Here is a 284,909-nt window from a genome sequence, read left to right as displayed (position 1 = left end):
AGGGACCAGTAAACAAAACCGAGGAGAAAGAAACGAAAACAATGCAGCATCGATTGGTCGGCAGGCCGCGCTCGCGGGACCGCCCCACCCCGCCGTTATCCCACCGGGTGATTTGTCACCCAGACAGCCATTTGTCATGCCGTGAACGCGAGCGGACACTTTGGAGAGGTTTAGCGGCGCTTTGTAATACATACAGAGACTCTGGGATCTCACAAGCTGCTCTGATCATGAGCTGCAGTTCCCAGTATAGAGACGAGGGGTCTGAAGGGCACGTAGAATTGGGACACTTGCGCCCTTGGCCAGAAGGTTGTGGGTGTTTAGCATCTATGCAAGGCCACTACTGCAAAGTAGTTCAAATCAAGTGGTTAAAATGTCCCGTTTGGCTAGCATTTCACATGAATTGCACCGAATCCCCCAGGTTCCTTTAAGTGTGGAAAACCATGGCCGCCAGGTTCATCTCCGGGAGGGAGGCTGCTGCCACGTGTTTGTGAGGTTGAGCTCCTGCTGGTTACGCAGGACCTCCTCTCATGGTGCCCCCCCCCCAGGGACCCATAGACCTTTCCTCATTTTGCCTCAATCACCCCCTAAACCCCCACTTCCAACACCAAATAATATAATGTCTTGATCAAAGATGAGGTTCGATTCTGCCCTTAGCTTTGGGGGTGCCGGGGGGGTGGCGGATGATTGTTCTCATTAGGCCTGGGGGCCGTGATTAACCCCCTTTCTCCCCAACATTAGTGAGGTGAGCTGTGGGCGGAGACCTCACAGAGGCTCCTTGTCTCGGCTACAGGGGGAGCAGTGCATGAGCAGGACAGGCAGCTTATCAAACTGAGGCCTTTTTGCATCTTCATCACAGTGGACCATAGCTGGACCCACAGACCAGATGCAGAACACCAGTGAAAGACTCACGACTCAACCCGATTCAGTACTAATAATGTCCTGATAGGGGCAACCATAGTAACTTGGGAGTCATGTGACCCTGGTTATTAGTGTTAATTGGTGTCACATGACAATTGTTCTAGATACAATGGTATGAATTAGTCTGTTCTGTTTTTCTCCCAAACCCAGTCCTGGATCCCGACATATTCTGGTCCTTGTGTCTGTTTATTTGTCACACTTAAAGACCCACCTCGGTGGATTCAACTTAGAAACAATTCATACAAGTAATAAATAGATTCAATACTATCAGTGTCCTGATGTGGGTCACCATGTTGCGTATATATTAATATGGTTTGTGATTTGTTGTATCAATGTTGTGCGTGTGTTTATGGTTCTGTGGAGTAAATGGGCTGCAAGCATGAAATCTCAGCCAATCAGCAGCAAACTTCAGCAGTGCTTGTCTGAAAGAGCATCAGAGACATCAACCCCAGGCACGGATACGTGGCCTTTGGGTGAGGGGGAGGAGAGAGGGGGCAATGTGGGCAGCATTGTGTGCGACTATCTGCTGGCACTTGGTGGGAGGGAGGCGAAGTCCCAGTGGACCTGACAGACACCATATCACCATGTGCAGATATTTCAGCCCTGGCGGGAAAATGGACACAGAACACAAAAGGGACATGGACGACCCCACCCCCCTCCCCATGCGAAAGCAGAACAGGCACACTGTAGGGCATCACCCAGACCCATCTCTGCTTCCTCACAGAAATGGGGCAGTCGGCTTTGAAAGATAAATGTGGGGGTGGGAGGGGGGTCCTCCTGTAAAGGATTAAAAGGTGAACAGTGAGGTGGGGGTTGGCACTGCTTCACCATGGGAAAGGCCCACTCCTGCTGAAAATTCTAATCCAAACACACACACACACACACAGAAACTTTTACTTTCCTGAGGCAGTTTAAGGCCTGAATACCCATACACTGCATCCTTGTTATCCATCCATCCATCCATTTTCCAAACCGCTTATCCTACTGGGTCGCGGGGGGGGTCTGGAGCCTATCCTGGAAGCAATGGGCATGAGGCAGGGAACAACCCAGGATGGGGGGTCAGCCCATCGCAGGGCACACTCACACACCATTCACTCACACATGCACACCTACGGGCAATTTAGTAACTCCAATTAGCCTCAGCATGATTTTGGACTGTGGGGGGAAACCGGAGTACCCGGAGGAAACCCCACAACGACATGGGGAGAACATGCAAACTCCACACACACGTCACCCTGGCGGAGACTCGAACCTGGGTCCCAGAGGTGTGAGGCAACAGTGCTAACAACTGCACCACCATGCTGCCCCGCATCCTTGTTATATTCCCTCAAAATGCACACAAGCTCTAGTGTAGCTGTTCCGACAGAATGGCAAACTTCCCCTCTTGGGAGTCGAACCCATGACCTTCTGCACCACCCTATCCTGCCAGCTCATCGGCTACATATCTATCAGTCTGCATTCGCTGTCAGAAGCCTTCAGTTTCTTCATCCATTTTTTGAGTCTCGGGCCCGGGTACGATTTATGGCCCTGCCGCCTACCCCCGCTAGCTCCTCGAAGAGATGCTTTATGGGTAGAGTGACACAAACAGGACACGAAGTCTGCTGAGAAGGGAGGGACAGCTCACCCCCCAAGATCAACATCGCCCATAATACCCAACGTTTGCCCTTCCTCTCTTTATTGCGTACCTTTATCCAGAATGTGGTTAAAAATGGGTGGGTCTCAACACAACGATGGAGGCAGCGGAGGGACATTCCCGGGGGCCCCGGACCCCATGCTCCTTCTCACTTAATGAGCAGGCATGAATTTTTATATTGATGTGATTATACATTAATCTATTAAACTTTATTAACACAATGCAGGCAAATAAATAACGCCCCACATAAGATTACACATTTATTTTGACTACAATTCGAAAAAAGCAGGTATTTTGTTTTTCTTTCTGCAGGGGGCGCTACGGGTGTTCCTTGAACTTAAGGTTAAGTTAGGCTAAACTTAAACCAAAGCCTTTCGCTTTTATTTCCACATTCCACCCCGTCATTTCTGGCCACTTCCTATGAACAGCGACAATTCTTCAAGCCGCGCCCATTTGAGTATATGGGCTACGTCTGCCTTCATCGATCGATTGATCAGCTGATGAATTCACGGATCGATGTTGGACGGGAAAGCGGAGAACCGGACTCACCGTGTTCAGAGGCTCAAAGGTTTAGCTAATTTTCACCGAGGACTTTCCCTAACCCCGCATAGGTCCCCAAAGGTAGACAGGTTTTATTAATCCCCACCAATGCAATCAATTATTCAGGGGCCCTCCCTGATTAGATGTTGGTTTTAGCACAACGGGATGATTGAGTGATCGTTTAAGCCGACCCACGGAGGTCACCCAGGGACCTCTCTCGCCCAATCCTCGCTCCGTACCTGCCACTTCGGGTAATTATTTTGGGTGGGGCGAATGAGAGGGGAGCAGGAGACGCAATGCAAACTCCCTGGGCGGGCTGGCAAAGTGGGAGGGGGTAGGTTTTGGGGGGCGGGGGGTCCTGACCACATCCATCTTCGCGGCTGGGGAGTGCAAGCCTTTTAATTAATCGCCCGCAAATCTGCTTCGTCTTCCGAAAGGATAAAGTGTAATTGTACCGCAAATTAAAGCGCGTAATGAAACTCAATGTACAGCCCATTCATCACCACTAATAAGCGGGCTGCAAGCGTTTAGAGAAATCCTCTCGGTTTGTTTAAGAAGGGGCGACACGGGGGGAGACGGGGCTCTGTTTGCCTAATGAATGACTTTCCGCTTTTGGTTAAGCGATGCTGCTAAAAAGTGCTGGGAGGGGGCGGGATGATAGGTGGCTGAGGGCATGGAGCCGGGGCAAAGTGGCTGTTCCGAGGGTGTCCAGCTGCTCTCTGTGGCATGTGTAACTCCACAGTTATGCGGCTGCTCCGCATCTTAGGTCATCTATAACTGTATATGCTACATATATTTGATTACTTCAGCCAATAGGAGGCACAATAGTTACATGACTATAATAATAATTTATATTATTATTATTATATAGAAACATTCTGTTATGTATATCTAGACACAATAATAACATATACACATTCTAACAGTAAAAACTAACTGCATGAATTTGGGGCGAAAAACACGCAAACATACATAGAACCAGGTACAGGATTCGATACCACAACTCCGGGGGTATGAGGTTGCAGTTCTGCCCACTCCGTCTCCATACCGCCTTCGTTGTAATTTCTTTTAATCATGTTTGACGTTAAAACCCACACAATAAGTCGCAGTTTCAACATGGGTGTAGCGATCTCGCCGGGTTTAGGTTTCAGTAAGGGGCTCTCGGTTGGAAGGGAGTAAGAGATTTGATTGCCTCCAGCGCGGCCGGCCGGCATGACAGCGTGGACGGATGGCTTCTCTTCCATCGTCCAGGAGGAAAGTGATTTAGGAGCGCCGACCGAGGTGACAGGACTTCCTCTAATGGCTGACCGCAACCCGATTAGACTTTATTGTCTGTACAGAGCGCAGCGGGTAATCCGGTTTGAGGATGGAAAAAAGAGTTCCCACACGCTGCAAAGTCCACATTTTTTTACCATCCTGGAAAATAAGGGAGAGACACTATAGGGCTGAGGGGGGTATTTTTAAGCTGTCTGTGTGGTAGCCGGAGGCATCATATCGGCCGCTTACTAAATCGATTTGGGGGTAAATGGAGGCGCGATGGAGCCTCTTCACACACCGCGCTCCAGCACATGCTTCTGCAAACAATTTACCGACGCGAGAAAACTATCACAAGTTAGCCAGAAATTCTACAGAATAACACACACGCAGATGTCATTTTGCAAATATCAGAATCTGAACCTCAACATAACCAGGACACAGAAAATAGCGCATTAGAGGGGCTCAATCCGGTACTGATACGGGGCTCCAAAAACCATTAAATACAATATGCAAAAGATCTTCAGATCAAGGAAAATAGTGAGGGGGAAATAAATAAACAAATAAAGTGAAAGATAAGATGGTGTTACTTTCATACGTCCACATGGACAAAGTTAAAATGTTCAAACGGATTCTGATCCATTAAATTAGTGACGTGTTTCTAATTAGAAAGGATACGGGGAGGCGACTGCTGACAATCTTAACAAGCCCAGAAAGATGTGAAATATTCTGCGTCTGACAAAATTGTGACAGACGAACTATTTTTATTCTTGCCGAAGACGTCTTGCGCGATTGATCAGTTCGGCTGTAGGAGGTATTACAGATAGCATTTAACCTTTGATTGATGGATTGCTTTATTTTCCTTGAATCCTAAGAAATAAATTATTTATAAAGGTTCATATCTAGAAATATAAAAATGTATTTTTAAAATTCGGGGATAATTTCATTTAAGACACCTTGCTTTTTCCATTTGCACCCATTCTTTACTTTCTATGATGTTAGCACGCCCGCGGGGGGTTGGACAGCCAGTTGACCCTTGACCCTCAGAGTTTTCTTTTTTTTCTCCCGACTTGGGAGTTTTTAGTTCTTCTCTTTCGCGTTGTCATCTGGCTTTATTTCTTTGTGTTTCATTTTCCATGTTTTTGAATTATTGTGGACAAATGATATAGAAATGCACACACTTATGTAAAGCGCCTTTGTTGTGAGAGGCGCTACATAAAACTACATTGAACTGAATTTAATCTAGTGCCCGCATTTTGTCAGAAAGCGTAAATGCGCTGAAACTGTTTGCCACTAGAGGGCACAGAAAAGCAGCTGTCCACAAAACGTGAGGGCTAGGGCATCGCAGAATGAATCGGAGCATTATTCCATGAAAATTTTTAAGTCGGCCGCGAAAAAAAACACGTAAATAAATATACTGAGAAGCATTAATGTATCTCGGCAAGAAAGTCCATCGCAGATGCTTCGTCGCGTATGTAGATCTTTTAAATTCAGCAGATAGCTATGCGTATGAATCATGAATGAAGCTCTAGAAACAGGCAGCTCCGGTTTTTATCTAGCTGTAAATAAGGCCAGAGTGGAGTGTACAAGCTATATAACATGCGGGCTTGGCCTGACAAGGCCGTGAGTGAAGTGAACAGGAGTGGCACAGACACTTAAAGATGATGTGTTTGCGCTGGAGTCTGTGACAAGAGAACATGCCTGTTCTCTGAGAATTTATCATTCAGAGGTAAAAGTCAAGCAGTTAGTTATTATTTTACTCCGAGGAAATATGAGAATCTAAAAACATGGGGAAAGTGACTGAAACAACTATGTTCCATGCCTGTTAGACCAAAGACTTAATCCAGGGTGAAGATTTGGGTATAGATGTTTGGGACTTGTCCCCACGAACACTGGGGGAGTACTGAGTGTGTTTAGGGGGTGGGGAGTTTGTGGCTGATTTCGTCCCTATGTTGAAATCAAACCTATGCCCTTGTATGGAGTACCAGCTCACAGTGAGCTTGGAGCCAATCCCAAACAGCAGAGGGTAGCGGAAACCCTGGGCAGGACACCTAGCTGTTGATAGGAACAGACAGGGAATCTCACAATTTGGGAAATCTAAAGACACGGATTCATCTGAAGCACATGTCTTTGGACAGCTGGAGCCCATCTGGTAAAACCAAGAAATCCAGACTCACAGAGCATGGACCCAGGATTCAATCCCACGTCCTGCAGTCGAGATGAGTGCGCTACGCTGCCACGCCACCTCTCCTGTGACTAATGACCGCTTACGTTCCCTGAGAATTTACGGTTTTGGGAAAACAGTCCATTTCTTTGAGAAAGAATGATAAACCACAGGAAAAAAATTAAACAAGTAAACTGTTTTACTAGCAGGTCTTAGACACAGCAAATTGAAATCTCTGCTTGACATAGGTTCATATCCCCCTGTTTTAAATCCAAAACCAGGACAGAGGGTAAGGAAACTGGACCAACGACTAAAAACATGCGGCCTGAGAACCTGAAAAGGTGAAATGCTCTTGCACTGAAATAGTTCCAGGGCTTCTTCTCCGGTGCATGATCAGAAGCCACACGCAGCCTAGGCCGCTGTTATTATGGGATGGCGTCGCCTTGGAGGCGAGGACAGGCCATACTTTCCGACTCATAAATCAGGTAGCGTGGGAGCCAGCATGGGTTTGTAGGTCTAAAGATATGTGTGTAACTCTGGGCTCGCGGTCTAAGACTGGCACCCAGAACAGAGGGTCCTGAGGGTGAGGCCAGGTGAGGATGCAGGAATGTCAGGCATGTAGTAACGGCGGAAGACTTTCGAAGGAACAGACATGGCGACAGGGCACCGATTTGTGGACGACAGACTGCAAACTGCTTTGGAAAAGCAAATGTTTATTGATCAGTCATCTACAGCCAGACAGGAGGAGCTTAATAATAGTTTCACAGTATTGTATTATTTATCTTTTATATAATTTCTTGTTTTTACGATTCACACTTTTAGACAAGACATGTAAAGTAGAGGATAGGGATAACATTGGTGATAGGATCCATTAGTTGGAAATAGAGTATAACAAGGTAAAAAAGCAGTAAAGTCATAGGAAACACTGGAATAATGCAAAGCAGTGCTGGAAAACAGGTAGGGCCCATGTGCATGCTTTCCCTCACCTGACCAGTAGGGGGCATATTTTCAAGGGCTCTGCATGCCAGGTACTATAGCCAAAGCAGCTGGATCTGATTCTGTCTGTGGCAGCTCCATGGGCTCAGCTAGCAGGGTTCTACCCACAGCAGGGAGGAGTGTGGTGCTCCGTTTCCACGGTGACCTGAGATTCACTTCCCCAACACCAAGGGATGTGATTTGCTGGGAAGAAAATGGCTCTAATTAGAGAAGTGAATGGCAGCACAGAGCAGGCTCAGGAGAGCTGAACTCAAGAACCCTGGGATCCCTGGTGCTGACCCAGAGTGGCGGTTTAATCTCCTTGCCGAGATACTCCAAACGTTACGGTATCTGAATCTCCGGATTAGCGGACAGGGCGAGATGGGCGGATTACATGTAAATGGATCGCTGAGCCGGGCGTGAGGTCGTGTGTGGCCTTGCCCTCGCCGCATGCTCCGGAAATTGCAGGAATACCTGCTGTTTCAAATTTTAGGAGCGGGACGAGAGCTTGTCGATGAGGAAATGTCACCGATGTGATGTTTCGAGCAGTGTCAAGGGCCTGAAGCATCGTAAAAGCGGCCTATATTCTGAAGCTTATGCTTTCAGGCTTATCACGGCTGCTGAATTAGCATGGTCGAAGAGCAAATTTCCAGACCTGACTCAGTCCATTTTTTGTTGTTTTTGAGATGAGACCACAATCAGGGGCATAGAATTTGTGGAGGCATCCACCCATTTTCTGAAACTCCTTATCCTGTTCAGGGCTGCGGGGGACCCTGAGTCTTTCCCAGAGGCTGTGGACGCGAGGCAGGGGCACCAGCCCATCACAGGGCACACTCACACACACAGACACACACATGCCGATGGACTATTTGGCAACCCTGTTCAACCTCAGCATGCTTTTGGACTGTGTGGGGGGGGAACCTGCAGGAAACCCCATGATGACAAGGGTAGAACATACAAACTCCACACACATGGAACCCTGGGGACTCGAACCCAGGTTCCAGAGGTGTGAGGCAACAGAGCTAACCACAGAAATTTTCTCGACCATGTATCCCGTGGACCGAGTGAGTTTTGGGAATTCGCTCTTCGTTTTCGTGACTGACTTCGCTTTTATGCCTTTGGACTGAAGCTGTTTGGCTCACGGTATTATTCCCGAAGGTAGAGTTTACAGTGACATCCACAGTCTCTTCCTGTTCTCTGTTCCACCTTCGAAACTCTTCAGTAGTACAGTGTGACAGTGAGCCTGTCACCTATCCCAGGAAGCACATGCTAGTTTGTTAATAGAAAAAAATAATTAATATTAAAACAAATTTGTCCTTTTGGACCCACATTAACCCCACATCTCAGCTAGCTGAAAATTCTGTGTTTTTAAATGAAATTTCCCCCTCCCCCCAAGGTACAATGGCACAGACCAGCCAGGGATTAGAACCTGTAACTCCGGTTAAGCTTGAAATGCTTTGTTTGCACACCCCCAGACACTGAAGAATATCTCAGATGGAACTAGCTTCTGGTCCCTCAGTCACAGCCGAGTGGAAACATGCAGAAGCTTCAGAGTGTCACACGGGGCGGCCTGATTAGCTGGCAGACGGTTCCAGAACGTGCTGTATCACGAATGGGATCTTTCCTTTTCGTAACGTGCGGCCTAAAGCACTCTAGGACGAGTTCCTGCGTAGTGGTGAGCCCGGAATGTGAACGTTCCGGAATGCAGTGCCATGTAATCCCCGCATTTTCCACATTCTTTGCTGGTTAGATCTCTGCCTCAAAGGGACGCATCTGTGTACCGAAGCGTGTGTCAAGCGTGTCCGCATATATGTGTCACATTTCAAATCAACACAGACACTTAATGTCAGCACCTGTTTCATACATTTACCATCTTCCTCAAATGCAGCACAGTGCTCTACATATTCCACACTGTATCCTACAATGTAGAGCACGTAGATAACAGTAAGAAATAGCAGCGTCATTATAGACACTGTGTGTACATGTTTTGCACAGCCTGAAAAAAGAAATACTCAATAATGAATAAACAATTAAGCAGAATCCATCAGAGAAAATACATTAGTGATCAGACAGACAGACACTGACAGTCAGACAAACACATAGATATAGACAGTAATTCATTACAGACAGAGGTGGAAAGTTCAGATCCAGAAAGTACAAATCCAGACCGAGGTTTTGTTTCAACCAACCAGTTGAGTACTGTGATTCTTTATGCTCAACTGGTTTGTTTAAACAAAACCTTGGACTGGATTTTGTACTTTCTGGACGTGAACTTTCCACCTCTCTCTGTAATGGGTTACTTTAGTGAGTAACTTCCCCAACACTGGTTATAGAGAAATAGATACGGAGACAGACACACAAGCAAACGGATGGATATAGACGGGCAGACAACCAAACAAATGGATATAGAGGAGACCCAGACAGGCAGACAGACAGATAGATAAATAGATAAAGAGACATACACAGGCAGACAACTAAACAGGTAGATATAGAGACAGAGACAGGCATATAGATACAGAGACATAGAGAGGCAGACAAAGATAGATATGGACAAATATACAGGCAGACAGACAGACAGTTATAGAGACATAGACAGGGAAACGCCCAAGCTAACAGACACAGATACATAGATATTGCCTTTATTCTTACCATCTCGCATCACCAAGCCCACCCAATTGGCTCTACAGGTTGGTCTCCTTCCCCGAGGATGGAGCCGTCCCATTGTTGCCATTGACTGGAGCCCCCGCCGTCGTCTGGCCGCAGGTGGGACATACGGGCCACGGTGCGTGGCTCGTCCCGTTCGCTGCATGCAGAGAACGAGGCCGGTGTGTGAGCTGGGGGATGGGGGGTGTGGGGTAAGGGCTAGCCCGGCGCTAGCCAGGGGCGGGTGGCGTCGTACCTTGCGAGCCCACTGGAGCATTCCCATTCAAGTAGCGGGTGCAGTCCCATTTCTTTTTGCTCTGTGAGGAGCCCATAGCTCCACAAAGGTGAAGGAGGGGAACAGGAGTCAAAGCAGACCTGAAAATGGAGTCAAAGCAGACAGGAGGGAGATGATTCCAGGTTCTGGCGAGCCCTGACTGAGCCCGACTCCAGGAATGGTCCGCACACTCACTGTGAGTGAGCTCCGAGCCTCTGGCACCTTCCACCCCCTATCCGTTACCCCCCAGGGTGTCCTGGGCCTGTGCAGGGCAATCTTGCTCTTAACACGGCTGATTATCATGCGCCAAATCAGGCCGTTGTTACTTCCCACTCTTTTTCCTGCCGGGAAACCAGAGATGTTTTTGTGGACGTCGCGTGTGGCTGAGAGACAAGGTCGCCACTGGATGAGCTCAGCTGACCTGCGTGTGCGGGAGTGTTTATGTACTCTGCCCAAAAAGTTTTAAAGGGGTGTGGCATTTGGACACTCCCTGGGTGGGGAGGTCCTTCACAAGGAAACGTTTCCGAGTCGCTAGCACGACATCACAGGAATGTTGACAATGGAATCTTGGCTCAGGACATAAAGGCATCTAGACGCCACATAACACACAAACGACATACACCTCAGCTACATCACACGTTATTTTAAAATGATGACAGATAGCAGAAGACTCCACACGTAACCTGATTTTTTTTGGCCAGCAGGGGGCTCAAAGGTTAAGGACTTATCCCAAAGCCTGCTGGTTAAAGCCCTGGAACCAGGCACTTAATTGGAGTAATAGGCAGTTAATTGGGCCCATCTTCCGGGGTGGGCACCATCTGAACTGGAGTCCTGGTTCAGTCACATGGAAGGGTGCCATCATGGATGCAACCAGTTTACACCTTACTTTCAGTAAATAGATTCGCTCTTTCTTTTTAAATAAATGGTTCCTCTCCTTCATCGTCAACTGACTTTCTTACATTCATATTTTTGTCTTCCCTTTGTCCTGTTTTTGTATTACTCTCTCTTGATGAGAGTCGACTCTGTTCTGAAAGGCGCTATATAAAAATAAACTGAATTGAACAGAAGCAGGTAATAAGCAGAGGATAAATGGCAAGGCATCTCCCTGTGTGAATGAGCAAGTCATGGCACAGGGCTTCCCTAGAGCTCCTACAGGGGCAGCATTGCCTGTGAGCAGGGGTCCTTGCTACAGGTATGCGTGTAACGGATTTGTTAAATTCAGGAAGTCCCAGGAGGTAATGGACAGATCTGGGTGAGGTGCTCATCAAAGTTCCAGCTTTGGAACATTCCAGAAGCTGATGATCGGAAACAGAAAGTAAATAAAACACAAAGAGGCATGCGATAGATATTTGTGACGCGTCTTCCTTTCAGTGGGTGGTGCAGATTCTCTCTCCCCCTCCCAGTCTCTAACCCTCTCTCTCCCCCCATTTGTGTAGAAGTCCCTCACGCTTACATGCTGCCGTCTCTCCCCCCATGCAGGTCAAACTAGAAAGACTCCAATAACGTACCAGATAACCCCCCCCATTCATAAGCACTGCTTTCAGTTCTGATTCGATTTGTCATGCAGATTTTATGGGGCTCTCGCTCCATCACTCTCCTGGGCCGGAGACAATGGCAGTTTAAGGACCCCTGATTTTCTCGTCGACCATTCAGGCTGCGGAGGCTGACTGATGGGTTCCCTTTGGATAACGCCAAGAAGAATGGTGTCGCCGGCGGTTACGAGCCGCGCTTCCACAGTTAGAAGTAATGGAAGGGATCCGATGGGCCTCTCGGACATGGACACGTCTTCCATTTGCTTTCCGGTTGATTCTGATTCCTCTGCTTTGTGTCGAGCAGAGAATCTCCACCCCCTCGGTACAAATCCTGAAGTCATTTTTTGAGCCGATTGTGTATAAGATGTCTCAAAACCCTTCCTGTCACAAGGCTCTTTTTACTGCCTTTTTATTTCATTCAATCACGGACATTATTATCCAGTGCGTTAAGCCGTAAAAATGTTACTTTGTTTTTACAGGGGTTTTTCTTTTTAACTCAAATCACTGATTGTGTCGCTCAATTGGCCATTTTGATCACGTGACCATATTGTTAATCACCATGTCATATTCCGTCCTTAAAAGCAAACGTTACCAAAACAAAATGATGTCATATCCTGTCTGTTACGTTCAGCGTGAGTAGGAATCTCTGAAAGTAAGCATGATTTCATTTCTGCAAGTAGCAAAACAGCACTTTTGGAAATGAGAATTATATCTTTCTTGGGGTGTGGGGAGTCTGGAGCTCTTTTTATGAAGGAAAAACAGCAGCTTAATGGGACAGAAAAAAGGATAAAGATCAGTGAAGAATGCCTCTTGTCGCATGCGTTCGCCTTGCAGATAGCGGACTCCTTCGAGGAGAGTCAGCGCTCACAGAAAGTGACACCTCGTTAATTACCCGTGACGACCAGCAGGTTCCCCTACGGCATCGTCAGGGGTCTTCGAATGCAGCCATACTGGAGAGGGGGGGGCTGAAGACCACTACGGTTACTCTAATATCCCATATTATTTATTCTGTCTCACTCCATCTTCCTCACATCTCAACACTGGGTTCAGCTCGAGTTCGAAAGGCAGAGAAAACCACCAGTGATAGTCTGATTCCGAGGATGAGGAAGAAGAGTTTGTTCTACATGCAATAAAATTATCTTCAAGTAAATAAAATGTGGAATTATCAAAAATTAAATATTAAGCAAGACACAAACATTTTAATTCCATTCTCGGAAAAAAATAAGACCCCCACCCCAAATTTCTGTATCTGTTACTATTATTTTTAAGATTTTAAATATATACAGAAAGGTAGCTTTACCCCAGGTTTAATGATTTTTTTCCCACTAAATTTCTTTATTTGTTATGGTTGCGTTTAAAATTTTGAAAATAAGCTTAAATGTAGCTTTACCACCAGGTTTCATAAAATCTTCCTTGTAACAAATTTCTGTATTTGTAACTATTGTTTTTAATTTTTTTAATATAAGCTGAACTGTAGTATTACCACCAGACATCAGGCACCCACCGAGATGACAAAACAATCCCCGAGATTATGCATTCCGGAATTTACGAGTAACACGTGTCTCCCTTCGCACTACGCCCCCCGCGCAGACCCCCTCCCTAGTCCGATTTCTCACGACGCCACCGATCGAGCCCCCTTCAGCGGGACAGGTGTTGTTGATGCTGGGCTGCACCTGTCCCTTTTAGGATCCCATTAACCTTGAGGCGCGTCAGCAGCGTCCTTTTCCTGCACGCCATCTTCTCATCACCACGGCAACGTCTGTAGGGCCGTGTCACACTATACTGCTTGACTGAAGCTTTGGATACATCCATGCAGAAGGGTGGATATGCTATTCGTACGTGAATTGCCCCCACTTACCCAGTAACTAGTATAAACTTATTATCCTTGATTGCCATACGATACTTTTGAGGGTCATACCTTTAATAGCGTCCTTCAAACTGTCCTACTTAAAAGGTTCAAGCTGCCACATCCTTCTAACAATGTACCGGTTCTGTTGCCTGGTGCTGGTTCTTAAAAATATTTGTTCCGTTTATTTTGACATAAAACAATAAACTAAACTGACCACACCTATTAGTATATTTCCTGGTAGTTTTCCTTTTTAAACTTGTTCTGTTTTGCCGTGATTGTTGCCACACTTGGAAAATATTTCGCGTTGTAGTTTACGTTTTGTTTTGGAAAGTAAAGACAATGGCCTCGTACGCATGACATAGCTTTCCGTATCTTCTCTAACAGAAAACCGCTCTTTAGATTTATTCTACTCCCCTGTGTAGCGTGTTTATGTGTGTGTGTGTGTGTGTGTGTGTGTGTGTGTGTGTGTGTGTGTGTGTGGCAAGGTCGGGGGCAGGGGCAGGTTCCACGGATCTTACACGGCCGTTTTTTTTATTCCCCGCATCAGAGCCGCACTTTTGCCCGGGGAGTGTCGACAGGAAGCGCCGACAGTGAGAAATGGGAACGACAGCGCTGGCGACCATTAATAAGCCCTCCCCAGGTATTGGGGGGGGGGGATGTGAAGTTTTACAGCACAGGTGGAGCGCAGTGGGGCCTCAGTCTCACTTCAGGACTGTCTGGCGGGTGAGGCGACGTCCTCCAACGAGCTACGCAGAGAATGCTGCGTCAGAGGACGACACCGGACCCTCACGTCCAGCAGTCTTTGGTCATGAATTGTAAGAACAAAACAAAGCTCCGTACCTAATATTCACCAAAGAGTACTGCAGATTTGCACAGAAAAAGCCTCCCATTGCATATTATAGTCATTGATTCAGCCGGAGTTCTGTTACCATGGTTACGACAGCAGGGCCTGTTACCACGGCTACGACAAAAGGTCTCCCTTGTAGGGCTTGACCTCCTCGGTCACAGGTGCGACGCACAAGCATCTCGGTCCCTGCCATGTCCGTGGTTTGGTCAATACTCAGCAAAGTGGAAGATCAGCTGCTATGGTGATTTATTTTAATATCTAATAAGTTAATAAATGCTTTAATAAAGGACATTAAAACAAACATGAGTCAGAGCAGGAATGCATAGTGCAAGCAAAAGTCCAGAAAAATCACATGTAGCAGTAACTTCTGAAAGCAAGTAGCAAAAAATAGCATCTGATTAGAACACAAGATGTTTATTTAACCTAAAACACAGAAATTGCTTGATCCTCTGACGGGGCATGTCATTTCACTCCAAGTAAGTTTGCAAAAAACAAAATTACAACAATTCAAAAACTACAAATCCCACCAAAGACATTTTCTTATTTGTCCAGGAGGCCCCAGTAACGGCCTTCAGCTGAGTCAGTCTAAGCCAGCTGGGCAACAAATGATTTTACCCAAGGCAACTTAATATCTGATAGGTAAAACTGTAAATATTAAGAGCCCCTTTTTCAAAGGTCCAAGAGCAGGACATTTCCCCAGAATGTGGAGACTTGAGTTTTCGGCGCCATACTATCAACTTGATAGACATACATTTTTTTATTAAATGTAATGTTTGTCAGTACTGAAAATAAATTTATTGGCATGCTCATAACTGCAGGGATATTTTGGAGCTAATCCCAGAAGACTGTAAAAAACATGGAGTGTAAAGACTGTCAGGCTCGTACGTTTGACCAGTGTTGGTTCTGGGAGGGTCGGACGTGCTGGTAAGAAGTACGGTAATAATGTGTTAAGATGGCTGGTAATTTCTGCAAACTTCTCCCTAAGTAACTTGGTGCTCTAATTAACTCGCTTAAAAATTCCTCGATCTGACACAGTGCCCGAAAGGTCAGCAAAATTATAAATGTGGAAGAAGTAATTTACACCTGGAACGGGGATGAGGCATCGCGCAGCGCCGCTGCGAGTTTTTCCACCTTTCCGAAACTCAGTTTGGTGTACGCAAAAATAAAAAAAAAAACCTTAGCACGTTTGTCTAATTAATATTTCCGCTGAAGGCATTATCTGTTGAGGTGTTATGTCATACCCCACTCATTTACAAGTGTCTCCCCATTAAGATTTACGAACAACTAATAATTCAGCGTGAAAAGAAAAAAAAACGGAAAAATTTCTGATTAACTGTTAAATGAAAGTTCATCATTGACATCAAATTTTCCCCCTTCCCCGCGGCTTTTGGTGCCGCTTCTGAACGTTTGTTACCTTATTTCAAATTCTCCTGTAAATATCAGTCCTATATATAGTGCCCCCTGCTCTCCGATGTGTAATAGCTGCCTGCAGACTTGGGGAAAAAACATCTCAGCTTTATGAAATAATATTTCCCTCAAAGGTTAGCCTGGAGAGAAGCAAGGATTTGAAAGCACCCCCCCCCCCCCCCCCCCCCATTATGAGGATGTCTGTCAATCGGCCAATGTGCAAGGGAATCGGCTGATTTATCTGATGTGGCCCTCGCTAGGAATCTAGCAGGGAATCTCCAGATGAAGTCTATGCATGTCGTGTTTATGGGAGGGGCGACAGGGGGCGCAGTGGCTACCCAAGGACCTGGAAGCCCTACAGATTTTACATTTGTCTGTTCGACTGGTGCTTGACTCACACTGAGGTAGAGAACTTGCCCACTGGTTGACAGATCAGGGCTCCTGGAGACCAGGTAAATGGGGGGTGGGGGATCCCAGGTGTGCATACACCCCCTCCCACATTGTCGTTTGGAAGCTGCTTTTCCAATTGCATTAGCAAAAATAAATTGCCCCGTGTGGAAGCCTTGCGTTAAGTGTATATGCCTGGTGCATAAATTAATTTCGGCGGCCCCCTCCCCAATCTCAGTTATCAACCGAGTGCTATGAAACACCTGAACAGTCACTTTGGTTAACCAATTAACGGTGTAGAGAGAGAAACCGGTACACTATACCCCCCCCCCCCCCCCCCAACCGGAACCTCAAACACTCCAAGCCTTGCTGGAGAATGTAGGGAGGCCACATGAAGCATCATCCAAAGCAAAATCACAGAGTCAGCTGTGACCTTTAAACAGGTAATAAAACAGATACAAACTTAACAAAAGCTTGGAAGCTATATAGTGTGTGCCTCTGGGGTGGGGGGTGGGGGGGGGGGCCTGGCCATCTCAAATCACCATGACAACATGTCACATGGTGCACAGGGGCTAATTGCACGTGCCTCCCTTAAAAGTCATAAAAGATCATCGGCGAATCAGCCCGCCTGACAGAATCATTCGCGGAGGCACCTGAGAACGACATCCCTCTCTATCAGAAAAGGTCCGGCAGCAACCTCCTCAAACCTACTGAGATCTGTGATCCTTCTGGGTGCTCGTCAGGCACTCTTAAATAATCGGCGAGCATCTGTGTGTGTGTTTTTAATGTCACCTCTGAAAGTGTGATGCACTCATTGGGATAATGATCCGCCTTTTAATTACGCCTTGGGTTTGGCAGTCGGCATGCTGAAGATACAAGCTCAAGTGAATTCACCCCGGTGTTACCGCCTACCAAAGATTGCCAGGCAGCAACGCCAGAGAGAATATCGCATGTGAAAGCTTATTTAGTTTGATACTCAGTCCTGTATGACAATGCCATCCCTCCCACATACATCTCACATTCATACTGAGCTTCTGCTTCTTCCTAATTAGAGGTTAAGATCAGGACAGTGAAATAATGGATAGCCTGGTTTAACGTCTGTCCATCTGTCCAGCCATCCATGCACCCATCCATTCGCCCTGGATGGGATGCTAGTGTATCACAGGGCACGAGGTAGGGGGACACCCTGGACAGGTGTCTAACAGTACAGCACTGATTAGTTCTGTAGCAATAGTCTTCACCCTCATCCCTCATTTCATTTGGTTCTGCAGTTGTCTGCCCTTCACTCTCTACTTCACTACTGTAACTGCTGACCGAGCAGTGCAAAATGTCCTCACCACTCCCAACTCAGCTGGATATAATTTGTAAATCGGAGAAGATATAATAATTTTCAGAAAATCTAGGAAGGAATGATGACGGTTTACTAGAAAAAGTATATCAAAGAATTAGGAATCCTGATAACACATCCAATCTCAGGTGCTTAGGAAAACTCCGGAAAGCATACCATTTAACCAGAGAGGTCATCTCCTTTTAGCGAGTGACTTTGAGGAAGATGTACATTATGCAGTTAAGACGTAACAGAAGCGGACTGCCTCATTCACATATAACCATGAATAAATAATTTATTATCATAATATGTTAAGACGTGAAAATGTGAATGTGTCTGTCATTCTGAGAAGAGCCGCGTGTGGATCGCGAGCCACAGGTTACTGACCCCTGACCTAGACCAATGTCTTTTGACTGAGAGATAGAATCTTTGCAAAGTCAAAAATGTATTCATAGATAAAAAGCTTTGAAAGTCCTCCTGAGTCCAGCTTGTGGACGGACTGCCATAAAGCCTGTCATATTAAAATATCAGGTTAAATACAATGGTTCGTAATAACGAACACACATTACATTTTGACACTTGCGAAAATATTGCATGGCTTCAGCGCTTCTTCAGCTTGAGGTACAGTACAGTACCGTATGTAGATACTTTTGTTATTACTGTATTATTATTAAAAGTATATAGTATGCAAAGTGAGCAAAACATCCCAGTCCTCAGTATGGATGAGACAGTAGGTGAATGGTACCCGGATGACATTCTACATTCTGCGAAATTTAGAAGTGTGCAAACGATGGGTACTACACTGTCCCACAAGATCACAGGAGCTGCAACCAGACACGAAGAATGTCACTCGGAAATTTTTATCAAGATGGCAGAGGAAGTGCCGTCACTGTACAGATTTTAGTAGAAAACAATACCCAGAGACTGAATATATATTTTTTGAATATGTATTGTTTTAATAGTTTTGTGGGGTCAAGCTACATCATAGGCAAACATCCGGATAGGGTAATACACAAGATAGCGATGTCATTGTGTCCGAATGCATGCATACATATAGTAAGTACTACATTAAATTCAGTACATATCGTGTGTATGATTTTGGATATATCCTCCATCTTTAAGCCCCGTGTCTGAGGGTTGTGAATAGATCTTGAATAGGGGGTGTGAAGATCTGTGCATGACTTCCATCCATCCATTTTCCAAACCGCTTATCCTATTGGGTTGCGGGGGGTCCGGAGCCTATCCCGGAAGCAATGGGCACGAGGCAGGGAACAACCCAGGATGGGGGGCCAGCCCATCGCAGGGCACACTCACACACCATTCACTCTCACATGCACACCTATGGGCAATTTAGTAACTCCAATTAGCCTCAGCATGTCTTTGGACTGTGGGGGGAAACCGGAGTACCCGGAGGAAACCCCACGATGACATGGGGAGAACATGCAAACTCCGCACACATGTGACCCAGGCGGAGACTCGAACCCGGGTCCCAGAGGTGTGAGGCAACAGTGCTAACCACTGCACCACCATGCCACCCCCCTGTGCATGACTTATTCTTTATAAAGACCTTTGTGCTTCATGCTGACAAGCTCATCTGGAACTTCAAGTGTAGCACTTTTCATTATGCCCAGGTTGAGCTGAAACAAACAAAAAAACTGCTGACATCGTGGAAATAATGCCAAAAACAAACACATGTGAGGTGTTTATAATAACCATCCTAAATACAGTACAGAGATCCCACCACCGGTATGAAAGTACGTGAGCGTAGAGACTGGGGTTTGGAGACCGGGAAGGGGTCAAGAGAGATTAAACAGTCATGGGAGTGACCCAGAAGTCCCGGCGTGAATTCCGAGCCCCGAGTCAGCTTGCCCAGACCGGCTTGATCCCATCTATCATGGAACAGCCCCACCAATAGGAAGGGTTGTCACTAGGACCAGACCGCATTGATCAAAATGATGAAGATGGATCTGTGGGAGGTTCCAGCACCTGAACCAGGAGCCGGTGGAGGAGCTGGGGGAGAAGAAGAGCGATGTTGATCCATCCGTTACTGCGGAGCCATTTTTCCTTCCCTCCATCTCAGACCTTTGATATTCACGGACCAGGGTGTCGGCATCGGAGCGCCCGGAAGATAGGAGCAAGGATAAACGACCTGGGAAATCGATACAGGGCCTAACGGAGAAGGTCCCACAGAAAAAGTAGCCTTAACCAACCACACAGCGGATAGCCGCCAGCGTCCTCCTCAGCTCACGAACACCACAGTCATGCGAGACGTATTAATATTCAATGAATATCGTTTTTTTGTGCATTCCCCATTTATTGCAGACTTCCACACCAGCAGTTACATAACAGCTGCAATTAAGACTTAAAGTTGTTCCAGTTTAAAAAAAATAGCTTATTAAAGGACGATGGAACTGAGAACGTGATCCGTGTTATAAATCCCAGTCTCGGACTCCTGACCCCCCCCCCTCCTATTTTTTCATGCAAGTCTGGGATTTTAGGAGGGAAAAGAGAGGAACCTGTGTTTCTTTTGTCTTCCCACGGAACCGCATGTGGACCGGAGAGCCTGGGTCTCAGTCAAAGGCAGCAGAGCAATTAGCGGCGGCAGGATCTGACGGATTAAAGACACTGGCGCTGAAAGATCGGGGGGGGGGCAAACAAATGGAGGGCAGCTCGCGTCTAGGTAGACAGCCGCCCCCCCCCGGCCGTGTCCCGCGAGCCGCCAGCGTCTGCCGCTGATTTATGGGGTAATTCAACTTTCGCTAGTATGTCTTGCGCTAATTAAACGCGTCACGCTCGATCCAGAAATGTCACAATTGATTTGTCTTCCGTGAAAGGTGACGTGGTTTCAATCTTTCCATGGAGGTGAAAAAAGGGGGTGGGGTGAATTTCCCCCCTTTTTTGTACAGAGGATAAGAAAGGAAAGGTAGATATAACTTGGCACGGCAAACCTCTTTGCCCCCCCCCACCCCCCATGACACACACGGTCAGAGCCTGCAGGGAGGCTGACTGTACTCTCACGCGCAACTTTGTGGCGTGCAAAAAAAGACAATAAAATGAAAACAAAAAGCACGACCACTAATTATTTAGCGCCAGTAAAGTGATAATTACATGCCACCGGCTCACAACCCCCCCACACTCCCCCAATCTGTCATCTGGACCCTTATGAGAAAGTAATATTTGTGCGCAAATCACATGATCTAAAAAAAGGCCTTTTTGGAGGGTAATTAAAAAATATATCTGCAAACACACTGAGCGGTGTTATGCGCATATGAAATATGAATTGAAACAATTTCATTTATGTAAAAGTATAAAGTAAGGTAATTAAAAGTATCTAAGAACTAAAATAGACAGACAGGCAGGCACATAGACAGACTCAGGCTCAGAAAAACAATAACAGACAACAATAAACAGTAACAGTCCAAAGAATAAAATTCCATATTAATGCCATAGAAATGAAGCGGGGTAATACATAGTGAGCGAATGAATGTTCTGTGAATGTACCCAAGTGGTTCTGATCCATTCAGACAGTTGATCGTCCCCTCCCACCACAAGGGTGACTGGTCGCAGGGTCTGAATATAGGAATGACTTTATATATGACAATAAATCAAGGATAAACTTTGGATTAATGCTTCCACGCCTTCCACATAAACATAACAACAACTGTGGGCTTAATGATGGTCCTATTAAGGTATTAAGGCTTCTTAAAAAACAATGTCCTTTAGGGTGAGACAGTTGGCTTAGGGACATTAAGTCTTAGAGGAAATGCCGGGAATTGCTGAGGAAGAGATCAGCGGCTCTGTGACAGCGAGAACAAGACAGATTTATAATGAGGCTCCTCTTCTCTTTGTCGGAAAGGTCATAATGGAAGTGTTTAAGAACCCTAAAGCCGCAACGACATAAACCTTTTAAAGAGGTTAACGGTGTGAGAAAAAAAAATGACCGGAAAGACGGTTACCGAGTATGATCCAGAAAACGGCAGGAGGTGATTGGTTCTTGTGAGAGTCTAACTTGGGTTCCGTTGTTAGAATTTCTGCGGCGAGGACGACAACCTAAAACTCAGGCAAAGATTTGACGGTTCTCATGGACAGATGTTTGTTAGCTGTCCAGATGTGTCAGAGTTAATGACGACGGAGACCCAGACTCGGTGCGTAAAATCCATACAACAAAGCCTGGATGGCTAACAGGGGTAAATTTTGGGGGGCTTTAATAACATTCAGCAACTTCTGGCTGAGCCTAAAGAGCATTTACAAAAATATCAGAGCAACATGCTTTCTGGACGACCCAAAAGATGCCAGTTTGAATTTGTTTGTTATTTTCAACAGGCCACAGAATGCTAATCATGCCAAGGTCTTCATTAACTCTTTTTGGAAATACAAATGTACCAACGAGTCCAGATTTAGGGCAAAATTTGGCATGCCTTTTGTCAGCGGAGTTCATGCCCAGATTTAATTTAGGAAGTTTTGAATACAAACTGAGGAACCTTCTGGTCTGTGTGGATGAAAGATTTCAGAAATTTTGCAGCTGCCCCTGGAGAAGTCTGTGCCTGGCTGTTACCTGGTAACGTTTGTAGAAGACAGAACGTGGGCAGAGGATGAAGACATGAAAATCGTGTACCGGTGGACACATCCGAAGGATGCTCATTCATCTCCCCCTGATTCTCTGTCTTTTCCCTCCTTGCAATGATATAGACATTATATGCACATTTTCCGCAGGAGACCTTATTTGGTCAAGGCTTACTAATTTGCAGGTTACACTGATGGCAAATGAGAGACAGGGACGTGGAAGAAACTGTAGCAAGTGTAGGACCATGGACCAGGAATCTAGGGAGGCCACCCAGGGCCGTGCCCGGGGAAGTAGGGAGGCCATCCAAGGCCGTGCCCGGGGAAGTAGGGAGGCCATCCAAGGCCGTGCCCGAGGAACTAGGGAGGCCACCCAGGGCCGTGCCCGAGGAACTAGGGAGGCCACCCAGGGCCGTGCCCGAGGAACTAGGGAGGCCACCCAGGGCCGTGCTCGGGGAACTAGGGAGGCCACCCAGGGCCGTGCTCGGGGAACTAGGGAGGCCACCCAGGGCCGTGCCCGGGGAACTAGGGAGGCCACCCAGGGCCGTGCCCGGGGAAGTAGGGAGGCCACCCAGGGCCGTGCCCGGGGAAGTAGGGAGGCCACCCAGGGCCGTGCCCGGGGAAGTAGGGAGGCCACCCAGGGTCGTGCCCGGGGAACTAGGGAGGCCACCCAGGGCCGTGCCCGGGGAACTAGGGAGGCCACCCAGGGCCGTGCCTGGGAAACTAGGGAGGCCACCCAGGGCCGTGCCCGGGGAAGTAGGGAGGCCACCCAGGGCCGTGCCCGGAAAACTAGGGAGGCCACCCAGGGCCGTGCCCGGGGAACTAGGGAGGCCACCCAGGGCCGTGCCCTGGGAAGTAGGGAGGCCACCCAAGGCCGTGCCCGGGGAACTAGGGAGGTCACCCAGGGCCGTGCCCGGGGAACTAGGGAGGTCACCCAGGGCCGTGCCCGGGGAACTAGGGAGGCCACCCAGGGCCGTGCCCGGGGAACTAGGGAGGTCACCCAGGGCCGTGCCCGGAAAACTAGGGAGGCCACCCAGGGCTGTGCCCTGGGAAGTAGGGAGGCCACCCAGGGCTGTGCCCGGGGAAGTAGGGAGGTCACCCAGGGCCGTGTCCGGGGAACTTTTAAAACATCACTAAGCATGCAGTCGTGAGCAGTCACAAAATAAATACCTACAAATAATTTAATGTAAAATTGGGAAAAAAAAATAATAAAAGCCTGAATTATGTCCATGCATTTAAAACAAAAAGTGATTTTTAAGCAAGAAAATCAATATTGATCACTCAGTGAGAGTTGCTATTTTATATCTGCCAATCAACAATCTTTGCATTGTATATTTAATGCAATGTCATTAGCAACATTATCCAAAGCTCAACATGCATTTTGAGGAGAACAAATGTATTGTGATGTGAACAGGCTTCGACAATTTAGGAAAAAAAACAAAATGAAGAGGCAGAAGGTTATACCCCAGTTTTTCAAGACCAAACTGACAAGTCCAGGTGTAAGGCTGTAGGGTGCAGTGATACTGCTGTGTGCACTATAAAAACTAATAAACAGTCAGCATATAAACAATTCTTGAGTTCGTACACCTTAAATATACTATACAAGTACGGTGAGTTTCATTCCTAGAATTGGTCGGGTCTGTCAATGCAAAATTAGCACACAGTGATCGCAGATTCTGCTATTGTACATGTATATAACACTATCTGCAATAATAAACACATGGGTGCATGCATCTCCTCTTTCAGACGGCTTCTTTCCGCAGCCATCAGACTGCTAAACCGCTCACCTGCATGTATCCCCCTACTGCATTATACTACTGCTGTTATAATTCCACTTGAACATTATCTTTATACGCACCTTAAGTTTATTTATTCTTCTATACTGTGGTCCAGTTGCCAAATTGTACATATTTGTTACATATTTTTGGTAGTCATCTCATTGCACTGCTGTTTGTCCAGCACTGTCCTGTTTCTCACTGCACTGCTGTTTGTCCCACACTGTCCTGTCTCACATTGCACTGCTGGTTGTCCAGCACTGTCCTGTTTCTCACTGCACTGCTGTTTGTCATGCACTGTCCTGTTACACATTACACAGCTGTTTGTTCTGCACAGCCTGGCCTGTCACTGTTGTCACTGCAACTTTGGCATAAGACTTTCACTGCATTCCTCGAGACGTGCGACAAAAGAAAATCAAAGCTTGTGCAGTTACCAGGGGTCTTCACATTTTCACGAGAGTCACAAGCATACAGATAGATGTACAGATGCCAAGTGACACTGAAAAGCGTAAATACTATTAATTACGTCCATGGGGTACTGGTTACATGGTAATTATAATTTCCATGTTTATTATTTTTGCTCTGGAGTGGGAGTAGAATCCAAGAGGTTGACGGGACTCAAGTCAAGTCAGCCCAGTTCTGCAGAAAGCTGAAAATCATCTAGATAGGCATGAGGAGTGTCTCCATAAGGGAAGATCTGAGTGTCCTGCAAGCCCAAAGCAAAGAAACATTTATATAAGCAATAGATATATTAGCCAAAATGGCTTAGTGCATAATCATTAGAAATATTTAGAGCAGTCCTGGACAGCTGTCCAGTAGGTTTTCTGTCTTATCCAGCTTTTGATGAGCTGCACCTGTTCTCAGGTAGATACCAGGAACAGGTGTGGCTCATCAGAAGCCAAATACAACAGAAAACCTACTGGATAGTAGCTCTCCAGGACTGGAATTGGAGACCCCTGATCTAGAGCATTTAGAAATAGCATATGAAATGTTCAGAAGTATTCAGAAACTGTGTAAGAGGTTTGAAAGATTTATTTTATGATGGGGGGTGAAACTTATTCCTAGAATTGTGTTTGAAAAGTTGTGAAGACAGTGTGAGCTGCACTAATTACATGGAAACCTCCACCCAAGCTCTCTGCCTATATATTCTTGTATTGTCTGTATGGGAGGAGTCTTTCTTCATGCTGTAGAAAGGAGCTCATGCTTGCGTACTAATAGAGAAGGAAAAATTTCTCCTACATAGAGGTATCTGCTTGATTACAAAAGTGGTTGCGAGACAAAATGTTTCTTCCACACCAGACATCCTTGTCAGCCTGACAGCTGTACAGTGAGTGCAAAGCAACCAAACCCCCCTCCCCCCCCCCATACCAGTGTGACACGATCAGCCTCACATCCCAGTACATGGAGTCACTCACAGAGTATGGGTGACGTGCTAGCCAGGTCTCGGCGGCACCGACGGCAACGTCACCCTCATTCGAAACCCAGAGATCGGGTGGGGGTGGGAGGGGGTCCCCTTTACCCTCCCATGGCCAAAATGGAGCCGTCAAGCAATATTGGAGCAGACAAGGGGCCCTTTAAGCCACTTGGCACAATTTGCCTGGAGTTAATGGTCTCCTCTTTGGGAGATTTGATCCGCACGACCCGGAGTGAATCACATCCACGTCCGACCGGCTGTCACTTCTAATCACGTCGTCGCCGGGATGGAGGAGAGCCGGGCGAGGTGTGTGGGGGAAACTCACATCACAAGTTCTGGAAAAGCCTACGGACCATCATGGAAAGGCCACGTCGACATGAGGAGCCCATTTATGGGCCGTTATACATAGAATCTTATCCACTTTTTTCTCTTTTACTTTTTTGCTTTTTCCACAACATTAATTATTAGTTATTTGCAATTCATCCAGAATGTATGAGAATTGTTCATATAGTGACTTACAGTGTTCTGATTCATTTATTAATCCCTCATTTACCCAGAATCCATCATTTAAAAAATTTACCCAGAATTCCTGTCACATTGGAATGGAACTGTGAAATGCAGGTCATTTCATTCTTTCATTAGTCATTTACCCAGAATCCATAGATGGATTCTGGAAGATGGTGGCACAGGAGGGAGTGCTTTCGTTCGGCAACTGGAGGGTTGCAGGTTCGAGCCCTGGTTCCTCCTGACCCCATCAAAGTGTCCTTGAGCAATACACTGAACCCCAAATTGCTCCCGGTGAGCAGGTTGGCACCATGCATGGCAGCCTCCGCCACCGGTGTGTGTATGAGTGTGTGGATGGGTGAATGTGAGGCATGAAATGTAAAGCGCTTTGAGTACTCGTAGGAGTAGAAAAGCGCTATATAAATGCAGTCCATTTACCATAAGCTTTTAAAAACGAAACCCAGAATTCAACAGTCTCACCTTTGGATGGAACTAAAAAACACAGCAAAATGCAACACCTGAAATTTATTCTGAATTCATTAGCCCCTCTTTTATCCAGAACCCATATATTTTTTTAAAGATTACCCAGGATCCCTCAGTCTCACCTTTGAGTTGGCCTGAGAAACACAGCAGCTGAAATGTATTCCGAATTCATTAGCCTCCCATTTACCCAAAATCCTTCAGTTAAAAAAATAAATTACCCAGAATACCTCAGTCTCACCTTTGGATGGTATCGGATGCAAACCGATAGAGTATCAAAATCTCCTGGGGATCATCAGTGTTTAGTCTGCTCTGTTTAATTCGGTTCAATGCGATTGATTTCCGTGCTATGACTACAGTGCCGGGTAATCCCCAGGCTCTCCATCTCCCTCTCTGCATTGACCAGCGGGGAGCATGAAAGTCTGAGAGGGTAATTGGTCTTTGTGTGTGGTTTTTTCCCCCCTCTGTGTCTCTCCCACATCAAAGTGGAGGGGGGGATTTCGGCCTGTCAGGGATTTCTCCACGTCCGAGTTAATTATCCTCCTCGGAGATCCGGCCAGCTAACTGTCAGTTGTTAGTTGGCTCCTGTGTGCTCTCACGGACTGCTGTGGCTGCAGACAGCTGCTGCGCTTTATTCCAGAGTTTTATCTGCTCTACACCTACTCCACCACCCATAGTACCTCTCAAAAGCGACTTGTGGGTGAGAAAGGTGTTTATATCACAGTGAAAATATTTGTTTTGTCTGCCTGAAGCTCGCTCTGCCCGTGTCATGTTTCGTATTCGGCACCGGGGAGTTTCTGGATCAGCTCATCTCTGGTCCAGAGGATGCGGCAGTCTTGAGGGCCGTTGCCTTGGTGACTATGTTGTAGAACCGCAGGCTCCTATGCTGAATTTAGGGACGCCGATGGAGTGATTCAGGTAATGATGACTGCCCAGTGGGCTCTTGTAGTCCTCTTCATATCTGATCTGTCAGAACCGCAGTCACAGGTACATTCCAGGCATGTCCATCACTACACTCATGTGACTAAAGTGTGCACACTGTTGTAAAACATGATCATTTCCATCTCACACGTGCTCATCCCTCACTCCTTGATACATTTACCTATAATTCCTTGCTCTCAGCCTTTCGTTGATATTGGAAATACAATATCCCAAAATTGAGTCGCCTTTCCTCACTCTGTTATTTACCTATACATCACTTTAAATATTACCCAGGATTCTTTGAAGGATTACCAAGCAAACCAGGTACCTAAAATTTATTTACTATTCATTAGTCCTCAGTACACCTAGAATTCCTCCTGCCAGCCTTCACCTGCATCTCACACAGACTCTTCAGTCTGACCTCTTAATTGCTGTCCACCCTGTTTTATATGCTTAAAATCTTCACATAGTGGGACTGTAACAGACTTTGCCGCATTTAAGGTCACAGTTCAGCCCGCCTGCCCCGGTGAGACACTTATGGATATGCCGCCCACGCAGACCCAACCTATCGATCAGACTGGGTGGATTAATCTGCCCCCCCAACTCTACTTCAAAAGCGTCAGTATCCAGATGGACCCGCCCCGAGTCCGAATCATCTGCCAACATTCCAGCCAGACAACAATGATGAAGACATTTGTGACAAACACTGGCATATCTGCCGATTCCTTTTAGCTAAAGATTTTTAGACATTCCTCGAGGCCTGGCGACCATTTGTTTGCAAAGTTTATGAGAAGTGCATTATGGGTAATGTGATTCAGGAGAGTGGAGCTGTAGCCAATGACTACCTGCATCTAGACTCACATAACTGAGGGAGGATAAGAGTCAGTAGCACCCTGGTACAGCCTGACTGAAAACAACTCTATGTTTAGGTCTGATTAGACACCCAATTTCAAATTGCATAATTAACAGACATATAACCAAGCTAGAGGAAAAACAGGTATCTGCAGACATGGTTACTGATGTTTTCCTGCTAGTTAACACTGCCGTACTTCCTGATAAACAGTACAGCACAGCGTTAATGCCAGCAGGTCTGTAAACCCAGTTAAACAATACAGCTCAGCGTCGATAATGACAGTCAGGTCTGTAAAACCTAAATAAGCAGTGCGAACCAGCGAGGTCTGTAAACCCAAATAAACAATACAGCCCAGCGTCGATAATGACAGTCAGATCCGTAAACCTAAATAAGCAGTGTGAACCAGCGAGGTCTGTAAACCCAAATAAACAATACAGCTCAGCGTCGATAATGACAGTCAGGTCCGTAAACCTAAATAAGCAGTGCGAACCAGGGAGGTCTGTAAACCCAAATAAACAATACAGCTCAGCGTCGATAATGACAGTCAGGTCCGTAAACCTAAATAAGCAGTGCGAACCAGCGAGGTCTGTAAACCCAAATAAACAATACAGCTCAGCGTCGATAATGACAGTCAGGTCCGTAAACCTAAATAAGCAGTGCGAACCAGCGAGGTCTGTAAACCCAAATAAACAATACAGCTCAGCGTCGATAATGACAGTCAGATCCGTAAACCTAAATAAGCAGTGCGAACCAGCGAGGTCTGTAAACCCAAATAAACAATACAGCTCAGCGTCGATAATGACAGTCAGGTCCGTAAACCTAAATAAGCAGTGCGAACCAGGGAGGTCTGTAAACCCAAATAAACAATACAGCTCAGCGTCGATAATGACAGTCAGGTCCGTAAACCTAAATAAGCAGTGCGAACCAGCAAGGTCTGTAAACCCAAATAAACAATACAGCTCAGCGTTGATACTCAGTCTGGTCCGTAAATTCAAATAGATTATGTTAATACTGATACTGTGTTACAGTCCCTGCTGTCATTACAATGTAAACCCAGAATCACAAATCCAGTACTGACCATAGGGCCTGAAAACTAAAAAAAAAAAAATAACAAGAGTACAGACCAGCATCAATACTGACAGGGGAGTCTGTAAACCGAAACAAACAGTACAGCACAGAGTCGGTACTGACACTGGGGTCTATAAACCCAAATAAACATGACAGCACAGCGCTGATACCGACAGCAGGGTCTGTAAACTCAAATAAAGGACACACAGCAGCATGGGTAGTGAGTCTGTAGTCCCTAATGAGCTGTGCAGCAGAGTGTCTGTAACCCCGTCCCTGGGTAACACTATTACAGAACACCAGGCTTTGTCTTCAGTAAAATCCTCAGCCCTTGGGGTCACAAAATGTTATTACAATGTCTGCCAGATATTTGACTCAGGGACTAGCAGGCTTCTCCTGTGGCATTTTCGTAATGAATTTGTCTGTGATACCACCCCCCCACACCACCACTACCCCATCCCTTTACCGTTAATGAAACTTTGGGGTGGAAACTGAAGTAAAATATGTGTGCATGTTTGTGTGTGTGTGTGTGTGTGTGTGTGTGCGTGTGTGTGCGTCTGTGTGTGTGTGTGAGAGAGAGAGAGAGAGAGAGAGAAGGAGAGAGCGAAAATTTCTCTGTTTAAAACTGTTAATTCTGTGAGCATTTGTCCACGGAAGATCCGTACTGCTTACTGAAAATAAATACAGATCAAGTCCTTTTTTAAAGATTCACCTCAGCAACTGCCTGATTTTCTTTCTTCCTAAAAGACGCACAGAAATGCACGCACCAGAAAACACGCAGGGGATAAGACAGGACAATTCAGGACCGGATAAATAATTCAGAATCATTTCAGGTTAAAATGTATGAAAATCCCAAATGAATGTCAAACCATGGAGCTCAGTTATGCACCACGCTGACAGTCTGACATCTTAGTGTTCCCACATTAAACGCTGCGGATTTTAAGCCAAATAAGAAGAAAAATGTATCGTAGAAGTAGTATATTCATCTGCTTTGGATTGATAGAAAAAGCATGGATATAAAGCATGTTCACTACATTTTATATTTTCAAGTTTCATATGTAAATCTGCTGACAGTGATTTAACTTGACCCTGTTGGGTGAGGTTTATGTTATGCTTATTTATATTTAAGTTATAAGTATATTTACAATGTTTCTTCCATATTGGTACTGAGACCCACATAAACAATAGCAGACTTAACACGAAGCAGCACAATTTGAGTTTAACTATAGGGTGGAATACCGTCAGGTGCAAAGTCTCTGTTGTGTGTATAGTGACGAGTTTTCGTACTGATGTTAAAATTCATATAAAAACACAAAAAGCAGTGTTTCGTTTGCCATCACTGCTCACTGACTTCTGCGTTTTTGTCTTTCGGGACGCTTGCTGCAGTTTAACCGGAGCTGATGGGAATCCCTGCGAGATGTGGCTTCACACAGCCCGTGTGTTTATATTGCACTTAATAGCAACACAGACACTAGGCGTGGTGTAAAACTGAAATGTCAACAGGGTGACACTTACAAAAGTGAGAAAATAAAGCCGTCAAACGAGTCGGCTGGAAAAACGGACCATTGTGGCTCCAAGGCTGCAAAGCCTGCCTCCCACTGCGCAGACAAAATACATTTGTCAGCAGTTTAAGTCCATTAAAAACCATAAATCTGTTTTCTCTTATTTGCTATTTTTGGGGTCCCCAGCTAACACAGCTCCGATATGGTAAAAATCAAGACCAGACACACGTTCTCTTTTCAAGACCCCTAAGTGCTTACTTTGGCCTGGTTTCCCTTTTCCCCCGTTTCCTCAGTTCTTAATCATGCACCACTGCATCTTTAAGGGACTGACCAAAGGGCAACATTCAAAAGGATAGCTCTCATTCACAGGCCGAGAAAGGTGCCATGACATTTGGTAAAACTCCATGTGAGTCTTGGTGACCTTTTTAAAATTAACACTTCTACTTTTTTGGCAATTAGAGTTTAAGTGGAATTAAAGCAGGACAGATATTAAAACCAAAGCCTTAAAAAAGAACCTAACGCATGCAATATGAAAATTTTATCTTCAATAGTCTTATTTATTTTTATAACTGAAAAGTTTTCGCAAATATGCAAGTGGAAAGCGTTTGGTTGGCCAAAACACATATTTATTAGTATTTTTTTCTACACTGAAAGACACTTAGAAGCCCAGATTAGTGAATCTTTCACTAAGCTGAGCATCATCGCTCAGAGTTTGTACGATCAACATAGGCCTTTAAGGCTGGGCAGTCATTAGAGATTTACAAAAAAGGGGGCTACACCTTTAAGAGGGTCTGATTTTAATGAAATTGAATGAGAAACAAATGTACCTTTTTTAGGTCATTTTAGGAGGGCTAAAGCCCCCCCAAACCACTCTATAGGGTTTCTGATAGCAGGGCAACGGTCTTGTATGGTTTCACTTTATTTATGGTCTGTTTTAAGGTACACTGAGGAGGATAAGTAATTATTCATGAAAGTTAATCGGACTCCGTTTATCAAAACAGACACTATGGCCTGCACACCAATGAAATACACGTTAAATTACATTACGTTAGCGTGTATTTTTATAAGACATTCAAATAGACCGCACCTCGTGCCAATACGACGGTCTGACATGGAAATGCTCACGTTTAGTAGGTCTGTTTAAATTGCAAGTAATAGGCCTGCGCTGTATTCATTTAAAAAAGAAAATCAATTGCGTCCTATTTCGTCGATTGGGTATAAATGATGTCGTTTTAAAATACGCTGCAACGTCATACCTAATTACACCTTCCGGTCAAAGGGTTCCCCTCAGGTGTTTTTGCGGCTTTTATGTTGCCGCAACTCAAAAGAATCATTACAGATTATATATGTTTTATTTTTTTTAATCAGCCTTGCAGAGACGCTAAAATATGAAAGACGGCATCGCAAGCAATCGATTGCGCTAAAGGTCTCAACTTAGACCATTAGTGTCGGTCCGGCAGCCGCGAGGCGGGTGAAAAGGCCACGTTTTGTTGGCTAATGAGCTTGGGCTTATCTTGCGGGTCCGACGGGATAAAGCACATCTTTGCCTTTCCTTGAACCGATAACCCCCTTCGGATAATAATAACCCCCAATATAATGATTATATTGAATATACTTCTTATTAGGCAATGGGATGCACGGATTTCCATTTTTCGCAGCTTCACATGCGACGTGCCCATCCGTGCCTAAAAGCTTGAGCGCAGTAATTACAAAAGTGAATGATGGCCCGGTTGGGAACCAATTTGTTATTTTATTTTATTTTGTTTAAATGGAGGCTAAATGTGAATTACTCATCTTCTAATCCCCCAAATCTTTACTCCACATCAAGTGAAATTTCAGCAAGTTTATTTAACGTAAGAAGCGAGCGCATGCGCACTCGCCAGCTATAACCCAGTCACGCTGCATGAATCCGCCACATTAGATTCTTTGCTACTGGGTTTGGGAGACGGGTGTGGCTCTCTCCCGGGTGGACTCGCCGTGGGACTCCCTTGCCACAGTGCTTCCACCAAAAACACTCCTTATAGTCCCAACACCTGCTTTAGTAGACTTAATGCCAGGCAACCCGGCAACATGTGTGAGTCAGACGAACCTGGAAATGCTCCGATCACAGAAGACAATATTTTTACGCCAATAAAAATGGGGAAGCACCGATATGAAAAATACAGGCATTTAACCAAAGATATCCATTTAATGATAATAGCATAAGTGACTGATATACAGGCGTTCTGGGATGGAAAAAAACATATTCTAGCCTTCACTACGTCACATCATACGGACACAGCATTTTATCCCTGTAAATTTTCAGCTCAGCATAAAGGTGTGACAGGCACTCTTGGGTAATAATACAATTAAAGTAATCGCTTCTGTCACCTTGTTTTCAGATGTTTGCACATTCACCGTAAAATAAATTATAACGGAAGAAGGAATGTGTTAAGCAGCTGGCGGTACACACTGCGAGAGTCCGTTTAGCTTTCGGAAGTTTTCACACTGAAGTTTGCGCTACTTCCAGGGTTTATAGAGAGGTGTCAGCACGTAAGCTCAGCTCTGGCGACCTACTGCCGATATCGGTGGCATCCAATGAAAAATCAGCTCACAAACTTCTCGTTCAATCCTGAGACCTATTTAGCCATTAAGAGGACAGATCGGACAAACTTGACGCCAATGTAAGGACCTCCTACAGTTTACCTTAAGTGAAATGCCTTTATAAATCAGGGCCAAAGTCCAAGATAATTATTTGAAAGTTCTAATTGCTTTCCAGGAATGGGGCATCGAGCCAAAATGTATCGAACCAAGAGTGACGTTTAAAAAACCAGTTCATCAATCGTCACCACTGTTGCTGGGAAACCACTTGGATTTTTTTAAAGTAAATTCCATCCACTGTAGAGAATGCAGCAGGTGATACTGTTCTGTTTTCCTTAATTTACTTAAGAAGCAACTCCAATGCATTAGTTATCAATGCATTAGTTGTCTGTATCTGTAATGTTTGAAAAACCTATAAGCACTCCTCAGTACAATCTCAGTGACAATACCTACATGTGTGTTCCAAGCCCGATCGTTTACACGAATTAAGCATCTTCGTTTCTGCAAACATAAGGGCAGTGGATCCTTCCAGATGCTGTGATTGGAGGGTGGACAACTCCTCCTCTGAATAGGCAACCAATCACAGCGCAGTTTGGGAGTCTCACCCATACGCTGATAGCTTTCCATCGCCTTGTCATTTAATACAGGTCATCACGCAAAGGAGATCAATACAAGGAGAAAGAATATATATAGATATGTCTATGTCTATATACATATATATAATATATAGCACTTTAACCACATTAAGCATCATATCTCATCCCTCCAAAGTTACGCAACAGCTGGCTTTAAGCATCATGGTTGCCAGGCAACATATACAACATGGATGTCTGGAATATTGTCTTTAGCATCGTCATGACAAGAACAGCAAGAATATTGGGTCTAGAGTTACTAATACTGTTAATATTATTGCACATATCTTTTTATTTAAAAAAAGTCTCACATTAATAGGCTTACATCTGACACAAAGTAAGGAATACTCCAGTGACTGCTTTGGTGGTAGATTGCCAACACTTGCTGACCCACAAACCAATATTTCCACATTTTTAATTTTTTTCTTCCGTCAGGCAGTTGTAGTTTTCTCTTTTTTTTGTGATTTGTTCCAGCCATTCAAAGACGCACCTGGCCAATCCAGCTCACCCGCCTTTCAATAAAATTGCAAAAGTTTCAGCCAGCACCTGCTCCTCTTCTCTCAGGTTATGGGCGGGACAAATATAAAGGGAGGATAACAATTGGTCAAGAGGAAGATGTGGGCGGAGCCGGGGGGCTGGGCCAGTTTCCCCTTAGTCGGCATATATGATGAACCCAGAGAACGTGCTGTACTTGTTGTTGTTACCCCCATGGGCCTTGCCCCCGTCTAGCTTCACGTAAACCTCATCCCCAGGCTCCAGGTGCAGCACAGCGCTGTTGCTGGCATAGTCGTAGTTCTGATCAGCATCCTGGGCAATGGCACTAGCCCGCACCTGTGGGACATTGGGTCAAAAGTCAAAGATCAGATAAACACGTAAATTGTGGGGGACACCCAAAAAAGCACAAAAAGGTTAACATGGAATTATACCTAAATTGTTAATTATGCGCCCTTGTATGAAAACTCTAAATTAAAGAAACAATATACACTAGAATAGAATAGAATAGAATAGAATAGAATAGAATAGAATAGAAATACTTCATTCATTCAAATGGGGAAATGATCTTTTCGCCTGTCCCATCTCGCTGTCTGTGAGACACACAGCCACATATATATTGAAAGCAAGCTTGAGGGTCATAGTGCTAGGCCAGGCAGTCCATGGAGCAATTGGGGGTTAAGGGCCTTGCTCAAGGGTCCAACAGCAGCATCAGAATGCCAGCCATGGGATTTGAACAGACAACCTTCTGATCGCAGAAGGCCTAAGCTTCCAGGTCACACACCACCCCACAGATAATTTCACAACTAAGCAAATGCATTTACCCAGATCATTTCACCCTATCATAAAGATATGTTTCAGTCCTGAATGGCATTACACAGCAATTGGCAAGAACATGAATCAAAAATCTACTGCTGAACAGTTTATTTCCATTCCCGAGACAGTATCTAACCAAATAAACAACATGAACAGGGGATATTCTAAGGAAAAGTACTAATTTAAATATTACATAATAACAACAAATAAACTACATTCACTGCAGTGGACTGTACTGTTATTTTCAGGGGCCTTTGGCTGCAGCTGTATTTCTGTGCTTTATTTACATTAATGTTTTAAAATATATTCTATATTCTAGTTACACTTTAAAATTACTTAATTACTTATGTGTTCAACAGGTCTATATAACTAAGGGTAGTTTGCATCAGTATACGTGTTTGTCAAAATCCAATCCAGCATTATCAGTTTTCTATTAAATTTGTGTTATCATTGAAATGCTGTACAGAACACGCAAATCACGATTCCCTATCTAGATTTGCTTTTTTTCCCAGACATTTTAATCACGAAGCATTGCATTCGATTAACGATGAAAAGTTGTAGTTTTCCTAAGAAAGTTGAAACAATGTCTTTAGATCGTAGATGCAACTTGTGATTGAGTCCCTAGAGCCGGACATCCACCCAGTCTATTCCAAAATCAATCGCTATGGATTACTTCAGCTCAGGCTTCCTTATAGGTAAATTAGCTCCGAATAATGAGGTGTTCTTGGTCACTAAAACATACGGTGTCAAAAGGCGTTTTCGGAGGTTATGACCCCGCCACCTCTCCAAAGTAACTACTGCCCTCTAAATTGCTGTTTGATAACTACGACGATGCAGACCGAAAAAGATGCAAAGCTATTTCAGCACCTCGGACAGCGGCGTTTCTCTACTAACGCGAGAACGAATTTAAAAACACTTTTAAACCAGCCCCACTAGCGTATACCTATAGCCTATACTACACAGAATTTAAACTCCGAACTGTTATCAGTTATTCGTACGTAATAGATATAACGGAAAGAGACACTTTGACCTATTCTAAGTGACTACAATCAAGAGCATAACTTTGAGTTGAGATTGGGGGAGGGGAGGCGGGGTTGAGGTCCCCAGCCATTTAAAGGCATCCAGGGGGTTGTATTAGCTGGTTTTGATTATTGGGGGGATTACTCCCATGATTACAGTTACCTACGAACAAACAATCCAGTCGACACATTTTTAACTCACTTAACTTAAAAAGTTTTTCCTCTTCTCTACAATGTTATGCCCTCATATTTTCGTTTTTAATACAGAGGTGGGTGTGCAACGGATAACAAAACTCATGGTTCGGTTCATATTACGATATTTTAGTCACGGATCGGATCGTTTTTTGGATCAGCAATTATAACGTTGCCTTCTTTTTAGTACTTAAAGAACACAAAGAACGCTTAAAGTTTTAACATGCTCCTTCCGCGTGCACACCCAAGAGTTGCGTCTGTATGTTTTCACTGCATCTCTGTAGCCTATTGTAGGAAGCCCATCATTAACCTCATTATCTATTCCTGCCATATTATCTCGAGATTATGACATTTTTTTCGCGTGAACTCAACATTGCCCAAGTTCTTTTCTCGAGATCACAAAATAAAAGTTGTCTCATGAAAACAAAAGTTGTATTCGAGGAGCCAAAAGAAGCGGATTCCACTAAAGTGTTATGGTTAATAAATTTAATAATAATAAAAAAAATACTTTCAATCTCTGCATGCGCTTCTTCTATGGACTTCCGTAGCATCGTGATTTTGGAAATGATTACTTTAAAAAAGTAACAGTGGTAATAAAACTGTATTTCACACTATTTTAGTAGAACCTTGCATTAATACGCGGTTCACCTGCATGCCGAACAGCGGGGGTTGATCAACTACCGTCCGTTAGCCCACTATGTTGGGGTTCATGGAGTAAAACATTTTTGGCAGTATATTTACGTTTCAAACATACAAAACTTGTGACACTATTTTAAGATTAAACATTCAAATGTTAGCAGAGAAAAAGGTAAGCCTACCTATCGTAATCTAATTAAGATACTTAAGCCTATATACATTTACAAATTAACATGTTTTAGTTAGTGTGATAAGCGGTAGAAAACGATGAATCACCCAGTGACGTAAAATGAAGATGGATGTTTTTATATTATGACTGTGATTTAACAATGTATTATTAAATAACGTTAAATTAATCATAGTTTATTTCTTATAGGCCTAATTAGTAGTAGCATTTCTATTGCAGGTATAATTGTTAACATAGGCCTACGTTTAAATCCTGTATGTTAAACACATAACTATTTAAATTCATTTTTAAATTTACCACCAGTCATGTAATAGGCCTATAACGCTAACGAAGTGCTGCCAGGGGTCGTAATTTATCAGTTCAGCTAACTGAAAATATCTACCCTGGGGATGCCCGTTCCTGTCTCGCAAAAAGCTCTACCTAATTCGTGTGCAGCCCAGCCAAGCTTATGTCTCAGTGACAGCTTTGAATTATGGTGATCAGGGGCACAGACTGTTCATCCGGACGCTGTTTTCTCTGCACGGCCCGTCCAGCTCGCTGCACGCCGATGGCGTCCGTCTTTGGTGCTTGGAGAGGTTGAGGATCATCTCTCTCTTCTTCATTCCCCCCATTTGCGAGCCTTTCGCTCCCGGTTTTCGCAGTGCTTCAGTAACGGCACGTACCCAGTGTTCCGGTACAGAGTAGACGCTGTATCTAACTTTATTGCGTCTGTCGCAGCTTAATAACGAGATCGTATCAATTTCATAGGTAATCGTATATACTGGTTAATCAGGGGCGATCAGTTACTCTTTAAATTTGCCACTTATTGTCAGACTAGTTATACGTACTACATCGCCAGACTTTACTTTTCACCTGTGCAAGGAAGTGCATTTACTTACTTACTTTTAAAAATCCAAACAACCTAATAAAACAATTCATCGTACTAATCGCTTTAACTGCGTTTGTATCAGTCGACGGATCGCTATTAAGGAGTCGCCGCAATCAGCGCCTACCTGGTTGTTTTTACAAAGGTCAGCCCACATGCTGGTCCCATCGCCGCCCCGCATCAAGACGTGGTAGGTGAAGAAGTAAATCCCCGGGATGGAGCAGGTAAACTTCCCGGTCGTCGGGTCGTAATGGTTGCCCAGGTTAGTGACCACGTCCTCAAATTTGAGCACCTCGTAGCCTTCGTGCTGCTTCTTAAGCCCAGCGTAAAAGGCTATTTTGGGGACTGTGCTGTAAGTGGCGGCGCTGATGGCTCCTGCGGCGGCGTTGGGTCCAGGTGGTCCAGGCAGTCCAGGGCGCCCGGGATCTCCTTTCTCTCCGGGTGGGCCGGCTGGACCTGGCGGTCCGGGCTCTCCAGGTGGACCCCTGGGGCCCGCTTTCCCCGGACGCCCGGGCTCCCCTTTCGGACCCTGTATGAAAGTGGGCAGCGACTGGACGAGACCGTTGTCCCGCACAGTGTCTGCCGTGGCCGTGCTGGTCGGAGACTTAGTCCCATATGGATCGCACACCATCCGGCAGGTGCCAAGCATCTCGTAATGCGCAGATGTCCCCGCAGAGTTGACCAGAACGGGGATGAGGATCACCAGCACCAAAACCATAATGACTCCCAGCACCCCGGCAGCGATCAGCCGCTTCCTGCCGACTAGTCTAGTCAGCGCGGGGCGATCCTCTTGTCTGCTTTTGGGCGAAATCTTGGTGGTTGGTGAGGTACCCTTTTAAATGGAAAAAAAAGTCCGTTTTGATTTCGCTAATGATAATTAACTTATTGGGCCAAGCCCCTTGCGCTTTTCCCTCAACTTTTTGTGCTGATGCTTGCTAATTCAAGTTTCACAAACCTGAAACTTCAGCCCTTTTCAAAGCTTTACCGCGGAACTACACTTGACTGGGGAAAAAAACGCTCGTCTTCAGCATATTGCACAGCCTGCCCCTTGAAAACATACACGTGTGCTCACACGGCGCATCCTCCCGACAATGAATGCGATCGCAATCCTTTATCTCCTCGTACGTGGCGACGCCTTCAAAGCCCCAGCACTTCTGGAGGGAACTGACTCCTATATCAATGCGTGCCTGATCAACCTGAGCCGGGAAGGGCTTGTAGAGGGATTGTGCTCTGCCCGGGGGTAGGTGTCACACAGATCGGGGGCGCACGGGGCTTCTGCACAAGCTGAGTCGACTGCGTCGCTTTCAGAAAGATAGAAAAGAGGGAGGGAGGGTCGGCACTCGGGTTTCTAAAACAGGAAAATGTTAAGTAAACCCCGGACCCTATACACAGCATCTCCGACCACGCAGATATCTTAAAGTACTGTACAAAAATACTTCTTAAAAAGTAACAAAAAAAATTGTTTCGATGTGAAATGTGGCATCTCAGATTTATTGTCTTACGTGGGTTGCATATATTAAGGGGGTTGCAAAACGTGTTGTTTTTAAAGATTCAGAAAATCGCGAATGAGTCTCTTTTTCATTGCAAATGGTACATATAGGCCTACAGTATAACAAATTCTGACTAAGTTAACGTCATTCAAAATTTAGTACTACATGATTCCTGTTTCACAGCAGATGGCGTGGTCATTAAAAACATTATTTGAGGTTGTCAACCGCCAAGTAATGTGCGGCAAAAGTCAGAACCCAGTTCAATGCATTAAGGAAAGTTAGTCCGAAACATTGCATCTAATTAAAAATTACGCGTCAAAGCGACCGGGTGATCATTAAAACTGTCAGATTTGCCAATAAATCCAGCCGATTTGAGTTAAATGATGCATTGCCTGTATACAACAATGAAGCCGCACACAATATCCGAGATTGTGTTTTCGGAAGTTCAGTAACCATCACAATAAGCCAAATTCAATATCACATCCTGCCCCTGAATCATGCATCTTGCGTCGGCACTTTTACAGAAATTTGCAGCATAGTTACAAACAGTGTTAGGGAAAAAAAGCTGTAATAAAAGCAGGATATGAGGGATTTTTAGAGATCTTAAACGAATAACTTCCGTATTTCTAATCTCTGCGGTATATAAAGTTAATAGCCTATGTATTTAAATTTTGTTTTTCGTTTTTTGCTCTCGCTGTAATTGCAAAACACCATGGTGCTTTTGCAACGGAATTTAAACAAATAGCATTTTACACGAGCCTGCTGAAATGCTGTCTCCGGTGGCATAATTGAAAAGCATTTCGGCGTCAACAAGTGGATTTCACGGCTGGGCGCAGTTTCGTCTCCAAAGGGGGCAACTCTTTTCGGCATCCTATACCATATGATTGCAGTTATGACGTTGATCAAATGACGTTTCTCCCCCCTAAATTTATTTAAATGTTCTTTGATTACATCTGAATATTTCACTGATGCAAAACGGCTTAAATGTGCCGTTTATGGGGCCCTTGTCATTGCAGCTGCATCAGGCGGCTGTGGTCAGGCAGCTGCGGTCAGGATAAGTTACAGCAGCATCGGTTCGGCTTCGGTTCCTTCAGCTGCTGCCTGAAGCGCGGTTCCCATGTGAGCTGCAGACCTCGCCCACATACTCTGTGTGCTGCCTGTCCACGTTGCTCCATTCCTCTATTTTTCATGACATTATGCCATCTCTAGCTGGCATCGCCGTTCCTTACAGATCGCCTCGTTCCAGTAGGCTTATCTGATCGGCACGTTAAACACGAAGTCCCAAAAATGAATTAATTCCGCCATAATTATCTCCCTGTTCACATTTCACTGTTTTACCTCAGCCAAATACAAAAAAAGTCTGTCAGGCACTGGGCAAAAGTTCCTGCTCCCGGTCTCTGGAGAGAACTCCGTTCTATCCACGCACGGTGTGCTTAAATTGATTTTACTTTTAAGCTTAATTGAATATCCAAGCGGTATCGACTGGCTAAATATAGGCTAAAACATGGTTCTAGCGAGATTCTGCTGGATAATAGCCCTTCCTAAGTAATTTACATTGTACTACACTCTTAAATCGTTGATATGGAACAACTACAACACACTCTTTTTCACGTGTGTATTTCAGGTAAAGCGTCTTAGCCCTATCCACATCGGGCCGACTCAATATGAGACATGACTCCTAGCCAAAGCCACATCTCATCACTCTCCAGTCTCCCCATAAATCAGCGCTGTAAAATCAATCGGGCTGATTAGCCAGGGAACCCCTGTGTCCTTGGAGTTCCTCTGGCATATAAGGAGCGATGGGTTAAAATAATGAAAAATGTATCGAGAAAGAAATACAAAACATCATCAACCATATGTAACTAATCAGGCCCGAAACCGGAGAGCTCTGTAGTATTCCGTCCCCGGCCCGCACATATCGATTGATTTAAAAGGCCAACGATTATTGTTTTTGTTGTCTTGAGATCTTCCTGCATAATGATGCATGCACTGATAGCCGGGTCATTTTTTAACATCATCTTTCAGCGTTTGCGCTCCTGTGAGAAGACAATTGAATAGCCGTAGATAATGCCTAAAATCCAATTATGCATGAGACCTGAGGGGCTGAAAAAAAGACGGATAGCGTCGTAATGCAGACCTTTAACGATTATCCACAGCTCCCCGTAAACTTTTAGACCACACCTCCTCGTTTTCTGGTGACTTACGGATACTCCCTCTCGTTTGCCGGGTGAAAGGGGCGATTAGTCACGGTCCTTCTCCACACGGCCCCTCCCCCGAAGATCCCAATTAGGATGTGCACATTGATGGGGGGAACTCGGTGCATTTGTGAATATCAAATATTCTATAAAAACTGGGGAGGGTAGTTAAATATATATTGTATGGATAAACATAAAGAGAAAAAGGTTAACTTTTTAGAGAATTATCAATAACGTCTCGGAGTTTCATAACCCCGAAATCACAGACTCGACAGGTGTCAAATAGAGAACTCCTAACCAAGGACGGAGGAACCTGGGGGGACGTTTAGCCCCCAATAAACAGAACAGACCCCGCCCTCCAGTAAAAAAACTTCGCATTTAAACTGTGGAGTTGTGCCCCTCATATCAAACTAAACTTTACCCTGCTTCTAACAGGAAAAGATCAAACCAGATTTACAAGAAATGTCTGACTGTAACATAAAGGCCTACAGTTCGTTGTATTTTAAAATGGCACTACATATTTATTGTCTTAACGCTTTAATTTTACATTGCTCTCATCCTCCAGCATAGCAGCCGAGAGACTAAACAATCCGCAAAGCATTTGACTGAAATAAACAAAGAAAACAGACACAGTAATATAAAAATGCTCGAGAACATGATTCCAATGAACATATGCTTTATTAAAAATCATAAAATTCAGAACAGTACGTGTGACGGGGTGGGAATTCATGCATCATAACAAGCAAAAAATAGTAATAACTGCAATAATTAGAATACTTCCATCAGCGGTACCCAAGAGTAGGCTTATACTGGTATTCTGCCATATTTCTTTGGTCTAATTAGCGTCTTATCGTCCGTAGTGTTTAAACAAAACCTGCATTTAAATTTTCCGATTCTGAAACATGAGAATATTTTATTTTGAACATGGAGGGATAATATTTTTTTCAACTTCTCTAAAATACAAATGAGGATTTTTAAATAAAAACGATCTCAATCTACGGCATGACATCAGTAACAATTTTATAAAAGAGCGAGCGAAAACGATCAAGAGACGGCAGGTTTCCACACGTCACATCTAAATCCGTAGTTATTTATTATTTTTTTTAAAAAACAAGAAATTAAAAAAAAAAAATCAGTGAGTGTAAAAATACAAGCTACGGCTGCTAATGAACTGTACAGAATGAAAATACATTATAAAACCGTGATCGTGGCCACACACACACGATGTATAAGAGTGAGCCGTGTGAAAGGTGCAGCACGTGATTTCCATCAATGCACTGGTCTTACTGTAAGGATTCCCCCGGCCTGTTTCAGCGTTGCCTGACAGATACATCTTTTTTTCACAGGGATAGCGTGAGCCTGGGACAGCAAACACACCCAGTTCTTATCAGGTCTTAAGTAAAAACAGAAAGCCTTTGAAATTTATGTAAAAGGAGAGTAAGGGGCTGCTGAAAGACACCCCCTCAGAGTGGAGGTGTTTTCCATTTGCAACTGCCCCCCCCCCTTCCACCCACCCCACCCCACCCCACACACACACACAGGCTCCCCCCACAAGTAGCCAGCTTGGATAGTGGAAATCCACGCTGCCAGTTGAGAGAGCAGGCTGGAATATGAGGTTGAGATTTTTAGGACTGGTTGGGGGGGGCAGGGAAAGGGTCAGGTGACTCTCTGGACCACTTGGTGCATTTTAATACTGGATAAGCCTACTTTGCTATGGGATTCATTAATGCTATTCTCACGTAGAGCTGTAGGGGGCGCAATATTACGTGCACAGCAGTATAAAGCAGACATACATACATATATTGCTAAACAGAGCTGAGAAGCTCATGCTGAGGACCCAGGGCAGGCTGAGGGTGGTCCACGGTTCCTCCTCTTTACTTATTCTTAGCTGCTAGCGGCTTGCGGCTGATCTTCTTTGACTTGTCATTGTTCTTCTTTGGAGGCTCCGGATTGGCCTGCATGTGCCTCCCATAGAGGCTGCAGGGGGACGAGAAAGCAGACAGGCATGGCACAGGCATTACCCATGGGGCAGCGGGGCAGGGCTATATGATAAACATCGTGTCTTTCCATCTCAAGAGTAACTTGGCGAGCGTCATCCAGAGGTATTACAGCTCACTGCCATTTAAAAAGAGAGAGAGAGAGAGAGAGAAAGAGAGAGATGGAAGGAAACAGGGGCCAGGGAAGGGTGGGGATTTCTGGTCCACTGCACCTCCTGTCTTAGAGGGAAAAAAAAAAAAACTCAGATTCTGATGGACGGGGGTGAAGAATAAGCGAAAGCAGAGAAATGGATAAAGCTGGGATGGGGGGGGGGGGTTGTGTGAGGGATTGAGAGAGACAGGAAGAGAGAGCAGAGAAAGGAATAAAAGAGATATGGGAGAGATATAAAGGAATTTAAAGACCTGGAGGGAATGAGGATAATGATGGGGGGGGGGCACAGAGATGACAGGAGCAGAAGGGCCACACTCAGGGGGGGTGAGGGGTCGACACGATTACAGGGATTACAGATGTAGCTGCAAACATGTGAAAGTGTCAGACTGCATCGTCTTCATGGGAAGAGTAACAATCAAATAAGAAGCTTCACCCAACAATGAGAGGCAGATTGGGGGTGAGGATTAAGCACATATGATGTACATCTCAGACACACACGAGTACTTAGATGGTGAATCAAACACACACACACACACACACACACACACACACACACACACATACACACACAAGTGCTGAGATCAGTACACGCAATCTAGACACACAGATCTAACACATGGCTGGACGTAATTCCAAGGACGCACTGTAGGAGGCACTCTGTCACAGAAGGAATTTAACTTTCAGAAGGTTTCAGAGGCCTGCTACAGACATGCTCAGATCCACTCGTACAGTCGGCCTCTGTGGACGCCCGGCTCATACAGCTTCTCAAGAGTCTTTCCCTGCGTGTGTCTCTCTGCTGCTACTGCCATGAAAGAAGCTTCTGGAATGGCGGGGGGGGAGGGGTCAGTGCACGAGTCAGCCTCTGGAGACGGCTGACAGCACCCCGTCACTGGGAGCCTCCACCAAGCCCCCCACCCCGCCTCCTCACCTAGGGAGGATATTGAGGTGCCTGGTTTGCTCCTGAGCTGGGGGGGGGGTCACGATAGCTCCTTCACCCCAGCCTGTGAAGCGTTCAGCACTTGCCCCGCTGGGATCTGGAGCAGCCTGGTATGTGCCCAAATGAGCTCTAGGTCCCACAGCCCTGTCTGGCAGCAGAGCCACAAGAGGACAGACTTCCGGAAGCTTCCTGCAGAAAGCTACTGGTGGGGAGGATGGGCAAGGGGAGACCCAGGGGAATTCAGGACCAGGAAAATGGCCCAACGCACAAGAAGGCTCTTTTATCTCAAGGCAGTCTCTATTGTACTGTATTTACTGTGACTGCATTCCTGCTCATACCATATTATCCATTTTATATGCATTGTTTTCTTATAAACTATACATATACTCACAAACCACTTTATTAGGAACATCTGCACAACGTCTTTTCATGCAAATATCTAATCAGTCAATCTTGTTGCAGTAGCTCAATGAAAACGAAAAGCTTCAGTTACTGGGCAGATCAAGCCATGGGAATGGGAAGAAAATGCGATCTGTGGGACTCTGACCGTGACGTGGAGGGTGGTGCCGGGCCAGGTGGTTTTCAGAAGTCTGCCCATCTCCTGCCATTTTTACGCACAACAGATTCACTAACGTTAATACTGAAACAGGAGGGGAGATGGTAGCACCCCCCTACTGCTGCTTTTGGGAGCAGCACTGAGTGAACCAAATACTGTCACTAAATCAGTGCGATTAAAAAACAGAATTAACCAGTAAATCTAAAACAGGGGTACATAGGATAGAAAACAAACTGGACACTAGCACTCCAGGATCAGGGTTGCCTAACCCTGGTCTAAAGCGTAGAGGTCCATTAAGAAGCACCGGTTGGAAATTACCCAATCCAAGGGCAGCCCCAAAGGCACACCTGCCCATCCGAGACAATTTTCAGCCACTCAAACATCACCACAGTTGTATTATTATTATTATTGTTATTATCAATAATAACAATAATAATAATAATAACAATAATAATAATCTCCCCACGGGACCCACCCATCGCATTCCCCAGGCCACCAGTAGCCATGCATGGCCCCACATAGTACAAGGAGAACTCAGTTAATCTATGAAGCATCAGTCAATATGTGCCAGCTCATTACGGGGGCCCCCAACCACCCCCTCCGCAGGTACAAACGCACAGATCCTCCATCCCACCTGACAGAAGACCTTAACACCCTCGGCCAAAAAAAACAATAATAAAAAATAGAAGAAAACATAAGTATAAATTGGCATTGTTTCTGTCCCCCCCCCACCCCCTCCCCCTCCCCAACCATGTCCAGCTAAAGCCAATTATAAGATGCAATGCGTGCAGAGCAGAGGATAAGGTTGGCTTCCTGATGCGACTCGTGGATGGGAAGACACGGATTTTGAAAGGCTCGCCGACTCCGCTGATCTCAATCACAGCTGTTTGCGTGTTTGACGGTGCGTGGACTGGCGCATGTGTGTGCGCGTGTGTGTGTGCGTGCGCGCATCCAAGGCTCATTATCGTGGCAGCTGTTGACCTGATGATACAACCTGGAGAGGAGCAAACTCAAACAAGCTATAAAAAAAAAAAAAAAAAAAAAAAAAACACGGTATTTATTTCCTTCGGACGTAAATTAATCGGGGCTTCAAATCCATTGTGCGGGAGCTTAACAAGAAAAAGGTTAGACGGTAAAGGCTACAAATGCCAGCCTGTTAACAAGACAATAAATTATACATTTATAAAAAGACTATAGTAAAACATAAATTGGAGGCATTTGGCTACTTAGATCACTCTATATTCAAGGGCAAATAACAGCATCATGGCAGCATCACGACATCAGAGATCATCACCCAGGGACTGTACCAATTAAAGAGTTTCCCCTTCGGCTTCTGATGTGCTCCTATACAAATGTGGTCGTAATTTTTGATTCCTTGCTATTTCAGTTTTCAAGCTCCCCCCCCCCTTTTTTAAATATACAGTCAAATAAGGTAACCCCCACTTCTGTCGCAGACAGCCAGAGTTCGCCTTGTGATCGTTTGTGGTTTATCGTAAACACACTGGAGTCTGTACCAGGGCAGAGAGGCACTTCTAAGCGACAGCTTCTCTCCATTTAGCATCGTCAAGATACTGATCATTAAAGGTTCTTCCAGCGTGTCTGACAGCCGTGTGCAGCAGCGCGAGAGGCGGACACTCCTCGAGCTGCCGGGATGGTGGCATACGTTACGATACACAGCCAGGAAGTGTAACCTTCTGTGGTTCTACACTGCTTGTCTGCTACCATCCTGTGACTGATGCCCCGATGTGTGTGTGTGTGTGTGTGTGTGTGTGGGGGGGGAGTGCCAGCTGCCTTACCACCCCGGAAAGTGGATCTGATTGCCACTCAGGCCTGACCTTTGTGTACCAATCCAACTAGTCGTGATAAAATATATGCACAAGCACAAAATACGGAGTCCTACGAGCTGAGCCTCTAAGGAGATTAGGGTCAGCTGTGGGGTCATGGATGCTGCTGAGAAATTGGAGGGAAAACCAACATTCAGACACAGCGGGTTCTGGTTGGCATCGATTCCGGAACCCGTCGGTCCTCGCGCCGGTACTCCCGGTGCTCTCCTCACACGCCTGCAGGGACGAGATTCGAGACGGCCCTCCCTCTGTGGACAGAGGGAGCTCCACTGTCACATCAATGATGTCCGCAAACCGCCGCATCGTGGAAAGGAAGGGCGAGAGTTTGGGGACAGAAAACTAACACGGGGGGGGGGGTCACAAAACTTGCACTGACAAGGGCAATGGAAATCCATGGAGGCAATGGAAACAGTCGATAAAGCTAAACGACAATAATTAAGACATATGACAAATTGGTGCCCACAATTCCGGAGCATATTGCCGACACCATTCCCATTTACTGCCAATCGACCTGGCTGTTCCTCTGACCCCTCCCAAACCCCCACCCCATGTCCCACTAAAGAGCCCTTGGCATGGCAGTGCATTAATCAGCACAATAACCCTCCCACGTCACCACACAGAATCTCCGAGCTCGTCTGACATTCCTGGGCGTTATAAATAAGCCCCCGCTATTGGCCGAACCAGGCAGCCCATTAAATATTCAGGAGGCAAACGAATGGGAGCATCGCTTTTCTTGCCGGGGGGTGTCGTTGAAAGCTGAATGTTCTGCGTTTCTGGTCTTAATTAAGGATGAACGAGTGCCGGAAGGTCGACAAAATCTTTGTCATTCTCGCTTCCGTGGTCCCAGGACGGGGGCTCCTAATAAGGCCGCTGACTGATATCCTTTAGCTGACCCTCAGTGTGGCGGAAGGTGTAAGTACACATCCCCCCCCCCCCAACCTGACCACAGCCGGCTAATGAGGACAGATAAAGGCTGGATCTTTAAACCTCTGATAGGCACCTCTGACCCCCGCAGCTGTTCAGGTGGGGTATTTCCTGGGTCAGAAGATGGAGATATAGCTCATTCTCACGAGTGAAGCTCGACCCAAACATTCTTTATAGACTGACCTGGTGAAACAGTAGGGTAACATTCAATTCTGAGAAATACGCACATTTACTTGAAATGTAGCATCTTGTCCGTGATGGGGGGAGGGGGGGCATATCAGAGTGTCGAGTGACACAAGCCTGCCTTCAAACTGAACCTTTGGGGTGGGGGGTCAGAAAGGTGGTGGCATCATCAGCCACACCCTGAAGCCCGTCTTAGCCGAGGCAGAAAAGGAGCGTGGGTCTGCCTCAGTGAGCCTCCCTGAGCAAAGACAAAACCTTCCTCGAAGCCCCGGTCTGACACCCCACCCCTTCAACAACCCCCTTCACCCAGTATCACCACAGTGGACAAAGACAGTGATGACACCAGTCAACCATCAAAAAGACAAGTGTGCCAAAACGGCATACATTTGGTTCCTGCTGGCGCTCCAAACCCGGCAGCCACCGAGTCAGACTCTTCCCGCAGCTGGAGGCCGCTGAGGCAGAACTACATTGGGCACGGAGCCGGTGCACGTCCCAGCCAGGGCGCAGGAAATACGCTTAATATTTATGTCGGCGAGCCGTGCTGTCAATCCCTCCCCTGCTTCGCGCCGCATCGGAGGGTAAGGAGGTGGGGGGGTGGGGGTGGTTCGGGGACCCATCAACACATGCAAATGCTCACCAACGCCTTGTCTTCCCCCGAATGAAGCGTGCTTCATTAAACTTTAATTTGCTTTAACACTCTCATGCTAAATGGCTAGGAGCAATGAGCAAAGGAGAGGGCCAGCCGGAGAGGTGCTTATTTTCATTTTTAATTATTCATTTCTGTCCCCCCTCCCTTCTCAGTTACCGAGGCAGAGCTGGTATCAAACAGCAAGGCGGTTCTGGTCCAAATACACCCCGGCACCCCCCCTCCCTCATTCCCTGCTTAATCCACCGAACCCCCAGCCCTCTGCCAGGATCTACTGAGATTCCCGGTTTCTGATCAGTCTGCCTGAATTTGTGCACTAAGTTGCAAGACAATAATTAAAATTCCTAATAAATTTATAATTAAAAAAGAAAATTAAGCATCTGCTCCCCTAGCTTGCTTTGGCTTGTTTGTCCTTTTCAAACAGATAAGTAGAAATTAATATTAAGATTAAAAAAACACATTAAAAGGTATTATTACGACTCAGGAGTAATCGGGCAATAAGGCACAACTTCCCGGCAATTCGCAACGCTATGAGTTTTAAAATGAGAACAAACAAAAATAAATGAAATAAGCATCTCTGCTGTCACATTCTGAATGGGACAGACGGGGATCTGGAAACCTCGCTCTGGAACGGAAGTGCCGAGACGTTCCCTAATCCCATGCAGAATCCGGCCGACAGCTCCCGCGATGAATTAAGAGCTCAGGCGAAACGGAAGCGGGGTAATGTAGAGGGGGGCGGGGAGGTAAATGGTGAACGGCTATACCAAAGTTACAGCGGGAAAATGCTACGCGACAGTGTGGCACCGGGTGGGACAGGGGTGGAGATTCTGGGGAAACCCATTAAAACAATGCCACAATGACCAGGGAACTCTCTCCCACAATCACTCCGTGACTGAATTAAAGACATTTCTCTTCTGTCTCTTCCTCCTGTACCGATTACTGATTTTTTTATTTTCGTAAAGTGACCTTGGGATTGTGAAAGGATTTATATAAATGGAACTCATTATTTAATAACCGTAACAAGAAGAACGACAATAATAACAATAATAGACCCTTAAGAATAATTTAAAATGTATGCAAGAGAGATACACTTCAGGAAGAGGCACAAACTGGTGATCTGCAGTGACTTCCAGAACCGTGGCCCCCTACAGGCAATGGGCTGTTATCCTCCTCGGATTCTACAGTAATGCTCCAAGTGGGATCATAACCCAGTCTTGGGTCACATGGGAAGCACCTGACAAGCTTACGCCAATAAATAAAAGAAGACACAGAGCTAAGTGTCCAAATGAGTGCCGAATTGAGATATCGACTGCTGGCGAATTAAAAAAACCACAAACGAACGAACAAACGAACGGACGATCAGAGAGGGAGACGGAGGACCTGCTTTCTGCCACGCGAGCGGGAAGGAGCTCCTGATTTATTGCACGTTTCACTGCTGATGACAATGTGCTATTAAAATAATCACTGATGCAGACAGGATTGACTAAACATCGAGGGGCTCCTCGAGCGGACTCATGGTGAGGCTGTCAGGCACAGGGAAAGCACAGTCTCTCCGTTTCACTGAGACGGCGCGCGCGCGCACACACACACACACACACACACACACACACACACACACACACAAAACGAAAGACGTTCTAACAACACACCAATCCGAAACTAACAGCCACAAACACATAGCAGTATACAGACAGACAGGCAGGCAGACAGACAGGCAGGCAGACAGGCAGAGACAGACAGAGAGACAGACAGACAGAGACAGACAAGCAGACAGACAGGCAGACCTAGGCTGGGCATTGATATATTCACGTTATGCTATACAAAGGCGGCGGCCAAGCACATGTGCTTAGAGACGGACTTAGTATGTGTGACAGTATGTACAGTGTGACGGCTAGTGACTGTGTAAGGGGGGGTGATTATGTTTAACAAGGCTCATGTTAACAGAGAAAAGGGTTTCAGGAAAAGATTTCATGGTGAGTCAGAACAAGCAGAAACTCGCAAACATAAAGACGGGCCAGGCGCACGGAGCCGGTACTCACTACTTGTAGGTTTCTGATCGGACGTATTCGAAGACATGGGACACACCCAGCTGGAACTGGTCGGCAATGGGGGTCACCCAGGGGTTGTTTTCTGCCTTGAAGACCTGTTTGGGTCCGGTGAGGTCGAGGTTACCTGGGGACACAGAAGGGCAGGGGGGAGTGAAGAGAGAGCCGTGAGAAGGGAACGAGGCAGGAAGTGAAGGAGGTAAAAGGAGAGAAGGAGGGAAAGAGAGATAAAGGGGAGGGCAGGAGCGGTATGGGGACGGGTGGGGGAGGGCAGTGACAGCAGGGACAGGGGAAGCGAAGGAGGTGAGTCAGAGGAGGAAGTTGGTGACAGGCTGAGGCGGGGGTCACAGCGCTAACGCAGCGAACGTAGGCACCACGCAGGGGCTAATTAAATAGCTCCTGATTAGCGAGTGTTGAGGAACACGTCGGGGGCGAAGTGGGGGGAAGGGGGGGGGGCTAAATTAAACCGCGTCGGCATGCCAGTCCGAGCTCATCACGCCGTCCCAAGAAGTTTCGCTCGGTGAAGTTCGGCTCAGAAACAACTCCGCTGACTGCCTTCGAGGCACGTGGTTAATTAACACAGAGCACGATGGGCGGGTATAAGTGAGGCAGGTGAAGACCTCAGGCACAGCCGTCCCTCTCACGGAAAACGCGTGGCGAGACTGGGGGAGCAGTCAGATCATAATTACCCCCCCCCCATTCCGAGGACCCCGCGCGACCTCGTCTTTATTGCTCCAACATGCCATCGCAGCCGTAATAAGAGTGAGATCCCAGCAGGAAGCGATTGGCTGGGAACATGTTCAGGACTGAGAGAAAAACGCACATCTGTGTCCATGTCCCAGGCAGCTCTGTGGCCACTAAAGGCGCTATATACACACTAACAACATAATTACGGTTATATTCATACTGATGATGATCTACAGGCTCTCCTGGTCTGGCTGATAGTGAAGGGGAATCCCAGACTAATAAGAATGTCCCGCTGTTCGTTTTCTCGGGTGGGGGGGTGGACTTTCTTTGGCGAGTCATGCTTGGACATTGTCTATCTGTACTTCTTTCTGTCTATACGTCTGTCTTCGCTGTACATTCCCCCCCAATCTACCCCATCTTCCATCCCGACCACTCCCTCTCTATCCCCAGCACTGCCCTCTCTCTTCATCTCCCCATTCTTCTCTTTCTCAGATTCCACTTCTCTCACTGGGGTTTTCCCCACAGCCAATAAAACAAAAACTGGCTCCAAGGTCAAATGCCTCCAGGACATGGGCAGCCCCCCCCATCCCCCCCCTCAAAACCACCACACTGAAGTGGTGGCCAATTTGTCCAGGATGAGCCCACTGACTGGTGGAGGGACAGATACACCATCTAAGCCTCTCAGACCACCTCCAGGTTTAAGGGCTCTCTGGTTTCAGCCTCAACCCCCCTAAGGCTCTCTGTCATACTGGCCCCCCTCCCCCCCCATCACTGACCAACCCCCCACTGGTGACAGCAAAGCCTGATAGGAGGCTCTAATGAGCACTGCAGCTAAGGCACTAAGATAGACACTTAACCTCAGCATTTTAATAGATTTTATTGGGGTCAGAGACAGGACACGCCCACACAATATTGACTCCGCCCACTACTCCTAAACCACACCCAGGCAATCAATGATTAGGCAAGTGGGACCCCCCCAAATCCCCCTGGCATGGTCATGTTTCTTCTCTGCCTGAGACTCATCGATTCCTGCCAGCCCATGGGGCCGGGGGCGGTTCTGCTTTTCGGTTCCAATTACCATGAGGCTGGGCCAGGAAGGAGCCATTGTTGCCGGCAGATGAAAAAAGGAAAGTCAGAGTCCGCATCCGGAACACGACGAAGACGTGCAGGCCCAGCAGGTGGGAAACAGAGCAAGTCAGGGCGCTCGGCGAGCATGTAGAACAACCAACTGCTAATCGCTCTAATCGGCGCTCAGCCGACAGGGTTCCAGGTTCGGGGGTGGGGCTTCAGCTGTCTAAATGGAAGCGTGTCTCTAGGAGTAGGACCAACTGCTGACAGGTGAACTGTAAATGGTACGAGTAACCGGGGACGTCTGGGGGCTGGAAGCGAGACGCTTTGAAACATGGTCACCGCCCGGGAAATGTGACACCCCATCTCTGACATGGAGTGACAAGTTTGGGCTGGGGGGATCTCAGGGAAGAGATTGAGGACATTTCTTTAGACAGCCCTCATCCACCACCAGAGGGTGCCGTTTAAAGACACACTAGGACCCTGCCTACGTTTAACCCACCGCACACCCCTTACACGGTATCAGAACACATTTTAAGGTGCCCAAGTGAGGGGGTGACGACCTTGTAGGCCTGTGGGAGTCAGTATGTCAGTGTGGGGGTGTGTTACCCTTACCCAGCTCCGGGGGCAGCACAGTGAGCCGGTTGCCCTGAATGTGCAGCTCCTTCAGCTGGGACAGGTCTCCAATCTCCTTCGGGAGCGAGATGAGGTCATTGTCCCTCAGGCTCAGCTATGGAGAGAAGGGCGACAACAATGATGTGTGTGTGTGTGGGGGCAGGGTTACAGGTTTGAGCCAGAAGGGGCGTGGCTTGGCTGAGTCAACCAGATCCACACATGAGGGCAGGAACCTAAAAGCTTCCCTTACAAACCTCGCTGAAGAACATAGAAAGAGACCATTCCTCCCCCACTGAGGGGGCCTTAAGGAAGTTGTTAGCAAAGCCTGCCCCCCAGTGTCCAGACTGGAAAAGTGACTCACGATCTGCAGTTTGGACAGCTTGCAAATGTCCGGGGGCAGCAGCTCGAAGTCGTTGTCACTGAGGTAGAGGGCGCGGAGGGTGGCTGCCGGGACAGAGAGCAGGATTGAGGGGGGGGGGGGGGGGTTATAGGGTGCTGTGAAGTGCTAATGAGCATGATCAGCACAATCACTCATTAAGGCGTTGATTATCGGAACTTATCGGAGGGTGCAGTGCCTTCTGGGGCGGGGCTAAGGGGGGCCTCCATGCAGAAGGAAGATCAGGAGGACCGGAGTGAAGTAGATGATACTCACTCAGGTAGAAGAAGTTCCCAGGCAGGGAGGATTCGTTCAGGTTGTTGTAAGTGAGATCCAGCACCTCCAGGGCGGGTAAAGAGCCAAAGCCACGGGGTAGGGAACCCATCCGGTTCATCCTGTCAACCAAACGAGTGTCAGGTAATCAGATCTGACTGTTACAGAGCACAGCCCACGTCAAGGAAGAAATGAACTGAGCGGTCTTCCTTACAGTCTCTAACCCATACGTAGCCAGCTGGGCCTACCCAAATGTTACGCAGCAAAGGTCAACGTGGAGGCAAAGCACCTTTGCACAGGTCTTCACCATTTAAAACCCATCCATCCTCAAACAACACACAGACCAATTTGTCATTTTAATCCTCATTTAAGGCTGTAATGGACATAACATATAACAAAAAGAACCTTCCAGAATTGGCAAGAGGCAGCTCGCATTCCTGGAGGGGGCTAAGTGACCCCCCAGGTTCCCATATTGCTCTGTTGTTGGTCACCGATGCCAGGGATCAGACACAAAGTCATGCAAACTTCTTACAGGGGGATGAAATGGAGACAAACACTCATTCCTCTGGTTTGTTCAGAAAAGCAATTATCTGGGGGGGGGGGGGGGGGGTCCAAGAATCCAAGCTCGAGAGTGCAGCCCTGAATACGCCGCCTGGGCTTTACACGCAGAACCAGCAGCTCGGGCCGAAGAGTCTGATGGGAAATCGATGACGGCACGTGGCCCAGCCACACTGCGGGAGATTATTCACCCCCTAATCCCAGCCCCTACCTGCCCCCCCCCCCCCATCTCAAGGCTGCGTCACGCCAAGGGTGTATATGGGATAGACGGATAGGTGAGGAGATTGCTTGCTTTCTTGCTAACTTTTTATATGAGCGGCTCCAACCCGAGACTCTGGGGTCCTACAAGCTGACATGGATGATTTCAGGCTCTTTATTGTGTCACACAGATCCACAGGGATTGGACAATCAAGAGAGAGAGTTTAATCTACACCCCACCCCCCTCGGTTTGATGGAGATTCAGCAAAAACACGTTTTTGAAGAAGAATGACCAGAATCTCACCATAGTCTCCAAACCTTCAAGCACACTGATCAAATGTGTAGTAAGCGACTCTCTGTGAATGACTGGTGCGTAAAAGGGCTTGTCCCCAACCTGGCCTCTCCTCAACATTCGAGGAATATCAGGCCACAGGAAGCGATGAACAAAGAGGGTTAGGAGGAAAAGTGGGGGGAAAGGGTTAGATGGTAGGAAAAGGTGGAGAGAAAAGGAAAAAACAGAGAAGACACTGTTGAGGAGGGAGCGGGGCTTATAGGATGGAGATGAGAGAGGAACTGGTGTTGAGGCAGCGGGGGACCAGGGCAGCCAGAGGGCAGGACCCACCCCAGGTTGAGGTGCTTGAGCTTCTGCAGGCTGCTCAGCTGGGTGGGCAACTCCTCGATCTGGTTGTTGAAGACATTGAGCACCTCCAGGTTCTTCAGGTCAGCGATGTTTGGGGGAATGTCTGCACGGGACGGCAGAAGGTACAGCCGTTACTCAACCGTGCTTTATAGCTGCAACCAGTTACATCTGTGAACTGGAGGAGGGGGGGGGGGAATCAAGACATGAAGGGAAGCCCCGCCCCCTCACTGACCCTACGAAGCCTTAACAAGGAGGGAGGGGGGGTGTGTGTGTGTCTGATGGCTCTCTCCCAGTCTGTCCTTTGACGGTTTAACGAAAGAAACGTTTAACGAATTGTTTACATCCATTCCCCCACCCACGTCAAACCCAGTGTCAATGTTCTGAGATCGACGGGGATAATAAAGCCTACATTGGATTACGGCACAATCAATTCAGGAGTGGGCGTCTGCGTGACCCAGCCACCCCCGTGCTGGGGGCATGCATGAGGGAGGAGGGATCAGCACCATCAGCAAGCTGCCGGGGCATACGGACTAAACCTCACCCAGAACCCAAGGCCACCCGGATGCAGATGTCATGGACCGGAGTCCCGACGGGCACATCACCCTGTGACTCGCTGTAAGCGGTCTGTCTTGCAGCCTCATGAAGATCCCTCATTTGCTCCAAGTCGCTTTGGCTCACAAATAAGGTGGTTAGTAATGCACTACACTTACTCGAGTATGTTTTTTAACGAGTTGTTTTAACAGTGAATGCTTTATATTCTTGCTTGAGCACAGAGGTGGATAAGTTTAGGTCAAGAATGTAAAAATCCAGGCCAAGATTTTGTTTCCACCGACCAGTAGAGTATAAAGAGTCACAGTCACAGAGTACTCAACTGGTTGGTTGAAACAAAACCTTGGCCTGGATTTTAACTTTGCAGACCTGAATTATCCACCTCTGCTTGACTATATCTATAGAAAGAAAGGTGCAGTTTTACTCCGTTACTTTTGCCAGCATCCATCTCTCTACTCGCTACTCTCTCCCGCATATCTCACTTTTTTGATTACATCACCAACATGAATTAAATCCAAAATGTAGTATAAATATAAATTTCTCAGTCCCGCTTTCATCTTTGATGCGAGGAATGTCGGGATTCCGCCCAGCAAAAGCCTGCATCAGCTAAGAATAACTCGATTTAATTAACGGCAAATACTAATTCAGCTCATACGTGTAAGACAAGGTTAACCTATGATTTAATTTGGGATTTGTTATGTGGTAGGGACCAATTTATGTCACTTACCACCAGATCTAGGGATGTTAGTCTGACTCACAAATTGATACGGTACCTTTGACAGTTAACTACATAACCCTCACTTACAGACATGTAGCTAACACAGCTTTTACTGTGTACAGCAATAATTTATATATATTTACACATACAGCAGGCAATTCTTAATAGTACAAACAAGGCAATAACATGGAATGTTCCTAACTTAAGGCAACATATTCATTATTTATTCTTGTGACAGACATCGGTCCAAAGATCTGAGATCATCAAGAAAAAAAGCCAAAAAAAAAAAATCACTAATGAAACCCAAATTTATTTATTCAAAGAACCACTTCTGACGCTGCAGTGTTACTGAAGGCTAACGTCAGTCTTCCCTGACCATTTACTATTCTTCACGCTGCAAAGACTCACATCCGTCATCCTCCTGCTAACCCCATCTTCCACATCTGCGCTACGGTTCATATCCGCACAGACTGATAGCCGCTGAAACCTCCGAGAGTCCCTGCCGCCATTTTCCTTGTGCCTTAGACCACTTCTCATCACACACTCTTTTTGGATATCAAAATAAGGTATAAGCCTTTTCATTTGCATGTTTTAGGTTCTGTTGTTTCATTGGGGAAGCATAATTTAATTTTAGATTTTTTTCTCCGATTGGCTGTGCTGTTGACTGTGTGTTTCTGTAACTGTACAATTTAATAAATTCAGATTTTGTAATGTAACCCACTATCCTAGTAATGTTAAGATACTCTCTTACTCAAGTTCTGAGGTTGTTGAGAACTTTCACTACTACTAGAGTTATTATAAGTTATAAGTAATAGTACTTTTACCTGAATAGAGATTTTGACTATTCTACCCACCTCTGACTGTAATCATCTCTGATTCGCACACCCAAGAGAGTCACTGACTCGCTGTAATCATCTCTGATTCGCACACCCAAGACAGTCACTGACTCACTGTAATCATCTCTGATTCGCACACCCAAGATAGTCACTGACTCGCTGTAATCATCTCGGACTCGCACCCCCATAACGGTCTCTGACTCTCTGTAACCATCTCTGACCCGTGCACCCAAGATGGTGTCTGACTTGCAGTAACCATCTCTGATTCATACCCCCATAACAGTCTCTGACTCGCAGTAAGTAGCTCTGACTCGCAGCCCAAGTGATGATCTTCTATTCATATACCCTCGGGATCACTGTACACAAATCTCACTCGCATCCTCTGTGCCAGACTCTGACACCCCCTCCGCACCGATCCAAAGCCCCTATCGACCTGCTCCTCTCCCCTGTTCCCCAGCTGAGCCACGCATGCAGAGCCAACATTGTTCGATCGCCCGTTTTCGGTGTCAATACACCCCTTCTCCCCACCCCCGGCCAATCAGCTGTACACAGCCTGCTGTACAGGCACTGCAGTGGCGGTGTGCATGTATGCTTGCCTGCATGCATGTGTGAGGGCATGCAAGCGCGTGCCAGCGTAAGGTCATCTCCAAGCATACATACGTGAGTGTGTGTGTCTATGTGAATACACACAGGCGTGTGTATGTGTCCGGGGCACTAGCATGCAGTGTGCTGCATCTAGGAGTTCTTGTGTCTTTGAATGATCAGAACGGATGGGGGCAAATCAGCCCATCCTATCCTCTCAAAACAGCAAATTCAATAAGGAAAAAAATGCCCAGAAAAAGAATTTCATGCCGCGTCATATTTCCCGGATGCTTCTAATTAAAAGGAAAAAAAAGAAACCCCAAAAGAGCCACCCGATGAACTGAAGTGGCTTTGCCTGCAACTCCTACCCCTGCCTATAGGGGGAGCAAGAAGCAAGGGCAATCTGAGTGAATCCAGCAGTTGGAAAAATGACCCAGTACTGGTTCATAAGGGAATAAAGAAGAACAAAAGCTTGTTCTCTACAGGTGCTGGAAGTTGGCTGACATCTCTTAAACCTGTATGTACAGGGAAGCAACAAACCCAAATAAACAACAAAGCTAGAATCTGATTTCGAACCAAAAGGATCAGGAATTGGGGGGGAGGAGATGGTGGAATCAATAGATTATCCGCAACACTTCGGCTCACTTGGCTGAAAAGGCCAAATTTGACAGCCGGAGCAAAAATTTCTTCTAAACCAGCAATATGCGACTGCAGTGGGAATGTCAATTATTCGGCTAAGCAATGAGACTCCTCTGGATCGTTTGGACATGCCTGGCTGAGAATACAGAGCAGGAAGAGGATGGAATTAGGAGGTGGGGCTGCCCCTGCTGTCAATCCATCACCATTACCAAAATAAGACAGAGAGAGAGAGAGAGAGAGAGAGAGAGAGAGAGAGAGAGACTGAATTAGGAGGTGGGGCTCCCTGACTGTCAATCCATCACATCCACCAAAATGTTCAGCCCTGCGCCACGAGGACCAAGTCACAAATGAAAGAGGGACTAGGGGTGTGAGAAGGAGACAATCAAGGAGCCCCAACAATGAACGAAGTGAAGAAGGCTAACAGCACAGATGAGAGGGAAACATTACAAAGACTGGAAGAAATTAAAAATATATATTATCCGGGGAAACACACTGCTTCAGGTTCCCTTGAACCCAGCTGATGGCCCCTGTCGACGAAAAAAACCTCACCAATATGTTCAACGGCCGTTGAACACAGCCATGGCCAGTGTACCCTCTAGTGGCCAACGTTGGCATTGCAGCCGCAAACTAGAAAGACTTCGTCTAGTGAGCGCGACCGGCCGGACTAGCGACCCACAAGCGTGTGCATGAAGTCTCACCCGCCCATGTTCAGGTGTTTTCTTTTGAGGTGGTTACAAACGTTTGTTGTTTTTCCATCTGACATTTTCTTTGGAGATTTTACAAGCAACCCTAGTTTACACCATGTCAGGATATGTAAATTCAAACAAGCTCCAAACCGATAGCTCTAGGTCCTGCAGCACTGCAGCATGTAGCTACGAAGTAACCCACCCCCCCTCCAGAACAGAAGCTCACAGGAAACACAATGAAGACATAGATGTTCACAAACTCACTTGTCAGCTTGTTGTGACTCAGGACCAGCTGGGTGATATTAGACAGGGTGACTGCAAAAGGAACAAAAGTTGGATTATGACTTGCCTAAAGCAGGAAATGTGTTTGTTTGGCACATTATATTGAATTGGGTTTTTATTTAGTTTTCATGCATATCTGTTCTAAGTAATGTACACAGTAGGGCAGTGGGCTAGGTCTCTGTGCGTGTGATCTGAAGGTCACTAGTTCAAGCCTCAGGATGTCCGTGGGTCCGTGAGCAAGGCCCTTAACTGCCTAAAATGCTATGGCTGGCCAGCTTGCTCTCACCTACAGACAGCAAGCTGGGGGAAGCACAAGGAGAATTTCCTCCGGGGATCAATAAAGTATGTATTAGAACCTATTCAAAGTTTATTTTACGCTATTCCGTTATTTTGCCTGCGGCGAAAGCCTCAAACAAGCGTTGCAGGAACTGCCAAAAATACAACTGACGATCGGGCATCCCTTTAAACAGCAAACCGGTATCAGCACTGACCCCTGCTATTTGGGACGGGCGCTTACACAGTCCGGGTATGTCCAGCAAGTTGGATATGCCACGATCACACATGTCCACCTCAGGCAAGTTCTTCTCCCGGCTCTCCTCCACGATTTTCTTCAAAGATTTCGACATTCTCTGCAAGGAAAGCAGAACTTAGCGTGAGGCATGACTAAACAGGGATATGTAGCAAAAAGACGAAGTGTAGCATCAAGATAGATTCTGTAATTTGGAGACCATGTGGGTTCGGTCTCGTTTAAAAGTTAACTGCAACCCACATAACAGTTCTTAAGTCAAATAAAGCATAAGAAAATATTAACCCCTCTCTTCCTGTTTGTATACACAATGCGAAACGCCGACAAATTCGACAGTGGGACAATTTTAAGGATTTAAAAGCTGTCAGATCTTCAACCATTTAGGTATAGCACACGCCCAGCCCAACCGGATGTTGATGATAATTTCCCTAAAGTTCTCCACACTCCATAAAAGGACATTTCCTTCGCTCTCGAGGACAAACGGGCAAGCGGCGATCGTCCAATCAGAAAAGCCGCTGAAAAAGCAAGTAGTCGCGGCCAATGGCGAGGCGCGTTTTCAGGCGACGTTTTTTCCTTTTTTGCAAAGGAAGATGTGACGGAAAAATGTTCCGTAGTGCAACATTGTCACGACTTTTAAACATTTTTTTTAAACGAAAGTTTAATTTATGGTTAATATATGTAACACGCATGTAATATTATAATTACTTTATTAATAATAATAATAATAATAATAATAATAATAATAATAATATGATAATGATAATATGATAATGATGATGATAATAATAATAATAATAATAATATTGAATGGGAGAAACTTAACATTAATTCACAACTTCCAACCAAATTCTCATGTCTTACAGATGTGTACAGTTGTGTGTTTTTCTCGGTTCACTTCATTCTCTTAGTTCTGAAATACTTGAAATCTCTGCAGATTCTGTAAATTTCGTATGCTCTAAAAATGGGCAATAGAAAAAAATGGCTGTCAGTGGAACCACCCACAGTGAGAAGGACATTCTCCCAGCTGAAGCACACTCAGCACCTGCTGCAGAATCTTACCTTGTGTGGTAGACACATCTTCCCAGCCTTGGCTCTCACACTCACCCCGTGCCCCTTGCCTGGTGCCGCGTGTCCCGTTATCCAGGAAGAGGACCAATCCGGGATTTGGTAATAGAGGGTCCCCTCCTCAAGGCCAGAGTAGTATCCCTGCTTGTATAGCCTCGGTTTTCTGATTTTTCTGGTCAGTTCGGACCTGCTTGCTTCTCAAACTCACCAGGGAGGCAGATGCCCCCATAAGTGATGAACTTTGCCTTTTTGGAGGTTGAAGGTTAAACAGGACAGGCTTTCCCAGTTTGTACTGGGGAATCGTTACCCTGCTCACCCAGGCTGCTGATAAACAACCAACTGTACAAACAAGAAGTGTTTGTGGTGGGGGGGGGTGACTGTTTGCTTTAGCTCATATAGCACAGGCACATTCTGTGCTGTTGCTGTGATAATGTAAAAATGATCAACTCCCCCACAACGTGTCTGCCAGAGTCCTCACTATTGATGATGGCCTTTGCAGTGGATTGTGACCCCTAAAACAAATCGTATTTGAAGCTGCCTTACTCTTAGGAACCATTACAGCCTTTGCAACACAGGGACACAAACTAAACACAACCCATATGAATTGTAGCATTCTCCCAGGCATTGTCAATATGCTACCTATTTACATGCATATCTACAAGATGTGGGGCGGCATGGTGGCGCAGTGTTTAGCGCTGCTGCCTCACAGCAAGAAGGTCCTGGGACTGGTGCCTGGGTCGGGCGTAGGACCTTTCTGCCTGGGGTAGGACCCATCATGCACTCCCTGTGTTCGTGTGGGTTTCCACCGGGGGCTCTGGTGTCCTCCCACAGTTTAATAGTGTGCAGGGTTGGTTGATTTGTGACTCTAAGTTGGTCCCATAACTGTGTGAGTGTGTGCGCCCCGTGGCATGTTGGCGCCTGCCCAGGCTTGGTTCCTGCCTGTGCCCATTGTTCCTGGGATGGGATAGCTAACATCCGTGGATGTGTCTGGAATCGCAGCAGTAGATAAAGAACCCCCCCCCCCCCCCACCCCATAGGACCTACATTTGTATGTCTGTAACGGCCGAGGAGGATCCCTGTGTTTTTTCGGCATGTCCCCGGTTCCCTCATAGTCGCTGTCCTGCCAGCGACGCCCAGACGCCCGTCTCGAGTGTTCCTCCCTAGAGGGGCTGCCCCAGGCCTGCCCAAACGCATACGGCTGTCAGCGAGACACCAGCATGTCCGCTGTCCACTAGGATCCAGCAGTCCCCTCTCCCTCAGAATCTCACGCTTTCTGTCTGGAATTTTTACCCTCTCATCCTCAGTCTTTTTTCTTTCCTCTGGTGCTCCAGTAATCCCTCTTTCTTCGTATGGGCTGGGTAAAGTCAGGCCGATTAGACAGACAGACAGACAGACAGATAGACAGACAGATAGACAGACAGATAGATAGATAGATAGATAGATGTAAAACAGCATTAGTCAAACGTGCTACTAAATAGAATGTTTTTTAAAACACTCAGACTCCCTCCTCTGTTATTTCACCCCCCCCCCCCCCCAATTACAACGGTACATCACAGATCTGTCAGCCCCCTGAGCAGTCAGACCATCAGCACAGACAGGCTAGGTCCACTTGGGGGTGGGGGTGGGTTAGCACGGCTTCAATGCTGACACGGAATTAGCCGCTCCAGTGAATGATGGAATCGGCTGTTTTGACAAGGGGGCTGTTCAGCCCTGGGAAGGAGCATGCAGACACATCTTGGATCAACCTGCTCGGATGGCTACAGCCTTCTGTCTATCTGTTTGCCATGTTGCAGGCTTACTAATCAAACCCTGAGCAGCAACACCCCTCTACAAATAAACCAAACCATCAGCATTATGCAACTGCAACATGGATGGATGGATGGACAGATTAACTCATTAAATATACAACATGATCATCAAACCATCGCACCTGTGAATTATGGGAAATTGACCCAGGTTTCCATTTGCCGGTCTACACAAGTTAACATCCCCTGAATTATCTAGTACTGAATAATTTTGGATACCAATACCAAGAATCTTTTTTTTATTTCTTCTCATCCACACCTCATCCACACAATAAACATGGGATGAGAAAAGGATAAGGAAACAGTGTGGACACAGGTCCAGGACATTGAAAACATTGCACTTTACTTTCAATAACACTTTCCACTTTACAAAATATATAGTTACAAGCTTCAAAAATATTTATAACAGATAAAGCTATTGCAATCAGAAGTAAACTTTTCTCATTCTGAAGAATTTACATATTTAAATGTGGTTGATTTGTGGAGATTTATGAGAGGTCAGGTTATATTTAAATTTTCGAGATGGAGGGATGAGGATGATATGACAGGTGTTTGTTTGTTTGTTTGTTTGTTCGTTCTTTGCTCATCTTCTCAGCTGCTCCATGTCAGCCTGAACCCAGAAGGCAGTGTGGCGTACTGTGCGCGGAACTGGATGAAGACGTTGTTTGAGGAGGCCGTGAAGGGGGCGATATTCGTCTCCTGGGTGACAAAGGGAGCGGTACAAGGAGTTTTAACCTTTGACCTCAGGGCAGGAGGCCAATGAAGCGTAACATGACACAGTTGTCAGAATCATGCTAGGCTAGGAAGTGACACACGAATGGGGGTGGGTGACTTGTGTCCCGTACATACCGCTCCGCAGTACGGTCCGATGGGAGGGCTGCTGGCATCTGTCCCGTCGTACAGCTTGAGGTAGTTGTTATGACAATCGCCAGGGTCGTCGATGCTGAACTGGACAAAGGTGACGGTCACCACGCGGCCTACTGGAGCCTGGATGGTCCATTCACACTGGCTGCCATTGGGGTAGGTCCCGGGGAAGTCAGGACTGGTGAAGGAGCCGTGATCACCGTACAACACGCCTCCACATCCTGGGAAGAGTCACATGGGCATAAGACTGCAGTCACATGCAAGTCAATCAGCTCTCTCATTGGTTAATAAGAAATCAATACACCTCGATGCTGTGAATTCTATCTGAAGAGGAGCATTCTGGATCTATCCAACTACAATGTCTCCTAGTGACCCACAAGCTGTTCCAGAATCCAAGGCGATGCACGAATTGGCGTATTCATTGAAAAAAAAAAAAAAGTACAGCAAGCTGCTGGCTGCACAGATACAAGACGAACTGGAACAGCTGTGCCAGACCTGGTTCTGATTAGGCTCGGTAAATAACCATGGTATTCAGACAGTGGTCGGGGAGTATCGTACAGATATTAAGGGTCACCTGGGCAGGGGGAGGTCACGCTTATGGGAATTAATGTTTGCTTGACACTAATTAGGTTGCGTGTCTTGGGTTGAGTGGGGGCAGCTGTGTTTTAATTTCTTATAAAATGAACTCGAGCGATGAGAGAGAGTGACTGGTCATGGTGGCAATCAGACTACAGAGCAGCAAGGATGTCTCACTGACTGGGACTTAATGAGGGTTTCTCCAGTCCTGTATAGGCTGTGATTACGCTCCAGTTCATGTGCTTTGATAGATGACTGAATGTGCCCATGTGATCTTGCGACTCTACTCTGATTGGCTCAGAGCCCACCACTCCTCATTGTGAAAATTGTCCTAAGCCCTGCTTGTTATGTCTGACAACATGCGGAATATCACACCTTCCCCCTTTGCACTGATTGGCCACATGGATGTGAGCCCCACCTCCCCATGCTGACTGACAGCACTTGCCCTCCTCTTACCCTGTGGGGAGGAAGTCCAGGTTATCTCAAAACCATCGCGTACTTCAGAGAAGTCACTCTTGAAACGCAAGAAGAGCCAGTTGGACCTGGGGAAAACTGGGCCGGGCAGCGTCGACCCGCAGAACTTCCCCAGCAACGGGGCATCAGCTGTACTTCCATTCCGTACCTGTAGGGGGCAACTGCAAGTCAATAAATGCACTTTATAGGGTATTCAGGATGGCTGCTCCATTATTTTCCTTAAAGGATGAAGCAAGTTTCACTTTTTTCCCCTGTACTATCATTTTTTTCTAAGGTTTTTCTGTTCTCCCATTCACACTCTGTGCCAAACGCAACTGTGAAGACTTGCCACAGTATATAAAATTGGATTATTGATGTTAAAAATGACCGTAAGAGTCAATGAGAGGCACATATTTTCATCCTCTAATGTTTATTGTGGCCTGTTTGCAGTGTAGTTAACATTCATCGCTTGCTGAGATAACATCCCCTCTCTGTGCTGCTTCCTTATTCTGCACAATAATTGGTGACTAAACTCTATTTCAGGCTCTAAATTTACAATCTGGCCAAATCAGGAAGAGAAAAATAACCTGAAACCTCTTATTTAGATGTAACATAAATACAATTGTAAGGTATAAAACAGAAATATTGGATGAACCCTTTATTAGACGGTATAACGATTAAATCTTCCTGGAGTGTGGCTTAACTTAAAGGATTACAGCATTCATTGCACGGAAACTGCGGTTTATCCTTCAGCTCTCGCGGCCCTGGTGGGGTATAGGAACTAGTGTGTCTGAGCCTAACACAGGCCCAGCCCACAGGTCTGCATGAGGAGGGGGGCACAGCTCCGTCACAGCCCCACGACGAACCGAGAGCAGCTGCCAACGCGCCGCTCACAAGCACAAGCGTGTAGGAGGGAGAAGGATGTGGTCACCTCCAGGAAGTCGTAGCTGCAGGACGGGTGGGTCTCCAGGTCGAAGCTGGTGAAAAAGAGTGAGATGGAGCTGTTCTGGGGGGCCTGAAGGGTGATGGCGCAGTCCACGTCGTGGGGGTAGGTCTCCGGCCAGCCCGGACTCTTCAGGTAGCCATACGACTGCTGGTACACCCTGCTGCACCCTGTGAGACGCACCGTGAGCTGTTAGCGGTCGTGTGGCGCGTCATTAGCACGCAGCTAGAGCAGAGTAGCAGTTTCTGTATTTTAAAAATGGTTTCGGGATGTAGTAAGGAAATGACAGAATATCAAATTACAACACCATTTAGGGCTGAAAGGTACGATGAGAGTAATAAGCAAACACTTATATCATAACAAAAGAAAAACTATGAAAAAAGAAAAATAAAGAAAAGAAAATAAAAGAAATCGATACCAGTAATTTTAAATGTCTAAAGAAGTTAAACAAAACGACTGAAACTAAGGGTGAAATTAGACTGAAATAAACGCATTTTAAAAATGAGGAACACAGAGGAGCGGCTGAGGCAGGAAACCTTGCATTTGTTTTAACATCACCTGCCACTTGGTAGGTGAGACTGAAGCCGTTGCCGGCCATGTAGGCCTCGGACTTGAACGTGAGGTGCATGGAGCGTCCGTACGAGTAAAAATCCGGCACGTTCGAATCGGTACCGCAGAATCTGTGCACCTGCCCGTAATCTCCCTAAAGAACGGAAATAACGAGGGTGGGATGCATTTCTCAGTTCCGCCACTAGATGGTGTAATTCTAACAGTTTACAACATTAAGTGTTGTGCCTTTCACAGCGACTAGAGTCACACAGGCCTTACCGTTGGCCAGTCCTTCATCTCCAAATAGTTCTGTGTACATCCCTGTGATGGCTGCAGGTGGAAACTCTGCACAGACACCTTGATGTTCTCCTGAGGAGGGGAGTCTAAGATCCAGCGGCAGGACGTGGAGTCGGGGTAGGCGTTGGGGAACATCGGGGAGGTGATGGTCTGTGGCGAGCTTGTGGCATTGAAGCTGCCCCCGCAGAGCACTGCGCGCATGCACACACACACACACACACACACACACACACACACGCACACACACACACACAGAGAGAGAGAGGTTTGAAATTATCTTTGTGGGGACTCTCCATTCATTTATATGGGGAAAACTCTAATCCCAACATGATGACCTTAACCCCTACCCAGCCCTAACCTTAACCACAAGTAACCAAACTAAATACAAGACTATTGGCATTTTTAGTTTTTTTGATTGCTTTTCAGATCTTTACGGGGACCTGAAATGGTCCCCACAATGTCAAAATAACAGATTTTTATTAGATTGTGAGGGACATTTGGTCCCAAAAAATGTAATATATATATAATCCAGACACACACACACACACACACACACTATTTTGCACTGCCTGCAAACCATTTGATGAAAATAGTCATGCATTGGGATTGTCCTATGCAGGCTTATGGCGCTCATCTCAGAAGTAACAGATGCAACACAGGCGGTAATCCAGCACGGGTCACCAACCCATCACAGATAATTTTTCATTATAGGTGGAAAATACAGTATCTTAGTAATCAATTTTTCTATAGTTCCAAGGGTTGCCTGTAGAGGGCGCCAAAGGACACAACCTACTGTCTTCAGTCTTGTAGGTGGCATTGAAGCCAGAGAAGGCCACCGTGTTGTCAGTAATGAAAAGCACCATGAGGAAGTTCCCGGTGGAGCGGAATGGGGCTGGCACGGCATCGCCACAGAAGGTTCCCACGAGCGGGAAGTTCATGTTGTCTCCGTCAAAGATCTGGGGGGGAGGTGGGATCAGCAGTTACACTTCTACACTGCCGTTTGACATGGGAACATGGGGATGCCGATAACTTCATGTAATCGCAAGACATAGGAGTTAGCAGGGATGCTAATGGACATCTAGTTGCTTCTGCAGATTACTAGGCATCAAGAACTCATCTAATCTGCACAAAGTTATATCAATAAGCAGGATATTTTTAACCAGCTAGATACCAGTATTACCTTGAAATTGAATTTAAAGACATTATAATTATGCTATCATCAGTGATTAAACCACTTGTCTAAATGCTATTGTCTAATACCTATTGTAAGTTTTGCTCTACTAACCTACATTCTGAAGTATTCTGTTTATCTTGCTTATGTATTGCACTACTCCAGAAAGGGCTGTTAACGCTGGCAGAATCCAGCAGAGGTCACTGTGCCCTTACCTGGACATAGTCGTATTTGCAGGTGCCCTGCGTGGGCCCCTCCAGCTCGAAGGTGCTGAAGGTGAGCTCCAGCACCTTGTTGACCGGCGCAGCGATGTGCCACAGGCAATTCAGCCGCGACTCGTACTTCCCATCCAGGTTGATGTCCGGCGAGCCAAAGGTGCCTGTCGGGTTGGTCAGGTAGCCCCCGCAGCCCTGCTGGGGTCCTGGAAGGGAGACGAGGGAGGAAAGGAACAGTGTGAGGGAATCAGGAGCAGCCACAAGGGGGAGACAAATCTTGGTTACATGCAGGTCACACCTGCAGTTCACAGTCAACACCTAGCTTGTATTAAAGCGGTTCCATTTTTAGGATTTCAACACATCCTTGTCAAGCGCTTTGGTGGTGAGTTTGCTGTGAAAGACGCGAAATGAAAAAGTAAAGCAAACTGAAATTGAACTGAGCACACAGAGGAATTATGTCAAGACCCACCAGCAGGTGGGAGTAGTAATCCACAAACGCAAAAACTTGTGTAGAAAAAGGAAACTTCTCAGTATCGCTTCTTTCCTTTTCACTCCTCTAACTAACGCAGCACATTCAGAATCATAGAGGCATTGCAATGAACAAAAAGCAATTTTGTTGAATGATCGAGTTTGGCACAGATAAATGATTCAGATTATTCAGCTTGGGCTCAGTACAGCAGTGTGTTTTGGGGTCCTCACCACCCCACCAATTGGGGGGGGGGGTCCTCAGGCGTTGACTTCAGCAGCACACATTCAGAGCTATAAAGACAGGAAGCCTGGTGATGTAATGACGATGATGTAATCCCAGGGTACTTGGCTGGGTGGTTATTGTTACTGGGGCTAATTTCCTGGGGGGGAGGGGGTGTACGTGATGAAGGACCATACACTAACAATTTGCTTCCTGTCTTTCACCCCCCCTCCTTCCACAGCCTCTAAATTGAAACTATGTTTGCTTCTGACTTATTTAAGTAAATGAACATCTATGTATTTAGCTTTCAGGACAATGCCAAACAGTGACTTAATACAAGTACATGAATTAACCAGTAAATGAAAACCAGTTCAGCAGTAGTTCAGCAGTAACTGCTGCCAGCTCCTGGTCTCCCCGCTGATTCAGACTGGGATTACACTATCCAAGTTTCAGAAAAGGTACCGTTCTGGAAAATAATGTCACATGACTCCTTCCAAGCTTCACCAGATTCTCAGAATACCCAGACAGTGAGGACAGACTCCTCTCAAACCATCTTTATTGGAGAATCAGATGTATCAGTACTTCTATATTAAGAAGAATAAGGGCTGCTTTTGTGCTGCATGGCATTATGGTCTTATGATCTTTTATCTTGTTAACCGCGAATGGGCGTGATTAAAGCATGAGCCTAGAAGCAGGAGTTTGGTGCAGGCTGTGCACCACTAAACATACCACGATGGGTGATTCTATCACTGACTAGGGTAAGTTGGAACAGGACCAGGGGAGACTGAAATTCAGACTGTGGGACTCATATCATCATATTGAAGCAACATATTGAACTGGGGCCAGTAGTGAAACTGCACTTCAAGATGATAGCAGTTTTAAAGCCATCTGAAGACCCCCAAGAAAGACACACCACCTGGTTTCCCAATCATGACGGAAAGGCTGGGGGTCACTTTTGGAAAGACTTGAAGTGCGCAGTGAAAGTTCAGTGCAGAAATACACTGAGTGACTGAAGTTACCCAGGTGAGCTGATTCTTCATTAAACCATCTGTTTGGATTATGTAATTTCCTGGGTCACATCTCCTACCTAACGTCTCACTGTAGGTGGCCCTCCAGCCCTCCCCGGAAATAGTGGCATCAGTCCAGAAGATGATGAAGAGCTGATTGGTGGAGGACTTGAGAGTGGGTGGGACCTCCCTGCCACAGAATTTCCCCAGCAGAGGGGCAAGGGTGTCTGGCCCATCATACACTGCCAGGTAGTCATACTGGCAGGAGGAAGAAGCCTCCAGGTTAAAGGTGTCGAACCTGAGAGATGGGAAAGCAAAGGAGGGGTTGTCATGACAACCACTGCGACTTCGCCAAATTCACTGAGTCACGTAACCTCATTTACTTGAGATGGGTATGCGATCAAAGACAAAAAACTAGGCAGGTAAGCAATGACCTCAAATTTTAGATAAATATACAATTTCAAGTTTGATTGTTAATACACATCCATAACCAGAACCCAGCTTCACAAGCCGCCGGACTTTTGCCACCATGCCCCCTAGTGGCGCGACCAAGAACACTCACTTGAGTTCTATGACCCTGTTGGTGCCGACGATGATGTGGTAGGTGCAGTTGATGTTGTGGTGGTAGTCGCTGATGGAGAGGGTGGGGCTGCCCACTGAGCCGGTGCTGCTGTTGAAGATGCCTCCACAGGCTGTAGGATCAGGACAGAGCCATGGAACATGACATGCGCCTTCAGGATAACGCTACAAAATGACAATATTCCTGGAGCTTAACTCATCACCTGTATTCATGTAGCTCTGCTCTCCCATCTGTACTCATATAACTCTAACATGATCATATAACTCATATAACATGATTTCCTATCCAGCGCTGTGTCACTATGTGCATGAGCATGTCCTAGGAAAGGCTGCTCTCTGCCTGGAAAGGCTGCTCTCTGCCTGGAAAGTCTGCTCTCTGCCTGGAAAGGCTGCTCTCTGCCTGCATTGGTTGCTCCCTGCCTGGAAAGGCTGCTCTCTGCCTGGAAAGGCTGCTCCCTGCCTGGAAAGGCTGCTCTCTGCCTGCATAGGTTGCTCTCTGCCTGGAAAGGCTGCTCCCTGCCTGGAAAGGCTGCTCTCTGCCAGCATAGGTAGCTCCCTGCCTGGAAAGGCTGTTGCTGCAGGACACACACTCAGGCCAATCAGCTATTTGCATGTCTGGATCGCAGGAGGAAACTGGGGTCCCTGGAGGAAGCCCTCCCACACACACACACCATCGGGTGGGATTCGAAATAAACAATAATCGTCAATCTGCCATGGGTGCGGCACAACAGGTGTGTCAGAACTCGGCTGTCATCAGTTCTTTGGTTGTTACATGGTCGACAAAATGATAGTATTAATCATCTGAGAAGGTCGAGCACAGGGTTTTAAATAAGTACCAGCAGGTAAAAATTGATATTTTGCTTAGGTTAGATTTAACAAGTTACGATGTTTCATTTTGATACCACATAAAAACACAAACGATTTCAAGTCACTTTCTTTAAGGCTTTTGGGGCACCCCCAGACCTGAAGAGTGGGGACCTCACTTTCATCTCCGTGGTGAAGATTCTGGAATTTTGCTACAAAGTAGCTGGTTAAGTGGGTTCTAGTGTGTTTTGTAAACTTCTACGAGAAAAATGATGGCGAAACACTTATGAGACCAATATTTTACTTGAAGAAAGCTGAAAAAAATAGCTGAATTTCAATAGAAAGTAACAGCAAGGCGGACGTTGGAAAAAAGAGTAAGAGAAAATTAAGAGATTTTTGTGGGAAAAAATATTTAAATGTGACATTTTTGAACAGAGAAATGATGAGCTGAATCTGAGGAATTCTGGGTTAGTTTCCTCCAATCAATGCAATCCTATTTTAATAGACTTTTTTCCAGTTGGATTCAAACCCACACCCCTGCAGGGGTGGCCCATTGTAATATAATTCAATATAAGAACATAAGAACATAAGAACTATACAAACGAGAGGAGGCCATTCGGCCCATCAAGCTCGCTTGGGGAGAACTAAACTAATAGCTCAGAGTCGTTAAAATCTTATCTAGCTCTGATTTAAAGGAACCCAAGGATTCAGCTTGCACTACATTATCAGGAAGGCTATTCCATACTCTGACTACACGCTGTGTAAAGAAGTGCTTCCTTAAATCCAGCTTGAAATTTTCTCCCGCTAATTTCCACCTATGGCCACGAGTTCGTGTATTTAAACTAATGCTGAAGTAACTATTTGGTTGAACAGCATCCAAACCTGTTAGAATCTTATATACCTGGATCATGTCCCCCCCTCAATCTCCTTTGCTTGAGACTGAACAAATTTAGCTCAAGTAACCGTTCCTCGTATGACATTCCTCTAAGACCAGGAATCATTTTTGTGGCCCTACGCTGCACCTTTTCTAAGGCCACAATGTCCTTTTTAAGATATGGTGACCAAACCTGCACACAATATTCTAGGTGAGGTCTCACCAAGCCCCCTAATATTAATAATACTCACGGATGATTTGGTACTCAGCCAGGAAGCCATAGTCGTTGATGATGCTGTCGGAGTAGAAGTTGAGCAGCATGGGCCCGAACGTGGTGAAGGTTCCCGGGATGGTGTGGCCACAAAGCACGGCCACCAGGGGGCTGGAGGCTGACGGCCCATCATAGATCTTCACACCATCATACTGGCAGTTGGAATGAGCTGGAGTGCGGGATGTGGCAAGCAGGAGACTGGCTCAGATCCTAATGCATAGCTTACAAGTACATAATCTTATACGTACATGGCTTACAAGTTCTTACTCTTACAAATACAAGGCTTACAAGGTTAGGTAACTCTTTAGCCAATAGGCTCTTTAGCGTACTCTTTAGCCAATAGGCTCTTTAGCTTACTCTTTAGCTAATAGGCTCTGTAATTAACTCTTTAGCCAATAGGCTCTTTAGCTAACTCTTTAGCCAATAGGCTCTTCAGTTAACTCTTTAGGCAACAGGCTGCTGGTCTCACCTTCAACCTGGAAGGTACGGAACTCTAAGAGGACAACCTTCTGCTCGCCAACATTGATGAGGTAGTCGCAGTTGAATCTGGCCGGGTATTGGGCGGGGTAATCGGGGCTGACCACGCGTCCAATGGGGGCTGAGAAGTTTGCCCCACAGCCTGGGACCCAGGAGAAAACATCAGTGTCTCCACAAAGTGCTTTGCTGTACAGCAAAACTGTCATACAATCCAAAACATATTAAAGGTTAGAGTAATAGGATGAATATAGTACATAACTGGATAGTCACTATATCGCACACATACAGACAACTGTTGATTGATGTAAATAATCCACTCAGTGAGCCCTTACATAAGTCAGATTTTACGTAAGTCAAATTTATCATTCCATACCATTCAAAACAGAGAAAAACACATAACTCAAAATTAAAATGGTAACAAAACTCATCTTAATAATCACTTTTTAGCGTTAGCGCTTCAGTGAACTCCAAGAATCATGGATATTTTTTTTTTCGTAACCCCGGATTTACTTAATGGAGTTTAACACAAGTCGAGTGCAGCCTGTACACTAAAATAAATCCTTAGCCGTTAGTATACAGTCACTCTGTGTATTTTGCTAGGTAAGAGCAAGCCAGTTAGCACAGGCTAACAATGCAACTAACTTTAGCAGATGCAGAGTTAGAGCTCACGTGTAAAGAAGGAGGCTGAGAAGCCTTTGGCAGGGCTGCCAGTGGACTGGAAGCGGGTCGTGATGATGTTGAATGGCGCTACGACCGGTGCGGGGGGGGTTGACCCACAACCGGTCACCAACAAATGCTGGTCCAGCTCCTTGTGGCCTGACCACACCTGAGGAAACGGGAAGAATAACAGCCCCAGTCAAAGAAGCACAGGATGATCTAGGGGCTGACTGCATTCACACGCTGGCGGACATCTTTTAAATTCATTCTCAGTACATTAATTCACATTTAATTTTTATTTTTAAATATGACATAGGACAGATTGCAGTATATTTGCATTTTTGACCATGTACCATGTAACTTCAGAGCAAAATGTGTTTTCAGCAGAATGTTATTTCAAAACTAGAAGTGATTAGGGACCTTTTCAGTGACTTGAACTTCCGAAACCCAAGTTCTGTGACTGAAATCATGCCACTAAAAAAACTGATTTACACTAACTGCTTCAGCATAAACACCTAGTTGTGAAAATACGTGGCCAGTAGCCACACCCCCCTCACACCCTGGCCCCGCCCACACCTTCACATAGCTGCTCTGGCACTGGCCAGAATCTGGGATCTCAAAGTCGCTGTGAAAGTTCATCTCCAGGTGATAGCCCTCGTGAGCCACGATGTTCCAGGTGCACTCGCTGTTGGCCGGGAAGTTCTGGGGGTAACCCGGAGATGTAATGGTACCGCTGTCAGCATGGAGGATTCCTCCACAGCCTGCAGGGTGGGGGGAAAATCTTCATCAGGCCAGTCTTAATGACCCTCCCACCCTTCTCGGATTTCAGTCTTAATTTAGACTTGACTATTTTGTCTTGAGTCTTTCCTCTTTAAAAGCCTATGAGTCCATTATCCGGATCCTGAGCTGAGCAAACAGCAATTCCTCTATGCATGTTTTTTGTAATTCAATCGACGGAGGTCAGGTGTTTGGTCTTTCCTGTCATCCATTGTATATCAGGAACAAAGAGCACAGAGTGTTAGCTGGAAATGAAAAACATTTTGCACATTTCAATGACGTAACCTAAAAGCAGTCTGAGACGAGCCACCAGATTCATTCTTTTTCCCCAGATGTATGGAAACCGTGAGGGTTACATAACAGGAAGTTATACCCGCCACAGGAAGTGGCCAGGATGTGGTGCTTGGCATACGCTAAGTAGGAAGATCATTGTTAATATTATTTCTATGATATGTTTGCATGATTTTACCACGTTAGCATATTCTAGATCCAGCGATCCTGGATCTAACAGCTCAAAAAAATATTATCGTTAATTATGAAGAATGGTACGAACACACAGCACAGTCAGGGATGAGGGCCTCATACCCGAGGAATCGGTGCTCCAAGTCGCGTGGAAACCGCCGTGTGATACACTGTGGTCGGCGAGGAACACCACCACCAGCCATCGGGAGCCGGAGCGGATGGTTCCAGGGGAGTTGGTCCCGCAGTACTGGCCAATCAGGGGCGACCCAGGGTGCTGTCCATTCAAGATGCTCACAGAGTCCCAGAGGCACTGGCTGTGGGGTTCCACTTCAAAGTCGATGAAGGTGAGCTTGGGACAGCAAGAGAAGTGACCCTATCATACTCACCATGTACCCAGATATCAGATCTAGATATCTGACCTCAAGCTAACGTTATGTATCGATGTAGAGTATATCTTATTAAGAAAACCTGTTCAAAGGTTAGCAGTCCTAATGACTGAAATCACATGATTGGCAGGGGAACTGCTGCTGTACCCTTCAGTGTAAATATCCACCAACATTCAGACTTACAGTAATAGTGTGGCCCTCAGGGGCCTCTAGGAGCCAGGTACAGCGGCTAGGGCTGGGGTAGTTGTTGGGGTACCCAGGGCTGTAAATCACTCCCCCTTCTCCAGCCTGCATTCCTCCACACTCTGAAAGCAAGGTAGGGATAGTAGTAAGACAGCATCAATATTAAAGCACAGCTGAATTACAATTAGCAATTGTAATTGATTTTTAATTAGCTTTTCTAATGGAGTTTCAATTACGAATTGTAACTAAGTTTCAATTAGTAATTATAATCTAATTGCATCGGAATTGTACTTCTAAAAAACGTGTAGCTCGGCCTACCAGTATTCTTTGACAAGCAGCCAGAATTCCATTAAAATCCACTAACTTGTGTGCAGTAATAACTGTAGCTTACCTGAGAAATTGTACTTTGCAATGAAGCCCAGGTCTACAACGCTCTCATCTGTGTGAAAGCGAACCCAGAGCTGGGAGGTGGACACAACCAGTGGGATGCTCGGTGTCGTCTGACCGCAGAACCGGGCCAGGAGCTCGCTGTTGTGGTCACCTAACAGGAAAAACGTTACATATATATTCAATATTCTGTGCACAAATCATCATCATCATCATCATCATCAGGTGAACATTCTCTACACCCATCCACCCCCTAGCCTCCCCGCCCTGGTGGAGATGACATTAGTCCTCACCCATGCGGAACTCGATATAGTCCCACTGGCAGGTCTGGTGGTGCTCCAGGTGCAGGTCCAGGAATTCCACCGTGATGGAGGTGTTGCTGTGCTGTGGATTCTGGATCAGCCACTCGCAGTTCAGGTTGTTGCTATAGTTACGGATCCCATACTCCGGGGAGCTGAAGTTTCCTCCCGTGGGGTTGCTCAGGGTCCCACCACACACTGAGGCGGAGAGCACATCAACAGCGTTTATTTTATAGTGTAAGTGTCCCGACACGTCAGGCACAGCCCAGGCCACATGCCACAAGGTTTCCCATCATGCTTTTCTCTTTCTGGAGACTGGATGGTGGAAATGGGGCATTTTGAACAGAAACTGAAGTAGATTATCCAGGAAGGAAAAGGCTCTCAGCGCCACGAGCATTGTTTGAGAAGCATATTATTTGAAATGTACCACTGTGTTCCACGTGATGAGAAAGTATTTTACCTGCCGGTTCATCAGATGAGTAGTCAGCGGTGAAGCCTCCGTTGGACACCGAGTTATCAGTGGCAAACGTGACAGCCATGGTGTTTCCCGATGACTTGACCAGGGTCCCCGCACTCACCGTGCCGCAGAACCGCTGGAGGAGCGGGGCATTTGGTGACAATCCATTGTAGACCTGAAAGGAGTGCCGGAACACCGTGAGAACCCTGAGGATCCCCCCATCTCCAGTTCCAGATACCAGCAGATGTCATGCGCCCATGTGACCGAGCCCAGTGACTGTGCATGGTCAGTCATGTGACCTGGGACTGGCAGCACTCACAGCCACATAGTCGAAGGGACAGTTCATCTGGCCTTCCAGCCGCAGGTCATTGATGGTGAGGGTGACCCTGCGACCCAGGGGCACGGTGATCCTCCAATGACACACGCGGTTATGCGGGTACAGGTTCGGATAGTTTGGAGATGAAATGGTCCCTGACGCAGCATTCAGCTCTCCTCCGCACTCTACAGGAATGAGCAATTAATGAAAGGGAAGCCTCAATGGTAGAGCAGATGCCTTATTTCAGGATACAGACCTCCCCTATACTAACACCCCACAGTACGAGTTGAATTGAATCGAATTGAACAGCATTGTACTGAATTGAATTCAGTTCAGTTCAAACAACACTTTATTAAAAAAAAATAAATAAATCAACAACGACCAAAGCAACCAAACGAAACCAAATGAAAAAGTATGCAAGGCGCTTGATTGATATGATTAACAAGGAGGTCCAAATGGTGCCACTCAGGTGCAGGGATCAATTATAGTTATATGTGTTATATATACTGATTTCTCCACACAAGTGACCTGTACCTTCCTAAGTCCAAGTAAGCAACAGAAGCAGGGACAGAACAGGTGGAGCACAGACAAGGAGAGAGGAGGGGGAGGCCCTGGGTATGAAGCCACACTCACCCTCCACGCTGGCGGCGAACTCCAGGCTGAAACCAAGGGCGTTCATGCTGCTGTCACTAACAAACTTCACGTAGGCAAAGCTGTCCCCTGTGTCCACGGGTTCCGGAAGGCTGTTCCCACAATGCTTGCCGAGGAGTCGCCCTGGCAACCAAAACGTGGGGCAAAGAGTGCTCAGATTCACCAAACTATACCGTAACACTTATTCAATTGCCATTTGGTCACACATTATGTGCAGGGATTGACATAACTAGTATGCAAGTATGCATTCACTTTTAACAGCGATACGTGCGGCAATCAGTTGTTGTAACAGCGTGAATTGTATGCATTTATTGTGCATTTGCCATATGACAAGAAATTACCATGCATTTGAACCTCTATATGCTAATTTGTTTATATGATAATCGATTGCCACACATATTGCTTTTAAAGGTGAATGCATACTTGCATACTAGTTATGTCAATCCCAGATTATGTTATATATGTTGTAGAGGGAAATGAAAATATTGCACTTATAAACCCAAAAGAGGCCAAAAGAGGTCTTACAAACTATAGAAACTGCTGACTAGGTGTGCATCTACTCTGAAGTTTCAGAGCGATTTATTTACACACGCTTGCTTGCTCTCGCCCCCTAGTGCTCACCTGAGGCGTTATACTCCCGAAGCTCCACATAGTCAGCGGAGCAGCCGTCAGATCCCTGCAGGTCCAGGGCGTTGAAGGACAGGGTCAGGTAGTGGCCCGTTGGGCCCTCTATGTACCACTCACAGATGGACTCATCTGGATAGTGGGCGTCCGGGTACCCGGGGCTGTGGATAGTGCCACTCTGTCCGGTGTACGTGCCCCCGCAGGTGGCTTTTGAGGGGTAGGAGAGGGGCAAAGGACAAGTGGAGATGTTACAGTTGGAGTTGCAGTCCCTGAATCAAAGCCTAAATGCTATGATTATTAGTCAGACTTTTGTATGCAAAAGTCTAGGCATCAAACACAACCGATGCTAGAAGCTTGAACTTGAGCTTGAATATTAAAATTCCAGGAAATAAAGACTATCAGAGTTAGGGTTGGTTATAAGGTCCAGCTGCTGATTTTTTGAGTGTGATATGTAACATCAGTGCTGCCCCAACCCATTTCGAGGCAAAATCTGCAATAATTGATTAAGATAATTGTCATTTCTCTTCTTGCTTCCCATTCAGACAGACTGATCAAATTGGGGCTCCACTACTTACATAATCAGTTTACTTATGCTTTGGGCCGGTGTTCCAATAAACTATCTAATATTAAAGAGGGGGTGTAAGCATTTGAAGATAATTCTAAACCGATGAAAGTGTCAGCGTTCCTTCTGTTGACCGCTGACCCCATTGACCTTTGACCCCACCACTCACTGATGGAGTATTTGGCCCGGAATCCCTTATGCGTGATCATGCTGTCGGTGCGGAAACGCAGCCGCATGACCGTGCCGGTGGAGCGTTGGGTGGGGGGCTTCTGGTCGCCACAGAGCCGGGCGATCAGGGGGTCGTCGGAGCTGGCACCATCCCGCAGCTCCAAGTAGTCATAGACACAGCTTTGGGGGGGAAGAGTTTGCCGGATGTCATTGGGTACACAGGAGACGGAGTGCGGTGTCCATCTGTATCACAATAGATGTGACCTCGCCACCCACCAAACTAAACTCACCCAGTATTTTGCTCTATGTAAAATTCATCCACGAAGTCAATCTGCACAGACTCCCCATTGGGCACGGTGATGATCCAGATGCAGTCGATGTTCTCGGGGTAGTTGCTGGGGTAGTTGGGGGATGTGATGTAGCCCGGGGGGTCTGTGTCTCTCAGCTCAATGGCTCCCCCACAGGCTATGGGATGTAATACAGAATCAAGTTTATTAACCAAATACAGGCATATTCCCAGGTTATTAACACAATCCACTCCCTAAGTCTGTCTTTAAGTCGAGTTTGTAGGTAAGTTGGAAAAATAATACCAGATATAATAATAATTAGCATTATACAGTAATAATAAAACTACATACGGTACTGTACTGCACCTCAAGCCAAAGAACTGGCGAAGATGCACAATGTTTTTATGAGCATCAGTAGTGCGTGCATTTGTTATTACGAAGCATTGTGTTTATTCCGACTTAATGGCAGTCCGTTCACAAGTACGAGTTTTCCGTAAATTGGACATTCTTATCCTGTAACTATCCATCCATTTTCCGAACCGCTTATCCTACTGGGTCGCGGGGGGTCCGGAGCCTATCCCGGAAGCAATGGGCACGAGGCAGGGAACAACCCAGGATGGGGCCAGCCCATCGCAGGGCACACTCACACACCAGTCACTCACACATGCACACCTACGGGCAATTTAGCAACTCCAATTAGCCTCAGCATGTTTTAGGAGTGTGCGGGGAAACCGGAGTACCCGGAGAAAATCCCACGACGACATGGGGAGAACATGCAAACTCCACACACATGTAACCCAGGCGGAGACTCGAACCTGGGTCCCAGAGGTGTGAGGCAACAGTGCTAACCACTGCACCACCATCCCGCCCCATCCTGTAACTAATAAATGCTTATCATGGCAGGCATATAAAGCTGAAAACTGTACAATTCCTGTAAACTATACAAACCCAAAAAATATTGGTGGCTAATACAACTGGTTCTCCAAATCCCCAGCTATGCTATCCATGGCATATCCTGCTGCAGTGATGAACTGTAGAATGAAGGGATGTGTAGGAATATCCTACTTCAATGATGAATTGTGGAATGAAATGATATGTAGGAATATCCTACTGCAATGATAAATTGTAGAATGGAGGGATGTGTAGGCATATCCTGCTGCAGTGATGAATTGTAGAATGAAATGATATGTAAGAATATCCTGCTGCAGTGATGAATTGTCGAATGAAGGGATGTGTAGGCATATCTTGCTGCAGTGATGAATTGTACAATGAAGTGATGTGTAGGAATATCCTACTGCAATGATGAATTGTAGAATGAAGTGATGTGTAGGCATATCCTGGTGCACTGATGAATTGTACAATGAAGTGATGTGTAGGACTTGACCATTCGCAGACTTTGGTAACCGTGGGGGGGGGGGGTCATGGGACCAATCCCCAATGGGCACCAAGGGACAACTGAATGTTGGTTGGCATTATGCTAACTTTGAAAGTTAAAAAGGTATGTATTTTCTACTTTTAGTTACTGAAAACATTAAACAGCATCTTAGTTAGCGGTGATACAACCTTTGAATCCATGGTTGAACCATTTAATAGCTGCATAGCACCAACTTCTGAACACTTTTGTTTCAATGTACAGAGGTACCTTGGAACACAAACTTAATTTTTTCCAGAAGGCTGGTCGAGTTGCGATTTGGTCGAGGTCCAACTCGAATTTCCCCATAAGAAATAATGTAAATAAATTTAATCTGTTCCAGACCCCAGCCTATACTTATCTACCTACCTAACTAATGATAAAAAGCATTAACAATCAATATGAAACTAATATGCACATGAAAAAGCGCACATACAAAAGCAAAAGAGATGTAACCAATGACAGTCCCACACTCCGAAGCGAGAGCAGACATGTGCTGCATCTTAAAGTCTCACTATAATTTCCTCTCTAAGTTCTGCAGTTACTCTCACCACTTTCCTCAATGGTTTGCTGCTATCACTGCTCCATTGCTTAGGGAAAATGATTACTCTATCACTAAATGTACTGTACATGAAGCACAAAAATAACACAGGAACACTTTCGCACGTCAAACTCAGTCGAGAGGTACTGCGACACAGAGCGATTGATAGGCGTTAGTATCGCAGTAGGTCTGTTTACCTTTCTGTTAGCTCATTAGAGACGCATCTCGATCCGTACAAGTTTTAGCAGGTCGGTTTTGTTTTGTCTTGTTCCGAGTTTTTGGTCGAGCTGAGGTTAGATTTTTCTTGACCGACCCGTTTGAGGTCCCAATTGGTAGCGTTGAACGGCTCTCGACCCATAAAAGTTTTAGCAGGAACCGTTGAGATCCACGATTTCGACTGAGGTACAAGTCGAAAATAATTTGACAGACCAGTTTGATGTCCGAGGTGGTCGAGTGAAGAGGCATTTTAGTTCCAATGTTCTATTGTATGAGCAGAGTAGTTACACCTGTGTGCTGGGAATATTATGACTTGGTATAACACAGGGTAACACACCTTGGTTATGGGCCTCAAAGGTCATCTTGAAGCCGTGGCCCTCGTTGCTGCCGTCACTGACGAAATGCAGGTAGAGGTGGCTATCCGTGGTCTGCATGACCCCAGGGGGGCTGGACCCACAGAGGCGCCCGCCCAGGGGCGGGGCTGATGCATCTGGGCCATTCCTCAGCTAAATGAGAGGAGTCAGCCATAAAGCCACACCCTTACTCAAGGTGCACTAACATACAACTGACTGCGATGCATAAAGAATCTCTGATTTTTAGAACCATAAAAAAATCTTTGTAAGATCTGCTAAAATTGACATAATAGACATGCCTCTATTTTACCCCAATAGTGCCCCTGTCTCACCTCCAGGTAATCTCCAGTACTGCAGGCATCTCCATATCCCTGCACCTGGAAGGGGGTCTGGAAGGTGATGGATATCCGTGATCCAGGGGTCACCATTACATGCCAGGTGCAGTTCAGGTGTGGGGTATAATTCTCTGGGTATTTCGGCGAGCTGATGACCCCTCTGTCAACATGCAGGAGACCGCCACAGCCTGGAGGAATGTGGAATAGCACCTTAGGTGCCACTGTGGTACCCTGCTATTGTCCCTGATGATCAATGGCTGAGTGACTCACCCTTGGTGTAGGAGGCGTTGAAACCCATGCCACTAATTGAGCCATCGGAGGTGAAGCGCAGGAACATGGCCTCCTGAGTGGAATGCAGGGACCCTGGGGGCTGGCGGCCGCACACATTGGCCAACAGTGGGGACTGCTTCGTTTCACCTGCATAAGCAATACAGCAAATGTAGCCATCGCACTTTTTGGGACTGCATTACCCAGAATGCAACAGCAACCCGCCTTAAAGGCACAGACGGACCTCTCATAGTTATGTGTCTTTTATTTCCTGCCTTAAGCATAATGTTAATTTGAAAAGATTTATTTGAAAGCTTAATGTGTCCATGAAAAGTATAACTCTGGATTATATTACTGTTATCTGGATCACACGCTTGCTGTGTGACAGGAAGTGGAGTCACATCAGGAAATTCGAGTCCCCTCACCGTCCCGGATCTCCAGGCTGTCATAGTAGCAGCCTGGAATGTCCTCAATGTCAACAAACAGCAGGTTGAGCTCCACCACGGATCCGGGCGAGCGGATCACCCAGGAGCAGTCCAGGTTAGGGTCGTAGCTGCCCGGCCAGCCGGGGGAGTAGAGGAACATGGGACTGTCACCAGGCACGAGGGCCCCACCGCAGGCACCTGTGAGGAGATGCCAAAACACACCAGCGTACTCAGAATGTCCAGCTACTCCCTCGCCTATGATCTTTGTAACTTCAGAAAGACAACCATATCTACACTAGTGAGCCAGACCCCACAACCCACCTGGAGCGATCGTAGGCGGTGGTCCGGAGCTCTGAACAGCGGTCCACTCGAGAAGGAAACCCCTTCCAACCACCAAACTGTCAGAGAGGAACTCCACCGTCAGCATGCTGCCTGAACTCCTCACCGGTCGGGGCAGGACCAAACCGCAGAACACGCCCAGAGGATAAGAGTGCACGTCGGGGCCGTCAAAAATCTGTTAATAATGGAGGCATATCAAGCTGGAAATGACTACCAGGGAGGTCCTGTTCTCATACCACTAACCTTTGACTCCCAGTCACAGGGACTAGGAAGTAAGCAATGAAGAAGGCTAATCGCTAACCGCTAACAACCAGCTCCACAACATGCCGGAGGCCTGCAGTAATTATCACGTTAATACTGTCTTAACGTAAATTCACTTCAGCATTATGGGTCAAACTTTTAACAAAGTATAGATGTGTGGTTTGGGAGGAACAGTTAGCCTTTGTTCTAGTGGTCAAAAAGCAGGACCTGAAATAATGCAAAGTACTGCACTGAGGTGCTCAACCTAAACTCAGTCAGTATAATGTTTGTCTGTGTAAATGTAGCTGAATATTGTGCAAATGTCTTAGGTAGTCAAAGAAAATGCTTAATGCTGTTTGTCTGAGTAGTAAATACATACGTGCTCAGGAAAAACACAATTTAACATTAAAATATATGCAAATTAACAGTAACACAAGAAAAACTCAGAAATTTCTTCTGTTCTCCTAAAAGTTGCTGATATATTGTTGAATGGTTAGAAAAATACCCCTTTGGTTCCCTAACCTCTCCTTAGGGGCTCCCCAGCCTTAACTTGATGGGTGTTGGCTAAGCCAATACACTCTGACAGACATCGCATCATAGTTCTACACCAACATTAAGATCATTTAAACATAAACTTCATTGACTGCTTAGGATTTTTGCACAGTGCTGTACATCTGCCAAGGAAACTTCTAAAGACCTTTTCGGGGCAGTAAAATAAGCTGGATGGAGAAAGACACCAATGGTTTGTTAGAAGGTTGCCATCCTGGCCAGTAAAAACAGCATACTTTTAAAATAGTAATAAAAGAATGTCACTCAGAGCCAGGAAACATGGGGAAAAGGTATGTGTTTCAGAAGAGTGCAGTCATTGAGAAACAGACAATATGCAAAGAAAGCAGTGACATCAGCTCACATGTAGTTTCCAGAAAAGGAACTGCCTATGCATCCAGTATGTTTGTAATCTGCACAGAACAGGATCCTTTGTCCTGCTGCTGAACTTCATCAGGAAGGGCCATTACCTGATCTTCAGAGGTCCACTCAACTCACCTTCAGCTTGTCGTAGAAGCAGTTGCCTAAATCTTCAATGTCCATGTCCAGGAAGCGGACCTCGATGTAGTAGCTGGCATCCACGGTGACGGTCCAGCGGTAGTCCGCGTTGTTGGGGTACATCCGGGGCCACAGCGGAGAGGCGATTTGGCCCTGGGTGCCTGTGATTTCATTCCCATACACTAGGTGGGCGCAATAGAGAAGCAGCAGTAATTAGAAAAGTTTTCACATGAGATATTTATGGTGGGGGATACTACTCATTGAGAAGCAATCGAAAGCAATACTCATCAGTACTCAGTACAGACTTAACAGCATTCATAATGATAAAGAAATATTATACTCAGTACTCATAGTAGCAGTGGTTCAGTGCTAATACTCACGTCACAAGAATATGGGCACTTACAGTGTTAGTTTAGATATCAGTACACTTTGTGAGGCGGTCAGTAATCAAAATTCACAGTGTGAGAAGTTTGGCTCTCGTTATTCAGTAAGAAGCTCACTACTCAGTTTATGAAGTTCGGTATTCACAACATAAGAAGTGTAGCTCTCATTACTCAATGTAAGAAGCTCACTACTCATTGTGAGAAGGTGAGTACTCAGCACAAGGTTAGCCCTTAGTACTCACAGTGCGTGAAGACAGCCCGGAAGCCATCTCCACTGACAGTGGCGTCAGAGGTGAACTTGATCCACAGCACGTGTCCCACAAGTGAGGTATAGTTTGATGGGAGAGAGGAGCCACAGAAGCGGCCAACCAAAACACCCGTTGAGTTTCCTTCCCTGACCTCTAGGACATCGTTGTTGCACCCATCACTTTCCTGGAGCTGAAAAGTGCTGTTGTCATGGAGAAGGAACAAAAATGATGACTTTGCTTAATAGATTCTCATTTTCATCTCTTTTGGAAGTCAAATGCACTGCCCATACTCATTCCTCAGTATTCATGCAAAGGGGTAACCATCAACATCCCGTTATTTCCAACAATATCAAACAATCAGTAAACAGGTCCCAGGACTCATTCATTCAAATTGGACAGATGCTGATGAACAGGGCCTCACATGAAGGACATTTGCAGACGATTGCCGGGCGAGCTAGTGATGGTCCACACGCACTCCACGTTGGGGGGGTAGGCGTCAGGGTAGTTGGGGCTGTTGAAGGCACCAGACTCCATACGGAGGTCCCCACCACAACCTGGCCAGGAGGGAGAAAGGTCAGAGGTTCAACTGAAATATGCAGGTACCCCCCACTTTACGAAAGTTCGATTTGCGCCACTTTACTTTTTACGGAAGACCTACATTGCTATTTTCACTAACCAAAAGAAATCTGAAAAGGATTTTTGTTTTTATTAAAAAAATAGCGAAAAACAGCATTCAGCGTTTGTTTTGCAGCAAGCCATTAGAAGAGGCAGCATGCGCCTCGAACAGTGATAGTGGGGCCACCAAGCACCTTCCCTGGGAACTACATTCTGTATAAAGCTATAATAGGTTTTAACAGTATCTGTGCTTTATCTCAATATCCTCTTTGGATTCCTTTCATTTAGTGAAACTACACTGCACATTATTTCTACTTTATATAAGCTGTGTATTTGTCTTATCATTCCAGCTTTTACTATATATATTACTGTTATTTCAAGTTTTATGTGTTATTTGGTATGATATCGTAGGTTATTTTTTGAGTCTGGGAATGTTAAAAAAATTCCCATATAAATTATTGGTAATTGAATACAGAATTGCTACACCAGACAATGGGTAGCTATTCCCCCATTTAAGGATGTTTCTGGGTAGGCCACAAGGGTTATAGAGCCAGACAGCTTGCCCAGAAATACTTGCATAGCACTCTAGACCATGGGTTTATAGATTACACTTCACAAAGGCGATCATTGTTTTAACAATAGAGCTCAGTTTGATCTTAAGTAACACGATCCATCCCAGGGAAGGTTTTCGGTTGGCCATTTCAGGTACTTCATCATTGGACTTACTACATCAGCATGCAAAGGGTAGGGTTAATAACTCTATCAAGAATATTCCTGAAGAATTCTTGCATAGACGTGCAACCCTTCATGTGATGTATGAGTGAATGGAAGATACGTGGGTGGAACTGCTACAGTAGACAGGAAGTGTCATGGACATCAGCAGATCTTCCTTGCATCTTTTGGGGCAGCTTCATAGGCTCTGAGCATATAGACAACATGAGCTCACATTGGTAGATGTAGGTTAGGTGGAGATCATACCAGAGGTGGAGGCGGAGTAGGTGGACCGGAACCCTTTATCAGTGATGTACATATCAGAGACGAATTTGACGACCAGCGCGTTGCCAAAGGAAGTGATTGGGTTGGGGACCCCAGATCCACAGTAGCGGCCTGTCATGCACAAGTGAGAAAAGACCCAGTGTCATTCGGGGTGTCTGGAGAAGAGACACATGCTCCCTGTGTGGAGGAAACTGGACCTGCAGTTACCTGTAGAATCTAGATTTTACTGGCTAGATTGTTTACCAAGGAATACCCAAGAAGAAGGGTCTGAACAACAGACTATATATGTGAGAAAGCATCAGCAAATGCTTATCAGAAATGATGTCACATTTAAGATGCCTTCTGTGCAAAACTAAGATGAGGTCTTAGTTTAAAACTGAAACAGTTCTAAGTTCAAGGGTTCTAAATCTTTCGGCGTAGGGTCATACCAATGGATGGTGCCTCATAGTTGTCCCCATCCAGGACTTCCACAAAGTCTGCAGAGCAGTTTCCAAAGTGGTTCTCTATGCTGAGGTCGGTGAAGGAGAGGGTCACGTGGTTAACTATGTGGAGAAAGGGAAATAGTGACATTTAATGTCATTACCGAATTTAGAAAAATACCAAATCATCTTCTGAAGGATGGTCGTAAACAAAGACAGCAGAATTCTGCTTCACATGGTTACGCACATGGTTCCATAGCCTTGATGATCCAGCTGCAGTTCTGATTGGCTGGATAGTAGAAGGGGTACCCTGGGGAAGCGATAGCCCCACCCACGTCATCACTGATGATGGTTGCCCCGCACGCTGCAACGAGAGGGACCGTCAGTAAATGGACAGGAAGCCATCAGTCACTGCTTAATGGTTTTAACTCAGACCTGTACTCAGGAAATCAGGTACTCAAAATACCTTGGCTTTTGGCGACACTATTCAATCCTGTTTAAATATCTACCCCTAAAGCTTTAGGAATGTTTAAATACAAAGAATTACAAATTGTGTGCATACTTTTTTGTAAACAGAAGAAAGAACCAAATTTTAGTCTTAATAATTCTTACTTTGCTTTTGAAGATCATTGTTGCTTTGTTTATGTGTGACCAGAAGTGTATAAATGGCAATTAAGGTCAGGTCAAAAGAAAGAATAAGCTGCTCAAAAGGTACAGCAGAAGGTCCCAGAATCATATAAGGCGTCACACAAACAGCTTTAAAGACCTGAACTTGAAAATAAGCACCTCTTGTTGAATATAAAGACCACAAAGTTAGTACTGATGTAATAAATGGTGCATGAAAAAACCCGTAAGTTTTTGATAAGATGCTGTATTATCTCCAAAGCTCTGTCACACTAATGCCTCATTGGACAGGACCCTATACCAGGTCCATGGTACAGCACCCACCCTCAGAGAACCGGGCACTGAAGCCTTTGTGCTGCAGGCTCAAGTCAGAGCGGAAGTGGACGTAGATGGTGTTCTGGGTGGAGGTGATGGGGGCAGGTGGGGTCATTCCGCAGACATGCGCGAGGAGTGGTGCTGATGTGCTGGGGCCATCATAGACCTGGGGGGGGGGGGGGGGGCAGTGAAAGCGTGGATGGGTTAGAACCCTTTTCAGATGAAGATAATCCTGACTCTAGACATCCAACAGACTGTCACTCATTCAGCTACGTAGTTATATAGTGAGTTGTTCAGTCTTTTGCATTTTGTCCTCCACACCAACAGATGGCACTATAGGAGCGAACTCACAGCTACGTAGTCCCATTCGCAGGAGGAGTGTGACTCCACCTCCAGCACGGTGAAGTTGAGGAGCACGCGGTGGCCCTGGTCCACACTAATCACCCAAGAACAGTCCACATTGTTGGGGTAGTTATTGGGGAAATTGGGGGAGTGAATTTCACCACTGGGGGCATTAAATATACCACCGCAACCTAAAGACAAGAGTGATAACACACAAAAGATTTTTAAAATCTATTTTTTTGGAACATACATGAATTATATCTTAAAATAACTTTTTCAACAAGAAGTCTGCACAATAATTATGTCCATTTTGGAGGATATGGTTTTCTAGTGGGTGTGGCTTCTAGTTTAGGCTGTGGTTTTGGAGTGGGCGTGGCCCCAGAGCTCACCTCCCGGCACCTCCTGCCAGCTGGCATTGAAGCCGTGGCCACTGACGTAGGCGTCGGACTTGAAGCGGACGGTGACCATGTTCCCTGTGCTGGACACGCGCAGAGGATTGCTGGGCGGACGCGTAGTGCACAGCTGGGCCAGCCGGGGGGAGGTCAGGTCGGGGCCGCCATATACCTGTGGTGGGGGGGTCAAGTAAGGTGAGAATCCTGTTTATATTGGATCGGCACTCATAGACATTAAATCAGGGGTAAGGATAATGATAGTTACATAACTGAGCAACTCCCAGTCATAACAAAGTGGTTGTGATACCCAACACAAGAATGAGAAACCAGCCTTTAGACGTGGAAAAGGCCCTGCACATGGGATGGGGTGGGGGGCTCAAGCCAAGCGAAAATGCCTGGATATAATCAATCCTAATGTGTTGTAAAGTTCTTCCGCAGTGGGGTTAGGAGTTATTTCTCAGGATGGAGAGATTACTTGGGTCCTCAGAACAAGGAGCATGAGTGTTAGGTGCAAAGCTCCGGCTTTGAGCAAATGGGGCTCATTCTGCCTCAGTGATCCTGGTGACTTTCCTGTGGAAGTCAGCATTCCTGCGACATGAGCTGTGCGCACGCATGCAACAATGCATACTCTGATCCTGAGGCATGTGGCGGGCTGGACAGGGGGTCTCCTACAGCTCCACCCATCTCCCCCACCACACACACACACACACACGTTTGTATTCATATCTATGTGAGGACTGTTCATTCATTTCTCCAGTAAAAACCTCAATCCCAACTATGACAACCTTAACCTGCACCCAGCCCTAACCATAAGTACCACAACAAAATACCAGACTTTTGGCATTTTTAGTTTTTTGATTGCAGTCACAGTTTTATAAAACTTCCCCTTGAGGGGACCAAAAAAATGGTCCTTACAAGGTCAGTATAACAGGTTTTTATCACATTGTGGGGACATTTAATCCCCAACATTGTAATATAGACATATCCCCCCCCCACACACACAAAGGACAAGGAGCAGGCCACCATCTGCACATGCAGAGCAATCAGAATGGCATTTCCACCCTGATCCTTACAGATGCTACTATCAGATATTCACTTATGCAGGTTTATACACAAGCAATGAACTCTGGCACTCGGGAACAAGGGATAGGGTAGGGTTAGGGTTAGGGTTAGGGTCGTCATGTTGGGATTAGAGTTTTCCCCATATAGATGAATGGAGAGTCCCCACAAATATATAATTACAAACCTCCTTAGTGTTAACCTACCGATACACGTTTATCAGTAAGAAAATGGCGTAAATTCGATTTCATGGTACAAACTACTACATCTGCCTCACCTGGCTGCTTTCTTTCCGCTGGGGTGTCATTTACTCAGGCGAAACACAAACTGCTAACTCTGCCTGACAGAACAAAGATGGGGACATGCTCCCAACCCCGAAGGTCATGATGAAAATCACGTGACCTAAAATCCATCCTACAGACTGTAAGATTTGCGGAGGGCGGAGCAAAGGCAATTCTAGGATTTTTTTAATGTGGGATGCAAAAGAGATGTGCCCATGGACCCCGTCATAAGTAAGAGAGACATGATATAGGGAGACTGACCTCCAGCAGGTCGTAGCTACAGTCTGGGTGTTGCTCCACATCAAACTCATGGATGGTTATCTGCACGCTGCTGCCCGGGGCCGTCTGGAGGTACCAGATGCATTCGCGGTTTTCTGGGTACTTGTTGGGGTAGCCGGGGCTGGTGAAGGATCCGCTGGGTCCATGCAGGTCCCCACCACAGCCTTTGGGGGGGCCACATAGAGTGAATACAAAAGAGCACGTGCTTCACTGTTAAAAAAGCTGTCAAAAGTCTGGCCCAAAGTCTTATAAAATTCATATCTATCTATCTATCTATCTATCTATCTATCTATCTATCTATCTATCTATCTATCTATCTATCTATCTATCTATCTATCTATCTATCTATCTATCTATCTATCTATCTATCTAATGTAATATAAACATAATCCACACACACACACACACACACAGTGACAGATGGAACCATGACAACCCTTTAGCCTTAGAAAAATGCCTTTATACATAAACTTCAGGTTAGCGACAATGATCTCCTTGGGATGAGATTGCTGAATATCCTCACTGCCACAGTGACACTGTGCCAAAAACACATGCTGATACTCAGGGCTGCTGTAAAGGGCAATTCCTTGGGCACATGAATGGGAAAAACTGGATCAGTCTGGGTTGGTTGCCCAATATGACATGGGACCCGAAATCTCTGCCAGCGCCCCTGCTGCCACTCATAAGGCACAATTGCCTTGTTTTTCTGTAGTGCTCCCCAGAACCCCCCCCCCCCCCCCAAAAAAAAAAAATTCTTTCTCCCAGGGCCGCACCCCTCTCTAAGGGGGGAATTCTCTGACATGCAGTCAGCCAGCTGCAAGCCGGGGGTGGGAATCCATTTCCTGTGAGATTGAGAAGTATGACGTAACCTCTCTGTATGAGAAAAGAAACCTTGAATCTCACAAATTTCATCCAGCCATTCACACACACACACACACACACACACACACACACACACAGAGGCGTATTCACTGGGGCCTTGAAAGGCTGAATTGGGATCACCATGACGACACAGTGCAGGCATCCAGTGTGTAAGTACTTGGGCTCTGCCCCCCCGGGGACCCTGATCTGTGCCACTAGTGGCCAGCACAGTCCACAAAGGAGACAAGAATTTCAAACTGAAAAGCAGGAATCAATAGCCAGGGACTCCAGAGTGTTTAACAATATGAAACTTTTACAAAAGATAAGCCTGAATCACATTATTCAGTTGGATGAAATATTCAGACCAAAATACCTGGGTTAATGTGTGTTTCCTATCGTTGCGTGTGAGCTAATCAAGTCATGCAAATCCATCCATCCATCCATTTTCCAAATCGCTTATCCTATTGGGTCGCGGGGGGTCCGGAGCCTATCCCGGAATCAATGGGCACGAGGCTGGGAACAACCCAGGATGGGGGGCCAGCCCATCGCAGGGCACACTCACACTCCATTCACTCACACATGCACACCTACGGGCAATTCAGCAACTCCAATTAGCCTCAGCATGTTTTTGGACTGTGGGGGGAAACCGGAGTACCCGGAGGAAACCCCACGACGACACGGGGAGAACATGCAAACTCCGCACACATGTGACCCAGGCGGAGACTCGAACCCGGGTCCCAGAGGTGTGAGGCGACAGTGCTAACCACTGCACCACCATGCCGCCCCCGTCATGCAAATCGTCAAATGATAATAAATCATATTAAATTTAGGGTTTCATTCTTGCCCGGTAAGGGGCCTGGACAGTGGCTGGCGCATGTTTCCTTCTGTGACTGCAGGGGTGCTGAGTGCAGAATGACCTGGTACACAGGAAGTAGGTTTGGACTCGCACAAAGATGATCGAAGAGTCTCTGCAAAACTTAATCATCTTCACAGGCCCTGAACTCTTAAACCAACAAGTCCAACCTCCTAATATACAACCAAACTGTAATCAAGCCTTCTCCCCCCATTCCCATTTCCCAGGTTCAACAAGACTCGATAATCTGACACATACAGCATTCTGATAGGAATATGCTTAGGAAGCCTCTGTTAATACACAAGGTACAGGAATATTCTGGAATAATTTCCAAACCCCTTTCCCCGACTACCCGTCCACCCAGGATGACCTTCTACTGTTTATGCTGGTTGCCTTGGTGCTACAGGCAACAAACAGAATTATGGCAAAATCCAGTTTGTTTTTTATGGCAAAAGTTTCAGTTTATTAAGAGAGGCAGAGTGTGGGAGAGGATGGGCTTTTGAGTGCGAGAGGCTGGCATTCCTGCCAGCAGCTGGAACATCTGCAACCAGCCCACGGGGGTCGTAAAAGTCTGCATGACTCATGGACTCCTGTTTTCAACCGAGCATGGTGTCAAAGTGGGCGGCACCCTCGGCATCTCATTCCATCTGTGTCACACGAGATGCTGGAGGGTTTCAGTGGGATCTCTGGCCAGCTGAAACAGCAAGCTCTTTATGTACAGAGCAGAGTCCATGGCTGACTCACCAGCTCCTATGACTAGCATAGGGGCACCAGAGCAAGGTGAAAAAGGCTGAAAAGTGATTTGAAAAAATGCAGCCAACTTTGATGTCCATCGCTTTCAGTGCCTGCACACATTTGGAACGAGGTTCTGAGTGATAAAGTGTGGTAGGCTAGACGTAAGTGGTAATAAGTTCAAATACAAGAACCCATGGCCATAGGTGGAAATTAGCGGGAGAACATTTTAAACTGGATTTGAGGAAGCACTTCTTTACACAGAGCATAGTTATAGTATGGAATAGTCTTCCTGTTAGTGTAGCACAAGCTAAAACCCTGGGTTCCTTTACATCAGAGCTAGATAAGATTTTAACAACTCTGAGCTATTAGTTAAGTTCTCCCAAAATGAGCTTGATGGGCTGAATGGCCTCCTCTCGTTTGTAATTTCTTAAGTCTAATTAAGAAGATAATTAACAGCCTAATTAAGACTTTAAGAGGCTAATGTGATTAAAGTAGGAGTGGTTTGCGCTGCAGAGGAAAAGGCAAAGGTCATCTCACCGTTCTGATACCAGAGCATCCGGAAGCCTCCGTGGGCGATGGAGAAATCGGAGCGGAAAACGACGTGCAAGCTAGTGCTGGTGGTGGTGTGGGGGGCAGGGGGTGTGTCCCCGCAGAATGCACCAATCAGAGGTGCCTGCTCATTTGGACCATCATATAGCTGGGGGAAAACAGCAATTCATTTATCAGCAAAAGAAAAACCTATGGATTTGATAAGGTTTCAGTGTAAAGCAGGATGTAATCAAACCTGCTGAGTGAAATTTTTGAACTTTCCCTATATGGTATGTCTCCTAATAGGACTAAAGGGGCCTCAGTGAGACAGTCAGAAATAGGAGGGATCAGTTCCTGCTTTGCTTGTAACCATGACTACCCAAATACACATGACATCATCTACCCCCTCCCCCACCAATCTACTCACTCTGGCTGGATGTTTTTTCCTCTGGTCTCCTATGAACTTTGCTTCTGGTCCCTCTGCTCTTAATGGCTTTTAAAGTATTAAGTCTACAAAGCTATCAAAGGCCAGGCTGTAAACTTTGAATCCAAAAACTTCATCCAACACTGACCAAAGGAAGGGTGACATCATAGCAATGCTTTTAGCATTAGTTTTATACACATGATTCTGATGTTATAAAAAAAAGACAGAGTCTGAAAGGTTTATATCTTGCAGTCCCATTAAAAACCCCAAAAACAACATACGTCATTTATAAAAGGATAAAAAAGAGGGAACATTTCTGGAGGATGTTGGCTGACTGATTTTTGCACTAGCTGGCTAAGAGGATCCTTTGTGTATTGTCAGAAGTTTGTCACAGGTCAGGATGTGTCCAAGGTCCCAAGGCATCCTTTGGCAGGAAATGAATGTTAGTCATCCATTATTATTATTGTTATTTCTACTAAGATTGGTCCATTCGGCCTGGTGTGGTGCTGAGGCATCACCCACCACATGGCTGCACTCAGGATCTCACCCCTGAGGTGGTTTGTCATGTGATGGGGGCAGCAACACACTCATCAGTGCATGTTCCTTAACTCCCCTACGATTGAGCAAACACTTTTTAGTTTTTTCTAAACTAAATATAAATAAAAGTTAGAATGAACTGAAATCAAGCATTCTGTTATTGATGGCCATTCCCAAAGGTAAACTCGGCGTAGAAACATGGGGCTTGCGATGGCAGTGCAACGCAGCCGGTGTTACTCAGTTATTCAGGCCGATCTCTCGGCCCCCACCAATCTCACAGCCATCTCACCTTTATGTAGTCGAAGACACAGGAGCTGGAGGTGCTCTCCAGGTCGAAGGCCGTGAAGGTGTAGTTGATGGTGTTGCCCATGGTGGTCTGGATGGTCCAGCTGCAGTGGGCCAGGTGGGGGTAGGTGTTGGGGTAGTCAGGGCTTTCCAGGACTCCTCTGCTCTTATTGGCTATGACTATCCCATGACAATCTGCAATATCACAGAGTACGTTTGATTTATCTAGCATATACGTCTAACCAAAGCGACATATGATACGGAAAGCAGGGTCAATCGATTCCTGGAGCCATTGAAGAGCAAGTTTCCAAAGCTCAAATTTCCCAGTTTTCAAGTTTTTGTTGTTTTTGAGATGAGACTGCCACTGACCAAACTCAAGCTTTCTTATCAAATATAAGTATCAATTCAATTTCAATTCAACTTTATTTGTATAGTGCATTTTCACAAGATTACATTGTCTCAAAGCGCTTTACATTATCCCCGTCCAAAGCCCCTAGTAAGTGGCAAGGAAAAACGCCTTAGACCAGTGGTTCTGGTTCTCAAACTCGGTCCTCAGGACACACTGCCCTGCTTGTTTTCCAGCTATCCCTGCCCTACACACTGCTGATTACCTGGATCAGGTGTGCTCAGTCAATCAGAAGCTGAAGGACAGCTGGGACTTGTGTGTGGGGCAGGGATAGCAGGAAAACAAGCAGGGCAGTGGGGCCCGAGGATCAAGTTTGAGAACTACTGTCCTAGAAGGAAGGGATTTTTGGAGGAACCAGACTCAAAGGGATTCAAAACTCACGCAGTCTTGCTCAGGAACCCAACAATGAAATCACCAATCCAGGGATTTGAACTGCAACCTTCCAATTACAAACACTACAGCATAACACACTGAGCCACACATCACCCCATTTCCTGATGCAGCTGAGTCTCTATTCTTCAGTGATATATACAAGTAAAAATGTACTTAAATAGTCTTTCCTCGATGCTGTTCCCACAGGGGAGGATTTGATGCAGGATAAAGGTTCAGAGGTCATGGGAGAAGGAACAGATCCTTGATGACTGAATAGCGGTATGTTAGCCAAGGAGGAAGAGCTGGGGGATGGTTGTTAACAGCATATATCAAGACTGACTGGATGTGTGAGACTAAGTATATCAGGGTAATAAATCTGTCGAATCAAAACATTTCAGGAGTGGTTATTGTGTGTGACCTGACGCAGTAGTATAAGAGCACAAATTCTCTCGGGTGAGGTGACAGATTGTAGAAATCTGCTTTAACTAGGGGCAATAAACAGTGTGACCCAACCAAGGTAAGTGGTTTGAATATGGATGGATGGTTAGATAAACAGAGGCAGTAGAGTAAGGAATACTGTTTTGGGCTGGCCAGTATTATAGAGTATTCTACAGCCTATTGTCTCTAGCCAAGCCAAAGGAGTATTCTACAATTTATCCTATCATTTGGTCTAACTAGAGGCAGTCAACACCATGATGTTGACTGTGGTAACAAGAATGACTGACGGACAGAAGCAGTAGAGGAATACTCATTTGGTTTACGTGAGGCCCTAGGCTGGCCTGGGGGGCTACTCACAGTATGTATAAGAAGCCACGAAGCCCCCAGCGCCGATGCTTTGGTCAGTCCGTAGCTTGACGAACAGGTGCTCATAGCTGGAGTTGATGGGGGTGGGCAGCGTGGATCCACAAAGCTGGGCCAGGGCAGGGGCACTGGTGCTGTTCCCATCGTACACCTCAAGAGGGCGACATATCAGCCCGTCACTTATTTATATTCACGTCAGAGACATGAGCAGTGAGGTAGTGACTCAGAACTCACAGCCAGGTAGTCAAACTGGCAGCTGGAACTGGACTCCAGGTGGAAGTCCACGAACTCCAGACGAATACGGCTCCCCCCACTGACTTTGATGTGCCAGTAGCACTCAGCATTGGGGTGGTAGGGCAGGGGGTAGTTCGGGGAAGAGAAACTGCCTGTGCTGGTGCTCAGCGTGCCCCCGCAGCCTGAAAAGCCAACAGACAAGATTGCAGAGGTTGAATGACCCTGGGCAAGACTGACTAGCAAAAGGCTGATACAATCGAACCCATGATTCACACAGTGCCTTTGACAGTTTACACACACGCACCGGTCTGTGTGCCATCCCAGTGCGCTGTGAATCCCCTGAAGGTAGCAATGTAGTCCGAATGGAACCTGATCCACAGCCTGTTGCTATGGGAGACCAGGATCTGGGGCGCCTGAGACCCACAAAATTTGCCAATTAGTGGGGAGGTCTCGTAGCCACCATCTCTGCAAGAAGATAAAGGGGGAGCGTATCATTAGAATCCCCACTGCTATCGAAACATGAGAAAACCAATGGCAACGACACAGAAATGTGTAATATGTTGGGTATATTACCAGGATATCCAGACAGATGGCGCTAAAGAGGCAAAGCTTTTAATTGCTGTTGTCGGGTTACCCAAAGATGTTTGTGTTACAAAGAAGCTTAATACTTGTTACGTTCTTATAACCTTTTCCACGTATAAAGATAGTAATTCCTACCTGATCTCCACATAGTCAAAAGCGCAGGAGGGGGGGGAGCCCTCAAGCTCGAAGTCAGTGAAGTTCAGTATGATCTGCATGTTGACCTCAACAATGATCTTGTAAATGCAGTCCCGGCTGATGGGGTAGTAGTTGGGGTAGTTCGGGGAGCTCAGCACCCCCGTGGGGGATGTGAAGACCTCACTGCAGTCTGTGATGACATTACAAGGAGCGTGTGATTTGCATTTTACACATAATTATCAGAATCATTCAATTGATTATTGTTCCATTCGTTCCAATTTCCTAAAACAATTGCATGTATTCAGATGAGAGGCGGAACCCCACACAAGCTAGGGCTGTTTCTCAATATGCATGCTTGACCCTACTTGTGTTCTCCTAGACTTGTTTTATTTCATCTTCCAATGCTGAAGACCAGTTCTAATACTAAGAATACTAAGTATTAGTAATACTAAGAACAGAAGTACAGAGGACAGTAAAAATCCCTCAATGCTGTTCTTGGTCTGTATGAAATATCAAGGGTACGCCGGTTCCATCCTCACAAAGCAAGACCAATCCCATGATTCATTACACCCCAAGTTCATTGTTGGGAGGCAAGTTAGCAAGAACGCTCTTGCCAGAACCACAAGTATGATCTTTGCATTCTTGTTGTTGAGAAATATACAAGGAGAACATGCCAACTGATCAAGGGGTGGGATTCAAACCCCGATTGCCATAGACATGAGCCAACAGTGCTACACAAGTATAGCTAGAAAAAAATCTGATGGTTCTTGGATGCTGACACCATCTCCAAACAAACTGTACCCATGGAGGCGTTGATGGCCACGTAGTCAGCTGAAAAGCCCTCAGTAGCTAAGCTCACGTCCGAGACGAAGAGGATGGTTAACAGGTTGTCTGTGCTGGTCAGCGAGGGTGGGACAGAGCGGCCACAGTACCTGCCAGTCAGAGATGTAGAGGAAGTTCCCGTGTTAGATGTGCTGAAGCTTAACCATCAGAATCCTAATTTACAGCAAATTGAACGGATTATTCAGAGTTTCTCATCCTTTATGTCAAAGTTTCAATCAGTCACCTTGGTTTTGGATAGGTTGATTGCTACCCAAAACCAATGCGGACATAACCTATAAATATTGCATCATCGTCATGACAACAGAGAGTGGTCACCTGCCGAGTTTGTTCCCAGTCTCCACAGTGCCATTATCGTACACCTCCACGTAGTCATACATGCACTCTTGATGGAACTCCAGGTTGAAGGACGTGAAAGTGAGTCGGATGATGTTGCCAGGAGCGACTGAGATGTACCAGGTGCAATTCGCCCCATGGGGGTACTCAGTTGGATGTCCGGGACTGGTGATCGTTCCCGAGGGCTCGTTCAGAGTGTCACCACAGCCTAGGGGACAAGTAACAGGGACAGAGTACTGAAGTAGATATACTATCAGTAATACACATGCCGGACAACACATATCTGTTAGTTATGGCGCCACGTCAAACAGATAATTACCTTCCTGGGCAGCGCCATACTCGGCGAGGAAGCCGAGGTTGCTGACCGACGCGTCCGTGTGGAAGCGGACATACATGGACCTCTGGGTAGACTGAAGCATGGGGGGCATCTGAGAGCCGCAGTACTTTCCAATCAGGGTAGAGCTTGATGTTGGCCCATCTCTAACCTATGGACATCAGAAAATATAAACATTACCTTACAAAAACAGGCCATTCAGTCTAACTTTACCATCTGTCAAATTTAACCTAAAATGATGTTTACACCAGATTCCTCTACCAAACCTAGTAAGCAATTCCATATATTTTACATAGTACATTTTTATTTTTTTTGCTCATCCATTCATCCATCCATCCATCCATCTTTTTTAATCAACTCTTAACTAACTGTGTTACATGCTGGATCATTTGCACAGGAGTAATTCTAGGATTCTTTTTTGGGAGGAGGACACAAGAAGGGATAATTCATATGCGGGTTGGGGGGGGGGGTTTGCTGTGGCTTTGCCCCTGTATACAACACTGTTCCCAGGGGTCTGAAGAGGGGGGTGAGGAAATGGAAGGGGGAATGTACAGTTACCTCCACATAGTCAAAGAGGCACTCGGAGTTGCCCTCCACATCAAAGGCGAGGAAGGTGAGCGTGACCACAGACCCCTGTGGCTGGTTGATCACCCATTCGCATGTTTTGTCATGTGGGTATGAGTTGGGGTGGTAGGGAGTGCGGATCTGTCCCGAACCCGAAAGAACCCCGCCACAGGCTGAGGGGAGGAGCCAAGGGCAAATGATCACATGATTGTATACACCCAATCAGATGTATATATTTATGCATATTTTCAGTGCTTTTTTTTTTTTATAAAGTTCCTTATGGTAAATTGTAAGTACATTAAAAATAAAGAGCAAAACACAAAATCAGTAATAACCTCACAATACAAATGCCTTAAACTACACATGCAAGTTATAACTCTAGATGTGACAATTAGTGGATTAATTAGTTAAATGTATATATATGTGTGTGTGTGTGTGTGTGTGTGTGTGTGTGTGTTAAAGATATAAAATATAAACATATAACATATAAAAAGTAGCAGTGATTGCAACCAAATGCATAAGCCTGGAAACTTATGCAACAGACTCTAAAATAGTCATTTACATTATCCCTGTCCAAAGCCCCCAGTGAGCAAGCCAGAGGCAACAGCAGCAAAGCAAAAGTCCCTAGTAGGAAGAAACCTTGGCTTGGCATGTTTAAAGTGGAAGTCGTAGATTAGGCTTACATGTCTGAGTTCCCACAGGAAACAGACACCTCTTTGAGTAACACACTGTCCGCTCGCCCAAACTAACAAGCCCCACGCCACGGATGTCGGGAATTTGCACACTCTCACCAACTTCGTAGACGGCCCGGAATCCAGCTCGGCTCACGGATTCGTCAGATTTGAAGCGAAGCCAAAGCCCATTGGAGTGGGAGGTGATGGGGGCAGGCAGGATAGAGCCACAGTATTTGCCAATTAGAGCGTCAGTCTCACTCAGGCCGTCCCGCACCTGGAATGGGGGTGTCATGTGACAGATGGGTACAAAGTCCCAATTATACTGGTCAACTCGAGGTCTTAAAAATGCTTAATATTCTGTAAAAGGCTTTCATACCATGAGACTTCAATAACATGGAAGTAAGTCATAGGCAAATCCAAGTTTGTCTTCCTGGGGGTTGTGACTGAGGACCAATCAATCATTCTTTACAGGCAACGCCAACTGAGGGACTGAGGGAACTTCTACACAGTGCATCAACCAAACACAAATCCTTAAACCTATTATTACAATGGTCATGTAGCTGAAACAACAGACACCTTAAGTAGTGAACTAGCCAATACACCACAACCATCACAAATTCAACAAGCTGTCATGACAAACAAAAGCAAACTCAGCACACAACCGATGCAGGCTGCCATATCACGATATGTTTACGTTACAGTTGCTCCTACAGCATCCGCGGTAATATCGCCTATGATGCAGGTTGAGTTATATTATATGCCTATTTTAAGCCACACACTTGTCATCAGATTTTTCCAGACACTTCTCATTGATACTGGTAAAATGCTAAGATGCGTCTGCTAGACCACAACAGATATAGTTTATAAGCCAGTATGTTGTTGGTGGAGGATGTAAAATGCTCTTGTTGGGCCAGAGCAGTAAGCACCATAGATCTGGACGCTCCACCATCTGCCTCTCTTACTCATTCCCTCCATTTGCCTTCAGCTCTCATTTTACACTCATTTTACTGCTTAAACCAGGGGCAGGCAGCCCTGATCCTGGAGTGTCAGTATCCAGCAGGTTTTCCATCCTACCTGGTCTCTGATGAGCCACCCCTGATCTTAGGCGGATAATGACTCATCAGGTAGGACAGAAAACCTGCTGGATACCGGCACTCCAGGATCTGGGTTGCTTACCCCTGGCTAAAACAAATTTACCAATAGCTAAATTACATATTGACCCACAGTACTGAACATATCCGTATGACTTTTACTAATTACGGTTGTATTTGTCCTGCAGTGTTTCAGGACCTTTGTGGGTTCAATTTAAAACAATTATGTTCAATTTTCAAAACTGCACAGTTGTAGGATATTTGCATAACTTTGAATAAAACTCACCAATTAATATACAGATAAGCCTGAGCTTTGAAGACTGATACGTGCTGCCTTAATGACGGGTGAAGACTAAAAGGGATGTATTAGGGGTGAACTGGGGCAGCGAGGCCCTCAGAGGCAGGGTACAGTCTCCTCTCTCAGTGTGGCCCAGGACAAAGGCCGTCTGTCCAGGCTTACACAGGCCAGACCAATGACCGTGATGACAGATTTGCTAGAAAGGATATGCGGGATCTGAATTCCTGAGGTCTAGAAGATTCCATGCTTGACATGAGAAGGAGCTTGATGAATCACACCAACTTAGGTCGTCAAGCTAATATTCATGCATTCCTCAAAGGGGTATGGGTGGGGTGGGGCATGTCTGTGTGGGTTTGTGGGGGCATCATACTGTCAACCAAGAGGACTTCACTACTGAGCAGAATCGGTGAATGAACGCAACCGAAAATTATTCTGAAATCAAACTCTTCGGAAAATGGAGGGTAATGGCTCTGAATGGGAATTTCTAAAATGACTGTAATGTGATTTTTGGAACCCGATTTTATATCTGGACAGCATCCTTCCAAAAACAGGTACTATAAATAGGAGACTGGCTTCCTCAAATGGTCTACATGACATCAGACACTCCAGAAATATAAAACACTAATAACCCAGAAAGAATGCAAATCTCATCACCATAATGTAATCGAAATACATCTCCCTCCACCAAACCACCAAGACCATAAGACTCTCCTCCACCAATACTGAAGGCCTCATCCTCACCCACCTCCACAAAGTCAAAGAGACAGTCTCCGTGGTTCTCCAGGTCCATGTGGGTGAAGTTGAGGGCCACGGCTTCACCCGGGGGCTGCCGGAGGACGTACACACACTGCCGGCTGTGAGCGTAGCTGTTGGGCCAGTTCGGTGAGATGATCACGCCCTGACTGTCTGTGTAGGTGCCCCCGCAGCCAGGATCCGCTGGCAAAAATAAGCAAAAGGACATAAACACCTGGTTTGGGGGGCGGTGGGCAGAAGTCGAGATACAATTTCAGTAAAGAATTCCACATTTGGAACTTCAGTCAGTGGTGCACCAGCAATTCCTTTTATAGGATTTCAGTCTTTTCCGCCAAAGGCCGCAGAACACCACACAGCTGCTATGGATGCTGCTATTTTAAGAGATTAAGTGGATAGTTACACTGTGAGCTGAGGAGAGTGGATATTGCACCATGGGAATGACTGCTAATGCTTGTATATGGCATGCCAATTTTTCTAGATAACATTGTGTTTTTTAAATAAACTTTGTAACAGGGCTTGAAATCAAACCAGGCCTGGAAAGCACCGAACTCAGCTGCTGCAGACAGGACTGGAGTCTTACTGCATTACAGTCTTTGCTCTTTCGTTCCCACTGATGTCTAATTTCACTGCTTTTAAAGACTGCATTGAAATCACAATGTCTACAAAAAATGTTACTGCTTGAATGACTGGTTATTACAGATAATTCTGGAATGTCTGTACCTGACGGGGTTATAAGGTTATTACTTTTTTTTATTGTTTTTTTTACATTTATGCCAGTGATCAGGGCTGGTGTTTACTTGTTATGCAGTATTAAGCTTGTTCCAGATATGTTCATGGAGAAAATTCCTGGAGTTCTAGACAAGCAAGTTGACACTTTTTGTCCTGCGTATGCTTGAAATGAGATGAAATCAACAGGAAGAGAAGCTGCCCGGAACAGTCCAATGATGCGCTCCATGAGGATCTGAGAGGCGGGCTCTTCGCTGATCTGACAGGTGCAAGAGCCAATGATGTGTCATCTTGAGCTTTACAGTTCCAGGGATTACTCACACGGAGAGGTTGTGTAGGTGATGTGGAAGCCACGGTCGGACACAGAGAAGTCTGAATGAAAGTGGATCCAGGCTGACGGCCCGGTGGTCACCAGTGGGGCCGGGGAGCCTGTGCTGCAGTACTTCCCCAGAAGCAGGTCTTCGGGTAGCAGGCCATCACGGATCTTGGTGGAAGAAAGTAGTTCACAAAGATCACAGAAATGGATACTGAATGAGGATATTTTGAACACCATTAATACTTATAGGAACCAGTACCTGCAGGTCCAAAACTTCTCAGCAAAAATGATTAAATTAAAAGGAATATTGTTTAATGGGCCTAAGAACCTCTAACAGTGCCAGTCAGAGTTCAGTTGGAGGGCCCAAGATATCGGAGGGAAACATTCAACTCACTGAACTGGGATCAGCTAAACTCCCATCATTAGTTGCTGTGGCTAAAACAAGGGTGATTCTATGATTTTTTTTTAACGTGGGGGGTATAAGAGGGGCAATAATTCATGCAGTGGGGCTTATCATTAGCCAATGTTATGTTTTCAACTGGTACATGAGAGGGGAGCAGGCCAATAAGCTTTCAGATCGGGCCACTGCTCCTGTGGCGCCGCCCCTGGACTAAAACGTGATGTTCATCAAACTCAGTTTGGTGTGGAGAATCTGTACCTCCAGGAAGTCAAAATTGCAGTCAGGGTGATGCTCCAGGTTCAGGGTCCCAAAGGCGAAGGTGATGAGCAGGCCCGGGTTCACGCTCACGGTCCAGTAGCAGTCACGGTTAGGCGGGTAGTTGCCAGGGTAACCAGGCGAATTGATGGAGCCGTAGGGTGCAGTTAGGGAATCGCCACACACTGGGTGAGACCATATGCACAGGGTAAGGGGAGAACCCACACAAGGATTTATAATTAAACACAAGATCATTTAATTCTTGGATGGGGAGGGGGGGTTGTGGTGTAGACAGAGGAGGCTGGGGGTCAGGGAGAGACATTACCCGGTGCCTGAGACTGCCAAGCCACTGTGAACCCCCCCGCACTGATGGAGTGGTCTGAGCGGAACCAGAAGTAGAGGGAATTGTGGGAGCTGAACAGCTCTGCGGGCGCGCTGGTGCCGCAGTAGCGGCCCAGCATGTGGGCGCCGGCACTTTCACCGTCGTGGATCTGCAGGAAGTCGAAGGTGCAGCCAGAGCTATCCTCCAGGTGGAAATGAGGGAAGGTGATGCGTATGATCTGGGCAGGAAGAGAAGACACCATGATGGACCACCACCGTGCTTCAGACCACTGAAGTTCCTGCTTTCCAATTTATACGCTACACAATGGTTGGAAATCGGGTTAAGATTTTCTTTCAAAAGTACAAGAGCTTGTCCCTTTTCATACATCCTTCATTTAGGCTGCCAGAGTAGAAACCCGGTTGAATTCACATCTCTACATACAAGTACCCAGCCATCCATCTTCCAGTTGCCCTGCCAGCCCTATAAAAGCATATCAGACTCAGCAAGCTGTCCATGCTGAAGGTGTCAGGTGGGCTTGGTGCTGAGGAGCGCTGGCCCATTGAAGGTCTGCTTCAGCTCTTTGGTGCTTTAGTGAAGCTAAAATTCCAGTTAAGTTCATGCTGAAGGTGAAAATCTGTTAATAATTAACAGGAAGACAACACAAACCTAGCAGACACCATGACCATTCATTTAGAAGAGCTCCTCATCTTTTGGATGACTAGACACCCAACAAGAGCATGTTGTCATCCGGTACTACATCAGTTATACAAAATGGTGCATGAATCAGGGAAAAAAGAGGGATATAAAGAAAGACAGAAGATGGCATAGAAGAGGAACCAAAACCTAACTAGTAGGGAGAAAATAACCCCTTGGGGTCCAAGGTCAACCGGCGGCCCAACCCCCCCCCCCATATCTCATCTAGCATAGCAAAGAGAAAAATGGGGTCTGGTGTTTATCACCGTAAACTGAAGACTGACCTTGTCTGTATCAACCCTGATGACCCACGCACAGCTGACCATGTGATCGTACTCATCGTGTCCTGGGGTGTTGGGATAGCTGAAGGTACCAGCTGGTCCGGTGAGGTATCCTCCACACACTGGGAAGGGGAACATGAGATGCAGAGTAAGCTGAACTCGCACTCATACATGAAGATGCTCGGTAAGCATGGATACACTGACACAGACAGAAAGACGGACACAAATATGCCCATAACCCACAAACTATCCATCCATCCATCCTTTTTCCAAACCGCTTATCCTACTGGGTCGCGGGGGGTCCGGAGCCTATCCCGGAAGCAATGGGCACGAGGCAGGGAACAACCCAGGATGGGGGGCCAGCCCATCGCAGGGCACACTCACACACCATTCACTCTCACATGCAGACCTATGGGCAATTTAGCAACTCCAGTTACCCTCAGCATGGTTTGGACTGTGGAGGGAAACTGGAGTACCTGGAGGAAACCCCACGACGACATGGGGAGAACATGCAAACGCCACACACATGTAACCCAGGCAAAGACTCGAACCCGGGTCCCAGAGGTGTGAGGCAACAGTGCTAACCACTGCACCACCATGCCACCCCACCCACAAAATAAATGACAGAAATTATTTTTTATCACCAGGGTAGTTATAGGAGGGGTCTACGTTTTTGAGGGATACACGCGCACCTTGCTGGGCAGTCTCGCAGTTCGGCCCAGTCCACTGGGCAGTGCAGGTGCACGTGTAGCCGTTAACACCGTCGGTGCAGGTGCCACCGTTCTGGCAGGGGTTGCTGGCGCACTCGTTCACATTCTGGTCGCAGTTGGTGCCCGACCAGCCATCTTGGCACATGCATACGTAACCAGTGAGAGTACTCTGAAGGACAGGAAGTGCCAAAGTCTAGCTGGTGGACATCCCATAACATTAAGCCAAGCAGGGTGTCTTAAAAGGGATTGTGGGTAAAGTGTCAGTCGTCATATTAAACTGCACAAACATAGTAAGCGATCTGGTCTGGATGGTCATAAAAGCTCCCATGGTGTAGACCGCCTGCTTCTGTTCCTCACAAAGGCACAGACCACAACTGAGGGCATAAACGCCAAATAATTTCAGATTTAAATCCAGAAGAAAACCCTGGCTTCGCTGATCCTCCCCAGAAGCTGCTTATTGTATAACTGTGCACCCAAACAATGGTGGGAGGACTTCTTGCTAATTGTTAGCTGGGTTCTGTGTCTTAGGACTCAGTGGGTATTGGCAGGTAAGCAAATTGACTATAGGAATGTGTAGAAACTGGCACAAAATGCTTCTGATTCAACTTAGCAATTATCTGTCGAGAAATATCATATTTAATTTTTTTTTCATTAAAATAAATGAAAAACTCTTTCTCTTGTTGCCAGCATACACCTGAAATTACCCAATGAAATGCAATGATTTTTCAAAATATAGATCTGATAGAATTTATCATTGAAGCCTTTGTTGAAGTACCAACATATAAGGGTTCAGGAGAATCTCACAATCAAATGCAAATGAAAGTCTCCACTCACTAGGTCAGGGGGTACCTACAGTCATATGTAAAAAGCTAAATAAAATCTATAAACCACCCCTCATGCATCTAAACCGCCCCTCATGCATCTAAACCGCCCCTCATGCATCTAAACTGCCCTTTATTCTCCTATAAACCGCCGCTCATGCATCTATAAACCGCCCCATGCATCTATAAACCGCCCCATGCATCTATGAACCGCCCCTCCTGTGCCCCTACCACACACTGGCCGTGGACGCAGGGGTTGTTGGTCTGGCACACGTCGCTGGTCTGGGAGCATCCCGTGGGTCCGTAGCCATTTCCGATGTACCCTGGCGGGCAGGTGCAGATGGGGATGGTGCTGCCTGGGGGGTCAGAACCGGACCAAAACCAAAATCAGCATTTCGTTCTAGGCTTTCATAAGAAATGGGTTTTTCTTGCTTTCACTCTTATTTTATTTCTGGATCAAGATATAAAAATATATATAGTAATATTTACAGTACTGTGCAAAAGTCTTAGGCAGTCAAAAGAAATTATGTTTGAAGTTATTTATCTGTACAGTAAGTGTATTTTTGCTGTGGGAAAAACATTAGAATATATACAAAAAAACAGTAACACAATAAAAAGGATATATATTGCTTCTGTTCCCCAAAAAGTTACTGATATTTTGTTGGATGGCTTGATAAACGTCGCTTCAGTTCTGAATCTTCTCCTCAGGAGCACATCAGCCACTCCAATTTACCTAAGACTTTTGCATAATACAGTATATCAAATGGCGTGGTGTACCGGGTTTATCGTGGACATGACAAGTGTCTCGGATGGTATGGTCAGTATCTCCTGCTCTGTTTCTCACAAGGAACACTTGGAGATGCAGATAGGGAGGCTTGTCAATCTCCAGGTGCTCTGTACAAATCTCTATGTGCTTCGTATGAATCTCTAGGTATTCTGTACAAATTTCTAGGCACTCTGTACGAATCTCCAGGTGCTCTGTATGAATCTCCATCTGCACCATACGAGAAACAGAGCAGTAAGAGCCGTCATTACAACTCCTTCCCAAACACGCCAAGTGGACGAAGAATAACAATAGCTGTCCACAAAGGGCTGCCACCCGTCGAAGCACCCAGGGAGCTGGGGGTTAAGGGCCTTGTTTAAGGACCCGCAGACATGCTGAAGCTGGGTCTGAACCAGTGACCTTGTGATTACAGCCCACTGAGCCACACGCCATAACCTGTTAAACTGACAGCAGACCAGGTCCAGGCCCAGCCTGTCTGCTTCAGAGCAGATATGCTTATGCAGCAAACAAGCTATGCGCTCCAGAGAAACGGTAAAAAATTAAATGGCCTCCGTACTTCATCTCTTGTGGCTGCTGTAAATAGGACCAAAGTCTGTGTGTGTGTGTGTGTGTGTGTGTGTGTGTTTGTATTTCGTTTGGTCATGTATATAGTACCAGCCAAATGTTTGGACACGCCATGCCGCCAGCGAAGGAGAGTGATCATCGCATGACCTGGCCACCAGACCTAAACTCAATATAAATGGTGTTGGAGGAGTTTGATCAGAGAGTGAAGGAGAAGCGGCCAATGAGCACTCAGCATATATGTGGGACCTCCTTCAGGACGGCTGGAAAAGCATCGCAGGAGGCCACCTCATGGACCTGGTGTAGTGGAGAATGTAGGATCAGCCAGTCCATGGACCAATCGGGGTTAAGGGCTTTGCTCAAGGGCCCAGTGGTGGCACCACTCTGCTTATAGTTTTGATGTCTTTATATTATTTAAAAATGTAGAGAATAATACAATTACACCTTTCTATGGGTAGGTGTATCCAAACTTTTGACTGCACTGTACATTACATTGTGGCAACCAAATGTCATAAATGTCATAAATACGTGTTATATTGATGTTGGATGGGGCATTTTTTTGGTCCCCACAAGGGGAAACTCAATTTTATAAAAATCTGTGACTGCAATGAACAAATTAAAAATATCAAAAGTCTTGTATTTTGTTTTGTTACTTATGGTTAAGCTCAGGACTCTGTAGGGCATAATGTTGTCATAGATGGGATTAGGGTTGTACCCCTAGAAATGAATGGAGAGTCCCCATAAAGATATAGATACCTCATTGGTGTGTGTGTGTGTGTGTGTGTGTGTGTCTATAGATATGTGTGTGTTTACCTGGAGGTGCGGAGCAGGTAGCTAGGGGATGGCACCCCCCGTTGTTGGAGTCACACAGATTGATCTGGGTGCAAATCTTTCCATCACCTTCATAACCTGTAAATCGATCCATAATAAAACACTAAATTATTTGCCAATTAGCCACTTATTAATTTGCCATGCAATAAGATTGTATAATACAAAGGTTTAATGAAGTATGCAGTTGGCAGACAGGGGTGTAATGAGATGTGTACTTGGTGGGCAGCTGTCTAACACAGTGTTGTAATGTAGTGTATACCTGGTGGGTAGGTGTGTAACACAGGTGTGTATCTGGTGGGCAAGTGCATAACATAGGTGTGTAATGTGGTGCGTACCTGGCAGGCAGGTGCATAACACAGGTGTGTAATGAGGTGTGTACCTGGCAGGCAGGCGCATAACACAGGTGTGTAATGAGGTGTGTACCTGGCAGGCAGGTGCATAACACTGGTGTGTAATGTGGTGCGTACCTGGCGGGCAGGTGCATAACACAGGTGTGTAATGTGGTGCGTACCTGGCAGGCAGGTGCATAACACAGGTGTGTAATGTGGTGCGTACCTGGCGGGCAGGTGCATAACACAGGTGTGTAATGTGGTGCGTACCTGGCGGGCAGGTGCATAACACAGGTGTGTAATGTGGTGCGTACCTGGCAGGCAGGTGCATAACACAGGTGTGTAATGTGGTGCGTACCTGGCGGGCAGGGCCCGCAGTGGAAGGAGCCCATGGTATTGAGGCACTGCACTCTGGGGGAGGTGGAGCAGCCCCCATTGTTGGTGGCGCACTCATCCACGTCCTGGCAGCTGTAGCCATTTCCCTGCCAGCCTGTGTGGAGTCAGAGAGACAGGCACAGAGCCATGAGATGTCAATCCATCAGAGGACAGAAAGCATGGCTGATCACTGGACAGGATGCCAGTCCATCACAGGGAACACACTCATTTTACATGCCTTTGTACTGTAAACCTGCACTACAGAGGGAGAATATGCAAACTCCACCCAGGAAGATCAGGGGAGGAATTCAAAACCTACTATACTATTTCATTTTTGTACAGGACATTCTGTTTTTGCTCATATCTCGCATACATTAACAAGTCACTCTTTTAAGTCATACTATTGCTTAAAAGGACAGTTAGGGCTTAAAGAAGGACTGAAAGCAGACAGGACTGGCAGCTGGTGGGATGTGCGAACTTCGTCGTTCTTTCATATCAAAATTTTGATCAATATAATTAAAGCTCCCCCTCCAGACAGTGTGATGCAGGTCGATAAAGGTCCTTGTTTTTGGAAGTTATCATTTTATTCGGAAATGTCTCTGGAGAGCAGGTAATTGCCCCCGTTACATACCTGGGGGGCAGGACCCACAGTAGAAAGAGCCTGGTGTGTTGATGCAGGCCACGGGGGGGTTTGTGGAGCACGGCTGCACAGGCAGGAGGCACTCGTCCAGATCAGCTGTGCAGGAGGGGCTGCCGGGGGGCGACGTCCAGCCCGACTCGCAGATGCACTTGTAGCTGGGCTTCAGTCCCAGAGATGGATGGATGGATGGATGGATGGATAGATAGATGGTGACAGAATAAGCGTTAAACAGACAGACACGATCAGGAGGAAGACTAATAAAGAAAAGTAGGTAACGAAGTAAAACAGGATGGACAGATGAGAGGAGAGGTATTTAAAGAGACAGGAAAAATCAAGAAGGATGGAAAGGAGACGATAATAAAGAAAGACAGGATGGATGATGGATGATACACAGAAATAAATTTGGGGTGAGGGGGGTATTCCGGCATCCCTACTGGGGGTGGAAGCAAAATTTCGGAGGGGGTTGAAACCTGTAATTTTAATACATGGCAATGTGCCTGGATGGATGGAATGATGATTGACAGGACAGACAGATACACAGAAAGACAGTAATAAAGAAAGGATTAATGGATGGATGGATGGATGGATGGATGGATGGATGGATGGGGGATGGATGGATGAATGGAAACTGGACAGGCAGTGAAAGAAATCCATAATCAGGAAGGAGGGACACAGAGACTCAATAAAGAAAGACAGGTAAAGAAAGACAGAGTGGGTAAAAGACAGGACAGGCAGTTTGACAGGTAGACATAGACGGGAAGGAATGAAGGCAGACAGGACTGGCTGTTAGACAGGCATGGAAAATGGAAGACGGCAGTCATTCAGACAGATAGCCAGGATGGATGGAGACGGACATCGACAGAATGGGAGATATGCTGGAAGGCATTCCCAGCTCATCCTATCGTCCTCCCACTTCGCTGGCCAGATCACCTGGTTGGGCGTCACCCTGTCAGAGTCAATGCAGAGGCCGTGAGCACACAGCTCCTGGCTGCCACCAGCGCAGTCGTCGTAGCGGGATGTGCAGTGTGTGCCCGACCACTCGGGGGTGCAGGTGCAGCTGGGGAGACATGGATACACACACTAAAAAGTTTTTATTTGGTATGGGTATTATACATACCGCGTGGTTAACTAGTACTTGATTTTTTTTAAACATGTAAACAAAACCTTGGTGGTGGCATGGTGGTGCAGTGGTTAGCACTGTTACCTCACACCTCTGGGACCCGGGTTCGAGTCTCTGCCTGGGTCACATGTGTGCGGAGTTTGCATGTTCTCCCCATGTCGTCGTGGGGTTTCCACCGGGTACTCTGGTTTCCCCCCACAGTCCAAAAACATGCTGAAGCTAATTGGACTTGCTAAATTGCCCATAGGTGTGCATGTGTGAGTGAATGGTGTGTGAGTGTGGCCTGCGATGGGCTGGCCCCCCATCCTGGGTTGTTCCCTGCCTCGTGCCCATTGCTTCCGGGATAGGCTCCGGACCCCCCGCGACCCAGTAGGATAAGCAGTTTGGAAAATGGATGGAAATGAAACCTTAAAATGCTTCAAAATGGCTGATCATTACAATATTCTTGTATTCTTCATCTGTAATGTCTTCGTGAAGATGCACTAAAATGTCAGGCTATTCACGGATTGCTTCTTACGCACGTCTTATTTTTAGCAGAATCTAGCTAGTAAGTTTTGGCAGCAGTGTGGTAAGTGAAATAAGTCAAAATACAAAAGCATGAGATAGACATCGAGCCGTCAGTTAGGAATGTGCCCGTGCACGCACTCCTGCGCAGCATTGCGATTGGTGTACGGAGTTTGGGAGAAGAAATTAGTTCCTACATTAAACTGTTCAGTACAAAGTCCAAGGATTATCATGAGTAATGATTAATGTTAAGAGACATTGCTGTTGAATTTTTCTGATGTATTTTTTGGTGCTTTATCACCACAGAAAGAATGCCGTTCAGTCCCATTGTATTCCAGAGATTCCATTTCTACAGCCAATGTGTCCAAAACTAGGTATCTCCCAGCGGAACAATCTAGATGGATAGATAGCACTAAGAGCCCCCTAAAACATGTCATTGGCATTTCTTCTGACGTTCTCACTTGCTTATCTGAGCTCCCTAATAAATAGCACCCAAGGCGATCGCCTGTGTCACCCATAGGGCAGGTCGGCCCTGAGTGAAATGGTTTGTACTGCTACACAATCTATTATATGCAATATATGTAATTTAATCTGCAAAAGCCTAAAAAGAGTCACAGCAGACTTTTATTTTAACAGCTGTTTTCGGCTTTTCACTCAAGTCCCTCCTACTTGCAGTAACCCCTCCCACTTGTGCCATAAGTCCCTCCTACTTGTGGCTGGCTCCATATTGCAGAGATACATTCTTGGCAAAACTGGCCTTTTGTTGAACTGTTCACTTCGAATCTTTCACAAGATTTTGGGACGTTAGAAAAAGAGGACAATGTTGAAGGAGGTGGAGCTGTGTTCTGGCAAGGTGCGATTTGGATATAAGCAGGTTTTGCCAGCTTCCATCTATATTTAAGCCCAGGGGGATTTACCTGTAGGATCCAGGTGTATTGAAGCAGGTGGCACCGTTCTGGCAGCCCTGCGTGGTCCCCGCATACATCTGGCATTCGTTGACGTCCGTGGTACAGGTGGGGCCCTGAGAAACGGAGCGAGCAGTTGGCAGTCACAGTTGGGGGCGGGGGGGGTCTGGAAAGATGAGGACTCCCCACTCTCTCACCTGCCAGTTGTCTGGACAGATGCAGTGAAAGGCATCCAGAAGGTTGAGACAAGTGCCGCCATTCTGACAGGGGTTGCTATGGCATGTCTTCCTGTGGACCGTCTTTGGGGGTGGGGGGGGGGGGGGGCGGAGAGACATGGGCATTAGCCAACCAGCATTGCGCCATCAATGAACACGAATGGCAGAGTGCGAGAGACACATTAACATGAAAGGCACATACATAAATGTGAGGTCAAGAAACAAAATGTTACCTCTTCTACGGTCTGAACTTTAGATTCAAGTGTTGTGACCTAAATGACAGAAAATAAACGCAAAAGTCAAAATTCCATCCCCAGGAATGGCTACACTCAGACTGGCACATAACTGGACGACTTAAAGAGCAGAAGTGGCCTCACTCTGGTGTTCAGCTGATTCAGCTGATTGCTGACTTCTGGAGGTATCCCGCCCCCGTTGGCCTTGAGGTTAGTGATGTCGTCTTTGTTCGTCTTGATCTAGAAAGATCGGGGGTCTTCATGAAGTGAATAAATGAGCACAGAACGAGCTCAACTAACATCCGGCTTTTCAGTTGTCAAGGGAACACCTACAGGTGTACATACACAATGATATACTGCTCTAGCATCTGATGCTAGTACCCATTCTGAGGGTCTCTGACATTTTAGGGTCTGCTGGCATGAGGGGTGGGATCCATAGAACCTCCTCTACATCTGGCTCCCACCTGGCCAATCAGCTGGATCAGGTCCTCGCCTCCAACTTTAACGGAGCCCGATCCTCTGGTCTGGAAGACGATGTTTTTGTGGTCTCCGGTGGAGAAGAACAAGTTGCCCTGATCAGAGCTCATGCGGGGCCTGCCGGAACAGAGCGATGAACCCAGATACTCCAAAGAAGTACAGCAAATGTACTGCCTATCGCCACCCAATCAGAACAGCTTTTCAGTTCCAGAACTAACATATACTATTCATACACTGATCTTGTCAGTCTATAAAGAAAAGATTAGATTATTTTTATGATGCGTAATCCACAGAGTCATAAACAACCCTCAACCTTTTAAAGTCAGCATTTTGTATTTGACGGTAAATCTGCGATGAGATTTCAGAAGCGACATCACCATTCTCTGTCACATGGATTATCTGATCGTAAAACATACATTATAATGTTTATCATTTTATGTAAGATATTCCTACTGTCATTTCTGCTATGGCTGGTTCAGTATGATTAGATAAACCAAATTCAGAAATTCTGTGCAGAATCAATTGAAGAACAAATTTCCAAAACTCAGTGCTTTCATTGTTTTTGTTGTTTGTAAGATGAGGCTACTAATGACCTAAGTTACATTATAGGGAACCAATACTCACTCAGTCCTCATGCAATTCAACCTTTTGTAGAACTTTTGCTAAATTTCCAAGACTCACTAAGTCCACAAAACTTTTCTGAAAATGTATACCGCGGATTTTTTTCAAATATTTAAATGCTGCTGCTTTTAAAAAATAAAATTTCAACAACAAGCATCACCCTGCGTCTTTAAAAATGTACACAGAGTGGACAAAATGAGCGCCTAATTACATTTTAATATAATGGATATAGTTTGATCACCGTCTGCCTACAGAACAGCTTCAGTCCTTCTTGAAATACTGTCATATGGGTCTGAGCTCTGTGTACTGGGACGTTGGATCCCTTTTCTAGAAGAAAAGCCTCCAGATCTCTGAGGGATGAAGGAATTTCTTCAGACCCTGTGCTTCTGAAGGTTCAGTGATGCTTAGATCTGGAGATTGGTGAGGAAGGAGCTTGCTTTCATTCTGGTGTTCATGACACCAGTCCTGGATTGTGGTGGCTTTATCATCTCAGAATATGGCAGAATATCTCTGGGCTTTAGTTGGTCTTGGATGCAAATGGTATCTGAACCGCAGCTCTCGTGTAAACCCCAGCTGTCTGTCAATCCCAGTCAATAAGCTTCAACTTGCAGCCACTGTTCTCCTGTGCAATTTGGTTCTCATACGCCTTTAGGATTTTCAAGACTGTAATACATGAAATAATTTTGTAGCATTTGTGACTCACGCACCCACAATTTGGGTATTTGGTCTCTTTGGAACTGCTAACCAACATGATATTTGTACTTCTGATTTAGTTATTTTGAAGTTAAAATTTCACATTAAGTTTTTTTTTCCATCTTTTGGCAAATTCCCTGCCAATAAAATCCTTTCTTGGTTTTGCGTTTCAGCCTCTGACTTCCAATAAAGTCGGACAGAGCTAGATTGACTTATTGGATGTGACTTTATCCAGATTCAATTTAATCAGAAATCAGAAACTCTTGTGACTGGTGACATACTAAGTTTAGGCACATTTCCGCCTGATCATATGTTGGATATAGTTTTCCATCTTCTCCTTAGTCATTCCACTTGTAAGACACTGGAAACATGCAGAAAGCCCAGCAGAAGCTCAGAGCCCCAGAGGCTCCAGTATTTCCATGTCTTTTTCTTGACCAGACACCCCAGAGAATCCTGTGTGTCTCCTATTTTCACTGTAGACATCAAAAATCACCCTGCACTTTTATAACACAATTTCTGTAAACTTATTGCCAAGTACTGGCTACAATCAAGCCAGTTCCTACAAACTCTCTAGATCAAAATATCGTCACTCATTGTTTAAAACTTTCCTCTTTGCATCTCTGGCCAACCAAGGAAAACAATCACTGACTATAACTAACTGCTTCTAACTAAACTAAGCTCAGTAGTTTATTAACTCAACGAGTTCTGAAAGAACTCCTAGCCTCACACCAGCACCTTCTAGCTAAGCTTGGATGAACCTTCTAACCTGCAGAGTGTTGTGCTCAGCACTGACCAGATCTCCATATCCCTAGAGTGCTCATGTCACCAAGGAGCAAAACCGGACTTACTGGTCACTGCTGATGTCCCTGGTGTTCCGGACACTAGCCCTCTTCCCTGAGTCGCCCTGGAGCCCGACGGAGAGGAGGAGGACACAGAGGAGTGTCCGAGCCATTTCGAGAGTACACCACTCTCCACTGGATGCGGGAATGGTGAACTGGCAGCAGGATTCGCTCTAATGCCCTCCTCAGATAGACTTTGCCCCCTCTATGCTCCCCTGGGGCGGCAGGGTCTCAAAGCACAGAGCAGTAAATGCAGGAAAGTGTGACTGAGTGTAAACTGTGGTGCTACTGGGGGGCAGGCAGAAGGTACCCGTTTTATTCCCTCTGTTCCATTTTATTATTCCGACATTGCCCCCGTCTGCCACATGACCGTGGAGATGAGTAACTGGACACCTAAGGAGGCACTTTGAGCATCAAGCTGAGAAATTCACCAGAGATGGAACCATTTAAACTTTACGGTCCAGATTCAGCAATGATTGACCTTCCATATCATAATTACTTTTGAATAACTGACAGACACGTGTAGTTGGGCTTGTGAAAGCTGATAAATTTACTTACTTACATCTGAGCTAGTGAAGCAGTACTTCCAAAGGGGCTACCCATCTGCTCATCCAGGCTGTGCCACCTATTTTCCTCCCACTAAACAAACATGGTGGTCACAGTGCCTGGACAGAATTACCGGGAAATTGTGACTATCTATCCAGGACAGGGTAATGGGGGGGAGGGGCTGGAGCCTATCACAGCAAGTCCACCACAGGGCATGAGGAAGGCGGACACCCTGGACAGGATGCCAGTGCAACACAGGCCCCGAGGAAGGCGGACACCCTCGATGGGTTGCTGGTCCATCACAGGGCAAGCATAGAAAAACAATATTACAAAAATACTTTATTTCATCGCAATAAGAAAATTTACATTAAAAAAACAATAATAATTATGAACAACAATAATAATAACAATGAGACAGCAAAATAAGCTGGTTACAAGCGTGCTGTCTTGAAGCTCTCCTGCTGCCATTTCACGGCATCACATTCACATCTGCCCAGAGCCAAAATGGCCGCCTGCAGCAGCACCAGCGATGGCAGTTCTGAGCCAGTTGTGACCGTCCTCCTACGACACCATCAGCTTGATGAGCCTGGCCACAATGTGCACGTTGAGGCTGTTCCCCAGGAGTCGATAGCGCTGTTTCAGTGACGACTGCTCGGGGAAATCTGAAAGGAGACAGAATGGTCTATACGCGTCATGAATCTCTCCCCACTGTCGGTCAGAGGTGGAGATGAGCATGCTGTGGGTGTGACCTTGGGCCAGGGGGAGGGGTCATGCCAAAGCCTCACCGAAGTATGAGGGGAAGCCCATGAGGTTGGCGATCTCCCGCGGGGTGAAGTATCGCAGCTTGAGCTTTGCAAGCTGCCCCAGCTTCTCCTGAACAGACAACGTGCCGAAAGACCTGAAGGCGTCTTCCACCTGACAAAGACGAGCCGTCACAGATCCAGAGCACATGGACGCTCTCAGCCAACCAATCAGGGAGAGCCTAAGAGCTCACGCATTTCAACATAGCAGGGCTATTAAGAGTGTTACAAAGAACCCCAAAAGGTTTAGAGCAGTATAACAGCACCTTCCATCTCCTCTCTGTTGGGCTTAAAAAAAATTCTGTTTTAAAACCACAGATTTTGAAACTTCTGACCTTTATCTGACCAAACGTAATCCTCAGAACCATGATTTACAGTTAATTACAATGGTAAAGCCCTATGCATATACATATGGGCTCTAATGAATGGCACATATTAAATTCGAAAAACTAATCTGAAACTAATCTGAAACCAAGCGTTAATTTCCTGAACGTGTCCCTGGATGAGACCCGACCAATCATAACTCTCCCCATGTCCCCATGTGAGTCGATCTTCAGCACAGTTCCAATACCTCAATGTCCGTACAGCTCTGCAGCACGGAGCCAGTGCCTTCCACATAATGTCCGTACCTGTGGGGAAAGGAGGAACCAACTTTGCCCAAAATGCTTATTCATAGTTTTCAGTCATGTGAGGCACCCGGCTTCTGAAACAGTAGGAATGCCCTGCATTTGCTGCCTGGCAGCTTACACTGCTGCCCGGATGCCAGCTTACAAAATTATAGACAGCCACATGTCTAGTTATGTCCAACATATAAGATTAAATGCATTAAATGCAGTGAAACTTGCCAAAGCTTACCAGGTCGAATAAAGAAAATGGAAATAAAAGGAGGTGTTGTTTTGATCGCAATCAATCCCCCCAATATCTAACAAAATGGTTTGTTCACCCTCCATTGTTATGGGGTGGCGATATAGCTTCATACGAAATGTAGCTCTATCCATCCATCCATTTTCTGAAACCACATGTCCTACTCAAGGTTGCAGGGCGTCCAGGTTGTATTACTACATGGTTGGGAACAACCCAGGATGGGGCATCAGCCCACTGCAGGCCACACTGCTATCACATGCATACACTGCTATTACATACATACACAAATATTACATATGTGGCCAATTTGGTAACTCCAATTAACCTCAGCATGTTTTTGGACTGTGGGGGGAAACCGGAGTACCCGGAGGAAACCCCACGACGACATGGGGAGAACATACAAACTCCACACACATGTGACCCAGGCAGAGACTCGAACCCTGGTCCCAGAGGTGTCAGGCAACAATGCTAACCACTGCACCACCATGTTGCCCGAGAAATAAAGTTTCATATGTTTTTGCGCCATCCATGCTTATTTAGCAGCAAGTTCCCAATTCCTGTATGCGACGTAAAAGTGACACATGAAAGTGGCCAGGAACTACAAAGGTTCCCAGTCGAGACCGCCCAGAAACTCGGAACCAGAAACTAGGTACCTGAACTTCGGTGTGAAAGCGTCCTTCGATGGCTACCATTCACTCATTCCCTTCCCAGGGTGGAAGCACATCTACTAAACAGTACAAATCCCCTCTCTGCTTTTTCTTGGACGGGATTCTGTAGAAGCATGATACAGGCTTGTCTCTCCACCAGTTAGTGCATCTAACTGAACAACAATTATCCGGCATTTTAGCTATGCAAACATGGTAAAAATGTCATTCAGCAGAGTAAAGCCTTGTTTTATCCTCCAGGTGGGCGTTCCAATAAGGATGTGATGTCATGTGAAAGCTGTGGATTGGTTTGTGACTGCTGGGAGGGAGGTTTTAGTGTTAAAACATTATTTCTGATTGGTGGGAGTAGGAGGGGATGAGATAGTGTTACAGAAAGGGCTGATTGGGTCCGGAAGCGGGTGCCAAATCCAGGGTCGTGCCTGATTAGTGCTAAATTACAGGTGGGTGGGCCCAACAGCTATGGCCTCAGCCTATTGGTGGAAGCCGTACCCCTTGGTGAAGCAGACAGACCGCCTGCAGGTGGGCTGGACGATGTCTAAGACCAGGGCGTAGCGCAGCAGGGTCCGCGGTGGGAGCAGGTACCGCTCTCTGTCCCCAATCTCCGCTTCCTCCTGCAGGAACTCCCGGAGGAGGCGTACGGAGCCATCGCTGTCCTGGGAATGCTTCCTTTGCAGATCACATTGCCTCTCCAGTTTGTACAGAACGCGACACCCGTCCTCCACCCCGTTGGCCAAGTCAGGCGAGGTGGGGGCTTTGGGGGCGGGGGTGGCCTGTGCGTCTGGGAATACCTCCAGAATCTGGTGCAATGTAAACAGTGGAAAACACTCTTCACAAAATCCTAATATTGGGTCTTCCACATTCAGTTCTGTCTCTCCAGGGATTTAAACCCACAACCTACCGGGATAACAATGAATTACTGCTTATCATAAAGCTGAAATTTACTGTGTTCAGCATATATACACTCATAAACATAACAGCCATCCAAAGCAAAAAGAGACACTCCAAACCGAGGATGGATCACTCACCTCTGTGGTCATCTGGAAGGAAAATGATTCTTCTTGTGGCCGGGCGATGAGGAAGTAGCGCAGCCTTGAATTTGGGATCCCCAGCTGTCATTGGAGGGAAGGGGACAACAGGAACAACATGCCGTCCAATGAGATGCAAGCTGGATAGTGAGAAGCCTCACATCATAGCATGCGGACACAGCACAGAGTGCGGCTGGGCGATGTATGGAGTTCTTAAGATATACAATTTTCATATGAGATATAGGATGATATCTCCCTCCCCCTGTACTGCACCCTGCCCCGCCCCCTGTACCGCACCCTGCCCCTCCCCCTGTACCGCACCCTGCCCCTCCCCCTGTACCGCACCCTGCCCCTCCCCTCCCCCTGTACCGCACCCTGCCCCTCCCGTCCCCCTGTACCTCACCCTGTAATGTTTCAGTAATGCTGCAGGACTTACGCATGTCGGGGAGAGGAGGAACTCCTGGTAACGGTACCCACAATCCTTCAGTGTCTTTACCAAGGAGTCTCTGTGGGGGGGCACCAATAGTGCTGAGGTCACTTAACGAAGGGGGGGGGGATCACAGTGTGGGCGTGTGTGGGGGGGGATCATAGAAACTGGGATTAATGCCCCTATGTCTGAGGTTACCTGGCAGAGGAGGTCTCAAAGCCCTTGACGTTCTCGAGCAGCAGAAACCGGGGACGTTTGGCCAGCCTATGTGTGGACAGACGGGGGGGAGGTTCTTACATACACAAGGGACACCCTCATCAGGGGGCCAAGACGCTAACAAATGACACCCATAACCCTGATTGATGAAACATTTGTGTTGGTTTGTGTAAGTTACCACTGCCATGTTTGCTTTGCTACTTACTCTGATAGATTTTCATGCCGGGGGGGGGGTGAGAATTATCAGTATTCAAGAAGGCGAGTAAGGCACTCCCCCCCCAGGCTTGTACTCACTTCTCACCTGGGGAGGATGTGGAGGATGTGGAGGAAGCTCTTTGTGCGGGGGTCAGTCACATCACCCTGCAGCCCGATTCTGCAGCAGAGAGGGAGAGACTCACAGCAGATCCCTGTCACTCTGCAGGCGCGCGGTAAGAGCTAATCTGGCAGCTCTGCACAAAACAGATGCCGAGGCTCTCGATACACCACCCAGACTTGCTATCCTGGTCACAGATGCACCAGTGAGACGTGCACCAACAATGTGTCCCCTTTTGAACTCTGATATGTCTCCCAGTATGTTGATTCCAATATTTAATGTACAGCTGTGCTACTGCTCTGCTAATTCAGCCTTCAGGCTCTGCTCTTACTAACGGAATGTGGAATCAGCGAAGATCGGCCACTAGGCCCTGCAAATATAGGTGTGAAACCTCAGGCGCTACACTGGCCAGTGTTTCACTTTCATTTTCCAAACCCTGCAGTACAGCATGCAGCCTGAGGTCCAGTCTAACAATGTCTCTTTACTCTTTACTGGTGCAGGGTGCATTTTGGAAACAGCAAACTATAAAAAGCCCTATTTTGTAATTTTGCATTTATTAACTGTAATTAATGTGAATAATGACATAACGACTGTGGAAATAAACATTAGAATTTTCAGCCAAAATCAATACAATTACAAACCTAATTAGGAAAACAGTGTTAATACATCTTTTCAGAAACAAGATTTTTATCCGAAGCAGGCGTGAAGTGAAAGTGTGAAGAAAAACATCCCAATGGCTTAACCGCTTCGGAGAATCCGGCAGGATGACGGTGAAAAGGGCAGAAGTCTGGCCTGTATAATTAACCGTGTATAAGTAACCGATTGACTGGATTTGATGCTCGGCGCTACGTGAAGGTTAAAGTTATTTCAAGGCTAATGTGTTGGATTTGAGATCTCGCACGCACACACACACACACACACACACACACACAGTTTACCTGGTGAAGGGCTGGCAGGGGGGGCTCATCAAAATCATGTCAAAACCCAGACTGTTGAAATCATCCAATGTTATGCACTGAAATCAGACAACATGGCCGACATATGAACACGAGGCCCTGAGAGATATCCAGGGCGGTTCAGCCAGCACCAGAACCAGCCTCTGGCAGCTCCCAGAGCCAAACACTGTGATATTTACATACAATCACAGGCTCCAGAAAGGACAACCATGATCTCCTTTAAGACCTGGACCATGTGACCTGTGTGCAAGCAGGAACAGGAGATGATATGGGCACAAGGTACACCTCAGTTTACGAGTTTTAGGCTCCATAGTACAGCCCGTCAGCTGAATACTTAAGCTGAATCAACATCTGACAAAATGTTAAATGTCTCATCTCTCTATAATATACTCAGATTCTCAGTGTGGAAAGTGAACAGTACATAAAAATAGCAGCAGGCGCCCTTGTCTTCCTGCAGTACTGGCCTCCTGCCACCAGGAGATCTCACACTGCTGTGACATTCCACACTGCTCCTCCAAAGCCCTCCAAAGCTCTTTAACCAGCCTGCTTGCTGACAAGGCGGGTGACCTTCGGCCCTCGTTAACACCAGCCAGTCGTTCTATCAGGGGCATCTCCTTGTTAAAGCTGGAAGGACTCATGATAGGTCATGTGGCGTGAGCCAGATTGCAGATGTTGAGTTGTCCCTGCCCATCTTCTCGCACGTCTGTCCGTTGCATATTCATTGGTTTGCTCCTCTTAACATTCTGCTATGATTTTCACCCTCCTTTGCTCACTGTTCTGACAGCAGGTGGCGACATGAGGACGGCAGGGACCTCACCTCGATGGTCTTGGACCACAGGGGGATGTTGGGGAAGTTGTGCCTGTAGACCTCATTGGCTGTGGTGTTGACGTCCACGGCGGCCACCACATCTGCAGGAATGCTACTCTCTGGCAAAATAGACAGTTTAACTACATGCAAGACTCTCATACAGGCATACCCCAATAAGGCTACTAACAATAATAGTCGGGGTAACTTTCAGTGAGCAGGAAGGGCGAATGCGATTACTTTTACAGTTCTAAGTCTCACAGTTTAACTGAAGGTGATGTACCATTTTTCACCGCTGGGTGCGATCGCTATTCCATTTCAGTGACGAGGCCGGTCGTTACGCCGAGTTAATGGTCCACCTACTGTAGGACTCTAAAGGCCAACAGCGGCTGCACAGCGACACTCCCCCGCCTAGGTACCCTGTCACATCGTCGAAAATTTAGAGGAAACCGGTATGTAAAGGATGACCCCTGTTGGGGAGAAGGTTTAACGGAATACCGATATATATTATTGGGGAGAGGGGTATCGACAGTCTGCCTCTCGTGCATAGGGGTATCGATAGTTGTATGGGACACGGGCGCTGCCTTTTACTCTGGCTTAAAAAGACATTGTAAACACAAACGCATTTTTGAGGGCTCAATGATCAATTTTTTTTGCCAGTACATACTCACATAAACCAAACCCCTTGAACAACAGGTGCCGACCAATCACGGATCAAGCGATCACATGAAATACTAGGATCCATTAATCCAGTCTGAACCGGCTAAATATTTAGAAATACACGCCATATATTTATATTAAAATTACTGTACGCAATAAACAAATTGATTTTCAGGACTAATGCCACAAGCATAATGCTGAGTATGGTTAACGATATACTAACTGGAATACATGACACCCATGCCTTCTGTTTTGACTTTACTTTAGTGTCGCACAAATTATCTTACCTTTCAATGCAAAATGCATGCCCCCGATTCCACTGTATAACTCTAAAACTCGTAGCGTACTCATGTCCGCCGGACAGCACAAAACTCCGGATAGAACATAAACACGAACACGTGTGATGATCTGTGTTACAGTCCTACCGTTCAAAATGCCGTCAAAGAAACGTTCCGGATACTTTAGGACCATCACAATCTTATCGCTCCGCATTTTGCGGTCCAATTGTATCAAACACTAGAAGGTCTATTTTCTTTTCGTAGATTAAATTATTGTTTAAAGTAAGGCCTATTATTATTGTACTAATTTTAATCGGTTTAAAATACAATTTATCAATTCAAAAGGGAATGTATGGATGTTAAATAGGTCTATTCATGTAGTAAAGCATTTCGTAGTTGCGGAACGTAGGCGAATATTATACTCTGTAATTAATATGATTCTGAAAGTGTATTTTAAATAAGTACATACCAACGGTAATGTACAGTAAAATGTATTTAAATTGGGAAATCCCTACGTTTCCTAGCAGTGACCTCAGTGTAAATTGGACCAGGAACCTTTTGCTTAATCCAATCTTTAACCATCGCACTGCATTGAATGCAGTGCATTCTGCTACGATTCATCTGCATTTGATACAAACAAGTAAAGATGTGGGGAAAAATGAGGGCTAAATTATAACACTTCTAAAGAGAGTAGCTATTTATAAAAATCCTGGCATTTTCAACATACACTACAGTATAGTGCCTACTGATGTATGTTGTACTGAAGTATTGTCCAGAAACTCGAAAGTGTTTGTTTCTTTGTGAGAGATGCAACTCAAAGAAATGAAAAAGTTACAACGGCCTCGCATTCCCGTAACCATAACAACCATCTGTAAATAAAGGGCTTTCTGAATGACGTAGCTGAATCCCCTTAAAACAGGCAATATCACAAGCGCGCGTATTTATGAGTGATACTTATCGTAAAGCTATTTTGCATTACGTTTTCCTGATAACCTCATTTATGTGGACTTAGAACGAGCTTTTTACAGGTTTATTTAAGGTCATATACACATTTATAGTGACTAACAACCGCGATAATTACGTCATTTATTATGAATATGAACTAAAAATAATGAGCAAGTTGTCTAGAAAATTTTGTGTTCCGTTTTTGGCACGCGTTGTCTCTTCTAAACTGAAAGAAACTTTGGAAAGGCAGTGCTGGAAACGCCTATCGGGGGCGATTTCAGCGGGTGGGGGTTATCACAATATGCGGAGCATCTCACAGGCTCCGCACAGCGCCACTCAGGCTCTGCACCGTTATGTTATTTGCATACGGAGCTGTCTATATAACCCAGTTGAGCCGATCTTATCATTCTTGTTGCGGATGAGTCTGGTGGTGCACTTGGAAGGGAGGAAAATAATTAGTAAATAAAAAAGTTAGTTTAGACCAAAGGAGTACAAAATGACCACGAAAACGTGGACCAAGCAGTACCCATCATCCTATAAAAAGATCTTCGGTGAGGAAAGACCCGCGATGGCTCGATCCACATACTCAAGCCGCCAACTCTCCGGGCCAGTGCGATCACGGGGTACCTACAGCGTCTCTTCAGCACCATCCACCTACGCCACCAAAAGCTACCGGGTCCGCAGCAGCGCCCCGATGCCCAAGCTGTCATCGGACACGGTGGACTTCGCCCTGTCCGATGCCATCAACACCGAGTTCAAGGCCAACCGCACCAACGAGAAGGCAGAGATGCAGCACCTCAACGACCGCTTCGCCAGCTACATTGAGAAGGTGCGCTTCCTGGAGCAGCAGAACAAGGTACTGATCACCGAGCTGGAGCAGCTGAAGGGCCGCGGCACGTCGCGCATCGGGGACCTTTACGAGGAGGAGATGCGTGAACTGCGGCGTCAGGTGGAACAGCTGAACAGCGAGAAAGCCAGAGTGGAGGTGGATCGGGACAACCTGGCGAGCGACATCGAGCGGCTCCGGGAGAAGTATGCGAAGCACGTTTATTATTGTTGCTATTATTATAATGGTTTATTGTTGTTATTATTATTAGTAGTACTAATAGAAGAAGACATGTTGAAACAGCAACAAAAATTATGTTACGATAGAGGGGGAAAAAATGGAACCACGAAATAACATGCAGTTTGTTGTAAAATAAATATAAACTGCAAACGTATATGGGTTTTTTTATGCAGCATATGCGGAACCGGTATGGTCTGCAATCAGTCTGCCTTTAATGAATGTTTTAAAACTTCTAAGTTCTTTTTTTTATTTCCATACGCCTCAAACGTCCCCTAAGTGTAATTTCTGCAAACTTTCCCGGAAGCGATGCTACGCACAGATCTGCCTCTAACTTCCATGGCGTGAAATGAAACGCAAAATCAAGTTTCCGCGGGGTGGCCGTTTCTCACCCGCAGGCTCCGGGATGAAGCTCTTCAGCGAGAAGAAGCTGAAATAAACCTGCAGAGCTTCAGACAGGTACCGCCGAAAAATCCAATTAGATCTCGACTTGTGGTTTCAGTGGATATTAGGAACTTTTAATATCTCCTTAATAAAACTTGCAGATTGCAGATCAATTAAAATAAACATTAAGGTAGAACCGCAGCGCTCGGGTTTCTGACAGCGATAGACAGTCACTGTGTCGGCTTGATAATGGAACGAGTCTCCCCCCCCCATGTGCGCTGGCGACGGGTTCAGACGCGCAGACCAAGCGACACAGCTGCGTGTCAGCTGGCGGACAGAAGGGGCGATGCGCCGGCATCCTGTTAGCCCTGAGCTCCAGCAGTCTTCCCTGAGGTGGAGCAGCTGCAGCGGGGACCTGGTACAGAGCTGTACTGCAGGGAGCCCGCGGGGGGGGGTGGGGGGGGGGTTGAGCTGAACAGGCGGCTTGTCTGCGGAAGGGGCAGCTTCTTGGCTGGGGGGCAGAATGACAAACCAGGCTATTGTTTGAGTCGACAGTGGCCAGCTGTGCTTTTTGTCACTGAAAGCTGTGTGGTTTAGCGCCAGACAGAGATGGGGTGGGGGGTCGATGTGGGGGAGGGTTAGTGAATACGGGCTACAACTGACTGGACAGGAAGTCGAACAAACCACCCATAGTGTGTAATAGACACATAATCCATGATGTCACATTACTGATCTCCATCAGTCAATACATCCATCAAATAAGTGAATTACACCTTTTTGAATGAATTCAGTTAGTCTAAATCCAATTATCTGGTAAGTCTACATGAGAAAAACACACCCATGTCACCTAGGATGTCGACAACGCCTCTCTGGCCCGCCTGGACCTGGAGCGGAAGATGGAGTCTCTGGAGGATGAGATCGCCTTCCTGAAGAAGCTTCACGAGGAGGTGGGCTACAGCTCCTCCACTGACTCCACCCCAACTCTGCCCCAAACCTCCCACACGCACACGACCGCATCTACCAACCCATCGTGGTGAATTACTGAGAGGGCAGGGGCCTTCCCATCCCCCCCATGCAGGAGCTGGCCGAGCTGCAGACACAGATGCAAGAGCAGCATGTGCAGGTGGAGATGGAGGTGGCCAAGCCAGACCTGACAGCCGCCCTGCGCGACGTCCGGCTGCAGTATGAGAATCTGGCCACCCGAAACCTCCAGGAGTCTGAGGAGTGGTACAAGTCGAAGGTGAGCATAGCCTCTGCTGGGTGATACCATCACAATACCTGGTGAGTCAGGCCTGCCTCCACACTCCAAGTGTTTGGTTAGGAAATCCCATTACTAGTCTCCATCCATCAATCAATCCATCCATCTAGGGGTGTAGGAAATGGGGGAGGGGGCCCCTGGGGCATGTACCCCCCAACATTTCATTTGGCTTCATTGATTAAATGAAGTTGTGTCCACTCAAGGTCAAACTGTCTCCTACACGCTCCCATCCATCGTTCCATCTACCCCTTGCCCAGTCAGGGTCGCTGAATGAATCATAATTCCGAAGCTTAAAACTGCCCCTTCCCGCCCTTTCAGTTTGCCGACCTTTCCGAGACGGCAGCCCGTAACCAGGAAGCCCTCCGGCAGGCCAAGCAGGACGCCAATGACTACCGACGGCAGGTGCAGGTCCTCACCTGTGAGGTGGATGCCCTCAAGGGCACAGTGAGTACCACTCCCAGCCTGCGTTAACCCCGTCTCCACTCTGGAAACTGCCAGGTACTTCTCTGTCATCGGACCTGCACTGCTTCCTCTCGTTACACTGTTAGCGTCTCCCCAAAAAGACAACCTTACGTTTCTGGGAATGTTACCTGCATATTTCCCTCTCACTTCCTGTTACTTTGCATCACTGAACTCTTACTTCCTGGCCCCACATCCCTACCCAATTTGATGTGTTACCTGCACATTTCCTTCTGACTTCCTGTTACTTTGCATCACTGAACTCTTACTTCCTGGCCCCACATCCCTACCCAATTTGATGTGTTACCTGCACATTTCCTTCTGTCTTCCTGTTACTTTGCATCACTGAACTCTTACTTCCTGGCCCCATATCCCTATCCAATTTGATGTGTTACCTGCACATTTCCTTCTGACTTCCTGTTACTTTGCATCACTGAACTCTTACTTCCTGTGCCCATTTGGATCCCTCCCAGTGTCCTGTCCTCCTCCCCACCTTTCCTCTTTCATCCCTGCTCCTACATCTCCTTCTGAATGATATGACGCTCTGAATCATGATCACTCAACCTTCACCCCAACCACAGAATGAGTCCCTGGAGCGGCAGATGAGGGAGATGGAGGACAACTTCTCCCTGGAGGCCTCCAACTACCAGGACGCCATTGCCCGTCTGGAGGAGGAGATTGGCGGCATGAAGGTCGAGATGGCGCGCCACCTGCGCGAGTACCAGGACCTGCTCAATGTCAAGATGGCACTGGACATTGAGATCGCCACCTACAGGAAGCTTCTGGAAGGGGAGGAGAGCCGGTAGGAACAGACCACGTGATCATTGCACTGTGATGCTTGTTGAGTGAAGGTTTTGTGGACACAATCCGGTTATAGGATTTAGTCAAAATGGGTCAGAAAAATTCACTTCCAACAGATTTCATCTAAACAACAAAGCCTTGATGGAAAGGAACATGAGAATGCTTTGTTTTGATAAGTTAATATTTTCATTTCTGCCCATAAAAGGATATGATAGCTTTGTATTAAGGCCAGGAAATAATTCTGTCATCAGGGTCCACTGCCTTATAACCCCATTAGATGCGTCAAGCTTTGAACTTGGTTGGTTTTGTTCCCCTCTGTTCCTAGGATCTCTACCCCACTTCCCAGCTTCTCATCTCTCAACCTGAGAGGTGAGTTAGGTGTGACCACCTTGTCAAAAGAATTTAACTGCCGTGTCACTGAAATTTGTTAAGAGTGCTTAAAAATGGCCGAGTTGATGCAGTGAAAATTTAACCAAGATACAGGGACTGTAGCAGTTTAGGATGAAAATGATCGAAGGTCATAAGGACCATTGTAAGCTTGGAAGTTTCTGAGAGCAGTCGGTATGACATAGTGAGGCTTCATTTATCGTGAGGGATGATCATATGACCTTCTTCTGTCTGTCTTCACAGAGTCCATGATGGAGGCCAGGCCGGTGACTGAGAACATGAAGAAGAAGGTCCTGATAAAGACCATCGAGACTAGGGATGGACAAGTAAGTGTTCTGATGGGCTCGTTTTGAAGACTGGCAGAGTGGACCTGGTAATGTGCCCCAGAGGTTTCTAACAGAGCTTCTAGATATTTACGAGATCATTGAACGACGGTCTCAGAAGAATGGTAATTCTTTTGCCATTATTTTTTTACAAATGTGTTGTTATTTAATTGTTCTAAATATGAAAAACGCATCAGATCACTATGCTTATCACATGAGTCTGGTTAGAATTCAGTACCTGGTTCTCCGATGTCTGTCGTGCACAGGTGGTGAACGAATCGAACCACGATGACCTGGAATGAGGAAAGGAGGAGGAGGAGGATGACACTCAGCTAAGCCAAAGCGGGGGGGCGTAGCTATGAAAAGAGAGAGTAGAAACGGCTTTGCATACTTTAAAAAAATAAAACACACACATGCACACAAACTGACGTACATAAACAAGAAAACAGTGCCTTTTAGCAAGACAGGGAGCCGTAAGTTAGGAAGGGTTGTGTTACAACAAGATGGAAGGTGTAGCATGGGCGTGGCTTAGTAACACTCACCGTAATACCTCTAATATACGCTCACCTGGTTACATGAAAGTTATTCTGAGGAGCTGTGAAGTTTGTGCCTTAACTAAGAGTAGCGTTTCCTATGTGAGCAGTCAGTGGAGCTGCTGATTCTGCTTTTGTAGATCAATAAAATACAAAAAATAAGCCTAATGTGTTGCTTTGTTGAGACACGTTCACCAAACTGTACAATCCTTTTTCCCTTTATTGGTTAAATTGTGTGCTCTGAGGTTTAATGGAATTCATGTGGTTAGAGTTTGGTGATTACAATGTTAAGATATTAAAAAGTGGAATGATCGAAAATGAACAGACTGCCAGTCTGGAACATCACGGTTCACACTGAGTAGTCATGAGAAACTGAAAGCCAGATCGCAGGCATTGAACGCACAGGGCCAGCCATGCCTGGTAGGACAAGGTACATAAGCAGGGGTCTCATCAATTCAACACTGGTATCAACCATACCAGACTACCAAGCTGGCAAAGCTATATAACCATGACCACCTCAGCTCTAACAATGAAAGCACAGCCACATAAAAATGACCATTATCCATCCCAGATCACAATGAACACTAATATGGGCCAGCTGGCTTATGGGAAATTTCATACACAATGCAAGGCATCACAAATTTCTGTGTAGATTGTAATTTTTGACTTCATTCTGTAAAAATTGTTGCAAGATAAAACAGGTGTGATGCAAATATACACCATTCATACATTTTAAACAATTAGAAAGGGATACAATAATTAGTCAAGAGAAAAGGCCCACTTTTGGTTTTGGTAAGTATATGTACATGAGCCTGGGAGGCATTCCTGCAGGACTGCATCACTGTGGCTCTGTTTTCAGAGGCTGATCTGTGTAATCGGGGCTTTAGTGCTCATGGTCAGGCACTATTCGCTGCCATGTGGCCGAGCTGCTGGAATGCTGGGCTATGAAAGCCGATAAGCCTTCCGTGGCTCTCTGTATCAGGGCCGTGCAGAGATTGTTTAAGGGGCCGGTTCCCTGTGGGTTTCCCCTCGGAAAGTGTTGTGTGATCGTTGGTGATTAGTAAAAATTCTCGGGTAGGGGGGCTCCCCTCGGTCAGTCCATCTGGCACACGGGGCATTTTCCTAGTGGATCAGCAAAATGTATCTCTCAGCAAAAGTTATCATGGGTCACCAAATCCCCCCCCCCCCCCCCCCCCCGCCCCACTTGGCATTATCATTGCCATTTCACAGACACACCGTTATTTGTCAAAAATCGTAGCACTGCAGCAGACAGACGACAGCCAACACTGCACCCTTATATCTGGTGATTATCACTCCCACTGCCTCCCAACATAGGAAATCATGTGAGAAGTATGTTTCGATGCTTACATGAGTATTGCCTTTATACCTTCCAGACTGGACTGTAATGCCCCCCTTTCTGGGTACCCGTCTGGATCCTTACATAAACTTCAGCTGGTACAGAATGCAGCAGCCAGAGTTCTAACAAACACTAAAACATTTTATCATAGCCCTGTTCTATACTCCCTTCACAGGTTTCCAGTTTAGTCTCAGATTGACTACAAAATATTGATATTAACTTATAAAGCACTTCAATGGCCTTGCACCAGAATACCTTAGAGATCTACTGGCCTTCAATCTTAACTTCAGTCTCAAGGTGCAGGATATCTGTTAGTACCTGGAGTAGAAAGAGCTACGGCAGGCTGCAGAGCTTTCTCCTATAGAGCTCCTCAGCTGTGGAATGGTCTTCCACCGGATGTGCGGGTTTCAGGCTCACTCTCAATATTCAAGTCTAAACTAAAAACACACCTGTTTAGTTTAGCTTGTAGGGACTCTAGTTCTAGCTCTAGCTAACTCCTCACTCCCAGTCAGACCTGTAGTGTGAGGTGTAGAGCTGGGTGGGGATCGGTGCCATTGGCTTTGGATTAACTGGCCTGTCAGTGCTGTCACTAACTTCATACCCCCTTGTGGATTTGGAGTGCTGACATTTCAGGGACTCCCCATGCCTGCGTTTCCACTAACTGTACCTCTCCCTCCTACTTATGCTGCTATAGAAGTTATCTACCGAATCTTACATATTGCACCCACTTAAATGTTTGCACTGCCTCTAGTCTCCCCTACTTTGGCTAATTGCACTTTCCTCTACCCTTCCTGCAGTGTGCTGCCTGGGGGCCCCAAATTATCAAGATATTCTGCCTACCCTGTTGCCGGAGATACCTCTACTACCTGTAGTGTCTTTCTTATAACTTTGCTTCATCTGTATTTCTATAATTACACCGCCCCCTGGTGGAAGGATGTCGCAAATATAACTTCCGCAACATAATTCCACTCAAGCAGAGCCGTGACCACAGCAGCTAATCATGAAGCGATGATCTCTTCTGACACGCCCAGTAGCGCCTACTCCCGGACAATTACAAAATTTCCCTCCTCCTTTTATGTTTGAGTGCCTCCCCCTACATTTCAGTTTTGTCCATCTCACTTCAACTGCTTTATTTTTATAAAGTGCCCTAACCAACCTTTGTTCTTCCAAATATTTAGCAAATATGTTGTTATGCACAATATCATACAAAGAAATGACATTTACTGAAGCTGTGCAAAATTAGCCACCCCCAGGTGAATAAAGGGATCTGGCATCGAGGGAACCTCGTTCACGCGCATGATAAACTTGAGTTTGTTCGTTTTATGGAGTAAACTCCAGTCTTTGTATAAAATCCTGGCATACTCTTTATATTAGCCTTCTACGTCTATAAGTTATATACTTTTTTGAACCATGTGGCGTTTTTTGTATCGGGTGCTTATAATATAACGGCGCGTCCTGCGACTGACTAGCAAACATGTATTTAAACTATCTAGAAAACCGTTTGTTGAATAACCCGAGTTTCCAGTGCACAGAACTGAATGCACGCATATTTTATAATCTGCATATTAATAAAAGTCACATAAGGCGTGCACGAAAAATCAGACCGGAAAAAGTTGTAACTTCTATCAAAAACGCCTAATCGCAATCTCCGAATACCTATTTTTCAAACGCAAAGAAAACCAATCTTATCTTTGGCACATTTACGCATTATTACACGTTTTGAATGGAATAGGCAAACTAATTATAAAAATATATAGGGAGACGACATAAGGTATTGATATGAGATATTTGCCATTAAAAAGGCTGCGAGGCACGTTATAGGTATATATGACCGTTTCCTGCTATACCCCCGCGTTTTTAGGTGGAAAGGCAGGATTCATCGATTCACGCCAGAATGATCATACACTATATAGGTACCGACATAGCAAATCGCGAGCAAGCAGCAATAAGAGCGAGATCGTTGGATCTAAATGGACTCTTTTCTGAACATGAAAGCGCATGAAAGTTTCATGCGTAAAATGAGAAATATGGCATCGGTGGCATCCCGCCGTCAGACGCCAGCTAGGGTTCTGGAGCGGAATCAGACAGGAGCCACGTGTCCCGCAGGACAGCTAACTCACCGACTGTACGCAGCGCCTCACTCCATGGACCAGGCAAAATGAGGGGGACAAAGTCCACGCACCAAAGCTGATCGGTATTCCATAACTGCATGATGGTTGCAGGTCGAAATAATTTTATTTAGGAGAGGAACACATTTTGCTTCACCACCTCTAACTCACTGAATTTTTGAGCTAGAGTTTTTAAACTTTTATATAAAGTACCCACATTTGTTTGCTACAAACTGCACCAAGTCAAACCTATGCAAGAATATCACAGACCACGTGAGTTCATGACAAATACATGGTGTTCCGTGGGGTAGGTTGTAACACATGCTGGGGTAAGTTGTAACGGTCAGACAAAAGAAGCAAAAAAAAAAAAAGATGTGCGGCGTACTCAAGCTAAGACTTTAAATACTAAAGATACGGTATGCACTTCCACTAACAAATATTATGTATTACTAATATTTTTGTGTTACATAATTGTACGTGATTCGAATCATTTTCAACATTGTTTTTGGCTTGTGCGTCGTCTGTGAGATTCTGCGATCTTTCTGCAAGCTCCCAAAATATTCCCGCTTAACTGTTCGCGGCCAGCTCAATAATCGAAACCGCGAGTGTCAAGTATGCAAATGTGAAGGGGTTACTGTATGTACTCCGAGAGAGAGAGAACTAAAGATAGAGATGAAGAGGATTAGGGTTAAATTTAAAAAGAGGAGACGAGGAGAAATTCCTCTCTTAGCAGACTCCTACAACCTTAGATCATCCCGGTCTGAGGTCTCCTGTCTCTATTTTTTCCTAACTCTTCCTCTCCACTCACCCCTACTGTCTCCCCGGGGGCACCGTTACCGCGGAGAATCCCAGGGGGAGGTCGCTTACACGCCTAACAGGGAGGGCTATCCCTGTGGCTGGTTTCTGTCATACATGCACATTTTTATAACCCGCTCCTTGTGTCTCATGAATGCGAGGTGTGGATGTTTTCTGCCATATTTGAGGTTTCCCTCAGAGGAAAAGAATGATGCTTCACCTCACTCGAGTCATTACTAATATTTACATTTGAAACAAGTACACAGTAAAATAAGGTTTCGGTTCTGTAGGTTTCGATGCATGGATTACCGCAAATAGTTATTTACGTAATGTGACGCTTAGTCTAAGAGACTTTGGTCTAAGTCTTGACTGTGCTCCCCCACTGTTCAATCAACAAACACTTAACATATTCCGCCTATATATTATCTGCTCTCTAAAGAACTGAAAACTACTGTTATATTAATGGGCTTACCACTTACAATCAAGGAACATGACATTTCTTTTTCACTTTTTTTTAAATAACAGGCTAATTAGGAAGTGCAGAGTGCACTGCAGACTGCCTGACTTCTGTGAGATCAGAGCACATTATCGCTTTCTTGCGAGCAGTGATCTCAACTCTGTCTAGCATAATCCCTCTAGTGACGTGGTGAAACCTCGTGGGAGGAGTGCTGCATCACTGGAGCCAGCTGAGGTATAACTGACAAGTCCAGTCTTTCGGGGACCAAACTCTTCTCTTTTGACTATTTTTTTGAAAGTCGTTGCTGCTCTTCATCCAGCACACCTATGGGGTTTTCAAGTGCCTTAGCAGATGTCATACTCCTTAGATGATCCTCTGGGTTGTTCCTGCAGCTGGTGAGACTGCAAATGACTCGTCCTCACCTGGTCCATATCTCCTCATCCGCTTCCCATTTCCCAAGATCATCTTGTAGGAAACAGGACCTGAAGAGGACTACACTGTAGCAGCTCCTTGTGTACATGGCATCTCCAAGAGTGAATCTTCACAGCTTGGCTGATTTCTCAGAGTCTTCTTTCTGTCTCAGTTATTGGATTTTGAATCTGTCAGGCCTCAGCAGGTCGAATGCACATCTTAACCTTCTGTTCATCAGCATTTACGCCGGTAATAAACCCATAGTTATGAGAATGATATGGTAGCTGAATAAGAATCTGGAAACGCATGCCTCAATGCTATCTCTTTCATTGTCTTCATCCCCTCCTTGAATGTCTGTGCTCTGCGTTCTAGCCAACCCATTTGAGGATGGATGGAATGGGGGTGATGTAATGTGTCGAATCCCATTCTGTCATAAATCAGCTTAATTATGAGCTTGTGAAACAACTGCTATTGTCCAACATCAATGCCCAAGGAAGACCTAAGGCTGCAAAGCACTGGAGTAACTTTCCAATTGCTGCATGTGTTGTGGTGGCCATTGTGTGGTAAACCTGCAGCCAATCTGAGTGTGTGTCAACCGTGTATCACCAGGAACATCGGAAGGGCCCAGCATAGCTAATGTGAACAGGAAACCATAGCTGCTCCAGCCATTCCCATGGCTGAAATGGGGCATGAGGTGGTTCCTTCCTATGTTGTTGGCAATCCTGACACATGCTCACCTCTATCTCTATGTCAACATCTAGTCATGGCCGCCACAGATAAGATCTCACCAGAGTTTTCATGCGTGACATGCCTGGATGTGACTGGTGGAGTGATTTCAGTAGGGCCTCTTATCCTTGTGGAGGAATCGCTACTCACACTTTTGTTGTTCACATCCTGATCTGTGCTCTTGCATGTCATCCTTCATCCCAGGGCCAGGGGATGCTGGACAGTTACTCACCATATTCAGGGGTGCAGGACTGTGTCTCGCTGATGAACTGTAACTGACTGGAATAATTCAATTCGGTGCTGTAATACTGCAGTTGCTCGTGTGTAATTTTGAGAAGATCCGATACTGAGCATAATGCAGGCGGATTCTCTGTATTCTGCATTCGTTGTTGTAAGTGTGTATTATGTACGTTAAATCCGTTTGTTAGTTGTTTTCACTTTAGACTGAGGAATGTTTTTGAGAGACGGGATAATGCATTAAGCGAGGGCGGAGCTATAGGCGTGGTGGGCGGGGCTACCGCCCCTGGGCCCGGGCCCTCCCCCAGCAAAAAGAGGACCCTCCCATATACTAAATGCACATAAAGTTATACTGATACTATTCTTAGCTAGCTCTTAGCAACTAGAACATAATAATTATGCCTTAAGTGTGACTTGCGATTTTATGTATCTGTCATTTTTTGTATACATTCCATTATGGTGGGTGTATGGTGTAAAAATTTATTTTCAGAAAAAAAAAAGTCCCTACAACAAACTTAAAATATAATACATAGTAATATTTTGAAGTCAAACTAAGCTGTTCCTTTTGTATTTAATGGTTTTCCATTTGAGGAATTTGCAAAAAAAAATGCAATGCATGATGGGTAGAATTTAAAGGCTCCTCATCCGTCTGACGACATACCTCAAGACTAGAAAGGTGCATAATGTTCATGCCTGGTTGCGCTTGTTGGTCCAGAAAATAATTCAGTTACGCCATGTAGGCTACGTTCTTAAAAACTTCTTGGATATAGTCCGATTATATGCCGTGGGCTATTTAATTTGTTTGTTTGCAATTTCGCAAGGTAGGCTACCTTCTTTAAACTGCGTTTTGTTAGACTACATATTTTGGGATGTTTTATTGTAGTCTTTATAAATATGTATATAGTTTAGCCTAAACCAACCACTTAACGGAGCAAGCCAGTTCAACTAGGTGCCGGTCCCAAACCCGGATTAATGGGGAGGGTTGGCGTCAAGAAATAAAGAGACTGTATCTTCACTGCATCACTGATGTTAAAATGTGGAAAATAAGTGGTTGTATAAATAAATGCAGTAAAGTAGGTTAATGATTCTGTGCTGTCTAAATTGTATAAAAATTTCTAGGCATAGCCAAACAAATCTCCTCCTGTCTGAAAAGGCGTAGAAAACGCAATTTAGCTACTTAAACTTTACAGTTTTTGTGAGGGACAGTCGAATTCTCTCGTTAAGTTTTTTTTTTTTATTTGTGATCCTGCACCTACACTTTATAACTCGTTTCACCGCAGCCCCATACACGCGTGCGTGCCTGTGCGCGCAGGGGGGGGGGGGGGTGCCCCGGGGTCTTGTGTGCAGTTGTTCCGGCGATAGTAGTATGTTATGTGTTCTGTATGTACCGGGGTTAACCAGTAGATGGCAGTACTGTCAGATAACGGATGTTTAGAGATCGTATAGAGTGCCAGTAGCCTATTTCAGTGCGTTTCCATGTTGTTACTGTTTGAGCCATTCATATAATTTTATTTCCCTCCTTTGACCACATACACAACTACAGCTACGTCATTGCACCTGTAACAGCCAATGGTCAGCCTGTGTCAGATCTCTGTGCATTACTGTACTGCTTAATTAAGCGCAGTAAAGTCCGGAACTGCATTTGCTTACCAAGGTGTACTTACCGAAACCATCAGAGAGGTGTCACCTTACCGGTACCTACCTCATACAGTCCATTGATCATCCTCACAATTCAACAGACTTTCCTGTTGTATGAGCATCATGGATATTGTACAATGCAGACGCCTGATCTGCAGCTTCCTCTACGTTAGCTCATCCGATTCCGAGGTCATGTGATGTGAGCGTCTACCACAGCTGTGATCTCCGCTTTGCGTTGTGTTCCGGTGCTTTTGCACTTTGCTTGATTTACTTTCGCTTTGTTTCTCTTTACGTTTATAATAATGCGAGATGTGCCCTCTTCTCCCACAGAAAAAGCATTTATCCTGCTTGAAATCCTGAAGGGATGCATCTTCCTCGAGTGATTAAAGTGATTCTTTATTAAACAATATTACCAACTGAAATTCCGGTCTCCTGGCTTTTCATGGATCAGTAGAATTCACATTAAACTGCAGATCTGCACACCTACAACACTAATAAGAGTGGACTTCTGTATACTTGCATCTTCTGTACTGTTTGCAGTGGCAGAATGTCGCAACATACATTTCCTAGATTTGCCTGTTATGAGGAAATGTCACGAATGTTCCTATGATCACCTCCATTTCAGCTGTTCCGGGTGGTACTGTCCGTCGTTTTTTTTGTATCTATCGAGATAAAAAATAGGTCTTCTCTCACCACAATATCTTCTGTCCGCATTCCATTTGACTTCCTCAGTTGTCGCCAGTATATCACAATATGGGATGGTAGGTCACTCTAGTTTATCCTTTAAGGAGATCGCAACGAAGCGTTTCAACGTGATGCAAAATGAAGGCGTAGTCTTATTACTGCCACCTAGTGGCCCAACAAGAAATATATGAATATATGTTTTACTTTCACAGATTAATGCAGTGGTTCTCAAACTCAATCCTTGGGACCCATTGCCCTGAGGCAGAATGCCGTTTTCTTCTTGATCGTTAAAAATATGCATATAAGACAACAAACACCTGTAGATATGGACTGTATCTGCGCATTCTAAAATCCGCATTTGCGCCTACAGTACAATTTGAAAAATCGCATGCGAGAACTTGCAGACACCAAGAGCGTATGGACAGGGAGGCGGGGATGAGATAGGAAACCCCACCTATTCAGGATAAGCGGTAACATTCTCAGCGTTTTCTGTCTGATTACATTCATTAAGACGCAGGAGGTCCAAAGGAGGGAGCTGATGATGCTCATCAATCTGTCTCAGGGCTACTGTCTGCATGCTAATTACCGATAAAAGGGGAAACTAAAAAATAATCAATCGCTGCTTAAATAAACCGAAGAGTGCGTTTTGCGCGTTTTAAATTGTTAGCGCTTAAGAAAGCACTTAAGGTATACTTTATTGATCGCAGGGACAAATTCTTTCTTCACTTTTACTGAAATTCACGCGCATTTATTGAAAAATGTGAGCTGCACCCTAAAAAGAAAAAACACGCTCTGAGTTAAATTGACAAGTACATTTATATCTGGATTGTATGTTAAGCGGATGTTTTGTTTGTCATACTTTCGACAATAGTGATAAATCATGGGATTTGAACGTTGAAGTGTTTAGTCTGTCAAAGATGGCCCCTTAACGTCCCATTGCCCATACCAAGTGCAGTCTGTTGAACTATGATACCAGAAATGGTCACCATCCATATCCATATGCTTGTTCTTGGTTTAACCATATATTATAAATTTGAGACCACGCTCTGCGGTATCCACTAGGATGTTTTTATCCTTTTACAATCTCCCACCTGTGGAATTTCTCCAGAAGTCCACAAGACTCATAAAAGACTTCCCTTGATCATTTTCAAAGTAAATGTTTCCAGATCCTGGTTCTTAGTTAATCTGGTGCTTCATTCAGTCTAAATAGTTACCTAGACCCCCGATTCTCTCGACAAGGTTGACATTCTCCCCGCAGACAGTCACTCTACTGATGGCTGTGCCCAAGAAGTCATGAAATGCCTGGATCTTGGTCTTTATCCAGGACACCCGCAATCCCAGACACTCAGACTTCTCTCTCAGTTTCTCAAGAGCCCCAATCAGAGCCTGACTCTGCTAAGATCACAGCATCGTCGGTAAAGTCAAGATCAGTAAATCATTCTTCACCAACGGACGCTCCACAGCTGCTGGATCCCACGACCCTGCTCAACACCCAGTCCATACAAGCATTGAAGAGAGTAGGAGCAAGAACACACTCCTTTTCAATCCCTAGAATCAACTGGAAAGAACGCAGAGGTTCTCCCTCCACTCTGCACGGCACTCACAGTAGCAGTGTATAGGCCGGCCATGATGCAACTTTGGGAGGGGGGTCCTGCAAAGTCTCAGGATGTCCCACAGGGCAACTCGAACAACTGAGTCGAACGCTTTACGAAAATCGACAAAGGCTGCAAAGAACCTCTGGGAATATTCGTACTTGTGCTTGATGAGAACCCTCAGTGTAAGGATACGGTCGATTATAGACTTCTTAGGCATAAAACCAGACAGCTCCAGTCACTAACAGACAAGCAAGTGATCACAGATCCTGTTAAGACCCTAGCAATGACCTTATCTGGCACTGAAAGCAGTGTTATACCCCTGTAGCTGCCGCAATCCAGACGATCACCCTTCCCTTTCCAGATGGGGACCACAAGTCCTGTTTTCCATTCAGTTGGGATGATGCCTGTCTCCTAATTGGAAGCAAAAATTGCCTGTAGAGCTGGGTGATATATCGGGTTTTACGACATATCGATATATTTTCATACAAGATATGTGATGAGATAATATCATTTACATCATTATAGTTTGTTGCTTTAAAATTATATTTCTAGCGCGGCCACTTCGCCTATTTCTCTGCTATCACCCTGTCTGTCTCTTACCAAACTGCACCCTGCCCCTCTCCCTCTCCCAACGCAACCCACCCCTCCCACTCGCTCACTCACTCACAAGTCCTGCATGCAGAGACAACATGGGGACAGGCACAGACATGAAGTTATCTGGCTAAGCAAGAAATCCTGCTTAGTGAAATACCCTCCTGGTACAACATCCAGGAAATCTAACTCATTCCCACACTTTAAGAAAGACATGGTCACCACTTCAATATCTCGTGGCCACACTATATATATATATATAAACTGATAAACTGATAGATTCTGAGGCATTACTGTCAGGAGCCCATGTCTTCTCTTGGTTTTGCCGTGCTTCCTCGCATTATTTTATTTTCTAAAAAATTATAATAATGGTCGGACTTTCTGAAGGGCTAAACACTCAGCCTTGTGGTTTTGTTACTTCCTGTTTAAACTCTCTACTCCCCCTTCACTCTGCCTGCTGTGTGTAACAATAGAAACGACAGAGACAGTGAAGGTACAGAGGATGAGGAAGTGAGAGTCACTCTCCACAGATCTGGCCTCAGTGACACACAGACGTATGGATCCTCTGATGCTCCTGTTTCTTCTCATTGCTGGGCGCACAGGTGAGTGTCACTCATTACAGTGAACTGATTAGAGATCTCTCTCCTGCTCCTCACACACTGTCAGCTACAGTTTGGAGATCAGGATGGAGATCTGGTCAGGAGAAATCGCAAAATGTCAACTGTGAACAGATTCAGCTGCTTAGAAATTATAATTTATTCGGATTATTATGGGTATTTGTATCAAAGCATTTGTAATTGCTGTGCTAATATTTTAAAAATGATCAATGTTCCATGTATCGGCTTATCGATATTATAGATATCTAAATATTCAGTGTAATACTATCATATCTTTAATAATCAAACAGTACAGATACTGTTAGTGCAGATAAAATGCCCTTGTCTTCTGCATGCTTTGATGTTCTGTGTTGTGTACGATTATCTTACTGGGGTCATTTCAGCAGCACAGGTGGTTATGTGAGCAGACAGCCGGGATGCCGTCAGTCATTTCTGTGTGTACAGTCAGAGGGGTCTAAACAGCCAGCTTCATGTGCTCCTGCAGCAGGTCTCTGTTTATAAGGGGTGAAGATCAGGGTTAGTTCACACTTCACTATTCTGTGTGCACTCTGGGGCCATGGATGGGTCTGTGTACGACAGCTTGTGCTCATATGGGATGGATTTCGTGCCACCTTCAAATGCAAATGCAAGTTTGGCATGCAGGGAAAACAATCAAAAGGACGAGTTGTTATAGAGTGCACAACATGTGGAAAAACTGCGTAGAATCTCTGCCATGTGGAAATGCAGTGAACAAGAGGCACTGCTTTTCAGTGAGTGTTGTGAAGAGAACATGACACAATGAAAAGCAAAAGCATCCTTTCATTGATTTGCATCTTGTTCAACTACCATCCAGGAAAACAGTTAGAAGGGTTTACATTACACAAAACTTAACAATGAAATTGTGCCACGACATACCGAAATGCAACAGCCATCTCTGCTCAACTGCATGCTGAAATTACGCCACCATGAAGTGTAATCACTGTCAAATCACAGCTGTCATGCAAGTGGAGGGCATGATCATGGAAAACGGACTGAGACAGTCACTTAAGGTCAAAATCAATGAAGTGACAGTCACTACACAACGGACGTAAAAATCTGTGCTGCACATGTATTGTCTTGCAGCCGTCTGGCACAAACCAACGATGACAAAACTTACGTCACCTCACCCTCTGTGCAACCAAAAGAGCAGGCAGAAAACTGGAGAATGAATTGGCCTTCAGGGCTTGAGATTAGACCAGGTGGCAGCAGGTTTGGAGAACTAGTTAACCGCTAGCTGGTAGAGACGGGAGGCAGCTTGGGGGCCTCACACCTCCAGGCTTGTGGTTTCGATATGTGGTCCAACTGTCTGTGGGGAGTTGGCTTGTCCTTCCTGTATCTAGCTCCTAGTTTCACATCTAAAGATACATGGTACAGGTGATCTGGTGCCTCTAAAAACGCATCATAGTGACTCTGTGTGAGTGTTTGCCCTGTGACAGACTGGCATCCTGTCCTTCTGTGTTCCTCTGCCTTGTGCCCTGTGCTGCCTCAGATCAGCTCCATGCTCCCTGTACTGTACTGACCCTGTACTGAATAAACTCTGGACTGAAACACAATTCAGTTCAGCCCCCCCCTCCCAGCCCTGGTCAGTAAATGATGTGGACCTTGGCTATGTGGACCATCCCCCTGATGGGGATGATAGCTGAGTGACCCTCCCCTATAACACACCTGCTTTGTTTTTCTGTGTCTTTCCCTTGTTCTTATGGCAAAATGACAGTCTTGCTGTTTCACCTCCTCACTGTCCTCTTAAACCCATCTCTCTGTGCCATGACTCCTGGTACAAGTGTTACACAAACTGATAATATATAATATTAACCAGAGATACTGTGATGCTGAAAATGTGAATTCAGTTGGTTGTTTTCCCCACAGGTGCTGACCGTGTGTCCTCAGTTGACACGGTGATTGTACAGAGAGGAAGATCTGTCACCATCCCATGTTACTATGACAACATGTATCAACAACATGTGAAACACTGGTGCAGAGGGACTTACTTGAGTCGTACTCCCATAGTACGCACTGACTATCAAAAGAAAAGTGGTAAAGTGTCAATCAGAGATGATCCTGACCAGCGAGTCTTCACTGTGACTATGAACAATCTGACAGATGGGGACTCTGGTTCCTACTGGTGTGGTGTGGAGATCAGCAGACATTCAGTTGCGGGAACATTGGTTTACCTGTCAGTCACTGAAGGTAAGATGTCTGTACTGCAGACTGTTGCCAATGAGATGGACAGTATGTAACATGTCATTCAGTCAGAAAGGAAGGACATTAACACAAACACGGGAGAAAATATTATATTTCAGTATTTTAAAACTTCGTTAATATTTAAAAGGGACCAAATTTTATTTTGAAATGAGATCTGGGAGAAGTAACAGTGACAGTTTAAATGAGCTTTCAGGAGGTTAAATATGATAAGTAAGATGTTAAGAAATGTGTTTTGGTTTAGTTTTATATACTTAAAAAATATATGGAGAAACATCAATATTAACTGGCTCATATTTATGACTATTTTATTGTAATGTAAATATCACAGTATTTGTTCCTAATCTGTGTGTTCAGGTTCCCAATGGCTGTCAGTGGACAAACAGGAGGTGACGGGTGTGGAAGGAGACAGTGTCACTGTTCAGTGTCACTCTAAATACTATTACAGTCCAATGTCATGGTGTAGGATGGGGGGCTCCTGTGTATCAAGGTCTTCGGGTTTGGATGGGAGGCCTGTCCTGATCAGGCATGACAGAGATAATTACATCTTCAGTGTGACAATGAGGGGACTGGAGAGGAAGGACACAGGCTGGTACTGGTGTGATGCAAGAATGTGGCAGATCCCAGTTCATATTACTGTCAGTCTGAGAACTGCAACCACAACCAGCACTGAATGTAAGTAATGACATAAAATCTGGCTATGAATCATCCATCCATTTTCCAAACCGCTTATCCTACTGGGTCGCGGGGGGTCTGGAGCCTATCCCAGAAGCAATGGGCACGAGGCAGGGAACAACCCAGGATGGGGGGCCAGCCCATCGCAGGGCACACTCACACACCATTCACTCACACATGCACACCAATGGGCAATTTAGCAACTCCAATTAGCCTCAGCATGTTTTTGGACTGTGGGGGGAAACCGGAGTACCCGGAGAAAACCCCACGACGACATGGGGAGAACATGCTAACTCCACACACCTGTGACCCAGGCGGAGACTCAAACCTGGGTCCCAGAGGTGTGAGGCGGGCTGTGAATCATTTATGCTTAAATCTACAGAGATAAATGCTAAATGAGCCCAAGGGGTTTCCTCATGAAGGGGGTCTGTGTGTTTGTGGGATAATCTGGGGCGTGGGGCTGTGTCTTCCCATATCAAGACAGACGCAGGCATAGGCAAACTACTGTAGGGGACCCAGATAAAGTCACAAAGGAATATACAGTATATATCATATATATTGGGCAGCAGTCAAAGGCCGACACATCCTCATATAACTTTACATCAAATGAAAATGTCTTTATGCAGACAGATGGGTGGCAGGGGCAAAAAATATTGCCTGCTTAGTGTGCTGTGATGACTTAATCTGCCCCTGGGTATTACCAACAAACACCAGGCTGAATAATGTGATACCACAGCAAAGTAAAAAAATATGAATTTAAATATTATTAGAGGCTTTTTTTATACTTCAATTGCTATGAAATATGTTAAACTCACCTACTTTTCAGCTGCTATCCAATAGGGTTATTTATTGGGACGAAAGTTTCTATGGGTGGGCATGATTGCCCAGTAGGTGGTGTTACTGCTTTACACCATGTTGTATCTGGCTTCTGCTCTGTACGTGTGGAGTTTGCATGTTCTCCACGTGCTGTGTGGGTTTCCTCCTACAGTCCAAAGACATGCAGTTGGTTGGTGTCTCTAATAGACAGTGTGTGTCTATGTGCCCTGTGACTGACTGGCATCCCGTCCAGGATGTCCTCCATCCCTGTGCCCTGTGACTGACTGGCATTCCATCCAGGATGTCCTCCATCCCTGTGTCCTGTGACTGACTGGCATCCCGTCCAGGAAGTCCTCCATCCCTGTGCCATGTGACTGACTGACAAACCGTCCGGAATGTCCTCCATCCCTGTGTCCTATGACTGACTGGCATCCCATCCAGAATGTCCTCCATCCCTGTGCCCTGTGACTGACTGGCATCCCATCTAGGATGTCCTCCATCCCTGTGCCCTGTCCTGCCTGGGATCGGCTCCAGGTCCCACATCCCTGACCAGGATGAGCAGATAGAAGATAGATGGGTGGATGGCAGTAGTTTATGTGGCTTTATGGATGTAGTGAAAGATTATCTTACATATCAGCATTATCTTTGAGTGAGACATCCCATAATACAGCCCGATGACCTCATCAAATACGGGTCCTGTTCTTTATCAAATACATGAGTGTCTGATCTGCATGTTACACCTGGGAGCTGAACTAAAGCCTCTGGATTAGGCTAATTCTAGTTTATGATGTATCTTTCTAAAATGACAAATATCACAGGATTTTGCGACAGACAGACACCAATGTTACAGTCATCTATTGTGTGTGTGTGTGTGTGTGTGTGTGTGTGTGTGTGTGTGTGTGTGTGTGTGTGTGTGTGTGTGTGTGTGTATTAGGTTTATATTACATTTTGGGGACCAAATACCCCCCTAAACTGATGAAAACTTATTTGACATTTTGGGGACCATTTTTCACCCATAGCTTCTGGGATAAGCTCCGGACCCCCCGCGACCCAGAAGGATAAGCGGTTTGGTGAATGGATGGATGGATGGGACCATTTTTCAGGTCAGCACAAAAGTCTGTAAATGCAATCAAAGAAGTTAAAATGCCAAAAGTCTCGTATTTTGCTAATTGCGGTTAAGGTTAGTGTCGGGTAGGGGTTAGGGTATCAGTGGTTAGAGTTTTCCCCATAGGAATAAATGGAGAGTCCCCACAAAGATATAATTACAAACCTGTTTGTTTGTGTGTGTGTGTCTGTGTGTGTCTGTGTGTGTCTGTGTAAATCCATATAAATCCATGCAGTTTGCAAAACGTAAAATGTAGATTGTACTAGTCCTGACTATTTCAGGCATATTTATTTCATGTTGGGATCATTACTAAAGGTGTGTAGACTGCTTCTGTCTGTCTTTCAGTGGTTAATAACTACAGTAAAGGCCAGTGTTACAGTTACACTCTGTAATAACTGATCCAGTTCCATCATAAATACATTGTGATGTATTAATGACATAATTCATCTCAGCTCGACTGACCTGGCATATGAACACTTTTGTCATAACCCTAATTTATTATTCTGTATCCAACCAGCTACTCTATTAAATATTTTCATTATTCTTCTTTCAGTTTTAGAAAGGACCTTTTTATCAATCTGTAATAACTGACAGAACAGGGGTTTTACCGCATCTGAATCACAAACCACAATCATTTTCCCTGTTTTCACTGCTGTCGTTTTCCTAGAAACCATCAGGGCTTTTGCTGCTGTATCTACCACCAAGATGGTCCTACAGACAGTGTCAGTGCATGATGAAGAAGGAGAGAATAATGAAAAACAGAGGTAAACATTCAATAGTATTTACAGTAGTGTGGTGGTCCGGCTAGCAGCATTTACCTGATCACACAGTAATGGAAGTTCCATGATATTTATGCGAATAAGAATATAATTTTTCATTTTCAAATCAGAATATACTTGAGAAGGGATCACATCCTGGTTGAGCCCCTGCCTTGTGCCCTATGCTTTGGGGAAAGGCTGCAGGCCAGTTTGGAAGATGGATGGATGGATTTTTTAGACAGTATAGCATGTTGTTTAATGACCATAATAAAGCCAGTTATTTTCATGCTATTTGTTAATGTCTCCTGTTCCTCCACCCTCTTATTCTTATTCCCTGGTCCAGCTCTCTCAGCATGTAGGACTGGGCTTATTGGTGTTGATGGTTATAATTCTGTCACAGTAGATTCACTGCCTTGTTCTTCAGGTTAAAATGTGTTACATGTGACTGACAGACGCACTGATGTATTATATGTCTGACAGGTGGGAGCAGGTTCTGTGTGCTGTACTGAAAGCTGGGACTGGTGTGTTTTATCTGATCTGCACCATCATCGCCGTTCAGCTGCACTGGAACTCCTGTAGAAAGAGGGGAACCAATCAGAAAGAAGCAGAGTGTTAAGAAATTCTTATTAAATATATACGCTTGTTATCCTGTTAATATGATTATCATACAGCCTCTATTAGCACATATAAATGAAAAACTATGAGGCTGTATCAGCAGGGTTAGGCTGTGCTTATATGAAATGTGTCTTTATATTTCATCAGCATTTCAGTTTATGCTGTATTCATTTTTTGTACATAAATCTCCCCAGATCAGAGGTTGCTGGGAGGGGGGATTACCTTTGTGGAGCAGAATGACTCAGAAGAGCTGTAAAATACATGGTTATGTTAAGTGCATGAGGCCCTGCTCAGTCTGTCCAATCATACCATGAGAGTCAGTTAAACACAGAGGGTTTGGTCTGTAGTGTTGGATTATCTGCTGGGAAGTTGTACAGCCAGTACTTTGTATGACTGATGGTCTCCTCTTCACAAGGACTTTGCTGCCACCTGCTGGTTACATTCACACCTTTGAAATTCTGCTTCACTTGGCTGTCTTATCACTGTAGTATGAAGAGTTAAAAACAATTTACTCATTATTGAAACTAAATTAATTGTTCTGATTTAATAAATCATTGATAAATATATGGTTTACTGTGTACTTTGTATTTTTCTGGAGTTATTAAAATGATTAAAAGAGAATGGAAAATTTTCCAAACTTAAAGTGAATGTTTTTGTGGTTTTCAGGTCATGCCTCCACCTGAGCCCACCAATCAGTGACCTTCTCAGAGTGTGATGCAGCACGAACCTGTCAGGACCCATCCCTGCCGCATCTGTTTCCCTGTCTGACCAGCTGGTGTCATTGGCAATTGCATTTTGTGCTCCCCTAGTCTTACGTGCTTCACAGGTCCAAGTGTGTTTCCTTGCTCCCCAGACTGCTGGTTGGCTGAATTTATTGAGTCTTCGGCAGAGAACCAACCAGGCTCTCCAAAGCTGAGCTTCAACTCTTTTTGACATTTTGAGTCTTCATTTTGTTTCCCTTGTTATTTTTGTTTTGGTCCTTGTTTTTGCATCTGTTTCTGAATGAGCACAATATGAACTTATTCTGAATGTCCTGTGTATAACAAAATATTCCCTTCGTTGTTGCCTATTAAGGAACTAAACAAGGTCAGTCTGGAGAAGCAAATGAGTTCAACGTTGAAATACCAGTTAAAAGTGAGGTTTGTGGTTATTTGCTTGTCTGCGGTCCCTCACTCTGAAATGTCCCATTAATTGCATTATGTTCCCTGCACATAACTTTAAGTGACATATAAGAAATTCTGTGAAATTCTTGTGCCATAGTAGCAAGGGTGAGTACAAGTGCAAGGGGGGACAAGAGGACAAACAATAGTGCAAATACCGGACAAAACAGCGCATGACAAAAGACAGTGGGAATAGGTTATTACAAAGGAATAAACATGCAATAAATACATAGTGCGTTGAGGAAGGATGTGCAGATAGCCACAGGTAGACAGTACTAATAAAGTGCAGAAGTAGAATTGACAATAGTGAGCATTACTATACAGTGGGGACAGATGCTGGTCATTGGCTATTTAGCAACCTGACGGCTTGGGGAAAGAAGTCGTCTCTGAAACAGGTGGTGCAGATGGTGATGCACTGGTAGAGCTTTCCCCAAGGGCAGGAGTGTTAAGGGGGCATGAGCTGGGTGGCTTGTGTGCCTGAAGTTGAACTCGGCCCTCTTTTGGCAGTCAGAGTGGCAGATGTCTTGCAGTAGGGAAAATTGGATGTTTGGAAGGTTCTTTGTAGCAGTTTAAGGTCCTGAGCAGTTGTGTTTCCCATCTACATTGTGATGCATCCAGTCAGGATGCCCTCAGTGGTACAGGGGTAGAAGTTCACCAGTATTTCACCGGTGGGCAGTGGTGTCGCAATGCTTAGGGATGCGCCCCGACATAGTGGTAATCCGAGCCGGCACAAGGTCCCACAGGCGGAGTAGCACTGTGGGTGACAATAAGGAGACACAAAACTTCAAGTCTTGCTGAAGTCGATTGTAGTTTGATACTGCCACACCAAACCTCCATCCATCCATCCATTTTCCAAACCGCTTATCCTACTGGGTCGCGGGGGGTCCAGAGCCTATCCCGGAAGCAATGGGCACGAGGCAGGGAACAACCCAGGATGGGGGGCCAGCCCATCGCAGGGCACACTCACACACCAGTCACTCACACATGCACACCTACGGGCAATTTAGCAACTCCAATTAGCCTCAGCATGTTTTTGGACTGTGGGGGGAAACCGGAGTACCCAGAGGAAACTACCATGATACATATAAATATAAAGATCTGAAAATAATACACATCTTAAGATCATTTTTGTGCTTATAAATGCAATTAGTTTTAGTACTGTAGTTGAATCTGCAGGACCCTGCATTATGAGGATATATGCACATGTACACCCATTAACGTTCTGTTGCGGCAAGCTAAGGGAGGACAGTAACCATCTCTGCCTAGAAGAGCAGCGTGATAGTGCAAACTAACAGAATAAAAGTTGGAAATAAAATAAATCAATAGGCAAACATGTATGTCAGACATAAATCTAAACTTTAAAGTATACAAAAATGTACATTTCACAGTTTACAGTCCAGATGGATGACTGAAGCACTAACTAACAGGAGCTAGCTAATTGGGCTAACTTGGAAACACACTAAGGACAACGGGGAGGACAGGATGGACAGCGACACCTGCTGGCCAAATGGGGAGAAGACAGGAAAGACTTGGACAGGCGGGTACTGACCCTGACAGTATTATGTTTAGCAGTTTTATCTATCTGCTATGGGACAGTTTACTAAGCCTCTCCCATCATATTACATCACCTCAGTGATGGAGATGCACATCCCTAATAATTCCATCTCAATTCATCAAATTTCAAATCAAATTGAAAAACTTTATTTGGCACGTAGAGCAGTGTTGCACAGACACAGAACCAGGCATTAAGAAAATAGAACAAATAAAATAAAAGTAATAATAATAATATAAAACAAATAAAGTAATAAAATGGTTCTCAGTATATACATAAAGTGCAAAATTGCAGCTGCAAGTAAGTAAATTAACAGACTAACAAAAGATGCAAAATTGGGGAGGTGAATAGGTAGTGGGGAATGAGAATGTGGTTATACCTTTATGGGGTTTGGTGCATAAAGGCAGAGGGTGATAGTGGCTTCAGTTGAACAAGTTGAACAGCCATTGGAACAAAAGTGGCTCTTCTCCTTTGTCTCCTGCAATCCGGGCAGCGGATTCGGCCCCCAGAAGGAAGCCACTCAAAGGCTGGGAACAGCACATGTGAAGAGTCCTGTAGGATTCTGTGAACTGTTCTCAGTGTTTGCAGCTCACAGAAGGAGGACAGAGTTCTGACTGGGGATCCAATTATTTTAGAGCACACCTTGACTGCCCTCTACAGGTGGGCTCTGTCATGCAGAGTGGTGGAATGGAACCAGCAGGTTATTGAGAATGTTATGACACTCTCAATGAAGGAGTAGCAGAATGTCCTCAAGATGTTCTTGTTGACTCCAAAGCTGCTGAGTTTCCTCAGGAGATACTGCCGCTGCTGGCATCTCCTTAGAATCTCCTCAGTGTTGAAGGCAAACCTGAGCATACTATCAAAGATAGTGCCCAGATGTCTGTACTCCTCCACAAGCTCCACAGTCTTCCCATGGATTGTGCTGGTGTCTTCTGCTGCCAGTTCCCTCTGCTTGTTCAAAAAGGTCACCAACATCTCTTTTGTCTTCTCCACACTCAGCTCTAGTGAGGCGTGGTCACACCACTCCACAAACTTGTGGAGCATTGAGTTCTGAGGGTGAGAAGGACCAGAGAGACAGAAGAACGGTGTCAGCAGCATGCTTGATCAGATAACGGTCAGGGTGGGAAGACCTGCAGTCATCTGTGTAGAGGGTAAAGAGCAGAGGTGAGAGGACACAGCCTTGAGGAGAGCCAGTGGAGGAGAAGGAGAGGTCAGAGAAGATGTTGGTAACCAGAACTCTCTGTGTTCTGTTGGTTAAAAAATCTAGGATCCATGGAACTAGCTGGTCATCCAGGTGGAAGCGGGTGGATAGTTTCTCTGCAAGGATAAGTGGCTGCATAGTATTCAATGCTGAGGAAAATTCAGCAAACAGAAGTCTGGCTGAGGTGTTGGGACGTTCAAGGTGCCTGTGTATGGTGTCCATGATGAATCATCAACCCCTCTACCTGCCTGGTATGCAAACTGGAGAAGGTCCATCAGATTAGTCACCTTGACGATGTGGTTCTTTATGACTCTCTCCATGGTCTTCATCACAAGTGAGGTCAGAGCCATAGGCGTAAGGTCGTTCAGAGCCCTGACTGCGCTCTTCTTAGGGATGGGGACCACCGCAGAGTGCTTCCATAACTGGGGAACCGTGCAGCTCTCTACTGATCTTTGAAACAGGAGCTGAAACACGCCCCCCAGCTGCTCTTCATAATGATGTAGAACATGGCTACTAATATTGTCTGGGCCAGGTGCTGTGTTCTCCTTGGTCTTCTTGAGGGCTCTCACTACCTCCTCGGAGGTGAAGGTGAGATATATTCCAGTAGGTAGTAGGGAGGAGGTGACCACACTGAGGCAGGAAGCGTTGTCTATCTCAAACCTGGAGAAGAAGGAGCTGAGATCATTGGGGAGGGATGCTGGGTGCTGCCTGCCACCTGCATGGTCCTGTGGGTGGTGGGGGCAGTGTTCACAGCGGCCATATTCTTAATTCCTTGCCAGGCTGAGCGGAGGCATCCTTGACCAGATTTTTCTTCCACCTTGTTCTTATACGTCAGCTTGGCATTTTTTATGGCTCGTTTGACCTCTTTGTTAACCTCTTTCTTCTCAAGATTTGTGCCGGTGAAGAATATTCTCTTCTTTTTATTTTTATTGAATTTCTTTAAGTTCTTTAACTATCCAAGGTTTATTGTCGGGATAGATTATTACCTCCTTAATGGGAATAATGCTGTCTACACAGAAGGTGATGGACATGTAAGAAGGCAGAGTGTCCACTTGTTCGTTGATGTTACAGGAGGAGGAGAAGAGGCTGTCCCAGTCAGGCGAGGGACCCATTCAACTCAGTGGCCAAGAGTTTGAGGAGTTACTACCCAATCAGCCCCATAAATACTTGGGGAAAAAAGAATCTGGCAACCCCTACTTCTGACCTTAAGCAACGTGCAAGCAACAGTGTCAGAAGTGAATTGTGCTTCATTTGGCGCAAAGACATGTTCACCAACACCAAAGGTGCGGCACACGCTTAAATCTGCCACTAATACAAAAGAGGGCAGAAGTTTATGTTGTGCAGGAAGAGCCAGTGAAGCAGTCCGATAGGTTACTGTGCGATGCTATCACAGAGATGCACGCACTAGGGGATAGAAAGTGGCACTTTTCACAGCATAAAGTAAAGAAGAAGTGTCCCATTATCTTCTGTGTGATTCCCTACCATGCATGTGCAGTTAGCTGACTACATGTATCCAAGATCCCTGTGCACATAAACCCAGGCATTATGAGGTTTAGGGTTTAGACCTTATCTTTGGCTCAGTAGGACTCCTGCCCATAAAATACAAAAGTCTAATCCCACGTCATAAAAAGTTATCGCTTGTTCATGACCTCAAAGTACACGCCTACAGCAGCTATAAAACGCGTACACACCCCTGTCAAAATGCCAGGGTTTTGTGATGCAAAAACATAAAAGACTATAATAAATCATTTCAAAACTTCCCACCTTTAATGTGACCGAGAACCTGCACAATTCAATTGAAAAGCAAACAAATCTGTTTGGGGGGAAACTGTACAAAATACAAAAAACTTACAATAAGTATAGGACAAGTGTGCACACCCCTAAACCAATACTGTGTTAAAGCACCTTTTGATTTAATTACAGCATTCAGTCTTTTTGGGTAACAGTCTATCAGCATGCTACATCTTGACTTTGCCCACTCTTCCTTGGAAAAATCTGTCAGATTGCGACGGCATCTCTTGTGCACTGCCCCCTTCAGGTCACCCCACAGATTTTCAGTTGTATTTAGGTCTGGGCTCTGGCTGGCTCATTCCAAAGCTTTAATTTTCTTCTGGTGAAGCCATCCTTTTGTTGATTAGGATGTATGCTTGGGGTCATTGTTGTGTTGAAAGGTGGAATTCCTCTTTGTTGTGAGCTTTCTAGCAGACACCTGAAAGATTTGGGCCAAAACTCCACCATGAGTATTTCCTGCTGAAATAAAACAACCCCAAAGGATGATGCTCCCACCACCGTGCATCACTGTGGGTATGATGTTCTTTTGGTGATGCGCAGTGTTGTTTTTGCAAACATGCCTTTTGAAATTGTGGCCAAAACGTTCAACCCTGGTTTCATCAGACCATAACACTTTTCCCACATGCTTTTGGGAGACTTGATGTATGATGATGAACATTTGGATGGGGCTGGATGTTTTTCTTTGTAAGAAAAGGTTTCCATCTTGTGACCCTACCCCATAGTCCAGAGAATATAGGAGAGTGACATACTTGCCAGAAATTCCTGCAGCTCCTTTGGTGTTGCTATAGGCCTCTTAGCAGCCTCCCTGATCAATTTTCATCTTATCATCATTTTTGAAGCAACGTCCAGTTCTTGGTAACGTCACTGTTGTCCCATATTTCCTCCAGTTCTTGATGACTGTCGTCACTGTACAGTATATCTAATGCCAACTGATACCTTTCAACAGTGATACCTTTGATGCTTTGTAAGCTCTCTGCACACCACGGCTTTTGCTGTAGGATGCAAGTGAGTAAATGTCAGGAAAATACTACTAGGATTTTCTTTATTTGGGGTTAAACAGAGTCACATTTATTGATAGCAGGTGTGTACCTAAAAAGACTAAATGCTGTAACTAAACCACAAGGCAACAAAGTATTAGCTTACGGGAGTGCAGACTTATGCAACCAGCTTATTGTCCTTTTTAATTTTTTATATTTCTCCCTTAATGGATGTGTTTGTCTTCAGTTGAATTGTATAGGTTATAGGTCACATTAAAGGTGGAAATCATTTTTTAAATGATTTATTCTGGTCTCATTTTGTTGCATCACAAAAACCTGCCATTTTAACAGGAGTGTGTAACTTTTTATATCCGCTGTATAGGCATCTAAGGATTTGTATGCAAGCAGATTTTCTTTTGTGTAAACACTAGGGTTCCCTATGAGATAGTTATATGTGTCATGACCCGCTCATCCGATCCTCCTCCTGTGCCACGCCCCCCACATTAACCCTGTGTGGAATCCCCCTGTTTATCAGCTGCTTTGAATTGTCCTCTTTAGTTTGGTGTATTTAAGTCCACAGCAGAGTTTGTTTCCCCAGTTCTATCATTGTAGTGTTGACGTTTGTATCCCCACTGACGTTTGTATCATGCTGCCCGTATTGTCCATGCTTTCCTATAAAAACTCCGTATATCTGGAATACCGGCTGCCTGATTCCTGCTTCCCCACTTCCTGCTTGTTCGCCCGAATCCCAGTTCATGACAATATGTATCAGGCTACATGATTGCCTTCCACATATTTAACATCTATTTGTGGTCAGGAATAGTATAGGAATCTGGTAATATCTCACCTTTGCTGAAAATTGAGGTGTCCGGCGCAGTCAGAGCTATGTAGGCTTCCAGTGTAATTTGTGACACTCATTTCCTCGCGGTCACAAACCCAGCTAGTTGTCATATCTTGCGCAGTATGTTTACAGTAGCTGTCAGTTTCAGATGTGGCATTTTGTAAAGTTACCTAGTTTTTACTTTAAATTAATTATCTTAGTAACAGTAATGTTACTTCCAGGCTCCTGATGTGGTCAGATGAGGAGAAGATAGATAGGATCAACAACCAACAAAACCTGGTAAGTTGAGCGCAATTCATAGGACACGTCGGCCAACCAAAAATGTTTTTTGTAATTCAGCTAGCTCCTTTTTGTTAAACATTTATGTGAATAGAACACAATTTCATAGAGACCCGATGACTATACTGAAAGTTAACTATTGTTAGTCGATGTTTTCCATAATGTTATATTAATATGCAAATGATAGACAAACAGAGCCAACTCTGACATGACATTTTTATTATTGAGTTAAGAAGAATTTATTAACAGTGCAAAATCTGCATTGTTTATAATGGGTGACTCAGGTTTTGTGACAGGATACCAAAACGGTTCTGCCCCTTGGGTGAACGCACACCCAGTAATGTTTGTAAACAAGAAACCCATCTGTAAACCCGGGGCCGGCCCGCCCTCTGAGATCTTGCCTACGGTACCAGAACACCCAGGTTTGGCACTGAATAAACCTCACTGTGAAGGCTTGCTTTCGCCTAGGGTAAGCAGTGTTTAAAAATCCACCTAAAATGTGTAAAATTTATGAATGGTAAATATCATAGTAGTGTTCAGCAGGACTGTGCAGCACCTCACCAGAGGCACCAACACGCCCCTGCACACCTCTGCTGACCACCAAAAAGTTTCGTAACGGTTGATATTGAGTTGCACCAGCTGTTTCCCACCTTTTAATTGGCTCTGAAAAGATGGTTGTTTCTTGCGTAACTGCATGTTCTGTTTCCAAGGAAACAAGAGCGGGCAGAAAATATCGGAGTTCTAAAGGACCATGGCCTTTTGAACGGACAGAATAAAAGGAGATCAGACTTTTGTGCAAGCACTCCCACTCAGCGGACGTGAAAGTTTGCCGCTTGAAGTTCCTGGCCTTGATTTTTTTAAATCTGTACTTTCATATGTATGTGCTTCAAGGTACTGAGTTATGCTCCTTTTCGATATTGCCAGCTAGCGCAGTTCACTTCATTCGGCCAACAATGAAATGGAAGCTCTTTTCTCTATGGCAACAAATCCAAAAATAACAGCAAAAAAAAATATGGATACCTAGATGGTGGAACTAAAATCAACTCGGCTTTGGATTTTTCTAAACAATCGTTGCACATGGGCCAAAACGATCGCCGTGAACCTAACTTGTAGTGTTAGTCTGAAACCTTAACATCACAGGTGCTAGGGCAGATGTCAGCTGAACACAGCAGTCTAGAGTCCTGGTAACATGAGATAGCCGATTCTCCCTGAAACGGGATCTTACGTGACCGCCGTCTGACCCTGGCAGTGACAGCGCTGTCCACAAAAAGTGTTTTGTAATAGTCGAATATTAGAAATTGTTGATTATGTTTATTCAGGCTTACTGGACGAAATAAATGGCAGACTACCTGGAAAACTATTTACTGCAGCCATCCAAGGCTGCAGATACTGCCCCAGAATTGGGTTATAGAATCACAATTACACTCTCCATTGCAAATGTGAAGAAAGATACGACAGGAGAGCATTTTAAACACAGCTGGGCTTTTGTAAGAACCTTACTTCATCTTGCACACTGTCTACATCTGCACCCTTCAGGGTTTGCTGAATCGCCCAGCCTGAACCAAAGTACTTTGTGCTGCGACTTGAGCAAGAATGAATCAGAGTGACTCGAGGCTCTTAAGTCAACGCTGCCGTATCGACTGGCACCCCCTGCTGGCCATAGAATCACAGCGACTCTCTGCTTATATACCTGCATTACAATGTGCAGCTGTTGTTGTTTGTTTTATCGTTTTTTTTTTGTTTTTTTTTTTTAATAATGTGTACAGTTTTTTTGGATAATGTTCCTGGCCAGGTGCCAGAAAAAGCAGCCATGCCTGCGAATAGGATTAACTGGCACTTTTGACCCGGCGATTGTCGTGATCGCTGAAGTGGCAACAGTTTTACAGCGTGTACGCTCACATGCAGGCACCTGCGTGACTGAGAGGCACTCATCACTGTCGTTAGAGCCTGGGGCCCTTAAAAAATACATTATTCATACACGAGTCCTTGTAACTACCAGTTCGTTACATAATTAGTAGTGTGCAGGGAGGGGGGCATTTTTCCCATTAATGATGATGAAATGTTACAGGACCCTTGGAAGCACCGAGTCAACACCCCCGTCCCCCCACCACCGTATTTCTCTGTGAAGGTCAGACTCTTCACAAAGGCCGAGTAGAACACCCCGCTAATGGTGTGCCTTTGAAAAGCACTGAGGACCAGTGCGGCCAGCCAGACTGATGACAGGTAATTCGCAATTAAGGCTGGTGAGAATTCTGATCAGAACCAATGAAAGAAAGACATACGCAGGTGTTCAGCCGTTTAGGGTGGATGACCAAGCTTTGATGATAGGGGGCTTCTGTACAACATAACAATGGTATTTCGAAAGGGAGCCCCATGTTTTGATTAAGGTAACTGCAGGCAGGTTCAGCATATATCCAGGTTAAATCAGATAGTACATAATATAATATAATATAATATGTGACCCTCTAGCACAAAACCGTACGGAAGTCGCATGGCCGTTTTTTTAAATATTTTTTGAGGATTTTTTGTGCTCTTTCATTTGATACTAATTTTTTTGACCCAAGTGTACAGTTTTGTACTGAAGAGTCACATATAAAGTGTCTAATTGCGCACATGAACTATATGGCTCCACATGGCTGCCGTTGCTGTATGCATGATGTAATACAGTGCTGGCAAGTCTGCGGCATCAGGCTGAGAGGACTGTGACCTCACCGGTCAGCACAGCGACCAGTGGGGCGAGCAACCACCACAGGGTTGCGATCTGGTGATTAGCGGCGCCATTTAGCTTTGTTTAGCTAAGTGGGGGGGGGGGTGGTGGGGGCGGGGAGCTGTGGGAGGCACCTGTGTGGAGACAACCACGTCACCAAGGCACCTGCCATCTCTCGGGTCGCGTGTAAAAGTGACACAGGAGCCGGAGCATGGCCGTGTGGCATGTCACTGGGGCGTCGCCACGGCAACTGCCTCCGCCACCAACACACACACAGGATGGCACAGATCCAGGATGGACCGTCAGGGCTGGCTGCTCCTCTTCATTTGTAGAGAGAGTGATAGAAAGAATAAGAGATGGAGGAGATGGGAGGGAGAGAGAGAGAGAGAGCGAGAGAGAGAGTGTGTGAGGGAGAGCGAGGGAGGAGGAGAACACAGTGCCCGGGACGAGCGGAGACCGGCCGCTGTTCCTCCCGAACGGTGAGCAGTGCTGCAAAGTGGCTGAGGGACAGAGCAGCCGTTTAAGAGCCCAGCCCCATGGCCGAGTCCCTGAGGGGGCAGCCTGGGGGGCGGGGCTCCCCTGCGGGGCCGCCCACGGGAGGTCTGCCACTCGCCGGAGCCCTGCCCCCCTCCCTCAGACCCTCCCCTTCTTGGGGAGGAAGAGGAGAAGGACTGCCAGTGGCAGGAGCGAAGGAGGAAATAGGGCAGGTGTGCCTGGAAGGATGGAGCCCAGCTCCAAGAAGCAGGGCTTCAAGAAGTGCCGGAGCGCCACCTTCAGCATCGATGGGTTCAGCTTCACCATAGGTAAGGGGGCAGTGTGGGGCAGAACTAAGCTAGCGGGGGAACTCTTCTGTGCGAGCTTAAAGGGGAGATGGAGGCACCTGCGGTCCCGGGATGGGTGTGTTCAACCTACGCAGAGATAAAAGGCTTAAGAGGATAAAATGGCAAGGAGTGCACTTTTACCACAGGTGGAAGTTATGGTGTTTTTCTGCTGCGAGGAAAGAGCTCTGCAAATCTGCAGGTGGAGGTAATGTTTCTCAGGGGCAAGTTGCTCAGTCCGGCCAGGTGCGGTGGTGCAGCTGGAGGTACAGGTGGAGATGCAAATGGAGGTGCAGGTGTGATCCCTGTGTGTCTTTCTGTCAGCTTGCTTCCCCTCAAGAAAAAAATGACGGGACTTCACTGAGGTCAGAAAATTTCAGGTGTGCAGGGAGGGCAAGCTGGTGTCGCTGCTGTGTTTTAAAAGTCAGAGTGAGTGAGTGAGCCGGAAAACTTGGGAAAAGAGGAAGGGTGTACCAGTCAGGAGGGTATCAGTAAAGGGGATAGCAGTAAAGAGGGATATCAGTAAGGGGATACCAGTAAGGGGGTATACCAATAAGGGGTGTGCCAGTGAGGAGGGTATCAGTAAAGGAGGATAGCAGTAAAGGGGGATATCAGTAAGGGAATACCAGTAAGGGGGTGTACCAATAAGGGGTGTGCCAGTAAGGAGGGTTTCAGTAAAGGATACCAGTCAGGGGTAGGTCAGTAAGGAGAAAACAAGTAAGGAGGGTAGCAGTGAAGGGGGGTTCCAGTAAGACATATGTCAGTAAGGAGGGCACCAGTGAGTACCAGTATTTGGAAACCAGTATGGGGGTATACCAATATGGGGGTATCCATGTAAGCAGGACAGCAGTAAGGGGTATGCCAGTACGGAGGATACCAGTTTAGCGGGATGTCAGTAAGGAGGATAACAGTGAGGGGTATGCCAGTAAATGGGATACCAGTAAAGGGGGGTACCAGTAAGAGGGAATATCAGTTAGCGGTATACCAGTAAGGGGTATGTCAGTAAGGGATAGCAGTAAGGGGTTTGCCCATAAGGGATACACTACTAATCAGGATTCCAATAAAGGGGGATACCAATAAGAAGAATACCAGTAAGAAGGAAATCAGTAAGGACGACAAGGCTCTACAAAAGGCTGTTTTTCTCACTGGATGTCTGGGCTGAAGCTGTTCTTCTAGCGCCGGGTGTCAGCGCAGCACCAGTGGGTTTGGACCTGAATGTGGCACGTGCGGCCTGTTATGTAACCCCATACACAGCCGCATCCCAAAGTGACTCACAGATACTTCATTTAAAGGGGCCCTTCTACCATGTACACCCTGTCTGAGGCCGGATGAGAGAATGAAGGAAAACGGAACTTTAGAAAACCAGAGCAGATCTGTCATTTATTTACGGGTTTTGGTGCCGCTGGCCGGAGTGACGCTGATGTGACAGGCAGGCACTCCTCACTGGCCGGTGTCAGTAATTACATCTTTTCAAAGGTCACACGGCAGCTCTTATGTAAGTGCGCTGTTGTCCTGGGGGCGTGTGTGTGTGTGTGTGTGTGTGGGGAGGGGGGGGGGTCACGTAGGGGTACTTGACAGTAAACAGTATGAGGGGACTTTGCACCGCGGCCCTGGGTATGGTCATATGCGCCTGCAGGCAGTACTTCTATTCCTCCTTTCCATGGTGGACAATCGGGCTCCCCAGCATCATTAAGAGCCAGATTAAAGAAAGAAGTAAAATAGACAAAGGAGGAAAAGATGGCCGGAAGGCGTCAGACTCTGTGTGACAGAGTGGTCCATGTTTACCCGCTTGGTTTGACCCCGCCCCCAGCTTGCCTGGGCAATTCTCCCTAAGCAAATACAGCCCCCTCAAATATAGATTTAAAAAGACGTTATCGTAAAGCGAAGATTTCCTGGAATCCGCGCAGGTGCCCTGCAGTGTCACCTGGCTGAGCCTCTGGGGTCCACCCTGTAGAAAGTGAATCCCTGGCGGCTGGGGGCTACCCAGAAAGCCACCCCGCCCCCGTTGACCTTCAAACCTGTTTTTGCTCCACCTCTTTGTCTCTTCTTGCCCTTCAGCTGTTCTAAAAGCCAACAGAGACCTCATTAAGCAAGCCAGAAGGGTAATCACCCACGCGTGTGGCGATGTCACATGCTCTGGGGGCCACGCCTGGTGGGAAATGGGGGGGGGGTGTATCACAGAGGTTGGATGGTTGCGGCTGTTGGAAAAGCAAAGAGCAGGGTTGCTTGGTGTTCAGTCCAGGGGCCCCAAAGGAGTCATTAGCTCAAATGAAGTGTCTGTACTTTTTGTCTCCTGGAGGGGGCCCAGCTTGTCTCCTCCCCATGACCTCCCATCAGGCCCTATTAGCGCCCCCTACATGTGAGCTGAGGCGTTGATGAAGCCCCCGTCCTCCTTCCATTTGCTGGGCAATTGCTCCCGACGCCGAGTCCGTGTGAATCGATGGCAGGGGATCCGTGTTCCCACGTGCGCGTGTGTGACACGTGTGATCCTGGGTGTCATAGTAACCCCCCACCCTCAAACCCTCAAGTGCTAGCAGGGCTCCAATAACAGAATCAAGGGCAAAACTATATACTAAATATATTCTAGAACTGAAAAAGTTAATATTCATAATTTATTTATAAATATTGAAATGTATATTTATTAAGTACACATTTTTTTAAAAAAAGTTTACTAAAGTGCAGCTTTATTAATTGTTAATATACTTTTTATCACTAGTGTTGTGTATGCCTTTCTCCTTAATTTTGCAGGCTTGTGGTTCACATCAACGAATCACTTTTTAAAAAGCCGAGTTATTGGTATTTTACGAGAAGGTGGATCACGAAGTAACCACTCTATAAAAAGTAGGCTGAGTGCTCTTTATCTCAGAGCTGTTATCATCTGCTCGGAAAACAGGATTCTGGGAAGGCGTGTGACACTTTGCCGGGTGATGACGGCGAATGCTTGCATCGCCATAGCGATGTGGCCGGGCCCTTCCCCAGCCACACCTGAAGGCTGTGGGGTTTTTAGAGCAATTGTCTTTTAATTTGACACGACTACCAATCAGACTTTGCAGAATTATCTACATACTCGTCCCAAAAAGCTGTGTGTCTTTTGTGTCTGTCGTTCAGAAAAAACTCCACGCTAAGGACACGCGGTTTGAATATGGGTGGATAATGGTGATAATATTGGGCGTTTTTATTTTCAGTTCTTTCTGGGAAAACCCATGACTGGTCTGTCTGCATTGTGAAGCTTTTACCTTAAGACCACAATGAACACACACAGTCCAGCCAGCCCTTTGCTGGTTCGATGGCCGCCTTGGACATTTCACCATTTTGCCGGTGAATTTCAGTGGTCAGATACCGCATAATAAAGTGTATTAAGAGTAGCATTACAAACACACCTCTCTTTATGTGACACAAAGAGAAGGAGATGTGCCGTGTTTTCGCATGGCAAGGCCAAGCGTGGGAGTACGGGCAGAACAGAGGCAAACGAAAGGGAAAAAAACACCTTTGTGAGTGAAAAGGAGGGGAGGCAGGGGGTCTCGGAAGGCGGCATCTCTCTCGGCCTGGAGATAGAGCGATGCTCCGGGTGCATGCCGAACGCAGGCCTGCTGATGATCCCACTGGCATCTGACGCAGACAGGCCTCAAGACGCGGCCCCGTGGCCTGCCGTCGTCCAGTCTGAGAGCCGCGTCACGTGTTCGTAGCGGCTTCGCACCCACAGAAATCCTCTTCCGGTCACGGTGAGAACCGTTGCTTCTTATTCTCCTTTATTAATTTTGGCTACTATGCTGTCCTGATTCACGCGGCACGGGCCCGGGGCGTGGAGGAGGTCACACGCCCACATGGTGCCACCAGCTGGTCGAAAGGGATCGTCCAAAGAGGTGACGATGACAGTCTGCCATGGGCTTATAAGCGTTGGGCTCCCTCTCACATTGCTATCAAACTTTATGCTATTTATACTTTTTATTATTATTTCCACATACAGTAAAGAGCTCTCCTTCAAAATAAAGTCAGATGTAGTGAAGAGATATAGTGTCATTATTTTCCATCGGCAAGGTTAGCGAGTTCGTTTAGGGACATTCTGAATACATACAACAAACAGGGTACAGAGGTTCACTTACTGTTTGGCTGAGCATCTGAATGGCTGAGATGTCTGAGCTAAGAGGTTGTGGTGTGATTGTTGCTGCCAAATGCTGTGGGTCTGAAATGACCGCTGAGTTTATCCCTCTCCGCGCAAACTCACTCCCACCCCCCTGTGCTTGTTTCCCCAGTGGCAAACGAGGCTGGAGAGACCAACCGGCGCCCCCTGGCCCGCTTTGCTCGTGAGTATGAGGGCATCACGCCAAATACAACACGTTTCCTAATCTAGATCGCTGACTTCACAACCACTGCACTCCTCACCTTCATCAGATGAATCCCCTGACTTCTGTTTTTAATATATGCATTATGGTATTTCAATACAGTAACCCTTTCATATTCTCGGATTTGACATTTGCGGTTTCGATTATTCGCCAGTTGGCCGTGAACAATAAACGGGGATATTTTTATAGCTGCTGAAGGATTGCGGAAACTCGAACACCCCGTAAGCCAAAAACAGTACTGAAAGTGATTTGGGTCGCGTAATGTCATATAACGTATAAATATTAGTAGTAGGCCTCCATAATATTTGTTAGTGTAAAGTCCTGAGCTTGGTACGCCGCTCATCATTCTCTTGGTAACCTGCTTCACTCACGTGGCTGTCTCTGCGACCGTGAGATCTTTCCTTTCTTGCAGTAACTTTAAACTTTTCAGTGCTGGTAATCCTGCATTTTAATAATGTGTCCCAAATGTAATGCTTCTGTTACACTAACGTACACTAACTTTGTACATTCAGGGGCGTGACTTTGGTGGTTTGTATATTATAAAAAAAAGTTTTGATAAGAAATGACGACAATGACAAGCCAAAGTATTATTCGCGAATCGTCACATTCGCGGGATTTGCCACCCGCAGCCCTCACGAATGTGAAGGGGTTACTGTATATACTTACATTTCCTTTCAGTGATGTTAATTGAGTATCAATGTGTCGACCAATCAAAATTGTGTTCTAAACTTAAACAGCAAGTAACTGTCGTATAAGCGCAGAAAGATCGCTGATGCTTCTGCCATCCCTGGTTGCGTGTCTACCCTGTTCAGATGCCACTCCTAATTTCCTTTTGATTGCTGCTTCATTAACATGATTAGCTTCTTTCTTTCTATCTGAAGTGGCCTGTATAATTAGCACACTTCTTATACGCTGAAAGGAGTTTAATTACACGATAGCTTTAGGTCACAGCATCACAATTGGCACTTCTTGTCCCCTCTAGTTCTCAGAGATACCTGTTTCAATTAATAAACGAAGTGTCTTGAATTATCCCGAAGCAGGTAATCAAGGGTACATTGGCTGTTCAGTAGTGCAGAGATTGAACTGTAATGACACCATTTTTCCACTGGATGGCAATAGAAGACCAGGTGTGATCATTAGCGTATGCTGAACATGCACGATTTCAGCGTTCTAATAAAGTATGAGACGACGGGATAGTACACCCATGTCCTTCATTATGATTCTGTGTTAGGTGTCCAAGTTAATGCTTCAGAAAGCATTACTCTATAATTTGCTTTGAATTAATTGGCAAGCAGGGTGACTCGATGGGTAGTTCCGTAAAGGGTAAGACGTTTTTTTCTGGCGCCGAAAATACAGATGGTGTTCCCCATCCCACCCTCCAGGCTCCAAATCCCAGAATGCACTGTGGAATGCCATCACAGCGGGCATCGGGATCAATGACAAGCGGGGGATCCTCATCGACCCACGGAACCCGGAGGAGATTCTGGCGGATGAGCTGCCAGCGGTCGACAGTCCCGATGCCATGGAGAAGACAGCCATCAGGTCTGGAAAACGCACATGCAGCCCCGCATACAAACACAGGCCCAGGCGGCATCAACACACCTATGCGCTGGCCGTCTTCCCCAGGATCTTTAAGCTGAGGCTGGCTGTCAGTCGTGCTTTGTCAGTGCGTTACGCCACCTACTGGCTGAGGCTGCATCAGCATGCACCTTTTGAGCACAATTTTTTTGCAGTGACATAAGGGTTGACCTCTTCCCTTACTGGTTTGTGGGACTGATTTCTCAGTCACGTTGTGCTGGTTGTAACCTTTTGTGTGTATCTAAGGTGCGTTTAGGGCCACTGTCATGGAAATAAACTAGTGTGGCAGTAAAGACGCTTCCTTTAACCTTCGAAAGGGGGAATGCATGACTTTGAAGAGGCTCCAGGGTGTAAATATCGCATCCCTCTCGAGGCGCGGAGGGTGCCTGGTTCACAATAGCCTCAGATGATGCTCCCGGGTCTGGCCGGAGATGGCGGGATTGCCTTGGCTTTGGGTAGGATTTGCTGCCGATTAGTGTTTGAGTGCCCAAATACGCTGCTGGCCCCAGGCACACAAGTGCTGCTAGCTAAATTCCCTACAGTCGGGATTAATTCAGGGGTGGGAAGTAGGTAGGACTAAAGTGTTTACCCAGCCAAATTCTGGGCATTTCACCTGAGTGCTGTTACCCCCCAAGAGGAGACGTAATGGTATATTCCACTCCAGTGTGAAAGTAACTGGCAGCTCGTCCCACTGATGGTCCAGGGCTAAGCCTTGCTGCAACTCCCTGTCAAACCCACCGTCCTGTGTTTTTTTATATGTTGTGGTACATTTGGGGCCGATATGCTCCCCACGATTTTGTGCTGGGGGAGCTGAGCTGGTGTCTCCTTCAGCATGTATAATCTAGCTGCATGAAAGGATAGAAATTGCATCCTCTTATTATACCAATCTCTCCTTCAGTTGTATACTTAAATGCTAAGTAACTAAAAGCATCACCTCGGCCTATGGGGACAGGGGGCATGGGTGCAACTTCACACTGAACACGTCAAACCAATTCACATACATATGTGTGTTAAGGTATTTCTGACTTTTATACCTTTATCATAGTTCACTATGGGTTTGCATCCTGGGATTTGTGAGATGTGACGGAGAAAATATATGTTCAGTCCCTCCGTTTTGAGAATGAGAGTAACGGTGAATTCCCTGCCTAGGCAGAAATGTCTCTGTGTTCCTGTGTATGGAATCTTTATATCTTATCTGTGTATCTTTCCTGGGAAAAATGACCCCTGACCTACCAGCAAAATAAACGTTTCTCACTTTGTAGAACTGTGCAACGTCCCCGCTCCCCGGCTCGAAAAGGGAGGGGGCTGATGATTCGGAAACCCCCACCCCTGAACGCCATATGTTTAGCTCCTTGGCAGATGGGCCTTCCCACATCATTAGTGAGCACTTCATCGTGGCTGTTGTGCATGAGATGTTTTGCCAGTTACTGAACGGAATACAAATAATACGAAATGCTGAATCTCACTGACTCATATGGTCTCTGTGGAACTCAGTGTGTACCCTGCATCTTATTCTGAACCTCTATGTCTACCTTATGATGTTCTTAACCCTGCTTCCCCTTTCCTCACATTGTTACTTATTCTGTCCCTCACCCTGTTCCTCAACATGTGTCTCACTCTGATCCTTATCCTGTTCCACGTTATGTTCCTCACCCTGTTCCTCATATTATGTCTTACTCTAACCCACATTCCGTTTCTCATTCTGTTCCTCACCTTGTTCCTCACATTTTGTTTCACTTTGACCCTCACTCTGTTCTCCACTCTGTTCATCACGTTATTCCTCACACTGCGTCTCACTCTGACCCTCATCCTGCTCCTCATTCTGTTCCTCATCTTGTTCCTCACATTTTGTTTCACTTTGACCCTCAATCTGTTCCTGACCCTGTTCCTCACATTGCATCTCACTCTGACCCTCACTCTGTTCTCCACTCTGTTCATCACGTTACTCCTCACACTGCGTCTCACTCTGACCCTCACCCTGCTCCTCATTCTCTTCCTCATCTTGTTCCTCGCATTGTGTCTCACCCTGCCCCTCACTCTGTTCTACACTCTGTCCCTTACCCTGCTCTTCATTACGTCATCGCTTGGTTCGGTATCCTATCTCTGTATGAGAGAAGGCACCTGGCCATTAAAAGGGAGAGGGAATTATTGGGGGGGCTTTTCTAGAGGATGACTGACAGCTAGGGGATGCATTTATCTTCCAGAGGTACTGATTGGGTCCCAGTGATCTTATCCCCAGAATGGAAATGACTCCCATCAAACTGGCACCTGTGACCTTTCGAGACGTTTTGTTTGTTGTGATTAAGCAATGATGCTGAAATGTCTGAGGAAGAATTATCTCCTGGACTGTGAATCAGAAAGCACAGAGAGAATGTGTGTGTGTGCCTGTATGCTCGCTACATATGTGCTGAAACATTTAAAGTACATCATTATTTTAAGTGTAATTAAAAAAACATGATCTCGTTGCATGTAATGAATGTTTCATTCCCGTATTTTGCTAAATGTATACAACCCTTTAATTTATTCAGAATGCATTACTTTCTGGAGCACGTAAAGCATTTTTTAATGTAAACTATGGCAGTAAATTGATATGTTACCGGAGAACACGCCTAAGCTCCTCCTGGGAGCTGAACCCACAACCTACTGGTGACAAACAGCCTTGCATACAGCACTGTATCAGTCGTGTTTTGGCTACATCTTTGTCCACTCCATCTTGATCAAAGCCACTGACTCCTCTGTCTTGTCGCCACGGCAACCCCAGATGGGAACGCATTATCGCACGAAGTCTACCGTTTTTTTTTTCGCTTTTTAAAAGCCTTGATTGCATTTGTGAGTGCAGGCGCAGCATAATCATCCATCAATCTGTGGTTCAGCTACTTGTCAACTTTTCCTAGAGCCTCTTCGAGGGAGGGGACAGGGGACACCGGGATGGGATGCTAGGAACAAACGTAGTTATAATTACGATCACATTGAATGGTACCTATTTTGTGGATTTTCAAGGGTAAGTGTTATGATACATGACCACTATACCAGCTTCTGTGTGAAGGAAATAAAACCTGTTTATTTCAACGACTCTAACTCCTTCACACTGATATGTCTCTGGTCTTCTTTCACATACTCAGCAGTTTAGCAAAGTCGGTCTTTGGTCACCGCTTGTAGACCAGTTGACTTTATGTTGGCATATTTGGCATGTGCCCATCTGACCAGCACGCCACCTGCAGGCGATGGTGTGAACCACACCCACCACACCACACTACTTCAATGTGTGCTGTTTTACACCCTGTGGGTGAAAGAATGTGAGTGTTAAGGCAGGATTGATTGTTGACTAGGATGGTTTTGTCTACTCAAACAATGAGGAGGGTACACTTGTTTATGCAAGGCTAAATCTAGAAATGTCACATAGCCGAATCCCATTGTGGCAGTTTTATGGCTGGATATGGGCTGGATTGAGATTAGGATTAGAGATTAAGTGTTTTGGGTAAGATTATAAGCATGGACTGAGCAGAGCATAAGAGGTACAATTCAATGGCATGATGTTTATGTAACATTATTCAGTTGGTAAAAAAAAATAGTTCTTGTATTGGATGAGCAGTTGGAAGGAAGCTTGGATGGATGGATGAATGGATGGATAAAAAAGAGACATTGCAATCTGACAGTTGAAAATAAGCTTGCCAAAATGCAAATCTTGAGATCTGTTTAAGATTATACACGCTTGAGTTTTCCATGCTTTCTCATGGAACCCCATGATCAGAACCCCATGATCAATTACTGCCGCACTCGGTCGTCGGTTCGAATTCCATTGGCGCCTCCCTGAGAGCATCTCATTACCTGCGCAGTTTCCATTTGACTGTCTTCCTTCGAGCTCGTCATCTGGCCAGACGCTGCCCATCTGATGTCACCGAAAATGGGCTCCATTTTCCCATAATGCCCCTGATGCCACTTCAGGACTGTTTTATGTTTAGACCACCGACTTTACTTATGCTGCTTAATGAAAACAGGATAAAGGAAAAACAACAGGTGATGGTGCACGCACACACTGACACACGCACACACTGACACACGCACACACTGACACACGCACACACACACACTCTCTCACACACACACACGCACACACTGACACACACACACTGACACACACAAGCACACACTGACACACACACACTGACACGCACACACTGACACACGCACACACTGACACACGCACACACACTGACACACACACACTCTCTCACACACACACACTGACACACACACGCACACATTGACACACACACACTGACACGCACACACTGACACACACACGCACACACTGACGCACAAACTGACACGCACAAACTGAGACGCACACACACACACTGACACACACACGCACACACTGACACACACTCACTGACACACACACACAAGCACACACTGACAAACTGACACACACACACTGACACACACTGACGCACACACTGACACGCACACACTGACACATACACACTGACACACACACACACACACTGACACACACACACACACACTGACACACACACACACACTGACACACGCATGCACACACTGACACACACACATGTAGGGTATACCTATCCTTATGGGGCCCGCTCATTCACTTCTATGGGAAAAATGCTAACGCTAACTATGACAACCTTAACCCCCACCCAGCCCTAACCATAACCATAAGTAACCAAGCAAAATACAAGAGCTTGTGCATTTTTAGTTTTTTCATATCAGTCACCGATTTTTATAAGAGTTTTCCATAAGGGAAAAAAACGGATATTTATCACGTTATGGGGACATTGTGTCCCCATAAGGATAGGTATACCCGCTTGCACACACTGACGCACGCATGCACACTGACACACCGACACACACACACGCACACACTGACACACACAAGCACACACTGACGCACGCATGCACACACACACACTGACACACGCACGCACACACTGACACACACACACTGACACACTGACACACACAAGCACACACTGACACACGCACGCACACACTGACACACACACACTGACACACGCATGCACACACTGACACACACACTCACACACTGACACACACACACTGACATACAAACGCACACACTGACACACGCATACACACACTGACACACACACTCACACACTGACACACACACACGCACACACTGACACACACACACTGACACACACACACTGACACACACACGCACACACTGACACACGCATGCACACACTGACTGACACACACACACGCACACACTGACACACGCATGTACACACTGACACACACACTCACATACTGACTCACGCACACACACACTGACACACACACACTGACACACTGACATACACGTATGCACGCACACACTGACACACACACGCAGACACTGACACACACACACACACTGACACACACACACACACTGACACACACACACACAATTCAGGTCAAAATAATAAAAATAAAATGTAAAGGAATGCAGGAAGGAGTGTTTTCTACAGTTTTTGGTTGATATTTTGTTATCCATTGGCAGCCCTGTCACCGTATTATAAATTTACTCACAAAGCACTGAGCACAAATGCTGCTCATGTCTCCCATCCTCCGGCGACATACGATCTGGTACGAGATGCCGAAACCCAAAGCCAGCCTGTCACTGGCCACCAGCCCCGATCACTGGGGAGATGTCAGCCTCTGCCATCGCCCACATCCCGCTGGCCGGTTGCGGAATCGCTAGATTCGCTCGCCCCATAGATCATCATCGTTTCTCAGAGAACAATGTCAGCGCCCGTTGCACGTACAGCCAATTGTCTGCTTCATTTTGGCGACTTTCATTTTGGTGGTTTTGACATTCAAGGAACTGTAATCATGTCTAAATCACCATTGTTGAACTCTGCAGTGGGAAGGTGTAGATTGGGCAAAGAGCTGCCACACTGCCTGTGTGATCCAGGATAAATTCCTTCATCACATTTAATAATAAAACACCTGCTGCAGATTTCTGATATAGTGCTATCAGGTTAGTGGCAACGTGGGGATTTCCCAGGGTTTTCCCAGGGATTCCCCCCCCACAGCTTCTGTCTTAGTAAACTAGATGAAAACAGGCAATATAAGGTGAGGAGCTTACTTTGAAGTGTCCAACATAAGCTCCTATGCTGGGTTTAAGGTGTGGGGGGTATAAAGGAGGGGGATCCTTATGAAAAATGTTTATGGTGTTTTGGGAACCTCGTCTCTCCAGCCTGCACAAGTACACATCCTATCCAGCAACTCAGGGAGCGGGGTGGGGTGGGGGGTCGCTCTCTCCACGATCTGTCAGTCTGAAGCAGCGTGCCCCCCTTCCCCCCCGGGGGCAGATAAGCGTGACAGGCTTTCAATGCTAATGAGATGCCTTCAAACCGGGTGGAGGGGGAGGCAGTCTGTAGCAGCCCCTAATTATAATTAAATAATTATGCAAACATTTAATAAATAGGGGTGGCGGGTTGCGTGTGTGTGTGTGTCTGTTTAATGATGTGTGTGTCTGTGTGTGTTTGATGGATGCATGTGTGTGTCTGTGTTTAATGATCTGTGTGCCTATGTGTGTTTAATAATGTGTATGTATGTGTGTTTGATGGATGTATGGGTGTGTCTATGTCCGTGATTGTGTGGGTTCTCGCATCCTGCATGTGTGACAGTATCATCACCGCTGAATGACAGCAGCCTGACTGCCGCACCAGTCACACTGTTACCCTGCCGGCGTGACATGCAGACCACACCCAACATGTTGCCCCTCACTATACCCCCTGACACCCCCTCCACCCAGCACACACTACTCGCTCCCATAATGTCACTCCTGCAACAAGCCTGAATCTGACACTGATCTGCTGTCCGGAGAGCTGGGCTGTACAAAGCCTGATAGGGTCATGATGTTTGTCCTGATATTTTTATGCGGTTAACTGTGGAATTTGAAGGTTGAGAGAGTAACTCGAAAGTAAAGTAATGAGTTGTGTCAGGGGCATATTTTAGCCCCTCCCACCTGAAAAATTCCCCCCCCCCACTAAATAGGTATCTGTTGGTTTCAGTAATAGTTTACCATTAAACCCCCCAGTAAAGACTCACCCCCACATCCATTCATCTCTAAGTATGCCCCTGAGTAGTGTACTGTAATTACTTTTTAAAGGAGTAATGAGTAAAGTAATAACATTACAATTTAAATAAGTACAGGGATTGGTAATTTCTATCTAATTACTTTTTTGAGTAACGAGCCCAGCTACTAATCACATTCTGAGAGACCCTTCGACACGTCCCAGATCAATGTCCCCTGTGAAAGCAGGTCTGATGCGATATGTCCCCCATTGTGTGGCTACGCTGCGCTGACACAGACAATGTGTGTGTTTCCTTTACATGTTGCTCTGATCAGCCCGATCAATGGCGGAACGTAGAGTCTTTGTTAAGCTAAAGCAATTCGTCATGGGGCTACGCACAGCCATTGTCCCACCTGACCCCATTCCCTGTCACAGGTGGTGGTGGTGGGGGGGGGGTCAGGAGGCAGGCCACCTTCCGGACACCTGAAACCCGACCCGGGGGGGTCGCGGGAACAGAAAACAGACCCCCCGAGGCCTCAAATGGGGTAGAATCATGGTGTCAATAATATATGAGAAACATCAGACTCTACCTGTGCAGTTTTGCCTCTTTCACTTGGATCTGAGGAGCCGATTCTGTGAAATATGACAGGAAGGAGGGACATACCCCCCCCCCCCCCACTGCCGGTGTGAGAGGACAGTGGAGATGCTGTGTCCAGTGAGCTTTGGCCTTCTTGTAACCCCTGTCTAAGTCTTAGCATCAGTGCCTCCAAAGAGTCAAAGAGTTTAGTCGGCGTGCAGCTAACCTGTGAAAAGCCATATGAAGCGATTTGTTTCTATTGCGAGACGGTTCTGGGTTTGCTGTAACTGATCACTATCAAATGGGATTATGTAAGTCTGATGCAGGTCAGCAAAACCTAATGTAGCATTGAGGAGGTATACATCTATAATGTTCATGGGAGATACGTCTATAATGTGCTGGAGAGGCTATAATACAGTGTTAGGGAGGGATCCTAACAAAGTGTTCAGGAAGGATACATATATTATGTTCAGAGGAAATGCATGAATAATATTCAGGAGAGCCTGTAATGTAGTGCTCAGGAGGGACCCTAATCCAGAAATGGACAGATACTGCATGTCTTCTGGTCTGCAGTAAGTCATTTTTCATATCACAGCTGGTCCCACGGCCTGTGAAAGGCACTGTTAAGGTGAGTGTGGAGGAGAGCGTTCCTCCTGTCACTGAACGACGCACAAGCAGAGCGGCCCCAGACCCCTACCCCTGGTGGAAGGCCCCACAGCCTGTTTGGTTTAATTCTCCCCTGACGTCAGGAGAAAAACTTCCCAGGTCTCTTCTGGCATCGGAGCTGGGTGGGGCTGCCCTCTGCTACCCCAGGGACCCTCGTCTTGGATCGGCACGCGGTCTGCGTAAGGTTGTGTAAACACCGGGACCCTGATCCAGCAAACTGACCTCACTGTGCCTGCCACAAAAGACCAGGCGCAGAGATAAAGTCTTCGGAGCCTGCCAAAGGGGATACGGTCTGACGCACACTCTCCCTCCCTTCCTCTCGTTTGCTCTCATTCTATAAATATGGGGAGCTCAAGGTCACCTCAAGGTCATAGCCCACAAACCAGCCCTACAGTCGCCGTTCAAGCCTGGTTGTTAAGGCAGGGTGATGGGACCCTGCTGACATACTAGCTGGCTGAGGTACAGGATCTCCACGCTTTATACGGAGAGTCACCAACAGTGATTTGGTGATTGGGTAATGGTGCTGGTGGGGGTGGGGCTAAGGATTATAAGTTCTTATATGTGATTTCTGAAGAAGCTAGCAGTCTTCTTCAGTAATGGGAACTGGTCACGCTGGGGAGTGATGTTTGAGTGACAAGGGTCTGAGGAGGCGGAGCTTATGGCATAAACAGAATGACTTGCGAGTCCCAGCATGCTTCTGGCTAAGTATATCCCATCTATTTGTGGGACAAGGTCAGGGGAGTGATGACAGTGACATCTGGGATTGATGCGTCTACTGGCAGTTGTCTAATGAAGTAATGCATTTGTTAAAGCCCCATGTGAGGGGGGTGTGCTGAACACAGCTGACCAGTGAGGAATAGCAGAGTGCGGAGTGGGGGGAAGGGGGTGTTAACAGGCCAAAGTCTCAGATCCCAGCATCTCAGATCAGAGGGTTTGTCTAGTGTTGTACCTTTGATCAGGGCACAGTTTGGGCACCTAGATTCAAACCAAGACTGAATTGTAGAGCAAAATTTTGTCTAATTAAGCAGATGTGTTAAAGGATAAATAGGTTTTATATCTATGCGTTGATTTGGTTGGGGTTCTATTTCAGACAGGGGGCACTGTTGGCAGGGGTCACAACCTGCTCTTTGTGCAGGTTGAGCTGCGTCATGTGGATGCAAAAAATGCCCAAAAATAGGCTTTTCATGGCAGTATTTATTATACGAACCATAATGTCATCTGTAGATGGTTTGGGGGTGTGAACAGTAGTTTAAGGGTGTTCTCCATAAGGTCAGGAGAAGTTTCTTCTTCATAACCAGCCCTGTGGTTTAGTTTTGCCATGTGGTCACATGAACTGTGTTTTTGTTAAGGTCACACCCCCCCCCCCCCCCCGTACCTCACATAATGGTACAGCCCACCCGACTCAAAGCTCAGCCCCAGGTGCAGATGGATTGTGTGGCCTCCTAACTGCACTGCTAACCCTTTTCATTAGTACCAGGCATTCACAAGGTGCTTCTAGCGATCTCAAGGGAGCACGTTCCAAAAGGAAGGAGATGGAGGGGGGTGTATGAGTTCAAAACCATCATAAAAAATGGAGTGTTAAGAGATTGACGTTGCTTAGCGACAACAACAAAAAATGAAGGGATGTGGATTCTCCCCTTTAGACGTGCGGCGTCTTCATTTGCAAGTTGATGGTGCGTCTTTCCCCTCTTTCATTGTGACCTCACAGTTCAGGGAACAAAAGTTACTTCAAAAATGCATCTACAAAAGGTTCATGTGTAGCTTTGTGTGACGCGTTACACATTATCCAGGATGTCCCCAGCCTGGGTCTCCAAGACCCAGTACAGGATAGAACGTTTCAAGAAGGCTAAAACTGAGCAGATTATCAGTTTATAACATCATTCAATGTCAATAAGGTTTTATAAGCATGTTTTCTACATTGTTATGCGTATTTATGTGCTTATCAGCACTATTAAGGATGCAACACTGTAACTTTGTCATTATTGAATCTTCTAACTGCTGATGAGGACCTTCTTGATTGTAGCTCTTAAGTGCCTGGTTTTCCTTAACAACCACGCCCTCCCACTGGCCAGACACGGCAATCAGAGCAAAGTGGTAAAGGCTGCAGCCAGGCCAACATGGATGTGGGTTTACTTCGCCCCCCTGGGTGAACTGAGCAGAGGGGACGTATAAGGAAAACATATGGAAGCGGTTACTGGGTCTTTGCAGAGATGCGCTGAATTGCCATCTGAAGTGTGGCTGCTTTCGTTTGTTTGGGTTTGTCACCCCGAGGAGGAGAGACGGTGTCCTTTTGGGGCCATAAAAGGTGCAGATGTCTGAGATCCCATGCCACGCGTTCTGGTGGGTCATGCTCTTTGCCAGCAACATCCCCCAACAGCTGATGAGTGGAAAAAGCAGAGATGAGCCTTTGGCGGGGGGGGGAGGAGGTCCAAAGGCCAAACTGAAGCTTGTGGGTCAGCTCTCCTACAGCCATCCATTTTCCTTATATTCATTAAACAGTGATCAACTTAACGGGATTGCTTTGGAGAACTGTTTAAAGGTATGGCCTTTGGAGAACTGTTTAAAGGGATGGGCTTTGGAGAACTGTTTAAAGGTATGGCCTTTGGAGAACCCCTTAAAGGGATGGGCTTTGGAGAACTCCTTAAAGGTATGGCCTTTGGAGAACCCCTTAAAGGGATGGGCTTTGGAGAACTCCTTAAAGGTATGGCCTTTGGAGAACCCCTTAAAGGGATGGGCTTTGGAGAACTCCTTAAAGGGATGGGCTATGAGAAGTTCTTAAAGGGGCAGGCTTTAGAAAATTGCTTAATTGAAATGATGGCCTTTAGAAAACTGCATAAAGGTATGTGCACCAGCTTCTAGAAACACCAGAGCCATCTGCGACTGTGGTCATTTCCATTACAGAATGTCAGTGGCCATTGTCATGAAGACCTGTATCACATATATGCAGAAAATGTTTTGCAGGCATTCATTACTGAGTTATTAATTGGTTAGATAAGTGAATAAATGTCAAACGTAAATATGCACAAGCATTCCTCTCTGAGCCGTCATAGTCCCCCCACCCACCTCCTGCATGGCGTCAGACTGGCGTGACTCCCGCTGTTCAATGCCCTCTGCTTCTGAAGAGCTGGGTGTTAAATTGCTCTGGTTACGTGAATGAAGTTGGCCTTTGAGCAGCAGCAGATCCTCCTAACCCCCCCCCCCCCCCCCCCCCGCACGCTCAGTGTGAGGTAATTAGAAGAGCTTGGCAGCGTCAGGGGTAGCGAGAGTGTAGGAAGGCGAGAGAGGCAGATCCAGCAGTGAGGAGAGGAGGGGTGGGCAGCACGCCTCCCCACCTCAGAGTCACTCACAGGCTGCATATCCATAGCTGAACATCACTCACTCTTTATTTATTACCATTCCGTCTTCACACTGTAACTGGGGCTCAGATTAGCCCAAGGAATACAGTGATAAGACTGGGGGGGGGCAGCATGTGCATTAGCTGTGGCACGAATTTAGCGATTTGGTGATTCTCCAACTGAGTAATTAGGTGATTGGGTAATGAGGTAATTTGGTGAATCTGTGATTGGGTAATTAGGTAATTTGGTGATTCTGTGATTTAGTGATTTGGTTATCTGGAGATTCAGTGCTTTTGGGATTGAGTGATTTGGTGATTCTGTGATTAGATAATTTGATGATTCTGAGATTTATTGAGTGATTTGGTGATTCGATGATTTGCTCATTCAAGTCAGTGATTTTGAGGTTTAGTCATTCAGCGATTCAGTGATTAGGCAATTCAGTAAATCAGCGAGCCACTGCTCCTTCCCTTGGCTTAAAAAAATGTTCATGTACGCGAGTGTAATCAGTCACAGCTCAGATGGAACTGATCGGGCAGCAGCGTGAGTCCTGCTGCTGCCATGCCCCCCGACTCGCCCCGATATCTTCTACCCCATTTAAATCAGAAGCTTGTGGCTTCTTCTCCCCGGAATAACCTATCGACTTTCCGTGTGAGCCTACAATGGCAACAGCGCCCCCTGGGGAGAGCTGGCTGTTAATCCGACAGCCCAGGTGGACCTCGTAAAAGCTAAACAGTCTCACTGTTTCTGACATCAGGGAATGCGGGGGGTGGCGGGGGGATACGGGGGGAATTCCGGAGTCGGCTACACATGAGCGTTTACTCCTCAGTGATGCCGAGAATCATAGACAGCCGTGGATGGCCTCTCTGCTCTCACTTAAAAGCGATAATGTTAACGTGGTCTGGCATCTGTCACTATAAAATTCTGCATCCCCCAGGCAGAAGGAGTAGGGTCCATATGGGGTCCCCAGATGGGTGCGACAGACGAACCCAGATCATCTCTTTTATTTTTGCACCACAGCCATGGCCGCACAGGGTCACGTTCCCTGCCCAGTGCCGTCCCTTAGTCGCCATGTTTAGATGGAGCTTTGGTGACATTCTAACAGCCGAATGCTCTTTATGTTGAGCATTTACTGATGCCGTGATGGCAGAGGGGGGCACCTTGATGATTTTCCAAAACTGAGATAAGCCTTCAGTCTTCGGTAACCTTTCCGGGACATTCTGTAAAAAGATGGTCAAAGTACGTAATTGTTCGTGAGGGACAGGTCCTGCTGTCTTCGAGGGTTGCTTGTCACTCGGGCTTTACCTGCTCTGGTAACCAGTAAGCAATGAGATGGAAAGATGTGGTGTCCTGGGAGGAATCACTTAAACATTCATTCATTACAGAAAATAATGTTTGCAATCATGCCAGAACAAAACGATTGTTCTTCAAATAAAGATTAAAAACAAATGACTTGTAATTGTGCATGGTTGAATATACAAGTTAAGATTGAGAAGATGTGTCTGGAATTCAGGTCATTCTATCTCATCCCCTTCATTCTCCCATCCCTGGGTGAGTGGTGCCCCCTCCCTTTCATCACCCTTTGTCTGGGCACCCTCCCCTTGAAGGATGGCTTATCTTAACTGTTGCTCTGCTAATCGGCCACCAGCAGGGGGAGCTCTGAATGCTGAGGGGGTTACTCTTATCTGCCTCGAAGGAGTGGTGCAGCTGGCCAGGGATTCGATCTCTCTCTCTCTCTCTCTCTCTCTCTCTGTCACACACACTTTCTCACTCATTCTCTTTTTTATATCACTGTCTTAGTCACGCTAATGCTGCTACTCTCTCAAAGTTACGACTCTTTCTGCCTCTCTCTTTCTCTGTCTCCCTCACTCGCAATCACACCCTCTGCTGCAAGCTGACGCACACACACAGACACACACACACACACACACACACACACACACACACACACACACACACACACACACGCGTGTTGCGGTGCATCCATGTATAACCTGTCAGTGTGGCCACCATTGATCACCAATGTTAGGGACTCGGACTCCTTGAAGCAGGGATCAACAAAAACACCCCCCACCCCCCCCCCCCCCCCCCATCCCATTCGGCACGTCATATGCATGAGGACGAGCATGCCAGAGCCCACTCCGACCCCCCCCCCACCCCCCACCCACTCCCTGTTTCAGCTGAAGCTTCTGCACGCGCTCAGTGAGCACCTGAAACCAGAGCTGCTGACAGACAAGCTGTGAGTGTGAGCAAGCGAGCGAGCTTGGGGGGGGGTTGGGGGGAGCTGGGAGGAGGGGGGGTGGGGGGGGCAGGCACCGTGGCCGGACCGCTGCAGACAGCCACAGCAAAGTGAGGAAGGGAGGGGAGAAGATGTCTGTCCCACCGGCACCGATCTAACAGGCAGCAGAGGGGGGGCTTCTGTTAAAAACACTGCTCAGCTGCGATCGTCTTTCCGGGTGGGAAGGACTTTTTTGTGCTTCGGGTCATTTTTTTGTGAAATTCTGCCGTCATGGAAGTCCTGGAGTCTCCCACGAAGGAAATCGAGGATTTCGAGAGCAACTCTCTGAAGTACCTGCTGCCAGAGCAGATCGAGAAGATCTGGCTACGGCTGCGTGGACTGTGAGTAATGCCTCGTGCCCACTGTGTGTGTGTGTGTGTGTGTGTGTGTGTAAGGGTGTGTGTGTGTGTGTGTGAGTGTAAGGGTGTGTGTGTGTGTGTGTGCGTGTGTGAGAGAGAGTGTGTGTATGTGTCTCTGTAAGTGTCTGTGTGTGTATGTGAGTTTGTGTGTGACTGTGTGCGTGAGGGTGAGAGTGTGTGTGTGACTGTATGTAAGAGAGTGCATATGCCAGTGTAAGTGTGTGTGTGTGTGTGTGTATAAGTGTAAGGGTGTGAGTGTGTGTGACTGTGTGAGAGAGTGTGTATGCCAGTGTAAGTGTGTTTGTATGAGTGTAAGGGTGTGAGTGTGTGTGACTGTGTGCGTGAGAGAGTGTGTATGTGTCGCTGTAAGTGTCTATGTGCATGTGAGAGTGTATGTGATTGCATGTATGACAGTATAAGTGTGTGTGCGTCTTGGGTGTGTGTGTCAGTGTAAGTGTGTGATTGTGCGTGAATGTGTGTTTGCAGATTGCAGTGTTTGGGATTCTGTATCCATACTGCCCTGTAGATATGCTTGTGTGTTTGTGTGTGCGTGTGTGTGTGTTTGTATGTGTTGTGCTGCTCCTTTCAGATGTTCACCCATTAAGTGTAAGTTTGCTCTGGAACCTGTAGCACGGTCTGGGAACAGGAGGGAAACATCTGCCTCCTTCCAGCCGCGCACTGAAGCCATTTACATCCAGTGTTTAGCAGTAAATGCTGCATGGACAAGCGGTCGTTCAGTAGAGTTGCGTTTTTAAATGACTTTCAGGAAAGAGAATTTAAAATCAATAAAATTAAAGAAATATATATATATATATATATATATATATATATATATATATATAAATGTGACCTTAAGATTAGGGGCACAGATGTCAAATTGAACTTTAATACATATTCATATACAATATTTATATACATATTTAAGTTTACTGGTGCTGTCTCAGTTGACATTGAGTTCCTAATTCATGCTTGGTTCTGCTTTGAGTATGTCACAGGTTTTTAAAGACAGCGCCCCCCGCTGGCCTGATATTGCTCAGATGTCAAAATTCTGTACTGAAGTTCAGTTTCCAATGAACTTAATACTACAGAGGAGTGGAGGAGGGGTCGGGGGGGGGGGGGGGGGGGGGGGGGGGGGGGGGGGGGGGGGGGGGGGGGGGGGGGGGGGGGGGGGGGGGGGGGGGGGGGGGGGTACAAAACACCATCATCATCATTTAATCCCTCTGTGTTTCTGCAAGACACATCATTTAGCACAATTGAGGGCTTGTGCATCACTGGGAGAAGAAAGGCTGGCCAGCAGGGATGGGGGGGGGTGGGGCAAACACTGAGCGCTAATCCAGCCCCCACCTGCTGCTCACTTCATTTATTCATCGTGACCGGTTTGGGGGGTGAGGGGGGGGTGGGGAGGAGCATCGCCCTGCTGAATCCCCCCCCCCCACACACACACACACACACAACACATGAGCTTCAAGGCAGTTTACGTGTGAAATTTGCCCGAAAATAAACGTTAAAGCAAAAAATGATGAGCGTGGAACCCCAGAGGAAGATGCCCGGTCAGGGAAACGTGAGAGTCAGGGGCATTTCATTACTGTGTGTGCCACCACGTTGGACCATGACAACACTATGTGTCACAGTGTAGGGGCCATAACGTTACTGCGTGTGTCATAGTGCAGGGGTCATGATGTCACTGTGTGCGTCACAATGCAGGGGCCGTGATGTCACTGCACGGGGCCATGACGTCACTGTGTATGTTTCAGCGCAGGCCAAGACGTCACTGTCTGTGTCGCAGCACGAGGCCATGGCATCACTGTGTATGTCACAGCGCAGGGGCCATGATGTCACTGTATGTGTCACAGTGCAGGACCATGACATCACTGTGTATGTCACAATGCGGGGGCCATGATGTCACTGTGTGTGTCACAGCACAGGGAGGAAAGTATGTACAGCGCTCACAGAAAGTCTGGGACACTTTCTTATTTCGGTAAAAATATTACAAATTTATTGGTTTTATTACAAAATCATTACTTTTTTATTTGTTTACAAAAAAAATCACATAACAACCATTGGATATAAATAAAACATTTATTTCAAGTAGTAATATATTAAAACCCTTCTGAGATGTTCTGAGTTAAAAAAAGTTTTGACAAATATTCTCACACTTTATGGGGTGCTTTTTAGTTTGTAACACCTTTTCAATAACATAAAACATCAAACATTTGTGTTTAGTGTCCCTTTGGGAGCCAGTGACTGCAATTGCAATTAATAGAACAGAAGTGAATGAGTCAGTCAAAAAATTTATGACACTTAATAAAAAGAAAATTTCTGTGCTGAAGATATGTGCAGATATTATAATAATTGCTTGTCAATGGTCTTTTGTTATGAAACTAATAAATTTTCAACCTTCTCACTGAATTAAGCGTCCCAACACATTCTGTCTGCACGGTATATATCTGTGTGTGTGTGTGTATGTGTGTGTATGTGTGGCCGTAAACATGATACACAACATGATAAATTTCTGTTATTTTAACATTGTGGGGACCATTTTTTCAGTCCCTAGAAAGGGAAACTAAATTTAATGAAAAGAAAAAAAATTTGAGTTTTTCCCATAGAAATGAAAGGCTGGTTCCCATAAATATGCGAATACAGGCATGTATGCGTCTGTGTGTAAGAGCCTGATCTAAATCTGACGCCACATCAATAGCTGCCCCCCCCCCAAATGCAGCCGTACTGACTGTGTTAATCCCCAAATATGAGTGATGGCTGCCTGTCATAGATATACAGTTACTAGATAAGCCGCAACCGCACTGTAATTCTATATGTACCATTCCCAGAGCACAGCCAGGTCAAACACATGGTCGGCGTACTCTACCGGCTTTGGATCTCTGTGTTCAACATACAGAAGAAAAAATGGAAGAACCCTCCCTCCCCCCCAGCACCACCCCCAACACGCCCTACAGAATCGTAGAATTAATTGTTTTTATTGTTCACCCCTAATTAGCAATGCAGGTGTCTTTGACACTGAGTGCCAGTTTAATTCGGCATGTAATAACTGTGTTAGTGGGTGGCCGTGCGAGCTAGCATTAGGATTAGCATTGACACGGGGATGACTGATTTGCCTATGTTGAGTTTGCTGTATCAAGCAGGGGTCTTTATTAAGCTCCACAGTGTAGCGGAAGGTTCTGTGGTAGGATTTATGGTGACTCGAACAGTGTCCCAACGTGGCTCTGCATGATCGATCAGTCACGCCTCACTGTTGGTCATCATATTGCTGCTGTGAGTCATATCGCCCTCCTAACACCGAGTTACTGGTGTTCACATGAACCTTACTTATTTAGTGTACTTACCTCTCCAGAAACATCCCTGTATCCACCTACATTGTCTCCAGCTACTCAGTTGCGGCTTCCTACCATCTAGTCCCGTCCTCTCATAATTGCTGTCCAATCCTGTCCCCTCCCAATCGGGGTCTCCTACCTGTACCATCCAATCCTGCGCCCTCCCACCTCGTTTCCAAGGCTTCACCTTCCTCCAGTATGTCCATCTCTCCATCCTCCTTCTCTTTCATTTCTCTCCAATAAACCCCTTTCTTTTCACACACCCTGGTGTCGGCAGCCCTTCCTGAAGCTCGACCTCAATCCCTCCATCCCACTTTAAGCTTCACCTCAATCTCCATTGCTGAATAGATCCCAGATCAGACCCAGACCTCCTGACCCCTCCCCCCTACCAGCTTCCCCCATCCTCCTTCACCCGTCCTTCCCAAGTCCCCCTGGGGCCGAGCCTTTCATCGCAGCATAACAAACTGCCTGATGTCATCAGGGTTCCACGTCACCGAAGGAAATGGAAACATCTGAATACCCCAGGCGCACAATCGAGCATATCCTCAAACCGCCAGCTATTCTATGCCTTTTTCCCGCTTATTGATCTCGCTGTTAAAGCCAGCCGGAGTAGACGCAGATACGTTTTCATCAGAGTGCCGAGGTCACGTTTGACTGAACGTGAGAGAGCGTGTGTGTCATGACAAAGAGGGCCAACTTCTCAGAAGCATTCTTAAATACACGTGACGGCCCCGCGCTCGAGATTTTCACACTTTTTTTTGTTGTTGTTGCGGTTCCTCCACAGGCGAAAGTACAAGAAGACGTCACAGAGGTAAGGGGCCTTGCCACGCCCATCTCCACCCACCTCTGCTCCAGAAGCGTCCCGATTGGCTCTGGCGTCTCTGCTGCTGAAGTGTCACGCGGCTGGTTTGTGGTGACCCTGGCGATGCAGCAAGGTGTCACCTGCCAGCCTGGTCATAGATAACCTGGGGCAGGGGAGGAGGGGCTGTGATAGGGCAGCTCGATGGTGATGGGGGGGGGGGGGGGGGGGGGGGGCAATGAATGATTTATGGGAGGGAAAATTTGGGTTTGGGATTTGGGGCAAATGGTTAATCTGTGACTAAGTAGTATGTCAATGAGACTCTCTGACTCGGAGTCACTGGTCAGAGCAGTAGTCTTGCAGGGAAGCCATCCGACTCTACTGATGTCACACGTTAATACCACGTTCAGAGATGCTGTCGCTCCTGACGGGTGAAGCTGTGTGATTAGTGCTCGTCAGTGTGTGCTTATGCTCTCTCCCCATCTCATCGAGTGGAGAGACCAAGCTGTATGGGTATGAGGCTGAGCACCAGAACATGAAGCTACACGTCACGTTAAAAACTCTGAGAGGTGGGATCCTTAGCTGATCCTGCCAGTCAGCATTCCTTCTGAGTGATGCTCAGCTTTATGAGTATTCAGAATGTTCATTGGTGTACCTTTACACTTACTCTGAACGTTCAGCTGTGCACCTTTATAAGCAATCTGAATGTTAAGTTGTCTACCTTAATGTGCATTCTGAATGTTCAGCTGTGTACCTTTATGAGTATTCAGAATGTTCAGTTATGTATCTTTATGAGTATTCAGAAAGTTCAGCTGTGTACCTTTATGAGTATTGAGAAATTTCAGCTGTGTACCTTTTTGAGTATTCAGAAAGTTCAGCTGTGTACCTTTTTGAGTATTCAGAAAGTTCAGCTGTGTACCTTTATGAGTATTCAGAAAGTTCAGTTATGTATCTTTATGAGTATTCAGAAAGTTCAGCTGTGTACCTTTATGAGTATTCAGAAAGTTCAGCTGTGTACCTTTATGAGTATTCAGAAAGTTCAGCTGTGCACCTTTATGAGTATTCAGAAAGTTCAGCTGTGCACCTTTATGAGTATTCAGAAAGTTCAGCTGTGCACCTTTATGAGTATTCAGAATGTTCAGTTATGTATCTTTATGAGTATTCAGAAAGTTCAGCTGTGTACCTTTATGAGTATTCAGAAAATTCAGTTATGTATCTTTATGAGTCCTGTATGAGTCAAAGTACTCAAATAACACACTGCTTATTCCACTGCATATCTTAAGATTGCAAGATACTTAGCTGTGTACTGCTCCTCCCTTTTATTGATTTCTTGTCAGTAACTTCATGCCCCTGTTATTTACTTGCGTTGTCCGAAGGCACGAAGCTGAGACTGACGGAGCATCTTACATGTTCTGAAGCTTGTCACAGAGAATCGCTACTTAATATAGCTGGCCAGGGCTGTCATTTACTCCTATTTATTCTGTGGCTTGGTGGAATCACTCAGTACTGCCGCTTGCTCGACGAAACAAGCTTCGAGTCACAAGTTTGTCAAGTAAAGTGACTGGAGATTGATGGCTATAGGAGGTCCTGAGGCCTGACGTCTGGGATATCTGTGACGTGTCTCTGGGGGGGAAGGATTCTGTGCTGGTGTCATAACTAAGGGCCTGAAATAAGGCACCTGATAGGGAATATGAAAATTCAACATACCACGAGACAGGCAGCAGAGTGGCACATACGAGGCACTTTCCTACCAAAATTCCGAAACCTGGTGCCTGGTTACTGGTTCCTGGTTCCTAGGCTGTTTTGACCAGGAACTTTTGAAGCTCCTGGCCACGTACATGTGTCGCTTTTACATCACACAACAGAACTGACACCTTTATGCTAAATAAGCATGGGAGACACAAAAAGCTTGTAGATTAAACTTCACACACAATTTGAAACTACACCACCACCCCAAAAGCAATGGAAAATGAGCAAGTTATTTTGTTAAATTATTTGTTAGTTATTGAGGAGGAGTGATCAAAGCAGGACACAGCCTTTTATTAATATTTTATTCATACACAACATGTTTATATTTCATTATTAAATACGGCTGGCAGATTGACCTTTCAGTTTCACAGAATGAAAAACAGTGTAGCATTCCGCTGGCAAGATTCACCACCAGCACTCATATTGCACTGGCAATAGTAGGTAAAAGTATGTTGGTTATCAGAAATATGGAGATGCAAACAAACTCATTAAATGTAACTTAAGTACAAAAAACAATTCCATAAAACAATTCCATCTGCTCAATTTTTGGTCAACTAATTGTATCTCTTTTCCATGCACTTCCGTGGGGAGTAACTTCGAAGTAAGCAGCAGTGCTTGTGGTCAGCCAACCAGCTACAACTCTGTAAGCTCCTCCCCAGTAGTTCTTGTTCAAATGAAAAGTACGCTCTATTGAGTAGGTGCTAAAAAGGGTTCTGGAACCGCCTTTGAGGAACTAAAATTGGGCGGAGTACCTGCAGTATGAACGAGATGAAAGTTCCTGGTTCTGGAAAAAGGTTCTGGAACACAGATACATAAATACACAGCCAACTCTAAACAGAGTTCCTTGTCCTGCAGGGCTAAATGAAAGGGTTTTCAATTCCTGAAAGCATCACTTTTTTTGCGACTTTTTGAGTGTTGAATGATCAATGTTTGAGTGTGTTTGTGTGTCTGTGGCAGTGGCAGTGGGGGGAGGGGTAAAGTTTTGGGTGTTTCTAGACTGGCAGATGAGTAGTGTTCGACGAGAAGGGGGGGGGGGGGTAGACCATGCATAGACCATGCATAGTCAGGGGCAGTGTAGAACCTGGATGGTGGAGGACTGTAGACCCCCAGGACGAGTCAAGTGAAGGGTTGGTCAGCTGCACAAACCCTGTGTGTGTGTGTGTATTATTTTTATATTACATTGTGACATTGTGGGGACCAAATGATCCCCATAATGTAATAAAGACCTGTTATTTTGATGTTGTGGGGACCATGTTTCAAAGATCTGTGAATGCAATCAAAAAAGTAAAAATGCCAAAAGTCTCATACTTTGTTTGGTTTATTGTGGTTAAGGTTAGGGCTGGGTAGGGGTTAAGGTTGGCATTGCTGGGATTAGGGTTATGCTCATAGAAATGAATGGATGGTCCCCACAAAGATATGAATACAAAAGTGTGTGTGTGTGAGAGACCCAGGATATGCTGCTGTTACACATAGTTAAAGTACAGACCAGCTAGACTGTGATGTGGATATAGGGAGATAAAGTTGATTTTTAAATGTCTTTTTTTTTAACTTCTGACTGTAAACATATAAAGATTACGGATAAACAGCGATCTGCAGATCTTTGTTTGCAGTCTGTGGTGATACTGCCTGTACCCAACTCTACTGGAGAGTGTTGATGAGAACAGCGACCTTCCTGGGTTGTTTGGGTGCTTTTCAGACTTCACAGGCTGAAAGGAACAAAGACAGGACAGGATGGTCTTGCCAAACTTTCAACAAAACTTTCAAATTACTGTCAAAAATCTCCCCACTTATTACTCCATAGATGTAATACTGGAGTAGTGCTTCCCTAAGCACATACTCAATTCCCTTAGAAACACTCACACATTTTTTTTCCTGATTATGCCAAATATTTTCTGCAAGCTGACAGGTCCTGAGAGAGGGAAAAAAACTTGGCAGGAAATACAATCTCTTAAAGACCTTGCGAGTGACACAGTAAAGACAGCGGAGCTGATCAGCAGGAAAGCACGGCCGCTGTTGTACTTTTCATGCGGCTTTACAAACAGGTCCCTGTTTATTCAATGCAGAGCTGCATCAAAGTGAGCACGAAAGGCTGGATAATGGTGGAAGCGGCTCGCTTAGCCGTCCGATACAGATTTTGCCCTTTGCAGGAAGCATGGTGATTGGAGGAGACGCACAGCGGTTCCTTTTGTTTAAATAAATTTGATTCACCAGGAGGGGGCGACTGGGGGCGTCCTGGACCATATGGTCATGGAGAGCTGCTATTGCAAAATGAAAAAGCAGCTCAGAGCCTGCGTTTTTTCCCAGCGGTCCTCTAAAAGGCCGGGCCTTCAGCTGATTGGACACACCCTGTCATGTGACGTCACGATCCAGCATGCCAAACCGAAAACCAGTGTAGCTGTACGGAGTTTAAAAACAAGCCCACATCGATGGGATTTCAGACAATCACATGGTTTATTCGAAAGCCCCCGGCACTCGCATCCAGTCCTCTGCTGCCCCTCAGCCCCAGTTTCGCAGCTGGTTTGTGTTTCATCCCAGCCAGATAGTCAGGGAGTGGGGTGGGACTGATTTCCTGTCTGGCTATATCACACCGTCATCACCAAGAACATCTGCAGGAATATGTACAGGCTTTCGCCCCCCTCCCCCCCCCCAAGTCTCACCTGCTGGAGACCTCCCCCAAACCGTCCGACTGGGTCCCAAGACACTGAGGGCGTTGTTCTGTCCCAGAATGAGGTCATGTGCGATGCCCTGTTCAGCCGTCTGTTCTCTGGTGGCCTTTTGCATGTGACACACACAAACAATCTGTCACCAATGTGACCAATGACAGACCGCTCGCTCTGCGGGGGTGGGGGTGCAAGGGCCAGGGAAGTGACTCAGAGGTCATCTCAGGCAGCTTTCATATTGTGCTCCATCCGTACATCCATCCATCCATTCAGGGCGGATTTACTTATCTGAGGGTCCTAGTCTGACACCAGCATGGACAATCAAAAGTTGTTGATAACTGTTGAGTTTTCCCGAGGTGGAGCTCGAGGCTATAGCCTAGGAGAACCTATACATTATTCTCCCACTGCATCCATCCATTCATCCATCCAAACATCCATCCAGGGGCAGATTAACTTATCTGAGGGCCCTGGGCTGTTCAGCATGGACACCCATATGCTGCCAATTTAACTAGCTATTATTTATGTTTCCCGGAGCCCTAGGCTGTAGCCTATGATAGCCCATTAATCCACCCCTGCATCCATCCATCCATCCATCCATCCAAAATAACCCATTCAGGGTCGCTGTGGGCCTGGAGCCTTTCCAGGAAGCATAGGGCACGAGGCAGGGGGACACCCTGGACAAGATGGCTGTCCAATGCTGGACACACACACCCACTGTGGGAAATTTAGGGACACTAATTCCAGTGAATGGTTCTGGACTGCTGGAGGAAAGTCTGACAAACGCAGGAAGAACATGCTAACTTAGATGAATCAATCCCCCAACTCCGGAGGTGTCCAGCTGTTGGACATTTTCAAAGATGGAGCACCTGCGTGGGATTGTAAGACCTGGGTGGATATTAAGCCATGTTTGACGTAGAATGCGTCACGTATAATATGCTCATTTGAAGTCAGATGCAGTTGGAGACAGGAGACATTTCTGAGACCTGCTAAACCTGTCGCACTGCTATTATTTGTGTAGCCTGGTTTTCTTTACATACAGCCCTAACCTCAGCCTCTGTAAATCCCTCCTGTGAGATCCGAATCGTATCCCCTCTGGCACACACTTTCTGTTCCTGCCAGCCTCTTTCTAATCCACTTTATACAGATGCAGAGAGCTAGCCAAATTCCACTAAGTCTGTTTGCTATGTCATCATATTGCCTTTGTGTTTGAAAATCAATCTGGAATCAGTGAGGAAACCAGTCATGGTGTGGTCGGGGGATTCAATTGGCGTGAGTGTGGGCTTTGGTGCTGATTAGATTAACCTGGACCACCCAGCTGGAATTCGCTTCTGAGACCTGACTTCTGACTCATGTCCGACTGATCGACCGAAGACCTGCAGACCTGCCGTCCCAAACTGGGGTTGGTCCTGCTTGGGGAATCCTGTTTATCGTCTCCACTTAGCATAACTCAAACGTCGTCCCATGGGGGTAATTAGAGATGAAATATGAGTGTGATACGACAGCGCAGTCGAAAGCTGTGTACAACAGCATGGATGAAGAGAGATTAGTCTTTCATCTCTATAGCTTAAGTGGTTCGCAGCCGTTTGACACGGTGTTTGTTAGCTTACGTTCACTACAGCTTACCCTGCCTAATGGCTGCTTAGCAGACAATCCCATCCACAGAAACTCATAGCTCTGCATTTCCTGTTGGACCGACACTAGAAGATGTAGCCTTTAGGACAGAAACATCTGTTTATCTTCCAAACACTTATCTAATACATGGAATCCAGAGCTAAAGGCAGGAAAAGTATCTGGATGAGATGCCCAACCACTACAGACATCACGCATACCCTATGGGCAATTTAGAGACGATGCTCACCTAGTCTCCTGTTTTTGGAAACCAAAGAACCTGGGGGAAAACTTGTAGAACTGGAGGAAATTCTCAAAGCCAACACACCCAGAGTCGGGCTGGAATATTAAACCTCAACTCTGGCAACCGTACTGCCCACTGAGTCACAGCTCCCCCTTCAGGCTATAGCCATGCTAAGGAAATGTACAGTCAAGAGAATTATTGGAGATTTATTGAGGAAAGCAAAGGCTCTTGTGGGAATTCTCGAGCAAACAGCGATGAGTCATCGTCGCCTTGGACTCGCCGAAGGGAGTCGCAGCGAGCTACTGAGGCAATCTGCCATCGTGACACCAGAAATTGAGAAAGGGAGATGCGGGTAGAGATGGGATGCCAGTCACAGTTGGGTTTTGGGGGGGGGGATTTACAGTCTCTGTTTGATTGGAAGCCCAGGGGAAGTCTTAAGAAGCCTCTCTACTCAAACTCCAGCAAGCAAGCCCACAACAGATGGGGGCTGCAGCATTGCGGCTGCTATCTGAGCAAACTCGTTAGCCTGCCTTGATAAAAGGAAAGCACCCTCCCCAGTCACAATTCATGGCTTTTCTCAATCAGGTTCATGACTGACCTTGACGGCAGTCAGATATATCACATCTCCCACTTACATCCTTTGGGGGGGAAGCAGTCGATCACTCTTGTTTATACGTGGTGAATCACAGAGGATGCACCTGATCATTAATGGGATAATTAAGGAAGATAATGAGATAACGATGTCACCCCAAAAAAGGGGGGAAATTGCTTTTGCTGAGTTTTTCGTCTCAGCTCAAAATGGGTTGAATGATCTCCTTGGGGGCGGATGGGAGTGTGTGTGTGTGTGTGGGGGGGGGGTGTTCACCTGAAATCCCTCGATCTCACAGTACTTTTGTTCTAGGGGCTGCTTTCATTTCACCCCATTCCTCCTGAGATGTAAGAGTATTTTATCTCCATGCAATGGGTTGTTAAAGTTTCTGCTATTTGTTTTTTGTTGAGCCGTAATGGTCAATAACCTTTTGTAGTGGATAAGCCTTCATGTAGGTAGGGAGAGGGGGGGCTTAGGAGTCGTGGGATGGAAAGGTGAGACTTTGGAAGGAGGGTATGTATGCTGGGGGGGCCACAGAGGACTTCCTTAGGCTTGATGTGATAGGAGGAATGAGGCTGGATGACCAGCAGATGCAGGAGAGGTTCTTCTCGAAGTACCAAATGTACAAGACCTGGTGCAGTGGGATCCGCCCCAAAGGAAAGATGGCCATTGATGGTCTTTTTCATTTTTGTAAATTTTACAAATATATTTCATGATATTAGAGAAATACAGTTCATTAAAACCTAACTATATTAGAAATTGAAATAAATTAATCCACCTTTTCTTTTGTAAATGCTAAATTCTTTCACCATTCAGGTTTGTGCGCACACAGGCCATATACATGGGCGGGGCCAGCTGATTGGTCCCTGCAGTGGCCCATCCTCTGTCATCCTCTGTCACTCACCCATCCAAAACATATTATAGGCAAATGAAATGATTGGTCTCTCCTTATGAATTATGTCCCCCTGGTGCCCAGAACTCATCCAGGACCGAAAGTCTGAGCTCAAAGAGCCTTGCATTCCCAGCTTTCCCTCATCTACTGTATACCCCCTCCGGAGGGATGGATGGATGGATGCTGTCTCAGCGTGCAGTGATGACAGGTGATATCAGGGGACACTTCGGTAAAGTAGTAGATGGTCCTCAGCCCGTTAAGAACCTGGGACTGTTTGATCACTGCTGATAGGCACAGGCATGATTTACGCTTCCTGTCGTTCACTCCCTCAGTGGATAAACGGATGGCTTCTCCTAAGCTCCTCATTCAGTTCCTTGGAACATCTAATGTTGGGCCGTAGCTGTGAGCAGAAGGGGTAGGCATCTCTGCTAAAGCCGGGCCGGTGTTCTCACTGTGACTCCCGAGAGGGTCAGTAATAATGGGGATGACATGACCTATATCAAGTCTGATTCAAGATATAAAAGGGTAAAATCTGAGTCCAAAACTTCAGGGGAGTCAAGATCAAATCAAGACCACTGAGTTAAAACCAAGACTGGAAAAAATAAAGTGAATTTTTGAAACCATGATTGTTCTTATAGTTTTTACTATTATCATCTAATAGTGCTACTGTAATAGTTAAAAGCAAATCACAATATAGTTAAGCATGGCAATCCTTTGATCTCAAACATTAGTATTTAATCATAAATATCCAACACTATACCACCGATACCCTGATAAATTTTTATGTGAGCAACTCATCAAGGGGAAAGATGTGAAAAAGCTGTTTATAAGGATTCTAGTTAAAAATAATTCAAAGTGAATTTTCATTAGTTATGTGAGCTGTTTATTTGAAATGTAAAATAACACTTCTAGCACACGCTGTAATTAGGGTCTAATGGTGCTTAAGTGCACACATGCCTTGTCCTTACAGCCTATTTTTGCATAACTTCTTTAATGACCTTAAATGTTTGAACTGAAATTGAAGCCTATTCCAATTTGCCAAGACTGGAGTTATGGCACTGATCACATCCCGTGTTCGTTCAGGGCGGGACACAACATTTTATTTTTTCAGTAATATACAGTATAGGCCATAACTATTTAGAACAAAAGAAAAACTTTCCAAAGTAGCGTAGAACTTAAAACAGGTAAAGTTAAATTAAATAAAAATACAAGAAAGCCAATACAGTCAAACCTTGTATTGCGAGTAACTTGGTTTGCAAGTCTTTTGCAAGACGAGCAATTTAAAAAAAATAAATTTTAACAAGCAAGGTCTTGCAATACGAGTATTAAGTATACGCTTTGTCTGCTGAGCGTCACGTGATCACAACTGAGCTGATGGTTCTTCTCGCTCTATCACTGCGGGTTTGTGGGTAATAGTCTCCCATGTTCAGTCTCAGTCAGTGTGCCACATTCATATAGTCAAAATTTAGTAGAAAAACACCACCCGAATAAGGGCATAGCAGTGCGAGTAATGAATCGGTTTAAGGACAATGCAATGTCCACATTTCCGCAAAATCGAAAAGGAGAAAAAAGCGTCTGTCATTGGATAGGTTCCTTGTTAAAGTCACACAAAAAGAAAAATATTCCAGTGAGCCAACAGATAGCAGTGATTCCGTTAGTTATAGTGAAAGTCATCCTACAAAATAACCCTCCTCTTCTCCTCTCTCTCGTCTCCCTCACACCATCCATGATTCTTCTCAAAGGTAAAGTGCAGGTTAATTTGTTTTATGTATTTTTACTTCATATTTTGTAATTTGTAATTTTTATATAAATATTTTTGGATTGTGGAATCATCTGAGTTTCCATTATTTCTAATGGGAAAATTCGCTTTGATATACAAATTCTTTGGATTATGAGCACGTTTCTGGGACGAATTATGCTCGCAATAGGATGTTTTACTGTACAGTGAGGCTGAATAATATATTTTTTTATTTTATTAATGTCATGATCGCCGTAGCACGGGTGATCGCTCAGGCAGGAGAGCGGGCAAGGAGCAGGCAAGGCAGGCAACGACAGGGGTAAACGGGGATTTATTGGAAGCAAGACGAGACGGAATACTGACATTGACTGACATCAATGACGGACGAAGGACTCAGGCAAGACATGGACTTAAAAGGACAGGATCAATCAAAATAACAAGACACAGCTGGGTACGATCAGGGACGCACACTTGGATAATCGGGGGCGTGGCACACACGAGGATAGTACGAGCAGGGTATGACAATTAACTGGTATCATTATTTCAAGAAGACTACAGAAATGAGAAAGTTTATGACTATGGTATGACAGGACAATATGGTAAAATATTTTTATTGCAATATTTTTCATTAATTATCATAATATATCATAATATAATTCAAGTAATTATTTCTTTATTCCAAGGCGCTGTTACTGACTCCCTTGGGATTTCCTTTAATTGGATTCAGTATATAAAAAAGACAACAAATTGAAAGAACTACAAACTGAAATATAATTTTAATAAATAAATCTTACAAAAAAAATTAACTTTTTTTTGTCGCAGAGTCCAATACTTATAATACACAGACAGTATGGTTTGTTGCTTATAAATTTTTTTTTGTGTGTGACTTAGTGTGCCCAAATAATCCATGTCAGGGAGGACCCTTTCAGCTACTTTGAGTTTTATAAACTTTGTTTAAACTGAAAGGCTTCTGTGCTTGGCTAAATAGTTCAGTTCATCTTGTTCTTTGACTGGTTTGTTTACTTGATTGAGGGACTCATCCAGTTGTTTCACATTAAGAGCTGTCCTAGCTCATAGTGTCCTCCCTGACATGGACTGTCTGGTCACCCTACTCTGATTGCCTTGCTACTCGTTCAGGTGGCAAGTTTCACATGGCTGGTAGAGATGCCATGTTGTATTGAAGGACAGGATGCTGCATCCCATTTTGAACCAGTGAAGGACATGATTTGTCCCATATTGCTTCGGATTGAAAGAGAAGCACTTACTGATGGTATCTTTGATTATAGTTGCTTGCATTCTCTATGTTCTACTCGATGGCAATGCTTCACGTGTTGAAATAAATTTGTAGTATCTCCAGTTTTAGTTGGTGCAAGATCTCGGAGGAGTTTACAACACGCAGCACCAGTATCATAGATTGCCAAAGTCCCATGACACCACTCACGTCTGTTGTTGTCCCTTTTTGTTCGTAGGTTCTACATTCTTATGAGAACTACCATATAATTAGTTGGAATTGCAGTAGTTTCTGTGATGGAACAGGCTGATGTGTGCTATCAAAATGTTCAACATTTCATTTCAAAATCGACAGTTTATTGAAGTTTCTAATTTTTTGACTGTCTGAGTTTTATAGTCACTGTGGTGAAAAGAAGACTTGCGTCTCGGTGTAAAATTACAAGTCACAACCATAATCGCCCTAGTCCAAGACCACTTCAAGACTAAATAGAAACGCTTTCTATTCTGAGACAAGGCCAAGGTTTCTTAATACTAAAAATGCAAAAATTGTACTTGTGTTCTTGGCAAGAACGTTCTTGCTAACTTGACTCCAAAGAACGAACTTGGGATGCAATGAATCACGGGATTGTTCTCGTTGGTGAGGATGCAACTGATGCATCCTTGATATTTGGGACTGGGCAGGAATAACATCCAGGGATTTTTACTGTCCTCTGTACTTCTGTTTTTGGGTATTGGACCTGTATATTGGCAATGGAAGGTGACATCGATGATGGTCAAGCACATATATGCACCCAGAGTAAGTGAAAAAGGAGTCTGGAAATTGGTCACAAGATCAAGGCCAGACTCGAGTCCTACAACACTGAGGGTCTTGTTGGGAAGCAGCCTTGAAAAAAAGAAACTTCTGTTTGACCTTTTACCTTTTACTCATGACCTCGCCTGAGCTCTAATCCAGAGCAGCCATCTATGACTAGCAAAGACCAGTAACATGTAACCATTATTGGTATTAAACAGTAACAGTAAGCAGAACCTCAAGTATTAAACAGCAAACAAATATTAAACACTACACATTAAGCAGTAAGGATGCAGCCCAGGCATTAATCAATAAACAGGTATTAAACCAAGCAATAATTCATCAGCTGTAAACAATACACTGAAGTACTAAACAGTAAGAAATAACTCAAGCATTAAACAGTGAGAAACACCAAACTAATATACACATTGTGAATCAACAAATCTAATGGTGGTGTACTTCGGGAAAATCAATTGCACTGATCGATTAGTGTTACAGGTCTGAAGTTAGGGAGCTATTATTAAAGATGTGATATATGCACATATTTATATGTAAGATTTATATACGAGCTCCTAATGGTGGTATATATTTATAAGATGAATTCCTGGTGGTAGTGATTCAGTGCCCAGGCTGGATGGGATTATTCTCAGCTGTCACTCAACACCTACCTCCTATTAGATAGTTTATTGATTACCTTTGGGGTGCAGTAAACCCTCCCCCATTGTGAGCTGAAGGCTCATTTGTCCTGTTGTTGCCCGACAGAGCCTGTTCTCATAGCCGCAAGGCAGAGAGAGATGAATGTATCTTCTGGAGCCTGTGGAGAGTGGAACTGACTTGATAGCCCAATGACAACATCCTGGTTAGAGCGGTTGGTCCTTCTTACAGCCACTGCTTCTCTGAAAGCGAATTCCTGTTTAACCTCACTCCAGTCTCAGGGCTTGATCCAATAACCTTCTGGCTATGATGCCACAACACTTTCAGGACATGTTCACGTCTTCTTCATGCATTTAAAAGACACAGAGAGAGGTGTGTTATATGCAAAGAGCGGGGGGCCACCAAACCTGCTTCTTAAAGGTGTGAATTAATTAAAGAAGTTAATTAAAATCTACCCTAAAACCTAGCTGGAGTTTCTCACCCCCGCTCAGTTAATTTCAGTGGATCTTCTCGCAGAAGATGGATCATTTGTAAACCTTTTTTCGTCGTGAAGGTATTTCAATACACCGTAAACAGCAGACTCTGAACATTTAAGGTCGAACAAGGTTAAAAACCTCGATAACCAATAGGAAACCCAGGGTCAAGTCAGATGACGTCTCTTCTGTGTCACTTTCCCAGACAGCATCTAACATTATGGACTGATGGTATTTCATCCCTCTTCAAACAATACCGACTTAACCATCTGCTGACTCAGAGCGTCTCTGACAAAGCGAGAAAAATGCAAATCGCTCCGGTTGTAGATTGCTTTGCCACCCTGCTGCCTATCTCGCTGATAGCGCTGATAGATCTGGCCACCAGTGGTCAATTGTAAAGGAAGGCGAAGTTTGCCTCAGGTCCCCTGGGCATATGACTCTGATCTCTACCTCTCACCATGATCAATGACGCTCCTTTGTTCAACAACTGGCTTCACCGTCTGTCTCTGGATATCCAGAGTGACGAAGTGTCACTTTGACCTAGGCACCCCCTCATCATATAATTATAGTTACATATTACAAATGCATTACAGTTTTATATGTAAAATGTGTGTGGCCCTATATGATTGTGAGCAGGGTGGAGGGATACGCCTTGTGAAGGATGTGTGAATCGCCCACTGTGCTCAAGCCTGCCAATTACAGCTACGACTAACAGTTGGTGCATCGTGGGCTCCGCTTGTCATTCACCAGCACTGTCTAATCATGTGATCTGCCTGACACTGTGTCATAAAAAAGGTGTCACTTAAATAGAGGAAAGGCTGTGATTCTCTATCAGGGGGTGGGGTCAATTTACGCTTCACGGATCGGAAGACCTTTTGGTTGGTTTGTGGCTGTGTGTGATTCATCAGCATTATTCCTTCATTGACTTATAGCAGAAAGCAGTGAACTGATTCAGATAATCACTTGATGCTGTCAGGATCAATGCTAATTGATTAATTGCATAATTAACATGTGTGCAGATGGGCTGCCCTGATTTTATCTAATTACTAACCGTTGACCTCAATATATCAATTAATTTAATAAGAATAATCGTGTGTTTAATTTTTTTTATACTGAAATATCTTCGTGCAAATAGAAACAAATTGACTCGACATTGACAAGGACAAACAGTTAAAATATGGATGGATGGATGGATGGATGGATGGAAATACACTCTTACAGAATGTCTTTTGACTTTTTAAATATATAATTTTCAGTTACAGGCCTGATGGGATCAGTCTGCAGGAGACGATAATCAGATTGGGCTGTGAGTCGGACAGACCGCATAAGAATGCTCCTGCTTATATTCACTGTTTGCATATTTCTCATGGATGCGCGATAAGGTTGTGAGCCCTGGGACTGGGGGCGGGGGCTGGGATTCGGGGGGGAAGAGGGGTCACGGTCTTGTTGTTGGCAGGAGTTTAAATCCCGCTGGATCTCCTGGGCTGCCGTAACTGCAATAGAACATTTCCTAACTGTTCCCAGCCCTGTCCTCTTTCTGTTCCGTTGAGGCTTGCTTGGGTGAATGTGCATATTTACGCTCCCTGACTTCCGGCCCAGCATCGTCTAAATATTTACACGGAAAAACGTGTATGGACGCGGATCTGGTAAACATTCCACGAGAGGCAGCTCGAGTCCCAAGCTGTCCTGCCGGGAAGCCGGTCGCATCCCTCGATGTGGGACACGTACACAAACTCTCCCTGACGGTTTTCAGACGGCTGGCCTCAGGTCTGAACGCAGAAACTGTCATCAAAAGATCAAGAAACATCACAGCACACATACAGGGCAAAATCTTGGACTTTCTTACTGGATGATTGTAACAAAAGCTGAGAATTATGAGAGAACAGTGAAGGTACAGTCACTAGCAGTCACTCGGTATCTTCATAGAGTTGAACAAAAATGGCCATGGCAGGATGCTGCTGTAGTTTAGGTATACCACGATATTTTCATTCAGCAAAATTTATCATGACACCTCGCTGCCAAGATATCCTGAAAATATATATGGCAAGATTCGTGGGCATGCTAGATAGTGATGTGTTATGAACAGGGATTGACATAACCTGTATTTAAGATCTTATCCAACAGTTTATTTTTATTATTACAAAACTTTCTTGTCATAGCAGTGCAAATGTGCATTAAAAAGTACAGTATATGATAAGAAATTACTACCACATTTAACCCTTTATAGCACTAATGCATACTTCCATGCCAGTTATATGAAGCCTTGGTTATGAAATGTATTGGAATTATGCTTTTAGTCATACCCTCAAGCCCTGTCTGAATGCTTACTGCCAGCCAGGCATTAGTCTATTTTGTTTATTTTGTGATATTTTATATGCAGGCAGCTTGCAATCAAAAAGGGTAAGATGGCCAGGTACAGCTATGATAATGAGTGAAGTGAGCAGTCAGCCCCGCCCACACCACACCAGATTGGTTCAGCTATGCAGAATTGCAGGTCAGAGTTCATTTAAATGAACTCGCAGCGAAGATGTCCTGCGAATCAGCTCCACTGCCGAAAGTTAATTTTCTGCTTGTCGCCTACAGTGGCTAGAGGAGAACTGAAAGAGAGGGGGATATTTTTTTTCATGCTAGTGTGACCATACCTTGAGAATGTGAAAATTATCAGAGAACAAGAGAGAGAATAGACAGAGTGGGATGTGGTCCTATGGTGTAAAAAAAGGTATAAATGGGTGGAGCTTGAGGTTTCCCCCCTGACCAATCATCTACCTCTCCATCACACTGCTCTCTAGAACTCTCTCGAAGATGGTATCAACACAGGGATGAACAATACCTTCCAAAATAGCCGCAGGGAATTCTGAGATTAATTTGTAAATTACTCCCCTCTGCCGGCACCCCCAAGTAGCCCCCTCCAACCACCCCCATCCTCCCCATCTGCATTAGTTGTCGGTGATGGCCTCTAATCGTTGCGCTGTCACGCCCATTGAAATCGTCACCCGGGGTCACCGTCACTGGCTGTGTCGCTGTTGGCTGCAGCTGGTCCCCCCCCCCCCCAAGTCCCACAAAACATAAGAGCAGATTAGAAGTTAGAAAGAAGAAAGGAGAGATGAAGGATGTTACAACAGCACCGGAAGGTCGAGGGTTCATCCCCGCTACTGCGAAACTTGCTTCCCTGCCCTGATCCAGACACACATCCAGCTGCGTGACAAATTAGAACTTGTGTAAGCCCATCCCCAATAACAGTGTCAGCTAAGATCAGTTACTGCCCTTGGCTTCCTGGCTAGAGTTGAAATTACGCTGACAGTTCCTGCCCCTGTGCTGACAGAGTTTACTTGGGCTACTGTAACACTCAGCATTTCTGTTCCGTTTCATTCCTGAGAGATGGGAGTTATGCCCCTTATGGTAGGGGCAGGAACTGCAGATATAAGAACAGGGGCTTCTCAGTAAAGTAAGCTGTAATGCAGCCCCCCCCCCCCCCCCTTCCCCGGCCAGCCCCCCATTGACGTGTCCCTGACTTCCCCATTCCCTCTGTGATTTCTGTAATATAACCATGTGGAGGAAAGTCTGAGGGGCTTGGGAAGCTGGTCACAGCCCTGACCCTGCCCCAACTCCCCCCCCCCCCCTCCCGCCACTGTGTGGGAACCAGCTTCCTGACTGTGAAACAGGATCGGCGTATGAGGGCCGAGAGGCTCCATCGGCTTCTAACTGTAAGTGTGTGTGTTTCTGCTGCAGGTGGGGGCAGGAGACCAAAGATTTCAATCCTCCACCAATTAACATTTTCAATTTAAATTCACAAGGTGCCAGCAAGTTGTTTCCATGCAGAATAGGCGTGTGAATATTTAATAAGCCCCCTTCCCTCCACCCCCGTCCGTTTTGGCTGCTGGAGCGTGTCGGCACGGTTCTCCCGGAAAGCCTGTCAAAGGCGCGGAAGATCCGCTTGCCCCGTTACATTGGGTCAGGACACGGGATGCCCCGTGCCAAACGGTGTGACGTACGACACGGACCAGCTGCCCCCCTCCTGTTTGTCAGCAGGTTAATACCCCCGCTGAGCGATGGGCAGGTGCAGATTCTGATGCTACATCCAGCGGCGGGACGGCGTTGTTTAAGGGTCAGATTGTTCAAAGGAGAGAAGCAGGGACCCTGGTAGCATCCAGCACAAAACCACAAACTGCATTCCAACACATTCCAAACTGCTTTTTTACATTTACATTTTTACACTAATTTACTTAGCAGACACTTTTATCCCAAAGTGACTTTTTTTCAGAATGCAGTGCCAGGAGAAGTTTGAGGTTAAGGAGCTTTTGCAAGGGCCCAATGGTAAAAATCACTCTGCTGACTCTGGGATTTGAACCGAAAACCCTCTGATCACAGGCACAGTGTTCTAACCCGCTACATTATAATAAAGCCTTTTTGGGAGGCTCCCTGCCTAAGAGATCACTGGTGACGCTCCGAAGAAGCTCGCTGAAATGCTTCCTGTGAAAGTTGAAGGGGGTTCTGAACACAGCAGGTCCATGTTTGGTACATTGGACTCCTTGTAATATGAACCCCCCTCCCCCCCCCCATCAGCATGTCCTAGGCCGCCTCCACCCCCCTTCAGTGTCCTTCACCCCTGACGGCCCTGACATTTCAGCTGCCAGAGGCGGGTCATGGCCGATCTGCCGGTTCAGCACAGGCCGTCACACAGCCATGATGGACGACCGCCTGTTTACATTCGGGGGGTGTCGATCGTTCATTTTCAGGATGCCGAGCGAGTCTTTGAGGTCACGTCACAAGGACCCCTCCAATGTCACCCTGTTAAAAGTGCACCCCCCCCCCAGTTAGAGTTACTGCACACTGTCATGTGAAGACTTTCATATTATTTCAAACACTTAATTGTGTAAATGTGTCATTCTTATCACTAGTCATGCTGCCCACATTCGATCACATGCAGCATGCACCATGCTTCCTAAATGACTTCACTTCCTGTTGATGTAATGAGCCACCACTCATAAATCGGTGATTATAAGGAGAATGATCGTTTCTGCTGATCCCTAATGGCAAGCTGGCAGCTTCATGATCATCGCCTCCTTAGAAATTTTAATAAGTTTCGAGACACGGAGGAATGCTGACCTCCCTAATTCTGTGACTGTCTGTCTGTGTCATTGTCATAACATAAATATTTCTAAGCGCCCCCCCCCCCCCCCCATTTTCGAAGACCTTCCAGTTAGAATAAACCTCATGCTGAATTTCCGATCCACAGATATTTAATAAGTGTGAAGCAGCAATTAACAGCGTCTACCAGAACAAAATATGCCCTTGAACTATAGTCCTTATTTTGACATAACTGCTTCTTATTCTGAACAAATCCAAGGCTTCATTTATCTCAATGTGCACTTGGGTTAAATTGCTGCATTTTGCCTGAGATGGATGGATTTCACGCTTTCATACACCTAGACCTGACGTGCTCTCAAATTTTATCTCCCCCCCTCCCCAGCCCCCACCCACCCCCACACCGCTCCTCACTGTGAGAGAAATCTTGCAACAATCACTGGTCCGTCCTTCAATGGAAAAAGAAAGCGTCTCGCAGGTTAATCCAGGACAAAACCCAGCGGCAGAAAATCTGGAATTTGGATGTGATAGGACGAATGTAGCTGTCAATCTCTGTAATGCACTCCCTCTGCCGTCCCTGATTGGGTACCATGCCGAGGACCCCTTAGCTGCAGATCATACCCATGCCGTAAGTGCTTCCCCTGGGCTTGAGCAGCCGGTGGGAGCGCCGTCATTTGCCTTGTGTATTTACACTGGGCCAGACTCTCAGGCAGCTGTGAGTCGTATTTATTGGTGTTCTGGCACATATCTCTCTGTTTAGGCATGTTGCCTGCACATTTACACACCTCTCTGTTTGCCTGCAGGTCCTGAATTCTCTGTTACTGACTTTTGAGATGGAAACGGCACCACCTCGTTGTCAGGGGTTTAGAGCTAATGTGCCACGAGAGGGCCGTTAAACTGGTTGTTTTAGTGTGCCACGTGTCTCGCTGACAGCAGCACGCCACACCGGCGCCTCACGCTGGTGGCGTTAGGCCACCTCCCACCCTACCCGCCATCCCAGCCCTCCAAAGTCGCAGTCCTGTGAATTTGGTGGCTGCTCGGCGGTAGATTTGCACCTCGGACACTCAGGAAGGGAGCTTGCTGGGCAGATGATGGTGCCTGTACAATAGCGAAGGGCATAAAGGGCTGGTACTGCCCCCTGCAGGTCCGGAAATGCAATGCCAAAAATGTGAGGTCACACCATTTGAAAACCAGCTGCTCCCTATTCCCAAATCCTGAATCCTACTCGCTGGGTGATGATGGGATGATGGCTACTTTGCCCCAACATAGGGTTAACATATTTGGTGAGACATCCTTCATAAATAATGAACTTTCCCTAAGCACCATGTAAAATGAAAATATGCATACAGGGAAGCCTGGGCACATGGGCCTTTGCAGTTAACTCTCGTTTAAGTATACACACAATTGACATAATGTACATGATGAAGTTTGTTAAACTGTTCACACGGAAACAAAAATATAGTGCCGGTGGTTTCCGGAATATGACATCACTCATGACAGTGTGACACGTGGGGATGTGCTTCATTTAATTCTTAAAATAAACATGTACACCAGCCTTGCAAACACTGTATGATACTGAGCGGCTGCCATACATTGGAAATCGGTGTCTTTTCCTTAACTTGGTATTCTATTGTAACTTACAGCACTGCCTCATACGGGTTGCAGCGCTAAACCCGGACAAACTGCCAAACCCAGATTCCGGACAGAGGCCCAAAACATGGACGTGTCCGGGGAAATCTGGACGTATGGTAGCCCTGCCCCAATGCAGTCCGATATCGAAAACGCAAAGTGGCGCCCTCACAAGGAAGTTTAAATGGCTGTCATATTGGATGGTTTGCAACAATCACCTCCACTCCAGCTGACAGGCCCAGAGATAAATCCCGCTGTGATTTGTAACGCTTTAATCACAACTAATGTGAACATCAATTATCAAGATGATCTTTTTCATCCTGGGGGCTGCAAAAGGGTCCAGGTGGGGCGGCGAGGGGGGGGGGGTGCTTTTATGAGGCTGTCTTTTTCAGTTATGTGGTCCTCAGCTTCCAGCCTTTTACCTGACACTGCGGAGACCTCGATGAGATTAAACAGGAATAACTGAAACTCTCTGCCGGGGGGGGTGGGGGTGGGAGGCTGTCACGCACAAACACAAACACATACAAACGTCTCACTTCCTCAGTCCTCAAATAATATCAGGACGATGGCATTAATAATCCAATTAAATATGTTAGCCTGCTATAATTGCATGTGATGACATCTTCCCCCTGGCCACCCCCCCCAGCCTGGGAGACACCTGTCCTCTCCGATTGCACCCCTCCCTCTCCCACTCTTACTCCCATCTCTCACATACAAACGCAATCGGTGCTTCGCCATTAAATCAGCTACGGTAATTACAGTAGCAGCCAGCTTCAGCTACTGTCGCCCAGAGTTAATTACACATCTATTGTAATTACAGTGTAATTTCGCCCAAATAAATGGCTGCGTGGTTCGCTGGAGGAAATTCCTATAGGGTGCAAAATCAAAAGTCACTTCGGTGATCGGAACTCCCAGTACCAAACAGCCGGTGCAATTCCGGAAAGTTCTCCGAACTCAGGGCCCAGAAGTCTCCCCCGGGACCCGTGGGTGTGATGGCATGCGTGGCGAGATTCATGGTGGCAAGAGGGCTGTTATTTAACACATGCTACAGCGAAGAAACTTCCTTCCTTCGGGGGAAATTAACAGATCCCTCTTTGTGTGCTGTTACCCATGGTGACCAGCTCCCCCCCCCCCCCCGCCAAGGAGTGGCATAATCTCCCCCAACACGCCTCCTCATCTCTCCACCTGAGTCGGGGAAGCAGGCCTTAATTAGTCATGGGTTAAAAGGGATTAAGTGGAGTCAGGTTGCTATTTCATTTACTTTGCAGGGCGCCTCTCAGTGGTTGTTCCCGGACACTGCAAGTCTTTGTTTTCCTTGTGCTTTATTTTTCTCTGAATGCAGATCCTCTCTTTAGCTCTGCCTCTTTCATGTTAGCGCCTGTCCATCATTGCTGTCCATCTCGGCCTTGCGGAGTGTCGTGTGGCAGGATGTGGTGGGGGTTGGGGTTGGGTGGGCCGACTACAGGGTAAGTAGGATCGAAATGTTTCACTTCTGTTACTGTTCACATAAAGATCGACACTAAATGAATATCAGCAATAATACAGTAATACAGACATAAATGTGGGAGCCAGTTTGATAATGGGGACTAAAACGTGTTTTTAACATCCGTAATTATTATTTCATTGTTTGGTTTTTATGTGTGTGGTCATTTCAAAATCTATTTTTCGGTACATCCGATATTTTACTGGAGCTCAAAGGCCAAGGGTGATTAAGGGTAACACTGCTTCACCAAGAAACTGTCAGGTTATACGACACTAACGAGTCATTTGATGTTTGGATGACTAGGAAAAAGGAATTTCACTTTTTCATTTTTCTCGTTTGTGTACTATCTGACGAGTGCATAGTGTTACATCTGCAACCTTGGTGTTTTAATACCATATGACCTCAGCCCTCTGTAAAAATATTGCTGTTATAGGGATTAGTGTTGATCTTTTGGATAAATACAGTTTCCTTACAAGGAGTAAGTGACAGTATTGTGGGTAATAGTTTGGTGTTTCATTGCCTTTTCTGGTACTTACATCCCATCTAGTCAATGGTCTGCTGGCTTCTGGTCGCATGATGGTGATGGTAGCCAGGAGGTGTGGCTTGATAACCGAATATCATGCTTTACCATCCCAGGTGAAACCAGGTTATAGGAGGGATTAACCTATAGGGAATTCGACTGGCACTTGGCAGCCCTTAAACACTACTCCCACTAGTGGCCAGTTGTCCACCTTCATTAAAATGTGCAGGCAGAGAGAGGCTTTGAATATTGCTAATCTTAGTTGCTCGCCTTCTCTAGTGACAAGCCCTATTTTGTTCCATGTGCCCGCCGTGATCCCAGCATGCCTTACTTCTCCTTCACCTCCCCCCCACCGGCTCCACATATGGCTCTGTCCTCCTGGGAGGTGTGACGTGTGCCTGGTGTCTCCGTGGAGATATCCGCGGCAGCTGCCGCTTGGGTCCAGGCAAGCCGAAACATGGGGAACCGGCCCAAGTCCTGGTGGGACAGGCAAGGTCAATTCGAGTGCCACTCATCCGTCACTAAATCCTTCGTTTTTCCATGTCTCTTTCCGGAATGTTAAAGCTCTCGCATGCAACAAATGCAGTCCACTGACACCTTCTCTGTCCCTCCCAGCCGGATCCCGCATGATTAGAAACGAACCTGGTCACAGATTCTTTCTATAATGTAGAAACTTCCATCTGGCCGGAATTCCACCGTAATTTAACGAGAACAGGTATGAAGTCCATTAATTAGCTAGGGCATTCAGTGCCCCACCATGAGGTGGTGTTCCGCTTTAAAATGGCCATAATTAAAATTCTGCTGGCAAATGAACCATTTAGCAAATCCAAACAGCTTCCCACTTTCGCTAATATTAAGAAGAGCAAGAATTCGTTCCGGTGCAGCGTGAAAACCGAAGGGCATGACTGTCGATTGCAGTGATAAACGACTGGGAGATCACATGGCATGTCACATGACCCTCAGTTATACTGACAAGGCATGTTTCTCAGCCAGGAACAGCATGGATCTGCCGTGAGCACCGGTAGCTGTTAGGCGATTCATTGCCGCATTAAGCCATGCAGATTAGATGGTGTAAAATCCATCTGCACAGAAACAGACCATACATGCCATTTACTAAAATGTACCTCACTTCATTCTTCATCATTCTACTCAAAATCTGGTTGTAAAGATAGTATGATTTTTTTCCCAGTTTGGTCTCATTTATTGGACTGCCTGTTAGCACCCTGTTGCAGAAGTCCAGGTTTAGTTCCTGCCCTGGATCTCTCTGTATGTTCTCCGCATGCTTGCGTGGGTATCCTGGTTATCCTGTCCAGGATGCCTGGCAGAATCCACTCCAGGATGTCCTGTGCTTCCTGGAATGGGCTCCAGGCTCACCCGAAAAAAAACCCAGCCAAGGATACTGATCGACTTAGACTGGGAGCGACAGGGAACGAGAGAAACAAGGCGATACAAGGAAAAAGAGATATAAGAATCAGAGATAGAGGAAAAGCGAGAGCTGACTTCACCTGCAAAGGACAGTGCTGGGAAGGGAACCAGGGCTCACGCTGGTCAGTGACTTCTGAAGATGCCGTTTAAATGCTATTTGTGTATTTTCTCCCCAGCTGTGCATCCTTCCCAAATCCTTTACTCGTGTCCCATTTCGGTGTCCACCAGTGAAGCGCAAACTCTCCCTCTGATGGGTATCTCCACCTCACCACAGGCGGAGCCTTGGGAATGCTGCGGGTTTGCGGATGCTAAGCATCCCCCCACCACGCCTCTGACATTCCCGTCTGACATTCAAGGCACAGCTTATCACTGAAAGCTGCTCATTTTCTGGAGTGATGCTGCTGTGCTTCCTTGGCCCCTAACCTGACCTGCTTGAGCAACTGGCAGTTGGTTGGTGGTGATCCCAGCTCCCCAGATTTCATGTATCTTGCGCTGCATTTCCTGCTTAGGAAAGGAGCACGGCTGCCTGTGCGATCTCTGCATCTGCTCCATAAGGATGTCCATCAGCACTGGGACAGCGCTGTTGCCAGGAACACTTTCTTTCTCTGCTTACCCATTTCCAGTGAAGAAAAGAACAATACAGAAAATGAACTGCCAAATGCACACCACAGGACCTGGAGAAGTACATTGGTGCTGTATTGCCCTACATCAAGCACTGCGCAGATTTAGTCTCCATTGACAAGAGTGGTCAAGATCCTGTTGAAGGACAGAGACACCACCTCTAGGTCTGGTGATGTGCAACTGTACAGTGCAGCCAGGGCTAACCTGAAAAGAAGCATCAGACAGACTAAGACAGACTATAAAAAGAAAAATGAGGACCACTTCTATAGTATTAACACAAGGCAGGTGTGGCAGAGACATAGCTGTGGATGGAGATGCCTCATTGGCGGAGGAGCTGAACTGCTTCTTACTCGTTATGAGTTGGAATCACCAGAGGCAGCCGCATCACATCCACTAGTGTATGTGTAGTGTGTCCACCAGCCTGCCTACAGGAACAATAGATTGACAGAGGTCTCCATAGCCACAGCCCTAAATATAACTCTGGCCCCTCTGGAGTAGAAGGGGAGCTATGCCAGATTTTTCTTCATTGATTGCAACTCAGCCTTCAACACAATCACCCCAAACAGACTGGTAACCAAATTATACAACCTTGGTTTCCCATACTTCACCTGCCTCTGGATTAAAAACTTTCCAACTGACTGTTCACAGAGAGTCAAAGTAGGCTCTCACCTCTCCTCAGCACTCAGTTTCCACACCAGCTCCCCAGGGGGATGTGTGCTAAGCCCCCTACTGTACACTCTCTATACCCATGACTGCATCTCCAGCCACCCAAGTAATGCCATCGTTAAATTTTTGGACAACACGACTGTGGTCGGTCTTATCTAGGGGGGAGATGAAACCGCATGTAAGGATGAAGTGGCGAGACTGTCAACATGGTGCAGCAAGAAGAACCTGATCCTCAACACCGCAAAACCAAAGAAATCATTGTGAACTTCAGGAGAGACAGATCTGTCCCTCAGCCCATAAACAGTATGGAGTGGGTCCCAGCCTTCAGGTTCCTGGGCCTGCATCTGGACGAGGATCTGATCTGGAAAACCAACACCACTGTGCTGATAGAGAAGGCACAGCAACGACTCCACTTCCTGAGGATCCTCAAAAAAAACAACTTAGCCGAGAAGTTGCTGGTGTCCTTAGTTGAGTCTACTGTCCTTCCCTACCTGAAGTCTTCAACCCTCATCCCCGTCCCAAAAAAGCAACAGTCAGTTACTGCATCACCGTGAGGTTTGCCCGTTGCACTGCAGGAGAAAAAAACTGCGCTGCAGAAGGTCACTAAGCCCAGAAGAATCATTGGCTGTGCTCTCTTGTCCCCAGAGGAGCTCTACAGGTCCCGCTGCTACAGAAGAGCCAGCAGCATCCTGAAGGACACATCACATCCAGCACACCACCTTTTAGAACTGCTGTCATAGACAGGCGGTACAGAGCATTAACAGCTCGTATGAACAGACTGAAAAACAGTACATATCCCAGGGCCGTCACTGTTATACACAACAAACTGAAATGAATGATCATCCAATCTTTCCCTGTGCAACTCTGCTACCCCACTGAATGCCTGTCTTTATATATAAAATACCTGATCTTCATATGCAGTACTACAGTGTATCTTCTTGCAAATGTCTGAGTTGTGGCATAATACACTGTAGATAGATATATATGTATATATATTTAGATATATATTTATTTATATTGTATTAGAAATTCAGTTATTTCTCAATTTTTTTATTTTGCCTTCTACAATCATTCTGCACTGAAAGGGACTGCAGCCAATTTCATTGTACTTGTACAATGATAATAAAAATTCTGGCCGTTAGATTAAAAGTAGCTTTGGGATGGCCAGGCATAGCTCCGTCATGGACGGGTGTCTGCGGGATGGATGGCGGGAGGCACAGACGTCGCCAGATTGATACCGAACAGGGTGAATCATGGGAAATCTGACTCTGGGCACGTTTGGATCGGAGGGGGTGGGGGGTAGCTAAGCCCATCTGTCTGACGGTATGGCGAACAGCTGGAAGGCAGATCACAGGGGTGAGGGGGATTACAGGGATGAGGCAGCGGCGTGAGGCTGACGGGTGACGTCACCACGTGGCGAGGGAGTGGGGGAGGGGTGCGTGACATTTGCGATCAGCTGATCAGAAAACACAGTCACAGAAATGCCATTCACATCCATTTCCTTATGTGATGCTTTTATCTGAAGAAACCCATTTAGCCAGTAAATAAATGTTAATTACTTTTCACTCCCCCAGTGCTCTGAATCTTCTTCACTGTTTGCTAACTATATATGGATCCTTGCCTGGATAACCAGCAACCTCCACTTAACCTTTTTTCATTCATGAGGAGGGGGGGAATTCCTTCTCGCTGGCACGCAGAGATTAGCCCCGCATGGCTGGAAAGCAGATTGAAACATTCGGCAGCAGTTTCCAAAGTGGGAACAGAGGCCATAATGCAAGAAAACACAGTTGCTCTATGGCACCACCTGCTGGTAGGGCTGAATCAGATTTTTTTAATTAAGCAGCTTTCGTAGCATTATTTTCATTACAACGTCTCAAAGTTCACCTCCAGGATACCCGTCTCAGGATGTGAACCTGGGGTGAGCAGTCCGTCAGTGTCGTTTCCTGTTTTTTCCTCCCTCCACAAGGACTTTTTGCGGAATTTCCTTTCCTTAATTTTTATTTTTTTTGCCGATAAAGGACTTATGTTCTTACAGCATTTGGGCTTGACAGCTGATGCCCTCTTATTAATTCCATTTCAAATGTAGGGAGGGCTGGGGGTTGAGACAAAGGTCCTTCTTATTGTTATCCCCCCCCCCCCACCCCCCCTCCGAAGGTCTTACACCTCTGGGAAGGTTTCCAAACAAAGACTTTGCGGCTGTCCATTGCCTCTGCCTTCCTCCCGCTCTTATCGTGTGAGATCCAGGTGAATTCTGGGATATCGTAATCCCTTAAGTGCCCCAGCATTGACTTCTGCCATTGATTATGTATTTGTCTGACAGAAGGGCCATGCCTCTGAGATGGGATGCGAGGGCGGGAGACGATCCTCGTCTGATGTTTCGATAGCGGGACACCGTGTCCTCTTTTCGTTTATTCTCTCTTAACGTTGTTGCTTATAGTGCCGACAATGTCTCTAATCCAGGAGACAAAGCAAAGCAGCACAGATAAACAGAGGGGAGGAAATAGTGCTGCTTTGACTGTGTGGGATCGCCTCCGCCGGGCCGAACTGAACTGGAGCATCGCTAGTGCCGGCATTTCCATGTATTACTCCTCGGCTCCTGTGGGTTTGCATATCATGGGCGGAATTAGATCGATGGAGAATGGCCTCGTGGAACCATTTTCTTGAGAAGCCCCTTCACATACTGGTATGTGGATTAGCAGGTTAGGATACTATGCTTGGTGATCAGAAAGTTGTCAGTTCAGATCCCATGGTCAGAACGGTGACCGGCCCTTCAGCAGGTGGTCTAGGGACTGTCTCACCCTGCTTTCACTCAAAGAATGTAGGTCATTTTGGACATAAACGTCTCCTAAATAAAACATGGAAAAGAACATACTACAGTCTGTCTGCTTTGCCTGCAGTCTCCCAGTGACACGGCATCATTTGGCCCAGATATGGGGAATTTGGCCACCGAACAGAATTTCTCCACATAAATCCACCTCCCAGACCCATCCTCAAATGCTTTTTAACAAGTTAATGAGATTTAATGCCTAATACATTTAATATGATTGTATATTGATCTTTTAATATGGCACTCATTGAAAAGCCTATGTAACGTTTTCCCTGTGCTAGATGCATTCCTGAATTTCAGGAAGCACCAATCAGCTCTGCTTCTTCCTGACGTGACGTCACGTGTGCTGCTGCCCAGGGACCCTTAATACTCTTAATCCGGCCCTGGCCATTATCACTAGAGATGGACCCACAGTGACGAAATGTCACCTTGGACCTCTCAGCCAATTTTACACTTAATTTTACGGTTTCCTGCCCCCTGTAAAGTACAGAGCCCCCTGAATCTGCCAGGGTATGCATACCCCTACTGGGATGCTGCCAGAAGTACTTTGCTTTGATCTGCTCCTTGTTCAAATCTTTGGTCACAGTTGCCTCCCATGTGAATGTGTCATGTTTTTCTGCCTGGATGCTTGCATCACAGGCATGGGTGATGGCGCCCTGTCACCATGGCGATCAGCCAGGTCTCCCCATTGGCAGTTCACGTGGGCCTAAGTTGGCGTGCCTTCAGAAGGGTTTGACTCACGTGACCTGGATTAAGCCGTTTGGGGACGGCTAAATTGGCACCGTAGCTGGCGCTAATCTGCCACTACTATCGCTTGTGGGCAGATTTGGGGATATCTCACATCTGCTGTTTGTTGGCTGGACAGTTTATGTCAGTAGAGATAAGGGTGAATAGGGGGTGAGGAGAGGCACCGTGGAGAGGGTGAAGTGAGGGATAGATGACGGGCTGAAAAAGGAAGGAAATCACATCGGGAAATCACATCACAACTCTAGAAATACTAATCATAAGATACACAAACGCGATGGATTTCAACTGCCTGTTATCTGCATGTTTGCACAAAATAGTTATAAACCACAAATGTAAATATAGGTCTCTACATTTTGTCTTACTTTTGTGGAAATTACATTCAAGGAATGTTAAATGTGCATAAACATATAAATGCAAAAAATACAGAAACAAATTCAAATTCAAAATACGCCGAACCACTCCTGCTAAGCAGATTGATTAACCTGCTCAACCCAAACAGTGGTTTCTGCTCACGTGTACCTGCACATTTATACCTGCTCACATATTCCTGCTCACATATACCTGCTTATGTATACCTGCTTACTGTATGTATACCTGCTCACATATTCCTGCTCACATATACATGCTTATGTATACCTGCTCACATATTCCTGCTCACGTATACCTGCTTATGTATACCTGCTCATATATTCCTGCTCACATATACCTGCTTATGTATACCTGCTCACATATTCCTGCTCACATATACCTGCTTATGTATACCTGCTCACATATTCCTGCTCTCATATACCTGCTTATGTATACCTGCTCACATATTCCTGCTCACGTATACCTGCTCATGTATTCCTGCTCACATATACCTGCTTATGTATACCTACTCACATATTCCTGCTCACATATACCTGCTTATGTATACCTGCTCACATTTGCCTGCTCATGTACTTTCTTTTAACCAAAAAATCACAAAGAATTACTCAGAAACAAAAGTAATTATTAAAGACGCCTCAATGCACCTCTTTAAGTTGAGCAGTCAGGAGTGAGAGACTGAAGCACTTGCTAATCAATAGGATCGTTCCAGAAGCTCTTTATTTGATTTCCCTTCCCCGTGGCCTCCTAATCACACCGCAAGCTACTCGATGCTAAATTCCAATAACTGCTAAGAAGGCCCAGTGTCTCTGTTTGGGGGGGAGGGATTTGTTTGTGACATTTCATTACAGCGGCAGTGAACCGCGTCAAATCCCCAAATAAAACAACTGTGTCAATGGCTTGTCGTTTTGCCTGGAACACAATCCAAAGTGACAACACGAGGCAGCTCATGCCATGGGTTCCTCTCTGGGGCCATGCTGTTGCCTCCCATTTATTTATTCATTTTCATCTGCCTGTTTTAATACTGCGCCTCAATAGGGGGAACTGTAGTCTCACACCTCTGGGGTTAACCACTACCACTACCCAGCTTAGTACATCCTATATGCAGCTTGCGTGTTCCACAGGTTCAAGGGCAATTATATATAGAGAGAGAGGAGGAGCCACAGGGGCACTGGGCCCCAGTGACAGTCTCTCGCATGTGAATTTTACAGCCTCTTCCATGTGGCAGTGACTCCGTGTAACAGTGACAGTCTCTCCTATTTGACAGTGACAGTCCATCCTATGTGACAGTGATAGTTTTTCCCATGTGACAGTGACAGTCCATCCCATGTGACAGTGAGTTTTTCCCATGTGACAGTGACAGTTCATCCCATGTGACAGTGTTTTTCCCATGTGACAGTGACAGTCCATCCCATGTGACAGTGATAGTATTTCCCATGTGATACTTACAGTCTCTCCCGTGTGACATTTACAGCCTCTCCCGTGTAATGGTGACAGTCTCTCCCGTGTAATGGTGACAGTCTCTCTCTTGTAATGGTGACATTCTCTCCCGTGTCATGGTGACATTCTCTCCAGTGTAATGGTGACAGCCAATCCCGTGTAATGGTGACAGCCAATCCCGTGTAATGGTGACATTCTCTCCAGTGTAATGGTGACAGCCAATCCCGTGTAATGGTGACATTCTCTCCAGTGTAATGGTGACATTCTCTCCCGTGTCATGGTGACAGCCAATCCCGTGTAATGGTGACAGCCAATCCCGTGTAATGGTGACAGCCTCTCCAGTGTAATGGTGACAGCCTCTCCCGTGTCATGGTGACAGCCAATCCCGTGTAATGGTGACAGCCAATCCCGTGTAATGGTGACAGCCTCTCCCGTGTCATGGTGACAGCCAATCCCGTGTAATGGTGACATTCTCTCCAGTGTAATGGTGACATTCTCTCCAGTGTAATGGTGACAGCCACTCCCGTGTAATGGTGACTGTCTCTCCCGTGTAATGGTGACATTCTCTCCCGTGTCATGGTGACAGCCTCTCCAGTGTAATGGTGACAGCCACTCCCGTGTAATGGTGACATTCTCTCCAGTGTAATGGTGACATTCTCTCCAGTGTCATGGTGACAGCCAATCCAGTGTAATGGTGACATTCTCTCCCGTGTCATGGTGACAGCCTCTCCAGTGTAATGGTGACAGCCACTCCCGTGTAATGGTGACATTCTCTCCAGTGTAATGGTGACATTCTCTCCAGTGTCATGGTGACAGCCAGTCCCGTGTAATGGTGACATTCTCTCCCATTTCATGGTGACAGCCTCTCCAGTGTAATGGTGACATTCTCTCCAGTGTCATGGTGACAGCCTCTCCAGTGTAATGGTGACAGCCACTCCCGTGTAATGGTGACATTCTCTCCAGTGTAATGGTGACATTCTCTCCAGTGTCATGGTGACAGCCAGTCCCGTGTAATGGTGAAATTCTCTCCCATTTCACGGTGACAGCCTCTCCAGTGTAATGGTGACAGTCTCTCCAGTGTAATGGTGACATTCTCTCCAGTGTCATGGTGACAGCCAGTCCCGTGTAATGGTGAAATTCTCTCCCATTTCATGGTGACAGCCTCTCCAGTGTAATGGTGACAGCCAGTCCCATGTAATGGTGACATTCTCTCCCATGTCATGGTGACAGCCTCTCCAGTGTAATGGTGACAGCCAGTCCCGTGTAATGGTGACATTCTCTCCAGTGTAATGGTGACAGCCACTCCCGTGTAATGGTGACAGTCTCTGCCGTGTCATGGTGACATTCTCTCCAGTGTAATGGTGACATTCTCTCCAGTGTAATGGTGACAGCCAATCCCGTGTAATGGTGACATTCTCTCCAGTGTAATGGTGACATTCTCTCCCGTGTCATGGTGACAGCCTCTCCAGTGTAATGGTGACATTCTCTCCAGTGTAATGGTGACATTCTCTCCAGTGTCATGGTGACAGCCTCTCCAGTGTAATGGTGACATTCTCTCCAGTGTAATGGTGACAGCCAGTCCCGTGTAATGGTGACAGTCTCTCCAGTGTAATGGTGACAGCCACTCCCGTGTAATGGTGACAGTCTCTGCCGTGTCATGGTGACATTCTCTCCAGTGTAATGGTGACATTCTCTCCAGTGTAATGGTGACAGCCAATCCCGTGTAATGGTGACATTCTCTCCAGTGTAATGGTGACATTCTCTCCCGTGTCATGGTGACAGCCTCTCCAGTGTAATGGTGACATTCTCTCCAGTGTAATGGTGACATTCTCTCCAGTGTCATGGTGACAGCCTCTCCAGTGTAATGGTGACATTCTCTCCAGTGTCATGGTGACAGCCAGTCCCGTGTAATGGTGAAATTCTCTCCCATTTCATGGTGACAGCCTCTCCAGTGTAATGGTGACAGTCTCTCCCGTGTCATGGTGACAGCCTCTCCAGTGTAATGGTGACAGCCACTCCCGTGTAATGGTGACATTCTCTCCAGTGTAATGGTGACATTCTCTCCAGTGTCATGGTGACAGCCAGTCCCGTGTAATGGTGAAATTCTCTCCCATTTCACGGTGACAGCCTCTCCAGTGTAATGGTGACAGTCTCTCCAGTGTAATGGTGACATTCTCTCCAGTGTCATGGTGACAGCCAGTCCCGTGTAATGGTGAAATTCTCTCCCATTTCATGGTGACAGCCTCTCCAGTGTAATGGTGACAGCCAGTCTCATGTAATGGTGACATTCTCTCCCATGTCATGGTGACAGCCTCTCCAGTGTAATGGTGACAGCCAGTCCCGTGTAATGGTGACATTCTCTCCAGTGTAATGGTGACAGCCACTCCCGTGTAATGGTGACAGTCTCTGCCGTGTCATGGTGACATTCTCTCCAGTGTAATGGTGACATTCTCTCCAGTGTAATGGTGACAGCCAATCCCGTGTAATGGTGACATTCTCTCCAGTGTAATGGTGACATTCTCTCCCGTGTCATGGTGACAGCCTCTCCAGTGTAATGGTGACATTCTCTCCAGTGTAATGGTGACATTCTCTCCAGTGTCATGGTGACAGCCTCTCCAGTGTAATGGTGACATTCTCTCCAGTGTAATGGTGACAGCCAGTCCCGTGTAATGGTGACATTCTCTCCAGTGTAATGGTGACATTCTCTCCCGTGTCATGGTGACAGCCTCTCCAGTGTAATGGTGACAGCCAGTCCCGTGTAATGGTGACATTCTCTCCAGTGTAATGGTGACATTCTCTCCAGTGTCATGGTGACAGCCTCTCCAGTGTAATGGTGACAGCCACTCCCGTGTAATGGTGACATTCTCTCCAGTGTAATGGTGACATTCTCTGCCATTTTGTCCCACCTCCTGCAGGCTACGATGCCTGGTGAAGCAGTTGGAGCGAGGAGAGGCGTCCGTGGTGGACCTGAAGAAGAACCTGGAGTATGCAGCCTCTGTACTGGAGTCAGTGTACATCGAGGAGACACGGTACAGCACCAACCACCCACCCCGCCCCCTCCAAAAAAAATAGGCAGTTTACATTCTCTAGATGTATCTTGGCCCTCCTTCAAATAGGATGAGTGTCAGTGTTTAAATCTTACAGCATAGAACTGGGACTAAATCCTTACGAATTCGATTAAATGCTGTTGGCTGTCAGGATGAGATGTGGAAAAGGGTTTATCTACAGTAGGAATTCCCTTGGATATAGGAAAGGGGGTCTAACTGGAAACACACTGACCGCAAACAACTCCAGCTTAAATGTGCAACTGCTTACCAGTTACTGATCTGAATTTGGCCCTTTTTTCCTTTAGTCCAGCCACTTCATTAGAAACACACGTGTTTAGCATTAAATTAAGATTAACACACATCTGTTCATGTTTTACCGCATGCGCTGTTCATTTCTTTAAATGGCCAGTATTTGCAGGTAAAGTCGTTAACATTTTATCCAAAGAGGCTGCGGCGTGCTGTGCCATTTTAGTAGCTGCTCAGAGACTCGCTAGCTGCTTAGTGCGCCATATTTAGCTGACTTAGCTGACTCATATTTTCATAAAAAAATACTTTTAAAAACGGGAAAGACTGAGATATTTCCTCAGTGCCCCCTTTCACTGTTATTCTGGGTGTTTTTAGCACAGATAGAGAAATGGAAATACAAAGACACGGTAAAAACGTTATCTGAGGAGCCGATAGCCTGACAGTTAGCCTAAACCGCTAACAGTGCTAACACACTGCGGAGTTTTCGGCTTTGGTCAGCTGGCTGGAGTGAGATTTACATGTGTGTAACAGTTTTATTATTTTGTACATAGCTTGTAGGGTTTGCAAACTACCCCAACGTTTTTGATGTAGTAATTTTAGGTTTATACTGTAATGTAATAATATCAATTTGCTGTAAGATTTCCTGCATGAGGATGAGAGCCTGAATGCGTGAGGGTCATGCCAGACGCCTGAGAGCTGGCAACCCTCAAGCTGAGGTGTCATAGCTCTGTGACACCAATGTCACTCTGAAGTGGTGATTTCAGAGCCCTTTGGTGACACGGGCATCCCAGGGGGTGGCTCTCTACGTCTGCCCCTTTTCCAGAATTCAGAACCTGCTCCATCATTAACTGGAAAATCAGGAAGGGAAATCCACTGAAATCTCTTCAGCATACTGACCAGGGGAGGAACACTAGACAGGGATGCAACAATGAATATCGAATGTTAAAGAAAATGTTGAATAATTGATTTAAAATCAACAGATTATGGGGAGACCACTTTCCCAATCAAAACTGTTCCCAGAATTAAGTTCCCAAATCAAACAGAAAATTCTCTAATGGCACCAAAGTATTTTTAGTTCAGTACCTCCGAGTACACATGCAAAAGGAACCTAACAACTACAAATGCTACAACTGCAGCCTGTAATGAGCTTGTAACGACATACAATGAGAAAAAACCCCCATCCACTTGTTCTTGCTGAAATGAACACTCGCGCCGTGGATGTGGCTGGGTTTTACAGCCGAACCGTCGCTAAAAACGACACAAAAAGCAGCTCATTTGTATTCAAGGGCACATATCCGCTCTCAAACTAGATGTATCTGTTTTTCACAATAGAGCATCAAGATGAATAAATGTCAGAATGAAAGCGAGTGCATTATTTTTAAAGCGTTTGTTTTACATTCGAGACAATTGAAACCCTACCATATTTTCCGTTTTGGGGTAAAAACATGGATGGACCATTCCGTAAAAGATTAGGTAGCGTTAAAAAAGGACATTTTGATATTTCCCAAGTAGGACTGAGAGGGGATATGGAACAGGAAGGCTGTAGCTACCCATAATGCCACTGTGGCATCTGGTCCAGTGTGATTGAAGGTTTAGTATTTCCTAGCAGGGCACCATTCCAGCTGTGTTATTAGACTCTGGGCCAGACGTGTCAAAGTGGAGATGAACGCATCAGAGGCTGGAGGTGTGACAGACTCAAGGACCTCTGAGGTAAACCACATGTCTGTTGGGCCCATGAGCAAGGTCCTTAACCCCGCGAAATTCTCCAAGGATGCTGGAAAAGTGGCCCGACCCTGCGCTGAAACTCCGAGTTTCACTCCCAACTGTTCATATGTTTTTATGTCTCAAAGGAGAGCAAGATGGAATATGCATAAAGAATTGCAATGCACCTGTACTTCTGAAAATGGATTCTCACTTTTAAAAATCCTATAATCCACAAAATAACATTAAAAGAACAGTAAATAAAAACATATATATATATATAATCATTATATATTTGCATTGGTCAGTAGCAGATTCTCCTAAGTTGTCGTATGTCTTCTCTATGTCGCCCCAGGCGGTTGGTGGACACGGAGGATGAGCTCAGCGACATCCAGTCAGACTCGGTGCCGTCGGAGGTGCGCGACTGGCTGGCGTCCACCTTCACAAGGCAGATGGGCCTGATGCTACGGCGGACGGAGGAGAAGCCACGTTTCCGCAGCATTGTGCATGCCGTGCAGGCTGGGATATTCGTGGAGAGGTAGCTGTTCAGAGCAGATGCCAAGCACATGTGCTGTTAGTGTGTGAGATGCAAAAAGATGCTACGTGAGAGTGTAGCTGACCAGTAGCTGCCCACCAAGAGTTCTCATACCAAATACCATTCTTTGGAGGGTAAAGTCCGGCCTATAAGCTCCTCCCACTACTAATTGTTAGTGTTTCTTTCTTTGGCTAATTTCACCCCCATTCCATCTTGACTGTGGCTTCTCTTGGTTAAAATCCGTGCCACCACCCCAAATAGTCTTTCTTCCATACCACCACCCCAAATGGTCATTCTTGTATGACAGTATGGCTTAAATGGCTCTGGACTTAATCCGCATTCTGAAAATAATAGGAATACAGTGAAGCACTTCATCTGGTGCGTGTGACGTATAAAGGTTAAGAAGGGTCTCTTTTCTAGTATGTTCCAGCACTCCAGCCTGCTTGTCTAAGGAGATCTCTATCGAGGTGGTCAGTGGGGAATGGGATGGGAGGCTTGGAAAAGTGACAGAAACACATTTATTACAGAGCTGTGCTGAAAGTCACGTCTGAAATCAGAGGGTTACAGGTTAGAAAACCGAGTTATGTGTCAGAAAACAGAACTGTATTTATTGTTAACCACGGCAGCTGGTAGCAGGACTATGTAAACTGAAAGACATTTATTTTATTCCTATTACTTGGCCAGTGACTTCTGGACAAGAATTCATTGACAGATGGCCTTTAAATTAATGCTTGTACCAGGATTTTAACATGTGGGCCTTGCAATTTACCAACCGATACCTTTTTTTTTTAATGATGTTATTGCAACGAGCAAATTTCAGTGTATTTGTTATTGCTGCCAATGGAAGTCAACCCTCCTTCATGCGATTTGTACATAATTTGGATGATTTGAGTATGAAGTCTCTTGATTTCTCAAAGGGAACTAAGGATAGAAATTACGTAAGGTTAATAAGAGCACTGTCTTTCATTCATGTATTTTTAAGACCCCTTATTTTGTGTGCATACAGTCTCTGATGTGTGAGTTTATTGCTTTTCACTACAGCGCTGCTTGAATCTTGGCTACTGGAGTCACGTTTCCTTTTCCTGTGAAGTTGTTCATTGGTATGAGGATATTATCCACATTTTAACATGTACAATATTCTCATACATAAATCACACAAAGGAGCCAACTAATCAGGGTTGAGGCCATTCCAGAACGCGTTCATCAATTCCAATCGAAATCAGGAAATGTTAATGGAGTTTTGATTGGAAACAAACACTGGGGAACAGAATTGGAATTTAATTCGCATTTCAGGGAGATTTAAATTCCAACTCCAATTCCATTTCCTGATTTGGATTGGAATTGATGAATGCATTCCGGAACAAAACTATCTGATACCCAAGTAAAGGGCATGATAATTAGGCCTGACACATTAATGCTTTGTGTGATACCTTTTTAATAGTCTGGCTAGAATCATTAATCAATGGCAGGAAAGGAATGTATACAGATATGAATATCATGAGCATTATGAGCAAAACAACCCGAATAATCTTGGATTAGCTGCTGAAAGCTTTGTGGTTCACTAGATAATGTGATGGGTATTGCGGTATTTGACAAGCATTAACCAGCATTCACAGCATGACTCCACAATCTGATTGGCTGACTCCACCCAGATAAGGGGCGGGGCATTCAGAAATCCTAACAGTGGCATGTTATCTCCCAATAACAGGATGTACCGCCGGACCTCAAACATGGTTGGATTAAGCTACCCACCCAGCGTGATCGCTGCTCTCAAGGTAGTGACACATGGCAACTGTCATTTGGGATGAACGGGGTTGCAATGTGGGTGGTCGAGGATGCAGAGTCACTGGGTGAAAAGACAAATGTATATTTTATAGATATTTAAGATCTTAGGGTGCTTGTTTAATTCTGTAAAGACGTTGCAAAAGTATTTGTTTTGTAGTGAAAGTCCATTGACAGTGTTCAACATATCTGCACATTGATGCAGCTTGATGGGCCGAATGGCCTCCTCACGTTTATAAATTTCTTATGGCCTTACATATCTTCTGCACGGAGATTCTATTTTTACTGCCGTGTATATTTTTTGAGTGATTAATCCAGTTCTCTTCTTTCCATTTTGCTGGTAATTGCAATTGTAAGCATTGACTCCCAGAGGGAGGCGAAACGCAAATGTTTGGTGTTTTAGCTTATTGCCCTGGTGTTATTAATTAAAAAGCACCCAATGAGAACACTTTTCATTGAACTTTGTAATTCAGAAAAGCCCTTTTAGAAATATAATTTGGGATTCAGTGTATTACTATTTCAACTGAATGTTTTGCTTAAAACTGCTGGTTGTTTCGAATGGTATATACATACACACACATACACACACACACTCAGACACACACATATATATATAATTCTTCTTCACTTTTATATTTTTTGTCAATGGCAGACGAATATTTCATATACTACCTACTATGCTATTGTTCTCTGTGTTTGATTTCCTTCTCTTTTTTGCAGCATCTGGAGTGAAAAAACAATAATTTCACACCGTACTTCACATTCACATTAGCAGAGACAGATAGAGAAGAATCACGGGTAGATCTGTGCAAGCAGCTGTCATCTAGGTGCCCTGCAGTCCTTCCTCATGCTGTCCACTCCGACAGAAACACGTAGAATGAGAAATCAGTAAAATCGCAGAATATTCGCATAATCAGAGCATAACCGGTGCGCGACATAAATATTATTTATGAAAAGCTGGAGACAAGTCTGGCTGGTTGAAAGGTATTTATCTGACAGTACTGGCAATGCGCAAGTCTTTCAAAATTGGGTATTAGCCCCAAAATTAGTAAGAGATAAGTATTAATTATTAAATTAAATATCAAATCCGGAGGAAGGTTCAATCAGTCTTGATCTTGTTCCTCTAATAAATGACTCAAGTATCTTTGAAAGAACTATTTTTGGTTTAATGATTAATAGCAAAAATGGGGGAAGTTTCAATTCACTTGAAAGGAGCTGCTATTTACTTATTGGTCGCCTCCCCATCATTGAGCAAGATGCCACTAATAGGAGTTAATGGGGATGTGGACTTTTGTCAGCTATCATGCTCGATCTCGACGGACAGCAGGTATTGGCATCCAATTTAAAAGTTTAAATCTTTAATGTGTCGTTAATCATATGCTCAAACTCACCAAGTGAAGTTATCAGAAGGAAATATATATCGGATTTGCCCTTAGAGATGGAAAGGAACAGTTCAGTAAATCAGCCGGAGCCGCGGCCTTTACCAATCCACATTATCGAAGGATTTATTTAGCTACTGACTCCAGCTCTCGCTCGAACAAAGTGGGCTTTATCGCTGTCTTACTTGCCAAGTTCCACAACCCTGTATGTCTCACTCTTGTTTTTAGTTGTTTTTACACTAATGAAGAAGTCCCTGGGTGTACTCTGTTAAAAAATGTTTCCCTCCTGTCTTCAGAATGTGGACCTGTGGTCGTTCGACGTCTTCATCCTAAACGAAGCCAGCACGGATCATGCCCTGAAATTTATATTTTACGAGCTCCTCACCAGATATGACCTGATCAACCGCTTCAAGGTATGGAGCTCAAGATCCAGAGAAACGTTACATGCTACATTTACCGGCATGCTTCATTTGTTAGCATGCTGTGTTTATAAGCATGCTACATTTACTAGCATGCTGTATATATTAGAATGATGTGTTCATTACTATGCTACTATCATTATCCTGCTCCTTTTATTAGTATGTACATAAATCGACTTTCCTTGGGTCAATTTTCTAGCACTTTTTTTTTCTATCTTTATGTGTTAACATCTAAGGTAGAAGCCTAGGCAGTGATTAGTGTATTGGTTCTGCTCAACCCTTCTTTCCCTGTCATTTGTCCTCTTTCAGATCCCTATCTCTGCACTGGTGTCATTTGTTGAAGCCCTGGAGGTGGGCTACAGCAAACACAAGAACCCCTACCACAACTTGATGCATGCCGCAGACGTCACACAGACGGTCCACTACCTCCTCCTGAAGACCGGGATGGTGGTGAGGGCCATGTAGGAATGTCTTGCTTGGGCCTCCAAATACCATCAGTTTAAGCCTCACTCGAGTTTAAAACGCTGCTAGCTCTGAGAACCTCTCATATCCTGAGCCTCCAAAGATTGCCTTCATGTCTCAGTGTTCTCCAGGGACAAGCTAATAAATAGCTTGGGCTTGACCGTACCCCCCAGGAGGATGTGACAGCCCAGGATCCTTCCATAAATGCCATCACTTTGCTAACATCTCATTCATCTAGCACCCCATGCACACGAAGGACCAAGGCTACACACTGTGGAAACTGAAGCTGCAAAATCAAAGCTCCAAGGTCTCAGTCAGTACAGTGACCCCTTGTGGGGTATTTGCACTGTCTTCAGGGGGACCGTTCAGCTGAACTGGGGTGGATGTTGTTCAAAAGTGGACAGATCAGAAGGAGTAGAATCCAAAACCTAGTTTATTTGAAGAATTCCTGAAGATGTACTACAGTTTGAACTTCCTGTAGTATAATGAAGTTAGCATTTAGCTTAAGGCTGTTTCAGTAGGTAAAAATTTGACGAAGGGTTTACACAGTGGATAAATCCCCAATCCAGAAGCAGGACTTCTGGGATCCTTTTGGAAACACACTAAGCAGCCTGTTTATACAAATTACCCAGCAGGCCAGGGGTAAAATAATGTCCCATAACAGACTTGTTAGTAGTTAGTGGTAAAGGCAATGCCTTTCTCTAATTTTCACCTAGATCCCAGTACGTTTATGACATTGACTGTTGCTCAGCTACTCATCCATCAAAGGCTCCTTATATCAATTTCTAAGCATGTGAATATACTGTACATATAGATTTGTCTTGGCAGATATTTATTTTGCTCGTAGCTTTATTGATTGCCTCTCTTGGTACCAACAGGCGTCAACCTCTCGTCCTCGAAGATACCATTCCTACTTTCACTTCCTCTCCATTCTGCAATGGTTGCTGGACGTTCATTATTGTCTCATTAATCAGGCGAGACTCAATTCCAGTCTCCACTTTTTTGTTCTCGACCGTTGGAAACTGAGTTCTATTCAACGTTAATGTTAAAATTGTAAACGTTAATATGAGCGATGTAACTTAGAAGGACACGCAACATTGTGTCTCTTTGAAGGACCTCATCCCAGTGCCATAAATCAACCTCATTTATAGAGAAATGACCTGTGGTTAAATTAAATATAAATGGCCTTGATGGATTTCTGTGATCTGCATTTATTTAATGCACGTCACCATCAAACACATTGGGAAAAAAACAGACAGGCCTATTAAAACAAAACCTATTAGTTTAGCACTCATTAAATTCCTCCACATTCAGTCTCAGAGACTTGTCTATTCATGCAGTGTGTAAATAACTCATCCCGAATGATGGGAAAGCAATGATGAGTCAACTCAGGACTCTTAATCAGTGCTTTGCAGCGGATTCTGGAGGGGGGGGGGGGGGGGGCAGGAGGAATGCTTTCTGTTAATTAAACCTTCAAAAGTGTCACGTTTGACAGAGTCAAGTAATCTCCCACTGGTAGGTCTGTCTCATTCCCCTCACATGCATAAAAACACCAGCGAAATGCCCTGGAGATAGTGCCCGTGCTGGAACAATGAAATACAGGTCAGAATTACAAAGCGTCCTACCTGAATTACAATGTCAGAATTATAATATTACCAGCCTAAATTACAGTATTAAAATGTTGACTGCCTGACTCACAAAGCTGGAATTAGTTATCTTCCTGAATAACAGCATTACAAATACTTTAATTACAATTAAGGTACAAATACGTACCTTAATTACAGTGAACACCACAGTAATAAAAAGTGACAAATAGCATTGCAGACGTGAAATAGGTTTCAGAAGATGAGTGGCTTTTAATGAATGTGTGTGTCTGGAAGGATGAGGAGAATGAAGGGATGAGAAGATCACAGTGGTAATCCGGTGTGTTTGAGGTGAAAATGGGTTTTAGGGAGAGTAGGGAGCACGGTGCTCTGTATGTGCTGATGTGAACCAAACAAGAAGGACAAAGAAACCAGGTTCCTGTTTAAGCTTTAACTGCTGAAGCTGAAGCTTCTTATTGAGTCATCCTGGCTGGTCTGCTGGCACTCAGAACCCAAGGCAGCTACAGTCGACCAAACCAGCCAAACCGGCCATTCACTCACGTCGGACACAAACCCAGACACTGGAATTTCTGGAGGTTTCTGGGAAATAAAGAACAGTGGCAGTGGCTTACGTCACTGTCTGAGTGTGTGTGTGTGTGTGTGAGCGGGTATACCTATCCTTATGGGGACACAATGTCCATAATATGATAAATATCAATTTTTTTCCCTTACGGGGACCGGTTTCCTGGTCCCCATAAGGGAAAACTCTATTTTATAAAAATCAGGGACTGCCATGAAAAAACTAAAAATGCAAAAACTCTTTTATTTTGTTTTCTTACTTATGGTTATGGTTAGGTCAGGGTCGAGGTTAAGGTTGTCATAGTTAGCGTTAGCATTTTTCCCATAGAAGTGAATGAGCGGGCCCCATAAGGATAGGTATACCGTACATGTGGGTGTGTGTGTGTGTGTGTGTGTGTGTGTGTGTGTCTGTATGTGTGTGTGCGTTTGTGTGGGTTTGCATAGATCACATTTGAGGACCAAATTGTCCCCAAAGTGTAGTAAAACCTGAAATTCCCTACTTTTGGGGACATCTTTTGAGGTCCCCATTTGGATAACCTCACTTTTATAAAAATCTGTGAATACAATCAAAAAAGTAAAAATGCTAAAAGTCTTGTTACTTATGGTTAAAGTAAAGGCTGGGTAGGTGGTAAGGTTGTGATAGTTAGATTAGGGTTATGTCCATAGAAATGAATGGAGAGTCTCTCCCCTCAAAGATATATATACCTAATCTCTCTCTCTCTCTGTATGTGTGTGTGCGTGCGTGTGTCTGTGTGTCTGCGCCCGCACATCTCTACCACACGCGGCACTGGCTGTGAAACACGTCAGAAGAGGCTGGATAACAAACAAGCAGGCTCATTTAGAGGATGTGAAAAAGGAGGAAAGAGAAAAAGAAAAAGAGACAGAGAAAAAGCTCAGAGAAGCTTGCAGATATGGAAACAGCCAATCAGCAGATCAAAGAACCTCAGACCAGCCAATCCATCCGCTTAGAGTGACTGTCAGCCTTTAAGGGTGGGGATAACAAGGATCACCACGCTGATACAAACTGACACTTCTTTATAAAAAAAAGTGTCAAAGTGCCAATTCTTTAAAAGCTCTCTAAATTATATAACAGGAAGCTGGAGTTGGTGCACAGTGTATCTTACTGTGCAATATCTATAACAGAATTTATATGGAGAAATTGGCAGACTCTTTCTTGAACCCTTTTTTCTGTGTTTTTTCCTCTCTTCTTCTGCTCCCCATCCATTCAGCACTGGTTGACCGAGCTGGAGATCTTTGCCATGATCTTTGCGGCCGCTGTTCATGACTACGAGCACACAGGCACCACCAATAACTTCCACATACAGACCAGGTGAGTCTGCCTGCCCGTTTAGACACTTCTTCAGTCCATATCCAGTACAAAGTGAAAATGTGGTTAATATTAGGGACATGTTCATGTACTTGATTCCAAAAAGCACCGCTCTCTCCCCGCTCAGGTCAGACACAGCCATCTTGTACAACGACAGGGCCGTACTAGAGAACCACCACGTCAGTGCTGCTTACCGCCTTCTACAGGACGACGATGAGATGAACATCTTGTACAACTTGTCGAAAGACGATTGGAGGTGAGAAGCTGAGGTGTATGGTGGACCTGTTCATCTAGAACTCCTAACAGTTCCAAGTCCAGAATATACAGCAAGTCTAGACTTCCTTACAAAACCAAGCCCAGAACATACAGGTATAGCAGGTATAGACCTCCTTACAGAATCAAGTCCAGAATATCCAACAGGTCTAGACCACCTTACAGAACTAAGTCCAGAACATATAGCAGGTTTAGTCCTCTTTACAGAACTAAGTCCAAAATATACAGCAGGTCTAGATCTCCTTACAGAACTAAGTCCAGAACATATAGCAGGTCTAGACCTCGTTATGGATCCAAGTCCATAACATACAGCAGCTTATTGATAGACGGTGATTCTACTGGTGGACCATCTTCTTGAAGCAGAAATGCTGGAGTTGACCTCTTTCTACATTGCGTCCACAGGGAGCTGAGAGCCCTAGTGGTGGAGATGGTCTTGGCCACAGACATGTCTTGTCACTTCCAGCAGATTAAAGCCATGAAAAACTTCCTACAGCAGCCTGAAGGGTGAGCTACACATTGGCCTATATTGAGATTTATTTGGTGTCTTCTGGTGCAATATAGTTAGAATATAGATTTATTTTGCAGTTCAGGGTGCTTAATACTGCATTACTGTCTGTAAATTTGCATGCCTTGAATTTACAAGCACTTTTCCAGCACTTTTTAAATATGATGTGTCAACTGTGAAAATTAAGTTTGATTAAGATTTTACCATTACCTCATTACCTCAGTTTGGGCCAGACTGGTAACTGCCCAAAACATCTGTTTCACACATGTGAATGAATGGCTAGAAGGGAGGGAGGTGAGGAGACAGTAAGGGGAGGAGACTGCCTCCCATTGGTGGGCAGGAAACCAGACGTATACAACCAACAGGAGGGGGGCATCTGCATGTCTGTCTCAAGAAACATGACATGCGTCTGCAGGATCGACAAGCCCAAAGCCTTATCCCTCCTGCTGCATACAGCGGACATCAGCCATCCTGCCAAGAAGTGGGAGCTGCATCACCGCTGGACCACCTCCCTTCTGGAGGAGTTCTTCAGGCAGGTGAGGCCTGCCGCACCCCTTCACAATGATATAAGCGCCATGTTAATCGTGACCGTGACTTAACGTCAAGTGACTGACGATTGCTGTGGGTCGTCACTCATGCGTTTCTGCAAAGTCATCCCCCAAAGACCGGCTGGGATGCCATTTGTAATATATTCCGAGGCACATTCTCCATTTTCCCCGAAAGTCTAATCCCATTCCAGCTAAACGCCACAATTCATCTCCACGGTGTTCAGTTCTGCACCCCCTCCCCCCACACACCACTCACCGCCGCCCCTCTCCCACCCAGTCGGCTTTGTGTAATCTGCACTAAATGGCTGCAACAGAGGTCCCACGAGGGATCGATACATCATTCCGCTGCTGATATTTTTATGTCTTTTGTTTTTTAAATAATGTGTAGATTTAAACCAATTAGGACCATTCCGTGTGCAACTTTTCCCAGGAGGCAGGGGGTGATCGTAAATGTGTATCCTGGTGCAGCCCTCCCTTTCTCCATCACAGGCGGAATGCCCAATCCCCCCCCTCCCCCACCGTGGGCGGCCGATAACGGCGCGAGCCGTGGCTGCCAGTTGTCACGCCGACAAACAGAGTGATTCATAAATTCAAATCAGGCAGGAGCCGCGGCCGCAGGCCTCAGCCTCCGGGGGGTGCTCACGCTCATTCTCACACACGTGGGCCGCATGCCGCCGTCACGAGGGAAGGTGTGAGAGAGTGAGTCCGAGAGGGAGAGAAGAGCAAATGCATGACAAACAGAACGTCATGCTGTCTAACAGAGTACTCTTATACCTGTGCTGGACAGACGCCACAACACACAATACTCCACACTCATGTTAATCTTGCTTGTATTTCTTTCTTCTGCGGCATAATTATTAATGTTCATCTCTGTGTCTTTTCTGGGTTCCCTGTTTGTCATTTACCTTATTTATTCAGTGTATTTGCTATTTAGCGTGGTGCCTCAGGTCTCCACATTGCGACCAGTTCGTGAGTAATGCTAGGGTTTCTCTCTCTTTCATCAGGGAGACAAAGAAGCCGAACTGGGGCTACCGTTCTCTCCGCTGTGCGACCGCAAATCCACCATGGTGGCCCAGTCTCAGATCGGTCAGTCCTGTGCTTCTGTTTCTACTGTATGACCACAAGTCGACCAATAAATAGGTTATTTACTTCTCTACTGTATGTCCTCAGCCACATAGGAGAGATCCAACCTCAGCCATAAGCTTTAACTGGGTTAATGGTTTCACATTCCTTGTTTCTGCTGTACAACCAATAGTCGACCAGATTTGTGAGCTCAGCCTATAAGAAACATCTCTAGTCTAACATTCACCCAGATCATGTCTACCGCCTGCCTTCGCCATGAGGTGCATTTTCCTTTTTTTGATCTCAAGGGCTCAAAGTTTGTACTTTCAAACCAGCCAAAGCTCTTAATTACTAATTAATCCAGTGCCATTAATCCAAAAAACATTACTGCACTTGTGCTTCAATTATGGGGCAGCTATCTATCACACGGCAGTGCAGGTAGACCCTTTTGAGTTTTTTTGTCAATCTGAAAGAAATGCCTGATAAACGAGGATGAGATGATGGGTGTGTATCAGTATGTGTACTTGTGCCCACTTTACATTATCTTCCATTGCTGAAGACCATTTCCAATATGCAAAAAGAGAAGTACAGAGGATGCTTAAAAATCCCTGGATGTCTTTCTTGTCCCGCCCCAAATATCAAGGATACATCAGTTGCATCCTCACCGAACAAGATCAATCCCATGATTCTTTGCGCCCCAAGTTCGTTTTTGACAGGCAAGTTAGCAAGTACAATTATCGCGTTATTGGTATTAAGAAACGTCCTATAACTTTGTGTCCGTCTCGCCTTGTTGTTAAACGGTTTGCCCTTTAAGAAGGGTAATCACTGAGCTGTTGATTAGCTCATTTGCACGTTGCATCTAAAAAGGTTAAAATGACAGCCGGAATACAAACTATGGCTTCAGAGCTCTGGCGAGGCAGAGGGAAAGGGTTCTGAGCCTCCTGGGTCATCTGTTGTCTCCAGGGTTCATTGACTTCATTGTGGAGCCCACATTCACTGTGTTGACTGACATGACGGAGAAGATTGTGACGCCACTCATCGACGACGCCTCCCGCTCGGGCCTCACGGGCTTCCGGCGCTCTAGGTGAGGACTTCCTGTCATGTGACTTCCTACTTCCTGTCACAAAGTGTCGCTACGCACACCTAATGTAAAGTAATGGAGCCTGGATCATGATGGAGTTCTCCTTCCTTCATTTGATTTGAGTGCCTACCTCACAGTTTCCTAAGCAGCCACAGAAGCTCACATTGCTGGGTCACATTAGCCAGTCATGTCACTGTCATCTACGCCTGATTTTTATCCTTTTTTTTTTTTCATCTCGCCGCCGCTTAAGCGTGGAATCAAGCTAAACGAAGTGATGCACAGAGCAAGCGGTTTAAAATTCCCCCCACAAAATGTTTCCGGGAATGTTCCCGGCAACGTGACACCCATACAAATCCATTGTGTCATTCTGCAGAGATAAGGAGTCATCTAGAATCTGTTGTCATGGCAGCTGTGGACCTGGAGGGGGCAAGTTATTGAGGTCGCAGCCCAAAAGGCTGTAGCTTTGAACCAAACAATGGGACATTTTTAATTTTAATTAAAAATTATAGCTGATCAGAGGCTGTTGGTAACAGCACAAGGTCATCACCCCCGTTCCACCTGACAAAGGCTGCAGCTTCTCATACACACAGAATCTCAAACCACCAACACTCTGCTGTCTCAGATCTTCGACACATATGTACGCCCCATCGCCTCAGGGTCAGCCACATGTATTCCTTTAATATGTAAACAAACATGCACACACATGCAGAGACCCTATCCTGTTATTCTGAATGAACACACTGCTGATACACACACACACTACATTCCAGATGGAGATTACGTGGACTAAACCATCACGCTCAAGCCCACACAGATCTATCCCTTTATATTTCAAGGTCTTCCTCCCTAGTGGAACGGAGATGTGGGATGGCGCAGTCGAGCAGAGCATGAGAAGAGCATCGCAAACACACTGGCTGTCATGCTCTCCCTCACTTCTTCTCAGATGTTTATATTGCACAAGTGTGTGTTTGCTTCTGACTTGCCAGATGTGCGGAGTGTGCGTTTTTCCCAGCAGACGGCTTCTTTCTGTAAACACGGATTATTTTAGGGTTTGTTGGTTCATGTCCCGCTCGACACATGTTCTCTGTGGACTCACAGATAAATACATCATTTCTGCTGGTGGCTCCCACAGCTTTGACTGCTTGTGAGTCCTAAAGCCAACTATACTTTCAGTGCGTCCCTTTCCACTGTGGTTCCAAACCAACTGTGCTGTGGGTTCCAATCCCACTTGTGTTTTACAGTTATGGGTTTCAGTTCCTCCCACGTTTTTCTTGATTCAAATGGTCCAAATCTCCTTTATTTATTTTTTTGTTTTCATAGCTTATCCTGCAGTGTTTCTGAAGGTGTTTTGGTTCCAATCTCATCTCCATCCTAGATCCTTCTGCATTCCTGTCTAGTGTAGCTGGGAAATACACCCATTTAAAGGCAGTGCATTTAGCTCTTCTTTGGCAGAAATCAGTACTGAGTCAGTTTGTTCCAGCTGCCCCCCCCCATTCTGAATGAGCCTCTACCTGTCCTCACCCTTGTAATCATACCCCCCCCCCCTAGTCTGAACAACATCACACAGACAGTTAAGAGCTCAGAGGGCAACTCTGCACTCAGCTGCTCCCTGCTCAGCGTCGACTTCAAGAACTTCAAGGCCACCTGGAACGAGGAGGTCCAGCAGAACCGGGAGAAGTGGAAGGCACAGGCAGCCAAGGGTATGGCACGTGGGCGGGGCATGCCAGCCTTTGTGGGCGTGGCCTAGAATAGCACTGTTATTTCATCTAGAACAACTTACTATCAACTGATTGCCTGCCCTCTGTGACCTGATTTCCCCCCCCCGACCGATTGAAGCACTGGAAATTGAAATTTCTCTAAGTGACAGAATCTGAATCCCAGGGCATATAAATAGGGGCGGGGTCACAGGGGTTCTTGCCCCAGCTAAACACTGATTGGTCCCCTCTCATGTCACTCACTGATCCAATACATATCATTTCCTCATGATAAGGCCACTCTATATGAATTATGGCTGCTCTTATGCCCGCCACATTAAAAAAATCCTAGAATTGGGCCTGTCTGAATCAGATCTGTCCCCGCAGACCTGGAGGAGAAAGCCAGGCGAGAGGCTGAGGAGAAAGCAGCACAGGAGGCCGAGGAGGGGAGTGGCAGCGAGGCACTGGAAGCAGCACAGGCCGAACTGGGCCAGACCAGATCAGAAGAACAGCAGCCACAGGAGGAAGGAAAGGAGAAAAAACCTGCAGGTGATCAGGACCCAGAAGGGGGGAAGGACCCCCCCTTAAAATCAGATCCAGAACAGTCTGGCAGCACCAACGGCCCCGAGAAGAAACAGCCTGTCCAAAACGGTAAGTCTTCTGTTACACCTCACATGCCATCTGCCAAAGCGTTCATACCTTCACAGACCAGCAGGTGGCAGAGTGGTTAAAAAAGGGACATAAAAGGCTGTCAATCTCAGGAGGGCCCCAGCTATTTTACATTGAGTGTCAGAAATCATATCCACGGGTGGGTCAATGTGTATCATTTATAGCTAATTAATTGAGCAAATATAATTTCTTTATATCATACTGAAAAATAAAACCAAAAATGCCTTTTTCTCTGTGACTCCTTGATCAGGAAGTAAAATCTGTATCGTATGTGTAAGCTGCTTTGGATACAGCAATCTGCTCCAAAAGGGACTGTTTGTATTCAGTCTCTCGTATTGGCGCTTCACCTCAGACAGAAGCACGGTGTGATGAAAAGCTTCTGAGTGGCGTCACGGAGCTGCATTTCACACCAAACAACCAGCAATGAGGGGGATACAGGTGCACAAGCCAAAGACAGGCAAAGTCAATACTGGGAATACTGGGCAAATAGCCAAATGCGAAAGCCTAAAGGAAGAACCAGAGAACTAGGAAACTGCATACTTGTTTGCTATATACAGTAAAATCCCATTATAGTGGACTCGCTTATAACAGAATATCATCTATAACGGACGTGGTCCGCTGGTCCTGGCCGTGCGCCTTTAAGAACATGCAGAAAAAGCATCGGATACAGCGGAATCGCATTATAACGAAATTTCGCTTATAACGGACAAACAATTTGGTCCCCAGGGCTGCTTTTAGTTGTTGTTTTGTTCGGCAATAACAGACATGCAGACTCCACCTACAAGGCGCGTGACGTGCCGGTGATATCCAGCTGTAGTTTTGTTCGACTATAACGGACATGCAGGCCCCGCCCACAAGGCGCATGGCATGCCGGTGATATCCAGCTGTAATTTTGTTCGCTATAACGAACATGCAGGCTCCGCCTACAAGGAGCGTGGTGTGCTGGTGATATCCAGCTGTAGTTTTGTTCGCTATAACGGACATGCAGGCTCCACCTACATGGCACGTGGCGTGCTGGTGATATCCAGCTGTAGTTTTGTTCAGCTATAACGGACATGCAGGCTCCGCCTACAAGGTGCATGGCGTGCCGGTGATATCCAGGCCAGATACGTAGTCGGGATTATTAATAGTCACACTGCTGGTCAGGTAAAGTTGGATTACTACATGTACAATATAATAATCTATACCACAAGTGTGTCTGCTGGGGTGTGGCATGAGTAAATGGTGTCCTGTAGTTGTGTTCTGGGCAAACAGTAACTCTGGATATAACGATTTTTCCAGGTCCCTTGAAGTCCGTTATAACGGGATTTTACTGTAGTAGGTGAAATATAGTATGCGAAGTGAGCAGAACATCCCAGTCCTCAGTATGGATGAGACAGTAGGTGAATGGTACCCGGATGACATACTACATTCTGCGAAATTTAGAAGTGTGCAAACGATAGGTACTACACTGTCCCACAAGATCACAGGAGCTGCAACCAGACACGAAGAATGTCACTCACTAAGAATTTTTTTCAAGATGGAGGAGGAAATGCAAGATATTTAGAAATATGTAGAAAACAATACCCAGTTACATAAGTTGACTTGAATATGTACTTTTTTTTCATTGATAATTTTCAACAGTTTTTAACTTTTCATGGGAATCAAGCTACGTCATTGGGAAACATCCAGATTAGGTAATATGCAAGATGGTGCACGTGCGACACACACAGTGTAACACAATATAAAGCAGAAGACACATCAAACAATATAATGCATATACAACAGTGTAACAAAAAGGACAAAGCAATGAGATAAGAGAATGATGCCCGTTGGTATCTCATTGGAGGGACATGGGAAGGAAATCAAAGACAATGCAGCACAAATATTTTAAGTGATTATAATATAAACTTTATATAAAGTATAAAGTAAAAGCTACATTACCCCCCACCCTGAGGACTGCGGGGGAATATAAATTTTATCTGAACTTCCACATGTTATTATTTGCTCATTTTTAAATTTGCTTATTCAGCCTGATTCTCAAAGCATAACTTAGCTTCTCATCTGTTTTGCGCCTTTTTTCTGGCGGTGTTGGTCTGTCGCCCCCTGCTGGCTAGTTTGTACGACGGCTAGATAAACATCCCCAGGGAATAATGTTTCCTCAATGACATTAACCCCTTCACATTCTGGTCTGAGTTCCATTCCGCTTTCAATTCACTGACCCTGGAACAAAAAGAACACTTAAAAGGATTAAACAATTAACCAAGTTAAAGTACTTAAGTACTTTTTACATCTAAAGCTGTAAATGGTGCATGGCAAAATTGCACATTTTATGAAAATGGTCTTAAGGCAAGAAAGCATTGAAAAGGCACTAATGGCTGCAGTATGTTATCATTCCAGAATAATCTTCTTACGCCATGCTGCTTTGAATGTGATATCGGGCCATCATTTACTTTTTAATTTCCCTTTAGGATTCCTAAGTAGAATGTGGATTTTTCTTTTTGAGTTCCTCGATTTAAAACATATTACCGCAGGTCACTGTTTGTGAGCTCCGGGCCTGAGGTCTTGCGTCGGACTCATTTTTCATGATGGGGCTGTTAAACACTGTCAAACATGTGACACAATGGTGTTACGGTGAACTGCAGACACACTCATTGCACCTTTTCACTCGACACTCCAGAATCTCGTCCGGGCTCATTCTCTGCGGGAGACGTTTCTCGTCACCTGAACTGGCCGTCCATCAGCATGGTGTTTTGTGTGATGGTGTTTTGTTTCGTTTTGTTCATCTCCCTGTTTGTTTGGTTCGGTTCTGGCCTGCAGGAGGGCCCTGACCTGGTCTCTCTCCGCTTTCGTTTAATTCACGTTACAGGAGAAGCGCCCAGAGGGAGCGACTCGCCCGAAAGTGATGAGACAAAGAGCCCCAGTGGTAATCTATGTTTCTGTTTCCAGAACTGCACCACCTCCAACCACCACAGCCAGACAAACTGGGAAAAGACCAGACAATTGATCCAAGCTCACAAAAGTGTATCTAACAGAAAGTAAATAGAAAATAGAAAGATGTGTGTCGCATGATCCAGTATTGCTAAAGCCACACAGTATTATTATTATTGCATTATTTCTTTATCTTTCAGCTATACTAAATCCTTCCTCTACAACCAGTATTTCCCTGAGACCTGGACCTTGCCACGATCTATTTATTTGAGACATTAGTTTCTTTGAAGTAGTACTAACTCATAAAACAACATTCAGTATGTTTAGCTGAAAGTTCAATCCATGGAGTGTGTGTGTTGTATCAACTGAACGGCAATCTTTGTAGACAGCTAAAAAAGATATTTCCTCGGGTAGTTCCTCAGGACCCCTGGGAAATTTATTTTTGTCAGGGAAAGTAGTGCCCTATACACATAGATGCAGTGTGATGCTGTATAGTTTAAGCAGCTAAAATTAAGCTGAGGTGGATAACAGGATGTACTTAAATGTACTTAAAATCTTAGCTTGAAACCTGGATGTTTTCTATTTTCAGTGCAGCACATGCTTCTAGTAACAGTGCTTTTAATTAAACCTGCATCCCACATTCCATGTTCCCTTGGGCTACATGATTAGCTTTAGCCTTTTTACATATTTAAATCATTTTGAATAATTAACTTTTTATCCAATACACATTTTGCTTTTTCTTTTGTCCACACACGTCCTATTGATTCTAAAGTTAATTAAATTAATGATTTTTTAAGCTCAGCACGACAGAACCTGCATACACGAGGAAACTGATTGCAAGCAAAAAGTTTTAGCGTATTTAATTACCGTTTAAAATGCATAAAATCCAAGACATGAGTTTTATTAAAACAACAGTGATAAATTATATAGACATTTGTGCAATAGTGCAGTGAAACATGAAATTGTTTGAAAACGAGGGATACTTGGGTTTATTGTATCAGTGGATTGCAAAACACACAAACAGACACACACACACACACACACACACACACACAAACAAACAACATACAGTCCGCGCACAGTATTCACATCTTTGTCTAATCTTAACTATGACAACCGTAACACCTACCCAGCCCGTACCTGAGCCATAAGTGGCCAAAAATACAAGACTTTTGGCATTTTTAATCATTTGATTACATTAACAGATTTTTTATAAAATTAATCTGAGGGATTGTCATGGGGACCTGAAAAATGTGAAAAGTTACAGGTTTTTAATCACATTGTGGGGAAATCTGGTGCCCACGATGTAATAATTTACAAAAATGCACCTGCACACGCACATACAGACAGACGCACGCTGCTCCATACAGACATCCAAAGCAGGCCTCCTGGATCACCCGGGTCCTAAAGGTGCCATATTTCTTCCCCACAGGTCCTGAGGAGGAGACGAAGCCTACCCAGCGCTGCCACCCTGCTACGCTGGCAGCTTTAGCCTCTGCAGCTCGCCCAGTTTAAATAATTCGCCACCTGAGTTTATTTCCAAGACTAGATACCCAGGATGAGCCATGGCTCCAGATTGCTCCCCCTAGTGGACACACTATTTTTTCTACCATGCTCTTTTTTTTCTTTTTTTAATTGTGTGTTCTAGGGTGGGGTAGAGCAGTGCAGCAGTGGGAGGTGCCATATATTTTTCTCCTTTCCATACTGACTCCCAAACATGAGCTACGCAAGCCCGCCCACTTTTAAAAAGGGGAGTGGCCTGGGCATGAGTGGGACATTGGCACGCTTTGAAAGAGACTCTTTCCTATTTTATTTGCTAAATTATTTATATTATAAGTACTGCTGTTTGCCAATAATGGGCACCGGGTTGGGCGCTGGGATCCAGGGGCCATCACACCCATTGCATTATGGGTGCAGAGAGTTAAGGCCCACCCCAAAGGAATGGAGCATAGATGACGGTTAAGCAGCCGTTTCCATGGAGATAGAGAGAGTCACGACAGGGTGGGAGCTCAGGTCATGTGCTTTTGTTTGTTGTCCTTCTGTAATCGTTATCTTTGTTAAGTTGTTCATACTCGTGCAAATACTGTTCAGTTCTAACACCGTTTGTCACACCAGAAATCCGACTGAAGAATTAATCTCAAAGGCACAGGTGGAGTCTAACTTTCTGATTTGTTTTTCCTAAATTCGGATGAAAAAGCAATCGAGCGATAAGCTTAACGCAGGGCAATTCACCCCAAAGAGTTGGCTTCAGAATGTTAGAGTGGTTTTCATGCAGCTTTTGGGTGGGATACAGGATTATACTGTGATTGAGTCAGCCTTTAACATAATCAGAGCTTGATATGTATCTCATATATAAATAATACATTTCCAAATAATGTCAAAGAACCTTGAGTCTCTCACTGATGATAATGATCCATCCATCTTCTGTAACCGCTTGTTCTATTCAGTGTCATGGGGGTCCAGAGTCTATGAACACAAAGCAGGGAATAACCCAGGATCTGATGGAAACCCCACAAGAACATGAGGAGAACATGCAAGGTCCACATGCAGGGCCATGGTAGAGACTCAAACCCAGCTCCCAGGGCTGTCAGCCAGGAATGCTAACCACTGCAGCACCATGGCACCCCATGATGATCGTGATCATTTTGGACTAATGCTACACTACAAGAGCATCATGGGAACTGAAGTCAATCATCAGAATGTTCCGCCTCATAATTTACATGGGGATAATCTTTAAGTGTACAGATCTAGCTAGACTCGTGACAGAGGATAGAAATGTCATCCTAGCTTGGTTTTCAACAGCACGGCCGAAAAACCCTATTAAAGGATTGAGATATCAGAATTAGACTCTTGTAGGATGAATCTAGGGATATACATGTTTGTTGCCTTTTCTAAATAATACAACAGTGTTTACAGACACTCTTTGGGCTCAGTAGTGGAACCTGACCTGTGATTTTGACATTATTACCTTCACATTACCCATATCACCTTAACCGCTATCCCACCACCCAATTGCCTTGAGCGCTTCATAACGGGCAGCCCCCCCCCCCACCTTCACTCGCTGGGTGCACTCCTTCCTTACTGTGACAGTCTCTGCAATTGGCTCATCCGTTTTCCCGTCGGTACACGTAAACGTTCCGCTCCGCGTGAGGAACAAGCCATCGCAGTTTATAAAACCTGTACATATTTGTAACGTTGGGGAAATTGGCAGAAAACATGAGCCATGACCTCTTTTAATGGGTTTTCTATGCTCCTCAACTTCCAACTGCTGTTGATGTGAGTCTACTGTGGTAATTCTCCCGTATCACGGCTTCATTTTCCCATGGCTGGATGCTGCAGCTCAGCTCCTCATCTGCTGCAGGCCAACACACTTCAATTTTTATCAGTACTTGGGTTTCTGGCCCAGGTGAGTGCAGGGTGGAGCAGAAGTGTGCACGTCCCATCTGCTTTGAGGCCTATAGTCACTTGTCCAGATCACTAGATTTCCCTCATTAGATATATTGTGCTCTTTCTCCTGTGTAACATGCTAAATTTACAATTTATCTCATCATCACAATGTAACTACACATCTCAAATTACATAACACTGTCATAACAGCACCAGTTGGAGCTCTTGGGATGTGAACCTACAGCCATTTGGATCCAGATCCCTTAACCACATTCCCACCTTGCCCAAAAGGTGATAAAGTCTAGTAGAGTGTCTGATAACTGGTAATGAAAATAACGTACGGATGGATTTATACCCTAATGAACTTAAGACCTTCCCATGTCCTGGATTTCTGTCAGGGCCACTCGTAATTGTACGTGTGCATCGTGTATTTAGCTACAGGCCTCATTAGCGAAACAGCATAAATGAAACGTGTTAGCTTGAACCTTTATGTACGACATGAGTGTCGTCCCTGCCAGCATTATTCTCTGTTGAGAGTGCCTATAATCACCAGGTCTTTGACGTCTATAACGTTTTCATTTAAATGTGGACGTTTTCCTATACGCAGTCATATTTGAACGGGATTTGGACGTGTATGCAATAGGGCCGATAACACAGCGCATAGTAACAGAGTGGCAGAGATGTATAATTAGACTCAGCTTAGCTTCCACCTTCACATCGCCGGTGCCTACTTTATCCTAATACTGTGCTGCATTTTAATTGCAATACCCCCAAAGTGGCCCATTTGCGTTAATATATGCGTGAGAGTTGCTTTTTCCTGCGTCTGCGGTGGCGGGGGATCATACTGTTGAAAATGTTAGTGCCGTAGGATGAAGTGAGACATAATTGCACAGTGTCACTCCACATAGTTGTATTTTCCCTTTTAAACAGCAGTATATATTAAAATCCAATAGGCATATGTATTTACTTTGTAAGGCTACATTATTGAAACTTTAACAGATGACCGCATTAAAGCATTATTTCAGATTGTAACAGTATTATAATCCGCATAGTATGGACAGCAGTAGTAGACTTATCGAACTCATTATTCATCACAGTTAATAAAAAAAACAGTGATTGTTTGCCAAGAAACATGACCCGCGTAATAGCTGTCCATTCTATGATCACTGAGTTCAATAAACATATAAATTCGGAATGAAATTAAATATGATGTTAAAGTGTTTGAGATAGACTCTAGATATGACATACAGTTGCATTAAATGCCAATAGTTAAAATATTTTAAATGAGTGGCGTCTAAAACGGATTTACCCGAGGGATGTTTTTGATTAACAGAAGTTAAACCATCCTTAATTTTATCACTGAAGCGTTTTAGCGTTAACGCTAGTGACATCTAGTGGACATAAGCTATGGTCATTCAAATGCCATTTAAAAAATGTGTGCAGTACTGGAACCGTTTAAAACCCAGCATTGGCAATCGTGAGTGCTTATATTCAGCCCCAAAATTAGGGTTATCTGTTCAATTAAGATGAAAAATCATTTAGAAAAGACGCCATACATGCAGATTTACCTACAACCAGAACTTTGAAGGTCTGCGTGGTCGAGTGTTCTGTGTGCCGAGTTTAAAAACATCAAGCTGCGGGTCATAAGCCCCCATTTTCAACTTCTTCGCCACCTCGTGTATTTTAAAACCAGCTTGCTTCCTGTGTCCCCAGTTAGTGTCACTTGGATTGTAATATCACTCGGTTTTGGTTGATGTTTTCCCAGTCATACTTCGAATTTCATCTGATAGTAATGATGTGTGATTTGAGAGAAGCCTTTTATTAGGTGGGCATGTGTCCTCTTTGCCCCTCTCTGTACAAAAGTCATATTTCGGTTGTCAGCTATTAGCCGTTTGCAATGCGTAGGTCGGCACGCCTAGAGCAAGATCACAGAGCCAGATAAGGCTGGTTTTTCGTGGTAAATAGCGCCGCCTATTGTTTAGGACCCGCAACTCATCACTACGCTGTTCACGCGATCGTGTCCATAGGTTTTTGAAATAAGGCTTTTGCACTTCCTTAGCTTGACAAATAACCTCCTGTAAAAGCGTGGGGATTGTTTTATGTTTTTTTTTCATATTTGGAGACACGTCTTATGCATCTCTGTGAAGAATCTCCATTGTGTAAAATGTTGACCATCACTTTAAATCATTTTAATGGTGTCATTATTTGTTTTATCGTTTCAAGTCGGGAAAAAAAACACTTATACTGTTAATCATAAACCAAGAAAAATAAAACTGTGCTGACCATGTGGTCATGGTTGTTACGATGTTCATATTTTGTTGCTGCATTGCCGTGACAATAAATCTGAATTCAAAGGGCTCAGATCACGTCTCTGTGTCCTTATCGACTTAAGCTGCAGTGCGTAGGAAGTGGGGGAGGGGGCTGGGACTTAACGGGGCTCAGAATTTTATGGATGAAAATTACTTAATATCATTGTATCCAAAACAACTTACATGGATAGTTGTTTCTCAAACTTTTAGATTAACTCAGCACAGCTTGTTGGGTCCCTCCAAAAACATTCTGGACTGGGTCAGCTGTTCAAACCCAGGTGTGAGGACTCTTCAGCCAGTCTATCCTCTAATTAGTCATCTAATTAGGGAGTTGCAGCGAAAACCCGCACACACAGCCGCCCTTTGCGGATAAGATTGCCCACCCCTGTTCTAGACATCAAGAACATACTCATGGTTAGGACAAGCAAGAGCTGGAATGTTTTTATCGGAGTCCTGTACCCATGTGTTGTATAAGCATTTCCTCCGTGTTTCTATACAGCAATATAACCAGCCACACGCCCCCTGTCTTCCAGACTTACCCCAGAAGTACAACATGATCCGCTACTGTAAGAGACCCAGCTACTGCGCCAGGTCACACCTGCCATCCAGCGAAAAAGCACGTGAGGGCCGACCCGGTGACGCTAGGATCAAGGCCAGGCAGCTCCAGAGCATCTCCTTGCGCCACAGGAAGTGATGTCACAGGAAGTCATATTTGAGCGTCATCTAAATGACCTGTTATAACTATCATTCTTTTTATTTCCCCCATCAGAGATGTCAGTAAGATGCTGCTGTGTAGAGAGAGCTACAGTGGATATAAAAACTTGCACACCCCTGTTAAAATGCCAGATTTTTGTGGTGCAAAGCAAATGAGACCATAATGAACCATTTCATAACTTTACCCACCTTTAATGTGCCCTAGAACCTGCACAATTCAATTGAAAAACAAACAAATCTGTTAAGGAGAAAATAAAATAAAAATTAAGAAAACAAATAAAAAAATAACACGTACAATAAGCTGATTGGATAAGTGACAAACTAATACTTTATTGAAGCACCTTTTCATTTAAATACAGCATTCAGTCTTTTTGGGTTCACACCTGCAACCAAGTGACTGATTAATAAATGAAGTTCAACTGACATTTACTCAGTTGCATCCTACAGCAAAAGCCATGGTTCACATAGAGCTTACAAAGCATCAAAGGGATCTCATTGCTGAAAGGTATCAGTCAGTAGAAGGGTACAAAAAAATTCCATGACATTAGATATACCATAGAAATCGGTAAGAAGTGGAGAAAATATTGGACAACAGTGACATTACGGAGAACTGGACGTTGCCCCAAATTGATGGTCATTGTTTAATAAAACCAAGGTTAAACTTTTTGGACACAATACTGAACGGTATGTTTTGGTGCCAAAACAACACTGCGCATCACCAAAAGAACATCATACCCACACTGATGCACAGTGGCGGGAGAATCATCCTTTGGGGTTGTTTTATTTCAGCAGGAAATACTCATGGTGGAGGGAATTATGAATAGTTCCAAATACCAGTCAGTTTTGGCCCAAATCCTTCAGGTGTCTGCTAGAAAGCTTACGACAAAGAGGAATTCCACCTTTCAACACAACAATGATCCCAAGCATACATCCTAATCAACAAAAGGATGGCTTCACCAGAATAAAATTAAAGCTTTGGAATGAGCCAGCCAGAGCCCAGACCTAAATACAACTGAAAATCTGTGGGGTGACCTGAAGGGGGCAGTGCACAAGAGATGCCGTCGCAATCTGACAGATTTTTCCAAGGAAGAGTGGGCAAAGTCAAGATGTAGCATGCTGATCGACTGCTACCCAAAAAGACTGAATGCTGTAATTAAATCAAAAGGTGCTTTAACACAATATTAATTGAGGGGTGTGCACACTTATCCAACTGAGCTATATTTTTTTATATTTTGTATACTTTATCCCCCTAATAGATTTGTTTATTTTTCAATTGAATTGTGCAGGTTCTAGGTCACATTAAAGGTGGAAAAAGTTTTGAAATAATTTATTACATTTTAACAGCGGTGTGTACACTTTTTATATCCACTGTAAATGAATGAGACTAAATGGTGCTTAATGACTTAATTTGTAAAAAATATTCGAATAAAGGATGCATTCACTGATATAGCAGTAAAGACTGTAAAACGCTGATCGGCTCACATAAGTAAAATACTTCTCTGTCCTGAGATTTATGTCCTGCAAACTCTACAGCTACAGTTAAAACAGTTGCTAACTTCTGCTTATGGATATTATATGATATTATATGAAACATTAATGAACCTTTAAGGACACTGTCCTCTCAGACTGTAACACAAAGCCCTGATACATCCCTGCATATTTGTTATGCCGTGAAGCCCTAACATGTTGAATCGATGATGTTAGTGGAGACGCTCTGATAACCAGGCACTTTGTGCACTTGCTAGGTTTGGGCCCCACAGGGACTTATGGGTATTTTATTGGCACAGAGTCATTCCCTGGCATGGTTATCTTAGGCAAGGAACAGTGCTTCCGACACAAAATGATGACATCACCGCATTACCATAAAAACACACCTCGCCATTCTGAAACACCCATCTTTTTGCTGTGTCCATTTTTTGCATTGTATGTTCATTCTGCATTGCTATTTTTCCCATTCAGGACATGCATTGGCAGTAAAGAGTTTGTAGCATACATGCAGAGGAGGCTTATATTCACCCATCGTTAAATAATCATCTTCCACCAAAAGTAATGCGATTAGTGTATAACTACTTTGATGTGAAAGAGTTCTGTGTAACTGTGCAGCATATGGGATATACATGCTGTAAACAATTTAAAACCTTCTTTCAGACCGGTCTTGATTACTGGTGGCAGTTTCTATAAAGGCGTGAGTGTCTGAGGCTACTGCATTTCCCTGGGGTTTCAGCAAATACAGCTCTGGAGAACATTAAGGGACTACAGCACGGTTTTTAGTTGCAGTCATTTCTCAATTTATGAATGTTCTTCTGTGAACGATGTTCTCTGATTCTCATTAATGAAGGGCTTCTTCCTTGCTCTATGGGACGTCAGTCCTGCTTTTTGGAGCCTGATACAAACTGCTGTACTGTAGCAGTGCTCTTCACACCTGCACTTAATGTCATCCTCAGATTCCCGAGAAACTGCTGGATAAGTTGACAGTCATCTCTGACATTAGAAAATCGCTTCCGCCCTTTACCTGGCTGGTTTCAAGTCGTTCCCAGTGTCTCCTGCTTCACCCTGTGCTTGTTACTGCTGTCTTAGAAACTTTGAGCCTGGAAGCAGCCTGCGGTGAGGTGCAGCCTTCTGCCAGCAGAACCAGGATTAAACCAGGATTTAACTCTTATTTAACTCTCATAAAATTGACCCCAAATGCACATGTCAGGTGACTTCTCATAGTAACATAATTATTATAGGATCATGAAAGAGTTAAGAATGCAGATTCTTAAATATGGAGTGGTCTCAATTTTTTCCAAAGCTTTATATGAATGGCATGATACTGCTGAAACTGATGGATGCATGACTGGTAGATGAAAATTAAAAACCTTATGAACAAACTTATGCGGAATTTCCTATTTATTCCCAGCTTCTCACAATCATGGGACAGAATTAGAAAGTAATACACACATTTTCAGGCTGTTTCCTCTCTGATAGTTCTGAGTCCTTAGCAACCAGCCTGACAGCAGTGGGGCAGTCGACCACAAAGATACATATATGACACAAAAATGAGCGAATCATGACCGAACGCTATGGCCAAGAAGAAAGGACTGGCTGATTGTGAGCTTAAATAGGCTGATTGATTGAAGACAGGCATGATTAGTAACTGAGTGACGCAGCCTGATGGTGGGTGTGTCCATGGAGGGGGGGAGGCAGCAGATAATCTGTGAAGTGGAATCTTGACTGGATGTGACATTAAAACTCATACAGTAGTGAAATATAATCAATTGCAGTTTACTCAAATACTATTGTACTATAATCTTACTTTTTGTACATTTTATTTATTTAGCTAATGCTTTTTTCCAAAATGATTCACAATTTTTTTTCTTGTGAAAACAGGGTCAGCCAGTCCCTGGAGTAATTGGGAGTTAAGAGGACTGCTCAGGGCCCCAATGGCGAAATCACTCCGCCAACCCTGGGTTTGGATCTCATACATTGTAAGCTCGCTTATTCTGATCTAATTTATGCAGTTTTTAGGTAGCCAGACTGAGCATCGTGGTCTAAATGTGCCATCGTCACTCGGGGCTGTGATGTCCGTGGGCGAGTGACAGACCTCAGCTGGCCGAGAGGAGGGGAGGATTTGGGGTCTGGAGTGTAAAGACTGACACGTACCCGGGAGGAGAAGTGTGGTGAGTGTGGCTAGACCGGACATTCTGTCAGAGGCGGTTGTCACGACAACACATCTCGCTCTCCGCGCGAGTGTTTCAGTGGGTCCTCTGAACTACTTCAACTGGTGGCCTATTTCAGCGCTTAGATTCAGGAGGAACTGCAGCAGGGTGCAAGTGTAAGTCTCTAAAACCTCTATAAACATACTGAAATGAAGGCTGATGCAGGATTTGCAGGCCCGTCAGCAGCCCTGTGGGCTGGTCGCTGAGTGGGTGGCGGTGACAAACAGAGAGCCCACTGAGAGATTTCCCAGAGATTATTTCCCTCCGATATTTATTATGTAAAACATTTTTTTGTTCAAGTGCTTTCCCAGTATAACCATGTATTTCCATGCAGGAAAAAGGGAAAACGATAGAGAAGTACATGTGACATTAAAATTAATCATTATACAAACCGCACCCATAAATGGATCCCCAGGGGGGTCCCGGTACCCCCTGTCCTCATCCACATGACCTATGCATGTGTAGGCCTGAGTGTTGATCACACAGCACCCTCCATCCGTTTGGTGAGCACTCCTATCAGATGACGGTGAGGAAAACCAACAGAAATCGGGGCCTTTGAATTCAGAGCAAGATATGCTCCATTCTGGGTGGCCTCTCCATCAGCAACCCCAGTTGTGTCTCATTCAATGCATAAAAGCAGCAATGGGAATCTGGTCCGGCCCAAAGCATAAGCGAACTATGCAGTTGCTTAGGGCCCAGCAGTCACCAGGGGCCCCTCCATCCAATCCTCCTTTCAGAATGGGAAGGGAGATGATGAATCACAGCTAATCGAAATTTGCTTAGGGACCCACAAAGGGTTGGACCGGGATTGACAGAAACGATGACGATTGTTCCAAGTTAAAGTCAAGATGGACAAAAAGATCCAGGTCAGAGTGGCTGCAGCTGCCATCTTGTTTGACCCTTGAAATATCTCATATGGGCTGGGTGAAGTTCCATTAAAGGTCAAACACAGTTTCATTCTCAAGGTCTCTTTATTTCAGCCAGTGCCCACAGGCTACACAGCACAACTCCGTGAGTGTTAAACTGCAATGCTTCAATCAATCCTTTCAGTTCACAAACATACAAAACACACCAAGTATCTCATCTCAGTGTCACACATGTAGTTCCCCATCACCAGCAGCAGGTGGGGCTGTGGATTAGGAGCAAGAGTTCTTAGAATTTCCAAGAGCACGGTGCATTCTGAACCTTCATGAAAATGCACCAACACACGAATACTTAACTGCATTGGGGGTATCAGTGTGCAACAGAAAGTCATCTCATATGAGTTCTGGACTTTAAAATATAAAAATTATTATTTAGATATTTAGATTTAAATATAGCCATTGTGTAGATGCACAGTTGAACACTGTTCTTAAGCTGAACAGCTTCAGCCAACGTTTATATAAAGTATAAGCAAACTAAGTAGCTAGTTCTGTGTGCCCGCGATCCTATACTGGATAAGGATGGATGGATGGTGAATGGATGGATGGATGGATGGATCTGTTGCCTTGGATAAAAGGATCTTCTGAGCAACAATCATAAAAAACAAACAGAAAGTGAGAAGCTATCACTCTCCTCTGCTGAACTCTGGGACACACGTGTGACAAACTGGAGCACACACACACACACACACACACACACACACACACACACACACACACACACACACACACACACACACACACCCCAACTCCCCGCCCCCCGAGAAACCTTCAGGGCAGCGACCTCTGGGCAATCCAAACGTAGCCAGGGGCTTGGAGTGGCTCCTTCTGGAGTGGTTTCGTTCATATACAACCTACCCCCCACCATTCATTTCAGAGTGTCCCTAGTGACTGAGCGTCTGAGTGGTTCTTTTAGCTGAAAGACAAATGGTGGGGGGCAGACAAGGAAAAGAAACAAAGTTTAGCACATTAGAATTAAGAAGCTGGAAGAGATGTCGGTCATAAAGAGGCACTTCCACTTACACTTTGGAGAAACGTGACAAAATCCAGTTTGTTCTGCTTCCCTCCTAAGATCTGGTCCGATCCGGACTGGGGAGTGTCGATGGTGTTCTGCGGGACCTGGATGCCTTCCTGGGTGGACGCACCCCCTAGAGGAGGCCAGGGAAGCAGAGAGCACTGCGTGGCCACCGTCCTGGTCCTGATGCTGGGAGCAGAGTTCAGTCTGGGGTTGGGGCTCGTACTGGGGGTCGGGCTAGGCATGGTGGCGGGGTTCCAGAGGAGAACTTCAGGGGGGCGGAGCCTCAGCTGGGCACATAGGTACGACTGCTCATCCAGGAGCCTGTGCATCTTCTGCGTGGAGCAACAGAAAGTGAAGGGGAAGATCTAACTACGGTTATAGAGTCTTAAAGCTACTTTAGTTTGACTATGTGTTGAAGATAACTCGCTTCACTGTACTCATCAGGAATGCAGGGCCTGTATCATTAACAGCATTAAAAACAACCTGTCTTATAGCAGTAACGTGCAGAAAAGTGAGCATGGCAGTGAGTGATAGCGAAGAGTCCAGTCAGCTGCGGTGCAGTAACGGGGTTGATTACCGTTCTGAAGCCCTGGTCGTAGTGGTGGGCCAGGTCAGCCAACTGAACCTCAAGCTCCACCGCCTCCTTCCTGACGGCTGACCTCAGCTCTTGGATGACCTTGATGTCTTCCCTGGGGAGGGAGAGCCATGTGACCCCAGGTAGACCCTCTCTGCTTCTGTCTGTGCTCATTTATCTCACATAATGATGACGATTAATTGTTTTTGTTGCAGAATTTCTACCTGGGGTCTCTAAATTGCCCAGACAGTATGGCGTGCCCCTGCCCCCAGAATAAGCAGTCAGAATATGCATTATCATTATTACTGTCGTTGTTATGAAATACCAAACTTGCACTTCTGTCCAAGGGTATTTTCAATTCACAGTACGCCCCCTACAGGCAGCACCATGATCCTATTGACGCGCACAGTCATTTCAGCAGGCGGGTACCTGTCCTCCTCCATGAGGTCGCCGCGCAATGAGGCCTGCTCCTCGCCCAGCCGCCGCTCGATGTCCGCCAACACAAGGCGGAAGGTGCGTGAGCTTCGCATCATCTCGTCCAGCTCGTGCATGGAGTACTGCAGGGTGGGCGGAGCAGAGTCGGTGTAATGGTGGCCATCAGAGACACCCCAGCATGTCAGCCCCCCCTCCCCCTCCATACTTAATACATTATTTTTATTATGTCTGGAAAGGCTCTGAATGACTATGGCCCAAATGAAGGGTAGATGGCTACAGGGATCAGTATGACTCTAGGATTGTTCATTGACATTGAGCCTTATGATGACCTACAATGTCCATTTGGATCACCTAGTTGCACCATAGCTGCACTCTTGATGATATCATAAACCTAGAGGAACCGTCTTACCATGTACACTCATTAAAGCGGCGCACAAAGCAAACAAACTTGTAGCTTCACTTGTGCCAACCAGCAACAGGATATAATTTGTCAAAGCAAACGTAACTATGTTGCCACACACTACTGCTATAAATAAGTAACGTTAAAGTTACCGACAATTCACATCGTGTTGCATTCTATGACGGCTAAAATAGCATGTAACCTTTTTTACACAAAAAAAACATCTGGATCGCCAATTATTTCAAGCATCTTAGTCATGCCTCATTTAAAAAAAATTTCTCTGTATCAAACATGCTTTGATTTTGCGTTCATGCATTTTATACCGGCACATTTCACCAAAATCATTAAAGCGTGTTTGATACAGAGACAAACATTAAATAGGCAAGATGTAGGCAAGATTCGTTCAGTAGATTAGATCATGGATATGTTAACGGAAACGAATAACAACAGTGTCCTTTATATAGATTTATATTGGGGTGTCTGGATCTTGAACTCCATCCCTGACTACTTTGCTCCTTTTACTTCACTTGCTGTCAGACATATTAATTCAGTGTAACAGACAAAACACTGAACCTCTTTTTTGAAATTTTCACTAAATTTTAATTTCAGTGGCTAGGATTAAAAGTGCAAATATTATCATACGGCAACCAATATAATGCATTACAGACTGAATTCTTTGCCCTTGAATAGACAAGTCTTACCCTAAGTATATCACAGTACGGAAAGACCTTTTTAACACGTTCATTTACAGTGTTTGTGTGGTATAAAAATGCAGGTCTACATGGGGTTTTTAAACGTGTAGTATTATGCTGCCTAAATGCAGTTGTTTGTCTCAAGGGTAAAAATGATGCATGGAGACATATTCCGTCTCATGGTTTATACTGCGATGGTGCTTGGAACCTGTTTGGTTGGAACAAAAGTTTACACGCTTGTGTTCAGTGAAGCATCTCTACATTCCAAATGGTTGCCACTGAACCGCAACATAGCTCATTCCCATAAATTTGGCCAGGTTTCAACTTCATATTGACTCTCTTGCCGCCCAAATCGCGATGCACCACACTGCTCCTTGCTGCCTAGTGACGAGCCCCCCCATACAGAATGACTGACTTCCGTTGCTTTGACGCTCTTGCTGCTCACGGTGTGAACATACATTTAGACAGTTAGTATTTAGTTATTAGCATGAGCAAGTGCAAGGATGCCTTATGGTGCCCTACCCAGCTTAGTTTGTGTATGTGTGTGTGTGTGGATTATGTTTATATTACATTGTGGGGACCAAAGGTTCAACTTCATATTGACTCTCTTGCCGCCCAAATCGCGATGCACCACACTGCTCCTTGCTGCCTAGTGACGCGCCCCCCCCCCATACAGAATGACTGACTTCCGTTGCTTTGACGCTCTTGCTGCTCACGGTGTGAACATACATTTAGACAGTTAGTATTTAGTTATTAGCATGAGCAAGTGCAAGGATGCCTTATGGTGCCCTACCCAGCTTAGTTTGTGTATGTGTGTGTGTGTGGATTATGTTTATATTACATTGTGGGGACCAAAGGTTCAACTTCATATTGACTCTCTTGCCGCCCAAATCAGCGAAAAGCTAAAAATGCCAAAAGTCTCATATTTTGTTTGGTTACTTATGGTTAAGGTTAGGGCTGGGTAGGGATTAAGGTCATCATGTTAGGGTTTTCCCCATAGAAGTGAATGGAGAGTCCCCACAGAAATATAATTACAAACCTGTGTGTGGGTGTGTGTGTCTTCACTTACAGGAAATGTGGAGGACATGCTGGAGGTTCGCTGCATCTTCAGGGTTGAGTTGTCCGGGTGTTGATGGCTGCAGTGACGGTGTAGTGCCTGTGGGGGGCAGCAGCTGCAGCGGTGGTGGCAGCGGCAGCAGCAGGCTCCTGATTCCACCTTCCAGTGCCCAGATGACATCTCTTCCTCCTCGTCATCTTCTTCATACGCCAGCCCTGTGTCCAGGGATGTTGACCGGGTGCAGAAGCCCCCTTCGCTTCTCTGGGTGCCATGCTGTGGCCGTGGAGAAGGGAAGTCGGACGGGAGATCCAGGGCGTGCTCCGATGGGGAGTCCAGGGAAAAGTCCGGGGCAAGCTCATGGTCACTCCATGTCCTCCCAAGCACCGAGTCGGGTGTCGGGGTGGGGGGCGTTGCCCTGCCATTGATGGTCTGGGACACGGAGCTTAGACTGGAGGGCATCTGCACCGAGACCCAGCAGAATGGCCTGCCCCCTCCACACCCTGCATCCTCCACGAGAGTGGGGTTGCTTTGCTCATGCCATAGTCTGGGCAGGCTGCTGGCTGGGGGAGCTTCTAGCAGTCCTCGAACTTCCCCAGAGCTTGGCTCCTTGCTCCCCGTGTACTCAATAAAGCTCTGGAGCCCTAGAGGCTCCACCTCCTGATCCAAGTTGGGTATGTCTTCCACAGAGGACACATATGTTAACTCATCACTGTCAGCACTATCCATTAGTAGAGTGGCCATGCTTTCTCCAGTGTTCGACTCCTCCCCCCTGCAGCTGTCCTCACTAGAGATGACCATACCCCCTTCTTCCAAGACACAGCCCATATTCCCCTCATTGTAAGACGATGTGATGGTGTAATTGACCATCAAGGTGGGAGCCTTCTTCTCATGCTCCTCCTCCTCTCGGCTCAGTTCTATCTTGGCAGTGCCATCAACCCAGGATGCCCTAGGACCTGGAGATGTCTCCAAGCCCTCAGTGGAATGGTCACCTTCCAAGTTAGCCCTCACTGGGGGAACTCGATACGAGGCGTCCTGGCAGCCTTCCTGCATGCCTTGGATCTTCGTGTCATCCCCTGCATTTGCCCGCAGGGTCTACAGAACACAATAAAACCCAACTCAGTGGTCCTTCAAGCCAGTGGGATAACTGAGGCCAAACACTTCCCATTCACCAGCTTCTGTAAAGGCTGATAGATCCTAACTGCAGATTGTGGATAAACTGGTTACATACACAACAATTATTACTCTTACAACAAATGTTACATCAGAAGTTTGCTGTTCAGCCAATTGACTGGATAATATTTGCACCGGGAGAACAAATAAAGTAATTCTGAGTATAAGAACATAACATTAGACACAACAAAACCACCTTTATGGACAGAGACTGTTTCAGCCCAAGAAGAGGATTTGGGAAGGGGGGAAGGTGGGGGTTGATGCTCCACTGGGGGAAGGGCTATGCTCTTGTGTTCATTCGTCCCTGATTTGTATTTTTGATCTGATTGTTTACTTCGGTCAGGCCAATTCAACTTTGAGTGAAACACAATACATGAATTGATTAACTGACACTCAGGCTACTCAGTCACCTTCTTTGGGCAAGTTAGTTTGAGAGTCACATCCCTTTACCTTCATAAGATCGGGTGCTGCCGCCCCCTGCTGGGATCGGGGAGGTATGACGGGCTCCTCCAGGAATCCGCTGCTGTCAGATTGGCAGCTGTTTGTCCTCACTACGCCCAGTTCTGCAACAGGCAGAGGGACATAATAGTTAAAGGCGAGATGACAGCACCCTGGGAAAGGAGACAGTAGCAGTAAGTTAAATTATACATAACTGATAGATGTGTGGGGCGGCATGGTGGTGCAGTGGTTAGCACTGTTGCCTCACACCTCTGGGGCCCGGGTTCGAGTCTCCACCTGGGTTACATGTGTGTGGAGTTTGCATGTTCTCCCCATGTCATCGTGGGGTTTCCTCCGGGTACTCCGGTTTCCCCCCCACAGTCCAAAAACATGCTGAGGCTAATTGGAGTTGCTAAATTGCCCATACTGTAGGTGTGCATGTGTGAGTGACAGGTGTGTGAGTGTGCCCTGCAATGGGCTGGCCCCCCATCCTGGGTTGTTCCCTGCCTCGTGCCCATTGCTTCCGGGATAGGCTCCGGATCCCCCACGACCCAGTAGGATAAGCGGTTTGGAAAATGGATGGATGATAGCTGTGTGTGTGCAAAAATTCAAAGGATGTACAGCCGGAACTGAACACCTAGCAAGGACCAAAATGCTTAAATTCACATGCCTTTCCTGTGTCCTCAATATGCTGTGTCATGAGGAACTCTTTTAAAGAAAATTGTCCCATGAAGGAAAAAGGTTTGACTTAAAGAAATTGGACAACACTCTTAAGAGACAGACACATACATCCGGGCTGTACCTGTGCCGTTTGAATGGCCTGTGACGTTCCCTGCTACACTGGTGTCGTCAAAGCTCTGTATCTGAGGAAGAGATCCAGCAGAACACTCAGCAACTGGTGATTCCACAATCACAGGTTACATCGTGGAAAGGTGTTTACCTCTTCCAGCTCAAAGGACTCAGGTTCCCGGCCATCCTCGGGACTCCTCTTCCTGGTTAGGACAGTGGAGGGTGTAGAGACGGCATCTCTGCCCAACCTGATCCTCAGGGGGGCCTCCTGGATCGACGGAGTGGGGCTCAGCTTGGGCTGAGAAGGGTCTGACGAAGTCCCCTGCTCCTCAGCCAGGGGGGAAAGTGCACTGCCCTCGGAGGGTAGAAGGAGCTGTCGTGAGCGTTTGAGGGCTGGCCGGGGCTCGGGGCAGGACTCAAGGCGAGGTTCCAGACTGGAATCCTGGTGTGGAATGTGGTCTGTGGTGGACTGGGTTAAGTTCTTCCGGGAAGCCCGGCGGAGCAGCATGGCGAGCCTCTTTCTCCTTTCGCTGGCCTCGGGTTGGTTGACATGTCTTTGCCCGGCGACCGGTTGCTGGGCTGGAGGCTGGTTGCCAGGAGGGCTGCCGACCAGAGAAGAGAAGGCCGTGGCCACTTGGTGCAACACCTCCAGCTGCCTGAAGCGGTCTGTGGGAGGAAGAAGGTGGGCGGGGAGAGAGATTGAACCATCGCTGGTCACGTGACAGACCCTTGTAAGCTTTGTGACGGCGCTGCAAAGACCATGCACTCTCCGTTTATCTCCACTACTGATCACCTTTCCTCACGTAGCATGACTGCAGGTCTATATACAAGGAGCAGTATCTATAAATAAGAGGCTGGTTTGCATGGGAGCGCGTACCAAGCGACGGTGCCATGATGCGTTCATGGGATGTATCACTGCATCGCTGTGGCCATATCGTGCATATTATAAATTCGATATTTTACTACACCTATACTGCTCCCTGCATCCCATCCAGGGTGTCCCCCCGTTTCCTGGCCTGTGATTCCGGGGATATGCTCTAAGCTCACACAAAGGATGAGTTCTGGACGAGTGGTAAATAAAACAAATAGGTGCATTTTATTTCTGGATGCTATACCACCAAGCGCAGCATTCAAGTGCTTCGGAAAGTGTGACATAAGAAAGGATGAGGTGGGGAGGAGGGCTGAGCAGCATGAAGCAGCTTCATAGTTTCACATAATATTTGAGTTCTAGATGCTTCCTGTCAGAGGATTATTCGCTGTCAGGTTCACTCTGGATGGCAGCCACACAGGAGAGATGAAGCGCAGGACAGGAATCTTAAACAGGAACCTGAAAAATATGTTTACTTGCCTGCTCAGGCATTTCTGGAAGCTCCTGAACCTGAGCTGTAACAGACCCAGCACCCGGGCTGTCCATCTTGGCCAGAGCCTCACCACACAGCCAGAGCCTTTGCTCAGACATTTCTGTGAATCGCATTTCTATGTCTACATGAGCATTATAGCTTGCAATAAGGAAAATGTGGCATAGATTCTACCCATAATGCAATGTAAATCGTCCTTATCCACCTGCTATTATACTACAGTGGTGTTATTTTGTCATCTTGGGGAGAGCATTTGGGCACGCTGGGTGGGCACCAGTGTAGAAACTGGTGGGGAGCAACTGTAATAGTTCACTGGAAGGGGTTACATTGATGTTTGGTTAAATTTGGTTTGCTCCATTTGGGCAACCTGCAGCCAGGCTCCCAATATACAAAATGAATTATCAGAAAACCTGTGGAGTTGCGTGTCACAGCCGGGTACGAGCATGTCAACGGCCAGCGGTTCAAGTGCCGGAACGGGGCTTGCTGTCTTACCATCGAGGAAGTACTTCTTAAAGTGACATTGCCCTGTGGATAAGCAAAATTCTAAGTGGTTTCTGAGAGAAGGCAGCTGCTTAGTCAGCATGCTTCTCAAAACCACCAGCGGTTAGTGCTCTTATCGGTGCTTTCCCACGGGCTCCCAGTGTGTCACAAGCGAGTGTGTGCATGCAAATATAGTGCGGCCCAAGTGAGCTCAAACACAAGCACGTGTGTGAAGGAGCAAAGCCGACTGCTGCTGCAGGTCCATTCCCGGTAATATAAGATCACTCACTGCTGAGGTCAGGGTTCTCAATATCGATTCGGTTCTTCTGGGCCTCCAGGAACACCTGGATGTTAATCCCCCGGGCCTGGGATGGGTGGTTAATGAATCGGGCTGGGATCTTGACGGTGATGTCGGGCTCGTCAGAGCCGAAGCCCAGGTCCAGGAGAAACTCCTCGGGATCGTCATGCCAGAGCTTCAGCACGTCCATGACGCTGCAGTGTGCACATGGGACCAGCAGGAGGCAGATTATTCAAAGGGTCGCCTTTTAAATGAAACTGAGGTTTCAACTAAACCTTAATGCTGAGGTGAGTAAACCTAGAAATGTATTTTGGCAAAGGTGGTGCCTAAGCAAATTTAAATGTAATTATTATTATCGTTATTATTATTATTATTATTATTATTATGTTTATGTGTGGGAGGTCGAACCTGCGACATCCAGAGAGGGCAGAGACTGTAGATGTGATGCTGTTTCCCCGGAGGAGGGAGGGACTCAAGTGTAAAGGCCTGCAGTGGCACAGACATAAAGACAGGTGGTGCAGCGGTTTAGGAGTCACCTTTCATATCACTGAACAAAAACAACCACTAAGCAAAAAAAGAAAACAAACATTAAAAATCAGTTCAGACAAACATTTGTTAAGGGACTAAATTATAAGCTAGATCATTCCTTTAAAGAAAATGAGAACAATGAGTGAGAAATTATAAAAATTGCTCTATATAACTAAACTTTGCCTCAAATAGGTAATAAGTAAAGAACTGAAAGAACATTGGGATAAAATAAATGCCTTGGCCTCCGACAGCTGTGTTCCCTTCCTGTAATCGCTTCCAGAGCAGACGCATGTTCCACGAAAACACCTGGGAAAGGGGCCATTTGCAAGGTAAATTCCGGAGTCACGGAGGACTGACGAGAAAACGCTCCCATCACTGAGCTACAAAAATGCCATCGATCTCGGGGGGTGGGGGAGGGATAGCACTGTCCCAATCTTAGCACGGACCTTCAGCTCATATCCGGTAACAGACACCGCAAAGGCAATAGAAAATCATTCATTTTAACGCAGAAAACAAGTAGCACCCTCCGCAGGTGGGCTGAAGAAGCGCGCGGGCAGGGCAGATTTGACTACAGGTGCTATAAAGAGAGATAAGCACTTACTCGTGACGCTGCTCAGCAGTCCTGTGGGGTGTCTGTTTACGGTACAACGAGGCTGAAAAGTGACAGGAAATAAAGAGAGAAGGCTATCAGCACTGGGGAGCCGAAGACCCAGGCTGGGTACAGGACCAGAGCGGCACCAGTCAGCAAGTCGGCAGAACTCGAGCTCTGTCTCTGCTCATATTTCCACTCAGCTACATCTCCCCGCTCTCGCTTTGGTGTTCTGTCTGACTCCGTGCCACGGATTCTGAGACTCGCTGGACCGGATCTGTCCCGTCCTGTTTTTTTTTTTTGTTTAATCCTTTCCGTGCATGCTTCTGGATTGGTGCCACGGTTCTCCGGCTTGGGGGTCCATCCCGGTCGGGTTATGCCGTTCTGCTTGCAGGGGAAAGTGGGGGGAAGGGTGCAACCTTTTTTTTGCTAGTTGACAAAATTTGGGGATGTTCCCTGCTGCCTTGATCTCCGGCCTCAAAGTCACAGCTAGCGGTGAAAGACGGGAGGAGGAAATGAATGAGGGAGGAAAAGAGAGAGGGAAAGAGGGGAACGAGGAGATCGATGACCAGAGGCACAGGTGGCGAGGGCGCTTCTGGGATCCGTCGCTGGTCCGACCATCAAAATTCAACCCCCCCCAGGAATTCCCCCTGCACTCCTGAACCAACCCAAATGTCCAAAACGTCCCAGAAGGCAACTACTGCAGTCCACAAAGCCAGGCCTACTCCAAACCACGAGCAACTCTCCTCCTCCGCAATGTCCCCCAGATGGGCCGGAGAGCTCCAGGCTAACGCATCGCCCAGGAAGCTCCCTCTCGTCTGTTTACTCTCTCTCTCTCTCTGTCCTTTTCTCTCTCCACCTCTTGTTCCTTTCTTCTCCGTCTCCTTTATTTTTCTTCTTTTTAAGGCTGGCCCTCAGGATGTGGAAGGTATTTTTTTTCCAAACCTAGAGACGTCCAACCAATACAGCTGCACCCACACACACACACATGCACTCCTGCTCTCTGTGGGCTTCCAGAAGCAGGTGACAGTGCTGCTGTACATCACATGCCCTGAAGATGTTTGCACAAACTCATAGAAGTGTTTGCCAGCTCCCTGTCTCTCCCTCTCTCTAGTTTAGGTCTTCACCGCGCTCGCTGCTGCAGAATCTTCTGTGACATGCTGACCGTGGAGTCCCTGTACCCATCTACCTACACCCCAAAAAAAAGCAAGAAAACTGCAGGAAATAGCTCGCTATCTCAGTGCTCGCTAATCTTCTCACAGCTTCTTACGCTTAACCCCAAACTGTTTACCTTGTTAGACATGTGAGGCGAGTGAGATTTACCTTCCACACCCAGAACCAGGTCATCTTCAGTGCTGCCGTGTCTCCTGAGGGATTCTGGGAAATGAGAGGTATTAGTAACAGTTCCGCCCTGCGCAAACTCCTGGCTTCAGGTTCAGGAATGCCCCACCCAGCTGTACCACACAGGGACGGTCTCTGACAGGTCACCTCCGCCTTACCCCCTCCACCGCGACGCGCACCGTGATGGGATGCTCGATCCATGTGGATGACATCACTGGTGGCCATCTTTCAAGCGGCACTACTTTACATAATATTTGGGTCCGTCGACCTTGACTGCTCAGTGAGCTTCGAGGAGGTGGTGGAGGGCGACCACAAAATATTATTAGTCAGGGAAGAACATGGGGATGGACTCACGTATTCGTGGTGGAGGGGGTCAGGGGGCCTCGTCTTGTTTTGAAAGTCACCTGTCTCTGCTGGGCTTGACTAGTCACACGCCAAATCTTATCAGCCCATGTTCACCTCCCGTTTATTTTCTTATGTCCTCCTGCCTTCTTTAACCTATTTTCCATCCTATAACCTGGACATGCTGCAGGGCTGACGTTACACCCATCAGAAAAAAAAAACATCTCGTATGTAAACATAAGCCAGAATGTAATTTTACACCACAAGACACGAGGCAACTATCCAGAGCTCCATAGCTCATCCAAATGCTTTCTCGGATCGGTTTTTCAGGTCTTAACAATCATTTAGGCCTGATAAAGTTGCGAGCTCCCACAAATGCGCTAATTAAAGTGCCTCCGGAAGCCAGAGCAATCGCAGAACTTCTGAGCCTCCCCTCCCCCCTTCAAAAACGAGCGTTTGTGCTGATTCAGTTTCCTCAGGCTAGAAAATGAACGATAGCAAAAGGGAAACAGAAAAAAGAAGCGAAAGCTGTGGTCTCATCAGCAGGAAGCTGCCGGTTTCCATCTCTCCTGTGGTGAGCGAGGCGCGTCAATCACAACGATTCGGAGAGATCGCATGGGTCACACTGCGTGAAACGGTATAGACCGTGGAAGCAGGTAAGGCAAATAATGACTCTTCAATGTAAATAAAGGAGACAAAAGAAACAGGACTGGAGGAGAGAACCTGGATCTGTACGCCTACTGGCTCCAAATGAGGATGTAACTGCAGGGGAGATTCTAGAAGTTTTTCATACAGAAGGGCCAACCTTATCATTAGCCAGTCGTGTTTTGAATCGGTGAATGGCAAAGAAGGGGGCACTCCGTGGGCCAATCAGCTTTCAGTTCCCCTGTGGCCCCACCCATATACATGCCCCTTTGTGTGAACGGCACCCCGCACGTCCTCTTACCTGTAGGGTCCACGGACAAGTTGATCTGGTTGTCACCCCTACAAGGTAAATGACACAGTCGGTGATCTAACGTACATATAACCTCGAGACATGCCTCCACCCCGTGGCTTAACTTTATACGTGACGCCCTTCCCAGCATGGCTGCCGCAAACCACCAGTTACAAACATGGGCCCTACAAGCGGAATCGGGACAAACTAATAGCACAGACACATAGCGGCCAATCAATGCCCAGTGCTTTTAAAGGTCATCGAGATCAAAGGGAGGTTGAAAGGTTAACAGGCCTTCCCAAAAGGGAACGGGCAAGGTCAGAGCACTTAACATGTCCGACGAGCACCTGCTGTGGTCAGAAACATGAGCGCGGAGACACGGTGGAGCAGCGGCGGTATGCTGGCCTCACTGGAGCGTGGCGGTGCTGGCGGACAACAGGCCACTGCGGCCTGGCACCTGCCGGCCCCTATACTCACTGGTATCCTGAGATCAGCCACTGGCGAATGCTGTCCTGCTGGGATTCTCCTGTCAGAAGAGAAGAGAATCGCACCGCTTCATTCCCAGCAGGCACTACGGCATCCCCGGGAACACCGAAGCCACTTAAGCAGACATGAGAGCAAGCAGAAACATCAGCTTGGCGAAGACCGGATATGAGCAGGGGGGCCGTGCTGGATTCAGGGAGCTCGATTCTGTGCGTTTAATATAGGGGCAGATTCTGTTCCCCCTCCCCACCCATTCCCACGGCTCTCTCACTATGCATAAAGAGTGAGTACTTCTGTGTCAAATTAACCATAACTCTACATAGCCATAACTCTACATAACTCTACAACTCGACAGAAAACAGATCCTCTTTCAGACCCACTTTTTCCAGCAATTTCCTAGAAGGTCCTCAGAGGGCGTGAAAAACACTACGATAAGTGTCTGTCTTGTTTAAACGAACCCAGGTACACGTCACGTCTTTCTGGGCCAGGCTACTAGACACTGTACCAATGATAAATTAGTTTTGGGCCTACAGCATCCAACGCAAACACAAACATACACATACTGTACAGCTGCCTCTGGTTCCCTGTTCCACTGCTCCAAACCTCAGAGCCCAAGGGAGTCAGTTCTGGCAGGAACTGAATTGGCATTAAGTCGAGAGATGCTGCTCTGGGAGAAGCGGACACCGAGTCAGGTGGTGGTCTAGTAGTTAGATGACTACAACCACCCAGAAGATCCAAAGAATTAACTTCCAAGCAGTTAAAACGCCACTTAAAGAAGCAGCAGGACTCAACACTATCAGGAACAGACTTGCTAATCCTAAAATAAACAACGATTACAACGTTGACTCTAGCCGGTACCTCGGCACTGGTTAAGCCATATGTGTAGCGTTACGACAGCTCACCAGTTCTGCTACTCGGCTCTAAATGGTCACATATCCTGCTCCACTGAAGCTTGGAGGCCACCAAGTTGGCCCTCTTGCTGTGTCTGGCGGTCATCGCCGCTGGTCTTGTGGATCACACTGCCCTGTCCGCGTACTGGAGCGTTGGAATGGCCGCGGCTCGTCGGGATTCACGGCGCTCTGGGCGGACAGTTCATCGCCGAGAGGAAGGAGCGAAAAACTGAAGCAGAGCGACAGATAGAGTGAGAGAGAGAAAAGGGGAATGAGTCACATTTTGACAGACTGCGGCTCATCCAAGCCACGGAAACTCATCACTTCCTTCAAACTGTTTCCTGGAGAATGCCTGCCTTTAGCAGCCCAGAGCCTGTCAACCGAAATTCACACCAACCAACGCGGCCTGTGAAACAGTTACAGGGACATTAAAGATTCTGAGGAACGCCTGCTCGCCGCAGCACTGCGAATATGTACATATACACAGCCCTGCAGCCGCAAATGCACAGAGCATCCTGCACACCAGGACACTGCCATGGCTTGCTCTAGCGATTCAAAGACGTGCATTTGAAACATATGAGTGTGTACCTTGTGACGGATTGACACTGGATTTAGGATTGGTGGAGGGACTCCACGTCACCACAAATTCAAAAATTCAAATTAAATGCAAATTAAAATCTATATATAAATGCAATTTTCATTTAATATATATGTTTGGGAATATATAAATCCATACATCCACAAACCTTTTTCTCACAACCAGTATTGGCACAGAAATCCTCAAAGCCTTGCCACCCTAAATCCCCTGAGGGTTCTGCTTTTGTACCTTTGCTGAGGAATTGTTTTAGTTAAGCTGAAATGCATGGACTGTAACAGACCCCAAATTAACATGGATAATTCATTGCGTGTATACTATTACCCTCAGTATTACAATAATTATTAAAATACTTCTTATTTTAGTATGTCATGAGTCTTATTAGATACATAAATAAACGAGAGATTATCTGAATACCAGCGGGTTGCTAAGTGAGCTAGATACTCTGATGATTAAGTGTTACAAACCGCAAAAATAGCGCCGTGTTCAGTCATCGCCCCCTACAGGTCAGAGATAAATCGACACCCAATGCTAAGACAGAACGAGAGCGTGTGTGTCGGATCTGCACCTTACAATGTGCTTATTGGATAGGCGTCAGCCTCATAAGCGTTTATGAAGGATGCAAAATGGTTATTTCAACACAAAATATATATTTTTTGTTTTACTGAGAATAAACAAGTATGATTAAACAAGTACGAGTAAACAATGAGGGTGCTAATGTCAAATATAGAGCGACATCTAACCACTAATGACCCAAGTGCAGCCTGCAGCCCAACCCCAAGATTAAAAAAAAATTGTGAGTGAAGTATACTGTTCAAAACTATATACTCATTTACAGAAAAATACTTGTAATACATTAGTGTGGCTTCGGTCGCTTCGGCATCAACATTCACCCCTCGTTATTTCAGGTGCATTTACAGTGTCGGGAAAAAGCGACAGATCGCCAAATTGGAGAGCTGTCTAGAGGACACCGATGATAAAACATCGTTTCACCGCGCTCTGGGCGGACAGTTCATTGCCGAGAGGAAGGAGTGAAAAACTGAAGGAGACCACGGCGATAGGATAGGAAACCACGGCGGTAAACAGTAACGAGGCTCCAGACGTAACTTTACGGAAACCGTCAAGCGCTCCTCACCTGATTCCAAGATGGTCTATGACCAGGTTGCCCAGACACGGACTGGGCTTTGGAAGTGCATCTCTTTCTGCGGTGTGTCAATCCATCTCTGGATGTACGTTGACACTCCACCACAATTTCACTTTTGTTTGCGTATATATAGGTACTTCTATATATAGAGTGTGACGTTTCACGACTATGTTCTGGTTTGAACTTCCTTTTTATACTGGGATAAGTAAAGAGAAAGGCTAATTTGGTTTCACGTACGAAGGCTGCAAAATATGCAAATATATCCGCAGAAAGCTGCAACTATTCCTGGAAATGTAAAGGTGCACAACAAATTCCGTGTTTGCAAACTGATTTTACTGTTTAACAGATAAACCACTCCGTTGCTGTTGGCCCTTTCAGTATTAAATTAACGACTCGTAGAATTTGCATATAAACTCCAGCGTTTGAACTTCTGGTCGTTTACCCCCTTGTCTAACTGCAATGTTATGTTCGTCCACTAGGTGTCAGTAGAGTATTAATGCCGTTTTCTATAATGTCAGGTCCGCCCATGTCACGTAGATTTGCTGTGTTACTTAATTTGATCCGATCAACTTCAAACGAGTATGCCCTTGGGTGTAGCCAGTTTTATTTTAAAATACAACATGGATAAAGATTGTTAGTGCCCTGACTGCCCTCCACACTTATTTCCGCTACCTTCCTGAAGGCCGTCCTATGTCGACCTTTGGTCAGACTGTAATAATTATGCCTGATTATTCACGTTTTGTACCGTTAAAATTATTAATTAATCACAGCTGCTATATATTTCCAAGTTACTATAGCTCATTTTTATGATGACATGTATCTTTACATTTCGGCAAGACTTACTTCGGAATTACTATCGGCATATAAAGATCAAATAGACAAAAGCCCTTTGAGAATACATATTGAATATGCTGCCATTTCATCAAGTACAGAGAACACCTGTTTCTCTCCCGAGCCACATATTTCTACGTCCTAATCCTTTTATGTCGCAGACATCCCTATATTTTAATCAATCTCTGAAGTTACCGGGACATTTTTCTATTGGTAGATATATCTAGGAACGGGATTTGGGATATCTTAAGATAAATATGCATATGAAGAAAAAATGAAGAAGATTGAACATTTGGGTTTCGGTATTATTGCCTTGAGTTTCTCGTTAGACCGCATGCAGAGATCCCAGATCGTATTCGACCGTGAGGAATGCAAATCAGTTCAAACCCGAATTTTCTCCAAAAATAGCTTATTGGTATTATATTTTTCAGCCTCCATTTGCTCTTTTTTCATTTATTATTAAAAATGGATCTGTCTATCACATTCAATATTCGATATGGGAATGAAACATGCAGCATGAACAAATAAAGTAGGCCGAGAGCAGGAATAAATTAAAAACGAAGCTGAAGTTTCGTGATTTCATTTCATTGTTGGCCTGCATAATGTACGGCGTCCTCGTGGCGCAGAATTAATTTTATTTTTATACCATTGTTACTACCCCCAACAAAATAACGGTATTATTGTTGTTGTTGTTGTTGTTGTCGTTGCTTGTTGTTTTGTTGTTGTGTTAGAAAAAGGCAAGAGAGAAAAATCAGGAAATAATGCAATTATCTGTAAATGCTGTGCAGTTAAAATGACGTGGAACGTTTATCTGGAAAGAAATAAATAAAGAAAAAGACTAACAGAAAACAAACAAACGAAAATAAAATAAAAAATCTGTAGAAAACTGTGTCCCCGAGATCGGAGTACAGGTTTTGATCTGTATCCTTAGAAGAAATACAGTAATTCTGTAGGTGCTTGTCCATTAAACTATTAACAGAAACTGGAACTGAGTGTAAAATGTGAAGACATATGAAGATCCCAGAGCAGCGTGATTTTGGCGGAACCCTGGTGGGCAAGAGATAGCGTTTATAATAATTTAATATCATTTCTCGCCATATTTTTCCACATATGTATAGGTATGTAAATTTATGCTTTTCTACAATTGGTTTGCCTGTTTAAATTGTATAATTTTAAAATTTAAATACAAACGGGAGCCTGCTTATGTGACTGAAGCAATTATGTTACATATGTTTGTGTATGTTTTTAAAATGTTGCATGCTATATTTGTTTCACACAGGTCGACATGTGTTAAGTTACCCCAGAGGCTCATCTGACTGACAAATTTTATACTTGTGTGATTTCACCACTACTTTACGGGCGGTGATTACAGTCATCTCTTATACCCAAAAGATCAGTTACGGAAGGGATTAAATCAATGCTAAAGCCGACAGCTCAGAAACTCATAAAGCATCTCATTAGCGCTGCATAGCGATTGGAGCCGCATATGTCGATCCCGGAACACTGCGCTCGCTTGGCTCTGGCACTCGTGCTCCAGCACAGGGTGCCGGTGGGCGGGACGGCGCGGTCAGCTCAGCCAGACTATGAGTAAACGCAAGCCGCCTTCACCGCGCTGACCAGATGGGGCGATCAGATTGGGCGAGAAAAAGAAAAAAAAAAGAAACATGAAATAACTGAGTGAAAAATAGTTGTCATTTCTGAGAATACAAATCATTGTTATTATCTATTTCGTTATTATTACCGCATGTATACGTGAGTATACAGTATAATATTTGAGTTCTATAATAATAATAATAATAATAACAACACCGTTATTGTTGCTGGTTGCAATTGCATAAAAATACAATAAATATTGTTAAATACTAAGTGATATTATTGTCCTCCCGGGCGCTGTGGTGTTATTATATCTATGAAAATATTTCTTGGGAAGACACGTGCCCAGTGTGTTGGTATGTCCTTTATCTGTAGCTCCTTAATGTGAAAGGATGGGATAGCGCGCGTGCGCGTTAATGTTCCTTTCCGCATTCTTTCCTCGAGACGACGGCCCCGTACCTTTCTCGCAGGTACCGACGCGGTGTGGTAGGAGGAGCCCTGTTAGCAAAGCACTCCAGCTGTCGCTAGCCAGTTAGCGTGTCTTGCCGTTTGAAACCAGTCTCCCCCGAAGCCACCCATTCCTGCATGGGTCATTAGCACAGTCTATCAGCCCCCCCTCCTAGACTCCTATTACTGCACAGGGACTAGGCACAAGCGCCTTTAGCGTGATAGCGCCTTCGCTGCAGGAGGGCCTTTGCTGTGGGAGTCTTGTTAGCATGGCGCTAGTTGCCTCCACAGGGGAGAGATATATGGGCGACACTGGGTGAGATAAAAAGTGCCGGGTTATGACAATTAAAAAGCCCAGGGCCCTTGGAAGAGGCACTCAGTGGCACAGAAATTATGTGACATTTACCCGAGCTGCTGGGGCCGGGCGACGCTCACACAACGTCGCCGCAGTGTTATTTCACGAGTTCTTCTTCGCAGTCGAGCTCTGCAAGATTCTCCGACGACGTCGAGGCCTGGTCCACGGCCGTCCTTAAAACGTGGCTCGGCTGGGCGCCTCCCTGTGCCCGTCTCGGTCGGACACGTTCGGCTGTAAAGCCGTACCGGTAGCCTTTGTTAGGCGGATGGAAAAAAATCGGGCATGAAACGACGCTGGCAGGCAGCCAAGCTGATTCTGGGAATACATCTGACCAGGGGATACTTTAGCATGAGGTGAATAATTACTTTCACAATAGCTATGGCGCCTTGCCACTTCCCTCTGCTTCTTTTCTAATTTTAAAGCACCAAGGTGGCGATGGCTGCTAACTTCCTTAGCCTCTCCTGAGGACACGAGGATGGCGGAAAGGGGGGCAGGAAGGACTGCCGGTAATTTCAAGGTCCAGACAAAAACACCAAGAGTTTTCCCCAAGTCCTCCTCGGCACCTGCCTCGGGCTGCGGAGCTCACCTCCAAACCTGGGCTGGAGCCCAGTTTGTGTGGTACGATGCACCACCTGACCCTCCATCAGCACCAGCACGTTTCACGTGTTAATTAACTCCTGAGGTTGGCGCCTGTGTCGCCTCCGCCTTAATTAGTCCGACTGCTGTGTATTTAACTCCGAATGACCGGAAAGCAAACTGAGTAGCTTTGGGCCGCTAGGCAGATTAAGCGTGCATTTTGGCAACTAGGTGGTCACCGAGCAAAGATAAGTTAAATAAGTCTTGACCCTTCATTTGTGATGATTTTATACGTGTTTAGTTGATGTTTTTTTTTAATTCAGACTGATTTTAATAAAAAAATGTGTGCCATTCATTTACAGCACTGTTTAGGAAAAATGCCATTGCCCCAGGATGATGAAGGAACTGCCTGACACAGGATTCGGTGGAGACGAGTTTTGGGTTCAACATAAGAGAGGCATATGGGAAAACCAATCAGGTATCAGGACTTGGGAAAGGAGGTGTGGGATTGGTCATTAGGGTATGATTACCTGACTCCGCCCCAAAACAGGACACCTGATACCCTTGGTCTTACAACTAAACATGTCAAATCAGCTCCATAGACCAAGACAGCCCCCAAAAAGTCACGTTACTCCCACAAACAACACTCCAAGATTTCTCTTAATAAAATCCATAAATTGCGAATCTCACAGCAACTGTCTGGCACACCCACCGCTAACAGCAAATTTCACAGGGCTGAAAGTTACTGGGCCCAAACAAAGCCCACCAGGCCTGTGATGCATCTACTGTTCATGCTGATGTTGTTTCTTCACATTTCGCGAGTTTCTGGCAAGTCTGCAGAGGACATCACAAATTCATACTTATCTTCTTGATACATTCCCAGGATGCCGAGGCGTCATCTGGACCCTAATCATCTGACTATCCGCGCGCCTTAAAATCTTAAAAAAGTTTTTAATGAATTTTTAAATGGGAAAGACATTGTTGCCCAGCAGATAACTGACTGCCTACAGTCAAATAATGGTGCCCATCAGTCTGGCTGCAATACCATGCTGTACCAGGGAAGCAGCCCTTGTCAAAGTGAGGCAGCACCTGCTGCCTCTCTGCCTTCGGGTTTTTGGGTATAAAATGACAAAGTTCTCTTTCACAGACCCAAAAATCTCATCAGAATAAGTAGACTCCCTTTCGCAGTTCACGATATATGTGCGGGGAACCGCAACAGAGTTTAGCCCCATGAATGCATATCATATTGGGCCCCCAACCCAGACCAATCCTGTTAGGGTCCTGATTTTTCAGGTTTCCTGTTACTTAAGAGCACATTGGAATCATCCAAACCCTCACTCCTCTACGTCACCCCTGCCTATTCGCCAAAGCAGCTCTTGGTGAGAGATATGACAGAGAAGATGCTGGAAGACTTTGAATCCCATCAGCTTTCTCTCTCTGGCCTTAAGATGAATCTAGATGTTTCTGTTACTGGTGATGCAGCAATAACAGTCCCTGGTCTCACATCCATTCTCTTTGGTTGAAGAATCAATCAATTAAAAGCAAAATGTTACTCCATCGTTAAACATTTGCCTAAAATGACTTCCTTTCCCAAAAAAAAAAACCCAATATCTGCATAATGTAATAAAACCGTTCCACGCATTTATAAACTCTGGATTAATTTTTGTTATGCACTGCTGTCTGCCTGCTTGAATGCTTCCCAGAATTTAGCTGCAGAAGTTCTTGCTTGAGCAAAATGTGTGAACATATTAGCCTCCGCTGACTTCCTGACTATGCTGCCTGGCTGGCTGTCAGCTCCAGAGTTGAATCTGAAATACTTCCCAGCTTCAAAGCCCTCCGTCGCCTTGCACCGGCAGCTCTGAGTCATCGCCATCTTCCATGGGTTCATTTTCAAGTTTCTCCTTCACCATACTTTCCTGCAAAAAAAAAAAAAAAAAATGTTATAAAACAGCAGAATGTGATAATGTACAGCTTCGGCCTTCCAGAACAAGCCACCAGGTTCTGTACATGTTTACTACCTATACTATCTTTGCCATTACTACCCACTGTATATCTAGACTAGTTGAGCACATCGCATGGTGAGTTAATGGGTAGCACTGAACCCTCACAGCTCCAAGGTTGAGGTTCTCAATCCTGCCCCTAATTTCTGTGTGTGGAGTTTGCATGTCCTCCCTCTGTCATTCAAAAGTCAAGATCAAAGAAAACTTTATTGTCTATTACAAAGTAAAAGGAATTCTTCTTAGATGTGGCTCATTCATTATACAACAAATAATGAAAACAGCCAACGAAACGACCAACAAACAAATAATAAAAACAGGCAATAAAAATCAGAAGTCCAGTAACAATACTTATTGGTTGGTTATCGCTGGGTGCTCTGGTTTCCCAAAAGAGATGCAGACAGTGACCTGGCACCTCAAATGTTTGTTTTATCGACCGCTTTACGTACATGATGCATTGGTTATACATACGTTCTCATTGATCATAGTGCAGAATAAAAAGTAGTAATCAGAATACAAATATTGAGACATATAGGCATAATTTAAACATGACATTTTGTGATGAGGGCAACAAGACATAGAAAAAAGAAATACAGGTGAACACTTGATTGGTGGGGAAAGTGTGCAAATTTGTCATGGAACTGGATGAGAATAATGCACAATAAATAAATAGAATTAGCTTCAGAGTTATTGAGTTATTAATTCAACTCAAATCTTTATTGCTGTCATTGTGCGCATCAGCACAACAAGCCTGAGTTAGCAACTCCCTGAATAATGCAAGCAAAAAGACAAGACAAGAAATATAAATTATATGTACAAAGTAACCAATAAGCAATAATAACCAAATAGCCAATAATATTAGCCCTTTTAACAGACTGGCCAATAATATTGGCCCTTTTAACAGACTGGGAGGGGCCAGAGTGTTCAGGAGTCTATGTGAGGGTGTGCCCTTTTGAATGTCCAGCATCCTGTCCAGGATGTTCCGCTGTAATGCCTGCAGTAGGCTACCTGTAACCCTGCACAGGACATGGGGGTTGGCAGCACATAGAGCCGTAGTGTAGCTGAAGGTGTGCGTGGATGAGCATGTCACGAGTGCGTGTTAACTGCTGCAGGTGTCTGTCACATGCGAACATGTGTTACTATCTCCCTCTCCTTTATCAAATTATCCTCATTCCATAGTTCGATTCACCAGGATTATCCTGCCTGCCGTGTAGCTCTGCCTGTGCCTATATCGTCTAACTAGTTTTCAAAAATATATTTCGGCTCATGCCCCTCTGCCTCCCACATGGGGCCATCTGGTACCCAGACACGCGGCTTGCCACAGTATCCAGAGAGAGGATGCATGTGTCAGCCTTCTCCAGTCATCTACATCACCCCCCGTCTCCCCCCCCGCCCCCAGCTCACAGCTACCGGCTCACCCGACCATATCTGCCAGTCCCCAGATATCACCATCAATGATCCAGAGACTCACTCCCCATCCCTTATTCCCATCCTTGATTTATCTTGCCTCTAAAACAATCATTTAAAAATAGATATTTTCCCATCATCCTTTCTGTTTCTCGTAAATTTGCCAAAAGGCTTTTCCCTTTCATCTTCCATTGGGAATTATGGGACATAAATACCCTTCAATATTTAATCTTCAGGAATCAAGCATATTCAAATTTGATTGACAGACTAGAAATGAATCAGAAAACCTCTAGACTGTGCATCTACACCTTTAACCACCTATGAGCTCTAGTACATAATGCCCTATCCTGCCCCCTACAACCAAACCACTCAGTATATAATGCACAGCTGTTTCCACACAAGTCCTCAGTGCATTTAGTTGTATATTTTATCATAGTTTGATGAATGGCAGATACTCATAGCCATCTTCAAACACCACTATATAGTTCATGTTATTTTTGTGGTTCACCCACTTCCCATTGGTTAGGGTTTTATAACAAAATAACCCAGATGGGACTCGAACCCACAATCCCCAGCTCCGGAGGCTGATGCCTTATCCATTAGGCCACTGGGTCAGCAATATATATGAGCCCTCATTTTCTCTCCGGCCTTTTTTAAAACTGAGAATGATCAGTCACTTTCATGTTTCTCTGTGATATTATCACCCCATATAATTGTTCCAAAGAAAATGCAGTTTCGCTGGTGGAGAGTGTTTCTTTTCATATTTTATGTCAAACACTTTGAGGCATGTGCAGAAACAAATCATGGCTCCCTCAAGGGGACCACAGATGTTCCTCTTATGATATTTCAGGCTGTGTCAGTCTCAGTCACGGGGCCATGACACAGACCACAACACCATCTGATTATGCTGCTATCCCCGGCACCCGAAGATGCTGCATAGACACTCATACATGCTGGAGACACATATGTCCTCTGCCTGGTGACAGGCTTTCAGTATCGCTATGCCTTTTTAGGGGCTGTTAAAAGCTGGACGCAGCGCAGATCACGCTAAACAGGACAGTCTACATGCAGTCTACCCCGACCCCTCCATTATGGAAATGGCCAACTATGTCCTGTTTGCGTACTTTAATTACATGCAAATGTTCCATTTCCATGCAAGTTTGTTGAGTTATGGATGCATCATGAAAAAAAAATCATTCACTACGTCTTAAAAGTTTAATGATTTTTATATCATTTGGTCAAAACCAAATACTTAAAAACAAATTCTTTATAAGAAATAGTAAACGCCACTCTATCCCACCATGCCATGGCAAATAGGGTGGAAACACGTCCCCCACCCTCTTCCTGTCTCGTTCCCTATGGCAGCAGCTTTTCACACCTATGATACCAATATGATCCGAATGTTTTCTCCCAGTCTCCTGTTTTCCAGCCTCTAATGGCAACTGGTGCGGGGTGTTTTCAGCCAGCTACCTATAAAATGGTTTTCCACACCAGTGACGTAATATGATCACTAATCATTTATAAAATAGTTTTTACTTTCTGAAGACAACTTAATTCTTTTTTTTGAGAGCCACCTAATGTGCAGATTGGTCTGTGACTATTGGGCATCAATAATTACTCATCCTAGCCCTAGATGCCAGAGGTAAACAGGAGAAGCTAATCGAAGAAGCACACAGCTAGCGACTTGGCGGCAAAGGCTTTGGACGGCAAAGTTTGCACTCAAATCACAGTGGGGTCCCACTGTTTTGCCTTCATACCTTTTTGATAAAAATATCCGGCTATATCAAGGTGTGACATGGAGAGCTTTTACCATGCTGGCAAACTGACTAAAATAATAAATGCTCTGTAATGCCTCAGACTTAGTAAATAAAATATTTGCCAAGATTTTTTTCCTAAACAATTGTGCTCAGAGTACACAGCCTCCCACACTTGAGAACAAATTTCCATAAAATATTCGTTAAAAACATATAAATAATTCATGTGTCTTTGTTTCGTAGCAGGCCTGACTTCACACCTGGGTACCGTCAATATGCACCTCGGATATTTTGTTTGTTTGCTTTGCTTATGAGTCCTTTCCCCAGCATCTTCTGCATCCCTGAATATTTTTTATTATATAAACACAATAACATGCAAATGCTGGCCAAAGAACTTTAAAGCTTCAAGGAATCACTTTCTTTGGAATCACACTCTGTGTTGGTCTCAAGCCGATTGGACGGTTTCAACTGAGCCGCTGAGCTGGTAAAGAAAGAGTGGCACAGCCCCCCCCCTATAACAAATGCCCTATAACAACCCCTTAAAGAAACCACGAGAAGGAATGTGATTGGTCAGCACAGTAGCCACTTCCTGTTGAGTTCCGTGTGACACAGGTGTACAGGAAGAGCTTTTATGTAAACTTCAAGATCAGATCCAAGTGCCTCCCCCATGGTATGACTGGGGATCTGCTTGGGGTGTCGGAAACAGTGGCCTCCTTGTCAGATGCCCCCCCCCATCACTCACCCAGGATTCTCAGGTAGATCATCAAAGAAACAGCACCCCCACCTGCACTAGCGACTCATCCCACCCCCTTCACCCTGTGAAGCGGTGAGGCATCCCCACCACAGCTACTCAAAAGATCAATGAGCACCCCCCTTACACACCCAAACCCCACCCCAACCCCCCACAGCTTCCACTCTTTGCCACTTTAAAAGTTGATGATATGATAATTAAACTGCTAGTAGAACACTCATCTGGGACGGTGTGTGAGAGATGTGAGAGGAAGTCTCTCCTTCTCTATCTCTCTCTCCATCTCTCTCTGTAGTTGCTTCACTAGCTCTTTCTACCTTCAGGGGGGACAAATATGGCAGCTACTGGTTATGGCTGCCCCCCCCACCCCCCCCCCCCCACCCGAACTTGGATGGAAGGTATTTCCAGAGACGGCTGATTAAATTTTTATGTGGGGAGCGAAATGGCAGTGGACCCCTCTCCGGCTCTCTCCTGCGTGATGATTTATTGCCTGAAAAGAGCAGGGAACTAATTAACGTAGTAATTAATTAATATGAATTTGCATATTTGCATTTGCAATTAGTGCAGTCAACTGATTAGTCTGAAATGGGAAGTTTGACTCATCAGATGTTGCTGTGTTCAGTAGACCGGAAAGAACAGAGCCAGCTGAGGCATTTGGGGGGCTGGGGTGGGGGGTCATCTGCCATGGTGTTGTGAGTGTGTGTGTGTGCATCAGTATATGTATCCTGTTTGTGGCACTGTGCAGTAGTTAATACATGCACGTCACGCCATGTTCACATGTACGTGGACCAGTGTCTCTGTGTGCCCTTCAAGTTGCCTAATAGTGTGAGTATATGTGTACATCATTTGTGTATGACATTATGTATATTGTCACACTGTGAAAATGTGCTACATTCCATAAAGTGACTGATCTGCATGTCCATGCCCATAATACAATGCAATTAGCATGTATAAACATGTGCAGTGTCTGCTCAACTCCTTTATAGTGTCTATATCCATGCACCCATCTGTGTGTGTGTGTGTGTGTGTGTGTGTGGCACTTCATTGGGTAGCCACTCTTTCCCCCCCACTCATGAACACCAGCACAGATGGGTGCCCGGATCCAGGCAAAATCCCCCCTCTACCCCCCAGCTCTATCCCCCCCCCCCCCCCCCCCCCACCAATTTGCAATGTGCATGTGAACGAGCCATCAGTAACACAGGACATGGCCAGCCCGGACTGCGTGCACTTTCTGTGCTGGGGGGCTTTACAGAGGGATACAGTAAGGATGGTGGGCACCATTCCGATGGGCGAGAAAACGAACACGGTGACCAACCATGGAAACGCGTCGCGTGACAGCAGAGGGATGGAGGACCATAGTACATATGGAGCATGGACGTCCTTCATAGTTGGGTGGCCTCAAAGCTGCAGGCACTTTGTGTGCATTTGTGTGTGTGTGTGTGTGTGTGTGTGCAGCTCCTGTAACAGAGTGAGGGTGTCTGGGTGCCCAAGGTTTGCCTTTGCCAATTAGCTGGAAAGACAGGGACAAATATGGAGAGTGAACACAGAAATGGGCAGATATGGATGGAAGCTGAGCACCACAAGGTAATGTTTGTAGGTCCACACCTATGGTGATGTTTTTAGACTTTGTCGATATAGGGAACCACTCTGCAGTCTTTCAGGACATGGAGTGCATGGGCTACAGAATCGTTTCTGAAGACACGGACCAGGAACCACGATGGGGTCACAGCCAGAGGAACCTGGTGACACGTCGGGGTCATGAGGCGACAGGGACAAGCGGAATATATGTGTTCAGTAGCAGAGGCGTCAGGCTTGATGGACCAGAACCAGGGGCGGGTTCTGGGCCCCTTGGAAGCATATCATATCGGGCTCCTACGCAGGTCAATCCAATTAGGTTCCAAATATTTTAAGACCCCTGTCGTACGCCCCCTTTATGGCACCCCTGACCACAGCTACACATACTGGACATGAAGGAGACGATTATGGAGTAACAATACACCTGGTATATACTTGGACCCGTGCAGACGACATAACGCAGTGTCAAGGTCAGAGGAATCTCTCTGGATCTGGTGGTCCCACATTTATAACTTCAAGAATCAGCCCATCATCAGTGAGTATCATGAGTGCCCCCCAGCGTATCAGACAGCTGCAACTTTACAAGCTCGCCTCATTCAGACAGCAAGAGTGATTCACAAAGATCTGGATTAATTCTCTGGGCAACATGAACCCATAAATCACCCACAATGAGCTGGGTCACTGATTTAGTTGGGATAAAACTAAAATGTAACAGCTGACTATCACAAAGTGTATCTGATGTCACTTTACTCAGAACACACTGACTCGGGACCTGTGACACCCTGAATGGTTACTGCCATAAAACGCGAGCATTTAGGCCTAAATGTAATTGCAACATATCATATGTATATAATATAACATAATATAATGTGATAGTGATTCTTTATTAATCCCCAGGGGAAATTCTCTCTTTGGCTACCCCATCCTGCTTTTCAAGACACACGTGTGTGCGTGAATGATTATTCCCCAATAAACAGACAGTTATATTTATATTATTATGCTGAGTACCGCTCCACTGAACATTTGTGTCTTAAAACCAAATCACACCTCATTAGATGTCAACAAATCTGCACATTTCTTGTACTTCGTTTTTTGCAATTAATCTTGTTGTAAGGGGGAAGGATAAAAAGTTTTAATCAGGATTTGAATGCCCGTTAAACAACAATATGTACCTTCCCGTAGCGGATGATGCTGGTATTAGTGTTCGGTCGGATTTGTTGACTGTGAATAAGAGCTTCTCGGTGCTTCCCGGTTACACGCGCCAGACGCGCGCTGCGGAGCGACGCTCCCGCGGGACTGAACCACGTGGCGGCCGCGGCCACGTGACGTCAGGACCAGATGGCATGGGTACCAGCTCTGGCAGTTGGCATCGGTGTCATTTCTCAAAAGAGAGAAAGAAAGCGGCAGCGAAGGAGAAGATCAGAGCATCACCGTGACATGTCCAATGCCGTGCAAGAAATAGGCTTGCGCTAAATTTAAAGGGGAATGGAAAAACAACTCTAAATGTTGCTACGAAATCTAGGTAAGAATAATCACCGGGGGATATTAATTTATTATCGGAAGTCAAGTGGTTGGGTTAGCGCTTTGTGAAAAAATATTCTTAGCGTTATTGAAATCCATCCTTTTATCGCTTGTGGTATTACGTGTTAGGTATCTAAAAAGTCAGTCAAATCGTTCTAAGTTGCACATTCGGTATGTGGTGTAATTTAAATTTCAAATAATCACTGATGATTCCAGGGTCAGAGATATTATCTTTGGTTTATGTTGTTTCAGATAAGGCATTTTCTTGATAATTTCGAGTTTTAATAATAATATTTGGTAACTGTTGCATAATCACATTCCAGATCATTTTTGTTGCGTACTGCCTTTGTACAGTTCTGCACGTTGATTTTCAGCGAGTAGGATCTGCGACAGGATTGCTCTGACTTTGCGTTATTCCCGTCTCCGGTAGGGCAATGCCGACCTTACCCTACGAAGAGCCAGCATTGATGCCAGAAACCCAATTCGGCGCCTTCCCGCGGGACTGTGTCGCTGAAATCAGGGTCAGGAAACAGGACCCCTTTCCGAAAATGGAAACGTCACCGATTTCCAACCCGGAGGCAGAGAGGAAGATCAGGGAGGAAGAGTCGGAGAAGGACGACGATGAAAGCGAGGAAGGCCAAGACGAGAACGGGCAGCCCAGGCGCAGAGGACCAAGGAAAAAGAAGATGACCAAAGCGCGGATCGACAGGGTTAAACTGCGACGTATGGAAGCCAACGCCAGAGAGAGGAACAGGATGCATGGGCTGAACAATGCACTGGACAGCCTCCGAAAGGTGGTGCCCTGCTACTCCAAAACGCAGAAACTGTCCAAAATAGAGACTTTGCGCCTGGCGAAGAACTACATCTGGGCGCTGTCGGAAATCCTCAGCACCGGCAAGAGACCCGACCTGTTGACCTTCGTGCAAACTCTGTGCAAAGGCTTGTCCCAGCCCACCACCAACTTGGTAGCCGGCTGCCTCCAGCTTAACGCCAGGAACTTCATCGCGGATCACAACGGGGATGCTTCTTTGTGCGGCAGATCGCCGTACGACGCACTGTACCCACCTTACCACAGCCCCGATGTCGGCACGCCCACCGGGCACGGCGGCCCCAGCGCGGATGGCGCTAAGGCCTTCAGATCATACAGTTACTGCAGTGCCTACGAGTCCTTCTACGAGAGTACGTCCCCCGAATGCACCAGTCCCCAGTTTGAGGGCCCCCACAGCCCGCCCATGAACTTCAACGGGATATTTTCACTTAAACACGAAGATCCTGGCGAGTATGGTAAGAGCTGCCACTACGGCATGCGCTACTGCGCGGTGCCCGCCAGAGGTGCCCTGGGCCAAAACTCCATGTTTAGGGGGTCCTGCGACATCCATTTCCCGTATGACATACACCTACGCGGCCAGGCATTCTCCGCCCAAGAGGAGCTAAGCACGACTTTTCACAATTGATGAGGAAAAACTAAATCGCGGTTTCCTTTCGCCCTCTAATGACAAAAAAACAGACTTCACGTAGACTTTTATTAAAAGAAACATACTGTACGTTATATAACAGCTAGTTGCAAGTAATTTCACATTAATGTGTTTTAATAATGGGAACATATTACATGAGCACACAAGAAACAAAAAATATCAAACGCCCGGCTTTTATTTCTTGAAACAAGATGAACTGAATTCAACAGATAAGTGCTTTTTGTTTCGCTTGAATTGGGTTGAAATGTAAGAAGTACGTGTTGCCCCTGTTTAAATTACTTGTCTGCTGCATACGTTTTGGCCTAACTGAACTGAAATCACAATATATAGCTAATTCGCTACGGCGACTATACGCCGCTACAGAGTTTCATAATTATAAATCGGTGTTTAACTGCTGCCGTCCGGGGCTCATTTTCATGTGTTATGAGTAATCCGGTGTAATAAATACAAAAGCAATAAAGGGAAAACGAACTATGCAATAAAAATCGTTTTGCCCTTAAAATCCCATTGTTGAAATCGAATAAAAGTAGGCCTACGTATTAATCGTATTAATGAGTCATGGTGATTTGCCTGACAAATTTGTTTTATAAATTAGAAACTAAGTTTTAAACTCCACCGGATGACAAATAAAAGTTATTTTTAACCGTACATTTCAGTCTATGAAAAGGTGTAATATATGGATGATCGTGATAGTTTACTCAATGCAGATTTTGTCTGCAGTTTTGAGTATTTAACTATAAAAATGAATGGAGGATAATTAGTGGAGTGAGTTCGATTAATCGCGCGGCTTACGTGTAACATACATGTGTCTATAAATTTCGAATGGTTACTGAGATTTGCTGAGCTATTCTAATTTTCCCGATTATGTGTGAATGCAAGTTCATAGTATAGGCTACATATTTGTCGAAGTTTATCAACATCAGCCATGAAGCCAGTCAGACACGAAGTGGTCGCGTGCGGTGGAACGCCTAAAAAGAGGGTCTTCACACGATTGCACACGGTGACGTCATTGATGTTTTATGGAAATGGACACGCGGACGTGAATTTATGGGACCCGTCAATTAAAGTGTTTAAGCAAAGCACTACAGTTTACATGTAAATATTATTTGTTTGGAATGTGGATTTTGTGGCAATGTATTATGCAGATGTAATGTTTTGTTTAACCATGAGTTCAGTTTTTGTTATTATTTTTTACCTTCTCACAAATGTACCGTTGTTATTCATGTTGAGGTCTTGTACCTATGGTGGTTCAAAATCATATTTACAAGCCTAGCTAAATGTACATTGTAGGAATGAAACCTGTAGAATATTCTCGGTGGAAATGATTGTATTCAAGTGTCTTATCATTTTACGAGCGTGGAGATTCTCTGCCTTAATTTCAATGAAATCTTTGGCACGTGTCAGTTATGCAATGGCATGGATGTCCTGAGTTGTGGCTTTGTACAAATTTTATGTTTCTATTTGATATCTTAAGACGAGGGGTTTTGTTAAAGACGAAAATCCGTCATGCACTAAACTGTTACTCTACATATTTGTAATCGACGATGACGTTGTTTTGTACAGCAAAATGAAAATAAAACTATAAAACGAAACCTTTCGATTACGATGTTTTAAAGGTGATATTTATGCGCCTCATTAGTGAAGATACGAAAAATTTGCTTTATGTTACACAGCATATTAGATTTCGAGTAATTAGATAAGATAAAAAAAATCTGTTAAATTTAATAAATTGTATTGTCATTTTATACAATTCAGATAACTGCAGTCTGCGGTTACATGGTCTACAGCTTTTCAGATTACAAGCTACATTTCTGTATATTACACATTAAATATCCAGTTTTAAATAGGCCTACCAGTACTACTTACTTTCAGTAATATATATACAGTTATGCATAGTACATTTTCTGTACATTGAGATAATAAAAATATAACATAAATGTATAAACGTTTACTAACAGTTTCTTATTATACTTTATCATTGAGTATTCTTTATAAATCGGGTTGTTTTATGTGAATTTTACAGGTACTCAACGGGTAATTATTCTTCTAAAATCGTACAGATAAGAAACCATGTGTAAAATTCCTGTTGCGAAAGTCACTACAAAAAAAATTTCGGGGCCTAGTTTAGGGTCCTGAGAGAAACATATCGGTGCCATATAAGCCTCACACCAGGAGGGTTAAGAAATACTTCTTACGAAAATTATATTTGTTTTTTTATCCAACTAAACTTTACAAATAATATCAAACACTACAAAGTCCGCGCAAACAAAGCAATACACTTGATGAGCATTTGTCTTAAAGACAAACCCGTTTTAGATATGTGTTTTAGAGTTACATATAAACGAATATATGACGCTGTATTTCCAGTTATTTTATCTGTCATTTTGCGTCAAGCACAATTATTCATGTTTAATTGGCTGCTATTCATACATGAAATTACTTGTTGCCCGATATCTTAGTTCAGCCTATTCGTAATGTGGAGTTTCGGTTATCCGCAATTATTTTATCAAAGCAACTATAAACACCGTCGGAACTGTACCATCCCACACTTTAAACTATTTAAATCAGAGTAGCTGCAATATGACTTGAAACACTTAAATCATTCGAACCTCATGGACAAATTAAAGAGGGTGCCGTAAGAATAACCATATATGTCTAATAAATATCAGCACTTCGACGTGTTTGGCTGAATTGCTGCTTTTTAAATAAACCGCCATCGGGTAAAAGAACAGCATATTGTATATTGAATAACTCTTTGTGACCGACCGAGGTCAGCGATGTGTCAAAAGTAAAAAGCAGAAGTTGCCTCCTGAGAGCCAAAAGTAGCTCGGGATTTGGACGCCGGCCAGAGAGCGACAGACTGCGGATGCGAGAATGAGCCCGGGCTCTCGGTAATCCTCTTGCGACTGTGCACCAGAATCTCAAGAGAAGAGCATGACAGCAAGCGAAAGCAAGGTATCGGACGCATGACCTCAAGACGGCCTGCACCGATCAGTCTCACGTGCGGGGACTTCGCGTCACGCCGCTGTACGCCCAGCCCACGTGGCTGGTTTTTATTGCGCTCTTTGTCTTATTGCGCTTGACCAGTGAGACCGCTTTTTGGCCATTATCCAACTTTTATTATTGAAAGAACTACATTTCTAGGTGTTCTGTAGAGACACGTGCATGCTACACTACATACTGAGATTATATGAATGAACGAAAAAATGAATGAATGAATGAATGAAATATATGAGCCAGGACTATAATCGATTTAATATACATTTAATCGTTGTTTAACTGGCATTTAATATACATTTTTCTCGTTTGCCTCGGCGCCCGTTTCACAGCAGTATGCCGAGTCAAGCGCGGTCTAACCGGCGTCTCAGAATGACTGATTATTTACCGATTTTGGTCATTATTCGCCGAATCTGTAGTCACTATAGTTACAGCCCTATTGCAGTCCCTCCGTGACTCCGCGTAAGTGAGTCTCTTTCACGGTACATATACGTGAACAGTTATAATCATTTTTGTAGTCGGATATCAATATTGAGTTAATTCTATACGCAAGTCGGAGTTAACAGGTAGAACTAAGGGAAATTTACAGTGATCAACTCACCTAATAATAACATTATTATTATTGATGATTATAAATAATAATAATAACAACAACAGCAATGATAATAATAATAACAGCAATGATGATAATAATAATTATTATTATTTGATGTTACAGTGGCTACTATGATTATTATAATTATTGTTAAATATAGACTATTAAATATATCTATCAACTGTGACACCAAACAGAAAACATATTTTATTTTAAACCGGTCTGTAACAAAACCCCAAACCATGACCCATCTGTCAAGCACTAATTAAAAAGAAAACAGTGTGGCACGTGCCTATTTAAAGACTTGGCAGGCACCGCGCGACTGCTGGAAATCAGCCACTGTTCGCCAGTGGGTTCAGCATTCTTCAATAGCAGGTTGGTTGGATCTCCTTAATTCTGCCCCGTTTCGAGGTTATTACTTATGAAACTATACGGGGGAGACATACACTTTCACAACCATAGTAAACATGGCCACTGTGCCAAGAAACTATGCGCAAAATTGATTAATCCGTCCTAAGTGAGTAATTTGTTTTATTGCTGCACATTTGTTTTCATGCGCTAAAATTACAGTTTTTATGGTCCTTTTTTAATGAATGAAATAGGCTAACATTGAAATAAAAAAATATTCTGTGCAATGCAGATTAAATAAATCCTGCTTTTTATGGATCAGGCAGGATTTCTTCCAGAAGTGAAGGTTGACAAACCCCGTCTGTAATTAGCCACACCTTACCCAGAAAGAAGGGCAGTAGCCTAATATGTTTTCCAAACCACCTCAGTGCTGCAAATCATCACCGGAAACTGCAGCTCTAGTCAAGAAGAAACTGCGCCCCCGCGCCACAGTTACAATCATTGGCTTGATTAATAAGCTACCTGAAAGTTTACCGTAACAGGTCTTGTAATGCATTAATTACGGGGAAATATTTCATACGTTTCATTAATAAATTAATCCTACCGGAGAATGTCTCATAATGCCATGATTAATATCCTATTTGCGCAGTCCTCTTGAAATAATCTTATAGGTTGATCTATTAAGAAATAAGATAACTGACCTATACATGGGATATGCTAAAGTCATCCAATATTTTATCAGACGTTTATTAAACCATTTTAGAGCAATTCATCATTTTTTTCTTAACCAGGTATTGTTAAAATAGCGTCTGTTTGGACGCTTTACACCAGCTAATATTGTTGAAAAGGAGTGCTTCTTAACCCGTAATTTGTTTTCTGCGTCTTAAACCGTTTTTAAGCAGTTTTAAATAAGAATATTATCAAAAAAGCAGTCGATTTGTTTGTCGCAGGCCTATTTATTGAGCGCTAGTTCCCTGAAATTTGCTTCGGTAATATATCCATCCATCCATCTTCCGTATCCGGTTGTCCTTTGCAGCGTCGATGAGGTCCAGAGCAAACAGCAAGGCGGGGAATAATACCTCAGTTAAAGGCCAGCCCAGTGCAGTAAGTAAAAATGACAAACTTTAAAAATCGGTCTCAGGTAAATATTATAAACTATGGAAGTTAATTTGATGACAAGCATCTTTACGGCAAAAGAATATTATTCCCAGGAGACTAAAATTCCCGTTAGGTGAAGGCGTCGATTTTTTATGCGGATCAGACTTTTTGTGGGTTGTAGATCTATCTTTAAAATAAAACGTGCCACTGATAAGGAATTAAAGAATAACTTGCTTATTTAATGTGAATGCTGCGAATATGATTTCTTTTCATGTTGTAAAGTTATTCTTTTTCAAGCCAAAACTCATACAGTACGCTGGTATTCGATGTTCAGCTGGGCCTGGGGTCTACGTAGGCTACACTTGTGCGGGTCCTGGGTTCAAATGTGCGCAGTTACACACTACAAAGCAGCTAAGTGCTAGCAATATTATAATGTTAAAAAAACTGGATAAGTTTGAAAATAGCAACAACTGAGAGTTGCTATTACTGTTGTATATTGTTCAGAGCCTCTAATAGTGAATCTCTACAGGCAGCTGATAGATCTACTGAGGGTTTTCTAACCGAGGAACCTTTCTCAATTTTGCCTGCTCCTATCGATCTCAAAGCAGGCTACTGAACCCACGTAGCCCTAAACATCACTGGCTGCCTCACATATACTGCTATGCTTATCAAACATCAGGTTCACCATGCAGATACCAAAGGGCTTATGCTGTAATATGCAGAAGAAGGTTCGGTCACATGCTCTTCCCGCATTTCTTAATCACAGAAACACCTGGGTGGTCAAATCAACTCCGGCAGAGTTAAAGCACCTCAGAGATGGATCCAAACGCGCCAGGATCTAACACTCACTCTGATCTGGGCCAATTTCAGTGTGACATGGACACCTGGGTATCTTGGATACAAATAGTCCCGTCGCTGATAAATTCCTGCTAATTAAAAGTGAAAAACATCCTGCCCCTGTGATGCCGATTAGTCTGGTCACATGACCGAATGCACCCACTCCCCCCGATTTTTTTTTCTTCAGTGCTACTCACTTACCCAAAACTCTACCCTCTGTCTTGCCACCACAGATGGTCTGGGAGACAGAATTCTCCCCATTAAATTCCTAATAATCTTTTTTTTTCATGAGTAGGAAAGCGGTGAAGCCGGTGGGGGGGTGGGGTGGCCTCGTTTTAATTAGAGGGTTTTAGGAGGTAAGCCCATCTGAAACAGCCCATCCTCCAGGGAGGTGACTGCAGGTGCCAGCAGCTCGTTTGCATTCCAGATCGGGGTTGTCCTGCACCCCTGCCTGGCTCTCTAGGGACCAGCCCCACTACCTGGACCTGGCACCTCTGTGTCAGCATCCTGGCCGCTCGGGGGTGGGTGGTGGCATTTGAGGGGGGGGGGGGGGGGGGGGTGGGCTACGGTCCATGAGGAGTCTGAGAGTACAGTGGAAAACTGTGGCAATTAGTAAGTTTCTAGCAGTACTTGTTGGGCATATTTATAGACATACCGGAATACAAATCAATATATACATCATTTACAGTTTATATCTACAGTGTATATGTAGTATATACTGTAAATATGCATACTTAGTATGGGAGAACTCTCTGCCATCTGCTAATAGGTGTGACTGTGGAATATGTGTAATGCTTTGACATTTTGATTTGCAAATACTAATGGGACAAAGTTCACCAAGAGTACTAACTAGACGGGCATTTTTGTATGGTCTGCACTGCCCCCTTCAGTCCTGGAGGACTACAGGAGTGCACTGGAATACCAGAAGGGGATAAGAGAATGAAAAGAATAATCAACAAGGCACAATATTATACGAGCTTAATAGCATATTGCATGCTCCTCGTTATCAAAAGATATATGTTAAGAAGAATATTTCAAAAGAACATTTACGAAGAAAGAAAGGCAGGTGACATTCATTTGACATGTGTTTAATCTGTAGTTATATAATTCATATTTGGAGCATTCATACAGAGAGCTTTTTGTGCTGATGTATAGCATTTAAGGTGTAAAGCAGAAGATTGTTTACACATAAATTTATTTTTCTGATCTATGGTCATCACTGTCCTCAGGATGCTGTTGCCATGGTAACATGATGCCGTAACAACATCCTGGTGGATAAAGACACTCATTGAATTAACATTTATACAGTTATTTTTTTAGCTGACACTCTTGATCAAAGTGGAAAAGTTAGTATAAAATTATTGCCCCTGTAGTGATAAGTCACTATCAAAGGCCTCAAATTAATACAAATGACAAGGTGATTCTGTATTTCATACACATTAAGATATACGTAAATGTATTTTAAACCCTGTCATCAGTTTAACTAATGTTTAGCCAAAACACATAAAATATACGTACAGCCAACATCTTGGCTTGGAATGTTTTGGCAAAGTTGCTCATTCAAAATAAATTCCGACCAGAAAGACATTTGTAGAATTAATGGCTAATTGAGATTCCTTGATTTGCCAATTAAACTTAATGGCCCATGGAATGTTGGGCGAGATATGTTTATTACAAAAAAAGGGGGAGAGAAAGCCACCATTTGTTGCAGTGGGTCTGGCAGCCTCCCAGTTGTTAAAATTAGGCTCCAGTTTTACGGCCAGCATATTAATTCCCGTCACTAGGGAGAGTGTGGTTGTGTAGTAGGTGCCGTGTTAATGTCTCCCACATTCCCAGTTCTGTGGCTGAGATGTTTTTCGGGGCTCTGGGAAAAGATCCTGGCTTTCACCACCTCTAATGTTTAACGCATTTAGCGTTTATCTCCTTGTGCTCTGGGTCGCACTGAGGGCAAGACCATGTACCCCCAGAATCAGGTGTCTGAGTAATTAATAGGGAGTGTGTGTTTGTGTGTACATGTTTAGCATAAATGAATTGCCACCTTTTTTTTGCCATTTGCACAAGTATGATCAGAGGAACAGGGGACCTCGTTTTGCATATCCCATCTTACTGTCCTTTGAGGGACACACATATACAGCTGAGAGCTAGGTATGGAGTCCAAGTGCATTGGCAGCCATTTATCCGGCACCCCCCTGGCATTTCGGGGGGGGTTAAGGGCCTCGCTCAAGGGCTCGACAGCAGTGTGAGTATTTTGCCAAGGGTGGGGTGCAAACCAGCTACCTTCCGATCAAAGGCGTAGAGATCTAACCAACTGCAGCACACAGCATGTATGCGTGTGTGTGTGTGTGTGTGTGTGTGTGTGTGTGTGTGAGCGGGTATACCTTCCTTATGGGGACACAATGTCCCCATAACGTGTTAATTATCCGTTTTTTTTCCCTTATTGGGACTGGTTTCCTGGTCCCCATAAGGGAAAACTCTATTTGATAAAAATCAGTGACTGCTATGAAAAAACTAAAAATGCAAAAGCTCTTGTATTTTGCTTGGTTACTTATGGTAATAGTTAGGGCAGGGTGGGGGTTAAGGTTGTCATAGTTAGCGTTAGCATTTTTCCCATAGAAGTGAATGAGAGGGTCCCATAAGGATAGGTATACCCTACATGTGCGTGTGTGTGTGTGTGTGTGTGTGTATGCGTGACATTTGTATCCCTCTCTTCTCACATATGCTCATGAGTGTGTTGGTCAGTGTCCCCTTCTATGCAACTGCGAGTTGCGCCTATACTCACGTGTTGCTTTGCAGCCACATCCTCACCCACAGGTCTCTGTGGCTGCATGTCCATGCGTCTGCCACGGGGACGAGCACCAGCTGCAATGTTGACTTGAGGCTGAAGCCCTCAACAGCAGCCCCTGTCACAGGCTCTTGTCACGTGACACGCGTGGCCACCCCGCGGCTGAAATAATCAACATTTACAGTAGCCCTGTAAACACATGTGCTGTGTATTTTTTTATACATTAGACCTGCAGTAAAAAACGAGCAGCTTGAGAAACGCCAGATACCCCTATGCCAGGGGTAGGGAACCTGATCCATGGAGAGCCGGTGTGGGTTTTTGGGATGGCCTCTCAATCAGCCAATAACAGTGGATTCCAAGGACTGGAGTTGAGAATCGTTGCTTTATTATTGGCTGACTGAGAGGTCATCCCAAAAACCCACAGCCACACCGGCTCTCCAGGGATCAGGTTCCCTACCCCTGCCCTATACCCTGCTAAAGTCTCACCCCGGAGTGGCTCCTGTTTTCTCATACGGCACCCCCTTCCTGGGGCCTGTGCCAACCGTTCACAGCATTCACTTCCATCTTTTCCCCCTCTTTCTGCTCGCGGACGTTTGACACGTCGCTCATTAACTAAATAAAACAGTCGCACGTTCTGTCGCGTGAGAGGTCCCTGTTCCCTGACTCCCTGATCTCACCTATACCGCTCTCCATGCGTGTGTCACATTTGCGCACATGTCACGAGTGCATGAGGTGTTTCTTTAGTGTAATTTCCTCTGGGATCTGCATTAGTGCTAATGCGTTTGGTGCCGCTGCATCGCAGTCACAGGGATCTGGGATCCAGGCTGCTTGGCTGGTGTTTGGATTGCAGGAAAGGCCTCGATGGTGCCCCCTGGAGGCACACCCATATCTGCTCTGGTGAAAGAGTGCGATTTAGATGTTGTTTTGTCTCTATCTCTCTTTCTCTAAAATAAGCAGCATATGATTAGCGATCTGCTGTTAAAGGGCCCTTTGATTCGAGGGCTGCGGCTGTTTTATCCGGCATGTTCTTCCCTCTCTCACCCTGTTCCCCCTCCCCTGCTGAGTCCGCAGACAGGCGGACGGCATCGCGGTCTTGCCGCATTGCCGTCGACAGCATCAGAACCACGGGGAGTCTGTGCGTGCATATGCCGCCGGATTCGGCAAGGGTGTGTGTGCGCGTGCATGTGTGTGTGGATTAGGTTTATATTTCTTCGTGGGGACCAAATGTCCCCCACAGTGTGACAAAAACCTGCTTTTTGATGCTGTGGGGACAATTTTTCACAAAGATCTGTAAATGCCATCAAAAAACTAAAAATGCCTTAAATGTCATTTAGTTTGGTCACTTATGGTTAAGGTTAGGGCTGGGTAGAGGTTAAGGTCGTCATTTTGTGATAAGAGTTTTCCCCATAGAAGTGAATGGAGAGTCCCCACAAAGATATGTGTGACGGGGTGATGGGTGTCTGCAGCCGACGATAATACGATGCACGTATTGCATTTTTTATTTAGAATTATTCTGAAATTCAGAAATGCGGAACTTCTCCTGAAAACACCAAGAGATCCTAAATGCTAAGAGTAAATCACAGGCCTTTATGTCGGATCATAAGAAGCTGATATTTACAAACGAAACAGGGGGAAGCTTGTGACCTCTTAATCCAGTGGATGCTTAAGAAAGAATTTC

The 284,909-nt window shown here is 45.6% G+C and overlaps 9 protein-coding genes, 2 long non-coding RNA genes and 1 other non-coding gene across 19 annotated transcripts; 5 read left to right on the top strand and 7 right to left on the bottom strand.

Moving 5' to 3' along the window:
- Window positions 1-7,205: 7,205 nt before the first annotated feature.
- On the bottom strand, window positions 7,206-10,814 carry LOC125740788 (uncharacterized). Its single transcript, XR_007397770.1, has 3 exons — window positions 10,384-10,814; window positions 10,134-10,287; window positions 7,206-7,688 (listed from the first exon to the last, which is right to left on the bottom strand). It is a non-coding gene; the product is annotated as an uncharacterized LOC125740788 (long non-coding RNA).
- Window positions 10,815-34,474: 23,660 nt separating this feature from the next.
- c1ql3a (complement component 1, q subcomponent-like 3a) lies at window positions 34,475-38,985 on the bottom strand. The gene is made up of 2 exons (XM_049011126.1): window positions 38,371-38,985; window positions 34,475-34,867 (listed from the first exon to the last, which is right to left on the bottom strand). The coding sequence occupies exons 1-2, from the start codon at window positions 38,959-38,961 to the stop codon at window positions 34,688-34,690; spliced, it is 771 nt and encodes a 256-aa protein (XP_048867083.1). The 5' UTR covers window positions 38,962-38,985; the 3' UTR covers window positions 34,475-34,687.
- Window positions 38,986-43,439: 4,454 nt separating this feature from the next.
- On the bottom strand, window positions 43,440-61,767 carry rsu1 (Ras suppressor protein 1). Of its 2 annotated transcripts, none has more exons than XM_049011203.1 (9): window positions 61,504-61,767; window positions 60,436-60,547; window positions 59,901-59,951; window positions 55,609-55,729; window positions 54,234-54,352; window positions 53,943-54,025; window positions 53,582-53,696; window positions 51,206-51,338; window positions 43,440-43,905 (listed from the first exon to the last, which is right to left on the bottom strand). In XM_049011203.1, the coding sequence occupies exons 1-9, from the start codon at window positions 61,519-61,521 to the stop codon at window positions 43,803-43,805; spliced, it is 855 nt and encodes a 284-aa protein (XP_048867160.1). In that variant the 5' UTR covers window positions 61,522-61,767; the 3' UTR covers window positions 43,440-43,802. The 2 variants fall into 2 exon arrangements, with proteins under 2 accessions (XP_048867160.1, XP_048867161.1); XM_049011204.1 differs by lacking the exon at window positions 61,504-61,767 and adding an exon at window positions 60,730-60,887.
- Window positions 61,768-63,536: 1,769 nt separating this feature from the next.
- Window positions 63,537-115,989, bottom strand: cubn (cubilin (intrinsic factor-cobalamin receptor)). The gene is made up of 67 exons (XM_049010520.1): window positions 115,726-115,989; window positions 113,551-113,680; window positions 113,231-113,326; window positions 113,087-113,125; window positions 112,836-112,937; window positions 112,651-112,754; window positions 111,040-111,166; window positions 110,101-110,269; window positions 109,453-109,584; window positions 108,748-108,843; window positions 106,821-106,945; window positions 105,751-105,937; window positions 105,062-105,180; window positions 104,088-104,322; window positions 103,766-103,947; window positions 103,113-103,275; window positions 102,058-102,248; window positions 100,041-100,197; window positions 99,244-99,422; window positions 98,671-98,836; window positions 98,334-98,559; window positions 97,977-98,107; window positions 97,176-97,365; window positions 96,763-96,923; window positions 96,459-96,640; window positions 96,219-96,375; window positions 94,650-94,840; window positions 93,409-93,568; window positions 90,405-90,586; window positions 88,801-88,975; window positions 88,421-88,602; window positions 88,079-88,235; window positions 87,378-87,494; window positions 87,140-87,253; window positions 86,694-86,822; window positions 85,522-85,654; window positions 85,095-85,300; window positions 84,470-84,651; window positions 83,168-83,360; window positions 82,847-83,044; window positions 82,425-82,571; window positions 82,152-82,342; window positions 81,804-81,972; window positions 79,302-79,476; window positions 79,013-79,191; window positions 78,279-78,488; window positions 77,640-77,780; window positions 77,010-77,191; window positions 76,694-76,865; window positions 76,228-76,431; window positions 75,939-76,088; window positions 75,548-75,669; window positions 75,102-75,327; window positions 74,316-74,500; window positions 73,752-73,908; window positions 73,075-73,224; window positions 72,586-72,774; window positions 70,640-70,769; window positions 70,158-70,375; window positions 68,383-68,588; window positions 67,790-67,952; window positions 66,979-67,187; window positions 66,709-66,853; window positions 66,139-66,320; window positions 65,211-65,376; window positions 64,164-64,399; window positions 63,537-64,013 (listed from the first exon to the last, which is right to left on the bottom strand). The coding sequence occupies exons 1-67, from the start codon at window positions 115,827-115,829 to the stop codon at window positions 63,906-63,908; spliced, it is 10,881 nt and encodes a 3,626-aa protein (XP_048866477.1). The 5' UTR covers window positions 115,830-115,989; the 3' UTR covers window positions 63,537-63,905.
- On the top strand, window positions 68,576-71,368 carry LOC125739950 (uncharacterized). The gene is made up of 3 exons (XR_007397402.1): window positions 68,576-70,093; window positions 70,175-71,064; window positions 71,145-71,368. It is a non-coding gene; the product is annotated as an uncharacterized LOC125739950 (long non-coding RNA).
- A 599-nt stretch (window positions 115,990-116,588) lies between the features above and the next one.
- trdmt1 (tRNA aspartic acid methyltransferase 1) lies at window positions 116,589-123,463 on the bottom strand. Its single transcript, XM_049010522.1, has 11 exons — window positions 123,281-123,463; window positions 122,346-122,455; window positions 121,511-121,587; window positions 120,561-120,632; window positions 120,242-120,307; window positions 120,053-120,122; window positions 119,617-119,700; window positions 119,081-119,388; window positions 117,634-117,691; window positions 117,048-117,177; window positions 116,589-116,924 (listed from the first exon to the last, which is right to left on the bottom strand). Exons 1-11 carry the CDS (start codon window positions 123,342-123,344, stop codon window positions 116,824-116,826), a joined length of 1,140 nt encoding a protein of 379 aa, XP_048866479.1. The 5' UTR covers window positions 123,345-123,463; the 3' UTR covers window positions 116,589-116,823.
- Window positions 123,464-124,561: 1,098 nt separating this feature from the next.
- Window positions 124,562-129,586, top strand: LOC125739947 (vimentin-like). Its single transcript, XM_049010521.1, has 9 exons — window positions 124,562-125,248; window positions 125,678-125,738; window positions 126,515-126,610; window positions 126,742-126,903; window positions 127,240-127,365; window positions 127,962-128,182; window positions 128,507-128,550; window positions 128,812-128,894; window positions 129,158-129,586. The coding sequence occupies exons 1-9, from the start codon at window positions 124,713-124,715 to the stop codon at window positions 129,191-129,193; spliced, it is 1,365 nt and encodes a 454-aa protein (XP_048866478.1). The 5' UTR covers window positions 124,562-124,712; the 3' UTR covers window positions 129,194-129,586.
- Window positions 129,587-140,556: 10,970 nt separating this feature from the next.
- On the top strand, window positions 140,557-147,457 carry LOC125739949 (CMRF35-like molecule 8). Its single transcript, XM_049010524.1, has 5 exons — window positions 140,557-140,625; window positions 142,525-142,845; window positions 145,368-145,451; window positions 146,121-146,217; window positions 146,692-147,457. Exons 1-5 carry the CDS (start codon window positions 140,580-140,582, stop codon window positions 146,825-146,827), a joined length of 684 nt encoding a protein of 227 aa, XP_048866481.1. The 5' UTR covers window positions 140,557-140,579; the 3' UTR covers window positions 146,828-147,457.
- A 10,215-nt stretch (window positions 147,458-157,672) lies between these two features.
- pde1ca (phosphodiesterase 1C, calmodulin-dependent a) lies at window positions 157,673-242,992 on the top strand. Of its 6 annotated transcripts, none has more exons than XM_049010484.1 (18): window positions 157,673-158,137; window positions 162,406-162,456; window positions 163,878-164,037; window positions 214,826-214,939; window positions 217,260-217,442; window positions 219,148-219,214; window positions 220,897-221,013; window positions 221,329-221,469; window positions 224,873-224,973; window positions 225,098-225,226; window positions 225,646-225,747; window positions 226,164-226,284; window positions 227,301-227,382; window positions 228,322-228,442; window positions 229,988-230,139; window positions 230,521-230,784; window positions 233,651-233,707; window positions 239,942-242,992. In XM_049010484.1, exons 1-18 carry the CDS (start codon window positions 158,056-158,058, stop codon window positions 240,100-240,102), a joined length of 2,205 nt encoding a protein of 734 aa, XP_048866441.1. In that variant the 5' UTR covers window positions 157,673-158,055; the 3' UTR covers window positions 240,103-242,992. The 6 variants fall into 6 exon arrangements, with proteins under 6 accessions (XP_048866441.1, XP_048866443.1, XP_048866442.1 ...); XM_049010486.1 differs by lacking the exon at window positions 239,942-242,992 and adding an exon at window positions 235,145-236,554 and having other exon boundaries at window positions 157,678-158,137; XM_049010489.1 differs by having other exon boundaries at window positions 158,071-158,137; window positions 163,852-164,037.
- Window positions 242,993-244,772: 1,780 nt separating this feature from the next.
- Window positions 244,773-261,137, bottom strand: itprid1 (ITPR interacting domain containing 1). 2 transcript variants are annotated; one of them, XM_049010481.1, is made up of 16 exons: window positions 260,287-261,137; window positions 258,569-258,785; window positions 257,661-257,709; window positions 257,196-257,233; window positions 255,890-255,943; window positions 254,579-254,630; window positions 253,858-253,935; window positions 253,441-253,643; window positions 251,465-251,979; window positions 251,327-251,387; window positions 250,537-250,649; window positions 248,899-250,008; window positions 246,762-246,889; window positions 246,336-246,447; window positions 245,764-246,090; window positions 244,773-245,656 (listed from the first exon to the last, which is right to left on the bottom strand). In XM_049010481.1, the coding sequence occupies exons 2-16, from the start codon at window positions 258,660-258,662 to the stop codon at window positions 245,609-245,611; spliced, it is 2,982 nt and encodes a 993-aa protein (XP_048866438.1). In that variant the 5' UTR covers window positions 258,663-258,785; window positions 260,287-261,137; the 3' UTR covers window positions 244,773-245,608. The 2 variants fall into 2 exon arrangements, with proteins under 2 accessions (XP_048866438.1, XP_048866440.1); XM_049010483.1 differs by having other exon boundaries at window positions 248,929-250,008; window positions 260,287-261,133.
- A 6,905-nt stretch (window positions 261,138-268,042) lies between these two features.
- On the bottom strand, window positions 268,043-268,115 carry trnar-ccg (transfer RNA arginine (anticodon CCG)). Its single transcript has one exon. It is a non-coding gene; the product is annotated as a tRNA-Arg (tRNA).
- A 4,821-nt stretch (window positions 268,116-272,936) lies between these two features.
- On the top strand, window positions 272,937-276,166 carry neurod6a (neuronal differentiation 6a). The gene is made up of 2 exons (XM_049010500.1): window positions 272,937-273,100; window positions 273,530-276,166. Exon 2 carries the CDS (start codon window positions 273,534-273,536, stop codon window positions 274,551-274,553), a length of 1,020 nt encoding a protein of 339 aa, XP_048866457.1. The 5' UTR covers window positions 272,937-273,100; window positions 273,530-273,533; the 3' UTR covers window positions 274,554-276,166.
- Window positions 276,167-284,909: the final 8,743 nt, after the last annotated feature.

Source organism: Brienomyrus brachyistius, chromosome 4, assembly GCF_023856365.1.
Source record: "Brienomyrus brachyistius isolate T26 chromosome 4, BBRACH_0.4, whole genome shotgun sequence".
Lineage (NCBI taxonomy): Eukaryota > Metazoa > Chordata > Actinopteri > Osteoglossiformes > Mormyridae > Brienomyrus > Brienomyrus brachyistius.
Note: the sequence above shows the minus strand (reverse complement) of the source record. Positions and strands in the feature narration are given on the sequence as shown.

Coding starts and splice junctions, on each gene's coding strand:
- LOC125739947 (XM_049010521.1), top strand. CDS start 124,713: ATGACCACGAAAACGTGGACCAAGCAGTACCCATCATCCTATAAAAAG. Junction 127,366..127,961: donor TGGATGCCCTCAAGGGCACA/GTGAGTACCACT, acceptor CCCCAACCACAG/AATGAGTCCCTGGAGCGGCA. Junction 128,551..128,811: donor CTCATCTCTCAACCTGAGAG/GTGAGTTAGGTG, acceptor CTGTCTTCACAG/AGTCCATGATGGAGGCCAGG.
- trdmt1 (XM_049010522.1), bottom strand. CDS start 123,344: ATGAGTACGCTACGAGTTTTAGAGTTATACAGTGGAATCGGGGGCATG. Junction 119,389..119,616: donor CCTTCCAGATGACCACAGAG/GTGAGTGATCCA, acceptor ACATTGCACCAG/ATTCTGGAGGTATTCCCAGA. Junction 117,178..117,633: donor AGAGCTGTACGGACATTGAG/GTATTGGAACTG, acceptor CGTCTTTGTCAG/GTGGAAGACGCCTTCAGGTC.
- c1ql3a (XM_049011126.1), bottom strand. CDS start 38,961: ATGGTTTTGGTGCTGGTGATCCTCATCCCCGTTCTGGTCAACTCTGCG. Junction 34,868..38,370: donor ACCTTTGTAAAAACAACCAG/GTAGGCGCTGAT, acceptor AATGTCCCACAG/GTGCGGGCTAGTGCCATTGC.
- LOC125739949 (XM_049010524.1), top strand. CDS start 140,580: ATGGATCCTCTGATGCTCCTGTTTCTTCTCATTGCTGGGCGCACAG. Junction 145,452..146,120: donor TGGATGGGACCATTTTTCAG/GTCAGCACAAAA, acceptor TCGTTTTCCTAG/AAACCATCAGGGCTTTTGCT. Junction 146,218..146,691: donor GAGAATAATGAAAAACAGAG/GTAAACATTCAA, acceptor TATGTCTGACAG/GTGGGAGCAGGTTCTGTGTG.
- neurod6a (XM_049010500.1), top strand. CDS start 273,534: ATGCCGACCTTACCCTACGAAGAGCCAGCATTGATGCCAGAAACCCAA.
- rsu1 (XM_049011203.1), bottom strand. Junction 54,026..54,233: donor TGGGAACTTCTTCTACCTGA/GTGAGTATCATC, acceptor CTGTCCCGGCAG/CCACCCTCCGCGCCCTCTAC. Junction 43,906..51,205: donor CGATCAGAAACCTACAAGTA/GTGAGTACCGGC, acceptor GTCCCCCTGCAG/CCTCTATGGGAGGCACATGC.
- pde1ca (XM_049010484.1), top strand. CDS start 158,056: ATGGAGCCCAGCTCCAAGAAGCAGGGCTTCAAGAAGTGCCGGAGCGCC. Junction 164,038..214,825: donor ATGGAGAAGACAGCCATCAG/GTCTGGAAAACG, acceptor CACCTCCTGCAG/GCTACGATGCCTGGTGAAGC. Junction 221,470..224,872: donor TCCTGAAGACCGGGATGGTG/GTGAGGGCCATG, acceptor CCATCCATTCAG/CACTGGTTGACCGAGCTGGA.
- cubn (XM_049010520.1), bottom strand. CDS start 115,829: ATGGCTCGGACACTCCTCTGTGTCCTCCTCCTCTCCGTCGGGCTCCAG. Junction 88,976..90,404: donor GTAGCTACGACCTGCTGGAG/GTCAGTCTCCCT, acceptor CCCCCACCACAG/GTATATGGCGGCCCCGACCT. Junction 82,572..82,846: donor CAGCCTGGAGATCCGGGACG/GTGAGGGGACTC, acceptor TTGCTTATGCAG/GTGAAACGAAGCAGTCCCCA.
- itprid1 (XM_049010481.1), bottom strand. CDS start 258,662: ATGACCGCCAGACACAGCAAGAGGGCCAACTTGGTGGCCTCCAAGCTT. Junction 253,936..254,578: donor ACTGCTGAGCAGCGTCACGA/GTAAGTGCTTAT, acceptor GTGCCACTGCAG/GCCTTTACACTTGAGTCCCT. Junction 251,980..253,440: donor TGAGAACCCTGACCTCAGCA/GTGAGTGATCTT, acceptor TTCCTCCCACAG/ACCGCTTCAGGCAGCTGGAG.